The following is a 257676-nucleotide window of genomic DNA, read 5'->3' as shown; positions in this document are numbered from 1 at the left end:
ATGTCTCTCTTGTCATATCATTGAGTATGGAAATTTAAAAATACACATGAAAGTAGATTGAATAGTAAGATGAACTCTCACGTGCTCATCACCTACCCGCAACGATTATCGATATTTTTGCAAACATTTTTAGAGGGATTATAAATTAACCCAGACTAATTTTTAGATGCTAATTTGGAAATATCTATTCAGAAATGGATCCAGCAATTCCATTGCTAGGCATTAATCCTATACTCAAGGATACTCAGTGTAACTGTATAGAATTGCAGAAAACTAGAAAATGTTCCCCAATAGGGGAGTGAAAAATTATGGCGCATTCATATAATATGTGAACTGCTACATAATTCACATATTCATATAATAAGTTATGAAAATTTTTGGTAGATCTATGTGCTGATATGGGAAGGTGTCCAAGTTATTGTATACAATGAAAAAAATCAAGTGCAGAACAATACGTATAGTAAGATTCTATTTGTTTTTGGCAAAGGGATGGTCATGCTTTTATGTTCATGGAAGATTTCTGGAAGGACATGTAAGAAACTGTTAATGAAGGTTATGTCTGGGAAGGAGAATAAGGAGTGATGATGGGAGGGTGAGGAATTACTATACACTTTCTCTTCTTCCTTACAGTTTGGCTGTCTTACCATTAGCATTATTATTTTTATAGAACCTTATTAAAATATATGATGCTGGCTATTGGTTTAATATTTACTAAGAGGTCTTTTTAAAAATTTAGTTGTTGTAATCAGGAGTAGGTGTTAGGTTTTTATCATCTATTGAGATAACAAAGTTTTTTCTTATATGGCCTAAATGTATGATTTGTTATTTAAATTATTTTCCCATTATTAAAATATCTTAGCATTTCTAGGATAAAAGCTACTTGATCATGTTAAAAATTACATATTTCATTGAATGTAATTTGCTGATAGTTCTGGAGGGAATTCTGGCATTTGATTTCTTATGTGACTTCATATTTTTTGGCTATTCTTTTTGTACCACAGTTGATAGGTTTTATAATAATTATATTTGCTTCATAAAATGGATTAAATTTTAATATATTTATGCATGCAGAAAGGGAATTACATGTCCTTCAAAATTTCCAAGAATTTGCTTATAAAATCTCTAGGGTGAGCCTTTTTTGACTTCTTCTCTAGTTTTGATCTGCTTAGTTTTTCTAACTTCTTCTTGATTAAATTTGGGTGATTTATGTTTTTCCCGGAAAAAACATATATTGGCATATAGCTAACTATACATAGTATTCTCATATAATCCCCTCAGACTTCTCCATATCTGTTGTCTCCTTTCTCCTTTATAATTTTATTTATATTTTCTTTTTTTAATTAAATAGATTTGCCAGATATTTCTCTACTTTCTTATTTTTTTCCAAAGAATTACTTTTGGAATTGATCAATAATTGTGTTTTTTGTTTTCTCATTCATTAATTTCTGCTTCAATCTTTTCTTTAATTCTCCTTTTCTAAGAGTTTAATTTTTTAAAAAGTATAACTCCATTCACTTAGTATTTTTTCGTGTTCAGTTTTCTCCTGCTAAACAATGTTCCTCAGCTTGGTCTGGTTTCAAATGACTGCAGAGTTATTCCTAAAAATTAAATCCACTCTCAAAAGAGAAAGATTTGCTATCACTGATGATGTTATTTAAAAGATGACTCAGTCTCTTTCAGAACTCTAAAGAATTCTAAAAATGTTTGAGTAACGACAACTGCAGCAAAGCTTATGACCTATTCTGAAAAGGCCAAGACCTATTTGTATATATAAAACCTAGAACGTTATCTGCCCTCATATATTTGGAAAGAATCAAGTGCTAGAATTTAAAGAAAAGCTCTCACATTTGCTTAATGGGATGTCCTCTGATACCGCATGTCTATAACCTAAGATATTTAAAAATTTTTTTTTCTTTCTGTGAAAATTTATTTAAATACATTATGTGTACAGCCTGGCTTTGTGTTTGTCTGTGATTGAAATTAACCCCAGATAAAACACTTTTCAAATGTAAAGATTAAAAATTGTTCACATGATAGGATGACAAAGTTTTCTCTGCAAAAATCAATTCATTATGATGATGTAGATAAGGCAGAACATGTTTTTAAAAATAACTTTTAAATGCTCTGGTACACCATATTATAAGCAATAAAAATGTCTCTAGTAAAAAAAAGTGTATTGTGCCAATAGAAAGGTAGATTTGCAGGTGTGACCTCTGCCAGCACATGTAGCAGATCATCATCAGAGCCACATGTTTGTAGATTATGTAACAGTGTTTAAGTGGCCAGGAAAGGGAGGATTTTGTGGTCAAGAAAGTGGAAATGTCCTATTTAGCATATGACCCTGGCCAGTCTCATCTCAAATTACTGTTGATCAAGTTACAGATGGTTGGCAAGCCAAGTGGGAGGGAAGAAAAAGGTCTGACAACCCTGCAATAAACAGGAGGCCACAAAGCCAGTGGCTGTTATCATTAAAAATACAAACTTACTCGTCTTCAATATTTAAAGTAATGCAAAGAAAAATTGTTTTGCAAAGCATTCAGGAACAGAAGATGTTCCTGTAAGTGGCTTTAACATATCCTTCCCTAATAAGATTTTAGCAAAGATAGAACATGGCTTTATGAACGAACCAAAAAACATAACCAGAGCCCCTGACAAAATGACAGCTTTATGATCATGATTGAAAAGGATTTTCTTGGGTTTGCACTCACATGCATCTCAAGTTTTTTAAGCTTCCAAATGTTCCAAACATACAAGTGCCTGTGCTCTAGGAACTTACTCTTGAGAGGAAACACCACTAGGAACTTATAAATGAAAAAACAAATTTTTTCATCTCTACTAACTCACACAGAGGTATGTGTATGTAAATGTATGTACTTAGTATTGGTTTCAGCTGGTTGCTTTTTCAAGTAGCAGTTCAGGGCTAATAGGACAGTACGCCAGAGCCAAAAAGAATCTTAATTTTGTTTGCTATTGTGGCTGTGAAATTTTCAGTAAAGCACAGAGTGAAAGACCAAAGGCTGCTAAAGGATTACCTAGAAAGCAGAGCCTGAGGCCAAGTTTAAGCGCTAAGATTTTATTAGGAAGTGCAATTCCAGGGCAGCAAGGGTGAGGGGAAAGGCAAAGGAAAGCAAATGGAAAGCGGTGCTTCACGAGAGAAGTACAGCTGATTGCTCAGTCCCCAGGGACACCTTCCCGACAAGCCATGCACAACCATCACGCCTTGGGACCAGCTGCCTATGGAGAAAAGGGGAGAGGAGTTTATATGTTTTCTACTTCTTGCTCTCTGCCCTCTTAGGTTGTCCTCTGTGGTGTAAGTTTGCCTCGTGGGGCTCCAATGCCCCACTCTTCTGGGCGTGTCTTCTGACCCTCCCAGCAATTGCCAAGGAGACAAGAACAAGCTGAACCTCAGGGTTTTTCACCTGAGTCTGGGACTGGTGGGAGGAGCCAGTGCCTCCGACCGACCGACCGTCAGAATCGGACTGCGGGGGAGACGGTGCTGAAGCCTGACCCTCACCCACAGGGAGGCTGTTCTGAGAGGAAACCACAGCAGTGGAGGCCAGGCCTCCGCACCGAGCTAGAGGTTAAGATGGGGGGGAGGTGGGACTGAGCAAAGCGGCGAGGCGCACAAGCTGGGTCTGGTACCGTGCCTCCTTCGAGGGCCAGAGCTGGTCCTGTGCTGATGTTCACTCACTCCTAGGGGAGGAGGAGCCACTCAGTTCAGCGATTGCACGCGTTCAGCTCTCAGATTTTGTAAATGTAATTATTTTCCACCAAACGGTCCCATGTTCCTCGACTACCCTTACCCACTACTTTAACTCTCCCCCCGCCAAAGATCGTTTGAGGTGTAACTTGAGTGTAATAAAATCCACCCATGTGAAGGTGCAAAGCGTTGAATTTTGCACACGTCCTCAACATCCACTCCCATCAAGGCGTGGAATTGCGCCATCACGCCCACAGTTCCCTCCTGCTCCTCTGCCTCCCATCCTCTCGCCTCTTTCATCTCCACAGTTTTGCTTCTTCTACAATTTCAGATAAACGCAGTCGGACACGCTAAGGTCTTCCGCGTTTACCTCTCCTCCCGCCCCCAGCATAATGTTTTTTTTAGATCCATCCGCGTTGCCGTATGTATTAATACTGGGTTCCTTTTCACTGCTCGCTCTGTTGGAGAACTTCACTGGGTGTGCTGGGCGCCGGGCATTTTACCTGCATTCGCTCACTGGGAGCCCTCACAACCAACCACCCTACTTGCCAGCACAGGGACACGAGGCTGGCGGCGCCCGGCGGGGGAGCTTGGGAGGGGGCTCCGGGCCGACCCCGGCCAGTCAGGCTGCCACGCTCGCCGCGGTCCGGGGCCCGACTCGCGGCACCTGCTGTCCGGCTGGAGAGGGGGACAGCGGGCCCGGCCGTGTACAGCCGCGGGCCAGACAAACCCCCACTTCCGGGACGGAGGCCCTGCCAGGGCGCCCGTAAGGCCGGAGAGGCCGTACCCCTCCAGCCGCCGGCCTCCAGGGCCGCCTGCTCTCGAGGGACGGCCCGGGGGTTCCGGCCACCAGCACAGGCTGGGCCGCGGGCGGTCAACGCGCACGAGCGCGAGGATTCCGCGTTTCCGCGGACGCGTCACGGCGGCCGGTCGTCTCACCGCGCGCCGTTTCCCTCCGCGCGGACGGCACTACTTCCCGCCGGGCAGGAGGAGTAGTGTCGTGATCGAGGGGAGCGCGGGCTCGGCCGGTACCCGCCACGGCCCGAGAGAAGCCGCCCCGTCCCTGCTGCTGCAAAGCAACGAGCGGGAAGAATGGTCCCGAGTCGTTTTCTCCTTCTCCGCGCCCTCCTCGCTACGACAGCCCGCGGAGACCGGGTTTGAAGGACAGGGTGGAAACAAAGATGCCGGTCCTCTGCCCTTTGGCAAGGCGCGGCCTGGCCGCCGCTGTTGTCTGGCTGCCTGACGGAGAGCAGCGGCTCTCTTTTTCTTCTGCCGAACGTGGTGCCCCTTCGGCGGCAGCGGAGGGACTGACGAGGAGGCTTTGTCTGCGGGAAAAGAGCTGTGGCGAAGCGGCGCCCCCTTAATGGCCGCCGGGCCGCTCTCCGCGGGCTCTGCTGGCGATGTTTTCCGTGTCAGTTAAACCCGGGAAAGTCTGCTTTTTCCTTCTTGACATTTTCATTCTGATTAGAGTCTTGGAGTTTGAGGACTGCCCTCCGCCTAAACTGACTCCATCTCCTTTAGCGATTCTGAAACCTGATGAGACCTTCTCTGTGGACTCTTAGCGCACATCTTTTCTTTTGCTCCCTCAGAAAGAATTGAATTGGGAAACCGTGGAGGTGGGCGAGGCTCACCCGGGCTTACAGTCCTGAGATGTGTTTGCTGAGTCCACCCTGGTGCCTCAGACGCAGGCCTCAGGAGACGACTGTGCGGGTTAAAGTTATCTGGGGATCCCGTTAGTCTGTATTTTTTTAATGAAAATCCAGGGAAACTGCCTGACCAGAGAAGGTGGAGGCAGCTGAGCCTCAGAAAGGGGCTTCCAGTCCGCTGCGAAGGCGTCTATTGTTTGGTTACGCGACAGCCCTCAGTGACGGAAGAGAGGGCAGGAGGGTATTTTTTGAGAGCACCGAAGTCCAGCTTGGGCTCGCAGCTTGTGACTGCTGATCTCCCCTTTTGTTTCCCTTCGTAGCCTTTCTTGCCACCTGCTAGACGTTGCATATTTTACATACTTATTGTTTGGCTTCTCTCCGCCACTTGATCTAAACCTGGGAGAGCCCGGAGGTGTTTTGTTCACTGGGGTTCCCTGGAGCCTAGCACAGTGCCTGGCAAAGTACTGGCGGGGCGGGGGGGGGGGACTTCGTAAATAGTTACTGACACAGTGAATGAAAAACACACATGGCACATTATTTAAAGGCATCGTGAGAGAAGCACGAAAACGAAAGCCACGTGACACAAGAAAAATTGATCTCTTCAGACCTGCTCTTTTCGTGTCGGAGCAATCATTGGTGAGGAATAGCCAAGAGATAGCGATACCCCACTATTACGTTTTCCAAAGGAGAATAATGAAAGAAGTGAGCTTTTATGTCTAGGGTGCTTTCCACTTCATTCTAGAGATTAATTCTCTGAGGTGAGCCCAACAAAAATCTATGAGGAAAATGGAAGTCCTTTTTTTCTTTTTTACTAGTCGTAGGTGACCCTCGGACACATGCTCAACCCCATCTGGGAGTTTAGGTGGCCTGTCATGAGCAAGACATGGGGCTTTGGGACATTCAGAACACAAGACGGACATCAGTGAGCCCCACGTAACTATTTTTCTGTGCTGGACCCACAATGTCATGTCTAGTACATGAAGACACACTTGGGGAGTGTGTTTCACATGAAAATTAGCTGGCTAAGTCCTTCTGCTCTCTGAGCACTCTTTCATCCCCACAGGATGCTGATGCATAAATGATGGATTAGTTTTGAAGGAAGTGAAAATGGGGTGTTTTGAAAGTGAAGAGGATCAGAACAGCCAGCTGCTCTAAGGAATTACCCCTGTCTCAACCTCCGTTTCTTTGGAACTTTTGGTTGGGAAGGAGCCACACCTTGGCCAGGAAAGTTTATAATATATGTCAAAGTATACCTGACAGATTGGAAAGTCCTTCACACAAAAAAATAAGTTTAAGATCTCATATATTAATGCCTCAACCAGCCAGTAATCATATCATTCTGGTATGCAAAACTGGAGGTATCCTGTAAGATCATTCATTCATTCAACAAGTATACTATATTATTATGTGTCATGCCTTGTTCTAGATGCTGCAGATATAGCAGTGGAAAAAAAAAAAAAGACAAGAATCCCTTTCCTGTTTTATATTGTTCTACTCCCAGACCCCTTCCATCTTTTCACTACATCTTTTTTCTTTACTTGTTTTCACCTTTCATTTGCCATCTACTTTACCACTTTTTTCAAAACATTTCTATTTTCTGCTCCTCACTTCATCCAAAATACGAACATATCAAATAAAAATACATGATGAAATACATTTTAAAAATCAAGTCTTTTTAAAAACCTAACTTTTTACCGAAAAGAATTCATTTCTAAAATTTTCCTTTTATGGCTCTAATTTTTAAAAGTTTAAAAATGATTTTCCTGGTTTCCTTCAGTTGGCTATTGTATAAGTGAAGATAATTACTATTCAGTCAGCTTTCACCCTTCCATGAGAATGTTTCCTTCACCCAGCCTTTGCCTGACCATACTAATCTTACAATAAATCATACAATAAAACATTATGTGGAGAATAGCAATATTAAACTTAAAAATAGAGGTGTTTCTTTTCCAGATTTTTTTAAAAGGAGTAAACTGAATGTTGGCTTAGAGATTCGGAATATAAACGTGCAACAAGTTTCTAGTGCACAACACAGTACCAGAAGGAATTTTCTTAGTTGTACTAACTCTACTCTTTTTCAGCCGTTTTCTCTAAATTTTCTCCCTTTGATTCAATCCAAAATGCTCACTGACCCAAACGTTTCCTGAAGACCGTGGCTTAACTGCAATACTTCCCTTTCCCCGTTTCACATTTAAATCTGTTAACGTTTCAAACTTGCTTAACCATTCTTTTGAACAATCCCTATATTCCTGCTCATTCCCTTCAGCCTGAACTGAGGAAGCAGACCTCTCTGTCCTCCCTCACCTCCCCCAATCCCTACTGCTAACCCCCAACTGCTCAAGCCTGGGGGTTAGAGCTGGATTACCCAACACGCTAGTGATTCTCAATCCTGGTTGGCATATTAGAATCAGACTTTAAAAAAGTACTGACTTCTTGGGCCTACCCCTGACCAATGAGATTAGAATCTGTGGAGTTAGAGTCCCAGCATTGGTATTTTTATAAAGCTCTCAAGGAGATTCTAATGAAAGCTAGTTTGAGAAACAGCGCAGTGGGCAGCTCAAGCATCTGTCCAAGGCAGCCACTCTCAAACTTCAGTGCTTCAGAACACCTGAAAGGGCTTGTTAAAACGCAGATTGCGAGGTCCTGCACCCTGAGTTTCTGATTCAGTAAATTAGGGGCAGAGAATTAGCATTTCTAACAAGTTCCCCGGTGATGCCGCTCTACTGCTGGTTCAGGGATTACACTTTCAGAACCACTGTCCTAGGACACCGAGGAAGACAGGGGCACCATGAAAAAATAAGGAGAAAAAAACCCAGATGGATTGTATCTGATAGTTCAAACGAAGCTTCTAAGTAACTATCATGGTGCAAATCAGAAACTTTCTGAGTTTCTTTACCTTTATTTTATGGCTAGTATGATTTTTGATTTAGAGTTGTACTTGGGGAGATAGGACTCCCATAATTCTTTCTTTGCTAGAAGTGACTTCTAAAAGTGTTAAGTCCTACGGTTAAGTACCCCACAAGCCAATGCATCTCTTCATGTAAACCGCAGCTTTCACCCTTCCATGAGAAAGTTTCCTTCACCAGGTTTTCTCTTACCATAATGAGTCATAGCCCACCATAAAGCATTTACGGAGAGTAGCAAAGTAAAACGCACGCACACACCCCCCTCACTTTTCCCAACAAAAAGCTATAAAGCTGAAATAGTATTTATCTTGTCTTCCAGGTGATAGTATCTTGCATGTTCAACCCTGTGACACAGAACTTGACCCATGGAGGGCATGCAAATGTCATTGCAAGAGGACCTGTCAGAGTTATGGAAATGAAAGGTACTTTTACCTTTGAATAACTCTTCCATCTGTTTTTGCACTTTATCTTCTGTCTACCAGCACATGAGATATTTCTACTTTATATGGAGAATATCAGGTGCAGGAAGCTTTTAAACTTGCCCAGAACCATACAGCTCATTTGGTCTGAAGTGAGAGCTCTTTGCTCCCAAACTCTGCATTCTTTTCTCTAGAATATGCTGTAATTCAAATGCCAGAACACTGGATCTGAAGGAAAGAGGGAAAGAATCTGAGATTTTTTTTTATTACGTAGAAGTGTAATCTAAGAAAAACACCCTACATTTTTCAAGTCCATGTAAGTAACAGGGTTAATATGTAGTTAGAAAGAATTTAGATGCAATTTATGATACCTTAGGGAAGAACAATCTGAAACGGGAGTAAGATGATAATGTGGATGAACCTTGAGGGCAATATGTTAAGTGAAATGAGTTAGAAAGAGAAAGACAAATACTATATGATTTCACTTATATGTGGAATCTTTAAAAAGCAAAGAAACAAACAAAAACCAACCTCATGGAGACAGAGAACAAATTGGTTGCCATTGGTGGAGGATGGGGGAGTGTGAGAAATGGGTTAAGGAGATCAAAAGGTATAAACTTCCAGTTATAAAGTAATTGTCAGGGGTTGTAATGTACAGCATGGTGACCATAGTTAATTGTACTGTATTACATACTTAACGGTTGCTAAATAGTAAATCTTTAAAGTTTTCATCAAAAGAAAAGAATTCTATACTGTGTGGTAACGGATGTTAACTAGATTTATTGTGGTGATCATTTCGCAATATATACAAATATGGAATTATTATATTGTACATCTGAAACTAATATAATGTTGTTTGCCAAATATGCCTCAATTAGGAAGAGAGAAGGAAAGAAAGAAAAAAGAAAGAAAGAAAGGGGGGAGGGATGGAGGAAGGAAGGAAGAAAGGGGAGTAAGAGAAGTAGAAAAGATTTAAGGTAAAACACTGGTATGGTTAGCTAATAGTCCTAGAGCCTGAAAGAGGGGCTTACCTGGTGGCGCAGTGGTTGAGAGTCCGCCTGCCAATGCAGGGGACACGGGTTTGTGCTTCGGTCCGGGAAGATCCCACATGCCGCGGGGCGGCTGGGCCCGTGAGCCATGGGAGCTGAGCCTGCGTGTCCGGAGCCTGTGCTCCGCAACGGGAGAGGCCACAACAGTGAGAGGCCCGCCTACTGCAAAAAAAAAAAAAAACAGGGCAGAAGACTCATTTTTTCAGTTAACTACTGTTGTGTTACAAGCCGCCTCCAAATTTAGTGACTTAAACAAAGACCGTTTTACTTGCTCATGATTCTTTGGGTTAGGAATTCAGGCAGGGCTCAGTGAGGATGGCTCTTCTCTGTTCCATTTCCTCTTGACTGGGGTACCTCAGCTGGAGGATCCAGGGTGACCTCATCCACTTGTCTGGGCCTTGGTGCTGATACCTGGGTGGGGCACCTTGGTTCTCTTCCACATGCTTCCTCTCTTTCTCTCTTTCTCTCTCCCTGCCATGTGGTCACACATCATTCAGTAGTCTAGCCCAAGCATTTTTACATGGTGGATGTCTTCCAAGGAGTGAAAGGGATTACACAGCATCAATTTCACTGTGTTCTGTTGGTCAAAGCAAGTCCAAGGGCCAGCATAGAGTCAAAAGATTGGGATTCCGCTCTTGATGGGAGAATGATACAGGCACATTGCAAAGGGAATGTGGTTCTGCTGATTGAAAGAAGCCAGACACAAAAGAGTACATTATGTGTGATTCTATTTATGTGAGTTTCTGGAAAAGGTAAACTGATCTAGAGGAAAAGGAAGTAAATCACTGGTTGCCTGTGGCTGAAGGGCGGTGACAGCAAAAAAGCATGAGGGAACTTTTGGGGATGATAGAAATGTTCTGTACCTTGATTGTGGTGGTGTATACGCAGGGAACATTTGTCAAAATGTGTGCATTTTATTACAACTATTTGGTAAAGTATAGCAAAAAAGTCGGAGGTAGGAGGGGCTGTGGGACCATCTTCAGAAATAATCTGCTGTATATAAAAGCTGAGATCTGAAAGAACCTTTGAAGATCATCTGATCCAGTGTCTTCACTTTACAGATAAGGAAAATGAGGCCTAGAAAGAGGAACTTACCAAAGGATACTCTATTAGTGACAACATCAGGATTGCAACCCGGTCTTCTGACCACAGTCTTCCTCTAATCAAATTGGGGAAAAGGATTCCCCAGGCCTGTGTCCCACTGAGGCTCACTTAGACGTAAGCATGTCTGAAAGTGAAGCCTGGACTGTTAGAGCTGTCAATATCCCTTTGTACTCCAGAAGTCTCCAGTGCTCAGATTTCTGCACTCTGTTCCTAGTTCTGAGAGACTATGGACAAGTTCCTGTAAGTCAGCGCCTGTAATAAATATGAATGGAGCAATATTTATATATAGACGCGAACACTGTGTGGAAGAAATAAGAGAAGAGCAGCTTTGCCACAGCTAGCTTTGTCTACTGCGCTGCCTCTGGGTTTTCTGCAAGGGTGCTGCCTGGGAAAGGGCAAGGAGGTCTGTGGAGCTAGAGAAACATTATTATTCACTTAGGTCTTACTAAAGTAATAAACCCACCTTTTAGGCTCGTAAGGTAAGAATTATTGCTAGCTTTCATAAAGTGCTCCACAGAGTAAGATAAGGTTGAAATAATAAAAAATAGTACTGCCGCTCATAGTAATATGCAAATGTTAGAACATATTTAGGGAATGTGAAAAAATGAATACAATTCATGCTCTACCTTTACTATACTGTCTTTACTTGGAAAAAATTATATCAAACCTTGTCCAAAGTGTCTCAGACATTTATCAGATGTATCCAACTCCTTTGGATGCCAAAGAGCCTTTTAAAAATTATCTGTGAGAGATGGCAGAATGCTGTGGCCTGAAATGATTTGTGGCTGGTACAGAAGAGAGTAATACCCCGCTGATCTTGAGCAATTACCCAGAGAACTACGGACTTGAACTGTGGAGGGACTCTGAACTTTTTGCTAACACGAAGTCACTTTTGAAATTAGTTACCATAACACTAAAAATGAATGATTCAGCAAGGGAAGTTTTTTTCAAGAGAACATCACTCTGATAGATTTCTGAAGTTTGGAGTTTTCTTCATTTTACTTCTAGGTTGTTGTCATTTCCCCATTTTTCTGTTACCTGTATCTTAAAAATTATTATATAGTAAGCATCTTATTAAGTGAAGGGACACTAATTTGCATCTTGAACTTGTGGTTTCTGTCTCAAAGCTGCTGTTTGAGTGGAGCCTGTTCTTTCACAAACTTGAAGGGCAGTTGCAGAATAACTCCACTGGCCTAACACTAATGCCAGGTGGAAAGTGATGCATTTATGGAAATAATTCAAGCCAAAGAAATCTACTCTTGTTTGGATTACTCCAGCTGGGCAGTACTTTGCTCCTGAATGGATTCCCCTTGGGTTAAGTTGGGTTAAAGAGGGCAAAACAATATGGGATATAAGGGAATCAGCCCAGGGCTCTCTTAGAGTTTAACCTCAGCAATCCTATAAAACTTAGCTTGGTCTAGGCCAGGCATTCTCAAGTAAAGACCTTTTTAAAAGTTACACTTTCACTCCATGGTTGCCATGTTTTGAAATATCTGGATTACCCAAAACGTAGTAACCCTTGTAGCTTTTACTGAGGTCCATGCACATTTTGGTAAGGTTTTTTTGATAGCACTGGGAATCATGCACAGATCACCAGTACTATCGTAAGAGCTCAGGAACCCAGCATGATAGGAAACTCACGAGGGAGATCAACCAAGACTGCTAGGTCTTCTACATCCCTGCCAACCTAGCTCCCACTTCCCACCATCACCACTGTTCCTCTGGAACCCATGGTGGTTTTAATCACCTCCTATTCACGCCATTGGTGAGGGAGGTGTTCGCACCCTAAAGTTATGGAGACGGCCAGACACACAGCCCCTGACACTGGACAGAAGAGATTGACAGTAGTTTTTTGGTCACCTACACTCACAGCTGGGAGGAGGAGGACACTGCACACAGGGCCACGTGCAGGTTGCACTTGAGGATGGAATGAACAACCATGACTTGTGTGGGTAGGGCAGACTTCTTTGTAGCGTCAAGAGGGTGAAGTGCCCCCTGATTCCTGTGGGAGGATGTGAGTGGCTTATTTGAATTCTGAGGGCTGGCAGGGAACTGAAACCCACCACTCAGGGATTAGCACCTGGTCCATTTAATAAGGAGGGTTGTTTGGCTGGGGGACCTTATCCTCTGTAGCAGAGTGGGGAGGGGAACTTGTGGTTAGGCCATTTGATGTCTCCCATTTTTCCCCAGATGTCAAGACATACGTAATATTGGGCCTTAATTTTAGGCCTTATGCCACAATAGCCAAGTCAGGACATTATATCTAGACCACCATGTACAATGTCCTCTTGTAACTGGGAGGGAAAATAAAGGTGGAGTGAGGCAAAGGGTGCAAGCCAAATCTTTCTAGTTAATACTTCCAGTTAGTCACCTAGCAAATGCTCACTGAATATCTTCACGTGCCAGCACTAGACCAGGCCTTGAGACTTACAGGTGAATGGAGCCCAGTCCTATTTTGAAAAAGTCAAATGGAGGAGAAACGGAGGACATGAGCAGATGGTCATACTGAGAGACAGATGCAGGAGCCAAGATTTGTGCCTGTGCTATGAGAGCACAGTGATGGGGGCAGGTCATCCAGGGACGAGGGCCCGTGACCCCTGAGCTGGCCTTGAAGGATGAGTAGGGGTTTGCCAGTCAGAGAAGGGAGAGATGGGGGCATCACATCAGAAGGACCAGCATGACCAAAGGTGGAAATGATCACGACATGATAAAAATAAGTGACAGATAGTCCCGCAAGCAGGGGGAGGGGTGGGTGTTGTTAGCCTAGTGATTGGGGCAGGATTGACACAGCCTCAGAGAGGCTGCCTGGGATAGGCAGGAACATTGTACTGCGAGGGCCGCCCTGGAAGCTTCTGCTTCTGTCACCCTTCTTCCCCACATTTCCCTCCAGTCCTCTGTCTCCTGCAGGCATCTTGTCATATTGCAGAATCAGATTCTGCCCTTATCTTACTGGGGGCGGGGGTGATGGGAGCAAGATGAGAGGCGAAGAGAGGAGTGTGCTAAGGGGACCAGAATAAACTTCACGCTCCTGACCATCTCGCCAAAGGCTGCCTCTGAATACATGTGCAACGTATTGTGCCAAAGGTCCCAGGCACAGGCCAGGCTAGCTGGGCACTGCCCGAGCTCTGTCACGAGCGCTCAGGTCACCCGACCTCTCTCTCCTGCTGCTGCTCTTGGCATCTTCTCCACGCTCTGCTTCTGCTCTCCTTGGCCGTGACAGTCAACTCTGTAAAAGCCACAGACTCCTCTAGAGACTGAGAAGGCGGGAACCAAGCAGCTAATTTTCCCGGAGCAGAAATAAGGTAGAGGGAATTAAAGGTATTTTTATCCAGTTCAGGAACTCTGCCATCAGCGGTCCTACTTTAGACAGATAGATGTTCAAGCTGTATTTATTTTCTTATACAATGTTCTGCTTTCACATGTGCTGATATCTTGGATTAGAAATTGCCTTCCCTTCATCTCTCCCTAGATTCTCATCTGGAAAACTACTCTTCTTTCAAAACCTAGTTCAAAAGTCACCTCCTTAAGAAGCCTCCCTCTGGCAAGCTAGTTTCTTCCTTCTGGCACTCCCTTAGCAGCTATTTTACACTTTTTTAAAAACACTGAACACATTGATTATAATTCTGTTTGCATGCATTTTCTTCACCATAACAGAAATGTACATAGTAGGTATTCGGTAAAACTTAAATGAATAAAAAGCCAAAGAAAACATTGAAATAAAAATCATACATATGGATCAAGCTTCCAACTACCAATTTATAGAAAGTAGAGTACAGAAAAAGATGTTTTTCTTTTCCTGCCACCCCAGGATATAATCAGCAAAATCCTGAGAGAAGAACCCCTTTAGGACAAACACCCCAGTTTCCTGGAAAATAAATTACAAAGGGGAAAAGAGAGTGGGAGGAGGACCAATAATTTAAAAGAGACTTAGGAGACCCATCAAACAACTGCAAAACATGGACTTTACTCACATCTTGATTTTTAAAAAATATTAGATTATGACACGTATGAGACCTTGGAAATTTGAACGCGGGACATTTGATGACTTTAAGGACTGATTGTTAATTGTTTCAGATGTGATAATGGTGATATGTTTACTTTGAAAAGAAAGTAGTCATTATATTTTAGAGATAAGTTCTGAAATGTTTATGAGTGAAATTATATGTCTGGAATTTGCTTCAAAATAATATGGGAGGGAAGAAGTGGATGAGAGTGTGAATGGGGCAAGTTTGGCCATGGGGTTGATGGTTGTTGAGGCTGAGCGATGGGGTGGACACAGAAAGAATCACCCTATACATATTTTTATGTATGCCTGAAATTGTTATTGCATTATTTAAAAACCATAAAAAGTCTTTAAAATTCTTGAATGTTTTGCATTTATACTTTGCTCTACAGTAACTATTTGCTGTACACTTTGCTGTACAGTAACTATTTTAAATAACAAAATTGAAATGATTACTCCTCACCTCAGTGTGAAAAAAAATTTGTTTAAGGGATGCGTATCTGTGGTTTTATTGTGTATTTGTGCTAGAATATTTTCCAAAGGCACATCTTTATTTTAAAAAAATAAGTAAAGCCAGTTAGAAAGTAGAGGGCTTATATTGAGAACTTCACTTTCTTTCTTCTTTTTTTACAAATTTATTTTATTCAAGTATAGTTGATTTACAATGTTGTATTAATTTCTGCTGTATAGCAAAGTGATTCAGTTACACATATATATTCATTCTTATTCATATTCTTTTCCATTATGGTTTATCACAAGATATTGAATATAGTTCCCTGTGTTATACAGTAGGACCTTGTTGTTTATCCATTCTATATAAAATAGTTTGCATCTACTCATCCCAAACTCCCAATCCATCCCTCCCCTACTCCCCCTCCTGCTTGGCAACCAAATCTGTTCTCTATGTCTCTGAGTCTGTTTCTGTTTTGTAGATAAGTTCATTTGTGTCATATTTTAGATTCCACATATAAGTGATATCGTATAGTATTTGTCTTTCTCTTTCTGACTTACTTCACTTAGATAATCTCTAGGTCCATCCATGTTGCTGCAAATGGCATTATTTCCTTCTTTTTTATGGCTGAGTAGTATTCCATTGTCTATATGTATCACTTCTTCTTTATCTATTCATCTGTCGATGGACATTTAGTTGTTTCCTCGTCTTGGTTATTGTGAATAGTGCTGCTCTGAACGTAGGGGTGCATGTGTCTTTTTGAATTATGGTTTTCTCTGGATATATGCCCAGGAGTGGGATTGCTGGATCATATGGCAACTCTATTTTTAGTTTTTTGAGGAACGTTCATACTGTTTTCCATAGTGGCTGTACCAATTTACGTTCCCAACAATGTAGGAGGGTTCCCTTTAGAAATTCACTTTCTTAGCCAATTTTTGGGAGCACATCTGTTTTTCAACATATATAGTTGAATCAACTACTAAACTATATTAATATTTATTGCCAGTTGCAGACAGTTCTCAGGTGCAAAGCAAATTTCGAAAAATAGTTTCTAAGCACAATCTCCAACAACTTTAGCAATAAGTAGATTTTAAAGTTTGTTCACTTCCATAAAGTCCAAAGTTCTATAAGTTAAACAGTGGGTTTCCAAGGGTGCTTATCGGTGTGAATAAACAAGGTGTGGTGATACTCAGACAGGCAGTTTTTGAAAAAAAAAAACAAAGAAGAAAACCTTCATTGAGTCAGTTTGCACAATATTGGTTACTTAGAACATTTTATTATCTGTATCTTCAACATAATATTGCCTTCAATTTTTTTGAGAAATATCTTCTGAAACTTAAATATTATAAATAAAAAGTTGGATTTTTTTTTTGGTCAGATTTGCCTAAGTAATCTGCGGATGAGGGGTCATTTTCCTACTCCTTCTGCAACTCTCACCCTGTGAATTACGGACACTCAGTTGGTCCTTGGAACCAATGGTCACCATTAAGTGTGTGTTTAGTTAACATAGCACTGTTATTTGTAAAGGTTTAGTTTTTAAGTTAATTAAAAACATTCCTCAGTTTTTAATGTATCTTGAGATTTTTTTAAGGTGTGTGTGAGTATTGCTGTATGACCAGGAAGTTTATTGAATGTCTACTGTGCCCCCTAATATGCTCAGTTGCTTTGAAAAGTCACAACTCATTCATTTAAACCTCCCCATATGCCTCAGGAAGAGTTTTATTATTTCCACTTTGCAAATGGGAAAAGTAAGACTTAGAGAGGCTAAGAGACTTGTCTAAGGTCACAGCTTGTAAGCAGTGCAGGGCGTCAAGTGTTGGCTACCCTGGTTTATACTTTTCTGCCCTGTGCCCTGTTTAATTGTCTTCTCCTCAAGGTTGTGAGCCCCTTGAGAGCAGTCTTTCATTAGTCTAAACATGGAAGTGGATGTTTAATAAATATTTGTTAGATAATCTCAGCAAGTCATCCAAGTGTCAACACCATACAGCTGTAACCTCCTTAGGCTAGGAGCTGGGGTTCTTAGCCCATATGTTCCAAGCTGGCCTTTGGGACTGTGTATGATTATACAATAACCACCTAAGAAAAATGTTTGAGAATATACCTGGAAGCTTAAACCTACATAAAGAAAAAGTGTGAAAAGGAATGATTCCAAAGAATAGGGTCCAGGTTGAAAAACATTGAGGTTTAAATTTGGAAAATGACAAATCGACCAGAAAGGTTCATACAGTTTGGTCTTCACTCTATAGTTTTACTTCGGAACAAGTAGAGAAATTAACAACCTACGGAAGAAAATTCCTAGAACACTGGGATCAAGTCAATACACCTGATGGTTCTGGAAGATAGGATTTTCAGAGGTAAAAATACAATAGATCACTCCCTGAACTCCCTTCCTCAGCCCGTGGGTGTCTACCTGACTTCCCTTGGCCAAGAAGGAATATTTCCCTAATGTGGCCTTATCTGTGGTATCAGTGCGGCCTCATCAGAGATGAGGCCCTTAACTCAAACTGCCGTATGCTCTGACGAATGTGATGGTTAATTTTGTGTGTCAACTTCATTGGCCATGGGTTGCCCAGATACTTGGTTCAACATTATTCTGGGTGTGTCTGTGAGGGTGTTTCTAGATGGGATTCGCATTTGAATTGGTACACCGAGTAAAGCAGATGGCCTTCCAGTATGAGTGAGCCTCATCCTCCATTGAAGGCCTGAATAGAACACAAAGGCAGAGGGTGTAGAGAGAACTTTCTCTCTTTCTGTCTGTCTTTGAGTTGGAACATTGGTCTTCTGTCTTTGGACTTGGACACAGAGTAGAATTATACCATGGGCTCTCCTGAGTATCCAGCTTGCAGACTGCATACCTTGGGACTTTTTAGCCTCCATAATTGCGTGAGCCAGTTTGTTATAATAAATCTCTGTCTCTGTCTCTTTTTCTCTCTCTGTCTCACTCTGTATATATCACATTGGTTCTGTTTATCCTGGAAAACCCAGGACCAATACAACAGGTGAGATGTTAAATAATAGCTAATAATACTACCTACCATTTATTGCATGCCAGTATCTACCAGTGGCAGTACTAAACATTTTACACAAGTTATCTCATGTAATCTTTAAAGAACCAAATGAAGAAACTAAGGTTCAGGGAGTTGTGACTTTTCAGCTAGAAGTTTCAAAACTGCATCTGTCGAACTCTAGAGCCCAGGCCTTTTCTTGCAGTTGTGATGCTGGGTGAGGATGGCCAGCAGTGCCATGAAAGAGGATTTGTGTTTAACGAGCTCTTGTGGCAAAAGTTTGTAAGCATTCAAAGTTACTGAGGAGCTGTGCCCTAGAAAGATGTAGAGAAAACCGTGAAGGTGACAGGCCTAGGAACGAAGGCCTGGTGCAAGGCCCCCAAGGAGCTCTTGAGCAGCAACTCAGTATTTAACATTCAGAATACAAAGCCAAAAAGTAAACTAACTTTAAGGTGGAGTCTGCATTTTCAAAGAAAGGAGGCTCACTTTCAAGAAAGGGGCAAACTGAGTAGATGAAGCTATTGGAAAATTTGCCCTGCTGTTTCTAGCACCTAGACTTCCTGCCTCAGTTCCTCCCTGTGCTGTGATAGCTCAGCACAGCTAGCAGAGCCGCTCTTCCAAAGAATCGAGGTTATTGTAGGCTCTTTGAGGGCAGGTCCTGGGGTCTTGATGAGACTCCGATCTGGGAGATTCTAAGCAAATATTTGCCGACTGTTCCAGGGATCAGAGCATGCTGAGTGAGAACTAGGGCCACCTTCATTACCCTCTTTTTCCCATTGCCATGGAATGTGTGGGACAAGGGCTGCTGTCCTGCTGTGCCAGTTCCTTTCTCGCTCCTGCTGCAGATGGACTGACTTGGCCTGGTGTGAGGACACGCTTAGCTTTCCCCAGCATCGTAATTCATAAGGTCCTTTAATTTTTTTCTTTTCTTAAAACGTCCAATGGGAGAATGGCTAAGATGAAAAGGGTATATAACAGCAAGGGTGTGTGAGGACGTAGAGCAACTGGAATGATCATATACTCTGCTGGTGGAAGTATAAACTACTGCAGCCACTTTGGAAAACTGAGAGTACCTAGTAAAGCTAAACACACACATGCCCTCTACCCTAAGGCCCAGCAATTCCACTCCTAGGTGTATAGACCAACGGAAGGATCTATACTAGGATCCTCACAGCAGCGCGTATTAGCCTCAAACTAGAAACAAAGTGCCCATCTACAGTAGAACAGATAAGTAAATTGTGGCATTTTTATGCAAGGGAATACTACACGGCAATGACAGGAAGACACCACAGCTACGTGCAACTGTGTGTGTGAATCTCACATGTTGGACAAAGGAAGCCGGATGCAAGAGAATCCATACTCTGTGATTCCATTTCTATAACAGTAAGATGTTTACATTAAAATATGAAAACATTTCGTAAAGATAAACCAGCCTGTGGCCTTACGACTGCGGGTCATAGTTACGTGGTGTGTGTGGGGAGGTCCTGGGCGCGGCGGGGCTCTCGGGTGCTGTGAATGCTGCTTGATAAAGTCGCTTGTTGCATGGCTTTATACACTGTGAAAATTCGTCAAGCTGTGCACTTACGATTGGCCCACTTTTCTCTATGTGTGTTATAGGTCAATGCAATTTACCAAAAAAAAAAAAATGTGCCGTGAATTATTTGAAACTTCTCTACTAAACAAAGTCTTTTAAATTGTGGGTTAACCCTGACATTGTTTCTTCACATGAAGTGAACTCAATTGACATTGTTTCTTCACAAGAAGTGAACTCAATTCTGAACTCTTTTATCATTTATAATATACAAATATGACGCTTTGTGTCACTAGCAATGATTAGTCTCAAAAATGTTCTGTAAAATAGTCGTTTTCTATTTAGAAAGAAGCCCATTTGCCAACACATACGTAGGAATCATTTAATGAGAAGCATATGAGTTTCATCTAGTCTGAAACTGCTTTTACATCTTCTGTTTCCATAGAACAAAACTGATTGCCACTTTTTTAAAACATAAATTTATTTTATTTATTTTTGGCTGCATTGTGTCTTCGTTGCCGCGTGCGAGTTTTTCTCTAGTTGCAGCGAGCGGGGGGCTGCTCTTCACTGCGGTGCATCGGCCTCTCATTGCGGTGGCTTCTCTTGTTGTGGAGCAGGGGCTCTAGGTGCGCAGGCTTCAGTAGTTGTGGCGCACGGGCTTAGCTGCTCTGTGGCATTTGGGATCTTCTCGGACCAGGGCTGGAACCCTGGACACAATGCAGGCTGTGTGTCCCCTGCATTGGCAGGCGGATTCTTAACCACCGCACCACCAGGGAAGCCCCTGATTGCCAGTTTTTTAAGGAACAGTAAGTAGGTCAATTTCTGAAGGCCAGTAGCTGATAATTTCTAACCCATTAGTTTGCTAATAAAATCAGACACAGGAAATCCAAAAATTCTTGGCATCGGAGTGAACTTACAGTATAAAACTTCTTAAAACCCCCAGTACACAGATATCAGAAGTGTTCCCTGACACTGTGAGTCTAGGGAAGCAAATACACATTTCAATATTCATCCTGATGTAAGGTGCCTCACAGGGGCTCAAAGGGAGCTGTGACTACATGTAATATAGATTCTGTCATGCTTTAAATTCAGACTCTGACAATATACTGTTGCATGGTTAAAATCAATATGGTAAGTGTTAAGTGAAAAATGGCCAAATGGCATTTAAAATTAAAAAAACAGAGATAGCACTCAAATCCAACCCATTAAAATGTTCTTCCTTTCCTGCAAGTTGAACGGTGAATCTGTTTTCAGAAGCTGATTTATTTCTTCCCAGGCCTTGTACTTACGTCCCTCTCCTTGGATATTTTGTTGAGTAGAGAAGTCACCTTAAAACTCAAAGTCCCAGGCCAACTTTTCAAAAGGGGTCTCTTTTAAAGCCCAGTGTTTCCAGAAGCACCCTCAGCATGTTCCTTCTATCGTAACAGTAGTAGTAGTGGTAGTGGTAGTAATGACAGCAGCAACAATAACAGCTAACGTTTATATAATAATTTCTGTGTACTGGGAACTTGTTTTAGTCAGTTAGGGCTGCTGCAACAGAATACCATAGAGTGGGTGGTTTAAACAACAAGGATTTATTTCTCACAGTTCTGGAGCCTGGGAAGTCCAATATCAAGGTCTAGTGAGATGCCACTGCCTGGTGTGCAGACAGCTGACTTCTCCTTGTATCCTCATGCGTCAGGGAGCAGAGAGAGAGAAAGCAAACTCTCTTGTGTCTCTTCTTATATGGGCACTAATTCCATTCATGAGGGCTCTACCCTCAAAACCTAATCATCTCCCAAAGGCCCCCTTGTAATACCATCACACTGGAGGTTAGGACCTCAACATATGGCTTTTGGGGGGCTACAAACATTTAGTCCATAACAGAACTGTTGTAGGTATTTTCTATATATTAAACCATTTAATCTTGCCAACAACACAGTAAGGCAACTATTAAACCATCATCCTCATTGTTCCATTTTGTAGGGGAGAAAACTGAGGCACAGAAAGAGGAGGGGACTTGTCCAAGACTGTGTAGCTAGTAGGGGAAGGAGTCAGGATTCTGGCTCTGGATGGTGATTCTCAACGTTGATTGCACGATGGATTCACCTGGAGACCTTTTAAAACTCTGATGCCTGGGTCTCGGCTGCAGTGTCCCCACCCCATGCCCCGCCCCAATTCCAGATCCTAATTTAATTTTTCAGGGATTTAAAAAATATTCCTTGGGCAGTTCTAGTGAGTGGCCAGGGTTGGGCCTCTGGTCTGGGGCCCGGCATCTTAGCATCCTCCCATGAGTCATGAGAAACTCTTGAGGAGACACTGTACCTTGGTTCCTGTGATTTTCCCCTTTGGGCACAAATTGGTTAAAAGTCAATGGAAGGACAAATCTTGTGAATGAGATAATGACAACCCATGGGCATCAGCCAGCCAAAAGGTTTTAGGCAAGTGCCTCAGGACTTAGTTTTTTCATCTGCAAAGCAAAGGGTTTGACTTGAATAATTTCCTGCTTCCTTCCAGTCCTATGAGTCTATGAATGAAATCAATATATTAAACCCTTGATTATCCATGAGGGGATGATCCACAGAAAGTGTTTAATCTGAGGACTAGCTTCCTTCAGTCAACCTTCTTATCAACTGGTGTACGCCCAGGAATGCATATCAATTTGATTTTTGGCCTAAGCGGAACATAATGAGGAAGGAAAGAATCATGTGTGTTTGCGTGTGTGTACATGTGAAAACCATGCAAAAGATAAATTAAATGATTTGGAGGGATTATCTGCTGCTTTGGATTATCCACATCATTGCCCCCTCCAAGAGCGTTGATAATTGAAAGTTGCCTGTAGACTGATTGCTGACAGCTGAAGGATCCATGTTGCCAAGGAAGCTATGGCTGTAAGCCAAATAGCAACCTGATTAATTATCCTTTTATTTGTGCTGTCCCAGTGCTCCATCCTCTTCCCTCACCAGAGTGGTGTCCAGTTTCAGGAGCTTGGAAGAGAATAGCAAGCCCCCCCACAAATGAACAGCCCCTCTTTCCTGAGGCAGAAAGTACCATAGAGAGGTTTCTCATCCCTCCTCAGGTCTTTTGCTCACTGCCCCACTTGCTGACTCTACCTAAGATAATAATTAAATCAAGGACCAATAATTAAATCATTGGTCCAGTCACACTGGCTTTCCACATGGAGGATTTCAGCAAAATGCTCTCTGTTTTTCAATATGATGCATATGGAGGTTGCCCCAAATAGTACAACAGAGGCTCCAAGATAAGAACAAGCTGCCATGGCTAAGAGACTAAACCTTGTCCCCAGTAGCTCTGTGCTGACTGGACTTAAGTAATTATCCTCAGGGTTTTAGCTTGGAGTGACGCACAGAATTCTGACTGCCTTTTCTAAAACCAGTTTTAAACTGCTGGCTTTCACAAGGGTATTAAATAGGCATTGAACTTACGACTGCAGGGGAGAGCATTGGTGGCAGGAGGGTATGGTCTCTGGTCTACACCACCTGCGGGAAGAGCCCGGCAACAGAGACGATCCCATGTGTGTTTCTCCACAGCCTGGGCTAATATCAGGGCTGAGGGGTACTTCTTACCACGGCAATTTGTGGATTCCAAAGGCTTTCCCTGCCCATGACTCAGTCAGTGCCCTCAGCACAGAGTCCTCCAGTCCCTGAAAAGCCACTTTCTGATTTGTACTGGGTGTGCCCACCAGGGGCCAGCTCTATACTGGTCTGCTAGGGCTTTCCCTCCAGGGCTGGCCTCTGAGATGTGTCAGCTTAACTCTGGGAAACAAGACCCAGGAAGAGGGTGGTTCTACCCAGCACCAGAGCCTTTCCTGGCCGACAGCTTTCCTTGTGATGAAGTCAGGTAGACCTCAATGGTGGTGATTATTTCACTGAGGACCAGTCTGATTTTGCATAGATTTTAAACAAATCTTTTAAGAGTAGGGTCCTATCCTGGGGGCAGCTGGAGAGGGACAGACTTCCTCTTAGAATGTGAGCTTTGAAGTGCACTCTGCCGGCTCTCTTGCTCTGGGCTTTTCAGGAACACAGTTGTACATTGATTTGGGAGTTTCTCCTAATGGGCTGGAAAACACAGCTTTCCTGTGGGGGGTGGCTCAGTGAAGCAGCTATTTTAAAAACCAGTGGAGGCCCACACAGAGACCCCCTCTAGTGAGGTCGTTCCAGACACTTCCTGAGGTCAATAAAAAGAAGCTGAGCCTGTGTTTCTTTTAGCGGAATAGACAAGTTCTCAGATACTTGGACACTGATTCAGGCACAGATTTGTGCTTAAACCACATGAACAGATTACTCTGGTATCTGAGCCATATAGATAAGTTGATTTCACTATCTATACTTGTCTGTATATGTAACTTATTAGCTTGTCTTAATGCCTTTCTTCCAAAGAGCAATTTATTTAGCCTTTAGAAAACACATTGATTTTTAAGTAATAATATCGTTTTATAAAATAACTTTAGCTTAGTCTAAAATTGTTTTGCTTCTCTGCACATTCCATAGATTTACTGGGGTAAACTGATCTTCTCTTTATCTGTTCACTAAATTACTTTATGACTTTACCTATTGCCCTAAGAATATTTGTTGATAAATATGGAGACCGTTTACATTTTCCTAGTCATCAAAGGAATGTAAACTAAAAGTCAAAGATAATGATTTTCCCCCATCAAAGAGTCATCATAGCAAAGAAACTAATACTGCCACTTATTGCTGGTGTGACATCTATATCCCAACACAGAATTACTTTTAAACAGGAGGGAAAGTTTTATGTACAAGTTACTCAGCACTACTCTACTTTATAATAATAAAAAAAAAAGTTGAAAACAATCTAAATATCTGATTAAAGGGGACTCATGGAATGACTGGCCATATTGCAATGAAAAATGGCTCTAATGAAGAATAGTGGAAATGTTTATGATATACAGCTAAATGAAAAAGCAGGCTATAACACAAAGTGTAGACAGCGGCAACTATGTTAAAAAAAAAAAAAAAACTATGTATAAAATGTGTTTCTCTTTCACCTCCTTCCTTCACTGGCTGCTCAGGGCCTTCAGAAAAAGCCCTGAAATTTGCGGCAATTTTCAGCTGGGCCCAGCCTCACCTCTACTCCCACACTGCTCTGCTTCCTTCAGCCCAGCCTGCTCTCCAGTGCATCCTGCCTCCAGGCCTTTGCATGTGCTGTTGTTCTCTTGCCCAGAAAGTGCTTCTCTCTTCCCCATCTCAGTGCATTCCCCAGTCCTCCTTGACAAGTGTTTTCTGTGCTATACGTTGATTTTTTTAAGGTCTTGCCTTCTGCTCTAATTTCTCCTGTGCTTTCATTTTCTGCATATTTATCCAGGTACTTAAGAAGAGGAAAGCTTCTAGGAGGCATGTGATTTTTGTATCATATTTACTAAACATACCCTGAAGCACGTTTCATGAGCAAACCTAAGAGTTACAGATGCCCAGATCTCTCTCTCTCTCTCTCTTTTTTTTTTTTATTGGAGTATAGTTGATTTACAATGTTGTGTTAGTTTCAGGTATACAGCAAAGTGATTCAGTTATACATATACATATATCCATTCTTTTTCAGATTCTTTCCCATATAGGTTATTACAGATTAGTGAGTGGAGTTCCCTGTGCTATACAGTAGGTCCTTTTTGGTTATCTACTTTGTATATAGTAGTGGGTGTATGTTGATCCCAAACTCCTAATTTATCCCTCTCCCCCACCTTTCCCCTTTGGTAACCGTAAGTTTGTTTTCCATGTCTGTGAGTCTGTTTCTGTTTTGTAAATAAGTTCATTTGTATCATTTTTTGGATCCCACATATAAGTGATATCATATGATATTTGTCTTTCTGTCTGACTTTCTTCACTTAGTATGATAATCTCTAGGTCCATCCATGTTGCTGCAAATGGCATTATTTCATTCTTTTTATGGCTGAGTAGTATTCCATTGTAGATACGTACCACATCTTCTTTATCCATTCATCTGTCGATGGACGTTTAGGTTATTTCCATGTCTTGGCTATTGTGAATAGTGCTGCTGTGAACATAGGGAGGCACATATCTTTTTGAATTATGGTTTTCTCCAGATATATTCCCAGGAGTGGGATTGCAGGATCATATGGTAGCTCTGTTTTCAGATACCCAGATCTGTTGCTGCAGGTCCCAGGGGAACTTGCAATCAGTGCTCGGTGATCCAGCCAAAAGTGGAATAAAGTTGTGTCTGAAAAGTCTTAACTCATGTTGCATGACAAACTCATATTTGCGACTTAGATGCGCTGGTAGTAGCAGAAACAGCGATCATGTGAGGAAAGGGACTTGGAAGCCATGCAGCCCCTGATGAGCGTGCACTTGGGACATTGCCCCGGTCTCCCAAGCTCTGCCCTGGGCCTGGTGCTCAGTGTTTATCCCCACCGGGACCCTGGCTCATATTGAACAGACAAGTCCAAGGTTGGTGGGAAGGAACGTATAGCAAGTATCTATCCGTCACTCAAGATAACACGTAATAAAAATCAAATGCTATATAAATCTTTCATGATTAGACACATACAGGTCAGGAGCCAGGGCAGGATGCATAATGGCAACTACAGAACATCCCTCAATATTCTTTCTGATGATACAAAATCAGTTCACATCAAATACACTTAAAATAACCAATTCACCCAATATTATTTGATATGGCTAACAAGAGCTGAAACTGAATCTTAATGTGGTTCATGAGTATATTCAGCAGTTTCCTAAAACCGTTTGTATAATCACAGTGCTTTATTGTTGAAATTACCAGGTTTTGTGATACAAGTATATCAGATTCATAATTAAAATGCTGTTGTCTATTAATGCCGCCACAGCATTTCCCCAAGCAGACACTTAAAAAAAAATCCTACACACTTTCAAAGATGAATGAACTCCTCTTCTAGGAGAGATCCCTCCCTACATATGCTTTATTTATTAATATGACCAATCTAGAGAAGAATAAAGTATTAAGAGAATGAGCACTAATGAGGCCTAGAGCACAAAATTAAAAATAGCCATCACTTTGCCTAAACTGTGAAATAGTCCCTCCAGACTTCCCACCTCCTCCGTGGTTTGACCGTGGTATTGATTCTAAGGCTCATCCAACAATGTGGTCCGAGTCATCATAGAAAAAATATAAAGCTATAATGAAAGTTTTTTTTACAGAAGGTTCCAGTATGGTCAGACTAGCTTATCTTATGCCCTACTCCGTGGTTTAGGGGTGGATGGGGAGTCTGGTCCCCACCTGCTCCCCACAGGGCTCTGGGACCGGAGAGGATTTCCACACGTTTGCCATAACTGGCCAAGCACAGAGGAGGCAGCTGGCAAGCAAGAGTGCGGCAGGAGTGGACCTGGGTTTAGAGGGCAGTGGAAAAGCGCTGGGGAATACTCTGCCCTCCACTGACTAGGCGGCCAGAAATCTAAAAAGGACTTTGGGGTATACTGCTCTTGGAAAGCAACAGTGCATTTTCCCCAGGAAGCTAAGCGTTGGTGCCTAGGGGCTCCCAGCCTAAAAAAAAAAACAACAGATTTTTGGGTTTCCGGCAAACCAGGCATCGCCCTTAAAGGCTCATCATATTCTCACATCCTTGTATAACCTGTTTTGCCCCCTCTGGTTTAATTTTCGTGAAAATCTGTAAAATGAAATTGACTAGAGCAGAGGCATCCAGGCTTTTACCACCAAGTACTCTTTTTAGTATCCTCAATCACAGAAAAAAAGAAGTAATCATTAATCGGTTTTCCACCTTTTAGGTTCAGAGCACCTGATCAGCAGGCAGAACAAATATTATCCCAAATCACTGATGTTGTTCTAGCCAAACGCCATGGCTCATGGCATTTTAATCAGACACGGGGTTCTTACAGCAGGTCCATGTTGAAGGCTGTTGGACTTTGGGAGATATTTTTAAAAGTCTGAGGACTCCTTTCAGTGTCATGAAGACTCTCAACAAGCTGGGGCCTGGTGTGTTGGAGAGGAGAAAACCTGGGATGCAGAGAGCCCGGAGCAGGCCGATGCAGATGCTGCTGGGGCTGAGGACTTTACACGCTTCCGGTGGCCTCGGTGGAGCTGGAAGGCGGAAGTTCACACAGTGCAGAGCAGGTCTGTTTCCAGGGTCAGGGGGAGCTCTCCAAGAGCAAGCGAGGTGCTCCAGGGACACAAAGGTTAAAAAGCAACAACACAGATAGATATTTTGAAAGCTTTCCGAAAAGCTTAAAAAAGAAGGAGGAGGAGAAGAAGGAGGAGATGGAGAAGAAGAAGAAGGAAAGAAAGAAAGAAAGACCCCAAGGAGAGACTATATAATCAAGTGTACCCTTCAGAACACAGGTGACAGACATGGTTTAAATTTCCCATTCCCACTGGGGAAATCAGCGTTGTTGAGCAGCTGCCATGTGCCAGGCACTGTGCTGGGTGCTTTATGGGGCTGGGTTTTTCCAATAGCATAGTGGGGGTCACACACACCATTCTCTAGCCTGTGCCCCTGGACTCACGGCTGAATGCCCGCAGGAAGGGCACTGTCACCTGAACAACCACCACGGCAGCATCAGCTACAGCAACATGGACGGAAACAGGTAATGTTACTGAGAGCTTGACCAAGATCAGGTACAGGATTAGCTTTCTACATGGATCAATTAGTTCAGCCCTGAGGACATCCCGATTACAGAGGCACTACTATGATAATCCCCAATTTACAGCTGGAAAAACCGAGACTCAGTGACTTCACAAAGAGACCACAAAGAGAGAGAGAGGTCTATCTGGGACCCAAATCCCAAGTCTGTCTGGCTTCAGAGCCCTTGCTTATAATAATTAGAGTGGATGATAAGAGGGATAAAAATGAAGAGCTGCTTCACTAAAGTTTCCACAGAACCCAGAGAGCAAAAAAAAAAACAGTGTCAGCGGCCATGGAGGTGGAGGCACACTTAAAACAGAGCCTCAGGGAGCCACGTGTGGACTGAGCTGGCCCTGCAGCTCCCAGCATCCACCATGCCCAGCCATGCATGACAGCCTGCTGTGAGGGCAGAAGAGAAGGAAAATTGTACGACTGACGCGGGAACCAAGAGAGAGAACTTCCACTTTCCCCAGCCATCCCTCCCCCATCCCCAAGTCCTGGAAGTGTTTGGGAGGATTCTGGGGGTCTGAGGGGAGGGCTGGGGGCCCTGCTGAGTGAGTGATACTGTGTTTTGAAACATAGGAGATTTCGACTGTTGACTGGACACTGTTTTTACTCCCGAACTGGTGGGCCTGGGAAGTCAGTCCTGCATTTACAGAGAGTGAATAGTTTGTTTGGCTGGTGGGTCTTGTATCTTTTTCACATCTACATAGGTATTTTCTGTGTTGGAGCTCAAGCTTCTTTCATGCAAAGACTACCCCTTCTTTGTACAGGATTTTGCAAAGTGTTGCATGAATTTCAACGTTTTGTCTGTTTTCTATCGTGATGGCAAATATGACTGAGAAAGGAATCTTCTTCACAAAGCTTGTTAGTTCCAGATGACCCTCTCCTTAACAAATCCTTGGTATATTTTTCCTAGAAATGAGGGAGGTGTTCCACTGCTATTTTTAAATAATTGGGTTGAGTATGTTCGCAGTGTGTTAGTTCTTTTGTCTAATATGGACACATCTTAGATTTAGTGGGCTTGAGCCCCATCTAGACCATTATTTGCCATTTGACTGCCTGGCCATCAAGCAGATTGCTTTATGATCTGATTGGATTGTTATAGACTTAACCCAAGTAGCAAGAGGAGACCGAAAGATGACGGCTCTCAACAGGCTCTCGTGTCACTGCTCTAGGACTTACAGTGGATCCCTATTGCCCTTTGGATCCACCGGAGACTTTGGTCCTCACTCTCCCTCACGCAGGCTCCCCTGCCGTGTGTACTACATTTCATGCCTCAGCCCCTCTCTGCTCTGGGGCCTCTGCCCCATGGGGAGCTCTCAGGGGAATGTGTCTCCCTTCTCACAGCCAGCAAGCTGCGGTAACTAAATGAAGACATGCTCAATCAATTTGTAATTAACATACCATTCAAAGGCCTGACAAGCATCACACATTCTGAAAACCAAAGACGGGATTGGGAAGGACTGTTTTCAAGAGTGAAAAGAAAAAAAAAAAGGCTTTAAATAAGGACTGTTTACATTTGTCAGCATTTCTACCTGAAATAATAATTTTTAAAAAACGGAGAACAGAAGCAGCCTCTTGGAAAAACAGCCTGTTCAAAACCACAGAGCTATATTAAAATACACACCAGCACAGACGTTCTATCGCTTTAAAAATGTTTTGAATGCCTGATGCCAAGCAGGATGCTGGGGGTTTCTTGCAGCCAGCACCAAGTGTTGAGGAAACATCAAAAAACAAAAACCAAAAAACAAACCCTCCATGTTGACTCAGCCAAAATAAACATTTCATTACTCCCATAATAAAGATGACTTCTCGATTGAGTAGATGAAATTCCAGTTAGCTGGCTTTCCAGGTTGTCTGTGTAGGCAGTTTTTAGAGACACAGCATAATAACATGCATGATAAAGTATTGAATTTGATTGGCTAGAGGGAGATTGAAGGAGAAAGACAGCACTGTGAGTGAGTGTGATAGGCCCGAGCAGGGAATTTGATGGATGCTTTAATCCATCCAGGACTAGTGTGCCCTGTACTGGGTGCTTTACTAACAGTGCCCAGAAACTTAAAAATAAACGAATTGTTGAAAATGTGAGGAGACTCTTTCCAAGGAACATGCTAAAAATCTCAGGGTGGTTTTTGGAATTTTTAAGAAAGAAGGAGAGAGAGAGAGAGAGGAGGAAGGCAGGAAGGCAGGAAGGCAGGAAGGAAGGAAGGGAGGGAGGGAGGGAGGGAGGAAGGAAATAGGGAAGGAGAGAGGAAGAAAAAGGGGAAAAAACAATGATTTAAGTGGCTTTGTAATTCCCCCCCATTCTCATGAGTAGCAATCACCCATACATTCTTCAGGGCTTTCCCTCATATTTTATCTTGTTTCATTCCCATCACAACCTTGAGGGAACCATTTTTTTAGCAGGGAAATGAGCACACAGAGGTTATATGACTTGCCCACGTTGATGCAGCCAACAGATTGAGGAGTGGGAACCACGATCAATCTCTCCAACAAGCAAAGCCAAGAGGGCCCATTCTGTATTGTAGAATGAACCCTCCTGCCCCTTGCCTGGTGTCCCTCTGTCCTTGTGTTGCTGTTCAGGTCATATATGGAATGAGTTAGAGAAAGTCTTCTGAGGGCAGGGCCATGCACTTAATGATGACCATAGATCCTGACCACATGATGGTTTCCTTGTGATTCTACAAGTGCCTAGTGTGCCTCTATGGAAACAGAATCCCTTGTGCAGGAAGTTGGGCTTGGGCTTGGATTCTTATTGACCCAGTTGCACATGTTGGGAAAGGGCATAAAAGGAAAGGAACTGATGTTCACTGATGGTCTCTTTTCCTATGGAGAACTCATTGCTTTCAACCAGTGGCCCTCACCTGAACTACTCCACATGAAGTCCAGTTGACAGAGTGAGAATTCAGGTGGTTTCTTCCAAGAGTCTGCACCAGAGGCTCCTCAATCCCCTAATTTTCTGGGCTCAAAACTCTGTTGGCCTCTATACCCCTCAATCCCTTATGGCAGGTGGGGGATGGAGACTCTTAGAGGATATGGGGTTGGCTAGGAGGGGTCTTTGGAATGGGTTTCTCTCTCCAATTCTCAGATCATCCCCTGGAGAAAACCTGCTGCCATTTTGACTCTGCAATCATTGAATGTGGTGAAAAGTTGCCATAGCAACATGATTTCTGCATCAGGTTGACATAAATTCATGCTTGCCTGGTGTGAAAAGAAAAATTGAGCATTCAATCTCCACCAGAGTACTTATACATAGGAGCAGATAGAAGCTACAAATCCTGACTTTATTATTATTATTTTTAAAAAATTTAGTATGGGTTTGAACATATGCAAAAGTAGAGGCAAATCTAACAAAGCTTCACGTGTCTATTGCCATCTTTAATAACCATCAACATATGGCCAATCTTGTTTCATTTCTACCCTCCCTCCTTCTCCAGACCTCACCCACTGCCTTATTGTTAAACAAATCCCTACAAATCCCAAATCATGTCATTTCATTCACTAATACCTCTATATGAATCTCTAAAATGTAAGGACCCTTTTTTTTTGGCCACACCATGTGACATGTGGGATCTTAGTTCCCCAACCAGGGTCAAACCCGTGCCCCCTGCAGTGGAAGTGCGGATTCTTAACCATTTGCCCGCCAGGGAAGTCCAGGACCCTCTTTTTAACAAATGATTCTCACAAGAGTAATAAGTAAAAGATAAAAATAAAGGAAGATTTCAGAACACAAATTCTGCCTTTCTCCCAAACTAAATTATTTAAACTGCATCTATTCCCTTTTATTAATATCTCTACTTCAGACACTATTTATTTTTTGGCTTAAAGTATAATAGCACTTTGTAGCAGGCAGCGTTCCAAGTACTTTACAAGAATGACCTCATTTAATCCTACCCTGTGAGGTAGATAATATTATCCCATTTTGCAGATGAGGAAAATGAGGCACAGAGAAGGCTTAGTAACTTGGCCAATATCAAACACTCAGAATAAGTAAATGACCAAATACATTGTTTTTGGTTCCTCATCCAGGCTAATCTTACCGTTGAAAAGCCTGCATGTTTAGCTTACAGTTTGCAGCTTGTCCAGTGCCTGCTTTCCTGTGCTTTGCACTTCCGTACCTACTCTTAAGACTTGACATTGAAACCTTACCGAGCATTGGGATTGACATATACACACTACTATATATAATATAGATAAGTAATAAGGACCTACTGTACAGCATAGGGAACTCAATACTCAGTAATGGCCTGTATGGGAAAAGAACCTAAAAAAGAATGGATATATGTATATGTATAACTGCTTCACTTTGCTGTACACCTGAAACTAACACAACATTGTAAATCAACCCTACTCCAATAAAAATTAAAAAAAAAAAACTTACTGAGCAGAAACAGATCACTGATGACCACCTATCTTTATGCCCACAACGTATATTTTCAACTGTGACATATCTTCTATTAAATCCTGAGCAATATCCTTCAGTGGAAACTTTTGGAAGGTTTTATCCCTGAGAAGCAGAGCAGTGAGGCAGCCACCATGCTGGGTGATGTCACTCAATCACTTATTGGCTGTCCTCCGGAGGGTGAGTTGCTGAACTCAGCTCCTGGCACGTACCCTTGCCCCGTCAAAACCTTCCCACCTTGTATTGCAGCCATCTTCTTGCTACTAGTCTGTTTTCTCAGAGGCTTCTTGAGGGCAGGAGCCAATCTGCCATAAGTTGGTTTGGCTGTTTGTTCTTTTCTGTGTCTGAGCATCGAAGCTGGCACATAGTTAAGTACTCAATAAATGAGTTTTTCTGGACATTATGATTCTCTGAGTTCTTTTAATTTTTCTTTCAAGTCAAGCAAATAGTGATGTATCTGGCGGTGACTGAAATTCAAAATAGATAAAAGCAGCCACATAATTCAGAGAAAATACAGATTTTTAAACTGAGGAGAAAGATGTTCCTGTCTGATTTTCCACTATGTCTGCCAACATTGATGTTATTCTATATACAATTTTCCAGTGCCTTTGTAGACGTAGTCTTTGGAGTTTATCTTGGGAAAAAAAATAGCAGTATATTATCTGAAGTTTAACATTTAATATTTTAAGATTTAAGATTCTTAAGTTGAATTGCCACTACTAATAGTTATTTTAGGTTTCTAAGAGAAAGGCAAATATATAGAACAAGAACCGAAAAGGTACAATTAAAGTCAATATTAATAGAATGTACAGGCCTTTCCAAGTTATCCCCAAATACTTGCTTCACACTTAATAATACAGTAAAAAGATCATGCAAATTTTCCGAGACTGTTCTGGTTTCAAATATTTGCCCTATTGCTCTCATGTGTATTTACCAGATCAGATACCAGGCTTTGGTTTGGAAAACACAATTACCGTACACAATGGACTAATAACAATATTAAAGTTGTGCATTGACTCAGCACTCCCCCTTCTTACACAAGCTTGTGCTTCTTTCTGTATTTTATTCCAGGTGACAGCAAGTATTGAAAATATGTCATGTGATATTGCTGGGATTATACTGAACATGGTTGTTTTTTAAAGGTAGCTGTGTAGCTTATATACTTCAAGCTGTTTCCTGAGAAATAGAAATAATCCTAGGCAAGCACTTAGGTGAAAACTCAGAAGTCTGGTAATTTGCTCTGCACTTTTTGCTTAATATAAAACCAGAAAGCAATTGAACATTTAACATATATGTCACCCATCACCTAGTTTCTGCATTTTTGTCAAGAAAGATTCTATAAATGGTATTCTTCCTAACTTTTTAAAATTTATTTTATTGAAGTATAGTTGATTTACAGTGTGTTAATTTCTGCTCTGCAGCAAAGTGATTCAATTGTACATATACATATTCTTTTCCATTATGGTTTATCACAGCATATTGAATATAGTTCCCTGTGCTATACAGTAGGACCTTGTTGTTTATCCATTATATATATAATAGTTTCCATCTACTAATCCCATACTCCCAGTCTGTCCCTCCCTCACCCCCCCCTTGGTAACCACAAGTCTGTTCTTTGTCTGTTTTTGTTTCACAGATAAGTTCATTTGTATCATAGTTTAGATTCCACATATAAGTGATACCATATGGTATTTGTCTTTCTCTTTCTGACTTACTTCACTTAGTGTGATAATCTCTAGGTCCATCCATGTTGCTGCAAATGGCATTATTTCATTCTTTTTTATGGCTGAGTAGTATTCCATTGTATATATGTACCACATCTTCTTTATCCATTCGTCTGTCGATGGACATTTAGGTCGTTTCCATGTCTTGGCTATTGTGAATAGTGCTGCTGTGAACATAGGGGTGCACGTATCTTTTCAAATTATAGTTTTCTCCAGATATATGCCTAGGAGTGGGATTGCAGAATCATATGGCAACTCTAGTTTTAGTTTTTTGAGGAACCTTCATAATGTTTTCCATGGTGGCTGCACCAGTTTACATTCTCACCAACAGTGTAGGAGGGTCCTCTTTTCTCCACACCCTCTCCAGCATTTGTTATTTGTGGACTTTTTAATGATGGCCATCCTGACCAGTGTGGGGTGGTACCTCATTGTAGTTTTGATCTGCATATAAATGGTATTCTTGCTACTGGGAGGTGTGTGTGTGCGTGTGTGTGTGTAGCTCATTATTAAGGGATCTGAAATTCCAGCTCAGCTAACTGACTTCTTTGCCATCATTGAGAAATTGCTTAATTTGATGTGGCTTTTGCTTTAATCTGTCAAAGATGGAATAATATATGAGTCTTCATATATTATCATGCTTAGGAAATGCAGACGTGTCTAGGCAGTGATTCAGTGTTCAACAAATATTTATTTGTTAAATATTTACTCTTCTGCCTCAAAAATAATCATAGATGTTATTCCAGGTTCTGGGACCCTTTACTTCCTAACCCCACACCCCTTGATTCTGAACTCTGGGGTTCTGTTTTAACTCAAGGACAATAACCAGGCAACTAAAAATATGTATACTGAGCGCACAAGAAAAGTCGGGAACTGCAGAAGCCATAGTGACAGTCTCGTGTGTGAGAAGAAGGGGAAGCTTGTCTGCTGCCTCTCACAGGCCCTGCAGGATGCGTTGCTGTCAAAGAGCTTGAGAACAAAATGCTTGAGCTTGAGAACACTCCTCCTGGACCCTGCCCCCCAGGGTGCTCTCCTGAGCCTGGCCCACACTGGAAAGGCTCTGGCTTCCTTTGCAGAGTAGTGGTCCTCCTGCAAGGCACAGCCTCTCACTGGCCTTGTCCCCAGATGTCTTTGCTCCTAGGCGTGAGCAGGCAGGGACTTGGGCCATACGTCATTGTTGCCAAATGCCAACTTTAACAAAACTGTTAATTGTGCTTTCTTTCGAAGCGGAGTTTTAGTGTATCAGTGTCAGAGTTCAGAGAAGCAGCGTTTATACTTGTGTTTAACCAAAGCTCACGATGCTGCGCCAATCACTGACACAAGCGCTGGCCTCGCTTCCCAGTCCGCAGAGTTCACCCTTCAGGCCTTTTTCAGAAACACTGGGAGAGCAGATGGAAAAGTCAACCAAACTGAAAGTCAGAAAGCATGGCCTTCATCTGGGAGGAAAAAAGCCTTTTGTTGCTGCTGCCATGACAGCTCAGGAGAAGCATGGGGTAAGGTCTCAATTTTACCTAAGAAATGACACCTAAAACTTTATATTTGTTTTTGTTATTGTAAAACTATAGCCTCTGAAATCGGTAAGGCCATTCCTTCTAGTATCACTTATTCTAAATGCAGGCATAGGGACTTCCCTGGTGGTGCAGTGGTTAAGAATCCACCTGCCAACGCAGGGGACACGGGTTTGGTCCCTGGTCCAGGATGATCCCACATGCCACGGAGCAACTGAGCCCGTGCGCCACAACTACTGAGCCTGAGCTCTAGAGCCCACCAGCCACAATTACTGAAGCCCGCGTGCCTAGAGCCTGTGCTCTGCAACAAGAGAAGCCACCGCAATGAGAAGCCAGCGCACCACAACGAAGAGTAGCCCCCGCTCGATGCAACTAGAGAAAGCCCGCGTGCAGCGACGAAGACCCAATGCAGCCAAAATTAAACAAATGTATTAAAATAACTAAATGCAGAAATAATTCTATGGACAATAAATAGCAATTCCTGGGATGGCTTGTTGGAAGAAACCAGACTTTGAGAAGTAAATAACCCAAGAGGTACCAACTTACTCTAAATAAAACATGACCCCAAGATAGTTAAGTGGGTCATCCGTAATAGTTAAATTTATTGAGATGTACTATGCTGCAGGTACTGCGCTAAGGCTATGACATGGATTACCTAGTTAAATCTTCATAATAAGTAGGAAAAGTACTAGTGTGGTATCCACTTTTTAGAGGAGGAAACTGAGGCTTGGAGGTGTAACCTTGCCCAAGGGCATACAGCTAGCAAGTAGTAAAGCCTGCCAGGATTCAGATTCCCCCCTCACTCTGTTGCCCAAGCTCTCACCTGCCGTGTCAGACCATCTCTCTCTAGGCTATGGGTTTCTCTCTCCATCAACACCCACCCCAGTCAGGCCATCTGAGTCAGTAAGAGTGATTTCTTTGTTCACAGGTATTAAACTTCATACTTTGGCTCTTCGTGTGCCCAGAAGAATAAGCAAAGAAATTGGCAGGAGTGAAATGTATTTACTATAATCCATTTTCACAATTCTTAAAACTCCTTGAGAAATTTTATAATAGTTAAACATCTTAAGCTAAATGAGGTAACTAATTCTGCACATACTTTATTTAAGGATTGGAATCCGTGTTCAGTTTAGTTATAAAATGACGTTCCACAGAGTGAATGCTATTTTCCCACCGTTAAAAGTCTATTTTTCACAGGAAATTTTCCTGACCTAAAAGGGTTAAGATTATAGGAATGATCATATAGGACACCCTAGAAAACCTAGAAATCACGCCTTCATCATGCTTCCAAGTTGGGTATCACCCAAGTATCCATCTGTAGACTGGACATCTCCAAGTTCATGTCCCCTAGACACCTCAAACTCTTGTATCTGAGATCAGACAAGACATCTTCCTCTGCAAACCTGCTCTTACTCCAGGGTTCCCCCTCGGTCCGTGGCTCTACCATCCATCCAGTCCCCCAAACGGAAACCTGGGGGCTTTCTTCCCCCTCATCTCTCCCTTACTCCCCACATCCAATTGCTGGCCAGGCTTTGTCTCTTCTTCCTCTGGAGCCTCCCTTCTCTCCGTCCTTCTCAGCTCAGCTCTCCTTATTACTCACCTGGATCAATGCCACATTTTTCCTCAATACCCACATTAGGCATCTTCTCTGGGAGGTTTTTCTTGCCTCCCTGCACCCCTCAGTCTGGGCTCCGGTAAGTTCGCTCTGCCTCTTGTGCCCTCCTCTATCAGCACTCATCCTGTCCCCTAATTGCATGTTTACTTTTGTATCTTGCCCCAGTGCACTGTAAGCTTCTCGAGGGTGGGGACTGTGTCTTATTTGCGAATAGCCAGCTCTGAACAGAGCCTGACGCTTGGTCATTACTCATTAAAGTCTGTTGAGTAAGTGGAGGAGACTTTCAAGTGGTCCTGTCTTCAGCGTTCCTGGGGGAATCTTGTCAGGATCAGTGTGTGATCACACAGCTTATCCACTTGGGGCTTGGGGTAGGCTCGCCAGGAGTTACATTTCCTTTTCGTTTATATCTCTTTTGTGATAATAAAGAACACAGCAAAATCAACGGCATTTAGGACAATGTTATGAATATTATAGGCCAGAAAAAAGAGCTTGTTAAAGAACAATGGACAGGTCAAACAGGCTCAAACCTAGGGATTCGGTTTTTAGTCTTCATGAAGTAACACATCTGATCTCTACATTACTGAAAACCAGCATATAATACACTACCTGTACCTGGCTACAGCAGCTATTCAAAAATTAATGACAATAAAAACAATAATAATAATATTTATCACTTACTAAATGTTTTCTATGTGCTTCCTATTCTGAGTGTTATGTGCATATGTCATTTAATCCTCACAACAATTTTATAAAGCTGGTATTAATATCCCCATTTTATAGTTGAGGACACAGAGTTAAGTGACATGCTTAAGGTCACCTGCAAGTCAGTGGTGGCACCAGATATGGACCCATCTGTCTAATTTCAGAGGCCACTTTTGTTAGTCACTGCTGCCTGACCCAGTGCACACAGGACTCTGTGGTTCTACTCAGCCAAACTCTCAGCCATGAGTGACAGCTGCTGAAATACAATTTGTAAGCATGTAGAAAAACACAGACTGTTTCTGACATCCTTTCTGATAGTCACAGCTTACCCAAATTCAGGCAAATAATCAAATATCACACATGCTAACTTGTTCAACATTATGTCTTTTCTTAGCTGTAAGTAAAGGTAGACTTCAGTAAAAAGGCATTACTCCTCAAAAAAATTCATTCTCTTCCTGCACAGAATTATCTTTCTGGGAGATATTTGTTCATATTACTTGGTTTGGGTAGGAACTGAGATTTATTTTTTTTAGAATGGGTGGAAAATATATTTGTGCTAATTACACAGATCTTTGAATCCTCTTTGGTCATGGTAAAAGAATGAAAATCGTCTGCTTGCTGCTACCCACACCTTTTGAACAGTCTTCTACCCTAGTTGGCTTGGTTTTTACTTGTGGACTGGGAAAGATAACATGGGCCAGAATTGTGTTGGCACAAAATGGCCTGACTCTAAAAGCTATAATGACGAACAATTTCTTCTGAAAGGCAGCTCCTGGAATTACCGACAGAAGCATCCTCTGACATGACCAGCTTCAACTAAATGTGGTCAGGGCTCCAACCCCACTGGGCTTCTTAAAAATAGTCATGCATGAATAGTGAATAGCAAAGAGGAGAAACACAGCCATAAATTTTACATTTTCTCTCTGATGTCCATTCCTCTGTATTACCAGCCATAAAAATATGACCCATTGAGGCTGCTAGCATGAAATACCACAGAAATGAGAGGAAATTAGATTCTATTACAGGCATACCTCAGAGATATTGCAGGTTCAGTCCCGGACCACTGTAATAAAGCAAATAACGCAATCAAGCGAATCACTCAAATTTTTGTTTTCCCAGTGCATATAAAAGTTATGTTTACACTACACTGTAGTCTATTAAGTGTGCAATAGCATGTCTAAAAAAAATGTACACACCTTAGTTAAAAAGTATTTTATTGCTAAAAAATGCTAACCATCATCTGAGCCTTCAGCAAGTAGTAGTAGTAACATCAAAGATCACTGATCACATATCACCATAACAAATATAATAATGAAAAAGCTTGAAATATTGTGAGAATTGCCAACATATGACACAGAGACATGAAGTGAGCAAATGCTTTTGGAAAAGTGGCACAGATAGACTCGTTTGATGCGGGGTTGCCACAAACCGTCGATTTGTAAAAAAAAATGCAGTGGTGTCTGTGGAGTACGGTAAAGCAAGGCGCAAGTACAAGGCGCACGAAAACGAGGTATGCTTGTAACAGTGCTTCACGCACCTGTTAACTCGCCTGTTACATGTTCTGGGTTATAGGGTCCATGCTCACAAGGGTATAAGACCTTTATTTCCTTTACCAGTTCTAAGTTTGTTAACATCACTTAAAATATATACATTTGGGGGTTATACCATGTGCCAAATTCTCAAGGACTTAAATGTGAAACACCTTTTTTTTTTTTTTTTTAACAATTAGGAGAATCAGTGAGCTATGATAAAATGGCTTAAATGTACTTAAAAACAATTCCCCGAAGAGCTGTGCATGAATGAGTGCATTAATTATCACTTCAATATTAAGAACTTAAAAATGAAGAATCTGTTTTTTAAAATTGCTAAGCCACCACAGTAAGTGTCCTCAGATTGACTCATTCCCCCCCACCCCCGTTTATCTAGTTTCTTAAGGAGCATGCTAGACCACTCTCCACAGAGGAGAAAATGTTCTAGAATAAAGAACAATGGGTAGCTTAAATTAAGATTATTGAACTAACTGATCAACAGGTCATTAAGATAACAACAGGTAAATAACTTTAATATCCTTTGGAACTGAAAATTTTTAAATATTAAGTTGGAATTGAAAGATTTGGGGAAGTATTTAGTAAATTGTGTATATATGTGGGAGAAACTATACAAATACAAAGATGATATTTGTGTGACATTTCAAATGTAAGATTAGATGTTTTCTATGCAAAAGTGGATTATAGTAGGTATATGCAATTGTCAAAACTCATAAAACTATAACTTGGGGTCTCTGCATTTCACTGTATGTAAATTACAGTATACCACAATTTAAACAGATCCTCAAACTCTCAACGTCATCAAAGACGAGGAAAGTCTGAGAACCTGTCACTGCCTAAGGAGATATGAGGGTGATATCCTGGATGGGATCTAAGAACAGAAAAAGGAAAATTTAAAAATGAATGAAATCCAAATGAAGTATGTAGTTTAGTTAATAATAATGTATTAGTATTTGTTCATTAGTTGTGACAAATGTACCTCACTAATGCAAGGTGTTAACAATAGGGGAAACTGGGGCTGGGTATAGGAAAACTGTCCCACTTTTCTACGAGCCTAAAACTATTCTAAAAAATTTAAGCTTATTTTAAAATATAGGAAAAAAGCAGGATGAGAGGGAGTGGGGAATGGAAAATATATATGGCAGTCACCCAAGACCCTACTGGAAGGTCAAGAAACTGAAAATGAAAACGTCTGCATTATCTATGTCAAGCAGTAAGTGTAAATTAACCATAAAAAGCAAGTGTTTTTATTTACTGGACATTAGCATCGAATAGATGCCCTCCTATCAGATTTACTTTCCCATGATAAAACTGAAGATTATCATCATTACCATTATTTTTTTTTAACTGGACTAACACGTTAAAAAAGGTTGTACACATACAAATGGCAACGGACTGGATAAACAGTATAGCTTCTATTTTCGATGTAGCAGATTCGTCATTGTAAATTATCTAGTGCCACCGTTCCGTCCTGTTTTAACTCCACCACCCAAGACTTCCACACATTCTTTATGTAGGTAAAGAGAAAAATTCATTTCGTGCCTGCCAAAACGTTTTCTTCTCAGGTGTGAGTGTGTATATATAGAGAGATTGTGTGTAAAGAAAACTTGTTTACGAGCCATCCGTGTCTCTGATAAATATGCCTTTATGCTATAACCCATTATCATTATAATAAAATCCTGTTCATCACCCTTTTAATACGCTGTGAGTCTTCCTCATTTTGGGGGGTCGATGCTAACCAGCCCTCGAAGCCAATCGGACGGGCCGAACACAACTGTGAAGCAATGTCTGGTGTCGCCACATCTGGGCCTGGGTGCCGGAGGCGAGGACTGCTTTGGTACCCGTAGGGTGTAGCAGGTACCCTCCTTTGTGGCGCGCAGCTCCATCGGGAGCACCCCTTGCGACGCAAGATTCCTTTTTTCAGTTAACAGTTCTGGTGCAGAGGCTGGTGGAGAGGCCCAGAGCCGACGGAGACGGAGACGAAGATGAGCAAGAGGCCGCCCGCCGCGGCGGCCCAAGAGAAGAGCTCCTTACGCAGCGCAGCCGCCCGCAGCCCGGACTGGCGGGCTGTTGCGAGCCCCTGCGTTGCCATGGGAACCGCGGCGGCTCCCCTGCGGAACCAGACGTTTATTACCTGAGAATCCGCGCGCGGACGCCGCCCCCACCCCCCGGGCCCGGGGGACTCGCATCTTCCCCGCCCGCGTCAGCCTAGCGGGGAAAGCTGAAAGCGGACGCGGCGCGAAGGACGCGTTGCAAACGCTTCGTAAGCGTTGCTTGGTGGCCTGGCCGGACGCCCCGGGTGGAGGCCCATGCGAGATCGGCCCGCGCAGCCCCTCCTTCCCAGCCATTCCGGCGCGTCCCCCAGGCCCGGGGCGCGACGCGGGGCTCACCGAGCCCCCCTCGCTCCGCCGACGCCCTGAGACCCCGCCCGGGGGAGGAACCGCAGCGCGGCGCCCCACAGATGGAGACAGAGGCCCGACGTGGGCGTTTTAGCAGAACCGTGCCAAAGCCAGGCCGCGTTTACTCCTCCTGGCCCTCGCCCCACAAGGCTCTCCAAGGGGAGGGAGGGAGCTTAAAAGACATTTACTCCCGAGTCCTAGCCTACTTATTGGAACACTTCCCTAACACCCCGGCTGTCCCGGGAGCTAGAAACAGAAGGCAATGTTTGGGTAATTAATAGTGACAACAACGGGGCTCCGGAAACGCTCGCTGCCCGGCGGGAGGCCCTGCGAAGTGCTGGGCCCGGCAGGCTTCGGGACGCACGGACAGCGGTTCCCGCGGGGCGCGTCCACACCCAGGCCCGACTTCCACCGTTCATATAATTAGGAGAACCGCAGAAGGCGCACGGTCTCCATTTTACCCACCACACTTTTTCCTCCCAGGTCACTGGGGAAGCCCCTGGCTCCGGAGACATCCGGGCTCCGCGCCTGGGCCTGAAAAACCCGCCTCCAGGGAGCGAAGGTCTTGTCGCTCCAGGCTATAAATATTAATAAGCAGAGAGGCCCGGTCATAATTATCTCCCATTAATTGCAACTCAACCAAAAATCCAGCCTCCTGCCACTCAGGGCCCACTAAGTCGGGGTTGCTGGGTTTTGGTGTCAGGCGACTTCCTCGGCGCAAAGTCGTTCTTTGTATCCTCCGCCCAACATGGAAACCGTACGCTGCGCTTGTCGGCGTGTTAAAATCACCCTCGGAGGGATTCGAGCCGACGGCCCTTCGCTAGCCTGCATCCCCTCCCGCCTCGTGCGCACTATTTGTCTCCCTGCCACCAGGGGACCTGGCCTCTATCCCCACCCCCGACCTTACGCTACTGAAGCAATAGTGTGAGGGATTTGACGAACGGGTGGGGCCGCTTCGGATCTGACCCGAAGGCACCTGTGGCGGCCCCGGCCCCGGGCGAGGCCTGCGGGCCGCGGAAGGGCTCGGCCCCGCTGCGCGTAAGAGAGCAGTCCTAGTGATTCGGTCGCTCCTCACGGCAGTCCCGGCCACACTGTGCCCCGAGCGTCGGAGTCCTTCCGCTCTGCGAGCCCCCTTCTTCCCCGAGGGCTCCTCCCTGTACCCCTAAGGAGCCGCGTGCGGTGGCGAAGGGGCGTCGGGCTGCTAGGGGCTGCTGCCCCGTGGCTCAACGCGCGCTCCCCGGGCTTGGAGGTTGGGGTGAGTACATGGGCTGCTGCCGTTCACCGCGCATACCCTCATCGCGCCGCCGAAGCTGAGAACTGGGGTTTCGGCGCGACGCCGGGGATGCCCAGCCCCGCGCTGGCTGCGCCCATTGCCCAGGCCTCCCGGCGGCGGGCTCGCAGATGGCCGGGCGCTGGGAGTAGCCAGGAAAGGCCCGGAGTGAGGGCTTCCGTCGCTTCCCGGCCCGCGGGCCCACATTCCGGCCCGTGCCTCCGCTCGGTGTCCTGGGGGCTCGCGGAGCCGAAAGGAGGCCCTTCCTCGCTCCCCAGGCGCAGGAACCAGCAGCGGGAGGAGGCTCTGCGGTACCTAAGCGTCCGCGGCGCGGGAGCAGCGTAGCTGCGCTTCTCCTGGGAAAGCGGTGGAGGCCGGGCGCCCTGTCGGGAGGACGCACCACCCATCGGTGCCTCGGGGAGGCCCAGCCATCTGCGCGTGGATGTAGTCAGTCAGAGGCCCAGCCATCTGCGCGTGGATGTAGTCAGTCAGATTTCTAAGGCACCATGGTAGGCCAAGAGGAGCTGCCGCATTATTTCTCGTCCACTCATTTCCACTTTTTCGAGGAGTTGTGTGCCAACAAAGAGCTGCCCATGACAGAGAGGTACTGTCCACTTCCCAGCGAGTATTATGAACATTTAAAAGTATTAATGGTCATTTACTCGATTCATTCCCATTTAAACTGCATCAAGAGGAAAGTTCAAAATGTAAAATAAGGATTTAGGTAAAGCAACTACAGCAGTTAAATTAGTACCCATTTTATTTTAGCAATAATTAAAAATGCAGACCCATCAGGGAGGCCCCATTAAAAGACGCTCACTACCTGTATGTGCTATTCAGCCGGAAGTGTCGATCAGGGTGACCTGTGGTGGTCACTGAGTTTCATGAATGTTAGCTGTCCACTACAAGGACAGAAAGAAATCCACCTCAGAGGTCAGATGCTTGGACTCTAACTATTTGAACTGTAGGCAGTTTCTCCAAGTCACGCCAGAGGCAAGATCAGCTTTTTAGCTGATCAAATCAGTTTCCTGTAACAGCAACGTAGGCGCCAGGGTCTGGCAGGAGGTAGTTAACTGAGGCTCAGAGTTGGGGAGGATCCCATTTTGGTGGTCAGGGCAGGGGGTCAGTGCTACCACCATTAACACTGTGGTTTTGCATCTTCCCCTCTCTGCTTCCTCCATCCAGCACCCAGGTCACCTGTGTGGGAAAGTAAGCCTGGGAAGAGGTGATGATGAGGGCACCGAGCTGCCAGACAAATGGAGGGGGCAGCAGTGGGCATCTGGACAGGCATGGGTTTTATTATTATTCCTGCCCCCAGCAGGTGTTGAGTAAATGTAAAAGACACAGAGCTCTGTGAACACGACGACGTGGGGTTGGCCTTCTCTAAAGAGAAATTTTGCTTGAGTTGCCTGGTTCAGAATCAGGCCTAGAGGCTGCGCAGAGTTAACATGCATTCTGTCTTGAACTTTTCTTTCTGCTGTGGTGGGAGGTGGGCAGCTGCAAGGGCCACCTGTCCCTAGAGCACAGGAAGCCATCTGGAACTCTGCTAGTGGGAGTATTTCTCCAATTGTCTTGGAAACTCATCTCCACCAAGAAGGGTTTCACAAGGCTGAACAATGGGCATTTTGACATTGTTGTTTGCTAGTGGCAGTTTTGGAATCTCTGTTTCTTTCTTTTAAATAAATTTATTTATTTTGGGCTGCGTTGGATCTTTGTTGCTGCGTGCGGGCTTTCTCTAGTTGCGGCGAGCGGGGGCTGCTCTTCATTGTGTGCGCGGGCTTCTCACTGCGGTGGCTTCTCTTGTTGCGGAGCACGGGCTCTAGGCATGCAGGCTCAGTAGTTGTGGGTCACGGGCTTAGTTGCTCCGCGGCATGTGGGATCTTCCCGGACCAGGGCTCGAACCCGTGTCCCCTGCATTGGCAGGTGGATTCTTAACCAGTGCGCCACCAGGGGAGCCCCTGGAATCTCTCCTTCTCTCTCTGTTTCTCTCATGGCTATGCCCCTACACTCACAAATCTGCCCCTTTTTGTATTTTGTGGTAACTCTGTAGCTTGCTAAAGATCAAAGTCATGTACCAACTTGTCTATCTGAAACCCTACACACAACTCTTAAGTCCTCTCTGGCAGTAAAAGTCTGGAAGCTGTTTTTGAATTCTGCTGGCTCAGCCTCACCCTGTTCCTCCCAGGATGATGCAACACTAGAATAGGGCTCAGAAAGCTGCTGGTCTGTCACCAGCCAGCTGAGTCTGGCTTCGAGGTGCCAGACTGGACCAAACAAGAACTCTGTTGAGTGATCTTCCCTCAACCCTGGAGCTGTGACAGGAATCACAATATAATACTTTCCATCTTTGTAGGGCTTTAGAGCCAACAGCATTCTTGCTAGTTGCTTACAACTCCTTATTATCTCCATTCACGGATGGAGAAACTGAAGCCCAGAGAGGTTAAGTGCTTAGGCCAAGGCCACATGGAGAGAATAGGGATCTTGTGAGTCTGACCTTGGGCTCTTGCTACCACACCTGTCACTTTAAAATCAGCAGTAGACACTGTGAACTCTAATCAGTATTTCACCCTGGAATTCAAATTGCATCTCCGCTTTGCTTGGCAAACACATCTCTTAGTGGCAGAGGGACTAGTGGGTGCCTAACAAGAACCAGGGTGCATGCAGTGCAGCCAACAGGGCCAAAGACAAGTGGGAGCCAGGCCTTTCCACAGTACGTGGCCTTCCAGCTGGAGGATGTTCCCTGAGTAAGAGGAAGTCCCTTTTCATAAAGACAGCGGCAGGACAGGGGATTTCCCCCTGGTGGTGATGGGTGCCCCTGTTTCTCCTCTTGCCCCACCTCCACCCTTGCCTGACTCAGTGGACACTGGCCCGGGCAGCTGGCCTTGATTATCAGTGCAGGTCATGGACTGGGACTTTTTTTTCTCCTCAGAAGCTACAGTGTGTGACGTTTATTAGCACCAGACATTCAACAACCTCAGAACAGTAATGCGTCCTGAGTTTTATATAGCATAGACACTGGGACACACCCGCCACTCCCGGTCCAGAATAACCAATCTAACCTACACCTCTCACCTGGCTAGGTCTTGAGGAAATGAGACTGGGGTCTACAAGAAGTGAATGTAGTCTTTCTCTTTTTTGCTTGGATTTCATATTTGCTACTTAGAGTACCTCATGTTCTCAGCCCAGTGGCATGAAAAATGTTGAAATGAGGTAGGAAGGTGTATTGTTAGAAAGAAAATGGCATTTTTTGATGGATAGGGCTGGGGTTAGTGAGCATTTGAAGATTTGTGTGAACTACTTATAAATGTATGAAAATTACAGCTCAGCTGCTGTTCACCAAAGCAGTGAGTCTAATTACCTGGCAACTGTGCTAAGCACTTGACATGTACTGACTCATTTCACCTTCACGACCACGCTACAGGGTAGTGACTATGGCTGTACCCACTTTACAGGGGAGAAAACTGAGCCACAGAGCCATTCTGTAACAGTGCTGGTAAATAGCAGAGTCAGGATCTGACTAAATTTGGTTCACCTGTGAATTAATGCAAGCCATCAATCAAACAGGTTTAGCTGGTTTATCCAAAGCTGTGGTCACTAATGCCAAGTGGCTTCATTTGGAAAGTTAATTCTTCACTCTCTTAGCAAGAACACATTTCAAGTTTTCTTTCTCCTCCTTCCTCCCTGCCCCTTCCCCTTCCCCCCTGGAGCTGAGATTCCTGTGGTTGAGCCTGGAAGAAGGTGGCAAGTTGTTAAAATGTGATGATTTGTTGCCATTCATTCCTCTTCTAACCTCTGCCCCAAATGGCTCTGAATGCAGCTGGGCTTAAGTGTTCAAAGAAAATACATGTTACGAGCCATTCAACATCCACTGTGCCTTAGGTCAGTGGTAACAGTGTCTTTTACACAATTGCATGTATCAATATTTTGTCTACAAAGCATATTCTACCCCGCCTCTCACTTTAGATGTTTCCTCTTGGCGCTTGGGGCCTTATCTCAAAGTATGGAATGGAAGGCTGGCTCCCTGAAAGATCCCAGGCTAGGCCAGCCTGCCCCAGATAGAACCCAGTGACTCACTGTGCCCTCGGAAGGAGAAAAATGTAAACGTGCTGGCCTCATAATCAAAAGGAGGCAGTTTTACCCAGACACTTTCTTCCAGGGCTTTCCCTTCTTTACAACTTGTACTATCTGTTCACATTTCAACACGTTTTCCCTAAATTGTTCTTATCCTCTTCCTGCAAATCAGAGTTTGGAAACCCTACTATCCATGGTGCAGAGATGCTTTTCTGCCTCTTCATCTGTCCTAACAATCCGTTTTGCTCTTGGGTGACATTCAGCCAAGAGACTGAATCCAGGATGTCAGAGTCATTTCTCCAGAAAGGGATGTGGGTTTGTAAAAATTTCAGATGGCTTTCTTCTCTTTCCCTCTTTTTTCCCGTCTTTGGCAAGACAGAAAGTGGGATGGTCCACATGCAGGTTTCTTCCTATGAGTAAAAGAATCAAGTTAGTTAGGTTTCCATGTGCCTACGCGCTTTGCTGCTGTGTCTGCTCTATTAGGACTACTTTTAGCTTTCTGACCTCCACCTGCCTTTTTTGCAGCGCTGGGACGAGGGTGAGGTGAGTGAGGTATGTGCCTTGGGCACAGAATTTCAGGAGGTGCCAAAAAACTCAGTGATCAAGATGCATATTTCAATGCAATATTAAAATCAACATCAGCACAAAAAATACAAGATGAACAAACAATAAAAATTTTCAATAAAAACGGTATGACTGACATTTCCTTTTGCCTCAAGCTTCAGTCCATCTTGTCACTGCACTGCTTTCTTATTTATCTTTCTCTTAAATCAGAGGAAATGAGAGAGGCAGCAGGGATAAAGCTAACTGAAATTGATGTAATAAACCAGAGAAACGAGATGTGGACAAAATGAAACCAAAAGTAAAATAATGCGTTGAAAACAAGAAAAAGAAAGAGAATGAGAGGGAATGCCTAGATTAATATACACACAGCTTTTTATCGATGCCAATTAAAGATTTTCAGAGAGAACTGTTTGACTCTCAAGCTATCACCTTGTTTCAGTGATTATTAAAAACCTTGCTGTAGTTCAAAACGTTTTAGACACGTGTGTATTTTCCCTAGTCCTAGAGACATATTTTTTTAGTAATAATACTCTGTGTTTTTAGAGTGCTTCTTTATTTTTCAGAGCACGTTTTTGCATATTATTTCATTTATTCTTCTCACATCGAAAGAGTTAGATAGAGCATGTTATCCTTTCTCAGAAAAAATGAGTAGGTGGGATTGGGGAAGAAAAGGAAAAGTTGTATTCTCAGTACCAGGCATTGAGCTACATGCTTTATGTATGTTTTCTTATTTATTTCCCATTTAATCCTGAGGTATGGATATGATGAGCTCCTTTTTACAGATCAAGAGGCTGAGATCCAGGGGGGTTGGTTAATTGACTAGTAATATTCTCAGAATATTTATTTGCTAAAAAGCGTATGGTATCATATTCTCGTGCTTTTGGTTGTTAGTAAAACTTTTAAAAGGCTAATTACACCAAGAAGGTACTGTCTAATAGCTCCAAATAATGTATAGCTCCAAAAGCTTTGTTATGCCTCTATATTTAGTGAGAGTAACTCTTAAGATTTTCTCTTTGCTTCTTCTGAATAGTCTGTATGTATCTATGCCAGAATGAGTCAACCTCTAAAGTGCCAGTTTGATAGAAATACAGAGACTCTCTTAAAGTGGAAATATTTTGAACTAAGTAGATGTAAATGATTGGTTAGGAAAGTGATTTAGTCTTTTCTCTTCTCCACAAAGTACATTTGGTTGATTTAATATGCTAAGTATATGCTAAAGTATGGAATCATTCTTGTGTGCCCTGATCTTGGTACACAGTTTATTTTATAAATAGAAGTGTGATAACATTAAAATCATGTTTAATAACCACAATCCCCCAACCCTTATACAACTGTTTTATTTCTGAACACTGCATTCACATGAAGAATTTCAATGAGAGTAAGCATATTATTTTAGAGTTTATTTAATATATTATTGTATAAATACCTCATGATGTCTATAGACTTCATACGAAGAAAATATACACTTTAAAGTATATATGATCTCACTTTAGGCTTACAGAAGCCCCAGAATACAGGTGTTACTCATCTTATTCCACAGACTTGGCATCTGAGGCGTTGAGTGTTGGCGGCAGACACAGTAAGGGCCTGAGCTAGGATTCAGTCGGCTCAGGGCACCCTCCCCGACAGGTGCTCAGTCACTCTGTGACAGTTGACGCGGCCACACCTCTACCTTTAGTATTTTATTGATCAGTTTCAAGGGAAGAAAAATGGACATCTTTATGGCTCTTTGTAGGCCCAGTCATATCGCTCTCTGAAGGCGTTGCAAGAGTATATAATCCTTCTAGCAAAGAAGAAGGGGAACCAGCCTCAACTTAACCTTGATAACCTTGGATGTTGTTACTTTAAAAAGATGCTCCCCAGGCAGGTGTAAAAATCACATTGTGGGGTTGTTTTAACGTGTATTTCTTTGATTACAAATGAGGACAGGTGTGTATATATATATATATATATATATATATATTTTACTCTAGTTTACATATTTTTTTGAATTTTATTTATTTTTTTAGACAGCAGGTTCTTATTAGTCATCAATTTTATACACATCAGTGTATACATGTCAATCCCAATCACCCAGTTCATCACACCACCATCCCCACTACCCTGTGTCTTTCCCCCCTTGGTGTCCATACATTTGTTCTCTACATCTATGTCTCAACTTCTGCCCTGCAAACCGGTTCATCTGTACCATATTTCTAGGTTCCACATACATGCGTTAATATACGATATTTGTTTTTCTCTTTCTGGCTTACTTCAGTCTGTATGACAGTCTCTAGATCCATCCACATCTCAACAAATGACTCAATTTCGTTCCTTTTTGTGGCTGAGTAATAGTCCATTGTATATATGTACCACTTCTTCTTTATCCATTTGTCTGTCAATGGGCACTTAGGTTGCTTCCATGACCTGCCTATTGTAAATAGTGCTGCAATGAACATTGGGGTACATGTGTCTTTTTTTTTTTTTTTTGCAGTACGCGGGCCTCTCACTGTTGTGGCCTCTCCTGTTGTGGAGCACAGGCTCCGGAAGCGCAGGCTCAGCGGCCATGGCTCACAGGCGCAGCCACTCCGCGACATGTGGAATCTTCCCACACCGGGGCACGAACCCATGTCCCCTGCATCGGTAGGTGGACTCTCAACCACTGCGCCACCAGGGAAGCCCACGTGTCTTTTTGAATTATGGTTTTCTCTGGGTATATGCTCAGTAGTGGGATTGCTGGATCATATGGTAATTCTATTTTTAGTTTTTTAAGGAACCTCCATACTGTTCTCCATAGTGGCTGTATCAATTTACATTCCCACCAGTTCTGCAAGAGGGTTCCCTTTTCTCCACACCCTCTCCAGCATTTGTTTTTTGTAGATTTTCTGATGATGCCCATTCTAACTGGTGTGAGGTGATACCTCATTGTAGTTTTGATTTGCATTTCTCTAATAATTAGTGATGTTGAGCAGCTTTTCATGTGCTTCTTGGCCATATGTATGTCTTCTTTGGAGAAATGTGTATTTAGGTCTTCTGCCCATTTTTGGATTGGGTTGTTTGTTTCTTTAATATTGAGCTGCACGAGCTGTTTATATATTTTGGAGATTAATCCTTTGTCCATTGATTCGTTTGCAAATATTTTCTCCCATTCTGAGGGTTGTCTTTTCGTCTTGTTTATGGTTCCCTTTGCTGTGCAAAAGCTTTTCATTAGGTCCCATTTGTTTATTTTTGTTTTTATTTCCATGACTCTAGGAGGTGGATCAAAAAAGATCTTGCTGTGATTTATGTCAAAGAGTGTTCTTCCTATGTTTTCCTCTAAGAGTTTTATAGTGTCCAGTGTTACATGTAGGTCTTGAATCCATTTTGACTTTATTTTTGTGTATGGTGTTAGGGAGTGTTCTAATTTCATTCTTTTACATGTAGCTGTCCAGTTTTCCCAGCACCACTTATTGAAGAGACTGTCTTTTCGCCAGTGTTTATCCTTGCCTCCTTTGTCATAGATTAATTGACCATAGGTGCGTGGATTTATCTCTGGGCTTTCTATCTTGTTCCATTGATCTGTGTTTCTGATTTTGTGCCAGTACCATATTGTCCTGATTACTGTAGCTTTGTAGTATAGTCTGAAGTCAGGGAGTCTGATTCCTCCAGCTCCATTTTTTTCCCTCAAGACTACTTTGGCTATTCGGGGTCTTTTGTGTTTCCATACAAATTTTAAGATTTTTGTTCTAGTTCTGTAATAATTGCCATTGGTAATTTGATAGGGATTGCATTTAATCTGTAGATTGCTTTGGGTAGTATAGTCATTTTCACAATATTGATTCTTCCAATCCAAGAACATGGTATATCTCTCCATCTGTTGGTATCATCTTTGACTTCTTTCATCAGTGTCTTATAGTTTCCTGCATACAGGTCTTTTGTCTCCCTAGGTAGGTTTATTCCTAGGTATTTTATTCTTTTTGTTGCAGTGGTAAATGGGAGTGTTTTCTTAATTTCTCTTTCAGATTTTTCATCATTAGTGTATAGGAATGCAAGAGATTTCTGTGTATTAATTTTGCATCCTGCAACTTCACCAAATTCATTGATTAGCTCTAGTAGTTTTCTGGTGGCACTTTTAGGATTCTCTATGTATAGTATCATGTCATCTGCAAACAGTGACAGTTTTACTTCTTCTTTTCCAATTTGTATTCCTTTTATTTCTTTTTCTTCTGTGATTGCATGGCTGGGACTTCCAAAACTATGTTGAATAATAGTGGTGAGAGTGGACATCCTTGTCTCATTCCTGATCTTAGAGGAAATGCTTTCAGTTTTTCACCATTGAGAATGATGTTTGCTGTGGGTTTGTCATATATGGCCTTTATTATGTTGAGGTAGGTTCCCTCTATGCCCACTTTCTGGAGAGAGTTTTTATCATAAATGGGTGTTGAATTTTGTCAAAAGCTTTTTCTGCATCTATTGAGATGATCATATGGTTTTTCTCCTTCAATTTGTCAATATGGTGTATCACATTGATTGATTTACGTATATTGAAGAATGCTTGCATCCCTGGGATGAATCCTCCTTGATCATGGTGTATGATCCTTTTAATGTGTTGTTGGATTCTGTTTGCTAGTATTTTGTTGAGGACTTTTGCATCTATATTCATCAGTGATATTGGTCTGTAATTTTCTTTTTTTTGTAGTATCTTTGTCTGGTTTTGGTATCAGGGTGATGGTGGCCTCATAGAATGAGTTTGGGAGTGTTCCTTCCCCTGCAATTTTTTGGAGGAGTTTGAGAAGGATGGGTGTTAGTTCTTCCTAAATGTTTGATAGAATTCACCTGTGAAGCCATCTGGTCCTGGACTTTTGTTTGTTGGGAGATTTTTAATCACAGTTTCAATTTCATTACTTGTGATTGGTCTGTTCATATTTTCTATTTCTTCCTTGTTCAGTCTTGGAAGGTTATACCTTTCTAAGAGGACAAGTATATTTTTGAAACATTTGCTAATTTGTTTTTCCTCTTATATGTAAATTGTGGTTAGTATACTTTGCCCATTTATTTACTGGGGTCAATTTTTCTAATGAATTTGAATGATCTTTTATATTTTATACAGAATGATCCTCATCTTTCAGAGCTGATTGAAACATTATCCCAGCCTGTGATTGACTTTGTGATATTTTTGTCGCTACATTTAAAAAGGATAGCTCCCTGATTTAAATGATCCATTTTGCAGCACTGCCAGATGACTCAGTGGTGATTTTATTACACAGCATTATTTATCAAAACTAACTGAAGTTGATCATTTGAAGTTAATTAGGGGTGAACTTCCTCAACTCTAACAGGTCAAGCTCAAGCTTGGGTGGAATACGGAACATATTTCTGCCATTTTTTGTCCCTGAAACCAGAGGCCCTTACATACAACCATGTAACAAGTAAGTATATATAGCCTCTGTGTTTTCCTTTAAAAATAATAACTTACATTTATTTTAACAGAAACCTGCATAGCCATCTCTGATTTTTATGCTTTTAGCTGTAAAAACATTTTAAAGCAAAGAACAGAAACGATATTTCATTCAGGTCAACATGAGTGGCCTGAAACCGTAGATCGCGTTAACTCAGATTTAGTCTTCACCTCCCTCTCCCTGTACTTTCCCAAAATGGAAAAGAAAAATTTTCTGTAATCTTACCAGGTAGTCAGACAGCCTCTGGGGACTACACATGATTGTTCTCCCCTAATTATAAAGGCTTTCTGAGGTGGAAATACCATGTATATCAGAGTTATTTTTCCTAATTTAATATAATCTCTGCCTACATACCTTAAATATGTGCGTTTTAGCAAGCAACCTTTTCCCCCTGCCCCGCCCTCCCCACATTGAATCTTTTAAGACTCATTCACCGAGGTTTTTAATTTTTGTTTTCTTTTTCTTTTTTTTTTTTTTACAGATCTGCTCATGGGTAGTTACCAGGGCCCAGGAGCACACCCATGGGGTGAAGAGAAATGGCCTGACCAGAAGGTGTTACTCTCCCCAGCCAAGTTCCCCCTCCCTCCACATCTCCACCACACACAAACCCCCTGTTTTGTGAAGGTTCACCCCTGGATTATTCTCAGTTCTCCACTAGCAGCTGGGCTGTAGCCGTAACTGCACCAGGGATGAATCACAATCCCTGTCTTTTTCCTTTTTAAGGTAGGAGAATCTGTGTCTGTGGCCATCTTGAAAGTTTTTTTTTATTTGTTTGTTTTTTCTGCAAATATGCAGGGAACAAATCTAAGCATAAAAAAGAAATCAGGGAAATAAAACATTTCTGGAGCAGCACCTGTGCTTGGTGAGGTTTCAGGCAGTCGTTGGCCTCTGTTAGCGTTTGCCCAGCCACTCTTCCTTTCCAGAAAGGTGGCTGGAAGCAGGGGCCTCTTATTTCTCTTGGAGACCATCAGCTTTTACCAAAGCTCTGTCCCCAGCAGTGGGTTATGTACTCTTAGAACATCTGAAGGGCTTGCTGAGGCAAAGTTAAAGAAATACAAGTTAGTTGGTACAGGTTATATTTTACTTCCAACGGATGCTACAAAATTGTTCAAAGCACAGTAGCTTCAGAAAACAGGATATCCTTGAACCATGAAGTTAATTTGACCCATGTGGCGTCCAGAATACCAAGGAATGGTACTGAGGCAGGTTTACTGCCAATGTTCATTTCCCAACTTCTCCCGCTGCCGCCCCGTATTCCGATATGCTGCACTCTGTAATCTATTTATCCTTTGGCCTTCCTTTTGCAATTTTGATATCTTAACAGATACTTTTCTTCCTGAAATGTGTCAGTGAGCTGACTGTATACCTGGGGCTCGAAATGTCTCTTTAAAATTTGCAACGTTCGCCTATCAAAGCAGCTTACAAAGCCCTTCTTTGAGAAATAGGAGTCAGAAACTATGTCCTCTGCTGGGTGGTGCATCTTCCTTTTAAAGAAAGCCAATTTATTTTAAACCAATGCATTGTTTATATTTTTAAAAACTCACCTGATCTTCTTACATGAAGGGAGGGGGAGCCATTTATTGTAAAGACCCAGAAAAACGCTATGGGAGGAAAAAGGCGTTTAACTCTTGATTCTTCAGGTTTGAATTTGGCAGCCAAATACTTGTCATATCAAAATAGTTGCTACGTTCTCTTGACTGCATTGCAGCTTCTCATACTCATGGGAGACCTCGTGAGCGGTGCTTGGCAATTTGGGTAGAAGACCAGAACTATTGACTCACCTTCTCTGAGGTCAAGTAGGTAAGAGCATTTTCTGTCACAGGTGTTCTTCAAAACAATTAAGATCAAGGGTCACTGGAATATAAAATGAATGCCACATTGATTTGTTAGAAGCCTTTAAATGGAATGGAGGAAGGGCCTTTGTTTCATGAGTTCAGTCGTTCATTCAGTAAACATTTAGTACATGCCTGTCGCGTGCCTGCACTGAAAGGAACATCTTTCTGACACTCCACTCTTGCACCAGAGGAATCAAGCCACTGTGGCTGCCATTTCCTGAGCTCACGCCAAGGACTCCCCACATACAATTGTATTGAATATTCTGCACAAGCTGTCCAGGTGGGGGCCATGACCCTCATTTTACACACCAGGGGGCTGAGTCTCACACAGCTTACCTCTCTCAAGCTGGTAACAGTGGAGCTGGGTTTGGCCCTACTTGGCCTAACTCCGAGTTTGAGCCTGGAATCACTTTAGGTCCCTGACAAGTTCTCCTTCAAAAGAATACTGAGAATGGAATAAAGATAAGATGGTTGAAACTGAGGAAATCAAGGAAAGTGTAAACTAAAGTCACTTGATGGCCTTTCCTGTCTGTTTGGTTATGGCTGTGGATTTATTTTTAGGTCATGTTATTTCACCCTGTTGCCTGTTTATTTACTAAGTCATCACTCCTTAATTTAAAATTGTAGTAAATGTATTGTCCTAGGTCTCCGGTCATTAGTCGCCACTGGTCTCTAACACCTTGCAGCTTCTCAGGGCTTAGGGAAACCTGACCCACCTCCTCCAGGGAGCCCTCCTGGATCACTCAGCCTTTTACCACATGCTCCTCCTGAACTATTTTCCCCTTCACGACCAGGGTGGGCCCTCTCTCCTCTACTGATTTTGTATTCTCTCTGATGCCTTGTGCATGGTATGTTCCTAATAAATATTTGCTAATATTTGCCATAGGAACACCACTTAACTGCTTTTGAGCAATCACAGAGGTGAAAAGGGCTGAATAGATTCATGGTGTGTCAAGTTCTCTGAGAATAGTAAGGCCTTGGCAGGAGGAAAGGCTCTACCGAAAATCACCATCAGTTTGTTGATCCCCCAAAGGGACTGGCCTGGTAGAAATGAAGTCTATGGTTCATAAAGACCAGATAAATGTTTTATATGGAAAATAAATTAGCAAATTCACTGTCAAATTCCAACTGGCCAGGAAGAACTGAAAGTCACAGTTTAACTTCCTTAAAAATCCTGTCACCAGCAGCCCGATGACAGAACCTGTCAGAAAAGCCACGTGTCGCTTTGGAAACAGATTGCTGTCTGATACACAGCCTTCTTTCCTGGGCCCATCCCTGAAGACTGGAAGAAGAGTGAAATCTCGCAAAACCATTTGTCATTTGACTGTACAAAAGTTTCCCTTTAATTTTGAGGGTATTTTGAAGCTAGGTAGATTTCCATCTATGAAGAGGAGTGTCTGTCATGGGAGTCTTTTATAGGAAGTAAAATATATTTGAAAATTAACTCCGATTACATCATTTCATGTAATTTGGGGTTTTGCTCATGGCAGACATGGTATGAGTCAGACAGTGCAGACAGAGCTCATTTCTTTGTCATAAAGACTTCCCAAATCTGGCCCTAACTGCTAAGCGTATCACTATTTAATCAACATAATGGGGAAGTAAGAATTGCCGCACTAAAAATATGTCAAAATATTCCAAGAGGCTGATAGAGCGGTGATGAGAGAAAGAAAACAGTATGCTGGTAGAATGAAATGCTGGGTGGAATAAATGAAACTTGCTCACAACTCATCTGTTCAACGACAGGCATTTATTGGGCACCTCCTGTTTGCCAGTTGCTATGGTAGGTGCAAAGAAGCAATATGAAGTTGATCGACTGATGGATTTTTGGTGATGTTTTCTTTCTTTTCTTCTTTCTTGGCTGCGTTGGGTCTTTGTTGCTTCTCGCGGGCTTTCTCTAGTTGCGGCGAGTGGGGGCTACTCCTCGTTGAGGTGTGCAGGCTTCTCATTGGGGTGGCTTCTCGTTGCGGAGCACGGGCTCTAGGCGTGTGGACTTCAGTAGTTGTGGCGCATGGTCTCAGTAGTTGTGGCGCATTGTCTCAGTAGTTGTGGTGCATGGGCTTAGTTGCTCCTAGGCATGTGGGATCTTCCCGGACCAGGGATCGAACCCGTGTCTCCTGCATTGGCAGGAGGATTCTTAACCCCTGCGCCATCAGGGAAGTCCGCAATATGAAGTTGATGTAGCTGCTGTTCCCAAGAAGATGGTGGTCAGCAGAGCACTCCCTGCGTCGTGAAAAGCTCTTTGATGGATGTAAGTGCCCCACGGTCCTTTAAGTGTTCCCTAAATTCACTTCTGGAATATCAACTTCCTTGAGTCCCTCATTCATGATATCTCACACTGAAAAATCACATGCAAATAGAATATTGATCCTTTTAGTGCCGAAGAAACGGCACCTGGTGTCTCTGAGCAGCCCTATCTACTAAACAGAGCCCTACATTTTGGGTTTTTTGCTCAAACGAAACATCAGCTTACTGGGGCTCATGGGTGAAACTCAAGGGGGACAAATGTCCAACTTAAAAATAAAACCTTACTAATACAAAAGAAAGCAGGGCATGATAAAAAGAATATAGGTATTAGAGGCCGACAGATCTAGGCGCAAATCCTTGGCTCAGCTGCGTGACAGGGTGGATTTCTCAGCCAGGCACATAGTAATTCGTAGCTAATGCTATTGATGATTGTATTATCAGTAATGAAAGCACTTAATTTATAGGAGCAACTGCCCCCAGAAGGAAGAGACTCAAACTGCTCTGATGGTACGTCTGGGGGCTCACAGGGAAGCAGCAGCACTGTGAGTGATTTGGAAGAAAGGATTTATTACAGAGATTAGACAATGGCAGGCTGCTGCTGCCCGAGCCTGCAGTGACCCCCAAGTCCATGAGGTGGGCAGGGCTGGTAGTTGGGAAGAAAATCTGGAGGCAGATGGGGGAGAGTGAGGACTGACTGGAACCCACAGGGTTCTGGAATCTGCATTATCTCTCACTGATGGAAACCTTGAGTCCCAGGAGGCCTGCAGAGGAGCTGGTACTGCGTGCACACCTGCCCAGGCCCCAGAGGAGTGAGGCAGGAGCTGGCGGCCAGGGTTGGTCCACCCTGACTGGCCAGACAAGCCAGCACGTCACAGGCAGGCACTGCAGGGCCTCCGCTGTCCTACCCTGACCTTCAGAGCGTCCCGGCCGCCACTTCGCTTCTGCCTTCCAAGTCCAGTGCAAATTTATCCTGGCCGAAATCTCCTTGCTGGGAAGAGGGTTCGGGGGACAGTTTCAGCTTAACTCAGTTGACACAAAACCAACCTCCCCAGGTGGGAAACGTGCATTGCCCTGCGGCTGCAGGACAGGCTTCTCCACCTTCCTCTGGTTTCCTGTCCATCCTCACTCTACCCCCACCCCACCCTGACCCTTCACACTTTCACAGGTCTCTGTGGAGGACTCACTTTGTTCCAGGGACTACATTAGATTCAAGGGATAAGATTGTGAGAAAACAGCTGTGGTGCCTACCCTCGTGACTTACCGTTGAAGGGTGAGAGACATTAATTGTATAACCACACACCTAAATGTAAACTTTCAACTATGGTTAATGCCAAGGAAGAGAGGGTACATGGTCTCTTGAAAAGGCACAAAAGGAGGATTTCCCCTAACCTAACAAAAACACCTGAAAACTCAGTGATTAAAGTATCACTTCTCTAAAACCTCCAGATTTATCTAGAAGCCCTGATAATGCTGTTGATTCTCATCGACTCCTAAGGCCAGTCTCAGACCACCACCATCACTGATACACAGCCATCATAGTGGACCAGAGTAAGGGACGCTGAAGATTATACCAAGATCTGGAGAGGTTTCTCGAGGTTGTGTTATTTGGCAAGCTAACTTTTTAGGGAATTCCAGTTCATGTACCTACAGAAAGCTGAGTCACCGAGAAGGGGACTGGAATGTAGCACCCCCCCCCCCCATGCTGCTTACCCAAGGTGCCAGTACCACATCCCATTGACTAAATCATTTTGCAATGGTAAGACCTGGTACAACTCAGATTACTGTACAAAAGTGGCACCTCAGTTGCTAAATGGACAATTTAAATATGCTCCAATTTTTTGCAAATGATAAACTACTTTTTCCAAGGTAGCATCCAAGTACTGACATAATGCATGTCAGCAACTTGTTTTTCTTGTTCTCTAACTGCAGCACCAGGCATAGTCCCTGCCTCATGGTAGGTGCTCAGTATGTGTCCTGGTAAGCTCGGGCTGCTATAACAAAATACCATATTCTGGGTGGCTTATAAACAACAGAAATTTTTTTCTCACCGTTCTGGGGGCTGGCAAGTCCAAGATCAAGGTGTTGGCAGATTCAGTGTCTGTTGAGAGTCCACTTACAGGTTCTCACCGTAACCTAATATGGAGGAAAGGGTGAGGGATCTCTCTGGGTGGTCTCTTCTATAAGGGCACTAATCCCATTCATGAGGGCTCCATCCTCATGACCTAATCATCTCCCAAAGGCCCCACCTCCAAATACCATCACACTGGGGATTAGGTTTCAACATATGATTGGTTGGATGTCAGGGTCTGCCTGGCATGTCAGGTTGCTAAACTGCAGCAAGTGTTTCACCTTCTTCCAAAAATAGGAAGAGTATAAAAGTTTTCCTGCTTGAGTCAGGACTTGCCCAAATCAAGATCTTTCTGTGTCTGGGATCTACCTTTGCCCTGATTACTAATTTGTCTTTGACCTTCAGCTCTGTAGTGACCTTTGGGTTCTCTAGACCTGGGTGGGGAGAGTTGTCCAGTGTTGACTCACCCCTTAATCACCACCTCTGATTCTTGTAAGCCCCCCAGCCTAGCTTGTCCCTTTGGTTTGCCCTGCACTCAGTTTGCAGAGATTCAGCTTTCTGTTTCTTGATTTTTGTTTTATCTCTGATTTTACTCCTGCTGCCCATTCCCCATTGACTACAGTTGTGAAACTTCCAGCATATGAGGACGAGTGTACTAGCTGAGGGCCAGCAGGCTGAAACACCACGTGTGGGTTGCCCGATGTCCACAAGGTAGCCACCAGCATGGTAGGTGCTGCCGAATGGTGCTATCACAGACGTCCCAGGAGTGATTTTCCAGAGCTACACTAGGTGCAGAGTGAAGAGGCTAGTCCTGGTTCTTAAAGTTCTTTTGAAATTTGATGCTAATTTTGGTAATTTTTTTTTATTTATTTTTGCTGTGTTGGGTCTTCGTTTCTGTGCGAGGGCTTTCTCTAGTTGTGGCAAGTGGGGGCCACTCTTCATCACGGTGCGCGGGCCTCTCTTGTTATGGAGCACAGGCTCCAGACACGCAGGCTCAGTAGTTGTGGCTCATGGGCCTAGTTGCTCTGCAGCATGTGGGATCCTCCCAGACCAGGGCTCGAACCCGTGTCCCCTGCATTAGCAGGCAGATTCTTAACCACTGCGCCACCAGGGAAGCCCGGTAATATTTTTGCTTTAAAAAGAGAGAGAACTTTTCTGATTATAAAAGTAAAACATGCTCAGTATAGATAACTTGGAAAACATAAAATGTTATAAAGACGTCACATCATTCTTGACTTACTATCCGGAGATAATCACTGTTAACACTCAGACTTGTTTAGATGCCACAAGGTAGGAGTCTTGCCTTTTGGTGTACATGTCATATAAGCCACGGGGACCACTTCCTTCCTAATCAAGGGCACTGCCCCTCTTGTCTCCTGCATACAGCCCCAGAGCTGGGCATTACAGTCCCTGCTGCTGTCAGAGCATCTTCCTAGAGCATGAAACTCATCTTGTCACTCCCCTGCTTCGGTCTTCTGGTTCTTGAGAGGCGGACTTGGGCAAAGTTCTGCTCAGCAGCTCACAGATGCCTCGGTAGAAACTGGGTGAGGGCCCAGTTTCTACCCAGGGGCTGGGGCAGGGGTCTTTCCCAATGACAGAACAAATGGTACCCTCTGCATCATTGCATTGTTAATCTGTCCTCACAGGACACAGGCTTCTTCTCCCAACCTGCCATATTCTCAGGGAATAACCACCTTCACATCTCACACTAGGAAATCCCCACCCGAAAGTCCCACGTGTGGAAGATTCTGTGATGACCCCTCCCACCCCTTAAGGCAATGTGGGCTTTATGGCTTGTTCACACAGCTGAAAACAGCGCGCAGCTGGTGAGAGTCGGGGAAGCAGAGCTGTCGGCCCGAGCAGCATCTTCTCTTGTTTTGATGGTCATCACCATTGTCTTTTGTTTATAAACTATTAGAGCAAATATAAAACACTAAATTCAAATCAACTAGAGAAGACTCCTAGTCCAGGCAGGGATTCAGAGTCCCCACACAGAACCCTGTGTCTGGAGGGGCCTCATCTGCTCCTTGTGATGGGGACTCATCCGCCTCCTGGTGAGGCTCCCAATGAGGCAGCACAGCCTCAGACCCAGACCTGGGTTTCCTGGCAAGTCTGTCCTCTCTCTCAAGGTCACTAGCTCAGCTTCTTTCTCCCTCCTCTGGCCTCACTCAGAATGGAAAGGCGCTGGCCAACCTCCTTCCTCCTTGAAGGTGGTTATGGAGTTCTTTTGCACTTTCCGTCTGTAGCCTGTAGCCCTTCGTCACTTACCAGGCATCTGAGGTTCCACGTCAGCACGAAAACTCATTACCTGCGCACCTGGTTCCGCTGGCTCAGCTCCTTCGTGGAAGCAGGTGGCGTCTCCATGATGAATACATTAAAAAGGAAAAAGAAAGAAAGAAAACATTCCTGGTTTGTTGTTAGACCGGCTTCTTATTAAAGACCCAGTCCTCGTTCAAGGTTAAGTAAATCCTTAAACCACGTGAAGGAACTTCCTAGGCAGAAAATAACCTTTCTTGTCAGACTGTCAGAGGCAGAGATTGAAAAAGTGTAAGTTGCAGGATAAATTAATTAGGCAGCTAAGGGAGATATAAATATTGCTTAGATATGTAGATGCAGAGGCGTTTCTTCTTCCTGGGTGGCAGAAGTCTCGGATGGTGAAGGTAGGGGTGCAAAGAGCTGCATCGGTGAGACCTGTGCTTCCACCCGTCCCTCCCCCTAGGGCAGCCCTGGCCCGCAGCTGAGCTGCTCCGGGGAGGGGATGTGCATGGAATAGTGACCACTAGTAACTCAGGAAGAAACCATCAGCAATTAGTGGCATGGGAGTGCTCGTGACAACACGAGGGCCTGGCAGAGATGTCTGAGGGGAGGGGTTTAGGGTGAAGAAAGAGCATTTCCAAATGTCTCCAAATTAAAACATTAATTTCAATGCCTTTTGATTAATTGCTACTACGTCCCTTGGGTCAGAAAGAGGATAGACTCAGGGTGAAAGGAGGAGAGAGGAGTGAGAAGTGAGGAGAGAGGGTAAAAGGACTCAGACATTTACAAAGTAAATGAAAAATTGCCGGGTGAAATTAGACCAGGCCTGCAAGGTCTTGGACTGCTGGGAAACACCAGTTCGTACCAGGTTGTTTAGGTTGTTAAACCAACTGTCACTGGACAGGAAAGAAAGAGCTGGTTCAATTTTGGCAGCTTGATAGACTTTTTTTAAAACCTCTTTTGCGAGGTTACTTTAACATAAATCTTGAGCAGGCAGAACATGTAAAACACCACTCAGGCCATTACAGTTATGTTAAGGTTTTATTTTCTCCCGCCAACAGGATCTCTCTCTCTCTGCTGATATTATTATGTGTCTACCAAAACAATATAAAAATCATTCATGGAGAAAAGTTTCCAGTGCCAGCAGCCAATCCAGTCCTTTCCCAAATCTGAAGTTTAGCACTGGCCTGGAGACTGGTAGGAAATAGATGTTAGGAAAGATGCTGGGTGAGGGAAGCTTGGAGGGAAGATGAATACGTTCAGTGTCCAGTGGTCCCAGCCTCAGGGGAAGGGTGCAGGCCCTTCAATTCATCACAGCTAAAGCTGGAAAGAGACAGAAGTTCGCGGTGTTTCTCTTCTCATCTGTCAGGAGTTGTTTTCTGTCAACAAGGAGAAGCTGCTTAAAAAACCCAACCCAGGCCAACCCTGCCGTTTGCAATAATCAACACGAACATTTGCACTTTCCCCATACATTTCCGCCTACACCGGTCATCCTGTTTCTCTCCCCCCTTTTAAAATCAGGATGTATAGAGAGGGTCATAGGGAAAAAATGATGGTCTATAGTAAGTAATAGCTTTGATGAAACACACATACACACAGACGTTTCCCGTGGCATTTAGAGTAACAGAAACTTGCCTTGAGCTGGCAGTCATATTTTTGTACTGTGGCATGGGCCGTATACTCAGGACCATCGAGACAGATAAGAATTCTGAAGTCCCCGGTGATTACACTGCGAGAGGAAGCCTTTGTTTAGCTCGTGGCAATGTTCACAGGACAATGGACTGCCAGTGATATATGCAAATGTGGCCTTTTCCCATTACTGAAAGTGACCTTTATGATTAGATTGGAATAGCAACATCAATTCCTGGGTTAATATGACTTATTGGCCTAAGGGGAGGGAGTGTGTTCTCCTAGTAAGATTTAAAAGTTCAGAATCAGACCCATCCAATTCTAGCCTTCACCGTGGCCCCAGGATTCTTGCGTGGCTGGAGACATCCTGAACATTCCGTGCTGTGTTTGTTCTTCGGAAATCAGGGGAAACCACCTTTCCCAGGAGTGTTAGGAGCTTTTAATAAGAGCTTCACATAAAAGTCAGAAGAGATGGCTTAAATACTATCATGACATATCGGATCCCCCTACAGGACCCTTTTCAGATTACTTCTAAGCCCCCGTGCCATTAGCTGATTCAGGCCAGATTTAGAGACATGCATGTCAATAAAAATGATTATGAAATAGAGTTAAGAGTTATTGATCATTGTTAAAACAGTCCCGTTGTTTTGTGTTTTGTGGCAAAACACAAAAAATGCAAGAAGGTGATTTTCCTGGAGGGGCAGTAAGGCCTCACCGAGCACCCCTCGCCCTCCAGCCATCTCCAAACCGACTTTCCTCTCACTTCAGGGGCAATGGATTTAGCTGTAACGTTATCGCTCTTTCCACATTCATCATGGTTATTTATTTGCCCTGTGATGACATTTTACGTTTTTGAAATGCTTTAAAATAATTTGACCAGTTTCTCCAAGTCAACATGTATTAAGAATCAGGGGGAGACAGACTGACTTAAAGACACAGAGCAGAAACAGCGTGTGCTGACAGAATGCCTGCAGTCACTGGCAAAGCTAGCGGAGATGAATGTGGATGCATTTTTTACTGATTTCAAAAAAAAAAATTAAAAGTAGTGTTATCATGTAAGGAAGACAGCATCAGCTGCTGTTAGAAAGAGGAGATTCCTGACACAAAGTTAAAAAGTAAAGACAAGGTTTGCAACTGTGTGAACATTTATACAGGTTACACTTACTGTTTGCAAATAAAGAGCCATGTTAAAGCTCTACTAAAGTGTATCCATCGAAAGAAGTTGCCCTCACCTTGTTAAAATATTGTTCTGTGTGAAAGAGACATCTGGCTGGGTTTCCCATCCATAGGGCTAAAACGGTTAAGTATTTAATTGCTTAGAAAGTAATCCTATTATTTCAGATTTCGTGCATAATGAATTCTTTTTTTCCTAATTTGAAGACTTATGAAGGGAAATTGAGATTCTCTGGTAAATTTATTTTTGAAAAGGCACTTGACAGATGTTGTAACATCTAAGCAGCCTCGGTCTCAGGAAGAGGCTCTTAGCCGCAGATTGACGATCGGGTACCAGAGGGTGAATGTGTGAGACGCACATGACAGTCAAATCAGGTGATGTCTGCCTTTGGATCTGAGCGTGAAATCACCGTAAAAACAAGAATTTTGAGAAGCAGGGCATAAATGAATACTTTGTTTCATCAAAACGTCTAATGTTTCTCAGAGGAAGGTGTGCATTTGAGGAAATGTCTCAGTCCCGAGCATTTAACAATCAACTTGTACACCTATGAGAAGTCTGGGGGAAACAGAGCATGCCTTTCTTTCACAATTTCTGTCACAAGTGACTGGACCAGCAGGTGATTAGAAACAGAGGAGGGGAGAAAAGGACAGATGGGTGAGCGAAGGTGTTGGGTAGAGAGGGGAATTGCAGGCGCCACAGAGCTCCCGTGACGTAACGCAGGTGTCAGTAGGGATTTGTTGTTTGCATGGCTGGGGTGGATGGAGTGAAAGCTTTTGTGATCCCAGAGAAGGTCAATCAGTGCTTTTCCTGTAGACCCCCGACCCCACCACCTTGGATCACTGAGAAATGGGGAGTTCTGATTCAGTTGATTAATATGCCCTAAGTGAACCACGTAATTTCAAAGAAGTGTTCAAAGGCCCTAATAACTTTCACACCACACAGACCCACCCAGCCATGATTGATGCGGCTCTTTGGTGAGTCATAAAGCCTTTCAGGATAGTGCAGTGCCCAGGCATCATTTATCATTGCGCAGCTCGGGAAAGGCATCTGCCAACTCTTGTTTTCAGATAACTTTGATTCTTGAAAAATAGGAATTTATTTTACTTACATTTTTATTCTGCTTTTAGATAATGAAACATGCTATTATCCAATCTGTGCTTAAAGTTTTGACAGGAGAATTTTGTGGGAGGGGGCCACCACAGCATTGACCTTTGTTGATGGGTTTGACCTTTGCTAAGTGGGATTCTGTTCAGTGGGCTGCTGGCAGCTCTGAGAACGGGATCCCCCCTGGAAGCGAGAATTGGCTGATTTAAGCCACAAGCAAAAAACTGAGGATTTGGGGATTTATGTCATTGAGTTTCTCTTTGTGACCTTGCCTAGACTTACAATTTAATGAGACTGACATCTTTTTTTTTCTTATACTTTTTAAACCTTTTCATTGCTCTTCAAAAACATTTTAGGAAGTTTTCATTATTTAGCTTTTAAATTTAGTAAAACATCTAAGGCTCACTTAGTCACAACATCCAAGAAGCTGAGATTTATTCTCGCTCACCAGACTCGTGCCTCTGACTTCTCAAGATGAGAACACACCCATTAACATGCTTTCCCTGAACACCTACTACAATGAAGCTTATTTTTTTTCTGAGTTGCATCCTAGATCCTCTAAAGAATACTCTGACAGAGGGGCTGCACACACTTTACCTCTAGGGGAAGATCAGGCTGGAAGTCATTAGCCGGAGAGGAAGGTTTCAGGAGGATGGTGAGCGAGGAGCTGGGTGATGATGAGGCAAGTGGAGGTGAAGAAACGTATGTCTAAGATGTTATTACGACGCCTTCAGATACAGTGCTCGGCCCAGCAGAAAACCCATCAGAGTCAACGTGTACACCAGGTCCTGCAAAGCTGTTTTTCTGTCGCTGGAGGTGAGAGTCTGTCACATCATCTGCCTGGGAGAAAATTCTCATCGGAAGGCTGGTGTGTGGGGTGAAGAGTCAGCCTCCTTCCTCGCCTGTGTTTTCCCTTCCTTCCCCCGCAGAGCCCAGGCTCCTGAGGCAGGTCCCCAGTTCTGTGCAGTTATATCCGTCTCGTTGCTGTGTTGCTTGCTTTCTTTTTTTGTTTTGTTTTAAGCCTCATGCCGTGCAGCTTGCAGGATCTTAGTTCCCTGACCGGGGATCAAACCTGTGCCCCCTGCATTGGGAGCTCGAAGTTTTAATCACTGGACCACCGGGGAAGTCCCAGTGTTGCTTCCTGTAACTGCCTGAAAAGACATCACTTCGTCTAGGGCACAACCTGATCCTGTTTGGTGACCCATTTGTTCCCGCTACCTTGACACCTACCTTGTCGTACCTACACATCAAATCATAACCCCCAAACGTCATCCTTGCTCTGACATATTAGACGTGGCTGACCTTGCTCTGGGACATCATAAGAATACCTAAGAAAGGAAGTTTGAAAGGAAGAATGAACAGAGGGAAGGACCATTTTCTGATCATTTGATTCATAAATAGAAAGGAATGGAAACTGTGGATGAGGACTGAACGCTGACATCTCTTACAACCATCCGGCATCTGCTGTATGGTACTCACCTGTCTTGTTAGACGACCATATGGAAAGGGATTGGATTATTCCTTATAATTAATAAATTAGCAACATCTGATGCATACCCGGAGTCCTGAGCAATGTGGGACACACACACCTACTATGTGCTAGGTCCTAAAACCAGTGCATAACAGAGGTTATCTCCTCTCATCACCAAGCAACCATGTGAGCTATAGATCGTCCACTTTCTATAAACGTGAAAACGGAAGCTCAGAAGCCTGCCTGGGGCCACGCAGCAGAGCCGAGATTCAACCTCGGATCTGAGTGATTTTAAAGTCTGTGTTCTTACCATGGGATACGGAAGAAGAACCTTAAGCTTTCCACTCAGAAATTCGGGGTGTGCAAAGGAGACAAAAGATCTACCCGCAGGCAGCGAGCAGAGAACAGGGGCCCAGACCCTTAGCATAATGGTGCCCAGGGCACGGTCCCACCTCCTCAGGAGCCCTAGTCCTCCAGTGCTGGCAGGACATTGCCGTTATCTTTTTTTTTTTTTTTTTTAACATCTTTATTGGGGTATAATTGCTTTACAATGGTGTGTTAGTTTCTGATTTATAACAAAGTGAATCAGCTATACATATACATGTGCTCCCATGTGTCTTCCCTCTTGCGTCTCCCTCCCTCCCACTCTCCCCCTCCCACCCCTCCAGGCTGTCCCAAAGCCCCCTGTGCCTTGCGGCTGCTTCCCCCTAGCTATCTACCTTACTACGTTTGTTAGTGTGTATATGTCCATGACTCTCTCTCGCCCTGTCAAAACTCACCCTTCCCCCTCCCCATATCCTCAAGTCCGTTCTCCAGTAGGTCTGTGCCTCTATTCCTGTCTTATCCCTAGGTTCTTGGAATTTAAGGGGAAAAAATGTCATGAAGAGCCGTTATCTTTTATGCTGGGCTGCAAGCTCCTTGATTTTAGTTCGTTTACTTTAACATCATCAGTGGCTCACACGAAGCTCAGCACACAGCAGGAGGTCCATACAGTGTACTAGGTGGGAGATTGTGATGTCAATTCTGTGCTGTCAGATCCTAGAGGCCTTTTCCGTTCGTCCAGAGATCTTGATTCGTGGCAGCGCTTTCTCAGGCTCTTTCCGGGTTTTATAAGCGTCTGGGACCCAGTCCGCGCGTGCAGCACCGTCCCTCCCTTTGCTGACTGTTAAGGCTGCTCCCTGCACAAGTATCAGGGCTTGCTGTTGACATCTGATTCACATGTTTCAATTGTTTTTGCCTCTGCGAGAATTCTGGCTGGGGAATAACAAATACGTGAGAATAAGTGAGGAAATAAAAAGGAGAAAGAAGGCGGGGGAGAGCATCACGTCCTATTTTTCACAAGAAAAGTTATAAATGCTGAATTGACATTCACTCCAAGAATAATGAGGTGAATCTATATGCAGCTGGTACCATCCCTGTGACACGTGTGATTTAATTCAGCCACGAGAAGGCCCCGCCAGTCAGCACCTAGGTGTGACCAGACTTATGAAATCTGCTTGGGGGTGTGGAGAATGTGGAAGTGAGAATTTAACTCAAGGTGAACTCACAGCTTTCTCTGTAAACACAAGGGCTTTAAAAGCTGCCATGCATCACCCTCTCTGCTTAACGTGCAAGCAGATATATCTAGGCTCGCAGCCACCAGGAGAAAGGAGAACTAGCCGTGTGCTGGTCCCACTGTGTATTGCGAGGGCCCTTTGAAGCACAGACACCTGACCACGTCCCCCATCCAGAGGAAGCTCCAAGAAATCAAACCTTAAACTGGTCTGAGAATAAGTTGTTGGTGACTAAGTTTGATGATACCGTATCGTACATTCGAAAGCTGCTAAGAGAGCAGATCTTAAAAGTTCTCACCACAAGAAAAAAAGAATTTGTAACTATGTAAGCCGATGGATGTTAACTAGATCTGTTGTAGTGATCATTTCACAGTGTACACAAATATCAAATAATTATGTTGTACACCTGAAACTAATATGTTAGGTGTCAACTATACTTTAATAAATTATTCTTTTGAAGGAATAAGACAATAATAAATAACAGAAAACCCCCCAAAAACCCAGGCAGGGGCAATATGATCTAAGGTATGGCAGGCCATGTGAGGAGGGGATCTTATTCTAAGTACAATGAGAGCCACTGAAAGATTTTATTTATGTGAGCGATAGGCTTTGATTTACCTTTCAGGAAGAAGAGAATATACCTTTTAGCAAAAGGGTGCTCGGTGAGGGATGATGGCAGCCTGGACCAGAATGGTAGCCGTGGAAACAGAGAAGTTGATGGAACGAGATACTGTGAAAGAAAAGCCAACAGGATCTGCTAATTGATGGTATGGGGTAATGAGGGAAAGGAATGAGTAATGGAAGTTCCCAGGTTTGTGGCTTGAGCAACTGAGTGAAGCCTGGCGTTTTAAACAGGGTGGGTGGATTTGGAGGAAGTGGGTGAGTCTGAGGGACATTCAGGAGGGAGAACGTGGAGGATGTGATATTACTGGATGTCAGAGGGGTGATGGAATTGAGGTTGGGGAGGAATGACTCCTAAGATATTGGCTTATATGCCTAAACAGATGGGGGTAAGATAGGAAACACCGGAGGAAGCCTGGGTTTGCAGAAGATAATAGCATGACTTTAGTTTGGTGTTTGCAGGGTCTGTAAATTAAGGGCCTTTGAAACATTCAGATGAAGAGGATGAGTAGGCAATTAGCTAAAGTTTTGGATCTCAAAGGAGACGTCTGGGCAGGAGATATGTATGTGGGAGTTAATGATGTACAGTTGGTAACTGGAGTCGTGAAAGTAGTTGAGATTGACTAGAACTGGTTTTATACAGTGAGCAGAGGACCCAGGTCCCAACCCCAGGGAACACGATGTAAAGTGTAAAGCTCAGAACTTTCAGGTTTGGAGGACAATGGTGGCTGCCCAATTCTGAATCTTCCCACTGCCCCTCCCCAAATACCTATAAATCCAATAAGGAGAGCAAATAAAACCACACATGACCCACCTCTTCAGCAGTAAGAGGAGACAGAGAATACCATGACGCTCAAATGACCTGTAGGTAGAAAACTAACCAAATTCCAACAGCTCCTGTCCTCACCGCATCCACTCACCACTGCAAACCTATGGGTGAGGACAGCAGGGGAAAGGAAGCTTAAGAGACTCAAGAAAAAGGAGCAGAGGGGTACAGAAGACAGAAGAGTTACTCCCAGAAAGAAACAGTCCAAATAGAAAATACAGGATGCAAGTCAGGACTTGGTAATTCATAGCACTGGCTACAGGGAAGCAGCTGGCAAGCGTGTAGGAAAGGAAGTGGCCTCTTGGAGAAGTTGCCAAGTCTCCTCCTCTCTTCTAGGGGAGACTCAGCTCTACAGGGAAAGAAGGTACCTATTGGAGATGTGGCAGTGAGGGAAGGAAACGAGGAGAAAATTACAGATCCTGCAGAAACAAAAAGCATGCCAATGCCTCCTCCCACCCTACTGAGGAAATGTGAGCAAAGAGGAGAGACCAGACCACATCCATACAAAACTATTGTAAAATTAGAAAGCACAGTATTCCGACAGTGAAAATTCTCTCCAGAAAAACAGCTGTGAAGCTGAAGAAAACGATAATGTGATACTTCAAACTGGATTAAATATGTTCGAACAGCATTTGGAGATTTGATGAAACATCGTGAACCAGAAATACAAAAATGAAGAACAAAAATGAGAAGAAAAAGATAAGATATGAAACAGGGGAATACTGAACTCAGGAAAACAATAGGAAAATACAAAATCTTCTCAGAAACGAAGGTTCAATTACAAGGTATCCAAAGGAGAATAGGTTCTAATGAAATTTTAATAAAGGATATTGAAGAAAAACATAGGGAAAAAAATCAAGAGACAAAAAACTAGGTAAATTAAGATGTGAAATGGATCATAGAAAAAGTGGTTGAAATGGAGGGCGAAGTAGGTCCAATATTGTTATAAGTGGAGACCCTGCAGAAGATCAAAGCAATGGAACCAAACTAATGTTTAAAATTATAATCCAAGAAAACTTCCTGGAAACGAACAAACCAACCCTGAACCTATCTATTAAAAGGACCTACCGGCATCCATGTTCATAGCAGCATTATTCACAATAGCCAAACGGTGGAAGCAACCCAAGTCTGTCAGTAGATGAACGGATAAATAAAATGTGGTGTATACATGCTGTGGAATACTGTACTTAAAAGGGAAGGAAATTCTGACATAGGCTACAACATGGCTGAACTTGAGGACGTTATGCTAAGTGAGAGAGGCCAGTCACAGAAAGACAAATACTTTATGGTTCCACTAATATGAAGAATCCAGAGGAGTCAAGTTCATAGAAACAGAAAGTGAAACGGTGGTTGCCAGGGGGAGCGGTGGGATATGAGAGCTGTTGCTTCATAGGTATAGAGTTTCAGTTTTGTGAGATGAAAAGAGTTCTGAAGATAGTTTGTACAACAGTGTGAATGTACCTAACGGTGCTGGACTCTACACTTAAAAAATGATTAAAATGGAAAATTTTATGTTATGTGTATTTTACCACATTAAAAAAAGCTGGGGGGGGGGCAACTGGGCACACTCAAAATGAACCTGAGACGATCAACTTTGAGATATCCTGGGGTATTTGTTATCTATTTTGGTATAACAAATTACCTCCAAATTTAGCAGCTTAAAATAGCAAACAACTATTACCTCACAGATTCCATGAGTCAGGAATCTACCCGCAGCTTAGCTGGGTGCCTCTGCCTAAAGGTCTCTCATGAAGCTGCAACTAAGTTGTCAGCACTGAGTCTCACGTGAGGCTCAGTGGGATGAGACTCACCTAATAAGAGATGATCGGGGAAACTTGGCTAAAAGGACGGATGGTGAGCCTGTCCCATATTGAATTGCAGATCCATGGCTAAAATAAAGGTGAGATTATGGGTATAATAATAACATAGAAACACGTATGTTCTGAGAAAGTAGAAAGAATGCAGCTCAAAATGGGAAGAGAAGGGGGGGAGAGAGGAAAGTAGAGAAAGCTTGTATGTTGCTGTACACATAATGGGAGTCAAAGGATGCCTATTAAAGGATAGTGAGAGTGCGCATATGCGGGTACAGACGCAACGTCACGCCAGGTCAAGGGTCAGCCTAGCAAGATGGCGGCGGCGGGAACCCGGCGTCTGCTGGCCCGGGTCTCTGTGGCGGCTCTGAGCCTGCCCCAGGGCACCCGGTGTTTGGGGGTCATGCACACTCGCCAGGATTGTGACGTTAAAGACTATAGGAAAATTCGAACTGTGGTCATCAGAAAGAGGTGGGTGAAAACGTTGCCATTGATTTGATAGCAGAGCCAATCTGAGTGAAGTTGAGAGTGATAGTGTGTGACGGTGGTGGGGGGCTCTTGGTCACATGAAAGTGTGTGTAAACTTGAACAAAGCAACAAAAACTGGGACGTACAGTTACTGTGGGTTACAGTTCAGACGATATCACCGACAGTGAATAGCGCACGCTGGGTCTTTGAATCCTTTGGACGTATATCAAACACTACTCCCTGCTAATATAGAATATACCTTCCTTTTAAGTACATATGAACAGTCTTGAAAAATTATCATATATTAGGGCAGAAGGAAATCATTGACAGGCCTTCATTAAAGTCAGATGTTACTAACAGTTTCTGAACACAATGTAAGAAAGCTAGAAATTAAAAATGAAACTAAAAACAATAAAAAGGCACTTACACCTGGAAACTAAAAAAAAATTTCTATTCGACAACTCTTGGGTTAAAAGGGAATTAGAAACAAAAATTACAGAATTTCTGAAAAGTTATGATAATGAAAAGTCTACAAAGCAAGAGCATATTACTTCTATTATAAGAAGCAATGTTCAGAAAAAAATTCATAGCCCTAAACACGTATATCAAGTACAAATTTTAAATGAAAATAAATGAATTAGATTCCCAGTTCAAAAATCTAGGAAAAAAAGGAACTATAAAATGAACTAAAAGAAAGCAGAAAAAGATAATAAAGATAAATGCAGAGATTACTGAGGGTGAAAACAAAAATAGTAGATCAAATCCATTAATCAGAATTCTGGTCCTTTGGGAAGAAAGTACAAAATGGACCACTAGCTAATTTAATCAAGAAGGAGATGTGATGACAGAAGCAGAGTCAGAGAGAGAGGTGGGGAGAGAGTGGGAGGGAAAGAGAGAGAGATTGAAATGAAGATGCTACACTACTGGCTTTGAAGATGAAAGAAGGGGCCACAAGCCCACAATGCAGGCAGCCTCTAGATGCTGGAAAAGGCAGGGAATACATTCTTCTAGAAGCCATGCAGCCCTTCTCTGGAATTCCTGAGTCCTATGGTAACCTATGCGTAACCATTTGAGAACCTGCCAGGCTGTTTTCCAAAGTGGCCGCACCATTTCACATTCCACCAGCAGTGTTTGAGTGTCCCAGTTCCTCCACATCTTCACCAATGCTTGCCGTTGTCTGTCTTTTAAATTTTATCCATCCTAGTGGGAGTGAAGTGATCTGTGGCTTTGATTTGCATTTCCCTAATAACTAATGATGTTGAGCATCTTTCAAAGTGCTTATTGACCATTTGTGTATCTCCTTTGGAGAAACGTCTATTCAAATTCTTCCCTCGTTTAAAAATGTGCTTCTCTTATTGTTGAGTCGTAAGAGTTCTTGATGAATTCTAGATACAAGTCTTGTTCCTTTGTTTTGAACATCTTTGCCTGATTTTCATTTTCCTTGACTTTCTGTGTTGGTATCTGTGCATTGGACAAAACAGGTGCATCTTCCAGTCTTCATGGACTGGTCTCGTACAGGAGAAAACCCCCATCAATCAGCCCAGTTAGAGATTCCGGGGGTCTTTGTCAAGTCTTCCCTCCTCAGGGAGAAGCAGACAGCTATTGTTTTTGTCAGCTATTCTGTGCTGTGAGGGGGCTGGGGGGAGCTCTGGCGTCTCAGTCCAAACTGTTGTCTCTGTTCTCTTCCAGGCAGCTAGACTGTGCACGCCTGTTAGAGATTCAAGACTGGAAAGACCAATGCTAGTGCTTTGGACAGTCCTGGAGAAGTTTGGGTGGTAGCCGTACAGATCAGCTCTTCCCCTCCCTAGAGGGTGCCGACAGCTGGGGTTTCTCATCCACTCACTGTCTGCTAGGCAGGGGGAAGGTCTGTGGCATCTGCCAGCCCAAGCCCCTCTAAGGAGGGCCCTTGGAGGAGCTGAGGGGGTGCTGGATGTGTAAAGCAATCCCTTCTTTCCGCTGGGTTAAGCAGAGAGCGAGGGGGTCTCTTCCTGACGGTAGGGTGCTGTGCCAGGTACAGGGACAACAGCAAAAGGGAAACCTGAATCTTCTGCTGACTTCAGTGGGTCTAGTTTTGTGTTCTCCCAGGCGCAGGAGCCTTTCACTTGCTTTCTGGATTTCTCAAAAAGAGACTTTGTGAATTGCCGCTGAGTTGGTGTGTTAGTAGGGGAAGGAGGGTCTAGGGCCTCCTACGCCACCATCTTGCTGACTTCACTCTCATTTCAGCTCAAAGGACCTCGTTTAGTATTTACATGAGGTGAGGTAAAACACAGAGAGCTCACTGTTCTTTCCAAGATTCACTTGTTTTCTTGAGTAAAGTCTCTTTTGGCTCATGTCCAGAGTTCTGGGAAAGTTGAGTATGACAGTGTCTGCTAGTTCTGATTGCTTTCATGGAGGAGTGGATTTTTCAGAGGTTTTCATCCCATCATTCCAGAAGTGCCTCTTCCCCTTGTTTTTGAAAAAGCTCTGGAAGATCTGTATGTCAGGGTTCCATCAGAAAAACCCATCTAGTAGGAGTTATATATTAAGACATTTATTGCAAGGCATTGGTTTATGCGACTGTGGGGACTGTTTACGTAGGTCCAAAATCCATAGAGCAGACTCCCAGGAAGGGTGGGCTGGAACTCTTACGCATGAGCTGGAGCTCCTGTCCACAGGTAGAATTTCTTCTTCTGGGAAACTTAAGTTCTGCCCTTGAGGCCTTTCAGCTTAATTGACTCAGGCCCACCCAGGTTGTCTCTAATAATCTCCTGTAGTTAAAGTATACGGATGATAGACTTCCATCCTATCTACAAAATACCTTCACAGCGACACCTGGATTCGTGTTTGATTCTTTTCATCTGCTCTCTAGGGAAGCCATGGGGGTAAGTCTCAGAAGGCACCAGGTTTAAAGAGCTGTAAACAAGGCAAGCCAGCTATGACTGCCCAAATCAGATGAAGTACAATACAAAGGTGTAGGAAGCAGTTTGACTCCACATGCACTAAATGGAAGGAAATTGGATAGGACATCTAATAGTTTGGGAAACATGAAAGCAGAGGTGATGGGATGTAGTGCCAAGAACACTGGACACAGTGCAGAGAACGCCAAGACCCCCTGGCTCTGTGACTCACCACCTCAGAGCTAACCAACCTGTCTGAGCCTCAGTGTTCTCCATGGTGAAAGGAGAATAGTAATAAAAATCGAACCATGGGTATGAGGTTTAAATGAGAGAAAGTGAAGGAAAGTGCTTTATAAACTGTAAAGCATAATGTAAACACCTGAGGTAATATAAAGACTGCAAAATTAAGTTTTATCACATTGATGAGGTAAACCCCATTTTACATAACATAATTTAGAATAGCCAAGAAGACTGGAAGAAGCCAAGAACATCTATACATCAATGGCATATGTATCCTCCACCCACATGGGAACAGTGGATGTGAGCCCAGTCAGCAAATCCCAGATGCCCCTGAGTCTGGTCTCTAGAGCTGTGCTCAGTACACACAATTCATTTGTGTATTTTTAGCATTTTTGCTGCTTCTTATTTTTGATCAGAAGAGGCGATGCTCAGTTTATGGCATTTTGTTTAATTAAAAACTAAGTAAGCCCACGTAGGAAAATATTAAAGGAAAAAATGAACGACTTCACAGTTAAACGCTCAGTGTTTGATTCTGGGGCCCTTGTGTTTGACAACGTGAGGACATTCTGCTTTCATGCCCAGCAGTGCGTCTGCATTCACTGCAGTAGCATGTTTTATTCACTCTGATTATTCATTTATCTTTAGAGACTTACAAAGACCTGCTAATTTTTAGGAAATCAACTCCACAGTCTGGTGAAAAAAAAAAAAGAGGGCAGATGGGAGAAGGATGATTTCAATTCTCAGAATTTAAATGGAAAACTCCCTTATTTTGCCTGGTCAAACCCTGGTTTGGGGATATATAAGTACAACCAAAGCCAGAAGAAGGTCCTTTCTGGAATTTTGGGGAAACTATCTGAGGTCATTTAAGGCACTGACCGCCCCCCCCCCCACGACCACCAAGAAGCTTAAGAGGAAAAAATACTAGGTAAACACAGTGCAACCAAATTCTTATATTTTAGTACTATGAGGTTTGGTAAAATGAAGTAAAAATAGCAATAGCATGTATTAGTTGCCAGAGACCTTAACTAATAGTACCTGAGGCCAAAAAAATTTTTAAAGTGTGTATGAAGATATTAAAGTTGTTTCTTAAGAAAATGTCACATATGTTGAAGAACTTAGGTCTCCTTTTTTACAGGACTTTAACCAACTGACCGAATGACTTGAAGTTATGACCCTTTTATAAATGGGTGTCTCAGACAGTCAGCTCCACTGGTAACTGTGATGTTAATTTAAATAACCACAGCAATTTACTAAAACACAAACTCAAAGGACAGTATAACTTCAGTAAAAACCAAGGGCAATCATGAAATCGCAACAACTTTAGTAAAAGAATGAAAGAAATCTCAGTGTCTCCAGATGGGAGGTGAAAGATCTATGTGGATAATTGTAGCTGAAGTCCGTGGTTTTGTAGAAACTACACTGTGATACTAAAATGAGGCTCTCTTTCAGGGGTCAGCGAACTTTCTCTGAAAAGGGCTACATAGTAAAATGTTTTAGGCTTCGTGGGCCATCAGTCTTAGGCACAACTCTACAAACTGCCACTATGGTTTGAAAGCAGCCATAGAAAATATGTGAATGCATGGGCATGGCTGTGTTTCAGTAAAACTTTATTTACAAAAATCATGTGGTGGCCTGGATTTGGCCTTCAGGTTGTGGTTGGCTGACCCCTGCTCTAATCAATAAGAAACTACTTTGTTCATATATTACAAGTACAGAAAAAGGGGGAGGGGGAGTGGTAGGAAGGAGGGGGAGGGAAGCATATTACAACAAATATTTAAAATTAGTGATCAGTTCATTGGGAGGGAAAACACAAGAGAGTGTTTTCCAGACCAGGTCATGCATCAGAAGCACCTGGGAAACATTTATAGATTTTCAAGGTCCACCTCCAGAGACTGCCATTCGGTAGGTCTAGGGATATTTTTATATTCCCCAGTGAGACCCTTTGATTTAAAAAGTCAAGTGACAGTAATAAAATGCTGTTGGACTAGGAGAAAATGATAGGAAAATGGAATGATATAGATTGACTCTCATGAAATGAAATGTGTGGACCATTTGCTATAAAATTCCAGAGGGTGCATGCCAGGCAGGACTCTCCGGAGGCAGCTGAAGGGACAGGTGAAAGAAGAGCTTTGACAGAGGAGGGGTGGCCGTGAGCTCTGGAGCCCCAGGGGGTACCGGGTCCGTTGCTCACACATTCAACTTTCAATCCCGAGTTGCCGCAGAGCCCAGTCCCAGCCCTGGCTTTGCCGTCAACTCTCATGTGACCTCGGACAAGTCCCTTAGCTTCTCTGGGCCAAGGTTTCCTCATCTGGGACCCCTCTCCCAGCAGCACGTGTAGGATTCCATAAAACACAGACATATCACGGTGGATTCGGAGAAATCCTAACCTTTGTCCTTCTCTTACGAAGTTAAACTAAACAAGTATTTAAGAGTGAGAAAGTTATAGACTACGGCATGTTAATGGCCCTTTGGCAGGATTTTCACAGAATCACAAAAACAGGACTAAACTTCTGAAGGACATTTGGTTTAGATGACGGGGTTTCCGTTTATGAAGGACGTTCAATAATCACTCGGGAACTTGTCGATTCTACTTTTCCAGACACTTCGCCGGTCTTCTGGGCCACTTTACGGTGCGCCGACGGTTGCAGAGCCAGGCCAGTCGCGTGGGAAGAGGGGCTGCAGCAGGGCCGGGACCGAGCAGGCGAGTCAGGTAGCTCCCATGCACGGGAATCCAAACGGCGGGCAGGTTTCTGCCCTTCAGAGGTAACTTTCATTTTTAACAAAGCAGTCACGTGACTGGAGCCGAGTAAAGTGCTGTTTAAGATAGGGAGAGAGGAAGAGATGGGGTGTGATTTTAAGAGCTGGAAGAAGGCTGTACACGTGCAGGACACACACTATGACCACTGTTTTTGTGTTAATTACAGAATTCCTGGAGAGGCCGTGTGCAGTGGTGCTGGGGCCTCCAGAGTCCATGGATGCTAAGAACTCCAGGGCTTAAACCTCTCGGCCTTGCCTTCTTTCCACTCCCCCACTTCATTTTACACATTTATATATTATATGCATTACCACTTCATTATTATTATATACAGTTCCTAATCTCTTGTAGTTAACCCTTAACCAGTGTTTCCATAAGTGCTCGCATGAAGGATTAATGCTTTAGACCAACGCTGGTCGTTCTATGAATTAGCAATAACCAATTTTCTGGGACTAATGTGAATTCAACCCACGAAATTAAACAACCAAAATGAAAACGAATGTCTCTGTTCCACAAAGAAAATGGAATTGAAGCTCCCTGCTGACCACAGTCAGCTCTGCTGTAGTGTAACGTATGTTCCTAAAAATCCCTGCTCTGTGCACAATTGCACAGTAAAAACCACAGAGCTCATGGGAATGATGGGATCGGGGCACAACACCCGAAAGTGTCATTAGTGATACACTGAAAAAAAGGAGCCTATTAATACAAACAGTAGCACAATTTTAAACATACTAAATGGTCAGGAAATATATAAATACCACAATAAATGTGGCACATTATCTTGAAAAAGACCTGGAGGATGCCTGTGGTCGTGGGTAGTGGGCGTCAGAAGGGCTGCAGCTCTTGGGTTGTTGGAAGTGAGGCAGGGAGAGTGATGTGAGGTCAGAGGCACAGTCACAGCTCCAGGTCCTGGCCACTGTGCCCCCCAGCGTGTGGAGCTGAGGTAGATGTTTGAGGGTGTGTCTGGCATGTTCCTACTGGCACAGTTCAGCTGGGTGCCATCTTCCGTGTTCATCTAATGTTCTGTGAGGACCAACATGCATGCAGCAAATGTGAAAGGTGCGTGACGCTCAAATGATTCCCTCGCATCTCAATGGCATTACAACAGTTACACATTTTCAAAACAAGTGCTACAGCTGAACTGTGTTTGCTCACCTGGCACCAGTGACAATGGAACGCTCTAAAAAGCCTTCTAGCCACCAATGGTGTCCCAGTAAAGTTCCAAAAAAACGCTGACACACAGAACTATGGTTGGTAAATTTAAAAAATAAGACTGTGTAACTTTAAAGGGTATTCAGTGAAGAGATTTCTTTTCTCTGTCCGTCTTTCAGTAAGTTGATTTTGTCATGGAAGTCTCTATCATTTATACTAATAAAATAGTTCACAGGTTGAAGGCAAAGCTCTAGTTCGTGAAAAGACTCAATTTTACTTTTACTTCTTCAGGGATCAGCTAAAGACACTCTTAGTACCGAGTATTTAAACTTTGTTTGCAATAGAGAGACACACAATTGAGAGAGAGGCACAAAGGCTCCACCTTGTGAGTCATCAAAGTGCTTTATTTTGTAAAGCCTGGCTCATGACTGGAGTGTACTGTTAGCACTAGGAGATACAAGGCAAACTTCCTCACTCTGTCCGAAGAGTTGATCAACAGAACGGATGACAGAGACTGTTACAGACAAAAATAAAGCATTTGGTAAACTTCTAGAAGCATACACGGATTGGCCACAAAGGAAACGGTTACTCAAATAATGTATGGGTACCTTCTCTTTACTTCAGGGTCTCGCTTTTGTGATCCTGGATCAAAGAAACTACAGCATAACTTCAGAGCACTGAAAGGGACTCAACGCCAGAATGAATGGTGGGGGGAAAATACTAAATCACCATCTCAATTAATTTAAACACATAAAATACAGATTTGTACAACAAGGTCACAGTGCTGTTGACATCGTCTGTTGAGGGTAACAAATCTCTGTGAAGTCAGTTGCTGCTGGCTTCCCAGGATTCCGGCTGCTGTCACCTGGTGTTTTCTGAAGTAAACCCACATACGTTGGGCACAGTTGCAGACTTGATAAGCCCTGAAGGAAAGTCACTGGCAGAGGCAGTATGGTGCGGGGTATTTGTTGAGCTGTAAGTAATTACTAGGGGGTGGGTTTTTTTTTTTTTTCTTTTCTGAACCTGCCTACAAAAATCATCTCACGTTTTAAACAAAGAATTTCAAAGGCACAGCTTTAGCACAGTGTATAAGTTGATAACCTATTCTAAGCAAGTCTAATATTTTAGCTTGACACCTTTCAGAAAATGCCAGGAAGTTGGTAAATACATGATCGATGTTGGAAATTTATAACTTGATTAGACACAGTCAGCACAGTTTAGGGCAATGAACTTGCGTAACCAGATCTGGGTTAAACATTTTCTTAAAAAAAAAAAAAAACATTAGGTTGATAAATGTGCATCGGAGGAAAACAACCCTTTTCCTTTTCCTGTAAAAGACCGCCTACCATTAAAATGTGACTGCAGGATACGCTTCAAAATATGACAGACATTTCACCTACACTGTAAAATGACTTTACATGTAAACTTCAAAAATCACATGCTGTACATTAAATTTTTAGATTCAAAAATATCCCTGTTTTCCTAATAATGTAAACAGTAATATTGAGGGTTTCAGTTAAAGGCAAATTCATAACAAAATACCACTGTTTAACTGGAAAATTGAGAGTTCTAAATGCTTTGCTCACCTTCCCACCATGGGAGATGTAGATGCCATTGCCCAAAACTGCACTTTTCAGGTAAGCTTTATTTTTATTTTGTAGCATTAATTACTATATTGCAACGTAAGAGTGTGTCAGTGAAGAAGCTCCAGGCAAGAAAAGAGAAGTAAGCAGTGTTCCTGGGCGTATTTACTGAGGTGAAAATGTACAGAGAGAGACACTAGGGGCATCAGCTTCCTGCTGGAGGAGGGACATTTGTCCCCAGACACCGTGAGTCCCGACACCTGAACCAGGATGCGCGGGAGATGCCAGCCTCCTCCGTCCAGCGCCCGGGGTGCAACTATTAAGGAGTGTCAGCGTGCGTGGTAGAAGTGTAACATCTGCAGTACGTTTTTTTCCTTTTAATCACCATCATTATTATTATCATCATCATCATTAGCTACATTATTATTACGATTACCGTCTCACATCTTTCAACTCCAAAAGATAAACTGATCCACAGTTTACCGTGTGGTGCCAACCTGGTTGGTCTGACATGCATTGCCTTCTCCCCTCCCCCCTGCATGTGCTCACTCACTCATTCATTCATTCATTCATCCACAGCTGGAATCAGAGGGTTACTACTCGAAACACACTCTGACCGAAGTCGGTTTCCACCAACCAATCCATCAATTTTTAAGATGCTCACGTGTGCGTGCGCACGCACGCCCCCCGCCCCCCCCACATACACACCCAAGTCAGAAATAGCTAGAGTGATGCTGGGAAATATCAGGTAGCTGTTAAAGCAAGTAGTCCCCAAATCAGTCATCTTGGCCTGAAGATGTAAACGAGGAGGTGTGCTTCACTGAGTTTGGTTTTCATTTTTCCTGTGCCGAAGCCACCTCTGTCCTTCCCACGCTCACGTCCGTCTTCGGCCATGCAGGACGTTACGTCAAGATGTGGCCAATAAAGTCCAAAAAGCGCTTGGAATACTGTTCTGGGTTCACGGTGGAGATCTCCGCACCAGCCTGGGCAGCGTGAGAGGAGAGGAACAGTGACAGAATTACTATCAGTAGCTGCAGGAGCTTCCACTGCAGCCGAATATGAAGCCAGTCATTTTCAAACCTGTGCAGCCTCTACTCGTAACTCAGAATAGCTTGGATATTGGTCTGAATAGCCAAGGCTCTTAGGAATCTGTGTGTGAAAACGAGGCAGAGTCGTAGGACCAAAAGATGCCACTGTCACACACACTGTGACTGCTGCCACTAAAAAAAAAAAAAATCCAACCAACCACGTTTGAGATGCTCCCGTCAAATGTGGAATCTGCGTGGCCTACATCAGAGGCCACGGGGAGGATGCTTCTGTTTCTCAAGAGAGCAGATGGGGGATTCCTTGAGAATGACACAAGCAGCAACGTTTGGCCAAAGGGAAACTCCAATGGCAAGGACACAAGGACCATGTTCATTTTTCAGGACCGAGGTAAGCGGCTGGGTGCTCAGAAATGAGGGGCGACACCCACAACAGCAGGGGCGGTGTCAGCTGCCGGGGCTCTTTCCTGGCCCTGTAAGCAGGTGAGACACAGCGCTGTGACTGCGTCTCCCCCGGAGGGGCACGGGCACAGGGGTGCCATCGTCCCCGTTCACAGAGACCTGCTTGGAGCTGGGAAGCCAGCCCCTCGCAGAGGCTCAGTGGGGGGTTTCCTATGACAAGGGCACAGTAGGGCCAGCAGACCCCCCCCCCCACCCCCGCACAGTTACCAGCCGGCCTCCTGAGCTGCAAAGGCAGGACCAGAGTTTTACTAAGTCACCAGAGGCTGTTTTTACACAGCAGCTCACAGGAGATCCTGTAATTTCCCTGCCTGGCCTGGGCCCCTGGGATCTCCACGGAGGAGCCCCAGTTTTGAAGGCAGAGAATGGTTACCAGCAGCAGCTCGACACAAACTGCACCCAACTTTAGGCCGTATGCCGTATCGTGGAGCTGAGCTGGTGACTTACAGGGGAGATGCAAATGGAGCCATGTTTGCTATGGCACGTTTCCAGTTTCATGTGGTCTAGAATATCACAGCTGGTTTGAGGAGGGGTGGGAACAAACACGGAGCACCCCCCAGTGTTCAGTCTGTTTGCCACACTGTTCGCCACAAAAATGTCATCAATAAGGCATTAGGACCCCTTCATCAGCTGGTGGAACTGAAGCGCCAAAGCGCTTCCTCCAGGTCACACACTGGAAAGGTGAAACAGGATTCCGGCCCAGCTCTGTCCTTGCAATACACCCAGCTGGTTCAACCAGGGATGAGCATCAGAATTACTGGAGCCTCTTAGAGGCCCCTCCCCCAGCCTCCTGGGCTGGACTCAGAATCAGGGAAAGGGGGGGTGCATCTGTCAGGCATACAGTTTGCAAATGGTGCTCAGAAGGCCGCGGTGCCAACCCCCGTGTGAGAACTGCTGTGTACCCTTCTCTCTGACCGATAGAGGATTCTTAACGCGTTCGGTGGGCTGGGTAGGTCGTGGTCCGTGCACTGCACACAGCGGGCACACCAGAAATAGTTGACGGTGTGACTGAAATATTTCTGTGGCAAGTGGGGTATGGTGTTAGGCTGGTTCCGTTGCTGACACGACAGCCTGTTTGACTTTAAAATAGAGAAAAAGAGCCTTTAGTGGAGGTTGACGTTCTGCTGGGTTTTGGTCGGCTCCACACTGTGGGGAAGCATCTCTCCTGCCAGTGTGAACGAGCCAGGGCACAAGTTCATCCCTGTGGGATGGGGTCTGTGGCCTTTTTGGCGCGCCTGAAAGCCAAAATGGATCCCTGCGATGCAAGCACAGTGGAGACTCACGACTTGTGAAGTCCAGCCGGCCAGGCGGGCCTCACTGGGAGATCGGGGGGCGGGGCTGGGTCCTGAGGAGCAGTCCTCCCTCTACCACTGCCTAGGACGCGATCCTGGCTGGCAAGTAAGCTCTTGCCCTCAGTTTCTTCACCTGTAAGCAGGAGTGCACTGGTTTTCCCTCACAGGCTCGTCCCGGGGACTCAACAAGTTACCATAGGCCGGGACAGTGAGAATTCTGAGCGAGGACAGCAAAGGTGAGGGGTTCGTATTACTCAGCTTTGATCCTGCACTCAACAAATTGCTGTAGTAGAAAAAATTACAACTGCTGTGTGGAAAGGAATGTAATATTGTGTATCCTGGAAGCATCTGAAGCAGAGAATAGCACTTCAGTTCTGAACATTTCATATTAAAACACTTAGTTGTCATCATTCAGCCCTTTTGTCTTTTGAAACATTTTTCGAACAAAAAAGAATTTGTATAATATTCTCACGATGCATGTGTCTGTTAATAACCCCGGTGGGTAAAAGAAGAGCCGCGCCGGGTTTAAGTGACTTGGGAGCGGCGGTCCGAGCGCGTGCTGGCTCTGACTCTGCATCAGAGCGTGACCCCTGCAGGGAACCAGAGCCAATGAAGGCCTGTGGGCAGCTCAGCGGAAAGGAGCAGACGTGAGCTGGTCCCTGCACGACAGGAAGCAGGGAGCAGAGAGGAAAACCAAACGGAGATACTTACGCCGTGTTTAACAGTTTTTGCAGCGTGGGCAGCTTTCTTTTTTGCATCATAATGAGTCAGAATGTCAATAATGGCCATAAAGTACACCTCTTTCCTAGGCGAATCTGTAAAGGGATGAGAGCGATGATTGTGGGACAGGTGATGACAGCACCTGGAAGAGTGCGAGCTGCTGACGGAGGAAGAGGTGAGGGATTCAGTGGGACGGGGGTCGAAGGGGTCTGAAAACACAGGCAATAGAGGCTTTTCAAAAGTCTTGCATATCCCTATGAAACAGCTTAACTTTCTGTCCCCAATTCTCTCTCAATTTGAAAAGTAAAAAAGAGAATATAACCTCAGGATATTACCAGTAGAGGTGCAAGGGTGAGACTGTTTTTGTTAATCTTCATTTTCTTTAGTGATTGTGTATTGCTTTGGTATAAAGAAAAATGCTATTTAAAAAATACTCTAAAACAAGTAGAAGTAATTATGCTCCCTAATACTTTCTACCATTACATACTGTTCCTAATGAGCTGTTCACTAATTCTCATTGGATCTAGTATCAGAACTGGATAAAGGCATATATCACCTACAGTACCCGTCTTCTACATATTTCCACAAATGTGATGCTGTTGCAATTATGAATAATATGAAAAAGTACATTTGACTATATCTGATTTTCTGTGTTGAAGAAACAATTTTGCTGAGCAAAATAAAAAACATAACAGGCTTCCCTGGTGGCGCAGTGGTTGAGAGTCCGCCTGCCGATGCAGGGGACACGGGTTCGTGTCCCGGTCTGGAAAGATCCCACATGCCGCAGAGCGACTGCGCCCATGGGCCATGGCCACTGGGCCTGCGCGTCCGGAGCCTGTGCTCTGCAACGGGGGAGGCCACAACAGTGAGAGGCCCGCGTACCGCAATAAATAAATAAATAAATAAATAAACAACTCAAACTCACCTGGCTGCTATGCCATGAGACATTTTTTTTTTTTGAGACATTTTTTTAAACAATGATGGACCACAATTTTTATTACTCAAAAAATCAGAGGCCTGCTTTTATCTCTAAATTCTTTTTTCCATGTATAAGTAGCTAAGGTAGCATGTAATATTCCTACAAATATCTAACCACCCAGATTTTAAGGATTAAGATGGATCTCGGGCTTCCCTGGTGGCGCAGTGGTTGAGAGTCTGCCTGCCGATGCAGGGGACACAGGTTCGTGCCCCGGTCCGGGAAGATCCCATATGCTGCAGAGCGGCTGGGCCCGTGAGCCATGGCCGCTGAGCCTGTGCGTCCGGAGCCTGTGCTCCGCAGCGGGAGAGGCCACGACAGTGAGAGGCCCGCGTACCGCAAAAAAAAAAAAAAAAAAAGATGGATCTCACTTTAGAGAAGAGGGCCACAGACACCTTAATGGGGGAAAGAGCAGAGGATAGACACAGCAGCAAACTGGAGATTCTCATCCCACACCCTGGGCCAGCTTCAGCACTCCTGAGAAGGAAAGGGCTGGTAGCAATGAGATGCCTGCCCTACACGATGTCCACAGCGGGTTTGGAGTGGACCACGTATGTACCTAGCTCAGGATAGACTTGTGACACTTGAGATCCACATAAAAGAGAGAGAGCTAAGAAAAAGAATATTTTAAACCATTCCTTATATATGGTATGGACATTTACACAAGCATGTGCATATGTGTGTTGTGTATGTACAACACACACTTGTGTGATTTCTCTGTTCCCTCAACATCACACAATTCAAGGACCTCATCACATTACAGTTCAAAACCAGAGGTTACAGTTACCTTTAACATACTTTGTCCCGAAATCAATTGATCGGGACTCTTGAGAAGGAGTCTTACGGGGCAGCATGCGGCTTTTTGTTTTTTTTGCGGTACTCGGGCCTCTCACTGTCGTGGCCTCTCCCGCTGCGGAGCACAGGCTCCAGACGCGCAGGCTCAGCGGCCATGGCTCACGGGCCCAGCCGCTCCGCGGCACGTGGGATCTTCCCGGACCGGGGCACGAACCCGCGTCCCCTGCATCGGCAGGCGGACTCTCAACCACTGCGCCACCAGGGAAGCCCCAGGGCAGCATGCTTTTAACCGGGGTGATGATTACCAGTAGATAATGCAAAAAGAAAAATCCAACCAATGGTAAAAAGAGTTGATAGTAACTCAACTTACTTTCATGGCATTTAATTCCATAAACATCAATGTTTGGATCAAACTCGCCAGGAGCCAAGGGCGGTGAGCTGTTGAGCGTATTTCCAGGACTGTCGGGAGGGGTTCCAATAGGGTGGGTGCCGTCGCTCTCCCCCTCCTCCTCTCCGTCGTTCTCTTCACACTCCACTTCTTCCTGTTCGGCTCTCTCCACATCGTGGATTCCCACCAGGAGGCTGTAGTCCATGAGCTTCAGCTGGGCAAGAAACTGGAAGGTGGGAAGAGACATGGTCAGTTATGCCTTAAACAGCAACCCCAGAGTTAAAGACAGCAAGCTCACAAAAGGGCGGCAGAGGCGCGAAGAAGATTTCCGCAGGAGCAGCCAGGAGCCTCTTCAATGGTGCTGTCACGGTCCCTGGAAGTTCCTCCAGCCACAGCTGTAGCCTCACACTTCAGGCTGGCTCAGAGCTAGGATTATCTCCCTGAGATGCAAAGCTGGATGCTGAGAGGAATGCATTTATCACATGGAGGTTGTACTACACCGAAGAGCAGAGAGCGTGACTGGCAAGGAGACGCAGGGAAGAAAACGTTTCTCCGAACAATTAAGACTGGCTAATGGGGAAACCAGGGACCTCCCACGTAGCTTCCAGGGGAGCCCCTGAACGGCTTGTGAAAAGCACTTTGAAACGCAGCACACTCTGGGGAGGAGAGTATTATGCCATCCATCACAAATAAGCACAAGCGTCAGTGTCCCAGTCAGCCAGAAATGCCTGTCCTTCAGGCCTGCTGGGGGGCTTCCTTCTGACGGAAGCGGGAGCCGGAGACGCTCCTCCATCACCCCCTCCCGTGCCTAGCACAGTGCCTGCCCCGACCGACCCCCTTTATCTTGGGGCTCTCTCTGGCCCGTTCCTCTCGCCTCCACTGCGTACCCTGGATGCCCTCCAGAGGTCTGGGCACAGCTGGAGAAGCTGGATTGCCGGGTGGCAACATCTCCCACCCACATGTGTGTAGTGGGTGCAGCGTGGGTGGGGCTTGGTCGGGCCAGGTCCTGCTCCGCTTGCAGGGTGACAAGGCAAAAGCCCCCTTGCCCCATCCCTGCTTCTCCCTCTGGGCCCTTGGAAGGTCCCTGGGAAGTGGCAAAGGTTGCATGCTGCCCGAACTTCCCCTTCTGGTCCTTTGGCAAGGGAAGAATTTGATCTGGTCACGCCCCTGCCTAAGACCTTTCAGTAGAGTATCGTTTCTCACAGGGTGGAAACTAACACTGTCCTCGGGACCTGGGTAGTTTGGCCTCATTGCCTCTCGGGCCATCTTGAACCCTGTGCTGGCCTCTGGCCCCCTCACTGCGCCCCTTCACCTCCCACTTGACCTTCAGGTCTCAACTGCAGGGCACTTGCTCCCGGAAGCCTGTCCCGATCCCTGCCGGGCATGTGTGCACCGCACCCTTTCCCCGAAGGACACCTGGCTTGGCTGCACGCTCATTGGATGACTTGAGTAACTTCTGTCTCTTCCCCAAACAGCGCAGCCCCGCGAGGACCAGGGCTCTGGCCGATTTTGCCCTTGAAACTGCCATTATTAGTCAAATCCATCTCACCTGCCTTCACTAATCAAGGTCTTTTAAGACTTGCATGTCCTCCAAGGGGCACGTAGCCTAAACAATGATATCTGCCCGGCTGCTTTCTAGAAACTTGGAGTCAGCTGTGTCTAGTTTGAGCTGAGTTGGTTGAGACTGGATAGGACCACTGACCCTCCAGCTGGGCATGCGTGAGGGTCTTTTCACACGTGCAGAGGATGGAAAGCTCCACCCTTGGATCGTGCAGAGGCCAGTAGCCTAGTTAAACCCGTGCAGAAAGCTGACTCCCCTACCTTTTCCCAGTCGCCTTTCCTCACGCTCCCCGGGCCTCAGACAGCACTGCTGCTGCTTGTCCCGTAAACACCTCGAGCCCCTTGCCTTGGGGAGGCGAATCTGAGATTTGCTCTTCCCGCTTGGCTGCCTTGTGAACAAACCCCCTCTGCTGCAAACTTCAGCGTCTCTGCGTTCGGCTTGCACGTCGGGCACAAACGAGCCTGGTTCGGTGACACCCTCGCTGCACTCCTGACTCCCAGGTAAGTGATATAGCTACTTGGTATTTATTGAACAAGAGAACAGGATGCCTGCTGCTTCTTCCCCAGTCCTCCTTACCTCTCCCTAATTTCCCCTGACCCTTTCCTCTAAGAAAAATAACCACCCAAACCAAATAAAAACGAAGAACAAAGCAACAACAAAAAGACCTTCCTTTGAGACTGCAAGAGGCAGCACCTACTGGAAGCAAAACGAGACCATTTACGATATATCTTTTTTTTTTTTTTTCTGTGGTACGCGGGCCTCTCCCTGCCGTGGCCTCTCCCGTTGCGGAGCACAGGCTCCGGACGCGCAGGCTCAGTGGCCATGGCCCACGGGCCCAGCCGCTCAGCGGCACGTGGGATACCCCCAGACCGGGGCATGAACCCGCGTCTCCTGCATCGGCAGGTGGACTCTCAACCACTGCGCCACCAGGGAAGCCCCATTTACGATATATCTTTGCTCTGCAGAGCAGACTCTCTCTTTAACACGTAGGTTTGTTTGACCTTCAGATGGTTGACCGTACAAATACACTATCAGGTGTGCTTTATGTATGAGAGTACAAAAGGGACTGCCTGTAATTAACCTGCCAAAGGTCAGGCAGGGAAGGGGTGATGACCAGGGCTGAACTGCCACATGAAGTAGGATGGGTCTCCAGGCACTTGTGCTGCTCTCACAACGTCAGCCAGGCCCAGAGCTCCTTTCCTGGGTCTCTGATCTGTGGTCAGACCACTGCTTAGGCTCCTCTCCCAGTAAGGAAACATTTGTATTCAATAAATAAAAGTGAAGTTAGCTCCCAGCATCACCCACTAAACTATCAGTGAAATGAAAAATGCATCTCTTGACAAGAAGTTGTTCTGACATACCCAAGATCAAGGAAACCAGTTGCAGCCCCAAATGGGGATTATATAAGAAATGGGGATTATATAAATCTTCAAATCTGTGCGGCTGAGAGAGAAATGGAAAAGACCAAGGACAGCACAGTGGTTAAGAGTGTAGCTTTTGCTGATAAAGGTGACCCATTAAAGTATCAGATAATCTTAAATAAAATTTAAAAAAAAGTTTTGGAGTCAGGTGGGCAATTAAATTTTGTTACTAGCTCTGTGCCTTGATGATAAATTCACCTCTCTGAGCCTCAGTTATTCTAACTATGAAATGGGACAACACTACTAAACTCACAGTGGTGTACGGAAAGGATTAGAGAGAATGTAGTGGAGGCCATGAAAAGTGCCTTGCGTGTAACAGTGGGCACGGTTTTATCATTGTCCGTGTGGTTACTGTGGTAAAAACCTTTTTTTCATCAAGTAGGTAACTTAAACATGGGGACAGGCTCGAGTGAGGGGGGCCAAGAGGGGAGATGTGCTAAAGAGCCCATTGACTCCTCAGCTCTTATTGTCATAAAACGCCGTTTAAAATCTCTTCTAAAGTAGAGGGAAACACAAGGCAGCAGCAGACCTGAGATTCTTGCTAGAGAAAGTCCCTGCTGGGCATCACAAAACTACTGTGGGCTGAAGATGACAGACCCCAAAGAGAAGAGGGGTTCAGGGCTCCCTGGAGGGTCTACCTCCAGCTAACATTAGGAACTTAATACACATTTGCTATTTTCTGTCATCCCTTTAAGCTTCTAACTCAAATTAGTGATTTCTAAATACATAAGATTTCAAAGCATGAAGATTTTAAAATCTTTATAATCTCTAGGTCCCATGCTTTCCTATTTAATAATTATCCACCAGACCTTGATCAGCCTCTTTCTCCCTCAGAATATCCCACCTAATCTGCTTCCTTCATAATTAATTCCTCATTATACCAAATCTGAGCTAGTACCTTCCTCAAGGTTTTTATGAGCCCTGTCACACACAAACCCTTCTAGAAAACTGTGGCTAAAAAGCAGTTAATAAACTCTCCTTCTGTGTGCTGTCTTTGGAGAAATGTCTGTTTAGGTGGTCTTCCCATTTTTTGATTGGGTTGTTTGTTTTTTTGTTGATGAGTTGTATGAGCCGTTTGTATACTTTGGAAATTAAGCCCTTGTCAGTTGCTTCGTTTGCAAATATTTTCTCCCATAGGTTATCTTCATTTTGTTTGTGGGTTTCCTTTGCTGTGTAAAAGCTTGTAAGTTTGATTAGGTCCCATTTGTTTATTTTTGTTTTTATTTCTATTGGCTTGGGAGACTGACCTAAGAAAACATTGGTACGATTTATGTCAGAGAATGTTTTGCCTGTGATCTTGTCTAGGAGTTTTATGGTGTCATATCTTTTAAGTCTTTAAGCCATTTTGAGTTTATTTTTGTGTATGGTGTGAGGGTGTGTTTTAACTTCATTGATTTACATGGGGCTGTGCAACGTTCCCAGCACCACTTGCTGAAGAGACTGTCTTTTTCCCATTTTATATTCTTGCCTCCTATGTTGAAGATTAATTGATTGTAGGTGTGTGTTTTCTTTCCTGGGCTCTCTATTCTGTTCCATTAATGTCTGTTTTTGTGCCAGTACCACACTTTTGATTACTGTAGCTTTGTAGTATTATCTGAAGTCTGGGAGGGTTATGCCTCCTGCTTTGTTCTTTTTTCTCAAGATTGCTTTGGCAATTCTGGGTCTTTTATGGTTCGATATAAATTTTAGGATTCTTTGTTCTAGTTCTGTGGGAACTGTCATGGGTAATTTGATAGGGATCACATGAAAAGATGCTCAACATCTCTAATTATTAGAGAAATACAAATCAAAACTACAATGAGGTATCACCTCACACCAGTCAGAATGGCCATCATTCACAAGTCTACAAATAGCAAATGCTGGAGAGGGTGTGGGGAAAAGGGAACCCTCCTACACTGTTGGGGGGAATGTAAATTGGTGCAGCCACTATGGAGAACAGTATGGAGGTTCCTCAAAAAACTAAAAGTAGAGTTGCCATATGATCCAGCAGTCCTACTCCTAGGCATATACCCAGATAAAACTATAATTCAAAAAGATACATGCACCCCCTGTGTTCACAGCACTATTTACAATAGCCAAGACATGGAAACAACCTAAATGTCCATCAACAGATGAACGCATAAAGGTATGGTATATATTTATATACAGTGGAATACTACTCAGCCATCAAAAAGAATTAAATAATGCCATTTGTAGCAACATGGATGGACCTAGAGATTATCACACTAAGTGAAGTCAGAAAAAGACAAATACTGTAAGATATCACTTACATGTGGAATCTAAAATACGATACAAATCAATAGATCTACAAAACAAAAACAGACTCACAGATACAGACAATAGATTTGTGGTTGCCAAGAGGGGTGGTGGGGGAGGGAAGGAGTGGGAGTTTGGGATGAGCAGAGGCAGACTATTATATATAGAGTGGATAAACAACAAGGTCCTACTGTACAGCACAGAGAACTACTGATATATTCAGTATTCTGTGATAAACCATAATGGAAAAGAACATGAAAAAGAATATGTATAACTGAGTCACTTTGCTGTACAGAAATTCACAAACAACACTGTAAATCAACTATACTTCAATAAAATTAAAACAAAACTTCTTTACAACAGCTTTGAATTTACTTTTTACTAAGTTTATTAACACGCGTGTTCTGCTGAATCACCACCTCCCGACACATCTGTGATGCGGGATTAGAACTCCAGCCATCCCGATTTAGGTTATATTTAATCGCTTGTTGAAAGCCGTGATAATCCTCTCTTGGAGTACTTTATCTGAAAACGGTCTCAGCTGTTCTGTCACAAACATCTTTAACCTGCAAGTTATATCAGCAGTTTAGGAGTTGTGGCTGCCAGTGGCCTCAAATCCCAGTCTGAATTTAGTAGCTGTGTGTCTTCGAGCAAATTACATAGTGTCTCTGGGCTCAGTTTTCTCATCCATAAATTGGGATAACAGCACTCAGCCTCAAGGAGTTAGAAGAATGAAGGGAGAGAATGACTAGACAGGAAGGACTTACGCTCTACATGCTCTGTCAGTGTTGGCCGCCAACCATCCTGCTACCCGCAATGCCCCCTCCCCTCCCCACCGCCGACCCAAGACGTGAGGGATGAGATGGCCTATGATGGGGCGGATGCCACAGGACACAAAGCACAGTTTTGCATTGTGTGAAATTTGGATCCCAGTGTGAGCCGACGAGAGAGAAGCGTGGGCCCCGGTCAGAGCGGACAAGAAGCGGGTCAGAGGGCAAAAGTGACTTCTCACTCTCTGTAGAGTGCTTTCTTCTGGAGAAAAGGGTCCACATATACTCATGTGTAAAGCTATCAGAACTAAAGTACTTTGAGCGGCAAATGAATAGAACAGAATTTCAAACGCAGAAAAAAGCCCCTAGGTTCTAATTTTCCTACAAAAATAGTTACTGAGCTGTAGTAAACTCATCTTTTACTTAAAGCATTGAGTCAGCCCCCAGCCCCCAAATCCTGTACTTAAACAGGCCGGCCAGCTAAATTAGAAAGCATGGACCTGATGGAAAAATGAAACGAGATTACATTCTAGTCTCACTATCAAGATCAGATGTCAAGCTACTTCACCATAATTACCTGCTTAAAAATTTAATAATGCTTCTGCATGAATTTCAAAACTAGACACTTACGGACCATTGAGAATTTATTAAAATGAAAGAACGCCTCATGCCCTGCCTCCAGTTCAACAAAACAGCTAAGTGCGAGAGCCATGGATGGGGTTAAAATTATCCAAATCCTCTAATCAAGACACTGTTAGAGACAATGAAAGGGCGAAGAGAACCCTTGTGTAATTCAACTGTAAATTTGAACGGCTTCAGTTGCATTATTTGTGGGGTCTAAATATAGTAATATACAGCCCACAGAAAAGATGAAAACCATCTTTCTAGCAGATCAGATAACCCTAAGGCCTATTTACCATAATTGCTAAAACAATATGATTCTTGGGATCAAAGACTTGCAGAATAATGAATAGAATTCTCCAAGAGCATGGCTCCCTGCGTCACTGGGGTCAGATCAACTTGACCCCAAAGTAAAAGGGAAATACTTAGCTAATATGCATTTTAATAAAAACCACTGACAACTGAGGAAAAATAAATGCTTAATAATGAGAAACCGGAGAAAAACTTTTTAAAAAAAGACACTTGTATCCTTCATAAATAACCAATATCTAGGTTCTAATCAAAGCATATACATGATGTAGGTTAAAGTGCAAAAAAATTTCTTAAAATAATTTATAACCTAAAAAGAATCATGAACGAATTTGGTCAGTCTGCATGTCTTGCAATGAAAGATGTTAGAAGATTAAAAAGAAAATTATGATACTGCTTCTACCCTCATGGGGGATATAATCTAATCCATGACATTTGTTCTTCGGCCCAAGTCATTTTGTTTGGGTTCTTTTTTTTTTTGGCCATGTGGCTGGTCTTGCCGGGGGGTGGCGTCTTATTTCCCTGACCAGGGATGGAACCTGGGCCCCGGCAGTGAAAGAACTGAGTCCTAACCACTGGACCGCCAGGGAACTCCCAAGTCATTTTGTTTTTAATGACACAGGAAAATCTTTCCACAAAGCCTCTCTGAGGAGCAGATCTGTACTGGTATGTGGAGAACTGTACTTCAAAGTTAAAAAAAAACAAAACAAAAACTGCACACACATGAACAAAAGTAACAGCTAAGAGGGCTTCCCTGATGGCGCAGTGGTTGGGAGTCCACCTGCCGATACAGGGGACACGAGTACGTGCCCCTGTCTGGGAAGATCCCACATGCCGCGGAGCGGCTGGGCCCGTGAGCCATGGCCGCTGAGCCTGAGCGTCCGGAGCCTGTGCTCCGCAACGGGAGAGGCCACAGCAGTGAGAGTCCCGCGTACCGCAAAAAAAAAAAAGTAACAGCTAAGAAAAACATAGCTTAGTAACTGTTTAAATTAGAACTCTCCTTGCACTGTTTTGTAACCAAACAAACTTCAAGAAAAGAACGTTTTTCCTTAATTTATTTCTAGAAGAATTATATATAAGGAAGTTTGGTGGGAAAACTGCAATGCCATTACAATAAATGGAAGATAGGGAAAGGTGTATTTTTAATTCGTATAACAGCATTTACAAAGAGAGCTCCATTACAGACTCAAAGCCCATTTTCACATAGTATTTTATTTCTCACAACATCCCCCATGACCCTGGTGTCCTAAACTGCCTTTCCCATGCTGTGGCAAGGCTGTCTTGATGGGCCCAACGTCACTAACTCCACAGAGGCTGGCGCAAATATGAAGCATTGAGTAACTGAGGCTGGGTTTTGCAACACCAAGATGTGGTTCAGATGGAGAAAACCCCGAATTCAGGTAGTTACTATCCACTTGCCGACACGCTGTGCTCTTTGACAGAATGCCCTCAGTCCCCTCGGCCCCAGCCCTGGCTGCCATGGGCAGTCAGTCTACCCCCCTACCCAACAGAGAAGACGGGTACCGGAGGGAGGGGAGACCAGAAGACGCCGCATGCTTTCTTTTGCTTGTCCTCTAAAGGGGGGAGCTGCTGAATTGGCACAGTTCTCTTTTAAACCGGATCACATTTGAGATACACCTGTTTATATCTGCTTTGGATGATGTACAGCATATGTTTTTGCCTCGGTTGCCGATTTAAATAGACGGTTTTAAGAGCTCCTGAAAACCCAGTACTGCTGGCATTCATACAACGGGCCGTCCCTTCTACTGCGTTTCTTTTTCTTACCTCAACATCCTTCTTCAGTTTTTCCAGGAATACCTTTTTGTTATTGTCATCAATATAAATCTTTTGACCCTCGTTAATGAAATCATTATCCTTTAAAGTTGGCAGTTCTTTGGCCTAAAAAAAAAAAAAGAAGAAGAATAAGAAAGAAACTTGACTAAAATCTAAAAGACATGTATGCTCTCCAATCCTGGAGGTTAAGTTTCCACTCTTGGAAGCTGAATCTGCCCTGTTCACCGCAGAGGTCTTACCCAAGGCAACGACATGTGAGGTGGCTTGAGTGCCGCAAGGGGGCACCAGTGAGCTATGACCACTGGAAGCATTTCCACTAGGAATGGAGGGTCAGGTGTACTCCATATTATGAGGCTTTTGTAACAGATTTCATGGTTTTCATATGAACGAACCTGACTGCTTTCTTAGATTCACTTTCTTAAAGAAGGTTGACAAGAAGTCTCCTAGGTATAGAATTCATACCCTTGGAATTCTTTGTCAGGAACCCTCAATTTTCTTACTGGTATAACCCAACTCCACCCGTCCCTGACAACACACACACTTTTGGGATAGCCTTTGCTGGATTCATGTTACAAATAACATGTTATCTTGCTCAGAAAAGCACCATCCATAATCCTATCTAATTTCTGAGTCAGGAAGAATATGCAGCCAGAGGTTAGCTAGCTATCTGCCCTTCTAAGCCTTCCTGCACACCGCTCCAAGAAGGAAATTCTGTTTTCATCTGGGCAATATCGAAGGAAAATGTCTTCTAGAGTAAAGCATATTAAGATGAGTTCTACCCTTTAAAAGTAAACGAGGGTAGTGAGCTGGCAACTAAACTATGCTTAGGCTGGGCAACAGAAAGTAATGCGTGATTATCAAAATATGGGTCACAAGCAAAGAAAACAAACCAAAACACTAGCTTGTACTGCAGCATATAAGGTAATAGAGGCATATAGCTTTAAAACAGTGTGGATCATTCAACTTCGTGCAACCTGAATTCTGGGAGCGTTCAAAACCCCTCCCCACACCTTTGGGCTGACCTTATAAGAAATAACCACTCCTGCTTATTTCTTCCAGTTGAAAGGAATCCAACATAATACATTGCCTTTCTTAGTATACTAATGAATGCCTCCTTTCCATAGTGTGAACTAAATGGGGGAGGGGAAAAAAAAGGAAAGAACGTACTGTCCTTCCTGGTCTCCACACTACCTCTCCCTCATTCAGATTGATTAAAAGCTCACTGGGTACATCTGTCTACTGAACCACCATCCAAATCCCTAAACTGCTCACTTTTTCCTTTCTTTCTGTAAGGTACACACACATGTATGTAGACTACTCACATCTATCCGTACACACACACACACACATGCATGTATATTATGCAATTCTAAATTAGCTTTGCTACTCATTTTAACTTTGAGAAAATGTACAGTTTTGTGAGTCTCGAATTCGATATAACTATCGCCAAAATAATTATCCTTACAAAGCAGGTATAGCAAAGCTCAGAAATCCAAAGATTCCATTCAATAAGCGGTTACTGAATGTCACGTATAGGAATATAAAAATGAATAGGTCAACATTTCTATTCTAAAGGAGTTTGTAATCTTGTATGAGACGCACCAAAGCAAGTAGGTAAGAAAACAAGGCAGCATGAGTTTGTAAGGCCGATAGATAAAGAATACGGTTCTTAGGGAGAGAGGGTCTACTTTCAAATATTTTATGCCGAGTCAGAGTCTGGGGAAATGAGATGCAGTGCCATTCTACACAAACACTAGGGAGGGGCCCGGTAGACTAACTCTGTAAGTTCATCATTAATCATTTAAAAATGTAAAATGTGAAAGAAAATGCTGAATGCGAAGATGGCATGTTAATGTTTGAGTCAAGCACGCAGACCTGAAGTTCTTTTCCTAGAACTGAAACATAGTTTCACAGTGAATGCAATGCAAGGATCTGAAGTTTAACAAAGTCAGAGGCCAGCGGAGAAGCTTTGTCAAAGGTACAAAACTGGGGTGCTTTAGAAAGCGCTGAAGCCAGATTTATGCACAAACACAGGAGATGGAGAGGGTCATGGTTCTCCAGGCAGACAGCTCGGGCATTTGTCTGTTTAGGGGACGGTGGTGTGTGGTTGGGGGCATTGAGGATTAAGAGCTGCCTGAACTCTGCAACTTTTTTATATGTGCAAGCAGAGCAGGGGAGAGGGATTTTTGTGCATGGGTGCGTGTGTGCGAGAAACCTGAAGGCAGGGATGACAGGCTACAGACAGCGGTAAGCGACCCGTGTTGGTGATACCAGTCTCATTAATGCAGATGAATGCCATTTCAGGGTCACCCCAGCAGCATTACCTCATGTGACAGGGAGAGTATAATCCTACCTCGTAACACTCTGGACACCCTGTACTTTATTACTAGGCTTACTTGTGAATTTCGCAGGCACTAGGGATGAATTTAGATTGGATCAAATTCAAAAAAGGGCAACCAGATTGGTTAAAAGACTTAAGGGCGTATTAAAAGGCTCAAGAGGTGCAGGCCGGTCCTTAGGGCAGCTGCCAGAAGAACCCAGCACTGGTCCAGCAATGCCCACCCTCCGGTGTCAGCAGGATGGCAGAGGCTTTAGGAGCACAGGGTTTTGGAGACGTGAATCCTGAGATTCCCACCCTCCATCCACCCCTTACTTGCCAGGGGCCAGTTTCTGGACCCTCTCCAGGCCGTTTGCGTATGTGTAGAAGGGGGAGACCCTGCTAAGCCCTTGACGTGCCTCCATGTATTTAAGTGCATTATCTTGTTTACTCTTCGAAACAACCTTAACTCTTACTATCCACACTTTACCAACAGGGAAACTGGGTTAAGTGAGATAACACCGCTAAGGTCTCACAGCCTGGTAAGTGGAGCTGGTAAGCCGGTTCCTGCGCTGAGATGCGGACCCGGGCTGCCTGACTCTTAGTACAACTCGACCTTTAGCTGAATGACTGAGGATTCGACCCAAACCCCTGTGACATTTAAATAGTGAGGCGAGTGGCACTTAGTGTCGTCACTGCCGTGAGCATTCAGTAATGCTGCACAGAAGACGTTTAAAAGCAGAGATGAACTTTTTCTACTAAAAACTGAATGACGAGGATGAAGTCACCTGACAGTAACGCACCCTCAAGAAAACCTTGTTGCCTGGCTTCTTAAAAATGTCAATATATCCCTCTGATAATGAGCAGCATTTATACTAAAGACACACTTTTTTTTTTTTGAGGGCAACCGTTTTGCTATGAATTAATGAACATCATAAACTCTCGGTGTGACACTGCCCACAAAGGTGATGTCTGCAGAGCAGCACAGAAATAATCGTGGGCAGCAACCGGTCCCACCCTTTGCTCTGTGACACTGAATTACTTGCACTTAGCGGGGAGTTTTGAAAGCCTCAAAGTCACTGGGTCTGGTTCCTTTAATGGGCATCTTTCATACCCTTTCTAGCTCAATGCAGATACCAGTCAGAGGGCAGAGGAAAACACCAGGGCTGAAGACATCAGCTCAGAAGCACTTCTGAACTGTGGACTCGGACGCTGGCCTCCAGCCAGCGGTCAGCCACCTTTCTGAAGTGGTCGTAGGTTGAGTCTTCACTTATTAGCTCTGAATTAAGTTTTCCTGGCCAGTTTCATGGAGACTGGGAGCCTCCAAATGTGATGGGGAATTGCAGTACCTCACGTGGGACTTACTGGGAGGCAGCACCAAGGAGGCTGAGGCATGGGATGGGCCTGCTCTTCCTGCACGGCCCTCCCCAGTCTGTCCAGCCTGGCCAGGGGAGTGAGGCTGTGTACAACCAAACCCAGGACCAAGGCCAGCACAGCCCAAGTCTAAGGCTAGTTCCCTTTTGCAGGAAGTGACTGTACTAGGGTGGGTCGGACTCAAAATGGCATTCATCTCTACTAATGTGATGTGTCAATGTACAAACACAGCTAAAGGCATAAGCAGATCGATGTCAGTCCCCCTGCAACCAAGCTATCCTTATTTTGTTGTGTGGATAAAATTGGCAGAGTGAATATCCCCGGCACTTTCATGCTGGGTGATGCCAGATCCCACGTAGATTCAGTATGGCCCAGATTTCTACTTGGGACACTGAAGCATGAGCTTCTGAGCACAGACTGGACCCAGGCCGCCAGGGTTGTATCTCAGCTGCTCCAGTTATTAGCTGTGTGACTTAGAGTAAGTTACTTAACCTCTCTGTGACTTGGCTTCCTCATCTTTAAATGGGGGTTAGCAAACCACACTGTTGTGAGGATTATACCCATTCATACACCTAAAAAGCTTAGGGCCCTGCTTGCCATGTGGAGAGTTATATAAAACTATTCTTGTTATTTGCTGGTCATATTCTCAAGTATGGCATGTGTATCTAGAGAAAAGTTCATCACTGATAAATTCAGAGCAAGATTTTTTTTAAAGTTGCATATTTTTAAAGCATACTTAACACTTTTATAATAGTTGGGGTGTTTAGACCCAGCTGCTCAATCTGTCCAAACCTCAGTTTCCTCATCTATATAGTGGAATATTAATAACACCTATCCAATGGGGTTAGCGTGTGGATGACATGACACGAAACACACGGTGCTTGGCAATGAGAACTCACTAGATATTAGTCTGCGTCTTAGTTACACATGAGCTTTGACCATGACCAATACTGTTACATAGTGTTTCGAACTACTAAAGAATACAGACTTGCCCATTATCTTCTAGCCTTCCTGATTTTCTAAAAGAAGTAGGCTCTTTAAATTTGGGATATCAGTAACCTAAGCCATGTTTAAGATTGCCTGTTTTCAGGTTTTATTAGGCACAAACCTCACGTGACTTTTCTACATCCGGCCTTTAAGTTCTGAAGATACTTTCCTTATTGCACACACACCTAGCACACACAAGTGCAAGGTTATTTCACTTCACTGTATCAGACAAGGTGCATTAGAGGCTACGTTGGCATAAGCCCCTACCTTGCCTGCTGTCCAAACCTTGACTGTGAATTCTCTTGGTCAGAAAGACCTCTCGTCACCGCAAAAGCTCTCCCTAGCCAGAAAACCTCCCTGAAACCCAAGTGAGAATAAAATGTTGCTTTATAATAATTGGGTAAGTTAAATTTTTAGAGTAATAAAGTATATTTTATTCCTATGGAATAAAATACTTCGATATCTATGGCCAAAGAGAGAAATTTGCTGACTTTTGTTTTACCTTAATTTTTCATGTGTTTAGTTTTTCTCAGCAAGTAGGTGATAAGAGTAATTTAGTGAATGTGATTTTGCTGACCTAAAGCAAAAATTCACTAGTTGGAATCCCAGTAGCCAAAAAACACCCCCAAAACTAGAAAGTAACAAGCTCCTTGGGAACACTTCACTTGCTATGAGCTGTAAAAAGAAAATTGTTTCATTATAAACATTCCCTCCCCTGCTTTTTGTAACTACACTATTGGGTGAAAAGTCTTTTGTTTCTTGGGGTTTTTTTTGGCTGCGCTGTGTGGCTTGTGGGATCTTAGTTCCTTGACCAGGAATCGAACCTGGGCCCATGCAGTGAAAGCGCTGAGTCCTAACCACTGGACCCCCAGGGAATTTCCAGTTTTTAGTTTCTTTTAAGGCACAGTATTATATAGGCTGTCGCTTGGCAAGTCCATATTCAATAGTAAGAAACACACTATTAACAGTGTCAGTCATGGTCAAAGATGCTTTATGTGCAACTAAAACACAAGTGGACGTGAGAGTTGAGGTATACACACAACTGCATCAGGGCTTGAAGATAACCAATGTGTGGATAGTATTCTAAATGTATAAATGCTTCTGAATATAAGGATTCCCTAGGGTTCAATAAAAGATATAAATGATCTCTAAGGAGAGATTTGGCTAGGGGTTTGAGATTAAAAAAGGAAAAATGGGGCTTCCCTGGTGGCGCAGTGGTTGAGAGTCCGCCTGCCGATGCAGGGGACACGGGTTCGTGCCCCGGTCCGGGAAGATCCCACATGCCGCGGAGCGGCTGGGCCCGTGAGCCATGGCCGCTGAGCCTGCGCGTCCGGAGCCTGTGCTCCGCAACGGGAGAGGCCACAACAGCTAGAGGCCCACATACCACAAAAAAAAAAAAAGGAAAAATGTTCAGAACGAAGAGCTACAAAGTCCAGAGCTTTCGTTTTTAGAACTGTGCCTCTGTGGCCAGCTCGGCAAAGACCCAGGCGTAAAGGCAGTGGCCAGAGAGAAAATTAGATTCCGGGAGGGCAAAGGAAGCACGGGGCTCTGCTTCCTCCCGTTAGAACGGCAGACAGGAGGTTTTTTAAAAAGACAAGACATTAGAACTTCCCTTCTAATATAAAAATATTTAGCACTTTTTATAAACTTTAAAATTACTAAATTTTGCACATTCTCTGAAAATAAAAGATAATGCTTATCAAAAGGATTTAAATCTTCTGTTTCAAAAAGAAGTTAACCTGTTTGTAATATCTAATTATTTCATTGGGTTCTGTGACCTGGTGCGCGATTGCTGTCATTTGCATGGAGTTTAGTAATACTGAATGTGTTAAGAGTTAGTAAAGCCAGAAATTACATGGAAATCTTAATTAGATCTTTAATGTCACTAAAATGTCTTTTGGATGACTCAAAATTTTTTAAATCAAATATTTAAAATCTACATTTACAGCCAAAAACTTTAAATACAGAATTCAAACTACAATGTACTGGATTTAACATCATTATACAATTAACTTTTACAAAGAGTCTATTAAATTGCCACTAACAGGAAAAAGAAAAAAATACATGTACTTAAAATGCACAGAGCCAAAATTTACATAATACAGTCACGTTTAAGCATGGAAACCTTAACAGAAAGATGGAATGTACTTCTGTCACACTCGAGTGTTTAATGCAAACAGGATTCTGGCCCCAGAAGGTTTCAATGCAAAGGATAATGCATAGCATAGCACTCCGTGATTAAAGGACTTGTATTTCAGAAAGAAATGAATTTTTCCTCAATGTGCTCATTTGACAACCTGTTTTTAAAAAGTCTAATTGTAACCTTCGACATCTAAGATTGCTGCCTGGTGTCCCTTTGATGGGCCATATTATGACACTCAGAGCTGAATGCACAACATAAAAAACACGTACTAACTATTGTCTCAAGTTAGGGACTGCTTATTATGTTCCTGATTTACTTGTTAGTCCAAGCTCACCTAAATAAAAATAAACTTGCAAAGAAAGTATAAGCCCCTTTTCATCAGGCTTGCCAAAGTAACTTCATAAAAATCAGAGTCTGGAACTGCTGAACAATCATCGACAGGAAGACACTGGAACTCACCAAAAAAGACACCCCACATCCAAAGACAACGGGGAAGCCACAAGGAGACTGTAGGAGGGGCGCAATCACAATAAAATCAAATCCCGTAACTGCTGGGTGGGTGACTCACAAACTGGAGAACACTTATACCACAGAAGTCCACCCACTGGAGTGAAGGTTCTGAGCCCCACGTCAGGCTTCCCAACCCGGGGGTCCGGCAACGGGAGGAGGAATTCCTAGAGAATCAGACTTTGAAGGCTAGTGGGATTTGATTGCAGGACTTCAAAAGGACTGGGGGAAACAGAGACTCCACTCTTGGAGGGCACACACAAAGTAGGGTGCGCATCAGGACCCAGGGGGAAGGAGCAGTGACCCCAAAAGAGGCCAAACCAGACCTACCTGCTACTGTTGGAGGGTCTCCTGCAGAGGTGGGGGGTGGCTGTGGCACGTCATGGGGACAAGGACACCGGCAGTAGAAGTTCTGGGAAGTACTCCTTGGTGTGAGCCTTCCCAGAGACCACCATTAGCCCCACCAAAGAGCCGGGCAGGCTCCAGTGCTGGGTGGCCTCAGGCCAAACAACCAACAGGGAGGGAACCCAGCCCCACCCATCAGCAGACAAGCGGATTAAAGTTTTACTGAGCTCTGCCCACCAGAGCAACATCCAGCTGTACCCACCACCAATCCCTCCCAACAGGAAGCTTGCACAAGCCTCTTAGACAGCCTCATCCACCAGAGGGCAGACAGCAGAAGCAAGAAGAACTACAGTTTTGCAGGCTGTGGAAGGAAAACCACATTCACAGAAAGGTAAGACAAACGAAAAGGCAGAAGACTTTGTACCAAATGAAGGAACAAGATAAAACCCCAGAAAAACAACTAAATTAAGTGGAGATAGGCAACCTTCCAGAAAAAGAATTCAGAATGACAGTGAAGATGATCCAGGACCTCGGAAAAAGAATGGAGGCAAAGATTGAGGAGATGCAAGAAATGTTTAACAAAGACCTAGAAGAATTAAAGAACAAACACCTAGAAGAATTAAAGAACAAACAGAGACAAACAATACAATAACTGAAATGAAAAATACACTAGAAGGAATCAATAGCAGAATAACTGAGGCAGAGGAACGGATAAGTGACCTGGAAGAGAGAGGGTGGAATTCATTACTGCGAACAGAATAAAAAAAAAAGAATGAAAAGAAATGAAGACAGCCTAAGAGACCTCTGGGACAACATTACATGCACAAACATTCAAATTATAGGGGTCCCAGAAGGAGAAGAGCAAGAGAAAGGACCCAAGAAAATATCTGAAGAGATTATAGTCGAAAACTTCCCTAACATGGGAAAGGAAATAGCCACCCAAGTCCAGGAAGCAGAGGGAGTCCCAGGCAGGATAAACCCAGGAGAAACACACCAAGACACATAGTAATGAAACTGACAAAAACTAAAGACAAAGAAAATTATTGAAAGCAGCAAGGGAAAAATGACAAATAACATACAAGGGAACTCCCATCAGGTTAACAGCTGATTTCTAGCAGACACTCTACAGGCCAGAAGGGAGTGGCATGATACGTTTAAAGTGATGAATGGGAAGAAACTACAACCAAGATTACTCTACCTGGCAAGGATCTCATTCAGATTCGATGGAGAAATCAAAAGCTGTACAGACAAGCAAACGCTAAGAGAATTCAGCACCACCAAACCAGCTCTACAAGAAATGCTAAAGGAACTTCTCTAAGTGGGAAACACAAGAGAAGAAAAGGACCTACAAAAACAAACCCAAAACCATTAAGAAAAGGGCATAGGAACATACATATCAATAATTACCTTAAACGTGAATGGATTAAATGCTCCAACCAAAAGACACAGGCTTGCTGAATGGATACAAAAACAAGACCCATATATATGCTGTCCACAAGAGACCCACTTAAGACCTAGGGACACATACAGACTGAAAGTGAGGGGAGGGAAAAAGATATTCCATGCAAATGGAAATCAGAAGAAAGCTGGAGTAGCAATACTCATATCAGATAAAATAGACTTACAAGATGTTACAAGAGACAAGGAAGGACACTACATAATGATCAAGGGATCAATCTGAGAGAAGACATAACAATTATACATGCACCCAACATAGGAGCACCTCAATATATACGGCAACTGCTAACAGCTATAAAAGAGGAAATCGACAGTAACACAATAATAGTGAGGGACTTTAACACCTCACTTACACCAATGGACAGATCATCCAGACAGAAAATTAATAAGGAAACACAAGCTTTAAATGACACAACAGACCAGATAGATTTGATATTTATAGGGCATTCTATCCAAAAACAGCAGATTACACTTTCTTCTCAAGTGCACATGGAACATTCTCCAGGATTGATTGCATCTTGGGTCACAAATCAAGCCTTGGTAAACTTAAGAAAATTGAAATCATATCAAGCATCTTTTCTGACCACAACTCTATGAGATTAGAAATCAATTACAGGGGAAAAAAAATGTAAAAAATACAAACACATGGAGGCTAAACAATACATTACTAAATAACCAAGAGATCACTGAAGAAATCAAAGAGGAAACAGAAAAATACCTAGAGACAAATGACAATGAAAACATGACAATCCAAAACCTATGGGTGCAGTAAAAGCAGTTCTAAGAGGGAAGTTTATAGCAATAGAAGCCTACCTCAAGAAACAAGAAAAATCTCAAATAAACAATCTAACCATAACCCTAAAGGAACTGAGAAAGATGAACAAACAAAACCCAAAGTTAGTAGAAGGAAAGAAATCATCAAGGTCAGACCAGAAACAAATGAAATAGCAACAAAGAAAACGACAGCAAAGATCAATAAAACTAAAAGCTGTTTCTTTGAGAAGATAAACAAAATTGATAAACCTTTAGCCAGACTCATCAAGAAAAAGAGGGAGAGGACTCAGATTAGTAGTGAAAAAGGAGAAGTTACAACGGACACCACAGAAATACAAAGCATCCTAAGAGACTACTACAAGCAGCTCTATGCCAATAAAATGGACAACCTGGAAGAAATGGACAAATTCTTAGAAAAGTATAAACTTCCGAGACTGAACCAGGAAAAAATAGAAAATATGAACAGACCAATCACAAGTAATGAAATTGAAACTGTGATTAAAAATCTCCCAACAAACAGAAGTCCAGGACCAGATGGCTTCACAGGTGGATTCTATCAAACATTTAGGAAGAGCTAACACCCATCCTTCTCAAACTCCTCCAAAAAATTGCAGGGGAAAGAACACTCCCAAACTCATTCTACGAGGCCACTATCACCCTGATACCAGACAAAGATACTACAAAAAAAAGAAAATTACAGACCAATATCACTGATGAATATAGATGCAAAAATCCTCAACAAAATACTAGCAAACAGAATCCAACAACACATTAAAAGGATCATACACCATGATCAAGGAGGATTTATCCCAGGGATGCAAGCATTCTTCAATATACGTAAATCAATCAATGTGATACACCATATTGACAAATTGAAGAATAAAAACCACATGATCATCTCAATAGATGCAGAAAAAGCTTTTGACAAAATTCAACACCCATTTATGATAAAAACTCTCCAGAAAGTGGGCATAGAGGGAACCTACCTCAACATAATAAAGGCCATATATGACAAACCCACAGCAAACATCATTCTCAATGGTAAAAAACTGAAAGCATTTCCTCTAAGATCAGGAACAAGACAAGGATGTCCACTCTCACCACTATTATTCAACATAGTTTTGGAAGTCCTAGCCATGCAATCACAGAAGAAAAAGAAATAAAAGGAATACAAATTGGAAAAGAAGAAGTAAAACTGTCACTGTTTGCAGATGACATGATACTATACATAGAGAATCCTAAAAGTGCCACCAGAAAACTACTAGAGCTAATCAATGAATTTGGTGAGGTTGCAGGATGCAAAATTAATACACAGAAACCTCTTGCATTCCTATACACTAATGATGAAAAATCTGAAAGAGAAATTAAGAAAACACTCCCATTTACCATTGCAACAAAAAGAATAAAATACCTAGGAATAAACCTACCTAGGGAGACAAAAGACCTGTATGCAGAAAACTATAAGATACTGATGAAAGAAATCAAAGATGATACCAACAGATGGAGAGATATACCATGTTCTTGGATTGGATTAATCAGTATTATGAAAATGACTATATTACCCAAAGCAATCTACAGATTAAATGCAATCCCTGTCAAATTACCAGTGGCATTTTTTACGGAACTGGAAAAAAAAATCTTAAAATTTGTATGGAGACACAAAAGACCCCGAATAGCCAAAGCAGTTTTGAGGGAAAAAAATGGAGCTGGAGGAATCCGATTCCCTGACTTCAGACTATAGTATAAAGCTACAGTAATCAAGACAATATGGTACTGGCACATAAACAGAAACAGAGATCAATGGAACAGAATAGAACGCCCAGAGATAAACCCATGCACCTATGGTCAACTAATCTATGACAAAGGAGGCAAGGATATACACTGGAGAAAAGACAGTCTCTTCAATGAATGGTGCTGGGAAAACTGGACAGCTACATGCAAAAGAATGAAATTAGGACACTCCCTAACACCATACACAAAAATAAAGTCAAAATGGATTCGAGACCTAAATGTAAGACCAGATACTATAAAACTCTTAGAGGAAAACATAGGAACACTCTTTGACATAAATCACAGCAAGATCTTTTTTGATCAACCTCCTAGAGTAATGGAAATAAAAACAAAAATAAACAAATAGGACCTAATGAAACTTAAAGGTTTTGCATAGCAAAGGAAACTACAAACAAGACAAAAAGACAACCCTCAGAATGGGAGAAAATATTTGCAGATGAATCAACGGACAAAGGATTAATCTCCAGAATATATAAACAGCTCATGCAGCTCAATATTAAAGAAACAAACAACCCAATCAAAAAATGGGCAGAAGACCTAAATAGACATTTCTCCAAAGAAGACACACAGACGGCCAAGAGGTACATGAAAAGCTGCTCAATATCACTAATTAATAGAGAAATGCAAATCAAAACTACAATGAGGTATCACCTCGCACCAGTTAGAATGGGCATCATCAGAAAATCTACAAACAACAAATGCTGGAGAGGGTGTGGAGAAAAGGGAACCCTCTTGCACTGTTGGTGGGAATGTAAATTGATACAGCTACTATGGAGAACAGTATTGAGGTTTCTTAAAAAACTAAAAACAGAATTACCATATGACCCAGAAATCCCACTATCGAGCATATACCCAGAGAAAACTATAATTCAAAAAGACACATGCACCCCAATGTTCATTGCAGCACTATTTACAACAGGTAGGTCATGGAAGCAACCTAAATGCCCTTTGACAGACGAGTGGATAAATAAGATGTGGTACATATATACAATGGAATATTACCCAGTCAAAAAGGAATGAAATTGGGTCATTTGTAGAGACGTGGGTGGATCTAGAGACTGTCAATACAGAGTGAAGGAAGTGGGAAAGAGAAAAACAGATATCGTATATTAACACATATATGTGGAACCTAGAAAAATGGTACAAATGAACCGGTTTGCAGGGCAGAATCAGAGATACAGATGTAGAGAACAAATGTATGGACAACAAGGGGGGAAAGCGGCAGGTGGGTGGGGTGGTGGTGTGATGAATTGGGAGATTGGGATTGACATGTATACACTAATATGTATAAAATGGATAACTAATAAGAACCTGCTGTATAAAAAAATAAAATTCAAAAAAAAATCAGAATCTCTGGGGCTGAAGATATACTCCAGAAATATTTCTGCAAGCAGGAGACTTTTTAGGTAATCCTTACATTGGAGTTAGGTTAAAGATAATTTGCTTGAATCACATATGTGGTATCAATTTTGGGGTAATGAGATGTTAAAGATTTTATAATAAAATTAGTTCTGCTTCTCAAAATATCCAAGCCACAAATTTGTTACATGAAAAGGCAAATTAGTGAATATGGGTAAAGTTCAGACAGAAGTGGCAAAGATGGCAGGTGTTTTCTCACAAAAGGTACATATAACCTTTAACAACGTAAGCAGAGTGTCTACACAAGTTCACGGCTTGGGAAGTGATCCAACGTGTCTTAATAACTAGTTATTTCCACAATGAGAATGTACACATTTGTGACCAGCATCTGGATACGAAAGTCTCATAATTTTTATTCTGAATCTCTTTGTGTAAATGTAGAAAGAGAATATACCTCAACATACTTGTAGAAACAGTGCTGCAACTAAGAAGCACAAAACCGGATGAGCCCTATCATAATTCTACAATTTAGAACTGTTATGCCTGGTGGAACCCAGCTGTTGGTTATTTATTTTCCCTAAAAGCTGATATTTAGGAAGTGAAACTTACTCCTTTTCTAATACTGTCAGACTTTTCAGAATGACCCTTTAACTCTAAGTGACATGGTGACAGTTTGGTTTTCCTCCATGAGCTGTGATGTGACAGTTAAACCATGTGCAAGCCCTACAAAATAGATTTGTTTCCATCTGATTGGAAGATTCTGTTGCACGGATGTTGATGGTGATAATCTAAGAAATGTCAAAATCTGAAAACGCAAGAAGCTTGCTAAATCGTATGGTGTCTGGTTTAATACTAATCTAGCGAACATCGTAAGTTGATTGTTTTATTATACATCTGCAGCAGGCTGGCTTAAACTCAAGCCACATACTATATTTTGGAAGTTGTGTCTCCGCCCCAACTCTTTTTGAAACCAACTGCGTAAGTTGTCAGCTTAAAAAAAAAATTCCCACATCTAACACTGCTTCTGTGTGACTGGGATAATCTGAGTTCAGTTCATTCCAGTGAAACTGAGTTTATACACTGCCATAAACCAGTCTGGCCTGAGGACTAATGCTGTCATCTGGGAGATGCTCACAGGAGTTACTTCATGTTATCTTTCTTCTTCACATGCCACTCTTACCAAAGTCCAAAGGACTCACTTTAAAACTCCGCTTCCCAGAATAACCCCCACGGTTTACATTATAGGGTTCTTTAGGCTTTGCTCAGACATCTGCAAACTTATGTAAGAGTTCAGACCATTTTTTCCATTAGTAATAGCAATCACCTTAACCCATGCCTCGAGCAGACAGGATTTAAGTGATTGTCAAGTCTGCTGAAGTGCACCTCTGTGGGAGGGAAAGCCTCATTTGAAAAAAGGGATTCTTGCAAACACTAAAGCATGAGGACCAATGAAATCCTTTAATAAATGAAGACTAAGTCAGATGATTTATCCCCAAACCCCAAACTTCCATTAGTGCCAGAGCAGGGGCTGGGACTCAGATTTGCTAGGGCTCTGCTTGGTGCCTTTCCCCTCCAGACCCCCTTTTATAAAACATCTCCGGGCCAGGAGGCAGATGGCCCTGCTTCTGCCCGGATGGCGTATTTCCCCCTGCACTCTGGGCGCCAGGATAGCTGTGTCTAACACTGGCTGGCAGAGGGAAATGATTCACAGAAGAAATGAAATCAATCTTTCTTCATTCACAGAAGAAATGAATTTCACAGAAGGTTAAAGCATTAGCGGAGTTGAGGGCCTAAAAACCTTGACAATCTCCCATTAACTGATCATCCACTGACAACGGAAAAGGAAGCGCTTTTTAACTGATAGCAAAGGAAGGTTCCCAGAAGGACACACTGCTGTTTTGTACCTTATGCTCCAAGCTTACCATCTTTTGTTACCTTGCCTTTAACTCATCCTAAAGAACCAGATGGAGGTGGTAATTAATTATAATTCATTACAATTTAAAGATCACAAAAGAAATGCTGAAAACTGGTTTAGGAAAGCATTGTTTTTTGTTTTGTTTTTTTTTTGATGTGAGGGTATTAATGATTAATTTTCCTGAACCTTCAGTCAGTAGTAGGTAAAATGTCAGAGATGGTGACAGTCAGTTAATTGCCAGGGCAATTCACAATTCCGAAGACTCGACCAAGCAGCTTTTTGTAGCCCATTATCAAAGTGTCAACAGTGATCATTGCCAATATAGTTACACAAATGCCAACTGCAGGGCAGCAGTTTTCTTTCAAACGGGTTTCAGGGAGAAGGTCAGATGTTAAAAGGAATCTTCTTATTGTGACCCAATGACTCCATTATACAGGCTTTACTTTACTTAATAAAACCAGACATGAGTTTTGAGAAGAACTGCATAGAACGATGAACAAAATGCATATCTGTGTAAATCCCCAGGACTCGCTCTCTCTCCCTCTCAAGAACATGGACTCTTTAAAGAGTCAGGTCAATCCCCCAGAAATCAAGTGAGTCCAGTTATGTTTTCTTTTACTTGCCTGGATTCCCTGCTGGGTAGCTTGCTTGCTGGCAGCATGCTAAGACTGTCATTTGTAAAAAGCGGTCCGCTCAGCTATAATTACTAATTTGATGTCACACTGGAATTGCAGTGCAGCTGTGAAAAGATGGACCACCAGGGAGATTCGCATTTCTGTCTCATTTAGAGGGGGCGATACTGCTGGAGCCATGAATGGAAGATGCCCTTCCATTAATAAAGGAAAGAATTAAAGAATAAAACAAGTCATAGCAGCTGTCAGAATCTGACAACGGTTTAAAAAAAAAAAAGTGCCGTTCTGCTCTTTTTACAAAAAAAATTCAAGACATCTGTACACGCATGTTCTGATACTTGTTGCCATGAAAGTGATTCCATTATTGTTGGAATATAACTTCCTTATTTCCTTCAGTTCCATCTTCATTATTATGCTAATACAAATCACACTAATTACGTGTCAAGCTCAAATCGTAGGGAGGGGACCTTTCTGCACCTATATCACGAAATATCTGAAATGACAGTTTTAAAACTTACCATCAACAAGCGAAAAGTATGTGAAATTAAAACAGCTACAATGATGCAAATGAAAGAAAAACTAAGAATTCAGATTACTAATTAAGCCACATCAATGGAGGCTCTCTGTGAAAACTGTTCTTTGCAATTTCGTAGAAAATGATTATACAATGATTGCAATGAAAATATTCTTGCAGACCATTTCGTTTCATTTATAAAAGGCTAAAATGTAGAAAATATTTTCAGCCTTCTCCAATTATTTTAACTAGAGATAACAATGACTGCTTTGATAATTTATGGTTTTATTCGTGAAGACAAAGAACAGCATGCTTTCTGGAAGAGTCAAAAATATTAACTGATCATGGAAAGAAAACCTGAAAATTGACAGAAAAAGGAAAGCAAAGAAAATTTTTTGAACTTAAAAACCCAAGGGTTTTAAGAGTTCAGCTCCATTAATACATTTCATTTACTGTTATGTGTTACAGTTTAGTAAATGTTACCTTGGTTGTCGCCAGATTATAAACAAACTGCCATATCAGAGAGACATCATGTCCTATTGTCAAGGCAGGCACAGTCTCCAGAAATTACCAGTTTTAATTACTTTCACATCCCATGTCTTCAAGCTACTTCCTCTTGCCTGTGCCCAGTGAGCGCCAGTAAGCTAAAAGGGCAGGTGGATGATGCCTTGGAGCTGCTCCTCCTGGAAGAAGAGCTATCAGGAACCCCAAGCCCAGAAAGAAGTAGAAAACATTGAATTCTTCCTAGGGGCTACTGCGTAGACAATCCTTATGTTTACATAGTGTAAGACACAGTGACACAGACTGTACTTACAGAAATACCTGCACTTCTTAAATGGAGGAAATATGAATTGGTTATTTTTGCCAACATGGTATGAGGCCAAACGATTTATTTCATTACTTTTTTTTTTTTTTTACTTTTAAATCAAGACTCAACGAACTGCCTTAGTACCATATTGTTTTGGAGTTACACGTTTTTGTCAATGAAACATTGTAGTGAAATGTTTCCTTGTTCATCTTCATGATTCATGGGGTAATATGAATTTTTGATAATAAATCCTCTTTTTTTAAAAAACAAAATAAGTCTCAAACATTTTAGAAGGTTAGAAATGTGCACTCTGGGCTGGAACCCCGGCTGTGTCATGTCAAAACTGTGGTGCAAGTTACAGCCTGTCTGTCAAGTAACTTCATTTACGCAAAGGAAGTAATAACAGCCTCCACCTTAAAGGTGGTGGTCAGGATGACATGAGCAAATTGGTGTAAAATTTACAACAGGCTGGGCATATAGTATACGTTCCGTTCAACAAACGTTGGTTACTATTACTTACCTTTTAAATCCTAGTACATTAACAATAAAAAAAATAACCCGCAGTTAAGGTAAGGTTTTGCCTCTGTCACCGACTGTGTGGCAACGTAAGCTTCTGGGTCTCAAATCGATCACGTGTGAGGTGGGGAAATGGGACTCTGACCTCTTAAGGTACCTCCTGTCTCTGACGTCTGTAAGTCCACCTCCAGGGGAGATGTTTTGAGGAACAATTTGTGCACATTCAATAGATGATAAAAGCATCCTAGCAGCATCCTCAGAAAAGTGGGTTTCTGTTAAACACATTCTGTACTTTCATGTCTTTTTCACAGAAACCTACACCAATGAAGGGCTAACCATTTTTGGTGAGGCGGGGGGTGGAACTGTGGTAAGTGCCCTGGGTTCCTGGCAAGTGTCTAGAGGCAGAGCTGCGGAGGGACAGACAGGTAACTGAATGTTCTGCTCTTGAGGATGAGCCGTCATAGCCACGTCAGATACTGTGGCTTTCCTTCCTATGTGTCCTTGTTTTAGGACTTCGGATTCTGCAGCAATCACCCCACTGGCTGTAACTGTCTTTCTTGGCATTGTTATTGTCATAGCAGACCAAGCCCCCGGGAATAGAAGCTGGAGAAATCAAAATGAACAGGAAAAAAAGGCCACTAGCAGTAGTCTCAAGAGACCTGGGAACAAAATAAAAACAGAGCAACCCCTGTGGAGTAGCGCACAGCATCAGGGCCACAGCTCTTACTCCGGGGCTGCCTTCTTTTGATGACGCTGAAGAAGCCTTCTTTCAATGCCAGTGTGTGGTTCTTTAAACAGCCCAGATATTTTCTCCTAGCAGAAAATCCCAATAATACTAAGCCTCTGAGTTTCTCATGGACTAAAACTCAAACACTGGCTTGAGTCTTTGGCACCTGGAAAAAATGTTTACATAGCAACATGTAAACAGAAGTTGACAATCTGTTGTTTCTGCTGCTTTTGGCCAAAGCCGGTGGCTTCACGGTGATTTACACAGAGGTTGGAAGTGTGAAAATGTAGTCACTGGTGCACAGTAAAAATATAAACTGTCAAAGGAGCCACCGTTTCCTTTTTCTCTGCCTCATTTTTTTTTTTTGCGGTACGCAGGTCTCTCACTGTTGTGGCCTCTCCCGTTGCGGAGCACAAGCTCCGGACGCACAGGCTCAGCGGCCATGGCTCACGGGACCAGCTGCTTCGCGGCATGTGGGATCCTCCCGGACTGGGGCACGAACCTGCGTCCCCTGCATCAGCAGGTGGACTCTCAACCACTGCGCCACCAGGGAAGTCCTGCCTCACTTCTTTTTTAAAAATTTTTATTCATTTAAAAAAATTGTATTGGAGTATGGCTGATTTACAATGTTGTGTTAGTTTCAAGTGTACGGCATAGCGACTCAGTTATACATATACATATATTCTTTTTCATATTCTTTTCCCATATAGGTTATTATAGAATATTGAGTTCCCTTTGCTCTACAGTAGGTCCTTGTTAGTTATCTATTTTACATATAGTAGTGTGTATGTATGCTAATCCCAAGCTCCTAATTTATCCCCCCACCCCTCACCTTTCCCCTTTGGTAACCATAAGTTTGTTTTCAAAATCTGTGAGTCTGTTTCTGTTTTGTAAATAAGTTTATTTATATCATTTAAAAGAAATTAGATTCCACATGAGTGATATCATATGATATTTGTTTTTCTCTTTCTGACTTACTTCACTTAGTATGATAACCTCTAGGTCTATCCATGTTGCTGCAAATGGCATTGTTTCATTATTTTTCATGGCTGAGTAATGTTTCATTGTATATATGTACCACATCTTCTTTATCCATTCATCTGTTGATGGACATTTAGGTTGCTTCCATGTCTTGGCTATTGTAACTAGTGCTACAGTGAAAATTGGGGTGCGTGTATCTTTTCAAATTATGGTTTTCTCTGAATATATGCCCAGGAGTGGGACTGCTGAATCATATGGTAGTTCTGTTTTTAGTTTTTAAAGGAACCTGCATACTGTTCTCCATAGTGGTTGTATCAATTTACATTCCCACCAACAGTGTAGGAGGGTTCCCTTTTCTCCACACCCTCTCCAGCATTTATTGTTTGTAGACTTTTTGATGATGGCTATTCTGACCAGTGTGAAGTGATACCTCATTGTAGTTTTGATTTGCATTTCTCTGATAATTAGTGATGTTGAGCATCTTTTCATGTGCTTTCTGCCCATCTGTATATCTTCATTGGAAAAATGTCTATTTAGATCTTCTGCCCATTTTCTTATTGGGTTGTTTGGTTTTTTTTGACATAATTCTGCATGAGCTGTTTGTATATTTTGGAGATTAATCCCTTGTCGGCTGCTTTGTTTGCAAATATTTTTTCCTATTCCGGGGGTTGTCTTTTTGTTTTGTTTATGGTTTCCTTTGCTGTGCAAAAGCTTTTAAGTTTAATTGGGTCCCATTTGTTTATTTTTGTTTTTATTTTCACTACTCTAGGAGGTAGGTCAAAAAAAGATACTGCTGCAATTTATGTCAGTGTTCTGCCTATGTTTTCCTCTAAGGGTTTTATAGTGTCCGGCCTTACATTTAGGTCTTTGATCCATTTTGAGTTTATTTTTGTGTATGGTGTTAGAGAATGTTCTAATTTCATTCTTTTCCATGTAGCTGTCCAGTTTTCCCAGCACCACTTATTCAAAAGACTGTCTTTTCTCCATTGTATATTCTTGCCTCCTTTGTCATTGATTACTTGTCCACAGGTGTGTGTGTTTATTTCTAGGCTCTCTATCCTGTTCCATTATCTACATTTCTGTGTTTGTGCCAGCACCGTAAGTGTTTTGATTACTGTAGCTTTGTAGTATAGTCTGAAGTCAAGGAACCCGATTCCTTCAGCTCCGTTCTTTCAAGATTGCTTTGGCTGTTTGGGGTCTTCTGTGTTTCCATAAAAACTAAAAAACATTTTTTGTCCCAATTCTGTGAAAAATGCCACTGGTAATTTGATAGGGGTTGCATTGGATCTGTCGATTGCCTTGGGTAGTATAGTCATTTTGACAATACTGATTCTTCCAATCCAAGAACATGGTATACCTTTCCATCTGTGTCATCTTTGGTTTCTCTCATCAGTGTCTTATACTTTTCAGAGCACAGGTCTTTTGCCTCCTTAGGTAGGTTTATTCCTAGGTATTTTATTCTTTTTGATGTGACAGTAAGTGGGATTGTTTCCTTAATTTCTCTTTCTGATATTTTGTTGTTAGTGTATAGGAATGCAAGAGATTTGTGTATTACTTTTGTATCCTGCAACTTTACCGAATTCATTGATTAGCTCTAGTAGTCTTCTGGCAGCATCTTTAGGATTTTCTATGTATAGTTTCATGTCATCTTCAAACAGTGACAGATTTACTTCTTCTTTTCCAGTTTGGATTCCTTTTCTTTTTCTTCTCTGATTGCTGTGGCCAGGACTTCCAAAACTATGTTGAATAATAGTGGTGAGAGTGGACATCCTTGTCTTGTTCCTGATCTTAGAGGGAATGCTTTCAGCTTTTCACCATTGAGAATGATGTTAGCTGTGGGTTTGTCATATATGGCCTTTATTATGCTGAGGTTAAGTTCCCTCTATGCCCACTTTCTGGAGAGTTTTTATTATAAACGGCTGTTGAATTTTGTCAGAAGCTTTTTCTGCATCTATTGAGATGATCATATGGTTTTTATTCTTCAGTTTGTTAATGTGGTATACCACACTGATTGATTTGTGGATACTGAAGAGTCCTTGTATCCCTAGGATAAATCCCACTTGATCATGATGTATGATCCTTTTAATGTATTGCTGGATTTGGTTTGCTAGTGTTTTGTTGAGTACTTTTGCATCTATGTTCATCAATGATATTGGCCTGTAATTTTCTTGTGGCATCTTTTTTCTGATTTTGGTATCAGGGTGATGGTGGTCCCATAGGATAAGCTGAGTGTTCCTTCCTCTGCAATTTTTTGCAAGAGTTTCAGAAGGGTAGGTGTTAACTCTTCTCTAAATGTTTGATAGAATTCACCTCTCAAGCCATCTGGCCCTGGACTTCTCTTTGTTGGAAGTCTTTAAATCACTGTTTCAATTTCAGTACTTGTGATTGGTCTGTTCATATTTTGCATTTCTTCTTCCTTCAGTCTTAGAGGTTGTACCTTTCCAAGAATTTGTCTGTTTCTTCTAGGTTGTTCTTTTTATTGGCATATAGTTGTTTGTAGTAATTTCTTATGATCCTTTGTATTTCTGTGGTGTCCCCTGTAACATTTTTTCATTTCTAATTTTATTGATTTGAGTCCTTTCCCTTTTCTTCTAAAGATTTATCAATTTTACCTTTTCAAGAACCAGCTTTTAGTTTCATCGATCTTTTCTATTGTTTTCTTGTTTCTTTCATTTATTTCTGCTCTCATCTTTATTTCTTTCCTTCTGCTAACTTTGGGTTTTGTTTGTTCTTCTTTCTCTAGTTGCTTTAGGTATAAGGTTAGGTTGTTCATTTGAGATTTTTCTTGTTTCCTGAGGTTAAGATTGTATTAGTATAAACTTCCCTCTTAGAACTGCTTTTGCTGCATCCCATAGGTTTTAGATTGTCGTGTTTTCGTTGTCATTTGTCTCTGGGTATTTTCTGATTTCCTCTTTGGTTTCTTCAGTGATCCATTGGTTGTTTAGTAACATATTGTTTAGCCTCCACGTGTCTGTATTTTTTACACTTATTTTCCTGTAACTGATTTCTAAGCTCATAGAGTTGTGGTTGAAAAAGATGCCTGATGAGATTTCAGTTTTCTTAAGTTTACCAAGGTTTGATTTGAGGCCCAAGATGTGACCTATCCTGGAGAATGTTCCATGTGCCCTTGAGAAGACAGTGTATTCTGCTCTTTTGGATGGAACGTTCTATAGATATCAGTTAAGTGCACCTGGTCTAATGTGTCATTTAAGGCCTGTGTTTCCTTATTGATTTTCTGTCTGGATGATCTGTCCATTGATGAGAGTGGGTGTCCCCCACTATTACTGTGTTACTGTTGATTTCTCCTTTTATGGCCGTTAGCATTTGCCTTTTATATTGAGGTGCTCCTATGTTGGGTGTGTATATATTTACAATTGTTAATATCTTCTTCGATTGATCCCTTGATCATTATGTAGAGTCCTTCTTTGTCTCTTATAACAGTCTTTAAAGTCTATTTTGTCTGATATGAGTATTGCTACTTCAGCTTTCTTTTGATTTCCATTTACATGAAATACCTTTTTCCATCCCCTCACTTTCAGTCTGTATGTGTCCCTAGATCTGAAGTGCATCTCTTGTAGACGACATATATATGTGTCTTGTTTTTGTATCTATTCAGCCAGTGTATGTCTTGGCTGGAGCATTTAATCCATTTATATTTAAGGTAATTATTGATATGTATGTTTTGTTTTGTTTTTTGCGGTACGTGGGCCTCTCACTGTTGTGGCCTCTCCTGTTGCGGAGCACAGGCTCCGGACGCGCAGGCTCAGCGGCCTTGGCTCACGGGCCTAACTGCTCCACGGCATGTGGGATCCTCCCGGACCGGGACACGAACCCGTGTCCCCTGCATCGGCAGGCAGACTCTCAACCACTGCGCCACCAGGGAAGCCCAGGTATGTATGTTCTTATTGCCATTTTGTTAATTGTTTTGCATTTGTTTTTGCAGGTCTTTTTTCTTCCCTTCCCCTTTTGTTCACTTCTCTTGTGACTTGATGACTATCTTTAGTGTTGTGTTTGGATTGTTTTTTCTTTTTTGTGTGTGTATCTACTATAGATTTTTGGTTTGTGGTTCCCGTGAGGTTTTGATATAGCAGTCAATATATATACAAGATTGTTTGAAGTTGCTGGTCTCTTAATTTCCAATGCATTTCCAATATCCTGCATTTGTACTCTCCTGTTCTCATGATTGCTAGTTTTGACAACATATTTGTGTGTGGATGATCCCCTACCTTTATTTCATGATTGCCTTTACCAGTGAGCTTTCCCATTCATAATTTTCTTGTTTCTAGTTGTGGCCTTTTATTTTCTGCCTAGAGAAGTTCCTTTAGGATTTGTTGTAGAGCTGGTTTGCTGGTGCTGAATCCTCTTGGCTTTTGCTTGTCTGTGAAGCTTTTGATTTCTCTGTCAAATGTGAACGAGAGCCTTGCTGGACACAGTATTCTTGGTTGTAGGTTTTTCCCTTTCATCACTTTAAACATATCATGCCACTCCCTTCTGGCCTGCAGAGTTTCTGCCGAAAAATCAGCTGATAACCTTATGGGAGTTCCCTTGTATGTTAACAACTGTTGCTTTTCCCTTGATACTTTTAATATTTTTTCTTTAATTTTTGGCAGTTTGATGAATATGTGTCTTGGTGTCTTCCTCCTTGGGTTTATCTTGTATGGGACTCTCCGTGCTTCCTGGACTTGAGTGAGTGTTCATGTTAGGCTCATCCTAGGTGACCTCGTTGACACTTCCCTGTCTTTGATCATCCTTCCTGGCGGGTTTCCCAAGCCCCCTTTTCCTGCTGAAGCCCTCTCGTGCCTACTGGACATCTCCGTTCTGAGGCTGTGCTGACAATTCTAACTACTCTGCCTGCTTCCTTTTTCCATGAGTGGAATCAGCACCTACCCCACTGTCCAAACCAGAAAGTTTGGAGTCACCCTCCCTCCACACACACTCCCTGGCACTGTTCACCTCCCATATTCAATCTCTGAGTTCTGTGGATTCTTCTTCCTAAATCTCTCTATCCTCTTCCACCACCCCAGGTCGGGCCACCATCTATTCTGGGTTATTTCCACAGCCACTCTAGACGGCCCTGCTTACCTGTGTGGCCTCATCCCAGCCTCCAGTGAAAGCACTGAGTGCTCCCTCTTTCTCTAGCCAACTGCTGCTCATCCTTCAGGTTTCCAATCACCTCTTCCAGGAAGACCACCAAGCCAGATTTAGGTGCCCTTGCTACGTGTTTCCTATCAAAGCACTCTTATCACATGATACTGCCCTTTCCTATTTAATGTCTGTATCGCTTTGCAGGCCATGTGTTTGTGGTTCATTATTTTAGCCCCTGAAGCTAGGACAGTAACCATAAAGACATTCACAAACTTCTGGATGAATAAGTAAAAGGAGATTTCCAAATCTATAAAATTCAAACCCAAACTGAGTGATATCATCCTAAATAACTTAATTTAGAAACAAAAACCTTGAGCCCAGCTTTCAAATGGTTTGGTCAAGAAAAGGCACCTCAACACCATGAGGAGTAAGCTGAGAGCACAGGGGCGCCTTTCGTGTAAGCAAACCCCCATTGTGGGCAGTTGAGGTTTGCACACGGAAAGCTGCCTCCCAAATTCTTAAACTGATTCCAGTTGAATCTGTTTATAATCCTGCATAGTCAACAAAATGTGGTTCAAGTATTACCTAATGTCCAGTGACTCAGAAGAAAGTAAAGAGTCTCCTCGTCCATCTCTAAGTCTTTACACACAAAAAATACTCTAATGAGATCTTAACATTTTATAGTTGGAAAGGAGTTTGAAGCTCATAAGCAATATTTTATTGGTGAATTTGAAGCTCAACACTGTCGTTTTACAGGTGAGAAAACTGGGACTCCAGGAGGCAGAGAAACTGACTCAAGGTCACACCTGCCCTGTTAGTCATAAAGTGGGGCTAGGTCTCGGGTGCTGGGCTGTACCTGCCAGTTTGGAGCATGCTGACAGCAGAGGCGGCTGTTTTCTCAAAATCACGTTGATAGGAAATGTTTCACACACACCTCAAACTAATAACTACTTCACTGTCCAACAGGGCAGCCAACCTGAGGGAGAGAACTGGAGGAGAACGTCCCTCGGGCCCATGAAGAGCTTCTCACTGTAGCAGAGGGGAAATGGCTAGAACCGCATGTCCGCGGGAGTGAGGTGAGAGAGAGGCCGGGCACTTACCTTTTCTTTGTCACTTGCTTCCCTAGCCACTGTAGAGCCCTGAAAGAGAAAGAGATAATGAAACCATGCACACGCGAGGTATCAGCTTCACGTGAAAAATGCAAGCACTCCAGGGCAGAGCACGGAAATAAATGAGCACCGACTTTGCTCCGGCCCCTCCCCGAGTGTGCTGCACCCTCTGTAGGGATTTCTGTCCACCTGTCTCCAACCCCTTCCCTGCCGTGTCACCTGTGCTGTCTTCTCCCTGGTTCCTGTCCTCCTGCTGGAAATCAGAAAACCCAACAATCACGTGAACAATGACTTACTAAACGTGGAGTCAAACATCAATCGTCAGAAGTGGTTGGTTTGAGGGTCTTCAAAGTGAAGTGGGCCGTCAGCTGGCCGCAGTGACCACTGGGGCATAGAGGCCTCTTTCCCACGCTGCGTCCTCTAGGTGGGGGCGTGCCCTGGCCCCCGAATGCCCGTCTCCCCTGGCTTAGGGTTACTGATGCATGTGCTTCCTCACTTACCATGACTAAGACCCAGTGGGTACTTCCCGGCCCCTTTCACTTTGGAGGTCCCTTCAAACACACGTCTCCTTGCACCGCTTCTGTGTCAGAACCTAGGCTGAGCACAGAGGTATAAAGTAGAAGAAAACACAGTTCTTGGTCGCAGCAATTTCTACTCTACTGCACTGGTTTTCCAAATGAAGCCCTCGGTTCTGTGTTGTCTGAAATGACAGAGTCCTCCTGATGCCGACAGGGGTGCTTTGGGGTAGAGTTCAAGAACAGAAACTGTCCTTTGTTTGTGGAAGATCTTAATGCAAAAGAAAGATTAGGAAATAAATGGCCAGTGAATTCCTAACTTTGTTAATACAACAACAGTGAGCATTTATCCTTTGTGCTCCGTGGTGACCATCGCAGTGTCTCACCCAGCAACGCCTAGTGTTTGCTGAGTGAACGGCTGGAGGAGGATCACGGCCCGACTGACTGCTCTCCCTCCCCTGCCAGCACTGGATGCCCAGACTATGACTAGGTCAGTGGAGCGATCCATTTACCTATGTTTTAAATAGATATTTATTGGCCTGGAATACTTGCATTAGCCAATCATTAAGAGAATGTGTATGTGACTTGGGAAAATTTAAAGTAGCTTCTAGGTTGGCCACTCTTAACATTTTTGCTCTATGACCATCTTGCCTTCAAGCAGCTCAGGCATTAGTCAGGATGTGTGTAATGTGTTCACAGATGGGGAGACTCCTTGTACTGGGGAAGGGGGCCAAGCTCAGGCCAGGGGCTCCCTGGGGCCACTTCTCCATCTGCCTCATGCTCAGCATTCCCAGGTCTGGTGGATCCGAAAGACCCTGCTGCCAACCCAGGGAAGATGCTCGAAGCTTCTGGGGGATGTGTCGGAGGAGCACAAAGCTGACCCAGCACGTGAAGATGAACCGTGTAAACTGGTCCTGAAGGAGAGCCCTCTCTGCCTGGCTGAGCCCAGCAGCCCGTCACCTGCACTGGTTTGTTTCTTCCTTTACAGATTCTTGAATTCGGGCCATAGTCTCTTCCTCTGTACACTGACTGCTATCAAAGAATGTTCCCAAATTTAAAGGGGGGGGGCCTAAATCCTCAAGTATTAAATACTTGTAATACCTGAGTCTCTGTATCTTTAACCAAGTTTTTTAGTCTCTGTGTGTGTTTTCCCCTCTAAGATATAATTTACTCTGCTCCTAATTCTCACTGAAGCTTCGTCTCTATGTAAAAATGCAGAGCATTGGCCTGGAAAAACTCATCCAAATTTAAATTCATTCAGAATTTAAAAATTAAAACAAAATTAGAAAAGTTAAGTCAGTCAAGGCTGAGAGTCTGAGCCATGAAATGATGCCAGATGCCCAGGTTCCCTCACAACGGCAAGTACTGGCAAGAAAAGTTTACTCTACAAGCTAAAAAGGGAGATGAAATCACGACATCCAAGGTTAAAACTATAACATCCAGTCTATAAGAACAATTTACATCAGGATATGCTTGAACAGGATATGCTCAAGCAGGATATGCTTAAGATAGAGGCGCTACCTTAAGCATTTCCGGGGGATAAAAACGTAAGTAGAACCAAAACAACTGCCTTTAAGGGACTTAGCAGTAGAGTGGAGGAGACAATGAAAATCCATCCACTCCTCCCCACACGCCGTGCCTTATACTGGACGTGACACATACATATCTCATTAATCCTCACAGCAGCGGAGGTAAGATCACCTCTGTCCTACAGATGAAGAAACTGTGGCTCCTAGAGCTTCAGCATCTTGCACACAGCTAACAAGTAGTAAAAAACCAGGACATGTGGCTTCAGAGGTCATCTGGCTCCTTACATGGGAGAGTCAGGCCAATGAAAAGACCTATAATACTCAGCAGAGTGAGCTAAGTAACACTGCCAAGGGCCTCACGAGAGAGATGGTTCCAAAGAGCCCTGTAGGCTGGGATTTCCACCTATAAAATAGCTACAACTTGGAGGCAGGACAGAGCAAAGCTGTATTTGGGAAGCTTATATTGTTCATCTGAACTCCAGAGGGTAGGAGATAAGCCTAGAACATTCCCCCTCCCTTAGACTAGCATTTCTCAAAGCACAGTTCAGCACCCAGGGGTCAGCAAAGGCAAAACTATCTTTACAATAACACTGAGACACTATTTGCCTATTTCACCACCTTGATATTTGCACAGATACTGCAAATACAATGGTGGGTAAAACTGCTGGCAGCTTAGCACAAACCCAGCAGTGGCACCAAATGGTATTCGTGGTTTGTCATAAAACATACGAATAGCCTCGAGGAAGCAGTTCACCTAACTCAGTCAATCCATCATTCCAAATGACCAAAGCATGACGTAGCCAGACCAACGCGTGCAAACAGACTGACGGATTTTAATAAGTTCACCGATGTGATTTCAGATTCCACACTGTGACTCAGCTTTGAGAAATTACCACTTGTCAGGTTAAGGTGTGATATCAAAGGAAAACATCCACAAATTTCTGAAAAAGTTATTAAAAACTCCTCCTCTCCTTTTCCAACTACATATTTGTGTAAGGTCTGATTTTCTTCATACACTTCAATCAAATAACTTGGCAACAAGTGGAGAGCCAAACCAGACAGGATGTTCTAACTGTCTCACAAAACCTGACATTAGAGAGATTTGCAGAGATATAAAAAACAATGCTACCTGTTCCACTAAACTTTTTGATTTGGAAGGTATTTTTCATAAAGATATGCTAACATGTAATGGTTTTACTATTTTAAATACTTTTTTTCAATGTCTCATTTCTAATATTGTAAGTATTAGTAGACATAACCTACATAAGCAGAAGCTTTCTGGGGTCCTCTTTTAAGGGTGTGAAGGAGTCTGAGATTAAAAAAAATATTCGAGATCCACTGATAAAGACCAAAGGTTGGAAAACTTTTTCTGAAAAGGGTCAGAGGGGTAGTGTTTCAGGCTTTGTGGTCCCAAACGGTCTCTATGGTAACTACTCAACTCGGCTGTTACAATGCAACCACATACGATACACGAACCACAGGCATTGTGGGAGTCCGATAAAACTATTTACAAAAATGGCCATGTTGGCTGTGCCACGGAGGCGGGTCACAGTCTGCCAGCTCCTGACCTGGACGTTGCCTATGTCGGTGATCCCAGAAGTCAGATCCCCTCACTCCACAATCAGAATTTCCAGTGGTCCACCTCTCACTTGGGGTCTCTGAAACAGCCTGTCTCCAGGCCTGCCCCTCAGCCTATCCCTCACCTCCTTCAGGTCTGCAGTGAAGCGAAACCCTATTCCAAACCGCATCCCTTTCCCATGCTTCCTGTCTTTACTTCTGTCCATGGCACTGATCACTTCCTAGTATACTCCATGATTTACTTACCCCTTTTACTTATTACCATCCGTCTTTACCCACCAGAATGTCAGCTCGTTGAGAGCAGGTTTGGTCTGTTTTGTTCATCAAGCTATTCCCAGCACCTAAAGCAGTGCCTGGCCCATAGCTGGTGTTCAATACATACTTGTTGAATAAAACAGACATGGTATCGCTCGTAGGTACAAGGGGTCCTCGCTTAACACAAAGGAGCGCTCCTGGCAGCTTTGTGCTCTGGGCGCCTCCTAAGTGCTCAGCATGGTCAACTACATACAACGTGGATGACCAAACTTAATGAATAAAAGTTAATAAAAAGCAGTCTTACCTTTAAGTCATATTTCCTATATACAGATAAACGGTGGCTGAACACATTTCTTGTAACAATCACATATATTTCAACTCCATCAACATTAAGCCGGTACATGCCCAGGAATTGGGGAAGAAGGGTGATCCCATGACATTCCACTATATACTGCATAGGAGAGAAAGAAAAAAGGGGGGGAAATGATCCAGTCAAAAGGTGTTCGTTCAGCTGTAAAATGTAACTCTTCTGCTCTGGTGTTTATACAAAGTGATAATGGTTTATTATCACAACTATTAATGTCCTGTTTACAGAAAATGACCATGTTTGTACTGCCTTCAGCAGTACAGGTCTGCGTCCATCATGCAGACACAGATAAAATTCAACTCTATCTCGAGAGATATTTTCTCCCTAACATTCCAAACTAATTTGTAAAGTCAAAACTTGGATGTAATGGCGTAGGGTGAGAGGACAAGTGATTGGTCCTTTCTGTAATTCCTTTAAAGTGAAATCACACTCTACCTGGGGCTGCCATCTTCCTCCCTAGAAGCCTTTATGATGATTTCATGAGGTTGAGGCAGCGTGACTTGGCCACTAAGATCAACTCCTTTAACAGTGTTGAAGTCGAGGTTAAAAAGGAAATTGTGGAGAAAGCTCAGTGTTAGAAGCTGGGAGAGTTGGGCTCCAGTCCTGGTTTTCCTGTTTCTTATTGAGACTCTAATGTTTAAATTGCCCACTGGTCTCCCAAGGCAAAAGGAATAAAAGCAAAAATAAACAAATGGGACCTAATCAAACACAAGCTTTTGCACAGCAAACGAAACCATAAACAAAATGAAAAGACAACCTACAGAATGGGAAAATGTATTTGCAAACAAAGCAACCGACAAGGGCTTAATTTCCAAAATATACAAACAACAACCCAATCGAAAATTGTTTTTTCGAAAAACACTTCTCCAAAGAAGAAATACAAATGGCCAACAGGCACACGAAAAGATGCTCAGCATCGCTGATTATTAGAGAAATGCAAATTAAAACTACAATGAGGTACCGCCTCACACCAGTCAGAATGGCCAGCATTCACAAGTCTACAAGTAACAAATGCTGGAGAGGGTGTGGAGAAAAGGGAACCCTCCTACACTGTTGGTGGGAATGTAAATTGGTGCAGCCACTATGGAAAATAGTATGGCGGTTCCTCAAAAAAACTAAAAACAGAGTTGCCATATGATCCAGCAATCCCACTCATGGGCATATACTGAGAAAAAATGATAATTTGAAAAGATACATGCACCCCTCTGTTCATAGCAGCACTAGTTACAATAGCCAAGACACGTAAACAAACTAAATGTCTATCCACAGAGGAATGGATAAAGAAGATGTGGTATATATATACAATGGAATATTACTCAGCCATCAAAAAGAATGAAGTAATGCCATTTGCAGCAACATGGATGGACCTAGAGATTATCATACTAAGCGAAGTAAACGAGAAAGACAAATGCCATATATCACTTATATATGGAATCTAAAATACAATACAGATCAACATAGCTATGAAACAAAAACAGACTCAACTATAGAGAACAGACTTGTGGTTGCCAAGGGGCTGGGAGGATAGGAATGGGAATTTGATTTTAGCAGAGGCAAACTATTATACATAGGATGGATAAACAACAGCATACTGTATAGCACAGGGAACTATATTCAATATTCTGTGACAAACATAGTGGAAAAGAATATATATATGTATAACTGGTCACTTTGCTGTACAGCAGAAATTAATACATTATAAATTAACTATACTTCAATAAAATAAAAAAAAATAATTTATGAAAAACTTTTTTTGGATACATTAAAATGAATACTTTGTATATTTACAAGTGACATTGAATAAAAAATTCATGTCAGTGAAGAAATAAACTGCCCACCAGAGCAGTGGTGTGAAAAAGGGCTTGCCCCCGCTCTACAGACAGATGGACACACTCTGGCCCCATGTTGGATTCATCAAATCCACTGAACAAGTCCCAGAACTGACACCATTTCCAAGGAGAGTTGCAAAAACACAACATGCGTTTATCAGTCTGGAATGACGATACTCTAAAAGGCCACAAGATGGAGACACTTCTCCTCAAAAGACCATCCTTACAAACTGGGTCCCACTGCACTTTCCAAAGGAAAGTTAGGTTTTCCTTTCTTTAAAATGAGGGGGAAAGAAGATTTCAAACAAGCTCTTTTATTCCCATGACGTGTGTGTGAACTCTCTAGGATAACTGAACAGCATGAGTAACATGATTCCAAAATTGTAAAAATTGTACCTGTTGTGCCTATTTACAGAGATGTGTCTGGAAGAATGGTCACTATGGTAATGGTGAAATTTAGGGTAACTGCTTTCTTCCTTTAAAAAAAAAAAAACTATTCTGCTCGAATTTTTCTGTGGTACAGTGGACATTTTATAAAAATAAGAAAGTAATCAGAATGCCCTTTCAAACTTTTTAGTGGTAAACACTGTAATAATCAACTCTGATAATATTAAACCATCTTAAGATGTTTTTTTTAAAAGCCTTTAGTTTTTATCATTAAAGAAAAGATGAACAGCATCAGTACAGGAGTCTGATTTTCGCCACCCAGAGTTTTGGAAGACTTTAAAGATGCTCCTGCCCTTAAAAAAAAAATCTTACTGACCATAATTGAGCTATATATTTTAGTTTGATGGATTTTTTTCTGAGTTTCACCCACAACCTGCTCTTAATGCAAAGTCTGATCAGAGGAACATTTTCTATTTCTTGCCTTTCAAAAAACAGTAAATTAACTTGATTTTCGCTAATACAAAATAGGTGGTAAAGAGCTCTTGGCTGAAATGAAGATTTCTCACATCTGATGTAAAGAAACAAAAAAGAGTGGTTTTCTGGTAGCTCTGAAGAGAGATGGTTGGATGGGCCTTTTAAACACATGGAGGCACACAGGTTTCAGTTTGGCTGTTCAAGTCCCCTGTCTTTGTGCCATTCTGCTCAGTTATTCTCATCATGGCCTATCTTTTAAAAGTCCTGCTGGTAGAAGATATCTCTTAGATCAAAATCTTGGTACAGTCACAGAGCACCCGGAACAGAGCAGATACTGACCACTATCCATACTGATGAATATGTTAAAGAAACATGACTACAGGAAATCACCGACAAGCTGTTTTTTTCCCCCAGGGGAAAACACACACACAGATTACATTCTACAACTCCTCTACCTTTAAGATTACGTAAGTTACTCCATGTTAAAAAAAACAGATCAAATTTGATCCACTTCATCCAGCAAGTTTCTATGTGCACTTGTTCTCAAAGGCAAGGCTCACCTATGAGGCTCTCTGATGAACACCTTGAAAAACAGAGTTAATAAACTTAAAAAACTCCTGAGTTTATAAATATGTACAAAACCACAACCACAGAAAGCCTCTCACGTTAGAGTTCAGTATTGACAAGCCGCAGTTGGTAACAAAGGTTTAGAAAGCATTTATGCGTCAAAACTTTGCAGAAGAGAAATGTCTCCCCGTGAATTGAATTTCTGGGTGGGCGCACCGGGAAGACGCTGCTTCACGTCAGTGGAGGAAGGTCTCACTGGGTCTGTGAGCACCTGGGCTGGGGCACCACTGCACACGGAGTCACTGCGTGTGGGAGTTGACACAAACAGGCCCAGATACGATTCCCCTCAGATTCTTCACCAGCTGACCCAGGAAATGCTGTGCACACACCCCCTACATCAGTGGGCACATCTATGAGGGTTCCCCCACCCCACAAACTACTGGACGTTATCCCACATCTAGGGAGACTGTAAACTCATGGCCACATCATGCTGCTCGAGCCTTCCTGATCCAGCTCCACATTCACTAGCTGTGTGACCTTGGGGAATTATTCAACCTCTCTGTGTCTCTGCATTTGGAGATGAGGCATAAGATTAGCAGTTAGAGCATAGGGGTTTTGTGAAGGGTGTGAAGATCAGGGAAACAGCACTGCAAGGATGGCGGTGATTCAAGTGGGAGCCGGATGAAACCAGGACCCTGGGGTGAGGGGTGGGAAAGGAAGTAGGGAAGGAAAGAGCGACGGAGGCAAGCTTGCACCTGATGTGCTCCTCAAATGCTCCCTGAGAAATGGATTCTGTTTAAATGCAGGATGGGAACTCCCAATTTCAGGGAATCTCCACAGAACAGACTTACCAAAAATGAATAATGTTGCATGTGTGTGTATTTATTTATAAAGTGAGGCTATATTTTTGTAAATGTAAAAGAAACACTAAAAAATTATATTTCTCACTCATATTGCTTTTAGGATCAGAACTCTAAGCACTTCCCCTTCAAAAGCTTAACCACTGACAAATTAACAAAACAACCTGTAAATAAATGCTTCAAAATTTATTTTAAAAGGGTGTGTTGGTAGCACTACAGTATCATGATCAGTTTTTTGGCACGAGCAACCTTTTTTTAATAGTTAAAAACAGCCTCAGCATCTATTAATTTCTTTTTAACACTGTTGATTTGATTGCAAGACAATCTAAGGATGAATCTTTGCTTCATCCTTTTTAAATGCTTAATTTCGAATTCTTGTAATTACAAGAATGGAGAAATAGCGACTTAATCCCGAGGGTCACTCTTTAAAAACGGTGTAGGGGAATTCCCTGGCGGTCCAGTGGTCGGGACTCGGTGCTCCCACTGCCAGGGCGCAGGTTCAATCCCTGGTCGGGGAACCAAGATCCCCCAAGCAGCTCAGTGTGGCCAAAAAATAAATAAATAAAATAAATGAAATAAAATAAATAAAATAAAAATAAGTGTAGGTATTTCTTTCACTTTCAACCACTGTTCTGATGTGGCTACAAGGCAATCCTGCCTAACAGGCGAAGGACATAACGCAGATGTTCCTTGTCTGCCATGTTAAAATCTCAATTTACAGACTCAACAGGTGCAGTGCCCTAGTGCCACCCAGTAGACTCTTTCCTAGAGGTCAGATGAGTCTGTGGACTTCTGCCCTGTGCCACTCTGAGGTCCCAAGGGAGATAAGAGGTCACAAGTGGACCAAACACTTGGCAAAGCTGGTCATCCACGTGTGGCTCAGGAATTAAGAGCACACATCTGCCAGAGGGATGACTGTTCTGAGGGCGCCAGCTGTGGACGCACAAGCCTGCAGAGCCTTCCTCTCAGTGGCTCCTTAGATCCGCTCCTTTCCCAGAGGCCTTCCCATCTGTGGCCCAAAGCTGGCCTGTTATTTCCACCCCTCCAGGCTCTCTAGGTCACCTTCTCTCACATCAAACAGGGAAAGTCTTGTCTGGCACATGAACTGGCAGCTTTCAGATGCTTGCGATTCAGTGATGACACTGAGCTTCCATCTGAATAAGGCATGGAACAGTTAGTCCCAAATTTTTAAAAAGTGACCTTGATGGTCATCAATTCTTACACTTACTATATGGAGCTAAAACCATCACAAGTATTCTTGGCATCAGCGTCCATATTCTCAGTGTTAAACTCACGGCATTACCTATATTTGCATTTTTAAAATATTGTTTTTTATTAAGTATTTTTCACTTTTGCATTTTCATAGCTGGATGCCTCGTGTCACCTTGCGTTGTCATTTATCCTGCGGTGGCTTCTGTTTTTTCCAAGAGTGCTTCTCAGACACTTGTATTTGCTGGCAATGTTCATCTGTAACCGATAACAGTTTTTACTTTCTTCTGTCGTCTTTTAAAAAAATATCTTCTTGTACGAAAACTCCATGGTGTCACCAGTAAAGGCAAATTTTATCTCTTCATTAGTCTCCCTTAGAGCTTTTTCCTATATAACAGCTTGTCAGAACTGTAATGTAATGACAAATGGACGTGGTGAAACAGGAATTTTAAAAACATAAAATGCAACAGCCACAAGATCTCGGTTTCCTTTGCTCTTGGGTGCTCAACAAGAATAACAAGTATTGTGAATCCCCGATTTGTTGCTTCTTCTCATGCAAAATGAAATGCCATTAAAAGATTCACAGCTGACTGAAGGTTTCAGCAGAGAGGATTCTAAGTGATGTACTGGAACGGATAAATATTTATATCTCCGCATGACAGTGTGAACCTGGGCTCCAGCTCTTGGAAATTGCTGTTATTATCATGTTTCACTCATTTTTTTTAGAGGCTTGAAGTGACAATTTAATATAGCATCAAATTAATACTTCAATGTAAAGTCTTGCTTCAGTTAATGTTTTTGAAAGGTTAAATTGTCTGTAATCCTTATTGTGCCTCTGCCTATGTTTACAGATTGCTCCAACAACATTCTTTCCATAACGGTAGGGCGGGGGGGGGGGGGGGGGGGGGAAGAAAGAAAAAGGGAAAGAAGGAAGGAGGGAAGGAGAGAAAAAGGAAAGAGGAAAAAAAGGAAGGAAGGAAGGAAGAAAGAAAAGACAAAGAAAAGAAAGAAGCCAGCCTGAAATTAAGGATTGGTTTGCTTTAAAAGGACCAAATAAATAAATAATCCAAACATTCCTTGAATATTTTGAATTATCCTTCAAAATTCCTTGAATTTTGGGATAATGGTCCATGTCAGTTAATATGATATCTTTTGGTTTCAAATAGTTTTAAGTCATAAAAGAATGTAAGGATGACTCCATTTAAGCTAATGTAAGTATAAAATTTTACTACTTTTCTTAAACTTAATAAAAAGCAGGCTTAAAAGGAATAAACATTCCTCTGCAGTATTTACAAACATTCTTAGTACTGAGATACTGCAGAATATACCTGAATGCAAACATTGGTGCCCCAACTCTGTTTGTTATGCTGTTCTAGAGACCCATACATAACATCATCATTAAAGATGAAATGACTTCGTAAAAAACACCTTATCAGGGACTTCCCTGGTGGTCCAGTGGTTAGGACTCTGAGCTTTCACTGCCAAGGGCCCAGATTCAACCCCCGGCTGGGGAACTAAGGTCCCACAAGCCGTGCAGTGTGGCCAAAAAAACTCACCTTACCATAAGTATAGATGGAGTTTACTCAATGGTTACAACTGAAATGCAGATGGACTGCCCCAAGCATCCCAGTGTTATGTGCTTTGGGAGGCCTGGCTGCCCAGCTCTGGAGTGCAGTCAGCAGCCTTTGGTTGGCAGCTCCTTCTGGGCCTGCCTTCCTGGCCCTTTGGACCAACATGGCAGCATCTGGGTGGAGGACCCCAAAGGGCCCCACCAGGTTGGCTGGCAGCCTGCCCCTCCCCCTCTGTCCAGTCTTCCTCCTTTCCTCCTCCCTCACTGGCTTCCATCCCTAATCAGTATCCTGACTCCACATGCTGTGGGCCTTCTGCTCGGGCCAGTCACTCCTGAGCAGCAGACACAAGAGGCAACAGATTCAGGACCTCCAGGAATGGCAGAGCTTAGGACTACCGGAAATAGAACTTGAAGAGTTATGCATAGAGCATTTGAAGAAATAAAAGGGTGCAAGTTCAGAAATGAGCATATATAATAAAAAACGATCAGGAGTGCACTGGTGGATTTTTTTAAATGGAACTTCTAGAAGGAAAAATATGATCTTTGAAAAAAAAAATCATTGGACGGGGAGGCAACAGATTAGAACAGCTGAATAGAGAATTAGGAGGGGGTGACACAGCTGAGAAATTTATCCCAAACGGAGCAGAGATGTTTGGAGACAGAAAACGGGAAAGGAAAGTGAAGTGCCGTGGAGGCTGGAATGAAAATGTCAAATCCGTAGATGCTGGGGAGAGGCGGGGAGACAGGCGATGTATGAAGAAAAAAGAACAACGGGAATTCCAGAAACTGGAGATAACGTGCTGCAGGAAACACGTGCTGCTGAGTGGGCTGCGCAGCTGGAAACCTGGGGAACTACGGCTGGGACGCTGGGAACAGACGGTGACGCCCCCACCTGCAAAGTGTCTGCAGAGTGGAACTGGAAGGGGTGCTCCCCAGGCCACAGGGACCCTGGAGGTGGCAGCGCCTTCAAGACTTTACTAAGAGAGAAGCAAGAGAAGTATGTGCAGCTTCTGAAGGCACAGAGGCTCTGCTGGGAGTTGCCTTGAATCTCATAGTTCCAGGTGCTCATAGGGCTTAACACTTTAATGTGCTTTTCACATTTCGACTGGCCTCTCCTCCAAAGAGAACAGAAAAGCCAAAGAGCAGACTCGGAACGTTTCTCCTGCTCTGGAAAGCTGGTCCTGTGCTGCCACTTACAGGGGCTTCGTCAGCATCACCCGGGAGCACGTGAAGAACACAGCATCTCGGGTCCACCCACGATCTACTGAGTTGGAATGTAAATTTTTTACAAGATGCGCGGGGGTTCCGTCTATAATCGGCAGTTTGGGAAGCGCTGAAGGAGTGTGTAACTTCTTCTCTTTGGGCACCACGCCCTCAATTTTTAAATTTTAATTTTTGGCTTTTAAGGGACCTATTTTCTCAGTTTCTCTCTGTTCGTGGCCAATGTGACTGTCCTTCATGGGAGGATAAAAAGATGTACTCCAAGGAGGTTCCAAAAAAGTCAAGCATTCACCCCCCAATCCTTTACTGAAACTTGAGGTACTAGCTAGCTTTTTCAACAAGGATTTCAGATTTTTAGGTGTAACTTCTAGATTTGGTTCAAGTTACTGTCTCCCAAATGACAAAGGATAAGAAAGGATTTTTAGGTTACTTTATCAATTTTGTCAACTCAGTCACTTTGAAATAAAAAACAAATAAATTTAAACACTACATTTCAAAAACATAAAAGATATTCCTAACACTATTTTCATAAGGCATTTCTTGATCATCTGCATTGGAACTTGTTCCCTCCGCTAAAATTTCTAAAGTTTTATTGACATTGACTCTTAATTAAAGCTGAAGCCACACAATACCAAAACTCCCAATGAATTCAGGTCAAAAAAGAAAAATCAGTCAGTTTAGAAGAAATAAGACATTCAAGAAGGTTCTTGACCATTTTTTCCTTTTTGAATGCTCTTCAGCATTGCTCAGCTAATCAGGTGATAATTGTCATTTATTTATTATATTTTTAAATTTTATTGGAGTATAGTTGCTTTACAATGTTGTGTTAGTTTCTGCTGTACAGCAAAGTGAATCAGCTATACATATACATATATCCCCTCTTCTTTGGATAATCGTAATTTGTAAGACCTGAGTTTGTCCTAACCTAACAGAAATTTGAAGAAAAGGATATTTACACCAAAGCACTAAGTTATTTTCCCAACCATAAAAGAAGAGAAAAAGGAAAAGAGGCATAAAAGTTTGCTCTGCTTAATATAAATTTTCCATTCGTCTGAAAGATGATGCTATGCTTTCTTAGCGAACAGTGGAAATTAGGGTAGGATTTGGGCAGCAAATAAGGACTTAGGCAAGATGCTGGAGCTTGGAAAGAATAAAATCTAACTCCTCATGGTTTGAATCTTCAGATTTTTCTGCATCTGTGCCACACTCTACCAGAAACCAGGCCCCCTAGTGGATTCAAAGAGCAAATGATTTCGACACTGGGACTACGGCAACTAAGTATGTGCAAGAAAGGTATTTCATGATCTTATTCGATCATTTACATAGCACTTATCATATACCAGGCACTATTCTGAGCAGTTATATAATAAATATCAATTCACCTGATTAGTACAACACTGGATGAAGGAGGTACTATTATACAAACTGTATAGACAGAGAAGCAGGTGCAGAGAGGATAGGAAACTTGGCCAAGGTCACACAGCAGGTCGGGAGCAAAGCAGCCGGCTGCAGAGTGTGTGCCCTGAAAACCACCTGTCACACAGCACTGCTGGTGAGGTTGGTTCATCAGAAAATTAACCCTAAGAGGAATTTATTTAAATATCTAGCAATGTTCTACTTCTCCAGAGGCTGGCCTCGGGGTAATTTTAACCTTCCAGAATACAGCTGCACCTCCGGATATATCTTACTAAAACAATAAAACAGTGAAAGAAAAGAAAAAAGAGACGTCAAGCGCCACAGAGTAACCAAAGCTGTCAGAAAGCCCATCCATTTATTCTGCAGGAGCCGCCCTCTCTGAGAGCCTGTCCATCTACTGATCTGGGATCTGAACACGCCTACTGACTTGTCCAGATGGGGTGGGGGTTTTCAGAAGCAAAGGCACATTCGAAGGTAAAAGCAACAAAAACCAAGAAGAAATAAATGAACTGACAGTCCCCACCGAAGCAGGAGACAGAAAAATTTTGACTAGACATAAATCCTAAAAGTAGTCTAGGCCACCTTACATCCTCTCTGGAATTAGGTCAAGAGCAAATACACGGCACAGGGAAAACAGTCAATAGTATTATAATAGCTTTGTGTGGTGCATAATCTATAAAAATATCGCAGCACTGTGCAGCACACCTGAAACCAGCACAATATGGTAAGTCAATTATACTTCAATAAGAGAAAGGGTAAATACACGCACAAACGAAGGAAAGGATGAATGAAATGCAGATGGGGAAACTGAGGTTCAGAGATCGCTTACGTAACCAGTTTGTGACAAACTATGACTTAGTTCTCCTGACCTTCAATGTAGTGTCCTTTAAATAAATCAAATTAACAATGGTGACTCTCAATCACTAAGACCCTTTACCTCTGTTTATTTAAAAATTGTTTTCTTCCAGTTTTATTGAATATGATTGACATACAGCACTGTACAGTTTAAGGTGTACCACATATGATTTGATTTCCCACATACGTCATGAGATGATGATCACAGTAAGTTTCGTGAACATCCAGCATCTCACAGAGACACAATAGCAAAGAAATAGGAAAAACATATTTTCCTTGTGACGAGAACTGTTAGGATTTCCTCTCTTAACAGCCTGCATATATAACACACAGCAGCGTTAATATTTATCATGTTGTACACTGCATTCCAAGTACTTATCTTATAACTAGAAGCTTTTACCTTTTGACTACCTTCATCCAATACCCCCACCTCTGGTAACCACAAATCTGATCCCTTTTTCTATGGCTTTGCTTGTTTTTCAAGAATAATTGACCTACAACACTCTGTTTTAAGGTTAACACTAAGACCCTTTATATTTAAAATACTTTTTATAAGAAGCAAAACACAGATGCTGAAGAAATGAGAAATGAGCTTTTTCTGGATAAAGAATATACCAAGAAAATAATCATTCTGTAGCAGTGAAATGAAGTATTTAGTACTGTGACAGCCCCTGGAGCATGTTAATAGACTTATTTTGCTCCCCAATGTATTTTATGTAATAATGATGATATGTCAAATCTGCATGTTTGTTACAGTAACTACCCCAGAGGAGACGTTTCAAACTGTAATTTCTGTATAGTCAAAAAATTCTGAACTCAAAGATGTCATCAAGTTGATATTTGAATTGCATGTCACACTGTATTAGAATAGTATCACAGTCACTTATCAGAATAATATGTTTTCATCAGTCACTGAAGTATCCCATTGCTTTAAGAGTTCTGAGACAATTTAAAGAAAGCAGAAAAAGAATGCATCAGCGCGACATTAAGTTCCAGAGAGAGGAGTGAATGGCTAAAGCTGCGTCCTAGAATTCCATTTATTCAGAAGCCAACGCCTGAGCGTTTTTACCCTCATAGGTACTAACCCAGTGCTTCAAAATTTCCTTCACAATCGGCAACAGCATAAGCGCTGTAGGACAGATTTCAAAAGGAACAGACGTTATAAAAGACTGATTAGATGTTTAATGGATTTAGAGGCTGACCAGTGTTTTTGAGAAAAACAAATGAGGGGCAGTCCCAAGTTTCCAGAAACAGAAGGTAGCTTCAAGATGTTCACAGACCTCACTGCAAGCAAAATGCAGTTGATCAAGCTCGGTGCTTTGTGCCCACCTAGAGGGGTGGGATAGGGAGGGTGGGAGACACAAGAGGGAGGAGATATGGGGATACATGTATATGTAGAGCTGATTCACTTTGTTACAGAGCAGAAAGTAACACACCGTTGTAGAGCAATTATACTCCAATAAAGATGTTAAAAAAATAAATAAAATTTTTAAAAAAATGCAGTTGTTCCTATCTGAGAAGAATAAGCAACGGCCAAGAAATAATTCCTGGGGCCTCCCTGGTGGCGCAGTGGTTAAGAATCCGCCTGCCAACTCCGGGGACACGGGTTCGAGCCCTGGGCCGGGAAGATCTCACATGTCAACGGAGCAACTAAGCCCGTGCACCACAACTACTGAGCCTGTGCTCTAGAGCCTGCGAGCCACAACTACTGAGCCCGCGTGCCACAACTACTGAAGCCCGCGTGCCTAGAGCCCGTGCTCCGCAACAAGAGGAGCCACCGCAATGAGAAGCCTGCGCACCGCAACGAAGAGTAGCCCCCGCTTGCCGCAACTAGAGAAAGCCTGCATGCAGTAACGAAGACCCAACACAGCCAAAAAATAAGTAAATAAATAAATAAATTTATTTTAAAAAAAAAAAAGAAATAATTCCTGATGTTACAGCAGAAAGCATGACAGTAAAGGAAGGAAGCTGACTTTTACAGGCACCTCAGAGCCTACAAATCCAACCAAGCAGTACCTTTGAAGGAGTCACTTTGAGAGGCTGGTACTTGATGTGATGGTTTAAACACTTGAGAAGCCTCTGGTTAACAGCAACAGCGTGTGTGTATGTTTGTGTGTGTGTGTGTTTCAGTGTGTGGTTTAAACACCAGTTCTCAAGGTGGCTGCTGCGATATTGCCATCAATGGTCATATTCATGCCGTAAGACTACACTTTCTCAAGGTGACACAGTTGTTACTGGCCACTGGTGTAGGACTTGATGACTGCTATGACCACCACCACGTGTGGAGAGCCTGGCGTGTGGCAGACACTGTGCTGACTACCTGCCCTACAATCGTCAGGGCTCCGGAGTCAGCTGATGTTTCCATCTCCACCATATAAATCAAGAAGCTGAGGCTTTAAAGTCTGGAAGTCACGTGGCTATTAGTAAGTGACAGGGCTGAGATCTGCACCCAGGACTGTCTGACGTGGGACTTCATGCTGTTACTACTTCACAATACGACCTCATACAGCTCTAGCTGGGGGCTGGGATCGTGTGCTCTACCAGGCCCTTGTGCTGGAACGTACTGAGGAAGGGAGTCGGGGAGGGGGGATTGGGGGGTGGGAAAGAAACAGAAAGAGATGGCTGTTCCCAAGGGTAGTTTCACTTTATGCCCAGGTGATGATGAGGGGATAATGATGTGAAAAGGAGGTGGTGAGTAGACAAACACTTTCTAAAATCAGAAACTTCTCTGGGCAGGAGATTGTGAGTGGTGGTGGTGGTGGGCCTTTCTGGGGCCAGGACAGGAAGAGACCAGTGCAAGCAGGAGAGGATCTGTAGGTATAAATGGATAAATACTCAGAGGTCAGCACCTCACTTCCAGCACGTGCAAAATCACTTCCGAAATGTTGCCAAACCTTAAGCAGAGTGATTTTAAAATCAGAGTGGTAATCATCACAGCTATTGTACAGAAGGGTATTTAGATTAAACGTGTTACGTCTATTAACTACCGATCTATTCATTCCTAAATGTTAACTGTCGGTAATCTGGCCACAGTAATTTTTAAAAACACAGCTAGAGGGAATTTTTCTGTCAAATGTGTTCTAGTCATGTCCTAACTATATATTTAAATCTTTGGCCTTGATGATAATTTGTCACAAATGTCAACCTTCTCAGAGTTTCACATAAAGATAAACATTACCTGGTGGTATTTCTTTAGGATGTTGTGCATTTCAGCCACATCTTCACTCGTGATGGTCTTGATGATGTACCTCTTGTCGTAGGACGTGTGGAACCGGGCTCCGCTGCGGGCTTGGGAGTCGTTGGGAAGGGGTGCACTCCTGGTCAGGGAATTCTTCCCGTGGGATGACAGGGGAGGAGGGAAGAGAACCGGTTAAAGACTAATTTCCAGGTCATTTATTGTCACCACAAGTTTTCAAAAACATCTGTGTTTGGAAGAAGTTGATAAGTAGGAGGACAACATTTTCTATTCATTGTACCTCAAATGGCAGAAATGAAAACAGCAATTCTAATGTCTAGAATTATAATCAAAGTTACTTTGTTCACCTTGTTCTTTTGAGCTGGACAAGAGCTGAGATTTCCCTCTCAATAAAATTAGGTTCCAGCCATGAAAGGACATCTTACTTTCCCTGAGTGTTTCCTTGTATGACAGGTATTCTGCCAAGCGTTATACACAGAGGACTTCTCCCAACTCTGATAACATTCCCATGAAATGGTTACTAGTGATATCACCGTTGTTGTACAGATGAGGAGATGGGGATCAGAGAGGTATAATCGTTTGGAGAAAGTCACACAGCTAGTAAGGGGAAGAGCCAGAATGCCATCTGCAGTGTGGCTGGCTCAGAACCCAAGTTCTCAAACTAGTCAACTACTCAAGTAGTAAACAACTTAATTACTAAACTCTGTGGCCCACGGCTGCCCTGGGAGGGCCTGGCCTGGGCAGGTGTGCTCTAACCCAGCTCCAGAAGTTTCTGACCTGGCCCATCCTCCACCCCACTTCAGCCATTTTTGAGGATGATTCATCTCCGGGAGAGGATGGGGCAGGGCTCTGAGTGGGCGCTCTTCTGCAATCACTTCACTCCAGGATCTAGCATTCCATTCCATACTCACTGTCACTCCCGCTGTCCCCCTGCTCTCACCTGTGACTCCCCTGTTTGAATCTGTTTTCCTAGAGCCTCCAGGAAGTCTGTCCCGCTTTCCCCCAACCATCTTACACCGGTCACCAGGCTAGTGGATCAGCAAACCCCCAGCATCTGAGGAAGCCTGGTCTTCGCCTCTGCTAACTGTGCGCTTGAGAACCGACCTCCATTCCCTGCCCAGCCCCACTGGACGGCGTATGAGGGATTCACAGGGAAAGACAGTCCCACTTCACCTTCCTTTCCCAAAGTGGGCATTTGAAAGCCCCAATGAACCGAAGTCTGTCTAGTTGGGGGACACAGATGTCTTTAGAGAGGCAGGTGGTATCACTGCATCATGACTGTCAGTGAGAGTTCCCCATCAGTCTAGAATGTTCAAGCCTCCTTAACCTTTCCTTCTTTTCCAGATGAAATCCACCAGGACTGAGCCGTATGAGGTCTTAATGGCACTGCAGTGGTGCAGCAACTTGTGGAGGGCCTCCCCGGGCTGAGGGAAGTGAGCGCATTCTCATCTCCAGGACCAGCCCTGGCACCTCGGCTGCTGTCTTTACATCCTGAGACAGCGGCACATCCTGATCTGAATGTGGCCGGGCACAACTGCCAAGTGCAGAGCCGCTCCTGCCAATTAACTGAATTTGCTTTCCTTAGCTCATTAGAAAACTTGAGAGAAGCGGGGGGGGGGGGGGGGGGGGGGGGGGGGGAATCAGTGTAACTCCCAATGATTTTAAAAAGTAGGAACTGGCCATGTTAAATGATGAAGACAGCTGGAACTCATCAGATAGGCTGCGAAGGAGGAAAAGGATTTTCAGGATGAAAATGGCTATAACAACAAGAGTCTGATTCTTATATTGATTTTTTTCCCTCAAACATAAAAATCCTCCTTTATACCACTTCCTACTAAGAACAAAAGGGAAGAAAATCAAAGTGAATGCCCTCTTTGGGGGTTTTAAACACTGGCCAAAAAAAGCAATCATTGCTCTTGGCTTAATGGTCTTTTTCCTCCCAAACATTAATTTGTAAAAGGTTATTCCAAATAAAACAAGAACACTAGGAATTGTAAGATTACAAATTACTTTCAGGGATAAAAATCAAAGCAGGAACAATCAACTTAATGAAAGACAGGCGGACCACGTTGTAAACTCTGTAAAACTGACAACACATGTAAAATAACTTTTGGGGGGGAGGGGGGAATAGTAAAGGATAAATATTTAGCAAAGAACAGAATTACAGCAGCATCAGTTTCATAGCCTGTTTTCTTAGGCGTACTGGATATGAAAACGTAACATTCTATTACGGACCAGTGGGAAAGAACAGAATTGAAAGCTGCAGAGTCAGTGATTCTCAAACTCTAATGAGCAACGGAGTCACCTGGGGATCACGTGACAATGCAGCGTCTGACCTGGCAGGTGTGGGATGGGGCGTCTGAAGCAGCAGAAGACGCCGATACAGCTGCAGCGGGTCTGCAGACCACACGTGAGAACCAAGAGTCTACTGAATCGTGGCTACGGGGGGATTTGTCTGGTGCAGAGTGTGGAGAGTCTTGTGTATTAAGTGTGTTATAACTACAAACGTACCTGCCTGAATGCCTGTCCCATTATAGTCTGTCCAACTCTGGTTTGATTAAAATGTGAAACTTTACAGTGAAGAATGATAGTTCATTGCATTCACTGTATTAATTCATTAATGAACTGTTTAATAATTCTACATTCAAAGCAACGTATGGATTTACAAACTAAAGGGTTAGAAAGGCAGAGTCAAAAATGTACAAACTCCTTAGCACAGATGCTATCTCCTCCCAAATTCTTTGCCTTTCCCTTCAGTTTCAGACATTGGTAATTATTTATTACAGATTTTGTATAAGGCCATAGGCCCTCCCATAATGGCCTGGCATATAAAACTTTACAAATTCTCATCTTGATTCTGCCTTAACTCAATTTTTCAATAATCACATAAGTAGTCCCAACCCACAATATCTACTTCCAATGTGTGGAAGAATTTTTTTAAGGCTCATTGTTTTCCAATAACCAGTGAAATTAGGAACAATCACACTGTGTCAAAATTCAGAATGTACCTTTTATAATCACTGTGAATATAAAAATATACGAATCAGATGTAATGAAAGCCTTAGACAAACACAATCAGAAGAGTGAATGCAACTTTACACAAAATGTGTGATCCTTGGGATGACTCTAAGGCCTGGAAAAATCCATACGCGTTTTATTTCCACAACATTCCTATGTGATAGAAAGAGCCAGGTGCATTTTTCCACTTGAAGATAATAAAACTGGGGTACAGTGGAACCAAGTGACATGCCTAAGGCTCCCGCCTAAAAGCTTCCTCTGAGGTAACAAAAAGGGGCAATTTACAAAGACAAGGCTAAACTTTTGCCATTAATTAATACCATAATCACTGACTTTTGTAACCTTTGACATGAGACAGAAGTGAGTGTGTGTTGGTAAGGGCAGTACCGAGTAAGGCAGGGTGCTGGTCTGGGACCTAGAACATTCTCTCCACTCACTGACCCTTGGATACGGCATTCAGCATCTTTGAGCCTCAGTTCCCGGGACTATAAAGTGACAGAGGATAAGCCCAGGGGAGGGGGCAGGCTGAACTAGGTCTCTCCCTCAGACCTCCTATGACTCTAAAAAATGTATTTCCTCGAAGATATGGCTCTAGGAAGCGCAGGACAGCACAGGCCTCAGAAGGTGATTTGATGTTTTCCAGCAGAAGTCCAGTCACAAGAGAGTCCAACCACCACCTGAGCAGGGGCACGATGATGGCTTAGGACATCTGGGCCAGGACTAAAGAGAGATGGCAATAGTTCCTAGAGCAGCATGGAGATAACACATCAGAGGTTCCAGATGTACTTGGACAATTTCAGCAAGAACGAGAGGACGAGCTAAGGGAAGGAGGTTGCGGACACACATGGAATGTAGTCAAAACAGTCTGCTATCTAGAAATTGAATATTGAAATTCCTCAGTGTCCCTTGTTGTGTCACAAAGGAAGAGTGAACCATAGCCTCATACAGGATGCCTGGGCAAGTCTGGGAGGCCAGGAGGAGAAAGGCCTGAGAGAAACAGAGCTGGGGAGTGACCTCCAGAAGCCCCAGAGGGTCCCCTTATGTGTAAATAAACGTCATAATCAAAGAGCATGACAGGTGGAGGCAACCCTGGAGATTATTCCAAACCACCCAATTTACAGATGAGAAAACAGAGGCCCAGAGGGCAGAAACCACTTGCTTTGAGACCTGAGTGGGACGGCATCCGTGGAAGGCCTTGCAGAGGCCTCCACCCCCTGACTGGTCTTCTGAAATATCCTAATAGACCTACCCTGGTCTAGAAGCCATCAGAAGAGCAAACATTCTAAGCCCACGATGTACACACTCTTCAGAGGGTTCTGAACATCAAAACTATCTCTTTGTGTTACATTTAGTTTTTTCGTACTCTTAGTTTATTCATGTTCTCTCAGGTTCATATTGTCATAAGCAGAGGTCTGATGACCTTTCAAGTTCCAAATAGCACTGATATTGAAGCTAGAAGACAGGATAACCATCACACATGGGTGCTCTACGTTAAGGCTGTGTGACTTTGGGCAAGTTATTTAAGCTCCTTGTGCCTCAGTTTCCGTACTAGTAGAAAGGTAATAATGATGAGAAGAATCATCATTAGAAGTTTGCCTGGGGGTTAAATTAGATAAGACAGAGTTTTGATAATAGTGCCTGGAACAGCAGCACTCCTTAATGGTAGCTGTTATTATAAATAGCAAATTTCAACCTGGAAGACATTTAGAGGTGCAGATCAACATTAGCAAACTACTCTCTAAGTTGGTGAGTCAAAAAGGAAGGTCTTACGGAATGGGTTCTTCCTGCTGGCTCCTTTTTTTGGCTGCACAGCGTGGCATGCGGGGTCTTAGTTCCCCAACAAGGGGACGAACCCGTGCCCCCTGCAGTGGAAGCGTGGAGCCTTAACCACTGGGCCGCCAGGGAAGTCCCTTCAGTTGGCTCTTCAGTCCACCCTGGCCAAGCCTCTGGTTCGTATGCAGTGAAAATCAAGACCCACATTCTCGCCACTCGCATACTCTCCCTTTCACGGCTTACTTTCCACAGCCCTCAATAAGAACCACTTGCAGTCTGAAAAAAGAATTTAAAACATTTTACACAAGGAAGTTTCGAGTCAAAAATTCCAGGCCCACTAGGTCTCCCTTCTATCCGTGGCCCCTGTTCAGCTCCCAGCATCCTCCCCAGCCAAAGGGCAGGAGGGATGGCAGAGAGTGGGCCAGTTCTTTAAAGGATGGAGAAAGCACGGGGGAGGTAGCCCGGAGAGCTGGGGCGACCCCTTCCCGAAGAGGGGAGGAAAGCAGGCTGGCTGAAGATGCCAACGGACTTGAAGGTACAGGGGAGGGAACGTCAGGGAGCCTGACGGCCAGGCCTCTAGTGACCTTGAGGTGGCAGCAAGGGCAAGGAGGGTGAGCCGCGGCGGGCTGTGGGAGGGCTTGAGGGGAGAAAAGGTTTGGAAAAGCAACCTTGGGATGCCGGTCTGGAAAGCCATTTGTGTAACGTACTGGGCTACCACAAAATCCACAATCCTGTTCAATGCAGAGCCTTAAAAGGCTTATTTAATTCAACACTGAAAATACAGACGTAATAGAAATCTGACATAGCGTCTGCCCACAACAGTCACTCCTTTACTACCTCTCTGTCCTTTTCAGGTTTTCGGGTCTCAGCATGTATGGCAAAAAGAGAAGCAGTGAGAAGTTGAGGGCAGTCAGACCCCCCCACTCCTTACTCTGTTATCTGGTTATCTGCAAGGAAAGACAGTCGGACTTAATGGTCTCTAGGTTTCCTTCTTGCTCTACTAATTAGGATTCACTAATGTGTTACTGCTTTCGGTTTGTGGAGACTTAGCAAATGATTTGCTTTTAGTTTGGGGGGAATCTAATGATAAATGTACACAAACCGCAACAAACTTGCTTTTATTCATTGGCTACGCTTTTCTTCTATACGTTTGATAGTTGTATATTATAAACTATGTAATTCCTTAAATTCACTTGTTCTAAGTGGAAATACTATTAACCTAAGCCCCTACATCAAGAAAAAGGCAGCCAAAAATCAATGGTGGAGGGGGAAAAAGTTCTCCTATTGAATATAAACTAATCTGAAACTCCAAACATTCTTCTTCCCTAATGGCTTTACTGAGCTATAATTCACACACCAGACAATTTACCTATTTAAAGCATACAAATCAATGGTTTTTAGTACGGTTACAAAATTAAACAACCATTACCACAATGGATTTTAGAACATTTTTCATCAACCTCAAAAAGAAACCCTATACCCATAAGCAGTCCCTCCCATTCTCCCTCCACCCCCCACCTAGGAAACCATTCATCCACTTTCTGTCCTAGAGATCTGCCTGTCTGGACATTTCCTACTGCACAATCATCCAGCACACAGGCGGCCGTGATTGGTCCAAACATTCTTCCCCCGAGTCCCCGGAGCACACGCGTCACCCTGAGGGGTCCAGCTGTAGACCCTGGGCCATGTCTGGGCGAGCGAGGCGACATCACGGGTGCTCCCTGTTCAGTCCAGTGAGGTGGACGCGTGACAGCCAGCCCACGCTGCTTCTGAGAATGCTGCCAGGCTTGCTGGGGGGCTGGGGATACCATAAACCGCTGGACAGAAATTTAAGTTCTAGGGCTTCCCTGGTGGCGCAGTGGTTGAGAGTCCGCCTGCCAATGCAGGGGACACGGGTTCGTGCCCCGGTCCGGGAGGATCCCACATGCCGCGGAGCGGCTGGTCCCGGGAGCCACAGCCGCTGAGCCTGCGCGTCCGGAGCCTGTGCTCCGCAACAGGAGAGGCCGCACCGGTGAGAGGCCCGCGTAGCGCAAAAAAAAAAAAATTAAAGTTCTAGGGCAAAGCTAGTAGATGCAGGGCACGTAAGAACAGGATGATTTAGTCCATTTTGCTGGACGATCTTGCCTCTGGATAAGTAAGCTCACTGTCCACTACTCCTGTTTTCCACAGCCAAGTACACCACAGATCTACAGAGCCAGGCTGGGACCTGGGACCCTCCGCTGCACTGCTTGCACCTGGACAAGCATCTCCTCCAGCAAGAGATACAAGGAAACTGTAAGGGACTAAAAACAACTGCATGCAGCCGGGGCAGATTGTGAACAAGATACAAAGAGACCAAAAACCCAACTGCCACTTCTGAGGTGTTGGGAGAAAAGCAGGGTCCTGCACACGATCCCTGCACCCAGCACCACCTGGGGGAGGGGCTGACCACCCTAAGCCCCCCTCCATCCCACCCCCACCCTCACCCCGTTTAAAGGACCAGCTTGCCCACTCAGTGAGCGAGCATGGACACCTGTTACGTGCTTTCGCTCCCTAGTGCTGCAGTACGAGTCCCAGTAAGGCCTTGCCTGAATTTCTCGTCTGGCCTCTTATCAATTTCTGTTGATTAAGGAGTCCAAGAACCCTGGTGGGTAGCATTACAACACCCCATCTCAAACCTCAAGAGCTGTGTTTGAATCTCTAGTGCCATGTCAGCCCTCAATGAGAAATAAAGGAAGATAATGAGAGATGAAACTCACTCTTGAATGGCCTTCCTACATTTATAATTGGAAATTTATTCTCCTTTCCCCAAAGAAAGGGATTAATGGTGCTCTCCTCCAAGCCTCTAAAAGTCTGCATTGAAGATGTTTATTTCCACAGTGGGAGGTCCAGGATTACTGGGGCCTCCAGGGGGGTGGAGGAAATGTCAATTTAATTAGCTCATCTTTGCCACCAATTTTTCTATACTTCTCATAAAAATGTCACGAACTATCAACATCAACCATTACGGTCCCCTATCCATTTTTTCAATACCCAAGCATTTTGAACATTTAATACCCTTGAACTACTCATATAGTCTTACAGACATTTGGGTTTTTTTTTTTTTTCCCATTTTGATATGAGTTTGTATTTCTGCTAAAAATAATGTATGAAAGTTTTTCCATTTAGTCAACAGGAAGGCCATGTACAATCAATTCTGCCATGCTCAAATGTGTAAAAGCCAGCACCTTACAAAGGAGAAACGGCAGTATCATGTACAGGAACCTGAGTGACAGTCAGTGACCTATTGGCCGTGACTTAATAACAGATTCAGAAATGTGACAGCTGGGAGGGTCTCAGAGAGCATGGAGTCCTTCTCCCTCATTTCACAGATGAGAAAACTGAGACCTACCAGGGCTAAGCGACCAGATTAAGTCACAGTATCCGTCACTGAAGATCCAAGACGCAAACCAGCTTCTCAACTCGCAGGAAAATGTTCTTTCTCCCAACTCGGGCTACCTGTTTCATGGACCTGACACCTGCCCTGCTGACAACTCAGGATTATGATTACACGCCTCAAATCACACGGCCCAGGAGCCGGGAGCCACAGCCTGGACGAGGCTGCTTTCTGGGTTTGCGTTTGACGCATCTGAGTGAGCAGATGGTCCTCTGACCTCATCAGGGAGGGAAAGACCAACGTGCTAACATCATCATCAAGGATTTATTAAAAGCCCACTGTGTTTAAAGCCCTGTGTTACGCTCTTGGGGAATTTCAAAGAAAGTCTGAGCTGTGATCCCAGGCGTGGAATGGCTTTCATTGCACAGGGGGGCAGAACACTGTGCGATTGAACACTTATTAATAATGAAACAACTTACCAGAAAAGAAGGAAACAGATATGAACAGTAACGACCAGCAGAGAAAGAAGAAAAGTTGCAGGAACGTCACTGAGCGCCGTGAGATCGCCTTTACAAAGATCAGGTTGGTACTTGACTCAGATTAAAATACCAGAGGCCTGTGTCCGAGGCTCCTGATAAGCAAACAGGCAGCATCTGCCCTAGACAGGAGCTCCCTGGCAGGGATGATTGTCAGCGCTCGGCTGAAAACGACGAGACTTAACCCAACGTGGGTTCAGGAACGGAAAACGCAGGCCAACAGCGAGGCTGAGCTGTCAGGTGGGGTCAGTTTGTGGTGGGGCAGTAATTGGTTCAACACTTGAGAAACAGCAGAAAAAGCACGTGAAAAAAATCTGAGGATGCTGATGGGCTGGGAGCGAGTTTTCCCAGAAGTCTGTCAGGAGAGATGTCCAATCTGAGGGGTGCCCTTTGGCTTCCAGCCCAGGTGCAGTTTCTGTCCGCTATTCATCGTGAGAATTTTATTTTTAAACTTGAAACAAGAACATCAAAAGTTTAAAACGTTAGCTTTTTTTTTTTTTTGCGGTACGCGGGCCTCTCACCGTTGTGGCCTCTCCCACTGCGGAGCACAGGCTCCGGACGCGCAGGCTCAGCGGCCATGGCTCATGGGCCCAGCCGCTCCGCGGCATGTGGGATCTTCCCGGACCGGGGCACGAACCCGCGTCCCCTGCATCGGCAGGCGGACTCTCAACCACTGCGCCACCGGGGAAGCCCTAAAACGTTAGCTTTTAAAATTAATTATTTTAAAATTAGAATCCTCTGTTACCAATACAAAGAAGAAAATGCATCAAATGTGAATAACAAGCGATTCTAATTCGGAAGGTGCGGCAGGGGAAAAGCAAACCTAGTATTATCCTCCACAGAGAACCAGAGGGCTCAGTTTCTATCATATGGTGTATTCAGCTTTAGCTGCATCATCGCCAGCCTGTATAACTTTTCGGTTTCTGGTGGGCAATCCTTCCTGCAGCTCAGAAACTTCAACCGAAGCCTCGTTGACTTCCCAGGCCTGTCATAAGAGGTTCTGATACTATGAGAGACTGGGAAGAGGGATGCAGGTTTTCTTGAAGAACATTAAAAATCAAGATGCCTGGGTTTCTGTACATCTCATTAGCATCTAATACAGAATCTGTCATGTAATAGTTAAAAAAAAAATTCCTTCATCCTTTCTTCTCTTCTGCGTTCCCTATAATGTCTATCAGAGAGCCTTACACACAGTAGATGCAAGTAAACACACACTGAGTTGATAATCGTGCATGAAATCATCCACCTATGGGGAGCGGAGCTTAAAGTGGCAGAGGAGATGGAAGAACAGAACTGTAGCAACCGTAACAGCGAGGCCTCTGGGGGAGCATTCAACTTGAAAGCCATCTTAAAAGAACGGTCATGGGGAGTCACATTGTCCCAACAATGATCAGAACACAGTTCACCTCTGTGCACATTACAAACCAATGAAGTGATTTTTAAGAAGCCCTAATAAGTTGGAGAAAATTTTGAATCTGAAAGCACTGAGCATACATGCATACACATACGCACACAGGTTTACATATGTATGTTCAGTGACACTGTTGTTAATAATGAGTACTCTAGAACTGTTGCTTGAATTTATCTTTAACAGCAAGAAAAAGAAGTTGTTTTTTTTTTTTTTTTTTTTTTTTTGTGGTACGCGGGCCTCTCACTGTTGTGGCCTCTCCCATTGAGGAGCACAGGCTCCGGACGTGCAGGCTCAGCGGCCATGGCTCACGGGCCCAGCAGCTCCGCGGCACGTGGGATCCTCCCGGACCGGGGCACGAACCCGTGCCCCCCGCATCGGCAGGCGGACTCTCAACCACTGCGCCACCAGGGAAGCCCAAGAAGTTGTTTTTAAAAGACATTTTCAAGAAATCAAAACCAGAGGAAAGATACAAGTGTTTATGGAGACAGCAGGGATGTTTCTCAGTTCCTTTCAAGAAGTTTAAGTTGGCTGACAGAGGTCAATTAAGTTGGCTAATTACTATGTTCTACTTTGATCAGATGGATCGATACTGACTTTTTTCAGGTGCAGCAAAACTGCATTCACACACGCAAGGCAGGTGGCAAACCTTTATCCATTTGATATAACATGAAGGTTTGAATACTAAATGAACCGCACGGTGGAACTCCTTTTCGCCACAGAGATTTAAAAGTCATTTGTCCAATAAGCAAGCGCTTCCGAAAATTAAACAGAGCAAGGCAAGGGGAACAGTGAGGGGCCTGGGCCCCTTGAGCCATCCAGTGCCTCCAAAGAGGATGAGACGCCGGGTCATTGATCCCACTTTTTAAATCAGATTGAGAAAGAGAGTTCAGTTTGGCACTAGGTGTCAACTGATACCTGTTACCTGTTCTGGCCACAGTGAATGAAGTGTCCGGGCAGTGGTGAGCCGAAGAGCCGAGACCACAGCCCCGCCGGCCCCCGCAAGCGCACTGCACTCCGCCTCCCTGGCTTGCGGCGCGCAGGCACCCAGACGCACCAAGCCAGGGCCACTGTTGGCACAACTTCCTCCGTTTTCCAAACCAAGTAGCCAACAAGGTGGGCTAAGCCCCATGTGTACGATCTTATCTTCCGTTTAAACTCAGGGGCCCTGCCCCAGCTGAAAAAAATTTTAAGAGGTACAAACATTGGGAAAGGAACTTAGAAATGGGGCCAGTACAATCGGCCCTCCGTATCCGCAGATTCTGCATCCGCAGATTCCGTATCCGCAGATTCCGCATCCGCAGATTCCGCATCCGCAGATTCCAACCGCAATTTGATCTGCAGTTGGGCAGTTGGTGGAATCTGTGGGTGCAGAGGGACTGTGTATGTCTGCTTTACTAAAGTTACTGTAAACACCCACTTTTTAATTTTTAAATAGAAATACAGTTGCCAAAGAGAAAGCAGCAATCTAAATGCCAAAAGCACCAGGCATGGCTGAGGGAAGGAGTGGTGTTCAAATGATTAATTACACTCACACCGGTTCTCCCTTGTACTGATCTCTTACGCTAAGAGCTTAACAGACTTGCCAATTAGTTCCATGTGAATCATCCTCCACTCGCCTAATTTGCCTTCAAACTTTGTATCAGCAATTTGTACTTACTTAAATATCAACTTACATGGTTTTGTTTTTAGGGGGAAAAAGAGAGGGAAACCCCGTTCCTGTCTTAGCATTTCAGCAACTAAGGATCTAATAGATCCATCTGGGATCTCATTTAACAGGGCTGGTTCTCAGAAGAAATATAAGGACTTCACTGTGGTAATGAATTGAGGAATTTAACAAGATCCTAAAGCACAGGCCCTGAAAGTCAGTTTCTGTGAAACGCCAGTATAGCTATTTTATTTTTAAAAATTAAAATAAAAAAAAAGGAGGGGCACAAAGGAAGACACACACTTGAATGTAGCAGCAGAGTCAGAGGAGATTTTCTTAGGATGTCAAAGTTATCAACTGTTCATTCTTTTCAAAGCACACTATTTTCACACGGCCTCTTGAAATGTAATAACAGTTCTTACATAATGTAGAATTATTCCTTTTTATTTTATACAAGGCTTTTTTACAATTCCAAAATTTATTCTTTAAAGGTGACTTGGCTTTTGCAGCAGTAAATTCAAGTCCAAGTGTGATCGAAGTTCTTTCTCTCTTACACATGAAGCCCACACCTGAACACTGGCTCCATCGCAGTTTTTAAAAGCAAACCGAGCGCTCACATCCTCCCCGCCCACTTCCCCTCAGCCCTCTCCGGGGCGCACCCGAGCCTCTGCTCAGAGCCTGGACCTCCGTGGAAACCTTGGCCAGGTCCACAGAGGAGGGAACGTCACCGGCAGCCTGGCCAGCGTTGCTTTTTCAAAACATGGCAGCTTCAAGGCTTCTCATGCCTGAGTGAGCCTGTGAGAGATTCTTGGAAACTTTCAACAATGGGGCAGGGCAGGGAGGCCCACAGATCTATAAGAAAGCATGCTAGCTAAGCTTGATTTGCCTTAGGGGCCTGTTCTTTAAGGGAAAGTACAGGGTGAGCTGTGCCAGTATTCACCTTGTAAGGTCACCCGGGGCAGCAACAGGACACGTAATGCAAGATAAAAGGATTTCTGGTTTGGGGCAAACGAGAGAAAGTGTTTACCACATTTAAAATAAGTCAGTACTCTTACAGTAAAATAAACGGCCTGCCATAAAAGACCAGAAAGCAGCCCTTGTATCTCCTGACTTAGATTTCTGCTCTTAAAAAAATCCTTGGCTTCTACGAATCTGGCCAGCTCCGTGAAAATCAGGTAACTGATGCCTGGTCCAGGGATCAGCAGATCTGACAGCGATTTTAAAAGTTGAAATTGAGAACTGGGCAAACATGGGGAGAAAAGCAACAGGGCACATCTTCACATGGTGGGTCCCAAGAGCGGGGGACGGTGCTGCACAGCAGTGTCCCTGGGACTGGCGGGCTCCTGGTGGTGACAGCGGTGCTGCAGTCACTAGACTGCTGGGCACTGCAGGGTTCTAAGGGGGTCTCTTGATAAAATACCGCGGGGAGGGCCAGGGTGGGGCAATTCGGCAAATCAGCAAGAACGAAAACAAATTTCTAAGATTCCTAAGTGGCCTCTGCAAATAAAGGAAATGTGAATTCAACACACATACACAACCCTAGGGGCTGCCAACCCGTTTGAGGGCAGAAAATCAAAAGGAGGCTCTGTAGGGCAGAATACTTTCATCTGTAAGTGAGAATATTATATAAAACTCACAGGCTTGCTCCCTTCACAAAGAATAATTTCTTCTGCGGACTACTGAAATCATATTGTATAGTGGTCCCTAACTGAAAGAACCCTTTATTTCAGAAAGAACACTGAAAAATTCTCATACAAAATGAAAATTACTCTTATCTAATTACTTGTCATGACAAAAATGTGAATCCCATTTTACAGCGCAAAAGGCATGATGAAACCCATGTGAAACGAATGTTACGAAAGCAACTCACCTGGAAATCCTGATCATCGATTCCAAACCTCTCCCGCAGGTTACGGAAAACCATCGGGCAGTATTCCTTAAACTTGAAGTGGCTCGGCATGTTTTCTCTGAAACAGGTTGTGGAATAAAGTTCAGACGTACAAACAGTGAACCAGACTTGAATCTGCCACCATCATGCTCTCTGGCAGCCAAAGAAGCACTTGGGGTTCCCGACCCACAGAAGGCACAGGTGGGTTTCAAGGGGCCAACCAGAACCCACAGTAGGATCCGGGGGACAGAAGGGACAGACACGCAGGGGAAACGGTGAAGGAAAAGCAAAGAGCTTGGCGAGGCCGGGAGGGGCAGCACAGAGAGCCACAAACAGGGCTCCCACACTGGTCCTGGGTTGCCTGCTGATGAAATCTTACAAAACAAGACTGCCTCTCCCTCCTAGATCGACCTGTTTTATCTTTTACATAAATACCACATTCTATATTCACATAGAAAAGATCCCCTCAAAAGGTCAACCTTTAAAGGGCATTATGGGAATAATTAACACATCAGCTTCACATTAGAACAATGGCCCCATTAAGGAATTTCACAATTGATCTTCACGTGGGAGGGATTTCTCTGGGGCTCATCCCACTCATTCAGAATTGCTTCCCCCTTTGTGTTCACACGCATACACACACACCCCGTGCCCCCACTGTGGTACTCCACACACTAAGTGATGGTAATTTGTATATGTGTCCATTTTCAACCACCCGCCTGACTGTGAACCCCCGAGGGCAGGACTGTTTCTTATACATCAGTGTATGTCTGGCTCTCAATGGACTGCCTGCCACAGAAGGTGGTCCATAACGATGTCTAAAATGACATTCAAAAGAGGAAGAAATAGTCTCAATGCCCAACATGGCATCCAATTATGTTTTATAAAAACGCACCTTCATTCTTTATTGTTTTAGGAAGTAGTCATTTCTGTTCATAAAGGAATCATCAGGAGAGTTTTGTGGAAGAGAGCTGAGGTCCACAGCTGCCCCCCCCCAAAAAAAAGAATCCAAGCAATGTACAGCTTCAAACATTTAAATAGTAATGAGAACATCACCTTTAACATATAAGATATTCATAGAGAACAATATGCCGTATGCAAAAAGACATTACCCAAGAGGGCCTGCTGTTGCGTTTCTGAAAATGACAGATGGTTATGTTTATCACAGGATAAACTTTATCAGCAAAACTTCACTCTCACCCATTGAAAAATAATGTGATTATAGAAATTCACAAAAATTCAAATTCGAATTCACACTCCTGGCAGCCATGTAAGTTGTACAAAAGGCTGTGCTTCTACTTACTTGTTAAAAAGGTGATTGTCCACCTTTATCTTTGAATAGGCCTTGAAGTCATCTGGCATCAACATAACAGGGATTTGAACATGGCTCAGTTCATTGATCTAGAAAAATATAAAATAAATGGCACAGGTTGTAAGTATCTAGGTGGGAAGTGCTTGACTTAAACATGTAATTTACCAAGAAAACCCCGTGGATGCTTGTACTTCCTGGCCCACATTCCTCCCTGTTCCTGCCCCGAATCGTCTCTTCTGATGCCTTCCCCACTCTTTTCATCAGCCGTCACCACTGCCCCCAAGCACACATCGGCTGCAACTCCCCGGCTCAGCCCTGTCTGCCGCTGGCCCCCCGGATGGCAGGGGCAAAGGAGGGGTTCTGGAGGGTGAACCCTCAGGGCCAGCTGTCCCTGCTTCTCCCCGTCCACCCTCCCACTGCCCCTCCAAGCCTTGACCCAGAGCTCCTTTGATCCCATGTCCAGGTCAATTTCCCTCTGTAAAGAAAATATTCTCTCAAACAAAAAATCCAAAAACACAAAAACAACAACAACAACAAAAAAACCCCCCAAAAAACCAAAAAAAATATTCTCTGAGAAAGAGGGCTTTTTAATTTCTGATATAAATATTTGTTGAATTAATAAGACTATTTCTTTACACTTTGGGGTACTAAAAAGGAACACGGCCATTCATGTGGTCTTTACCTTTCTTGTGGGAACTAATTTAAAAATAAGTATTGGGATAGGGCATGAATCTACCAGAAGAGGAACCTTCATGAAGGAAAGGAAGGAAGCATATGGCCCTGCAATTGGATGAGAGGGAGATGGGTTGGCCAGGGGTCAAGACAAAGACACATCTTTATGTGGTTACAGAGAACAAAAGGTTAAATCCATTTCGGTTTACATTCCAGTGAATGGCAGGGACAGGGACGGCTTTTGACACCTGACTTTGAAAAAGTTGAACCTTCTCTTGGTTAATTATTTTTGCATTTAGCTCCCAAGTGATAACTCCCTGGTTGCTAGTAATAAAAACCACTTTAAAGGTTTATACTTCCAGTAAATGTGAGATACTTGCAAGGGTTCTCAGTTACAAAAACAAACAAAATGAGTTTCTTGATGGAGCAGAGTTGTTAACCCACTGCTGGGTTCACAGAAAGCAGAAGGAAATTTTCAAGACCTTCCTTCCCCTAAAGTGAGTTTAATCATCCATAGGGCATGTGGTGACCATCAGGTAAGTGTGAAAGGAGGGGTTTCTCTGAAGATAGATGCCAATTTCACACTTTGGGTCAAAGCGTAACTGCGGAGCTCAACCCAAGACTTCAACATTAAACTAGGACCCCTGAAGGAAGTGAAAGTGGTCCCAAAACCCAGTGGAAGTAAATGTAAAGGGTGCCTGGAAGAAAACACCCTTAACACAGACCTCCAGGATTCCCACAGATTAAGTCCAGCCAAATATGAGTTCACAAAGACAACAAGAGTGAAGTCAACAGCAACAAAGACTGATGTTATTTTCAAGGCTTCAGCTGGTAGGACAATCAGATACAGAATAGAAAATAAAAACTGTGAATAAAACGTATGAAGATAGTAAGAGATGGACTAGCAAAAATGAGTAAACTATGAGACTTTCAAAATGACCAATCAGACTTGAAAAAGAATCAAATAAAAATTTTACAAAATGGAAACTATAACTGTTGACTTGAAAACAAAACAAAAAGCCTCTGACCTAGTATTTATGCAGCAGATTGGATAACTGGTATACCAGAGGGTAGATCTGAGAAAACTACCTAGAATACCACAGACAGAAAGAATGGAAACATAATATATGAGAGAATGGTTAAGATGGGGAGTGGAGTGGGTTTAAATGGAACCTTAGAGGAAGAGAGTAATACAGAATATGGGGAAGACATAATATTTGAAGATGTAATGGTTGAGAATTTTTCATGACTGTGAGAGTTATAAATCTGTAGATGCATAATACCTAATGTACACAGAAGAAATCCACACCTAGAGACACTGCAGCTAAACTAAAGGATACCAAGAACCAAGAGAAGAAAAGTGGTCAGAAAGAAAAGACAAAACACAACAAAGAAATGACTATCAGACTGACAGCTTACTTCCCAACAGTAAAACTGGAAGCCCACAGACAGCAGAATGATATCCTCAGAGTGGAAGATTACTGTCAACATAAAATTGTATACTGTGGTATAATAAGAAATATATTTTGATCATTGTCCGGGTTCCTGGCACAAATCTAAAACCCTTGCAACTTCCTAAGTGACAGGAGTATCTTTTGTCGTTCACCAGAAGCCCTTTCGGGGCATACCTGAATTCATGCTAATGAGGTGACTTAGGTTTAGACCCCTAGATGGCCTCAGGATGGGGCTGGTCACCAGAAAGACCAAGTGACTGGACGGTTGGAACTTTCAGCCCTACCCACTGACCTCAGGGAAGGGGAAGGGAGATGCTGGAGATGAAGTTCTATGTAAACTTTTGAACAATAAGAGTTGGAGAGCTTCTGGGTTGGTGAACACATCCATATGCCAGGAGGGTGGTGCACCCCAGTTCCATGGGGACAGAAGCTCCTGCACTCGGGACCTATGTAGCTCTGCATCGGTATCCTTTATAATATCTTTTATAATAAACTGGTAAACATATATAAATGTTTTTCAGAGTTCTGTGAGCCGCTTAGCAAAATAATGGAACTGGAGGAGGGGCTGTGGGAACCTCTGATTTACAGCCAGTTGCTCAGAAGCACACAGAACAACCTGGGCTTGTGAGTGGTAACTGAAGTCGGGGAAGGGGCAATCCTGTGGGACTGGGCTAATAACCTGTGGGGTCTGATTTGATCTCAAGGAAGACAGTGTCAGAACTGACTTACTGCTTCAGGATATTGGAAAAAAACACATGTGGGACAAACCCATTAAAACTATCTTTCAATATATTGGAAGATTGGGATTGACATATACACACTACTATATATAAAATAGATAACTAGGGGCTTCCCTGGTGGCGCAGTGGTTGAGAGTCCGCCTGCCGATGCAGGGGACACGGGTTCGTGCCCCAGTCTGGGAAGATCCCACATGCCGCGGAGTGGCTGGGCCCGTGAGCCATGGCCGCTGAGCCTGCGCGTCCGGAGCCTGTGCTCCGCAACGGGAGAGGCCACAACATTGAGAAGCCCGCATACCGCAAAAACAAACAAACAAACAAACAAAAATTAGATAACTAATAAGGACCTACTATATAGCACAGGGAACTCTACTCAGTACTCTGTAAGGGCCTATATGGGGAAAGAATCTTAAAAAGAGTAGATGTATGTATATGTATAACAGATTCACTTTGCTGTACACCTGAAACTAACATAACATTGTAAATCAACTATATTCCAATAAAAATTAAAAAAAAAAACTATGTTTCAAAAAAATGAGAGCAAAATAAAGGCTTTTAACTGAGAACTTATCTACAACACATCCCCCTAGAGGAACTTACAAGCTTTAGAAGCACGCTATTTAGACTCTATTAAAGATATACTTCAGAAAAAAGGTAAACATTGTGGGTGGAAGGTCTGAGATAACAAAAAGAATTAGTAAGTAAATAAACTGGTAAATATGAGGACAAATATAAGTAAACATCATCTATATAAAGTAATAATGCCCAATTTATGAGATTAAAAAGGACAGAAATACACACTGAATAGCAACAGGGTATAAATTGGAAAGTAGATGGCCACAGTTATAATGCTCATGGTATTGTTCAGGAGGAGAGGTAAGATATTAACTGCAGACTTTAAGTATTATGCTACAATTTCAAGGGCAAACATTAAAAGAATAAGAAACACAGTAGATAACTTCCAAACCAGTAGAAGGCGAAAAACAGAATAAGAAAACAAAACTCAATTAAAAAAAAAAGAAACGTGGGGCTTCCCTAGTGGCGCAGTGGTTAAGAATCCACCTGCCAGTGCAGGGGACACAGGTTCAAGCCCTGGTCCGGGAAGATCCCACATGCCGTGGAGCAACTCAGCCCGTTCACCACAATTACTGAGCTTGCACTCTAGAGCCCGCGAGCCACAACTACTGAGCCCATGTGCCACAACTACTAAAGCCTGCCCACCTAGAGCCCATGCTCCACAACAAGAGAAGTCGCTGCAGTGAGAGGCCCGCACACCGCAACACAGAGTAGCCCCTGCTAGCTGCAACTAGAGAAAGCCTGTGCACAGCCACGAAGACCCAACACAGCCAAAAATAAATAATAAATAAATTTTAAAAATAAAAAAAGAAATGCAAGCAAGAGAAAAAAAATTTGCACAACAAAAGTGGGACAAATAGAAAGTGATATAAATAAATCTGGATATATCCATAATCACAATAGGCATAAATAGGCTAGCAGTTAAACATAAAGACTGTCATAATGAATTCAAAACTATAAGGTATGTGCATGAGGCACACCTAAAACATAAGAACTCAAATACATCAAAAGCTAAGGGACAGAAAAAATATATTAAATAGTACTAAAAATTACTGAAAAGCTAGCCTACTTTTATTAGTATCAAATAAACTAATAACTTTAAGACAAAAGCATTACTAAGGATAAAGAAGGTCTGTGCACAATGATAAAAGGTTCAATTAGCCAGGAAGATAGGATTCATATTTTATAAGCACCTAATTAGCCTGAAAGTATAGAGCAAAAATTGTTAGGACCTCAGGGAAAACGGGCGATCCATCATTATAGAGGAACATTTGGATGTGCTTTTATTGACAGTTTAAACAGACACAAAATTAAGAAAGATACAGATTTTTAAACAACATATTGAAGTCAATATGTTGCATACCTATTATATTATGGCCAAGTATTCTTCCAGATGATTGGGATACACTGTGGAACAAAACAGATTAAGATGCCTGCCCTCTGGAGCTTCTGTTTTAGTGGGAAGAGCCAGAAGATAAAACAATAAACTTAGTAAATTACTGTGTTAGAAGTAAATTATCTACTATGTTAAAAGGCTATGGAAAAAGGAAAAAGAGCAGGACAAAAGAGCTAGGGAGCACCCAACAGGGCACAGGTGAGAGTCACTTAAGTATTTAAAATAGGGTGGATTCAAGTAGGCCAGAGTTTGGAGGAGATGAGATTTAACATTGCAGTGCAAAGGCCCTGGGGTAGGGACATGCCTGGTATGCTTGGGACAAGGAGACCAGTGTGGCCGGAGCAGATTATGTGAGGGCAGAAACAGTAAGAGCTGAGATCAGCGGTAAAGGCAATGGGTTCCTATAGGGCCTTCCAGGTCACTAGAAAGACTCCCTTTTACTCTGAGAGATAAGGGAGCTCTTGCAGCTTCTGGGTGATAAAGAGATGATATCAGTGAACTTAGGGGCTTAGAAAGATGACGGGGTGGTGGGCACAAGCATAGAAATAGGGAGACCAGTTACACGCAAGTGTAGTAATAGCCTGTTTGTTTTGTTTTTTGGGTTTCTTTTGGCCGCGCCTCGTGGCCTGTGGGATCTTAGTTCCCCGACCAGGGATTGAACCCACACCCCCTGCAGTGGAAGCACGGAGTCTTAACTGCTGGACCGCCGGGAAGTCCCGTGATACCGTTTTGACCAGGACGACAGCAGTGTAGTTAGAGACGGGGAGTCAGACTGTGGATATTTTCGGAAAGTAGAGACATGATTTCCTGGAGCTCTGAGCGGGGGTGTCAGAACGACAGAAGCTCAGGCCCACTCACAGGCTTTGGTCTGAACAATTAGAAGATGGAGCTGCCATCGACCGAGATGGGGGAGACTTCTCACCGTGTTTCTCTTCACGCTTTTTGATTTTTGAATCATGTTAAAGAATTGACTGGTCTAAAAATTTAATACTTCTTTAAAAACCCTATGACCAAAAAACATATATGCAGACTATCAGCTACAGTTATAAAATATATATTCATACAATATTTACTACTTATAATAATTAGTATAGAATTATATTATGTTGAGCACTGCACAGATTTTCAGATTGGATACCACCACCCTCATTTCTGGATCCATGTTGACTTTCGTGTGGTATTTGCTTTTTTTTCATATAACCGTTGAGATTCCAGCTTCCTAAAGATTATCACTGTGCTACAGGAAGTAGTACAAAGTTGAAATTGTGAACTCCCTCAAACCAGCAGTTTGCATGGTGTCTCACAGATGTAGAGAGCGCCCTGCTTCCCTTGAAATTTTAAAATCTCCCTCCGTACTCCTTGTGAATTTGCTGCAGTGCCCCAGGGCACTGTTTGGGGACCACAGCTGTACAGCAGCAGATGTTTAAAAGAGCAAATGACAAAATCTAATTATAGAATAAGATAATCAGAATAATCCCCTAAATGCATTGTACTGGATTATAACATATAACCACTTTATATTCACCTCAAACGACCTTCATTACAATCACCAGTTAATCCTCAGCCCGTATAAACTGATGATCTCTATAACCTTCCCAAGCAAATAGCTTTCTTGGGATAATGCTATATCAACTGCATTTGTGCAAAGCCAAATTACAATTCTGTTCCTATCAAATTATGGCAATAACTTAATCAGACATCACTTTTAGCCCATTCTATACTATATTGTTAAAATCTCCTCTGTGTTATAGCCCATAAAAATGTATGAAACTTCCACTAGACTGATTTAAAATCATATAATCTCTCCCATTCAGTTTACTCACGTATCTTATAATATTAACTAATTCTCAGAGTATATTTGTAAAAAATTAAAATCTATACCTCTTTATGCTAGCACTGGAATATCAAAGTTTGGGGAAAAAAAGAGAGAGAGAGAGAGAATAAGACCTGGAAACCAAGACTTGTGACAAGCACAGTTAGAATGAAGCTGGATGGCAATTAAATCCATTTCTCAATATCATATGGAACTAGAAGAGAATAAATAAAAACAAAGGAAATTTACAGGGTGACAAGGAAAAGTGAAGGAGCAGACAACTTCATGTTGCTTTCACCAAATTATACAGAAGAAAGTTGGAGAGAACACAATAAGTGATTCCTGTCACATCTCTGCTTCCAGTGATTTCTGAGAAAGCAAAACCCCACCTGGCAGCAGGAACATGGAAATCCATCCATTCCACTCTTGTGCTGCTGAGATCTGTGTAGGTAACAGTATCTTCCTTAGAAAGCCAGCAGGGAAAGAGGAACTTTGGAGATCCTGCTCTGAAAAATGTTTTGTTCTAAAAACATGAAAACCTTCCAGCCCAAACGGAATGTGTGATCTGTGAATTTCCCTCATCGATATGTGTTCCATACCCATCCTTGTTATGTGAGCATCCGCTCTGTTGGGCGCCGTGCAGAGACCAGCGTTCACCCAGTCCACAGTCCAGAGGGGCCCACATGTTGGTTGAAGAAGTTCACAAATGTAAAGTTCCAACAATGACAAGTGTCAGGAGGAAGGAGGTCATCGGGCTATGAGCAAGCGGGACGGAGGCGTGGCCCAGGGCGGGGATGGAGGTGAAGGAGGGGCCAGCCTGGAGCACGAGGGGGAGGGGACAGGGGTTCCAGGAAGCAGGGTCGCAGGTGCAAAGGCCCTGCGGTGGGGTTGTGTGTGGGGTACAGTTAACTGGAGACACGGCAGCTTAATGTGTTAGGAGTGCAGGAATCCAGGCGCACGAGACGGGATGGCGCTGAACCGCCTAAAAGGGCTGTAAGAGGCCACAGGAGCGCTCTGAGAGAGGACGGACGGGGCGGAGGGGAACGGAGAAGGTTCAGGCGATACAGCACGGGTCTAAACACGGGCTTGTGGGACAGGACAGCGTAGTGCATCTGTCGAGAGAGCGCACTTCAAGGGAAGAGTCCAGTTTTGAACTTGTGAAATTTGATGTGCTCTTGAGACACCTTATGTGTGTCAGGCAGGCAGGTGGATTTGTGGCTCTGACATTCCCAGGGGAGGCGAGGAGTGGGGTGGGAGGGAGGGAAACAGGCACGTTGTGTGTAAGACACAGGTTACCCACGGGGGCGGCGAAGGCGAACAGGAAGAACTGCCTTCGAGGGAGGGAGTGAAAGCAGGGTCAGCTCGTGGGCAGCAAGGAGCGAGCGAGTCGAGAACAGAAGGGGACGAGCAGTGGCGAATGCTTCTGAGAAGCGGAGCGGGACGGTGATTGTAACATGGCAGCTGGAAGCGTTTGGGGCCCTTGGGCTGGGGGCTCTGATGGAGGACAGCCAAGGAAACCAGGCTGGGGAACGCTGAGGAGAGAAGGGGGAGGTGGGAGAAGGCAGACCCGGATCTGGCTAGGTTTTCAGAAGTCTGGAAGGAGAGAGATGCAGAGGGGTGAGGGATGGAGGAAGGGGCTGAGTCTAAAGACGGGATATTCCTTCTTGGGGAGGTGTGGGCTCCGGACTCCCAGCCTGCCTGAAGGGAATATGGCTTTGGGGAGGCAGTCAGTCCCTCCATCAAGAAGAGGGAAAGGGGACAGGGGCTGTGCAGCGTGGCAAAACCTGCCCCAGGGGAGACGGGGTTCCCTCCACGGGCTCCTCTTTTCTCTGGGAAGGAGAGCCATGACGACCTGCTGAGGGTGAGAGGCAGGCCGAGCGGTGCGGGGGCTTAGAGAGAACACAGAGAAGCTGAAAAAGTGATTGCAGGATGTGGGAGAACAAGTCTGAAGAGAGAAATGTGGCTGGGCTTTGGGGCAGAGCTGGGAGTCCATTCGCGGTGATGGTTAGTGTACAGGGTATCAGACGAACCCGTGCAGTGGCATTCCCCAGAGCCGGGCCGCAGGAAGAAGCTGCTGATACAGGATGATTGGGCTTCTTCGGGTCTGAGGTTTTTGCTAGTTGGGTGTGCCAGAAAGATGACACAAAGTGTCACGGAGAGAGCAATGGAATTAATTCTAGGATAATCACTCAGAAATGGAAAGTCAGTACAGAACACTCATCCCTGACCACAAAGAGTTTCCCACTGTAGTTGATGGGGCAGCACATACACAGTGTGAAGGACAAAGCAGCAGAGAAGGAAAGCTGGAGTCCAGACAGTAAGTGTCCCAGGAACTCAGGGCGGGGACCTGTGACAGGTGTGCGGAAGGGCTTCTGGGAGGGAGTGAAGCCCGATGTGGCTCCTGCAGGATGGAGAGACGTGACTAGTGTTTCATTTAAATACATTTCGACACGTTCCATCTTCACAAACCAAGAGTTCCCCAGGAAGGAGGGAATTGGCCCTCGTTATTTGACAAGAAAAGAGAAGAGAAATCAAAGCCAATTATGATGAAATTAAAAGAGACCCTTAGCAGAGGAGAGATTTTCATGAGTTCCTGCCTAATCTTTTACAAGCACGCCAAGTTAATAGCTCTGTATCTTTCTGGTGTTTGCACTGTGTAATGCTTTTAATACCTGTTGATTCTGTTGTGCTTTTTTGTGTATTAAATATTTTTCATTTCGCCAAATAAATAAATAAAATAACGGAGACCCATAGCGATCCCCCAGTCTAACGCTAATGTCTCACTGTGTAGATTACAGCACCCCCTGGTACAGCCGTGCCTTTATAATCGAGGAGGAGCTTGCCACTGAGTTGTACTAGACAGCTACTGCATCAGCATTTCTTCCACAATGCCTTCACGTTTTCCTTTGGGTTTCTCTCCATGCGCCAGCCACCCCCCCCCATCCTCTCCCCACACCCCTTGGTCAGGTGAATAGCTAGATTTAATGATTCGCACACAAACACTTCACAAACCCCAGGCTCTACCACTTAAAAGGACCTCTTAAGTAGTGAACAATATTTTTCAATAGTGTATCCGTGCGCCCCCTTTTTTTTCTATAAGCACATTTTATTTTTTTATATATAGGGCTCACCAGTCATTCATAAGTTTTACCAAAATATTAACTACAGCGCTGCCTGATCCTTGAAAGGCCTGGACAATTCTCTCCTATAGCCTATTACTTTGACATCACACAAACTAAAATATATCCTTGTCTCTAATTCACTAATGACAATGAGCTGCCATCTTGAATAAGGCTGAGTTGATTTTATTTGTTAACTTCTATCTTCCACATAGGGCAATGGGCTGTGAACTTTCAGACTTTAGGACAAAATTCTTGGGTTTCAAAGTCTTCAGTCTGAGAAAATTTTAATTTATTAGTTTGGCATTCTACCTAGCTCAACCATTCTATTGCTATATGGCCTACCTCGAAACTGGTGGCACAACTAATAATGGTTTATTATCATTAGCTTACATCAGTTTTTTTATTTTTATTTTTTTTGCGGTACGCGGGCCTCTCACCGTTGCGGCCTCTCCCGTTGCGGAGCACAGGCCCTGGACGCGCAGGCTCAGCGGCCATGGCTTACGGGCCCAGCTGCTCCGCGGCATGTGGGATCTTCCCAGACCGGGGCACGAACCCATGTCCCCTGCATCGGCAGGTGGACTCTTAACCACTGCGCCACCAGGGAAGCCCTTTACATCAGTATTTTAACAAAGCATTTATACTTTTCTTCCTGTCTTTATAGATATTCTCTACATATAGGAAACACACACACATATATAGTTTCATTTATATATGCTACATAATATTCATGAAAGAAAAGAAAAAGATTTGTGTTAACCATTACTATTTCGAAGGAAAAAATAACACCCCACAGGAATAAGCATGCATCATGAAATCCAAATAGTTTTTAATTTATGGAGATAAAAGTGCTTTTGGAGTTTACTTATTAAACTTTTATTTGGTTAGTTAAATAATAAACTGGAAGCACTAGTTCTATTATGAAGGCAACATCTAAAGTTCCTTCAGGTTGCAAATATTTAATAAACTCTCACAACAAAGGTGAAATACCACTTTATACTTAATAGTTGTCAAACCACTTGGGCAAATAGTTTTTCATTTTCTATTTGTGTTGACAGTCACATTCAGAGTCCTATAAAGCTCATGATTGTATATTGTAGATACTCCCACACAGAGAAGCTGTAGGCTTCTCCCCGGTGCCCTGGGAAGGGCCTCTTGTTCCTGTTTATACCGTGTCAGTCCAACAGACTGATGTGGACCAGCCCAGACTTTCCGCTGAGCCACTGGGCATCGGAGTGGACAGTGCCGGAGCCCAACATAAGACATTAAATAAAGAAGCTTTGTTGTGAACGTCAACAGACACAAGGGCAAAGTGGAGGGTGGGAGGGTGAGGAAAAGGTTTAGTACAAAGTGCCCAAGTGTTCCTGATTGTATTACAATTCTGGAGTCGGGGGAGAGTGTGTAGGGGGGAAGATATTGTTGACATGGAGGATGGTAGAGGGAGGAGGGTGGGGGGAGCTGGTGAGGTCTAGGCTCTCCTTGGCCTTGACTCACATTAATACTTGGCATTAACCTTGCTGCTCATACCACGTGGACACCTGCCAAGCATCACATTCAACACTCTAGACACCGTATCTCATCTGATCTTTAACCAAATGGAGTAGGTGCTATTATTATTATCTCCATTTTCCAGATAAGAAAGTTGAGGCTTAGTAAGATTAGGTAAACTAGTCCAGCCTAAACCTTCCTCAGTCAGGCAACTCACATGAGTTACCTCAAATATGCAAGTCAGAGAGCACGGCTGGCTGACCCTAAGATCCTTTGGAGATCCTGACAGCCTCTGGAGCAAGAGTCACAGCAACGTCAGAAACCGTCCACCTGAAATTCAAGTCTTCATCATGTTAAAAACTTCTAAAGGAGTCCTTTCCTTTTTTTTCTTTAAGGAGTAATTAAACAGATGTTTAGAATAAATGATTGAATGCATGTTTAACTGAATATGTGCCATAACCTACAATGACATCAGCTGTGATTTTAATAAGTGCAATCTAAATTTGCAAAGACCTGTATCACTGAGAAGTTTTCATTTCTCTGACATCCCTTGTCATTTCAAAAAAAAGGGAAGATACTGTAAATTAACTATATTTCAATAAAAAACAAAAAATACACAAAAAGGAGAAAATAAATATCCCTCAAAGTTTCGTTAAATCCTAATGAATCATAAATAGTATCCTTAAAGGATACGAAATTGATTTCCAAAGCGATTATTCATTAAAGCAAATTGCTAAGTTTTCCCTTATGAAAAGTATGATTAACACATGGTACAGTAAAACTCATGTGACTTACTTTTCCTTTTATAATACTATATGACCCAACTCACAAAAGGTATCTTGATCGCTCTCTTCAGCAAAACATTCAAACTTCTATCCCACTCAAGTCTCCTACAATGCTGCAAAACAAGGCTTTTGTTTATTTGTTTTGTGTATTAAATCTGCTGATTGCAAGGGGTGTCATTCCTGCAGAGGTAACACTGAATTCACACTGGCAAGAAAACCGAGTTTGCGGTTAAGCTGCAAACCTGGGAATGATAAACAACTACTGGACAAGGAATAAATAAGTGAGACCCGGCTGGTAATGGTTCTGAAGTGAAGGCATACAGACGTGTCCTCACATAGCCATTTCACACTGAGACATATAAAAAATCAACTTCACTAATTTACATGATTTTTTTCAGTCAAAACCATGTTTATAAATCGTGAGGCATTATTAATGACACTTCATTAATTCAGATATATGCACCCTAGATACTATGTTCCCAGACGAATGCAGAATTGTATTGGTTTTCATTCAGCCAAGTTTACACGAAAAGGACTGAAAAAAAAAAAAAAACAGAAAAGGAAATCTCTCACATGTAGTAGACACTGAGATATTTAATCTGATTATAATAGACAATTCACTACAAGTTATGCCACATTCAGGTGAAACAGGAGGCATCCAGCACGTCAAGCCGCGGGGTATGGTGCTGGGTATGGAAGCTGGTACACGGGCACTGGTGGGGGGAGCACGTCCCAGATTGGAGCAAGTCGGACATGGCAAGAGTGGGAATTATCTTAAAAGGCCTATTTATTCCTCCTCAAAATCTCAAGACACAGATTGAACCAGGCTTATTTTATCTCCTAAACATTTCCTACCACTTAAATATGAATGCATATTTTAAAACACAACTTGACGATAATAATAATAAAGAGGGTAGACTGAACAATGAGAAAATGGAACAACATAACCACAAAGGATTCAAGATCAGTAAGGACCCACTGGGAAAAAGAACTATAATGTGTAACTTGACATGACTGTAATTTTGGATACTATTTTAACTTTAATTAATTTCTTAGGGAAATCAATAAATATGTCATACCAGATCCCCTAGACTTTACAAGTTTTGCAATTGCCTCTAGCTTCTACAAAAGAATCCTGACTTCACCATTTTAAAAAAAGGGATACAAATTCACCATTAATGTTAAAACAAAAAAATCTCTTTTCCCCCCTCCGTATTCCTTCATATCAGTGTCTGAAAATAGATACTTTCCACTTACTGGACTCATCCTAAAAAAAAACCCCACAAAATTCCTTTGTGACTCTACGGTTGATAAGCATAGAAGGATTCCTCCCACCCAATAATTTACTCTGAACGTTTCTGCCCCAGGGTTCATTGGCTTTAGGAAGTGAATGAGTCGAACACTAAAATTACTACTACCAAGAGATAATAGTTGAGGGTGTTCCAAGAGCGATTGGAACAAATCACAGCTGGATGGTCTAATGCTTTGGTCCCTGTTCCACAAACAGCAGGGGTCGTTTAAATGTGAATGGGAACTTTCCCTGGTTCTCCCCCAAAGGTGTACAAAATGACCTCCGGCGCATTTTTAAGAAAATAGTTTCCATAGCGTGACCTAGAAAAGGTCACCAAGATTGTGCAAGTCTCTCCACGCTCTTGTCCAGACCATCTGCCTCCCTGTTTCTGGAGAGGGTGGGGAGCGGTAGCTTGGGGAGCAGCCACGAAGCAGAGAGATGTAATAACATTAAGGATTGTAATAACAAACTTTAAGCAATTAGGTAGCCTGCCTGGTGTGTACAGAATTGTCCAAATTAGGTGCAATACCTATGACCACCCCTTCCAAATACCTTCTGAAGAAGACTTCTAAAAAATTCTTGAATTATATCTGTTTGTTTGTAAAATGGGGATACCGCCACCAATTTACATACTGAAGTTTCTATTTTATGATGGTGGTAGCAACCATAACAATCTCAGAACAAAGAATATCATAAAAGGACTTTTTCCTACTAATTTTCTTAACAAGTTTGTGGCAGTGGGAGAAGATCACCTAAAATTTTTAATCTTATTTTTACTTTTTGACACCTAATTTCTTATTCCATATTTTAAATTATATATATTAACTTGAACATCAGCTCTCATTTGGAAATAGTTTTATAATCTTGTAAAGAAGATAGGTTGAAATAATTAAGAATTTAAAAAACTGATGTCTCAATACGATTCTAGCATGAAGCCCACTCTTGGAAAGGTGTGGCTCTCATTACAGCTTAGACTGCAAATTGAACAGCAATTTGAAAGTTCTGAGGTTTCACAGGAGCAGACACGGCAAATTAGAGTCAATTACAGAGGCAGGAAAAAACAAGCAGTTGAAAATGTTTGTGAATTGTGTTTTTAATCTGTCCTGAGGCAAGAGGTCAATTTTCAACAACTGCTCCATCAACACCCATTTTCTAAGATTACCATATTTTAAAAGTTAATATCTTTCTGTGTGCAGATAAGACAAAAAGCAAAGACACACGTATATTTCAATTAAAGCCTTCTTTTGAAATGTGAGCTACCTTTAGATGTCTAGAAAATAAATGTTTTATTTTGACGAGCCAAATAAAAGTGTTCCCATAGCAAAGCTGGATAGAGATGTGAATCACAGTACAAAGGTCTGCCATTCCAGCATCTATAAACTCAAAAGCCCAAGTTAGTAGCCTTAAGGGGATTTTTGTGTTGAACAAGGATCATTAAATCAATCTTTTGATTAATGGCTACTTGACTAAAATTAAAACATCATCAGGAATACTTAAACTCTTGCTTAGAATCTTACTTTAATTTGTATCAGAGACGTACACTCTACCATAGACCATCTGTCAACGTGGTATCTTCAAGCTCGATCAGACACTTCTGATGGGTGTTTCTCACTGGTTGACCTGTGGCCAACTTCAACGAAAAGAATGAAGTCACGTTAAAATTTTACCTCCCAAAGACTCTGACATGAAATTATTGAAATAGACCAAAGATTTAGAGGCTATTACAGAGGTAATACAGGCTTTAAAAAAATTCAAGAAAAATTTGCTGATGAAAACAATGTGAATGTGGTCCATTCAAAAGGAACCCGGGCTTGGAGTCAGGAGACCTGTGACAGAGCCCTGGTCCTCCTACCACTTCATCACTGCCTACCCTTGGGCAAATTGTTCTCTTTTTTTTTTTTTTGCAGTACGCGGGCCTCTCACTGTTGTGGCCTCTCCCGTTGCGGAGCACGGGCTCTGGACGCGCAGGCTCAGCGGCCATGGCTCACGGGCCCAGCCGCTCCGCGGCATGTGGGATCTTCCCGGACCGGGGCACGAACCCATGTCCCCTGCATCGGCAGGTGGACTTTCAACCACTGCGCCACCAGGGAAGCCCCCAACTCTCTTGATCTCGCTTTATACTTTTAAAAAGTGAGTTGGAGAAGATAGAGATTGCAAATGATGTACTGTTTGGCCTAGACTGTGATTTAGAAAATGTCTGAATTAATCACCAATTTTTTTCAGACTGGAGAAAATTTACATACGGATTTAGATCTCTGGCTTCTTTGAAAAAAGGAAAGATCTGGCATCCTGCCCAGCATCACTCACCCGGCGCTGAGTAGTGGCAGGGATGCGCCCCTAGTAGGGCGCAGGACCCACCATTCCCTATAGTCTTCGGCCTAATGTCTTTGCTCATCCCAGGGTTTCAGCCACCCCTGGGCTCCAGTGCCTGGCATGCAGGAGACAGTCTCCCAAATGTAAATGAATCTGAAACAACTGTCCACAGAGATTCTCTTAATCCTAGAAGAAACAGAAGACCTCATGAAGTATGGCGTTAATAAGGATGGAGTAGGCAGGGACAAGGTAGAAAGATAAGCCACAGCTCCAGTATTATAATCAAGAACAGGCATGATCTTGGGCCTTCCTTGAAATCGACATGAAGACGTGGAAGGGATGCTAAACGGAGATATACGCCTGCAGCTGCCTGTGATTGTGTCTCCAGAGGAGCATCAAGGTGGACTCACAGGAAAGGTGGAATGAGAAAGACAAGAGCCACGTGGAGATGAGATGACCCGGTGTATCTGAGGACAGCCTACCCACGCAGTACCTCCCAGATACGCAAACCAACCAACCCTCTAAGCCAGAGGAAGTTAGGTTTCTGACACTTGCCATTGAAGACATCCAAATACAACACTCAAAACACTTAGTGAAGATAGAATGAATACAAACCTCTTTCATCTGGGGGAGATGAATGCTAGCAGCAAGGACACAACACTTCTGGAAACTGAGCCTGAAAGTTTCCAATGAACACATTTTACTTCTCATAGTCAGAGATCTAACATATGCCAAAATCACTGAATACTTCCTGATGGCTTTCTGGATATGCATCCTGCAATGAGGTCACCCTAAAAGGAGGGTCCCCCAAGTGAACTGTGAAAGAGAGGCTTCCATGAGGCACTGGAAGACCCGATGCTGGCAGCAATTCTGGCAGGGGGCCGTAAGTCCCACAGCCCTCCAGGAGTGGGGCCTGGCTGGCTACGGAGAACACAGGGTGGAGTCCGGTGTGGAAGACAGCTATCTCCCTGGTACACCCAGGGGACCACATCTGCTGAAAAATCAGTGAGAGATCACATGCATTTAGAAAACCTATCACTCACACACGATCAATAAAACCTACCAGATGATGGAGAAGGGGATGAACATGTATAGTTCAGCATTTCTTTTTTTTAAGAAAAGGATTTTTTCAGCAGTTGGGACCTATATTAAGATTCCAGAAGGGAAGCACTGAATTCCTGATTTGGTTAGGGCTGAACTTTTGTTTTCCTTTCCATCAGCAGAACAGAGGGGCGGCTTGTTTTATTGCACAAGAAAGAACAATATGAGGAAGGTTACCATTATGCAGTTTATATAGCTTTCCCGGATTCCCGTGTCAAATGATGAATTGACCATGCGTTTTTATCTCCTTCCCTTCCAGAAACCCTGCTAAAATGACAATAAAGGAAGCTTGCAATGGAAAAAACAACCCTAACAAAGAAAACTGTAACATGGACAACATAAGAGGAGAAATGTCAAAGAATCTTTCAAAGACAAAAAAATAAAGGGAGGATTGTTAACTGATAGAAGAGGAGAGAAAGATGCTACTTCAGTGCCCATGGCCACTTTGCTTCAGAGATGCAGAGGCCAGGCGCCCAGGGTTCAGGTAACAGAAAGTGCATTGCCCGTTGCCAACCACGGCTCCCTGCGGGAGACAGGGGATGGATTCTTTAGAGAACTGAACCCAGGAGGCTTCAGAGTTGGGAACACCAGGCCCAGAGCAGGGCTGGGCTGGGGCACAGGTGGAGTGGAAATCAACGCTGTCACCCCTGGGACCTCAGCCCTTGCTCTCTGCTCTGCTCCAGACACACCCAAATCCAGTGGCCACGCCTCCCAGAAGGAACAACCACTGAGAAAGGCTCTCCCACTCCCCACCCACCTTCATGTAAAAGCCCAGCAGGTCAGGCATTGCCACGTGCCCAGAGGGCGGGATCTGTTTTCCAACATCTCATTCTGAAATCTGAATGGAGAGCAATGAACCACCAGATATAGAAGGAAAGCTTCTAATATGGAAGAAAAGGACTGAAAGAAATCTACAATTTTTGGTGATTTGTAACATCACATAATATTAAATCACCAAATTCAGTACTTTACAAAGTACTCACAATAACTGAGGCAGGGAATTCCCTGGCAGTCCAGTGGTTAGACTCCATGCTGCCACTGCAGGGGGCACAGGTTCGATTCCTGGTCAGGGAACTAAGATTCCCACAAGCTGTGCAGTGCAGCCAAAACCCACCACACCGGCAAAAAAAACAAAAACAAACCAAAAAATCTGAGGCCTAGTAAGGTGAACACTATTCCTTTAACCAAAAGCTGTGTATTATTTTAGCCAAAAGGAGGGATGGAAGGAGAAATGAAAAGGAACAGGAAATATAGCATCATCTAGCATGGCAGAAAGTCAACAGGTGATATCTATAATTGACAAATTCATAAACAACAGTATAAGCGTATTACCTATACGCATAGGGGTAAATACCAGGGGAAATTATTATTATGAATATCTGTGTGTGCTAATATGGAAAGTTCTCTAAGAAACAGTATGAAGTGAAAAGAGAAAGATGCCTTTAATACACCCCCATTTCTGTTTTTGAGAAATGTTATACATTCATATATTTGTATATGAAACTTATAGGAAGTACCTAAAAGCTAGAGGAGCAGGTTTGGGGGTCTGGGGTGGAGGTGAAGTTCCTCACATGGTTCTTCTCATAATAATGATGGAGGGGAAAACCAAAGCGCTCGTGAAGTTTCTACCTCAGGGGCATATCATGTAACTCCAAGTCAATGGTTCCCCACAAGCGGTGCATGTTCCCCTGCAAGGAGATTGGAGCATTTCTATTTCTATTTCTATTTATCTTTTATCTAAGAAAATTAACCTTCGCGAAATTTATTTTACAGTTTGACATATGGCCTCTGCAATCCATATATCAAACTGTCACGTGCTGTATATTGTAGGGGAGATCACCTGAAGAAATAGTAGGAACCCACATCTTGGCAGTGGAAGGGTTGGCAGTGGGAAACACCCCAGCTTTGTCCATGCCTGGGGTGTTGCAATGGCTTGCATTGTACATGTGCCCACCTGGGTGGATTTACAGAACATACCATCTGGATTTAACTAAGCTAAATCAACCCTCGAAAAACAGACCTGTGCTTAAGAGGATACCCGAAAAGAAACCACCAAGTGAAACTAATACTAAAAACACAAGCACCAGTTAACAAGACTATGGCAGCGCTAACAGAGAGCTGAGCTTCTGCCACATTCTCTCCACTGACTATTTATGAGGTCAAAGAACTGATGATTTAATCAGATAGGACGAGAATAGTTCGAGAACAACTGAAATTATGGAGCAGATTGTTTAAAATGTGGACTCCCATACATTTTGGTTAACTGATATACGTACACTTCCCTAAGTCTTAGTACGTTGTACCTTGAGACATTAGCTGATGACAGATGGAGGACAGCTATCAAAATGGGCAAGTCGTTTAAAAACTAAGCACTCAACCAAAGACAAACAGCTGTAGTTTTTTCAATGATGTTTAACATCATGTAATACTAAACTACCAGGTTTAGCACTCCACAAAATGTTACGAATTTAACGATTAACATACCGAAGCTACTTTCTAGGTTCCTTTAACAGCCAAGGATTAAAAATCACATACCGCTCACTATTCCCACTTAAGGTAAAAATGGCCAAAAGTACATGAAAAACCAATATGGCACCAAATTCAAGTGAGTTCCTCTGTCGGCAAATACTACTGGCAGATACACAGAAAATACTGCTCAGTATTTTAAGACTTGAGGATGAGAAGAAATTATGTAGCCTGCGTGATTTCCTTTATAGCTGCATCAAAGTGAAGAGGATTCTAACATGTTTCTGCTTTTGGTATTTGCTAAATTATCCCATATATTCAAAGAACCACTGTGTGTGGTTGAGAGGGAAGCAGAGCCCGTGTACTTTAAAAAGTTGTGGAATTTAAGGCACGAGCCATGCACTTTTCCTTCGCAAAAACACAAGTGTTCCAAATTCGTGGACCTTCGCAGGGGTGGGAGGTGCCTGTCAGTAGCATGCTACTGAGAAGCAAAAAAAATAAACACGTGTTAAGCTTCCTTTCAAAGTAAAGACTCAACATGGGGTAAGAAAATAACTGCTTTTTAAGAGAAACCAAAGCTTTGAAAAGAGAAGATTCTAAGAAAACAGATGTTGGGAGATGTTTCCACTGTTTTGTGATCTTGTAGCCAAAAACAGTGTAACTGTGCCATCTGAAAACTCCTATATCAGCACACTCCAAAACTTGGAAGTAGAATATTCTAGCCTATTAGAAATCTTGCCAAAGAGTTTCAAAGCTTATTTGTTACTGGGTGCTGAGCCCATTTGTTAAAACTTTAAAAACAACAATACCTTCCAGTAAATTTTAAAGTTTTCAGGAGAATTAAAATTAAAATTTAACATCTGAAAGTCAACTAAAAGCTTTGTCAAGTCAACTGAAACTGGCAGGATGGGCCGAGACGAGGCATATGGTGATTTAGTGACAGTGGCTAGTGATACACCTCTTCTGTTTCCATTTATAAATCTTTGTGAGTATATTTTTCAGCCATTAAACAAAAGCCATTAAAACCAAGAAGCCGGGCGGGGGGGGGGGGGGGGGGCGGCGGGGCGGGGCGGGGGGAAGAAAAGACTGGGAGTTTGGGATTGACATGTACACACTGCTATATTTAAGACAGATAACCAGCAAGGACCTACTATAAAACAGAGGGAACTCTGCTCAGTATTCTGTAATAACCTAAATGGGAAAAGAATTTGAAAAAGAATAGGTACATGTATATGTATAACTGAGTCATTTTGCTGTACACCTGAAACTAACACAACACTGTTAATCAACTATACTCCAATAAAAACAAAATACATGGAAACTTAGAGGTAGCTTTAAAAAAAATCAATATTAAGACAAATTTTTCTTCAAATACACAAAGTATACTTCTCTCACTAAAAAATTAATCATTTTTAATGAGGGCAAAAGACTTTTTTATAGTGTTAAAATTATTTTAACATAGTTAATCTTACCATTTTTCACTTTTGGAGATGCTGTAACATGTACACAACATTAAGATTTGCATACGAACATTATGTATAAATAAGTATACATGTTAGCATGCTTAAATTTCATCCACATGATGTGTGATCAAAAATAGCTGGAGTAGGGCTTCCCTGGTGGCGCAGTGGTTGAGAGTCCGCCTGCCGATGCAGGGGACACGGGTTCATGCCCCGGTCCGGGAGGATCCCACGTGCCGCGGAGCGTCTGGGCCCGTGGGCCATGGCCGCTGAGCCTGCGCGTCCGGAGCCTGTGCTCCGCAACGGGAGAGGCCACAACTGTGAGAGGCCCCTGTACCGCAAAAAAAAAAAAAAAAAAAAAAGCCGGAGCACATCGTTCTACGGGGGATTTTTCAAAATGCACCTATCGTTACCCATCCACTAGCCCTGTGGTGGGGAACAGGAATTTGGCTGTGTGTTCTGCAGAATAAAAAGTCCCCAGGTATTTTTGACAGAATCCTCTCCCCACTCTTTTTCCCCCCGCACCCTCCCCCCAGGAAGCCAGCGGGCCCTCTGCTGCTCGGAGCATTTAGTGATCACGAGCGAGGAAGAAGCTTGATCCTGATACATTTGTGCTGGCCAGAGGCAGGCACATGGTTCAGCATTCGCTTGGCCATGGCAACAGCTCATTTTAAAAACTGTCCCCACCAAAACCTTCTTATATACCTGCTTTCCCCCTCGTAACAATGACGTAGGATTATTCTCACTGAGCAGATGAGAAATAAAGTAAAATAACTCAGCAGAGAGGGTAAACGGGCTCCCTCAGATCATGAGAAAAGGTAGAACTAGACGCCTCTCCGCTAAGCCCTATGCTCGTGCCAACCTCGCACACACGGTTCTGACACTGGACCCTACAGTCCCGAAGGGGGTGCCCCATGGAAAGAAATGGTATTGCAGCCACCCCTGTGGCCCCATATTTTACAAAGGAGCAGGGGTCCAGCTGAGCCCCTTCTGTGGGTCTGTGGGAGGATGCGTCCGGTTAGCACAGGTGGGAGGAGTTTGCACAAACTTTTGAAAGTTGGGAATATAAATGTATATCAAATGATTGCAAGGGATTAACCGCACTTTTGGTATCCAATCTTCTAATCACAATCTTCTAGGTTAATTTCTCCTCCCCCCTCCCCCATTTCTAAAATACATCTTGTTCAAAAACTTTAGAGTAACTTGCTTCTGAGCTTTTTTATCTGATGTGCTGAATTAATCATGTTTTCCTGGTGAGTTACATTCTTTAGCCTAAAAGACTATTTCAAGCATGTGTAAATGCATTTTCTAAAAAATGAAAGCCAATAGGCAACTCAAGTTTTGTCCAGAAAAGAAATAATTGTTTAGCAAACAACAGACCAAAGCTATTTTATTCAGAACAATAGGATACTGTTTCTAAGACATACCAAACTACATTTCTTACATAATTTTCTTTTGTCACTGAAAATGCTTCTGAAGTTTGAGGATAAGCTCAACTTATATTTCAGTTAAAATACCTACACTTCCATCACGTTGAACTACAGAAAATCACTTTTTTGTACAGATACAAATTTATTTTCCATTTGCTGTAAAGCACAGGGGTGTGGTTTAAAAAATAATCATTAGCTCGGCTAATTTCTTCTTCATGGCTGAAAATAGGATCTTTTTAACCCTTTACTTAGGTGCATATATACTCACAAATAAATGTCCTGAAGTGTTTTACAAATAATACAAGTAACAAGCACTTTTATTTAACCTGGTTTAAAAAAAAAAACTGTCACCATTTCATGATTCATTAATTTTCAAAAAGATGTCACACCAATGAATACAGATCTCCTATCCACAAATACTCCTAATTCACAAATTATCAAAAGAACAAAAAATGCTGTTTGTTTTCATTATTTTAGGAAAAAGAGTACTTGTCATCACATGAGTTTTGCATAAATTAAGCTCTCCTTTCCCCACCTCCTCCCACTACATTCTATGTACTCTATCAGCTATAAAAATAGGTAAGCAAAAATCCCCAAAGAATTAGATGACAGAGAATCTTAATTCCTAATTAGCTCAACCGACATTAATTTCTCATTCTCCACATGCTATGAACATGAATTAAGGACGCAACACACCAGATTTAATCCAGGCACTGCACATTTGATTTTTTTTGTCTTCTTTCTTTTTCTTGTTTGAATTTTATTTTATTTATTTTTATACAGCAGGTTCTTTTTTTTTTTTTTTTTGATAGATAAGAAGTGATTTATTAGAATAGGACGCTTGTGAGGCTTACAAGCAGGCAGGGAAGTGAGCATTGAGCTGCCCTGAGTACTTAGTGCATTACATTTTTATAATCAAAAGAAAAGAGGGGATACAGCAGGTTCTTATTAGTTATCTATTTTATGCATATTAGTGTATACATGTCAATCCCCATCTCCCAATTCATCCCACCACCACCAGCCACTTTCCCCCCTTGGTGTCCATACATTTGTTCTCTACATCTGTGTCTCTATTTTAAACCTGGAAACTTCTAAAAGTCTGGACAGGGAACTGTACTCTTAGCTGTTACAAAAGATCCAAATGTTTCTTTCCTCATTATATTTCTTTCTTTTTCTTTTTCAATTTGTCTGTGCTTGTGGGATCTTAGTTCCCTGACCAGGGATCAAACCTAGGCCCACAGCAGTGAAAGTACGGAGTCTTAACCACTGGAGAGCCAGGGAATTCCCCCTCATTATATTTCGATCATCTTTTTTCTCAATCATTTGAGGCTAATAGTGTTCATTAAGATAAGGAAAAGACTGCAGGAGGGCATTTAATCCACTCCCTGTGCCAGCATCGCAAATATATTCCCAGGAACAACACAGGACACAGGGCTGCCCTAAGTGGTCTCTCCAAGGTAAGGTATGAGGTTTAAGAGGCAGATCTTAAAATAGTGCATTAGTTTCTTTAATATTTTCTCAGGAACGTCTCCTTTACCTTAACTTCAGGAGTCAACTTTTGCATTCACGTATATTTTCCTCTTTGATCTTAAAGGCTAAAGGTTCAGTGTCTGAAGCATGCTTGCCTTTGGAAAACATGACTTAAAGAGCTAAACAAAGTTTATCAGTCACATCTCAGGTAGAAGGCATATTTACTAGAGAGGAACGTGACGTAACTCCAAATTCATGTGTTGTCAGCTCTGACTAAGTTCATTCCTGGTAATTTGGTTTTTTTCTATCGATACTTCTGAACCTACTTAAGGTAAAATCAAGGAAATGCTGTGTGAAGTTCCATGAGAATCACGAATATTTTTTAATTCTAGTAGAGAAAGACCAAAATTTTATTGTTTCATTGTTAATTATTAATTTTTCTCATGCTCTCTTTTTTCCCCCTTTTGTCACAGGTCAACATAGTATCTCAGGAGAGGCCAAAGGACTTGAATTTTTCTATGTCCCTCAGTAGCAGGAAAGGACACTTTTGGCCACAAGCAAGTCATTGTGGCCTGATGGAAACGTTCAGCGATGACACACAGGAACCACTTACACCTTTGAAAGTGAAGAATGAGAGTTTTAACCAATGCTCACTGGTACCAATTCAAGATAAAAACAAAAACAAAACTCAGACTCTCTGTGGTAGACCATGAACAGGAAGGCAGCCAAAAACTACTGTAGTGCTTTTTTCTGCTCATTGAGGATGTGAGCTCTAAGAAATATTTGAAATAAACCTGCATTTGTTAAACCAAAATCTAATATGTGAACAAAAAGGAAAGCCACTTAAAATCCTGCTACAATACATGACAAATTATGCTTTTCATCGCTGCCCTCTAACTATGATCAAGGCCTTTACTGTTGAATTTAAGAATCCCCGTGATATTCAGTGACAGCAATTATTCAAGGGCCCCAATGACCCCTTATCTAAGGACAAACTATGGAGACTATGCGACTATAGGCATTTGCTGTAACGGCAGAATAAAGCAAAATTTCTCATATTAAGAAAAGTTGGCTCATAGTCAGCTTTCTTACCCTAATAGATTATAAGCACGTTAAGGGTGGAAACTAGATTTTATTCATCTTTGTACATTCCTGCCCAGCCCAGGGACCAACTACAAGAAATAGTTGCTGAACAAATTTTAAGCTAAATCTATCACTTATAAACTTAAAAGGGACTCTACTATTTTATCTTGCAAAGACAAGTCCCGCTATTTGTATCAATCCCTCAGAAAACCAAAACCTGCAATGCCAATGACTAATTCCTATTTACCAAGGTATCAAAGTTTGGGCTGATAGAATGCAAGGTGACTTATGGAAAGATCATTTTACTGGCATAAAATCAAGTAAATTAAATATTCTCCAACCCTGTCTAATTCTACCAGCTGAGCAATTCTTGAGGAAGATAACGTTTGTTTTTGTACATCGGCATAGCATTTCAAATTTACAAAGGATGTTCATATCTCTTACTTAAATCATCGTTATACTACATGAACCTCTGACATCATCGAAAGGCCCAGAAATCACAGAAAAAACGGTACCCTAAGTCAGGGGTCCCCAACTCCCAGGTACTGGTCCACGGCCTGTGAGGAACCAGGCCACACAGCAGGAGGTGAGCGGCAGGCGGCGAGCGAAGCTTCACCTGTATTTACAGCCGCTCCCCATCGCTCGCATTACAGCCTGAGCTCCGCCTCCTGTCAGCATTATGGTGACTTGTATAATTATTTCATTATGTATTACAATGTAATAATAATAGAAATAAAGCACACAATAAATGTAATGTGCTTGAATCATCCCGAAACCATCCCCCCACCCCCACCGGTCTGTGGAAAAATCGTCTTCCACAAAACCGGTTCCTGGCGCAAAAAAGTTGGGGACCACTGCCCTAAGTACTTTGAAGTGTTGCTTTACACTAAGGAAACAGTAATTCCTCACATTAACAAAACAAAACAAAACACAAGTTCCTCTCCCACTCCCATATAATTTGTTGACAGCAAATCAAACAGAATAGAGCATTAATCAAACTTAGTTCAATAAAGCTTAAGAATGTATTGTTTTAATACACAAGCATCTTTAATCTCACCATCTCTAAATAAACACTATTGAAAGCCTGAAAAAGAAAAAAGAAAAAGAAACCAGCTATTATAAGCATGCTTTACTTAATACTTTACTTAACATCTGGTTAAATGTCATCTACTTGAGTTCTTTAAAAATGTGGATTCATCAAGAGCTCGAGAGACCCTGGATTACTCTAAGACAAGGACAGTAATATCCCAAATGACACAGTAACCTAGAGGGGGATGACTATTTTTATTTCAAGGAAAGCAAAATATCAACCGAGTTAACTATAAAAATGGCTGTCAGTTAAAAAAAAAAGTTCTATGTTATATTTCAAAAAGCAAGAGTGACTTTTAGATAATAAGTAAACAACACTGTAGATAAATTTAAAATACAAATAATAACATAGCCAAATGTAATATTTGAGGTGGTTTACCACTTTTACTGAGAAGATAGGCCTAACCTCACCAAGGCTTTAGAAAATGTCATTTTCCTAATTTGTTGATTTGTTAACCCAGTCTCACCATTTTCTCCTATCTTTTCTATTTTTTTAACACTCTAGAGGGATATATACTTCCTATGTAAAGTATTACTTCACAACAAAGATGACAGAGCCTGTAATTATTGATGGCAATAAATATGCTCAATTCTAAAGAGGGGGGAAAACCTTCCTTTCTAAAAGATTTCTTTCAAAACGGGATTAAGAAAAAAAAGATATGTTACCTTCGCTAAATGATGGAAAACAGAAAGAGGTATTAGGTATTGCTATAGTCTGAGTATTTGTGCTCCCTCAAAATTCATATGTTGAGATCTTAACCCCTAAATATGCTGGTAGTAGAGGTGAGGTCTTTGGGAGGTGCCTAAGTCATAGGGGTGAAGCCCTCAAGAGTGGGATTAGTGCCCTTATAAGAGACCCCATAGAGATGGCTACACCCTTCTGCTAAGCGAGGACACAGAGAAAAGATGCCAGCTATGAGCTAGGAAGAGGGCTCTCACCCAAACGTGACCATGCCTGTGCCTTGATCTTGGACTTCCAGGCTCCAGAACATGAGAAATAAATTTTTGCTGTTTATAAGCCATCCAGTCTGTGGCATTTTGATACAGAAGCCCAAATGGACTAGGACAGATGTTCTCCCCAAAAGTCTGACCTTTTAGTTGATTGGATCGTGTACATGATGGTCTGTACTTGACAAGCAGGTTCCTCCTGACTAACTGCTTGCCCACTAGGCTAGGTTTCCAACCAGAGGCCACAGCATGAATAGAGTACATAGGACAGACTGCCTTCTTGTTTGATAGGAAGCTGTTAATGATACAATACCATTTCCTCCACCCAACTGCCAATTTTAACAATGACTTATAGTACATCGATGATTGCAGTAACAGTTTCATTACACAGCTTATACTCTTTCCTCTAACCCTATGACATAGAACACTAAAACTGAGAGTCCTGACAGCATGTATTATATACTGTGATGTTACAAAGATTGTTTCAAATGTTCTACTTTGCAGCCATTCAGAATATGTTACACGTTTCTAATTAGATATTAAAATACAGAATTACTAAATGACTGTTAAACATCTAACTAGATACAGATGATCTTTATAACACATGGAATGGAGTTCTGCTTTACCTTGTAAATGTGAGTCCACCAAGTCGGCAGCTTCTAGAACTGCTGCATTTATTCACTTTACACCAGTGACCATGGTGTTCTGTTTTTAGACATTGGCAACTGTGTGATTATCAGCAAAATTTTAGAAAGAGCCAGAGAAGAGAGCAAATGACTCGAAACGACTAACAGAAAACTCATGTTCTACAAGTCTTACTTTCAGGAACCACAGCACCCACTAAAGCTCAGACACATGTGCAAATCTGAGGTCTGACTCATCACCTGCCAGTTACTGCGATGCACCTGAGTTCTGAGTCCTCTCAGCTCCCTGTCCTCCACCCCAATTAAGCCAAAGACTCAGGCCAAGTTTGACACATCAACTCTCTCACTGTTTTTACAAGAGCAAACACTAGTGAATGGAAAGAAGGTTGGCAGGAACTAAGATGCCAACTGCTCACAGGTCAGGAGCCAAGTCGTGTACGCTGCCCAGAAGATAAGACCATGGTACACTCCCCACAACAAACGATGTGCACTTGAACTTGGTGTTGATACTCCCTCTCCCAAATATAATTTTTTAAATAACCTTTTTGTAAATAACAGTAATAATAGATTGTAACCCAAAGAATAAGAATCTATGAGTTCATGCTAAGGTAACAAACAGAGGAGAAGAGGAAGTGATTCCTTACAATACAATTCCAACTAATAAATGTAGAAGGAATGACGGCAATTTAAAAAAAAATCACCAATTGGCAAATACTACAGTAATAACTGTTTCAGGCAAGAATCATCAATGGATGCTAAAATTAATGAGCAAAAGTATGGTGAGAAATGGGATAATTACATAGTCTCCAAATATCTCCTCACAAAATGCTTATTAAGAACAAAGGGAAAAATAATTAACTGTACAGTGGAGGAAGCTGATACCACTATTATCAAGAGATCAAAGTTAACATCACCAGTACTGAGATAAATCAACAACGCATGTCTTCTGATACGATGCACTGAGATGGACACAGTATCGATAACCTGGCATTCTGATGAAAAGCACATAATCTGAATCCAATCATTAGGAAGCAAACCCTAACTGAGAGCCATTCTATTAAAAGAAACTGGTTAGTGTTCTTCATCAAAAGCGTAAAGATCCAGAGAGACACAAAATGATGGAGAAACTGGTCCAGACGGAAGGAGGCTAAGGAGATAAGACAAGCAAATGCAACACGTGATCCTGGACCAGAAAGGAAACTAAAATGGGACAACTGGGGAAATGTAAATAAGATCTATTAATTTCATAATAACATCGTATCAGTGTTAATGTTCTGATTTCATTAATGTATTCTTGGCTACGTACGATGGTAACATCTGGATGAAGGGTATATGGGAATTCATTGTACAATTTTTTGCAATGTTTTTATGTCTGAAATTATTTTAAAATAAAAAGTTAAAAAAATTAAAATTGTGTTTTTAGTATAGAACATCCATCGTTTCTCTCCTCAATCATCTGCACCCTGTTCACTGAAGTTAACTTGGTCTTATGTCAATTTGCAGCTCTTATGCCACATATGCATTTTATATAGTGTTAACTGGAATATTTCTCTCATGCCCCATTGGGATAAGAGTACCATCTGTTCTATTCCATGAACAAGAAGCATGTCCCTCAGGGGTAAGACAGGTATCTACAGCCCGGTGTCCCTCAGGGGTAAGACAGGTATCTACAGCCCAGGCACCAGGCTCAGTGCCTGGCTCCATGCTGAATGCATGAATCAATGCATGGATCCTTAATGCTTATTTTTTAAAAAATTAAAATTATGGGAAAAAAGTCAAGGGGAATAGAAATGATATATTCTTGACTCTGTTCATTATCAAGTTTTATGAATAATTCCCAGTCAAGAGGGGGGGAAAAAAAAGCCTTACTTTTGGAAAGCAGTTGGGTTTTATTTTTATTTATTTATTTATTTTGGTTTTCTATCTATGCAGCACCTGTTCATCCTCAGCATTCATTATTTCTAAAAATTAACAACAACACATTCTCAAGGCTAACATTTATTTAGGGCTTACTATGTGTCAGGTATCTGCAAATTGCTTTATAGTCTTTCTTAGGTAATCATTTTGACAACCCTGTGAAATGAACAGGACTGTTAGGCTCTCCAGCCCTAAACAGATCGGAGGCTGAGAGCAGTTCAGTGACTGGATCAGGGTCACAGTGACCTCTACAGCCGTCAGAGCAACTCCAGAACCTGGGCTCTCAGCCATGGCACTCAACTGCCCCTTGTCTTATATACACATAAATAAATAAAGAGGACACAAATTTAAAAAAGAAACAAACAAACCAAAAAAACCGCCTGTTCAATTACTTAAAGTAACCAGAGGAAAACTGCTTAGGGGGCAGATGGCAACTAGTTAAAACAAACCAAAGGCTCTATGTAAAGTACACTTGTCCACTTTAAGTTTACACAGTTTTCTGCTCTTTTTAGGTTACCCAGTCACCCACAGTAGAAATTCCTCAGGAAAAAAAATCCCAGCTCTGCCCGGTCAGTTGGTAAAGAGAGGGAAAAAACAATGTTACCCTCATCACTCAGTGTAGGCTGCAGCTTCTGGGTGCTCCTCCCAGGAGGAGAGGGTGCAGGGAGAAAGGGGGGGGGCGGGGGAGAGGGACATGGGGCAAGAAGCCCAAGAGGGAAGGGGTGCCGTGGGGGCCCAGGGAAGGCCACCCCCAGATGCCTCAATGGCATAGTGACTATTTTGAATTAAAGGGACTTAAGAAACTGCCAACCCAAGAGGGACACTCTGACCCTCCTTTCTGTCTCCCTGAAAGCAAGACATAAATTCCCATGAAAGATGCCCTCCCTGCCTGTGGAGGTGGAAGGACACCCTTATCACCAAAGATAGGGAGTTGCGGCCAGAAGCCTATATAAACAAACCTGGTTACTTCTTTCACTGACGACCCCAAGCCCAAACTCTGTTCAAATTCTTCACTAATTGGGTACTCCAAACCTAAGTTTCTTTGTCCCATCAATTCCTTGCAAATTGATTTCTTTGTCTAAAACATGTGAAAGCTGCCTACTTTGGCCACTCTGTAGGTCTCGTTTCTGTGAGACCTCCCTGCGCATGAATTAAAATGTGTTTCTGTTTCTCTGGTGAATCCTTCTTGCGTGGATCTGATTCTTAGTCCAGCCCCGTGAACTCAGCAGGGGGGAGAGGGGGAGAGGGGGAGATTTCCCCCTCCCGGACGGCGCGGATTCCTTCGCAACTGGGCTGCCATTCTGTGATGCCACACCCAAAAGCTGTTCATAATTTTATTTATTTTGTGCTCTAAAAACACTTCATACAAGTGACAATCGAAGAGGTGAGACAACAAATACTAAGCATTTTAGGGTAGTTTTGTTTTCTCAAATTCTCGCCCCAGCCTGGGGACAACTGGCCATAGGAAGTGAAAGTTCTACACGTAGACAAAGATAGTGTATCTTTTCGAGGCATCTCAGACGCAGTGTTCGGAGCACAAGCCCATGTGCTTGGGGTTGCTGGGAGGACCCCACTGAGTCTACAACACTGCCTGGCACTTGGTCATCGAGCCTGGCTGTCATTGTCATCAATATCCCCGGGGTGCTGCTCCAGAGAAGACCCTCAGTAAATCTCTGATGACTTTCATTTAAAACAAATAGTGGTTACATCAAAATGTGATTATTTAGATAAATAATTACTCAGGATGCCATGTACAATATGATAAATATAATTAATGCTGCTGTGTGTTATATATGAAAGCTGTTAAGGGAGGAAATCCTAAGAGTTCTCATCACAAGGAAAAATATATTTTTTTCTATTTCTTTAATGTTGTGTCTCTATGGGATGATGGGTGTTCACTAAACTTACTGTGACAATCACTTCATGGCGTATGGAAGTCAAATCATTACAAGGTACACTTTGAACTTATACAGTGCTGTACATCAATCATATCTCAATAAAACTGGAGAAAGGAGAAATGCTTATTTGGCTTAGAGACCGGATGAGTCTGCAACTAAAGTGAGAAACTACAGCTGACAGTCCACAGAGCAGATGCACTGCAGCTGAGAGTCCAAGGCAACCCCGAGCGCCTGGAAAATTTCTGGCCACAAATTACAGTACGGACCAAAGAACTCAGTCCAAAGAGGATGGGGGAAGGAGGCTTGACCAAAACAGGACTGTGTTCCAGAAGTTACGTTGCCCGTTTCCTTCATGACCATTAGCAAACCTGAGACAACGGTACATCACACCTTTTGTTCTGAGAAACCGTGATGATGTCTTTCTCTGGTGTCTCCCCTTCCTTTCCTATAATATCTCTTGTTTACTGTGAACCTTCATTTCCTTAGTGGTTGCAGATCTGCGGAACATTTAGACACTTGCTGGCAATGCTGTTCACACAACTTTAGAACCCTGTATGCTCTTGTTGAGCTCTCTGCCGCAGTATCGTGCTCTGCATACATTACTGCTAACCTGTTTGGCGTTCACTCACTTTAATTATAATGAAACACCATCTTGAAAAAGTCTGAATCTAGAAAGCTAATTAAGAGGTGGTTATTCTACATTAGAAAAGGAGGTGGCTCTAAAGAAGAATTCACTGAAGTGTTCTTTTCCACGGCCCAGCCCTCTGTCTCTGTCTCTCAATTCAGCAGAGTACAAAGTTTTTAGGAAGCATAGATTTTTTAATCGATGGAGAAACCATTGAGGAAGGAGCACAACTGTTACATGAAGCAAAGATTATCTCTAGTTTCACCAAATACTTGTTGACCTGAACTAAGCTGAAGAATGTCTCCCTAACTGTCAAGGTTCATTGTTCTCTTCCAAAGGCAACCTCGTAAACTTGGTGCTGTGTTCCCCCCGCAAAAATACCAATTTGTGTAAAATCCAGACCTTCCATAGGAGACATTTACTGCTCTTTAAGTGAGGTTTTTAAAGATGTCATCTACGTATCCATATATTTTAGAGATCTATGTAGTGAGGGGAGACTAAGATGACGGGGTTCAAAACCAGGTGACAGAAACAGACATATGTAAGTTGAGTGAAAAGTACCAGCAGCTTTGTGGGGGGAGAAAGGGAAAAATAAGTGGAGCACAGGGGGTTTGAGGGGGCAGTGAAAATACTCTGGATAATACTATAATGCTGGATACATGTCATTGTACATTTGTCAAAGCCCATAAAATGTACAACACAGAGTGAACCCCAATGTAGACTATGGACTCGGGTTGGTAATGAGGTGTCAAGTGTTGGTTCATGGACTGGAATGGAGGTACTGCCTGGATGGGCAGGATGGTGATGGTAGTGGTGTGCCTGGGGGCGGGGGGAGGGAGAACTCTGGAACTTTTCCCTCAATTTTGTTCTGAATCTGAAATATCTCTAAAATATAAAGTCTATTAATTAAAAAAAAAAAGTGCTACCAGCATCAGGTAGGAAGAGACTGTTATCCACGGAGTTTGTCTGAGGAGAGGCTGAAGCTGGAGCTTGGAGGAGGGAAAGGACTTGGGTTTGGATAAGAAGAGAATGCGAAAAAAAAAAAAAAAAAGAAGAGAGTGCGGCACTAACTTGGAAAATGACGTGGAGTTTTGTTTTTGTTTTTGCGGTACACGGGCCTCTCACTGCTGCGGCCTCTCCCGTTGCAGAGCACGGGTTCCGGACGTGCAGGCTCACCGGCCATGGCTCACGGGCCCAGCCACTCCACGGCATGTGGGATCTTCCCGGACCGGGGCACGAACCCGTGTCCCCTGGATCGGCAGGCAGACTCTCAACCACTGCGCCACCAGGGAAGCCCAAGACGTGGAGTTTTTTTGTTTTGTTTTGTCTGTGTCACGCAGCAGGCGGGATCTTGGTTCCCCGATCAGGGATCTAGCCTGCGTCCCCCCCGCCGCCGGCAGTGGAAGCACAGAGTCTTAACCACTGGATGGCCAGGGACGTGGAGGACTTCAAGGGACCAACTGACAGGAGTCTGCGTGCCGGGTCCTGTTTCTGTTCCGTGGGCAGTGAGGAGGTACAGAAGGTCCTGAGCCAGAGGGTAACAGGACAAGGACCATCTAAGGATTTAGCTCCTTACTATGTGGGCTGGAATTTGGAGTAAGGATGAAGCCTGGAGGCCACAGTGAGGCCTGAGGCAATGAGCTGGGGCACAGGATGTGGCGGCAGGGACCCAGGAGGGGAGGGGGGAAGGGAGGGGCTAAGAACGCTTAAGAGGTTTTTGAGCCTTTGAGACTAGAACAGTGAAGCCATTACCGAAAATAGGAAATACAGAAAGAGAAGTAGATTTCGGGTGCATAGAAGATGTATTATTTTGGGTGTGCACAGATTATTCATGTGGAGAAGTCTAACACGCAGTTACAAATGTGGTTCTGAGGCCAAAAATATTTAGAAATAACCTGCAAAGAGATAGTAGTTAAAGCTTTCAGAAGAACCGCCGTTATAGAAATTGATAACACTGCAAAGGGACTCATTCAGAATGAAAGAAGAAAGTGGCCAGAATCTTCAGGAAGAGGACTCAGCAAAGGAGTCTGAAAAGGAGTACTTAGAGATGGAGGAACCAGAAAGCAGCAGGGAATGCTCCCTCCTGGCCACACTCGGGGATACAGACATCTAGCCCTACCATCACAAATCATTCATACGCCCCCTCCCCATTTCACTACAGGGCATAGATATTGTTAAGCAAAACCTACACTGTTACTTTCTGAAAGTTTACTATCTAGGACAAGGAATACAAATGTGTACTTCAAGTCTGAAGTACAGACTTCTAGACTATAAGTTCGGGGGATAAATATGCAGTAGACTGCACATCAGCGGTCCCCAGTGGATCCCTTCTCCCACGTTCACACCCTCAGGTAGCATCTGCCTCACTGACTCTGGTCTTGGCCTTGCACGAGGCTCGTTTTGGCCAGTGGGACATCAGCGGAGGAGACAAGACCGTAAGCACAAACCTGACAAGTGTCTGTGCCCTGGGCTTGTCCTTCTGGGCTGCCGCTGCTGTGACAGCTTCAGCTGACCGCTAGACACTTGAGAGGGGCCATCAGGGGCCAGCCAGCCAGCCTTGGTGGGTTCCCCGGGTAACGGCAGCCACGTGAGACCAGAAGCACGGCCCGGCAAAGGCTGGCCCAAACGGCAGGATCATTACCGGATAAAGAGCTGTTGTTTCTAAGCCACTGAGTTTTGGCGTGATTTATTGTACAGCAATAACTAACTGTTGCAGAACAATTTAAAGATGGGGGCAAAGCACCTGTATGTGGGGAGACAAGAAAGAGCAAATGTGGAAGAAGTCTGAGGTTCAGAATGAAAGGTTAACTCACTCTGTCTCCACAGAAGATTGAAAATGGCCCCATGATTTGAGACTGGGGTTCGTCCCTCTGGCACTGAACACCTTTACCAGACGGCTCTTTTTATTTTTTATTTATTTTCTGGCCGCGCCTCGTGGCTTGCAGGATAGGATCTTAGTTCCCTGACCAGTGATCGAACCCACGCCCCGCAGTGAAAGCACCAAGTCCTAACCACTGGACGGCCAGGGAATTCCCAGATGGCTCTTTTTAAACTGTTACATTCTCACCTGTTGTTTCCATCCATAATAATCTACAAATATGGATTTCAGAATTTAAGAACAGAAAGGTTCTAGAGATGACCAAAAGACAAGGAAATTAAAGCCAAAGAAGTGACTCATTTCTATAGCACCGCAAATTAATTACTTCTAGCGTCAAAACCAGAATCCAGAGCTGCTACCCCTCAGCCCGCTGTGCTCTGGGCTGTACAAACCTGCCCGGTCATAACCAGACTCTAGGCATAGTTTAGTGTGTAAGGACTCTATTCATAGACGCACTGTCCGCAAGACAGCCAGCCTTTTACATGCCCTAGTGCACACGGGGTGCACGGTCTTTTCCTCTTTGTCAAGTCAGGCTCAATGGTTGGATGGAATCATCCAGGTGGTGCTCAGCGAAGTAACACGCAGCAAGGCAAGGAGCATGAAGTGCACAGGCTAAAGGGTGGCAGTAACCACGGGGCCGAGACAAGCCCAGAACTCCGGCTGCCACCAGCACCAGAGCAACTGAAAACCATGCTGCTACAACAATTAGCCTTGATGCACACTGAGTCCCAGGATGTACCGTGCTTGTTTACTGAAAGGGTTTCACAATACACTTTGAAACAGGCATTTCTGACTCACAGGATTCACAGGATGATTTGAATGGATAATTTGAAAATAAGCACCACGGCAGTTCTGTGATGGCTCTACAAACCAACATTGTCTCTGGAAAATCTGCTCTTTGGTGACCCAGCGCTCTGCAACTTGGATGCCTTATTCTCTCCTCATCCCTCTTTCTGAACGGTACCCCGGATTCATTGTAAACCTACAGTGGAATTTGCACTAATGATCTCCATCGGGGCTCCAGGAGGGTTGCATTTTGGGTAATAACCTGCATTTTGAAGCAGGTTTCATCTTCCTGGTTGACTGTACTTGCTAAGAATAAGTTAATATAATTAAAGCAAAAAGGATTGGGACTTCCTTCGTGGCTCAGTGCCTGAGAATCCGCCTCCCGATGCAAGGGATACGGGTTCAAGCCCTGGTCCGGGAAGATCCCACATGCTGCGGAGCAACTAAGCCCGTGCACCACAATTACTGAGCCGGTGCTCTAGAGCCCGTGAGCCACAACTACTGAGCCCACGTGCTGCAACTTCTGAAGCCCGTGTGCCTAGAGCCCGTGCTCCGCAACGGGAGAAGCCACCGCAATGAGAAGCCTGCAAACCGCAACGAAGAGTAGCCCCTGCTCACTGCAACTAGAGAAAGCAACAACAAAGACCCAACACAGCCAAAAATCAATATATATATAAATAAAGAAATAAAGAAATAAATGAAATAAAAATAAAAAGCATTAGGTTTTGACTTTAGAAACACTATATGGGGGCTTCCCTGGTGGCGCAGTGGTTGAGAGTCTGCCTACCAATGCAGGGGACACGGGTTCGAGCCCTGGTCTGGGAAGAACCCACATGCCGTGGAGCAACTAGGCCCGTGAGCCACAACTACTGAGCCTGCGCGTCTGGAGCCTGTGCTTCGCAACAAGAGAGGCCGCGACAGTGAGAGGCCCGTGCACCGCGATGAAGAGCGGCCCCCGCTTGCCACAACTAAAGAAAGCCCTCGCACAGAAACGAAGACCCAACACAGCAAAAATAATAAATAAATAAATAATCCACCTTCCTGATGAGGTAGATTAAGCAATGTTTATAAAAACACTATATGATATAAAATGAGGTGTAGAGATATTAAAAGCACATCATATTAAACGAACTCCATTGTCTCTACCACACTGTCCCTTTTCTTTGAATAATCTCTTTATAGATCCCTGTTAAGTTTCTATATATGTGTGGCCATGTTCTTTGGTTGATTTGACCTAAACTTATAACCTGTCTCAGTAACTTCTCTCCTCCCCTCTCCACAGAATCAATTTTCCTGACTTCCTGCCTCCAATTATCCTTAAAGGATGTCTTGAAAGTATCCCATATTTAAGTGTGAAACCAAAAGGAAGGGCAGGAAGAGTCCACAACTCCTGTCCCTCCTTCCCTCTTCTTTTTTTCCTACTTTTTCTTGATCTCATCTAAACATTTTTCAAAATAAACATTTAAAATAGAAATTGTCTACTACCATTTCCCTAAATGAACAGGAATTTTTTTGAAGGGAAGGAAAAAGAGAAACACTTTTCTACTATTATTCTATGTTCAATCACAAGAAATTCTGACACACTTTTTTTGGTTTTTGTTTTAGAAGAATTCTGTGGGGCCTTGAAGTTCAAAGAAGGAGATGGTCTAAAAATTACAGTGTCTTGGAATATTTATTACAGTTTTTCTCTAAAATATTAGCAGTGGTATACCCAAGTAAAAATCTTTCTTGTAACTATCCACATTTTTTAATCTTCACTGATCTCTGGCATCTGTTTGAAAATAAATTTTTGTTAACAGCACCCTGAGGGTGTGCTGTGACTAACAGGGTAGTTAAGCTGGCAGGTATATTCTCAAGGCCAGAGCCAGATGAACTAGCCTGTACCTTCAACCAGAGGCAGCAAAATCAAATTAGTCTGATTAACAGACAGAGAAGACAAACTTACAGTTACCAAAGGGGAAAGGTGTGAGTGTGGAGGGGATAAACTGGGAGCATGGGATTAAAAGATACACATGACTATACATAAGATAGATAAACAACAGTGACCCACTAGATAGCACAAGGAACTATACTCAGTGTCTTGTAATAACCTATATATATATATCTATATATACATCTACATATAGATATAGATATCTGAATCACTTTGCTGTATACCAGAAACTAACACAACATTGTAAATCAACTATACTTTAATCAATCAATAGTCTGGTTATACTGATAGGAAAAACAATTACTCAAACATGTGATCAGAGTTGGCAGGGCAGTGGTGGGGGGGGATCCTCAGTAAAAAGACACCCATCAGGGCTTCCCTGGTGGCGCAGTGGTTGAGAGTCCGCCTGCCAATGCAGGGGACACGGGTTCGTGCCCCAGTCCGGGAAGATCCCACATGCTGCGGAGCGGCTGGGCCCGTGAGCCATGGCCGTTGAGCCTGCGCGTCTAGAGCCTGTGCTCCACAATGGGAGAGGCCACAACAGCGAGAGGCCCACGTACCGCAAAAAAAAAAAAAAAAAAAAAGGACACCCGTCAAAAGGAAGATATCAGAGAAAAAAAATAAAGTAAAAGGCAAATACAGATAATCCAATGAGACCAGGAAAAAATACCTGAAGCACATTTAGATCACTGTCAACTTTTACCATGAAAGTAAGCAAACCAAAAAGTGCTCACAGAAACCACAGCTCAGCTTGCCAAAAACGCCCTCCTGGGTGCCCCTATTTATACTTAAGAGAAATCAAAGGAGGTTTAAAAGAATTAACATTTTAATTAATTGAGAGACAAAATAAATGCATTTCTCTTACTTTCACCATTCAAGGGTCATGATCAAGAGCTTTTTAAAAAAAGTATGTATATCCTCAACTTTTATCAGGTCCAAATAGACTTGGAAATGAGTAAGGAAAAAAGTGGATAACACACCCAAGAATGCAAATCGGTAAAAACACAGAGCGTGTACCATCACAGGCGAATACCATATCTAAAATTTCTTTAAAATTAGAGCACAATTTTTCCAAGCCCAAAATGCCTCTAATTTTCCCAAGCCCAAAATGCCTCTAATTTTCCCAATCAAAACACTTATTTGCTATAGCTATAAGAAGAAGTACCAAAAAAAAAAAAAAAAAGAAGTACCTATAGCTTAAAACTGAGCATCTTTTTTAGTGATCTCTCACTTCAATACGCATAAAAGGACTTTTATGAACACCGACGAAACTAAAAACTTGTATTTAATTTATCGAAGCGGGAACAGTTAGTCGTGCGATGTCCTCATCCACACAAATCCACAATCTCTCCAAGCAGAACACACAGAACACAAGAAGGAAATTACTATGCTGAATTTCATCCAACTCACAGCTGTATTCCAATTTTCAAACTTAATTAAAACTGGCAGTTTTACTGAGAAGAATCAAATTTCAATCAAATGGGTATGTTGTCTTTTTTTTTTTAAGAAAAAGCAAAAGAAAAATCAAGATGTCCCAAGCAAAGGATTAACAGAGCTTTGATTAGAATTGAGAGCCACGAGTTAAACAGGTGTTTTGAATTACCACTTTTATTAAAACACAATCCTTTACATGAAGCCCACTGGATTTTTCATTAGTTCTAGAATACTGAAAGAAAATGTTTGTTTGGCTTAACATAATAGGGACTCATAAATCATGGAAGAATGATGACGGCATTACATCTGGGAAATTCACGTCTTCAATATCTCCCTTGGTAGCAGCACCAGGTATTTTAGAACCAAAAGAAACCTTGGCAACAATCAAGCGCTCTTTCTACAGACACAGGAGCATGCCAGTCCTGGGGCAGGGCGAAATGAGAAACGAGATTCATCCCGTAGATGTGTCAGCTTGTTGGCCAACACGTCTTTTTCATGGGAATAAAAAATTAGGGGAAAGCATTTAAGGAGCAGCAGAATAGGCTGGTAGGACGGCAGCTGTGGCAGGCAGACAGGCTGGACGAGACCCCCTGCCCCACAAAGGACCCCGGGAGTGGATTATGCCGATGCTGTGTGATAAGGCAGCACTCCCAGTGACCTGGGCACCGCCCTGGGGACTTGCCTGCCCTCTTCATGGAGTTCTGCTGAAAAAGACAATTATGGGCACATCCTAATATTCAGGCTTCTTGCTCGATCCAATTTATTTACCTTCTTCTCAGCCTGTGGGAAAATGGAATCTAGACTCCAGTGATTGACACTAAGTTGCTTAAACATGGCTCCGTTTTGTATTCCCTATTGCAAAGCAGAAGTAAACTGCAGCTTAGATAAAGGAGAAGCAGTTGTAGTTAGATGAAAGAGAACGACATTTAAGACTCTATATAAGCATGTAGCAAAGAGGTGGAGCCCAATGAGATCTAGGGGAAAATTATCAAACAAAAAGGCAATACACAGTTCCAAGAAGCAAGAGAAAGATTTGGGGGAAAAAAATACGTAATATGTTTCACATTCCATTTTGAAAAAAATATTGTAATGCCTCTACCACATCAAACCTTATCAAGTAGACAAGTGCAACGTATGCTTGTAGGGCAACAGCACTTTTAAAATTTATCATCAAATCTCATGGTAAATTTATGATATTCTACAACAAATGACGCTGCAGACAGAAAAACAGTTTTAGATTCAGAGGGTACCCAGTACCCTGCAGATCCCCTAATATAACTCCCTCATTTTATAAATGAAGAAACAGGCTCGAGGGCATTTTGAAAGGGTCCTGAGCTTACCAAGGCCACTGTGTCACGACAAACACAGTCTGTCTCAGAAAATGGATCCTCAGAGATCACATTAAGCTGTTGACACTGGCATAAAAAGTGAACTGTTATTGTCTTCAAGAGACCTCATGTTTACTCATCTAATACACACTCAGCCACCTCTTCTCAGCCACCTCTTTTGAATGCCCTGCTCACCACTCACATCCCTCCCCACACCCACCTGTTTAACACAGGACACAGGACTCTACTGACATATACTAGGACCCTATTCCCTGGTCGTCAGACTTCCCCACTCCCTGCCAAAGCTGCCCCGTTCAGGGCTGGCCCCAGCCCCACGCAGGTGCAACGAATCTTCTTCCCCAGGTTGGACAGGGGACCTTCACGCTGGCCTCTCCCTGCCGCTGAATGATGAGATACAAAGAATGGAGGCTGTCAGCATCCTCCACAATTTGGCCTGGAGGGGGCCGAAGCAGAAGATGAAACAGACAGGTCCTAGCAGTGTCGGTAGCCCTGGTCCCTGCCATGCTGCAGGCTTTGACCTCCAGAAAGCACCCTAGTATCCTAGAGACAAAGCCCTCTTTCTGCTCAGCTACAATCGGATATAGTATTTAATAACATAATTAACCCAGGTAAAACACTTTTCATTTCATGATCAACTCCCCTAGGAAACTGATAGCCCTGGTAGTGCACAGCAGATCAACAAACAGGACCACATCTGAAAGCTAACTTTCCACATGCACTATAAAGAAACAACTTCTGTTTTCTGCAGGCTGGCCCTCTGGTCATGAGGGACCCCACCTCTGGGGTCATGATGTGTCTCTCAATGAAGACAGGGCCTGTCCCCAAATGTAGCTGGAGAAAGGGCCAAGAGAAGAGAAGGGAAGGTTAAGATTTCCTTGGAGTTCCAACTCTATTCTTACTTTAAAAAATAATTTGATAAACAACAAGGTCCTACTGTGTACCACAGAGAACTATATTCAGTATCCTGTGACAAACCATAACGGAAAAGAACATGAAAAAGAACACATATATAAAACGGAGTCACTCTGCTGTACAGAAGAAACTAACACAACACTGTAAATCAACTACACTTCAATATAATTTTTTATTAAAAAATAATTCAAACCGTCTGATACTGCATTTTTATTCTTTCACCTCACACCAAGGAAGTTAACTGAGAGCTTGTATTTTGCTTGCATTTTGCTTCTAGGTGGGTTTAAGTACACACATTTTTCTTACTAACAGCCTTGGGCTCTGAGAGACAGGAAGCAGAGGAGTTTGGATGGCAGGAAGTCAAGACCACCCTTACTTCTGCTGGGAATAATTGTTGGGAATGCCATCTGTTTATCAGAGTAAAAGCTACAGTCTCTACACTGAGTTTCTAACTTACCAGGGACATGTTTTCCTCCCCTTTTGAACCCGAGCACGGGTGGGAGCCAGTGTGATCTCCCTGGAAGAATCTCCAGGAAGCTGCTCTCTTTATAACCCCTACCTGCAGAGTTAGGATGACCCCCAAGTGTTAGACGCACACATCAAAGAAAGACCAAGATCATTCTCAAGATAAACTGGCTGACATAGTCTTTTCTTTAATTACTGCCTTCTTTTCTGTAAGAAGACTGAGTCTTCTTACAGAAAAGAATCAGCAGGAAAAAAACAAACAGGATGAAAGTTGACTCATGTGTCAACTCGGCTGACCGCCATGGATGTTTTCTCTCCTTAAAATAAATAAACAATATTGTTTGCTTACACTACAAAGTTTTTTCTAAACAGGATGGATACCCACTATCTAAAAGAGGCTTTATGGCTGTCTGGCAAAGGCAGAATAAATACAGGGCTTTGGGACTTCCCCGGCGGTCCAGTGGTTAGGACTCCGAGCTTTCACTGCCGAGGGCACGGGCTCAATCCCTGGAACTAAGATTCTGCAAGCCTTGAGGCGTGGCAGAAAAAAAAATCCCACAAATAATACAAGGTTTCATAACTCCCATTGTCATTATTCTTCTCATTGTTTCCTGAGCTCCAAGAAGCCTATTAAGAGTGCGTATTTGTGCCTACATGCCTGTCATTCAGTAGCACCAGCAAGGAGGGAGGATCACATTCTAAGTCTTCCCAGATAATTCGGTGTCTAAATACTGTGTGTGTGTGTGTGTGTGTGTGGTGTGTGTGGTGTGTGCGTGGTGTGTGTGTGTGTGTGTGTGTGTGGTGTGTGGTGTGTGTGTGGTGTGTGCGTGGTGTGTGCGTGGTGTGTGCGTGTGGTGTGTGCGTGGTGTGTGTGTGTGGTGTGCGTGGTGTGTGTGTGTGGTGTGCGTGGTGTGTGTGTGGTGTGTGCGTGGTGTGTGGTGTGTGTGTGTGGTGTGTGTGTGGTGTGTGCGTGGTGTGTGGTGTGTGTGTGTGTGGTGTGTGTGTGGTGTGTGCGTGGTGTGTGCGTGGTGTGTGTGTGTGGTGTGTGTGGTGTGTGCGTGGTGTGTGTGTGTGTGTGTGTGGTGTGTTTTCCTGCTTTGTCATAAAGTAGATGTGCCATCATCTTGTGAAAGGGTTTGGGATGTAGGTAGAGGCAGGGACACAGACAAGAAAATGAAAGGAGCATCAGGAGGTTTTAGTTAGAGATAAACACACACTCGCACGATTCGATGGTTAAGGCATCCCCTCTCAAACCCCACCTGAGACCCACCACAACGTGAAAGACAATAACAGAAAAAAAATGACAAGTATTCAGTGTGCCTTCAACTTCAACTATGGAAAAAACGAAAAGTGACTGGTGCAATGGTTGACAGGGAATGCTTCTTCCCACAACCAGCTATCGCATCTGTGTTCCAAGTAACAAGGGAATCGTCCCTGAAAGGTCACAGAGGATGGGGCTGTGGAGACTTGCTGCGCATCGGGTCCATTGAGGAAGCTGGCAAATTAAGCCACAGTGACCCAATGAAAACATGCTACTGACAACAAGTATGTGCAAAGTGACCCTTTGGGATTTCATGCAATAAAATCTCCAGTGAGTAACAGAAGTCAGCCTTAGCCCTGGAAGCAGAGGGCTGAGAACCACAAAACAAATACAATGTGAGAAAAGAATTAAGAATTATGTTCCAAGAAAAGCATTTAGAAGATAAAAATAAAATATCAAGGAGAACATCTCAACCGTATCTTTTACTCCTGGGAAATCATTCTAAAAACCCTCCCAAATCCTTTCCTACATCTACCCATCCTTGAAGGCTGTTCAAATTTGATCTCTCTCCCCCTCAAAGCCATCCCGGGATGTTCCAGCCTGACTGATCTTGCCGGTCACTGAGCCTCTGCAGGATATTAACAGACCATTCAGTGTTTATACATATAGTTTTCTCTCTCTTTTTCTGCAAAGGTTGTATCTTAAAATAGACCGAGTAAAGTAAAAAGGAAAAAAGAATATTAAGCACCAAAAAATCAGTGATATTATGAATAGAAAATATTCGGACAACAAAAACAACTAGCACTCATTTAAATGAAGGGCAAAGCTAGATAATGCAGTCATTCTGTGAATCTTCTGTTCGCCAACATTAAATGGCCCTTAGGTTATTACCGTATCAAAGAAGAGGAAAAGTAATATCAAGGAATTTTCTTCCATGGAACAGCTTCTTTTCATTATTCCTCTTATTCAAATTTTTATGAATATCTTTGAAGATCTTTAACCACTTGTCCCAGACAATGAACTCTCTGCGTCTTAAGTATTTTTCCTCAGACTGAAAAACAATCATTAATTTGAGTTTGACTCATTTCGGTCATTTCATAAATCTCTCTGATTTTATGGGAGGGGATCCTGGAACACTTTTTTTTTTTTTTTTTAATGCAGTTTAACTCCAGGAAGAACAGAAAATTGATTAACCACAATCAAACATTACAAAAATTTCTTGCTCTTTGTGGTCTGAAACAGGCGTGTTTTTTCCACTTGCTTCAAGGCAACAAATATAATTAAATGTAACTATTTAAAACCTACTCCAAGCCTAACTAGCAAGAAGTGCCAGACCACAATGTCTATGAGAGATCAATTTGGCCAATAAAAGCTGGAGAAACACATTCCTGAAATAAGAAAGCAGAGAGATGTTTCTGATTATGAGAATGTAGCCCAAAGATATTTGCTTAGGGGCAATAAGCACACTCTTGACACCAATACCTTACCATCAAGAAGTAATCTCAAAATCTCATTTTTACAAGTCGGAAAGTGCTGATTTAAAAAAATCACTAACATAGGCACTGGGATATTTTCATTCATAGTGCTAATTGGGGTTTAGCTTATATGTCATTCAAGTTTTCAGAAAATTTCTCCAGAAATTCTTGCAAATGTGAGACTTAGCACGCATGCATTTGTTTAATGGATTCTCTAGAAGGCTTTGCCAAATTCTAAATGTTCCGTCATGCATTTATTCACCAGTTAGCAAGCAACTTATGAATAATTTAACATTTTCCAGTATTCCACTGACTATCAGATGAATCTATGATGTCTCGAAGTTTCTCTCTCCTTCGACTATAATTTTCCGATTCAAGGAAAGTTTCTTTGTTAGGTTCACATTTTGAAAATATTAACTTGGCTATCAAATAATTCATGTTCCACACATAAAGGGCAGAGTGATGGGAATCACTCTGGAATGTGAGAAAATATTCTGAGCCCCAATACATGCCAAATTGCCGTTTCTTTTCTACGCAAGTGCCACGTTGCGTCTGGTACCTTGTCTAGCCACGGGGCCCGTGGCTACACAACGGAACAGGGGATTAACTCGATAGGAGGAACAAAACATGACTCCTTGTGCAGTGTAGGAGGGAGGTCTGACCCTGGACCAAAATGCTTAAGTAGATTTTTTCTTCAGCAAACGACCACCAGCCACTTCTTTTCTGTGTTTCCCTTAAGGTCATTCACACCACCCTCCCCTCCCATCTGGCTACAGGAAACCAACAAGAGCAGCCCCAGTCTCTCTGTTAAGTTATCTGTACTTGTTCATCCCTTGGGGACTTCTCAGGTGACAGACAGCTGATCTGATGATCCATCCGAGGAATTTATTAGGGGGTGTCAATGTTCGGCTGTCAGGTCACTCTTTTTTTTAGCCTCAGTTTTCTCAACTGTAAAATGGAAACAGGCACCATGAGATATCAGGGCACACTGTAACAGTGCTCTATCGATGTGAGGCCATATTTGAGCAGAATTTTGTTAATAATCGGGATTTCTGGTCTCAAAAGTATAGTCTCACATTTAGGTATCACTCACGGTATGCCGCTGACAGTTAACATGATAGAAATAAATTCATTATTTTATTGTTTTTAATATTTCTTTATTATTATTGTTATTGGGCTGTGTCGAATCTCAGTTGCGGCACGCGGGATCTTTGTTGCAGCATGTGGGCTCTTCGTTGCAGCGCACGGGCTTCTCTCTAGTTGTGGCATGCGGGTTTTCTCTCTGAGGTTTGCGGCACGCGGGCTCTCTTGAGGCACGCAAGCTCAACAGTTGTGGCTCGCGGGCTTAGTTGCTCCGCAGCATGTGGGATCTTAGTTCCCTGACCAGAGATCAAGCCCACGTCCCAGGCATTGGAAGGCAGATTCTTTACCACTGGACCACCAGGGAAGTCCCAAATTCATTATTTTAAATGAACTTTTCTAGGCATGGTCTAGCTGCTAGCAGAACAGGACATACTGAATTCATCTCTCCAGTTTTTAGAAGTGGTCTATTCCAAAAAATAAAGATTCCCCACCAAACTTGATGAAGTGTTTCCTCTTTTTTGGAAATATACTGATTTTGCTTGAATTTTTTTTTTTTCCCATCTTTTACTGGCTGTCCCCACTCTGGCCCATTTCTACGTGTCAGGGTTGGCTGGGCTCAGGCCCTCTCGTGCTACATCCTCTCCCAAGGCTCCCTCTTCCGCTGCTGGGTGTGACAACTTCCGATTTATAACCCCAGCTCACACTTTCCTCTGATCCACTGGCTTTCCTGACAGCTCCATGGAGATGGGTCAAAAGCACTCACTACCCAGTTAATTATGCCAGAACCCAGGAAACTTTACTCTTTTTTTTTTTTTTTTTAAAGTCTACAGTGGGGCTGGGAATCTGTATTTTTTTTAATTAATTAATTAATTAATTTTTATTTTTGGCTGTGTTGGGTCTTCGTTTCTGTGCGAGGGCTTTCTCTAGTTGTGGCAAGCGACGGCCACTCTTCATCGCGGTGCGTGGGCCTCTCACTATCGCGGCCTCTCTTGTTGCAGAGCACAGGCTCCAGACGCGCAGGCTCAGTAGTTGTGGCTCATGGGCCTAGTTGCTCTGCGGCATGTGGGATCCTTCCAGACCAGGGCTCGAACCCGTGTCCCCTGCATTAGCAGGCAGATTCTCAACCACTGCGCCAGCAGGGAAGCCCCTTTATTATCTAGTTATATCAGCTGCAGTAGCTTCTGATTTCTGTAACTGAACTCTGACTCGGACAGTGCTTGACGTCGGTTGAGTGACCACTTGATATTCATGAACAAATTTATAAGCTACACTTTTTAACTATCCACTTTAGCGACTGTCTTATAGACTTATAGCTGAACTGTGATATTTTGTGGGGTGATTCCTTTGGCAAAGCAATGTCTTCAGAGTGATGTAACACTGTGGTTATCTTTCATTAAGAAATAATTAAAATCAGGAAGTTTAAATATCTGTGATAAAAAGTCATCAAGCCTATTATTTTATGGGTCGAAGGTGAACGATTGCTTTTAAGATAGTCAAATGTGTCTTAAAACTCAGAATCAAAAAAGTCTGTCACTTGGATAAAGAATATGTGGTACATATATACAACGGAATACTGTTCAGCCATAAGAAAAGAATGAAATAACGCCATTTGCAGCAACATGGATGGAGCTAGAGATTATCATACTAAGTGAAGTAAGTCAGAAAGACAAATATCATTTGGTATCACTTACATGTGGAATCTAAAATATGGCACAAATGAACCTATGAAACAGAAACAGACTCACAAACATAGAGAACAGACTTGCAGTTGCCAAGGGGGAGGGGGTGGGGGAGGGAAGGATTGGGAGTTTGGGGTTAGCAGATGCAAACTGGTATATATGGAATGGATAAACAACAAGGTCCTACAGTATAGCACAGGGAACTATACTCAGTGTCCTGTGATAAACCAGAAAAGGAAAAGAATATGAAAAAGAATGTATATGTGTAACTGAATCACTTTGCTGTACAGCAGAAATAAACACATTGTAAATCAACTACAATAAAAAAAAATTTTTTTTAAAGTCTATTACTGTGTGCTAAGTGCAGTCTTAGAACTCAGGTTATATTTATTATGTGTGACGCAGGGAAATGGAAAATTATAGCTGGTTTGATGAACAGAAAACAAATAATTCTCAATGGAAAATGCTGCTCCGTGCTCTACTTCAAAGCTGCTTTAAAATGTTTATAAGAAAGGCCACCCCTGGGGGTGTGAATCAAACTGGATGTAAGTGAAGTTCGGGGCCTCGCCAAAGACAACTCTGAGAAGGTCCCCTGAGACCCTGAGCCAGGCTGATGCAGAAAGCTGACTCTGAAACTTCTCAATACTTCTGTCTTCTCTGCACTGCCCAGTGTCGCTGGGGAGGTGAACGCCAGCATCAGCAGGCTACAGGTTCCACCCCGCAATCTTCATCTTTTCTTAGAGACTTCAGTCAGCAGAGACGCTGCGCACGCTGCCCTGAGACAGAGAGAAGAGGGGAAGGTGCTTCCTGCCCATCAGCAGCTTCTAACGGGGTGGTGAGAAAACGACTGGGGGTAAACTTGCACAGACACCTCTTCTGTCGGCTTAAAGAATCCTGCTGGGAGGCGGTGCTCTGAGATTCCCACCATAGCTCTGACAGATGTCAATCTGACACTCCCAAAGTTGGTGGAGACTTTGGTGAAGGTCTGCAATCTGAGTAACTGTAGGTCAGTATTATTAATGCCGAGACCAAACAGCTGTAGCCTCTGAAGTGACCGTACGTTTCGTAAAGTTGGATTTTTGGGCAAGTGCGTCGTGTCCTTGCTTGCCAAGGGGCATAGATTTTAATAACTCGGAATAAAGGAAATCTCCTGGCTAGGGGATCTGGAATGGTAAATGACTTTCTGCTGGGCAGAGATGCCCAAGGCCATTCCTATTTCCAATTTAATTTTGGAAAACAGATGTTTCAGGAAATTTTTCAGGAAAATTTAATCTCATAATTATTTCCAGAAATGCCATGAAAAGGTTCCTGAAGGATGAAAATGATTTTATTTCCCCAAGGTCGGCTGGTCAGTTACTCAGCACTTCTTGAACTTTCCCCTAGGAGAAACATCAACCGTTAAGGAAATGGAAAACACAGCTCTTGCTTTCCAAGAACTTACAGTGTAAGGAGGAGGGGAAAAAACGGAGAAACACAGATCCTTAGTGGACAAATGATTCCAATCACAAAGTATAAAAAATTACAAACTAGAGAATTCTATTAACAACTACATCTGTGAAAGGTGTTCTCAACACGGGCTAAGATTTCAGAATTTAAAAGGTGTTGGGAGGGATGGTGGTTAGCTAGACTGAAGAGAACTAATTTAGTTGTCTCTGAGAAGCAAGGCCTTCAAATGGTGGTAGCTTATAAAGAGATGCAAGGGCGGGGGGGTCACCATGTAATTCCCAGCAAAGGATCTGGTCCTTCTGCTGGTGAGACTAAAGCACTCCCTAAAGTGTGAATCAACGCAGTGCCATAGAAAGTAAACTGGTCGGGAGCCACAGGACCTGCTTATGTGATTCCAGGCGAGTGAAAACCCCTTAGCCCTCTCCTCACACTTTGAAATAGGGGTTAGAACATTGTCTGGCTATATCACAAGGTATCCAACGAGATGTGTGAGACTGTTTTGAAAACTAGGAAGGGTTATGCCTGTGACTCTTCAAGTTAAAGCCAAAGAGGAAGGCCCTGGCAAGAGCAGGTCTGGAGCTTCGCCGAGGAAAAGGCAGGGGAAAGAAATCAGGGGATGAAACAGTGCCTCTTGAGAGGGAGGAGATGGGGCGCATGCAGGATAAGTTGACGGAGGTCCTGGGGTACCACCAGGTGGAAGAATGATTGGACCCAACGCCAAGGAGGCAGAGCTCCCTAGATTTCCAGGGAAGGAGCAGTTCTTAAACCGATGGGACAGTCACTGTGGAAAGTTTCGCTAACACTGCACCTGTCTCTGCACACCTGGATGGCATCTTCCAGGCTGGAGCTCTTTGCAGCAGCGGAGGCCTGTCTGTGACCTCTGCCCTGACTTTCACAACTGCAGAGATCCCTGCTCTACCTCTGCAGAAGACTGACGCTCCATGTTTCAGACACCACCACCTCTTGATTTAGCTGGTTCACAGCTGTGTGGTCCATTTTATTTGTTTTGAAAATACAGGTGAGTCTCAAGAACAGGGGCAACCACATATCATTTTGATGGATTTCCTTCTAGCCTTTTTGGGTTCAAAATCGTTTGCAGATGGCTGAGCCCCTAACTGCAGCGGTTTACTGAAACCATCCTGCAGCCTACTTTTCTCCTTTAAAAAGTCTTCAAAATATTTTGGTGCACAGGTACTCAGTAACTATTTATTGAAAGGTAAACATGACTAAGTGGCTAGAAAATATTCTAACATGCATCTGAACCATAATTCATCATTTAAAAAAGAATACTGTTGACCCCCATATTTTGTCACACCCATGATTTGCTCAGGTGGAGGGTTTAGTTTCTCAGTTCCTTTATCAGGCTAACGGCTGGGTCTATTACGCAGTGTTGCTCGGTTCCACTGGAGACTCACAAAGCCTCGTCAGCATCTTGGGAGAGTCAAACCAAGAATTCTACCCATCTTTAAGGACCAAGTTCACGTGCGTCTGCTCTAAGAAGCTTTAATGCCCTCATCACTCCAGTTGAGAGCCCTACTCTCAACTCCTATAGCACATTTGATGAAATAATTATATAATTGCCCCCAACTGTTTAATGTCATGTTATTTTTTTTTCCTCTTGGATTAGTCCTGTCTCCCTGTGATGGACACCTGCTGTTCTTGCCACTCAGCATCTATTCAGCTCCTTCTGGTGACGGCATCCCGTGTCCTTACCTGGGGCAACCAGCCCCTCTCTGCTTTCCAGCCCAGCCCCAGAAGTGGAACATGTGAACACCATTAGGGATAGAGGACCCAGTCTGAACCAGTGACAGGCCCAAGACTTTTATTCAAACTTTTATTAGGGCAAGAGACACTTTCCTGCTGGACTCAATGATGAAAAATGTAGAGCTGGGGCAGTCCAAGCCATCTTGCCACCACAAGGGTGAAGATAAAGCAAACACCAAGCAAGTGGCGTTGAGATAAAAAGGAAGACGCAGGGAGTGGTGAACTCTGGGAGCCTCTAGGCTGAACGACACCTGGATTCTGTACATGTGGGACAGGAAGTGCCCTTCTTGATCAAGCCAGCTTGAGGTATTAAAACTGATCTTAGAGTCCTAAATTATTTGCCAATTGGATTTTAAATTCCCTGAGCCTAAGTAAGTGTCCTCTGGCTCCCAACAATATCGAGAACAGTGTTCGATGTTTAATGTAGACCTTGGGTCTAGGAATATGTTTTATTTTGTTTAGTTTCTGTCCTAGCACCTAATACTGCGAAGGACACACCGAACATGTTTGTTACTTTTCAGAACTCATGCTTCCAAATGGAATAAGACAGTCTCCTAAGTATCAATCCCATCACAGCCGGCTGGTGGAGACAGTGCTGTTGGTAATGCCATGCTTCTTGCCCTCTGCCTATCCCTCTGGGCGTCCAGGAAGAACAGGTGAGAATAACCCCAGATCACTTAGGGCGATGAGTGATTTTTTAGGAACAAAGCACCAGTCTTCTGTCAACACCTCCAAATTTCAAGGGACCAACATCTGCCTTTTCAAGGAACTTCTTAAATTTTATTTTTTACTTCTGTGCGGCTATAACAATTCCTCCAAGAGCAATTTCAGATTTCTCTCTTCACCTGAAGGATTCCAAAAGGGTGTCTTTAATCTCCACACTCCAAAGCAAAGAAAAAGACCCATGTCACTGAAAGAAAGATTATTTTTACAAAAACAAAACCAAAAAAGACTAAAAACTAGATTAGAGCCTATAGCATTAAACATTCTGTCCTTCTTCCTTTTTTTTTTTTATTGTGAAAGGAACACTTCACATGAGATCTACCCTCTTAAATTTTTAAGTGTACGATACAGTATTGTTAACTTACAGGCACAATGTTGTACAGCAGATGGCTAGAACTTAATCGTTATTTATTTAGCTAGTTAGTTTTGGCTGCATTGGGTCTTCGTTGCTGCGCACAGGCTTTCTCTAGTTGTGGCGAGCAGGGGCTACTCTTCGTTGCTGTGCAACGGGTTTCTCATTGCAGTGGCTTCTCTTGTTGCAGAGCATGGGCTCTAGGCACATGGGCTTCAATAGTTGTCGCTCGCGGGCTCAGTAGTTGTGGCTCACGGGTGCTAGAGAGCAGGCTCAGCAGTTGTGGTGCACGGGCTTAGTTGCTCCGCGGCATGTGGGATCTTCCCGGACCGGGGCACAAACCCGTGTCCCCTGCATCGGCAGGCGGACTCTCAACCACTGCGCCACCAGGGAAGCCCCTCTTTGTTCTTAATAGCAATGTGTTCTCAAAGAATATACCCACCAAGGAAGACAAGACTTGATGACAAGCTTGAATTTTGGAAATGTGTTCCCTACCACGTGTGACTCTTTGAAAGGCATATAGTATAGCTGGCCTGTCTACCTGCAAAGCTTAAAGTCCAGGCATGAGACAGGAGATAGTAGATGGGAATATTATTATTACTATGACTTTTTAAATGGCTACCATCATACTAAATTTCAGAACCAGTATCTTTTCTTTTTTTTTTTCTTTGATGGATATAAGCTGGCACTATTGTGAAATCATTTTCAACTGGACTTACAAATAGGACCAACCTAGTTTGGGGGTTACAAACCACACTGAGGTCACTGCTACAGAACTATGTGACACCAAATGTACGGACAGAAAAAGAAACGTGTAATTTTTTTCTAAGCAATCAGCGATGAGTAAAATGCAAAAATACTTGACTCAACCCAGAGGGAAACTGTTTTCGACAAACTTTTGTTGATCTTTTCAGAATTAGACTCTCAAGGCTTTGCTCTACGTTGAACATGTGGCAACAAAATGTCATGCCACAATGGAAATCATTTTACAAAAACATTGCCAATTAGAAAACGCAACAGTTATGAAAAATGACTCCAAGTGTTGAATGTGACATAAAGTACAATGAAAGAGATTTTTTTCATTGTTGGAACGAATTGCAACACTTTACAACGTAATACCATCTTTAACACTTGAAGTCCAGGCTCTGGTGGAGAAATCAGCCATGGTACGTTCATGTTTTGCACACATATAGGAATCTGAGAACTGTAAAAAAAATTTATGTTGAACTGATGATGCAAATACATTGAGAGGAAAAACAAGAAGGATAATCGGTTTAAACCACAAAAAGGTCGAAATACAGTGAGGCAGTGAAAATTACTCAAATTCAAGAATCGCAATTAGAAGAAATTCCATACCTATCTGTTAAAAAAAAAAAAAGAAAAACCTCAAAAAAAAAAATGAGAAGCTTCTTTCACTAGATTTTTACCAGATCTCTATCTCATCAGCCCACAGGGATTATATAGTTGCTATGTAGCGAAAGATCCCAAAGGAATGCAGATGAGATGTCCTTTTTAATTAACTCTAAGCTGCTATCCTAAACCCAGTAATATCCTAGGCATTTTACATATATTATTCCCTAATGTCTGCAGGACAATTCCATTAGATATGAATTTTTATCTCCACTTGAAAGAAGAGGAAACTCAGTTCAGAAAAGTTAAATAACTTACCCAAGATCACAAAGTCATATTTAATCCCACACAAAACCCACAGCTTTTCAGGTCCTTTTGATAAGGGCTCCAGAAGGCCCCAGAGCAGAACTCCAGGCTCCTGGAGGCTGCCTGGGGCAGCTCAGGGCTGTGGAATGTGCACCAACCAGAATCTCAGAGATCTGGAGCTGTCCCTGGCTCCCCTCGGACCAGACACAGCCCCAGTCCTTGGGCCTCAGCTCAGGAGGAGGTTGGACTGGGTGGGTCCTGGTTCCTTCTCGTTCTAAGAGTTGAGTTCAGTTGAGAAATCTAGCTTCAAGCAGGTGTCAACGACTTTCTTTTTCTTTTCTTAAGCATATATCACCTCATATACGCACAATACATGTCACTCTACACCTTTTAGCCACAAAATGACTCACCCTAAGGACAAACCGGACAGAGGTCATACAGGACAGATCTATTGGGAATCTATTGGGGATCTTTCTAGAGGCTGTTTTCAGGGTGACAGGGCTGTGGTAGGGTTGCTGATCTCATGCAGCTGAAACGTCCTGGCCTTAAGCAGCTTTCCCTCCCACATACCTCCCACCCACAGAAGAACTCAGTCTCTCCCAGCTGCAAACTGCAGACAGTGTACCCTTATCACACCCTGCGGCAAGCTTTGATGGTTGTTTCCATGCCTGTCTGCCCTGCAAGATGTGGGCTCCCTGACGGCACGAACACCATCTCACTTATCCCTACATCCTCGGCACCTCCTCCTTGCTACAATGCTGCGCACATAATCAGCGTTCAATAAACGTTCACCTGAAAACTGAATTTCCTTTCTTTCTTTTCTTTCCTTCCTTCCTCCCTCCCTCCCTCCCTTCCTGCCTTCTTTTTTTTAAAGGCAGGCAGGAAGGCAGATGAGAGAAAAGAACCTAGGTGATCTATATGCTCTATGACTCACAGATCCCATTCAACACACACCCGAGTACAGGCCTGTCTCATTTTGCTCCAAAGACCTATTCCTGAAAGACAAGGAGATTTATGCATGGAACTCATATTGCTAATAATTTCCAAGAATCTTAACCTTAATTTCAGATGGAGCATTTCCTTACATTTTTCTTTAATAATCTGTACATCCTCCATCTCCTGACGACAATAAATACTTCAATATACTTGACAGCCTCTATCACTCAAGAAAATTTGCAGCATTTTTTTTAAAGCAAAAAATGTGCCATGGAACCTGGACACGACCTCAGTTAATCTACACTGTTAAAGACTTGGGTGTTTTAACCGAGACCCTTTGTTTACACCCACAGTTGCAAAACCACAGCATGACAAAATCATTTGTTATCTGCAAGCGCCTAAAATGAATCAGATGGAGTTTTCCCAGGAAAGATGCATGCTTATCCTCCAAATCCATCTTGTTTTTAATACGGACTTGTGTATATGAGGGTATACTATCTGTATGAATGCTTCTAATACATGAGAACAAAGACGTGCAATGTCACTTGCTCTGAAGCGGGCCATGGAACCCCCATCATCAAGGACACCTTCCTCCCTCCAGACCCCGTCCCCAAGGTGGAACCAATCAATAAGCCTTCAGAGGAGGCCATTTTAATCCAAGTGTGAATCAGAAGGCAAGACGGAGCAGACTTTGAGAGCGATGTTTCCTAATAATGGAAGAGCAGGGCTGACAATATTAATGAGGAAACAGAAAAGCAGTGTGCCTGGACAGCAAAGGGATTCCTTGCCAGAAATGGAAAATCCCACCCACAGGGTGATGAGATCACCGCTGGAGAGAAGCTCAAGGCTCACAGTACACCCTCAGCCACTCAGCCCTTTCCCTCCCAGCTGCTCCTTTGCTGGTGTGCAAGCAGCCAGCCCATTGCCCTTCACATTCTGGAACACTTTTCTTTGCACCTCATTCTAATTGTCGAAATCAATGGTCTAAATCGAAAGGTTCTTTTAAGTTAAACCATAAACTCCTTGAGGGCAAGGAACTTGCTTTTTACTGATGTTCTTCCCCTTCCCCTGACACCTGGTATGGGCAGTAGGTACCAAACAAACGCTGTTTGAATGAATCAGTCAATAAATGAGTATATTCTTTTTGGTATTTCTGAGCAGGGCGTTACAGATACTTGATGCAGAATCTAGGGTTGAGGACCAGAGAGAAGAGGCTGAAGATGAGAGAACAAGTCACAGGAAGAAAAGCACAGATGAACACTGGGAAAAATGAGGAAAGGGGATGGGATGCGGAAAGAATCCTATGAAATTCAGTCAGAGGACAAAATGGAGCTCACAGTTTGTTAGAATAAAAATTCCTTAACCAGCAGAGACGACAGCATCTGACTCGGAACCATCTGACTCTGAAAAGCTGGGCACAAACCATGACGAGAGGAAAACCCAAGTAAGTAATCACCGATGACTCTGGAGGAAGCAGAAATGAAAAGCTATCTAGTCTCCACACCAAATCAGTATCAGGTCAACATCAGGTATCTAGTCAATACTGGATCTGCACCATTTCTTATCTACTTACATTCTCCACCTTCCTATTCCACCACATTTTCATTTTTATAGATAGACTGAAATCGTTTAATCTCATTTTTCTATCAGATTTCATTGTTCTATCAGTTCTATCTCCTCTCTTCCCACATTCCAAATCCTTTCCTTTTCCACTTTCCTAAATATAACTCAAAGATCCAAGAGGCTTTTGTGAGATCAGAAGCGTTCTCTCTGGTTTGGGTCCAACACTTCAGTGGGATTCTGCTGAATGCTGAAGAGGATTTCTGAAATGTGACACTGTGAGGTTTCTAAGAGGCAACCTCAACTTGATACCTGCGAGCATGCCAGCAGATGCAGTTGAAAACATTTTACACATAATTAAGGATTCTTGCCTTCAGTGTTCAGCTTTTGCCCTTTAATATGCAAGGCACATCATCGTTCATCTGGGGGGAAGATACACTCCTGAGCCAGATTAAAAGCTTATTTGACAAGATGTGAAGTCAAGCAACACATAAGGAACCTTTGGCCTGATCTGAGGACCGCCTGAATGGCTTAGAAACGAACAGCACCCCCGCCAGGAAACAAAGAAATTATACTAACAGTGTATCTGGACTCAGGGAGGTGGGGAAATGGCTAAAAGCCAATGGCAGGGACATCTAAACATGGTGATGCAGTTCTGACCATCTGACCATGCCTGGACACAGGGTGGAATGCACACATGAAGGAAGGTCTGGGACAAGCAGTGCAGCCCACATGCGGTTCTCCAACATCCAGAATATGTAGCCCAGGATGAGAAGAGAGGGGAGGCAGCTGGTAAACTCTAATATTCTGGGATCACCCTGGAATTAGGATGCATATTCTGCTAATCCTACCAACAGTCTGGTGACCACTGGCAGATTAACCATTCAAGCTTTGTGTCAGCGGTAAATTGAGAGGATCCTAGCGATTCTAACTGGATGTCAGTCCTTGGCTTTCCAGTTAACGCGCCATATGATCTCCAAAGACATATTTCTGGCTCTATTTCTTTTTCTGTAAAGAGGTCTGTTTGTTGTGACTGTAACACAATAGTAGGTGTTTAATATATATTTGCTAAATTAGTAAATAAAGGAATACTTAACTGAAATAACGTATGCAAAGAACTCGCACACAGTTGGGGCTTAACAAATGTTCACTGCTTTGACCCTCCTCTTCCCCTCTAACTTTGAACTTTGTGTGTATTTTCCATGTGGTTTTCCACTTGGCTTTTTCTTTTTTTGGCTTTTTTTCTTTTCATTTTATCAAATGAGAAAAGTCATTTTATTCTAACTATAAAAGTAATACATGTTCATTGTAGAAAGTGAAAATATTACACGCTACATTTATAAGTCGAGAAATGCACTTGTACGTAGGCACCACATTTCATTAAAAGTTTGAGGTTATCTCAGAATGCTTAAAAAAAATACAAAGAGAAGAAGATAAAAATCACTCACTCTATCATCCAGGGATATCACTGTGTTTCAACATATATTCCTCCGGACTTTTTTCCATGCAATACTCTATAAATATTTTTTTTTTACAAAAATGAAAATCATATTATATATATTATTTTGCAATTTTTTGTACTGATTTTCCATATAAATACAGTTACATCATGATTAGTATTAATAAGACTCAACTATGTATAGCCATACCATAATTTAACCATCCTTACTGTTGTGCATTTATAATTTTCATATTTGGCCCTTAGAGCTGTATAACAAAGATCACTGTACATACTTTTTTTGGAAGATGTTTCTAATTAGCTAAATCATGATAAGTTCCAAGGAGTGGAATTACTGGGTCAGAGATATGCATAATTTGAGGCACGAAAATATATATATATATAAAATTATACATGTATATATATAATTTTATATATATATACACACCAAACTCTTGCCCGGAAAGACCTTATTATATTCTTTTTTTTTTTTTTTTTTTTAAAGGGCTTCAAATGCTTGGCTTATTTATTTATTTACTTATTTTTGGCTGTGTTGGGTCTTCATTTCTGTGCGAGGGCTTTCTCTAGTTGTGGCAAGCGGGGGCCACTCTTCATCGCGGTGCGCGGGCCTCTCACTATCGTGGCCTCTCTTGTCGCGGAGCACAGGCTCCAGATGCGCAGGCTCAGTAGTTGTGGCTCATGGGCCTAGTTGCTCCGCGGCACGTGGCATCTTCCCAGACCAGGGCTCGAACCTGTGTCCCCTGCATTAGCAGGCAGATTCTCAACCACTGCACCACCAGGGAAGCCCGACCTTATTATATTCTTATCAGCAATGTATAACTGTTGTTTTAATTTACCTTGCTTACTACTATAATTGAACATTTTTGTATTTACTGGTTGTTTATATTTCTTTATCTCTGGATTTTTTTTGTTCATGTTTATCATGTTATTTTCTACTGAATTGTTTTTTCTTGATCACACACACAAAATAGTATGCTTTTATGGTTGCAAGTTTTCTCCATTGCTTTCTTTTGATTTTACTATAGTAAGCATTGATGATAAGACGTTTTCATTTTTATGTGGTTATATCTATGTTTTTCCCTTTATGTTTTCAGTCTGGTATCCATGTGTTTCTAAACAAAAATTCTACAATTTTGAAACTTACTTTTTAAGTTTTAATACTAATAAATGGTATTTATTACACAGATTTAACACGAAAGAAAATAGCTTTATGATGTATACAAATTACTATCCCAGAGCCAAAGATTATTTTCATTTTGTAAAGAAATGTATTTCTGCATAGGCAGCACATTTCATTAAAGGTTTGGGGTTTATATCATAATGACAGGAACACACAATTGAACATTAGACATCATTGTTTGCTTGTTCCCTGCTGTAAGAAGTTTTATTTTTGTTCACATTATATTGACATGGGGTTTTTGGGAAAAAAAATTCAAATAGAGAAAAATTAGGAAAAAACAGAAAAACATTACTATAATACTAATACCTAAGGTGACCACATTAATATTTTAAACATTTTTATATACATATCTTTATGCATATACTCAGTACATTCATATAGAGACACATATACATACATATACACACATAGATACTTCTACATAAACAACTGGCTCTATAGCTGTCTTATCACTTCACTTTTTCCCCCTAACCTTCCTGTCCCTCCCAAGATATGACAGTAAAAGCACTGCAGAGAGGAAAAAAAACACACACACATTAAAAAAAGAACGCAATGCAGAGAAACATTCTGTATTTTTAAAATACGGAATCTTATTACATACACTTCTCTGAAATTTTCTTTCCCTTAACTACATCATAGAGTTCACCTAACTGGTCTAACTCTTACCCAATTGGTCTAACTCACTTTTAATAGCTGCCCAATATCCCAGAGTATGAGTGTATTACAGGTTATTTGGCCATTCCACTCCTGAAGGTTATTCACTTTGTTTCCAATATTTTGACACTATATACAATGATGCCATAAATGTACTTGTATATATAAAACCTTCCTGCCCAGTTCTTTTATTTCTAGGGAAAGAATAACATGAGTGGGACTGTGGCTATGGTCTGTATATACTTTTAATGTTGATAGTTATCTCCAGATCATTTTCCAGAAAGACTATAAACATATAGCATTATCTTACAATGTTTGAGATAGGTTTCTAATAAACTTGACCATGTAGAGATTGACTTATCACTTATATCCTGAGGAAAAAATTAAATATCCACTGACCACATTTTAATTATTCTCCCCAAATTCTAATGATACGGTTTGTGCTACTTTTAATACTATCTTTGTTTGCCACTAACACTATTTTTTTAAACATCTTTAACACTCTAATTATTGACACTACTTAAGGAACACAGAAAATAAAATTTTCCACCATGAATTTCAAAATCAACATCTGAAAAATGTTGAGCGTTATGATGACTTTAAAATATATTGACAAACTTACTGATTATCAACCACAGTTTTTTATGCTAGCCATCTAAACTCCAGGGGGGGAAACACTGAGTATATACAAAAGTCACAAAGGAAACCAGGACCTTTCAAGTCCTCTCTCCCCAGTTTATCAAAGAACACCTTTTTATGCAGCAGGAAGGCCTTAATTTAGGAAGTCTGTTTTGAAATTTTATCAATCCAAAACGATATACTCAAATACTTAGGGAGAACCAAGGGGCAGCTCTAAAATTCTACGCAGAAGGCCACTCCAAACCCGAAAACATCTTGCAGCTGGCTTATCATCAGACGCTTTGCTTCAGTGGCCACAACCCCCAGCTGCAGGTCTGCTCAAGGACCTAAGCGCTCACTGCACTGTTTCCGGGCACACACTTTTCCACAGGCCCTGTCACACACGGAGTTGAAGCCCCATTTGAAACAGAGCTGCTCCAGCAGTCACTTGCATTTGATAAACGCTACCCCTTTGCTCCCCAAATACGCATTTTCCCATTACCTTTGCAAAGAGGTTTTAATAGTTCTATGCTGATGAGTGATATGCCAGTACAGCATCAGAATAACCAGCATTCGAATCTCTCCAGGAAAGTTCATCACTGGCTGATCCCATTCTATGGGCCATGTGTAAAAAGGGCAGGTGAATCCAATTCACTACTTACTTTAGGAAAACTTGCTTTTAAAAGAGGAAAAGACTTTGACAATATTAATAATTATACCAAATAAAATGAGAAGAAAAAAATACTCATGCTTCTAATACACAGACTGTAACTTTGTAAAATAAAAAAAAATAATAATGTGTGACCAGCACAAAAATTCATCAGATTCAGAATAGTATTTTCCACATCATGTAAAACACCTTATTTTACCAGGTACGAATGTGGGTACTAATGGTTTCATATGATGCTTAAAAGAACAAGGTCTCGATCAAGTAGCAAGGAAATTAAAATAACTATACAGTTCAATTACATTCCATTAAATAGTCTTAAATTAAATTTCCCATCTAGGAAAAAGAAAGTAACCAGCAAATTTTGATGTGTGTATTCAAATACAGCATACTACTCTTTTTTTTTTTTTTCAGCATACTACTCTTGAAATACTGCGTGATTATTTCATAGAATATCAAATCACAATTATGGTAGCAAATACCTTAAAATCTCATTATAAACTCCTTGGCTTTGAATGTGTTGGCTTTCATCCAAAAGTTTTAAGTGGGAAAGTCACATCTATGTGGTTTTTAATCATTCTTCAACAAACAAAGGGTCATTTATAAAACTAATGGTCATAAAAACAATTAACACCTAACAAAGGAATGAATTCTCATGTTACATGTTTCCCTGGACACACATTTTCACACCAAAACATTAATATGGGAAGGTTATAAGATTAAAACTCTCTTCTAAAGTGAATCCTTTACTTGTATTTCTTAATTAGAAAATACGTGTCTTTCAGACACTTTTCCCCACTTGTAGAAAGAACATTGGAAAAAAACTCTGAACACCAGTTTTTAAACCCCTCTGAAATATTTTAGAAGATAGGTCATGCTTTCATGATTGATATGACTCTTAGCCATGGAAAATCCTGAAGTTTTCAGTGGACTTACATAAGTAATATTTTTTAATTGTTCTTTTAAAATCTCTGCATTAAAATTTTCAAAATTCTCTAGAAGTTTCTCTGTAGGTGTTTTTCGTCAGCGAATTAAAAGACAATGGGTTGTCAATGAAAACTAAGGCCTTTCCTGGCTAATTACCAAAAAAAGCTTTCCTTCTGCTAGATGAACTAGATGCTTCTGGATCACGTTTCAACATGGTACAAAGTAAAAGCCCTTTGTTGGCTTACAAGTTAAGTAGCTCCCAATTCAAAATGCATTTTCCCTAAAATTTAATGTCATAAATAGAAGTTGGTTTTCCAAATGAGTCCACAAAATTCTATGACCCACATGTAAATGAATACTATTACATGGGTTTCAGTGCAGAAAATACCAGAAAATAATTTCCTTTGCAATATCCATTCTATCATCAACATTAGACATTAAACAAAAACCAAACACTAGTGGAAATTATATTAGAAATTTTTACTCATCTTGAAGCCTGGTGCTTGAAGCAAAACATAATTTGGGCTGTTTTTGTAAAACAAACAAATGAGACAATTTAATAGTAAAAATTTAATAGCGAACTTGGGATGTATCAAGTCTGGCTTCTGCTGTGTTTTTTTTTGAAAATTATAAGTATTTATGAATTTGTAATGCATATATATATTTAAAAGTAATACAGCAGAAATCAATACATTGTAAATAAACTATACTTCAATAAAATAAAAATTTTAAGAAGGTAATACAAAATTATGGTGGGTAATTTAGGGAGTTAAAAAAGTATAGAGAAAAAACCATTTGTAATTCTGAAGTCTGGCTTCTGTTAACTTCTGTTCTACATGTTTCATTTTTAGTGAAACCCTGGTTTCAATACCCATTCTTTTCTTGCTAGCTAATAATACACTACTATTATATAGAAAATTATCAGTTTAAATTCATTTAGGAAAAACATGCTTAACTGGAGAGAAAGACGATTTAAACATTTCTACGGAGCTTTCAAGAGCTCGGGAGACAGAGGACACTACTTAAGCCTCACTTTAGTTCAGAATGTATGGTTCTGAAATTCTCTAATAGGCGTCATAAGTGCTAACCATATGTTTTTCAACTATAATTAGGGGAGACTTTTTTGGTACACAAAGAGAAAGAGGAGAGGTTGAAGATCAAGAAAAGAGGGGAGGGAAGGTATGTTTATATAAATGATAAAAAAAAAAAAAGCCTCTCTGAAGTGGAAACTAAGTTATGAAAGAAGGAGAAAGGACAACCCTGGCCCATAATTCATCTCCACTGAGTTAGAAGAGCAAGGCTTGTGGTGGAACGAGGCAAAGCTCTGGCTGGAAAGGAGGTCACAGCTCAGAGAACAGCAACCATACCGATGGTTTTCAACTCACGAAGTTCCAGGCGTAGGTACCAGGGCAGTGCAGGACTGGAAGATTCGACACATTCACTTTTTAAATTTTTACCAAATAATCATTGCTAGCAAAAAACAGGACTGGTTTTCTGATTTATGATCTGCACATTTGTTTATTTGCAGAAGCGCAGTGTAAATGAATATGATCTGTTTGCTGACATACTGACCATGGTTACAGAAAGGGAGGTTGTGCTAGCTGAGGCTTCATCACAGTGTTGGAGGGGTCTCAGCATTTATCCAGGTATAAATGATTATGCAACATTACAATGACCTATACTGTCTCTTAGTGCTTCCATCAATTGCAGTCTTAACGGAGTAACCATAACAACACACATTCCGACAATTAAAAAGACTGCACACCCATTCTGCAAGTTCTACCTGATTAATTTCTCCCAGATGTAAACAGCTGTGCCCTTATTTCTATAAGTCCAGGGGTTCATTTATTCATCCTCTCATTCAACAACCGCTTATTGCATATGTATTGTGTTCCAGGATCTATTCCAGGGGCTAAGCAGTGCAATTAACAATGACTGTAATTTTTATATTTCTTGCTCATCCATATTTTCTGCTTTTACCATAAGATTATATTGCTTATATAACTTTCAAAGCTAAATCAGTAAGAACTCACTTTTATACTTCTCCATGGTACCTAAAAACAGTTTACTTCACACCACTGAAATCTTAAAAAAATACATTATAATATGACTACTTGACATATTATAATGAACTGGTATTTATCATTAATCATAAAAATGCTTGGTTATCTTTTTCCACTAAAAATTCTTGCCGGGGATAGTAATGTAATTCTAACCTTTAATTAAAAAAAAAAAAAAGGCAAGACAGTTGATTAATTTCACTTCTAATTTAAGTGTGACACTGGAAACTATGATTTGATTGCAAGTATGGTCATAGCTGCAATGAGCACAAAGGTCCTGAAATGAATGGACTCCAAGTGAGAGAGCAGGAAGGAAAACATCACACTGGCACCCTCACACTGGGCATCCAGTGACTAATGACTGTTATGTGAATGCCCTTCCCTTTACTGAATACTCACCAGGCACTGTGGTGAATACTGGTGCTTACAGTAATCTCTTAGTGAAGAGTTGGGGAAAACATTTTATATATACTTATGTGTGTATATATAATACATGTATATATATAATACACATATATATACACATGCATGTATATATAATCATATATATTTATAAATATACACACATATATATGAAATAAGAATATATTGGTCTAAAATATTATCAAAATAGCTAATTAAATACTATTTATTTAATGTCCTTAGTAATAAACAATTGTAGAAATATGAATAAAAATGCAAAGAACGAAGGGGGAAGAAAAACCTAGTGAACCTTAACTGCTGGTCTCTTCTGGACGGAGACAAAGCACTGATTAATTTTTAACAAGAGTTGATATTCATTGATTACGTACTATGGTCAGCCATTGTTCTCGGGTGTTGACCTAAACCATCTCATTTCATCCTCAGGACCATGTGACTAGGGCACGCAGCTGGAAGGGGGCAGCCTGAGTCCTGGCACTGCTGGAGATACAGCAATAAACAAGACTGCAAGGTCCCGCTGCGTGGAGCTTCCACGCTGTGTGAGTAATCATGGGCGTGATGTAAGCAATTACACACGGGGTGCCAGGGGGCAAAGGGGTGCAACCAGATCTAACAAGCCAGGGCAGGACTTCTTGAGGAAATGTCACTTGAGACTTGAAAAAAGGTTACTGAGAAAAGACACTTCTCACTCTTATTTGCCTTAATTTCCAGATTTAGTTAGAATCTACACATATATGCATACACACACACACACACACACACACACACACACACACACACACACGAATTAGCAGTCCAGGACTCTCCTCCAAGAATCTTCTTCTAGCTAAATGTAAAAGAAAAGCTGTTCTTTCATGGAGGATGCAGGCCCATTACCATTAAGAAACATAAAAAATGTTTGGACTAGCACCCACTGGGAAGAATAAATTATCAAAGTAACTAATAACGTGTTGATATGAAATAATTTCTTTCAGCGACCAAAGCTCCAACGTAGATCAAAATTATTACCAAAATATGCAGCTATGTCTTACATATATTCTAACAACAAAAACCATATAAGGTATATCTCAACCTAAAGCAAAGGTTCTCCCTCAAAAAGACTCCTTGTAATTCTAATTCTTTTAAGGATAAAGACCAATCAACAATATGCAGTTATTGTTAAAAAAGGAGCCTAGCCATCTAACACCCTTAATTCCATTACACCATGAATAACATATCAGCAGGGGCAGTGTCCTCAAACAGTGAATCTATTTACACCTTCACATTCTGCTTCCAGAGAATTTCAAAAATGGATAAAGAGATTCCTTGTCCACAGTGATTTAACCTTACAAACATGCTCACTTCAGTCTCTTTTTATGCATATTTCTCACTAGTGCAAATATCTGAAAATACAAAAGAATACCTGGGGATATGCATAGGGGCAAATCCAGCCAAATATGTGGGACAGCTACACGTATGGGGGATGGGAACTGGGGAAGGACTAGAGAAAACAGAAACAAGCATTTAGGTCCAGAAGAGATGGATGCAGGGATAAATTCCAGAAGAGATTAGGAAGGGGCAAAAAGAGACACATGGAGACCTACAGAACAAGACAGACACGGAGATAAAGACCAACAGATACAGACAGGGAAACGTAAGGAAGAGTCTGACATCTCAAACCTGAGTCATGCCAACCTTGATTCAGGATGTGCTTGTTCAAAACGATGCCAAATGCCAGACCGTAAATACCCAGCCCTCAATGTCCTACAAAGGTGGGCTGAGGGTTAATATGTTATCAACCAAGGAACAGCAAAGGGGATCAAGACATGACACCCCAAAATATGCCACGTTGACATAAGAATTATTTTAAGCTGAAAGGCATCTGAGTTCCTGAAATCCTGTAGCTTCTGTAGCTTCTGCTTAAAAGCAGAAGCTCTCAGAAGAACTCACCGTCATAGACCCCATCTCTGGCAGCAACTCTGATCTTCCCTTCTGAGAAAAAGAAGCCAGCACCACACCCAGACAGATCTTGTTGTCACAAACTCTTACATCTCCCATCTATTCTTCTAAGGGCCCGTTTCCAATGACTTCCAGTGACTTCCAAAAGGTCATTCGCTTTTCCAAAAGCACCTTCTGTCCCTCCCTTTTCCCTTCTAAACTAGGGGTATAGACCCCCAATTCTCAGCAGTCCTCTGAATTACTCATCACTGGGTACTCACAGGTGTGTGTACCATGCACATGTTAAAAAACTTGTATTTGTTTTTCTCTTGCTAATCTGTCTTTTGTCAGCCTAATTTACAGGGCCCCAGCCAATGAATCTATGATGAGCAAAGGGGAAAAAAAGACATTTTTCTTCTTCTATAGGAGCAATGTAAAATTTTTCAAGAAAATTAATGAGTTCTTTGGAAGTGTTCTAATATTAACTCAGCCTCTTTTCCAGGTGCAGAAACAGATCCAGGGATCTCACGTCCTGCCTCCTGGTCCAGGAGGTGGACCAATAACTCCTCTGAAAATACCCAGATACTATTTGGACCAATAACTCCTCTGACCACTAAGTCCTCTGAAAATACCCAGATGCTATTTGGCTTGCTGTGCGATTGCCTCTGGCCCAGATATCCTACAAATCGCCTGATCCCCCAGGGTGGCAACTTCCACTGAGTTCAGGTATCACCTCCTCCAGAAAGTCTTCCCCACTGTTCCCCACCAAGAATGGTTTGGGTTCCTTCCCTACATCACAAAATAGTCCATACACATTACCATCATGCTTATCATCACAACTAAACTGATTTTTTTAAGGGCAGGAACTGGGGTCTAGTCCTTTGTTTTCCAAGAAATTAATGCAGGAAAATGCAATCAATGTTTATGAATGAATGAATTTAAATGACCACAAAAGTCAAAGGCAGACCTAGAACTAGAACCAGGTATCCCCGCTCTGGTCTGGGGGTCTGGTTTCAAGTCGAGGACGTATTAAACTAAAAAGTAGCATGCAATACCAACAAAGAAATTGTGAAAGGTATACAAATCACTCTAACAGCACTCAAACATATACCAAACACAATCCCAAAACAACCATAACTGCCTTTTCTGGTCCTGTAGCATCTCACACCAGACCCTTAAGAAAAAAGGGGGAAAAAAATCCCACTATTCACCTACTTGTGGACTATTATGTAACAGGGAGATAGAAGACACTGTTCCCAACCCAACCAATAATAAACTAGACCCTTGCACAGAATGACTGACAGTCCTTTTAATTGTTATCCCAGGGAGAACAATAATAGATACTATTTTTATTCATACCAGTATTTAATCCTTTTTCCTCAGTAATATACTGGATGGCACTAATTTCTATGGGTTAATTATATATTCCCTCAAACAGAATAGGTTGTTCTTTAGCTTTGTTTTATTGAATTCACAGAGCCATCCCAGAGGATTACAGCCAAATGAAGTCATCTCACCAACGAAAGACCAACTTATTTTCTGCAGAAATGTGCTGTGCAAGCAAACCTTCTCTACTCCACCCTCTTGGTTCTTCTACACAGAACCTTTGCTTTGCTTCTGCTTCTTCCTCTTTCTAATGTGGTGTCATGTCTATTTCATGCATGCTGACAATGAAACATTTAACCACCGGGAAGCCGACTCTCACTTTCCCTAACATCTTAGCGTTAAAGCAACTGGAGATAGTACCTTGCTCATCGTGGGTACTTACAAAATGTTAACTAGCCTTGACATCTATATCGACACTTGTCTCCCTAGTAATCCCTTTCATCTCACTTCACTTTCTTTGGGTGAATCGTCCCTTCAAAAGCAGTTTCCATGCTTCTTAGACACCTCTACTGCTAAGAATCATGCTACAGCAAAGAGAGAGGCAGACAGACAGATAGACTGACAGACTTGGAAGCAAAGGAGGGGAAGCTAGCTGCTTTATACAAGTTACTTACATTTCTCTTGGACATTCTAGTTAGGGCACTCTGTTCATTTTTTAAAAAATTATGTGTGTAGATTGTTTCTGTAATCTGTGAGTTTCACATCAAGACAGTAAAGGAGATTACAATTATGTTTTGCAAAAAAGGAGGTGTGGGATCTACCTGGGTTGAATATTCCAACCATGGAGCACTCGCTCACCGGGTAGTCACCACAAATCACTGGCATGTCCGTGCTGGGCCCCCCACCCCACTCCTGCAAGTTACATTACTGTGGGAAGTCAGACTGAAACTTACCAAGCAAGTCAAACAGTTAAACAACCACCAGCTGTAAAGTTGTGGTTATAAAGGAAACAAACAAACAAGGGGTTTGCAGGGAAAAGGGGTGAGGGAAGGTTTGTTTAGATATGGGAGTCAGGGAAGGATTCCCTGAGGAGGGAGGGCAGAATGTCCAAACCGGCTGTGAAGTGGTACCTTACACTCCAGGCTCATCTAAATTCAGACCTGCCACAGTCCATGTGTTCAAGAGCCACAGCCCTAGTGGCTGCCATGCAGGATGACTGCACAGAACGATGAGACAGAATTGGCTCTAAGATGCTAAATGCTGAAGATGAGGAACAGGTTCATGGGGGTTCAGTACACTATTCTCTCTACTTTTTTTTTTTTTTTTGCGGTACGCGGGCCTCTCACCGTTGCAGCCTCTCCCGTTGCGTGGCACAGGCTCCGGACGCGCAGGCTCAGCGGCCATGGCTCACGGGCCCAGCTGCTCCGCAGCATGTGGGATCTTCCCGGACCGGGGCACGAACCCGTGTCCCCTGCATCGGCAGGCGGACTCTCAACCACTGCGCCACCAGGGAAGCCCTATTCTCTCTACTTTTGAAAAGTCTTAAAGTTTCCATTAACAGAAAGATTTTTTTTTAATGCCCTCAAAAGCACCTCTAGTTGTTAGTTTCCTATAAATGATTTACTTAGTTTAACTCATAACAGGCAACAAAAAGATTCTAAAACCATCAGAAAAAAATTTTTTAATGAAGCTAAACTATAACTCTCAGTCACTGAGGCATCAAAGTGGCCCTCTCCCCAGAGTCTAAATAACAGCAATGATACGAAGATTTATTAAAAGGAGGCTGAGTGTGTCCCATGGTAGAGTCAAATACGACAGGCCACTAAGGGCTCTTAAAAGAATCTAAAAATACTAAAACATACCCTGCCACTCTGGTACTTTTAAGTGAAAAGCTGACCAGTAATTATGTTAAAATAGATTTTACAGGGCCAGGACATCAGTTAAAACTCCTCTAGGTTTTTCACTCCTTTTAAACCAGTAGGAATAAATGGTACAAAAAATAATATTTGATTTTAATTGCTTGACTTTCATTTCTAAAATGTCTTTGTCATAAACGCCTGAAAAACAACAGGTACATCCTTCTTAGCCCTGCCAATCCCCCCTTCAACAATACGTAAGAAATTAAATATCAGTTACGGGACCTCAGCAAAGAACCAGCACGGGATCCGCTTTCCCAGAGCAATCCTATTAGTTTATACATCAACATACGCTGGGTATGTGTGTGTCCTTATGTGGACCACCAAAATAAATCCACATAGAAGATGGGGCACACTCAGATACCGTTCTTAGTGGCTATTTCCAAAACTTTCTGCATTTCTTTCACTCTGTTGGTCTGTGGGAAATAGTCTATTCTCCCACCACAGAATATTATGAAGCTATTTTTAAAAATGTGCTTCATATGTATTGTCCTGGATGGGGTCTGCATTTAATAACAAAAAACAAAAAACCCAACCCCTGTCAGTACTAGCTGTAGAGTTGAAAATAAATGAATCAAAGAACATATTTTAAAATTCTCTAAAACCTCTGTAACCTTGGCTTAGGCAATCATTTCTTAGATATGACACCAAAGGCAGAAGCAACAACAACAAAAAACAGATAAAATAGACTAACATCAAAATTGAAAACATTAATGCTGCAAACAATGCTATCAAGAAAGGGAAAGAGGGCTTCCCTGGTGGCGCAGTGGTTGAGAGTCCGCCTGCCGATGCAGGGGACACGGGTTCATGCCCCGTGGTTCGGGAAGATCCCACATGCCGTGGAGCGGCTGGGCCCGTGAGCCATGGCCGCTGAGCCTGCGCGTCCGGAGCCTGTGCTCCGCAAGGGAGAGGCCACAACAGTGAGAGGCCCACGTACCGCAAAAAAAAAAAAAAAAAAAAAAAGAAAGGGAAAGAAAACCCACAAAATGTGAGACAAGATTTGCAGAGTACATCTCTGATAAGGGACTTGTATCCAGAAAGAATTCTAACTCCGTAATAAAAAGACAACCTAGTTGAAAGATGGGCAAAATATGTGAATAGAGATTTCTCAAAAAAAAAAAAAGATATAAAAATGGCCAATAAGCATATCAAGACATGCTCAACATCATTAGCCATTAGGGGAGTGTGAATCAAAAACACACTGCACACCAACGAGGATGGCTATAATCAAAAAGACAGTACTAAGTGTTGGCAAGGATGCAGTGAAATTAGAAACCTCATACATTGGTAGTAAGAATGCAAAATGATACAATTGCCTTGGAAAACAGTTTGGTAATTCCTCAGAAAGTTAGACAGAGTTACCATCATGACCCAGCAATTTCACTCCTAGGTATATACCTGAGGAAAACAGAAACATATGTTCACACATAAACTTGTACGTGAGTGTTCAAGTGGTATTATTCATAATAGCCAAAAAGTGGAAACAACCCAAATATCCATCAACTGATGAATGGATAAATAAAATGGGATGTATCCATATAATGGTACATTATTTGACCAGAAGAAGGAATGAAGTACTGCTATATGCTACAACATAGATGAACTTTGAAAACATTATGCTAAGTGAAAGAAGCCAATCACAAAAGGCTATATGAAACTACAGACAAGAAGGAGATTCATGGTTGCCTACTGCTGGGGATGGGGGTTGGGAGGGTGATATGGTTTGGTTTCTTTCAGAGGGGATGAAATTAGATTGTGATGATGGTTGTAGAATCCTGTGAATATACTAAAAGACACTGAATTGTACATTTTAAATGGTACTTAAGTTGTACATTTGTATGGTAGGTGAATTACAGCTCAATAAAGCTGTTAAAAAAAAAAAGTTTGCTGTAAAAAAAATTCTCTAACTAGCAAACCTAGAAATAGAAGATGAAGACCTTGTAATAAATACCTTTGAATTATGCGAATTTTTTATAATCCACTTAAATAGGCTGCTGTGGTCATTAAAAACCATGTTTTTGAAGTACATTTAATGATGGTATAATAGTAAACAAATACAGCAGAGTACAAAACTACATATAATTATAATTTTATAAAGCAAGAATATATTTGTAAAAAAAAAAAGGGATTCTCTCTAGGATGGCAGAATGGTGAGTAATTTAAATACTGTGCTTTAGAATTTTCTATCCTTTTTCTAAATTTTATCCAACAAGCATACATTATTTTTACAATCATAAAAGCAGCTATTTAATTTTTCAGATGAACCACATGCACCAGGAACGCAAGCATGTGACTGTAGTTATTATTTAACTACAGATCCTTTATTAATATCGTATATTAGAGAATAGTTTTCCCTTTCATTTTTCATAGTAAAAAGTCACATATATCCCCCAACTTTTCCCATTGGCTAATTCTGCATAACAAAGCACTCCAAAGCATAGTGGCTTAAAACCACCACCATTTTGTGGGCTCACAATTCGAGAAGGGCTCCACTCCGCTCTCCAAGGTGACCCCACTCTGACTTCTGGGTCTTGGTGATGGCCGTCAGTTGGAGGGCCTTCCTTCTCCACATCCCTCCTTCACCATGTGAGAGTCCAGCTCAGGCCTCTTTTCCTGGAGGCTGGTGGTCAAGAGGGCGAAAGCGGGCTGCAGGAAGCCTGTACCTGCAGCCACCGAGCATCACAATCCCCGTGTTTCACTGGTCAGAGCAAGTCAGATGGACCAGATTCAGAGGGAAGAGCACAGACTCTGCCTGTCGAGGAGAGAAGCAGTACGTGACGCAAGAATGGGAGGGATTGTTGGGGAACCTGTCTGCAGGCAGTTTGGAGACACACCCAGAGAAACCCATTACCAGTAGAGTCAGCCCTAACACAACAGATAAACTCTGTATTCAGTGAAAGGCTGCTATCTGGCCCCTATTTTCTTTTCTTTTTTTTTTTTTTTTTTGCGGTATACGGGCCTCTGTTGTGGCCTCTCCCGTTGCAGAGCACAGGCTCCGGACGTGCAGGCTCAGTGGCCATAGCTCACGGGCCCAGCTGCTCCGCAGCATGTAGGATCCAGGGCACGAACCTGTGTCCCCTGCATTGGCAGGCGGACCCTCAACCACTGTGCCACCAGGGAAGCCCCTGGCCCCTATTTTCCACTGTTCTTGTAAGAGATGCACTCTACTGAAAAAATGCTGGCCCCTTCATTTGATAAACAACCACATTCCATTTGCTAAAACTTCACTCTTTTAAAAAAAAAAATCACAGAAAAAAAAAAGAGGGAAAACTCGATTTTAGTCATATTTGGCTATAGCAGAGAAGACAGTAAATATTCTAGGCTTTGTGGGCCATACAGTCTCTGTCTCAACTAGTTGACTCTGCTTGACTGTAACACAACAGCAGCTACAGGCAGGATACGAACGAAACAAGTGTAGCTGTGTTCCAATACAACTCATTTACGGACACTGGAATTTGAATGTCATATCATTTTCACCCGTCATGAAATATTCTTGTAATTTTTAAAAACCATTTTAAAACCATGCTTGGCTCAAGGGCCATACAGAGACAGGCAGGGGGCCAGATTTGGCCCACAGGCTATAGTTTGCCAACCCCTGTGCTATAGTTAATTCAAAAGACATATTAAAATGCCGAGAGAGGAAATACTCCACTGAGTACCTTATACACACACAGCCACGTGCATTTCGTGTGTAGAACCTTCAACCTGCAGCTACCAAATTTCTCACTGCGCTCAAACCGCTCTACCGAAGAGCCGTTTTACCTTCCGTTCAACTTTTCTCACTACTTCAATTCTTGGTTTCTTTTCTTTTGTTTTGCTACTGACAACAGTAAGGCCTGTGCTCTTCCTGTGTCAGCCTTCCAACCTCAAGTGAGCCCACTTTGCCTTTATTTACTAGAAAATGCCAGCAACCTAAAAATGACAAAACTACCCTATTCTGGTTATTTTATTCCTAGTGTAGTGTTTTATTCAAATGATTAAAAAAAATACTGATGATCACATTAACAGTATCCAGGAACATTAAAAAAAAAAAATGTGCAGGCAACTAGACACTTGTCAGTTTAGCTCAAAACATACGAAAGGAACAAACAACGCTCTTGGTGATGGTATGGTGGCAGGACCAAGCTGCCAGGTACAGAGGAAATGACAGCCTCTAAAATACTAAGAGTATCTGCTCTGACATTGAACCTGCCTCGTCTGTGAACTCCTCGCATCTGAATCTGGCTCTTAGTCTTTATTCAGTGAGGGACAACTCGAACCTGACGTCAGCTAAGGGGTCAACATACCACATTAACCCTTGTTTGGAACACTTGGCATTCTCACCAGGCATCTGAAGAGGCACAGATGGTCCGGTAATCTTTAAATATGCATGATCTGCCTCTGAAAATGCTGTCATCGCCCCTGCCCCAGGAAAGGAGCAGTGTTCCATCATCTCCCGTGTTACCTGCAGTCCTTTTTTCAAACAAGACTGATCTTTTGGATCCTTCAGCTTTTTTTTTTTTTTGCCTAGCAGAGGCCATCTCTGATACCAAGATTAAAAACAACTTATTTTACATGATAGTACAGTACAAACAAAAATGACGAGACTTTATATTGGATCAAGTCAGTAACCTTATCCTATTCAGTCCCCAGCCTTTCACCAAGGGAGCTAAGAGATGACAGGTTACTGTCTATGACCTTGACTCTCCAAAGTGATGCTAATACCACCACAGAGTCAAGGCTTTCCTTGAAGATCTTAATACTATTCACATTTTACATTTGTACTTCATTACCTAGAGTCTGCCATCACATTTTAAGTCACCAAAGAGACAGGCTCCACATGTGGGGCGTATTGATCCTGAGTTTTTCAAACACGGAGGTGGGACCACTGCCCGGGGCCTGAGTCAGAGCTGGGTTTGCTCCCGCACCCCCCTCCACTCCCCAACAGTGTCTGCTCAGCCAACTTGGCTCCCTGGGCTGTTTTCTCATCCGTCAAAGGTGAGTGATGACCCATGCCCTCTGACCTCTCAGGGCTGTGTAAAGGTCAAGCCAGTGACAAAGGTACAGCTGCTTTGTAAACGTTAAAACAAAAGCTATTTTCTTTTATTATAAACCTTCTTCCTCAAGCATCAACAACTAACTTTTGTTCAGGTCTGCAGGGGCTGGGAAAGAAGTCAGATGAGCCTATGTTTTTGTTCTGGTTTGTAATCAGTGTTTCATCTTTCCAGACTGAAGAGTCCTTTTTGATTTTAATTTCTTCTCCTGGTTTGGTAGGTCTTTTAGTTGCTCCTCTTAACTCTTTCCAGCGCTCTTGTAGCCCTTCTACCAAACAGCAACACACATACACACACACACACACACACACACACGGCGCGTACACAAGCATGCACACGATTCAAAGTGTAAGATCTTGAAATATTTATAACTGTCCTGGAACCGCCCAGCATTTCCTGGACGTCATCGGCTATAACAGGCAGCACATCAGCCAAATACCTGTTAGAAACAGTCTGAATGATCCTGAAATACAACTTTGGAGCCCGATAACTTGCTACATATAATGTAGGCTCTTTTTTTGTAGTGGTTCTAAATGCACTGCTTTACAGTTTTCTTTCTGTACACGATGTAGTAGGTTGGCTTGCCCACTCCTACAGCTTCAGAGCTGGGGGCAGATCACCTTCAGCCTTATCTTCCCCATTGGTTTGTTATTTTCCTATCTGAAAATGCTTAATATCAACACGTAAATTCAGTCAATCTCAAAGATATTACAGACTGGGTCTCCTTTTATTAAAAACCAGCATCAACGTCTGTGATATTAACAGTCAACACTAAGTATCCTTTGTCCTGTCCCTTGTTTCTTCTCTCACAGCCAGTCCCTCCACTTCGCCAGAGGAAGTTGCCAAAAAACTTTTAAGCCTCTCTCTCTGTGCCCCCCACCCAAACCCCAGCTTACAGCCAATGTGTTTACCATTATTCTTTGAACTGTACTTGTTTGTGTCATTATACCCTTTTGTGTACATGTTTATAATAATAATAATTATATATATATATACCTACCAGCTCTACTTATCCCCTTAAAGATATTTTCTACCTCAAAAGGAAACTATATTAGTGAAACATCATTTATGTCTATCAGAAAACTGGAAGCTCCCTCCCAATAGACACTATCAGCTCAAGCTCCCTGTTATCAAAGGGACTCCTGGTCTACAGGACACCAGAGTCACCTGGGGTACCACCCTTGGAAGCAGAGTCACCTGCTGAAAACTGTTACGATGTCTCTGGTGGATGACAGAGGGACTTGTAAAAATACCCTCAAGTTCTTTGAAAACTTCTGGGAAAGAGCCCAGTCTGTTACTGCTGTTTCCTAGCGTTTCGCTGCTCGGCCAAATCATTTCCAGTTGTGCTCTGGTGGGTCCTTAGAGCATTTCTTATGCCCCTCTTGCTCGCAGCTGTTTCTCTTTAGCCCAACATGTACAGCTGCTTGACTGCTCGCACTGTCGGCTGTTTCGGCCAGTGTCCAGCCTCGAAAAACAGCGGGTTGAGAAGGATTACTTTCATGCTCGTGCAACAGATGCGAAGGAAAAACATCCTCGTTACTGGTGACAATCTTGTCGTTTAATGTCAACGATGGCAGATAGGCAGGCCATGTCTACTTTTTTTCTGGAATTCTCAGGTTTACATTTTCAATAGGATTTTGATTCTTCAAATGGTTCTGCTTTCATTTGAGAGTGTTTAAAGATATGGAATGAAAATTATAACGTATAATGACATAGCGTAAGAGATTTTATGCCTATAATTTTTAAGAGGAGTTTAACAGAGTACCTGTGCTTATTCTTTAGTTGATTTTCTTTTATTTACCCAGTGATTTTTATATTTAGTATTGGGTCAAGTACTTACTGCTACGTAGGTACATAGGCAGAATGGGCTAGGACATAAGTCTCTACTTCTCTGAATCATAATGTCAACTGCAATACATTTCACAAGAAAAGTGAGTCATTAAAATAAAATTTTCCTTGTGAATTTTTGGTCATGATACAGAATCAAAGCCCCAGGGTCAAGAAAGTTAAAACTTGACCCTGTACAAACAACGATATATAAAATTAGATACATGTATATATTGTAGAGCACAGGGAGTAGAGCTAATATTTTATAATAACTTTAAATGGAGTATAATCTATAAAAATACTGAATCACTATGTTGTACACCTGAAACTAATGTAATATTGTAAATCAACTATACTTTAATAATAAAAAAAGAAAGTTAAAAGCTACCTAATCCCATCACCTACGTGGTGCTGGCACCCCTGGATAAGGACAGGCCTTGGGGGCAGCCGCTGTCAATTCCAATGCTGGAAACTGGGCACTGCTCAGTTAGCAACTGTGTTCTTGGTCATTTGACACCAGTAATAATTACAGTTTTGTAATAATTCACTTTTTACATAGGAATGTGAGTAGATCCAAGACCACTGTATCTCTTTGCCTCTTGCTTTGATATCCATTCCTGACCGAGGGGTTAGGGGTGGGCTTAAGGCTGGGGGTCAGGAAGGCCACCCAAACCCAATGTGCCCATGGGAGTTGCTCCGGGTGTGAATGTTTATGAGCCTTGTCTACCACTGTGGAAAAAACTGTGAAATGTGCTGACCCAGCAGTGTCAGAGAATTTCAGGAACAGGAAACTCATTATTCCCAGGCAGCTGACTTCATCCTTGGACAACCTGACCTCCTAGACAGTTGTTCTTATCTACCGAAGGAAATCTAATCTCCAATCAGCTCTGTGTATTACATCTTAATCAAACACCACAAAGGAATGGAGGGAGAGGACACGGAACCCCTGGGTTCCTTTCAGAGACTTGAAAAGTGATATTAATAGGTGTCAAAGACTATTTTCTTCCTGGCAGTGATTCTACATTAGAGAGACAATCAGTAATTGAAGCAAGCAAGCAAGCAAGCTCTTCTTCCTGTTTAATCTGCAGACAAGGGCCGGTGTGGTACCGAGCGGGTTAGCACCACTTCAATGTCTTAGCTTTGAAAACGAACACAGTGCGCATCTTATTAGAGGGGTGCAGAAGGGCCCACCAAAACGAAAACAACACGAAACATCTTCTGACTCCGCTAAGGAAGCAATATGAACAGAAAAATTTGAAAATGATCACGTAACACGCAAGAGTTAAAATATGGTGTCAATAGAAGACAGGATTCTGTACAGACCTAAAACAAAGGACTGCACCTAATAAACCTGTACACAGTCTCAGGTATCAAGCACAAGGTTAAAAACCACCTTATAGGATTTACTTTCATATTTCTTCAGTCGTAGTGCTGGCACATGATAGGAAAACTGCACGGTTTCTAAAAGCATGAAGTGTTTTACTCACAAAAGCCGAGGCACTCCTATTTCCGTTCAGTTCTTTACGTATGTGCATGCCTGGAACCCAGAGCCAAAAGATCTGGGCTTATGATAATTTATCCGCACATCTCCAAATAACCGATTACATCAAGACTTAGATTTGAGAAAGGAATCACGTCAGGATTCGTCTACATGTCTGTATACAACTTGAAAGACACCGACCTACCCCTTTCTCCTTTCTGGGCGAGGTTTTCCTTCTAGGTGAGTTCACAAAGCAGGGCTTGCGGGAACCCTTCACGGGGCTGCTGGGGCAGGGACCCCCTGAGCTTCAGGTCCTTCCTTCCTTCCACGCCCCCCCCACTCCCCACCCCCACCCTTTCTCCAGGCCGCTCCACCCAGAGCCCTTCTTCCCCTTTCACATACCTAGAAATGTTAACAAGCCGACTGGTCTGCGATGTCACTGATCCCTCAGATGAAACAGACACAGGTATTCCTCCGTGAATACCACGAAAGGAATATATGGCTTTGGTGTATCTACTTTGGGAAAGTGGAACCCGAGGAGAGCAACTAACGAAGCGTGACCACGGCAAACGGAGGGTGTTGGTACAACGCCCGGTAGGGTCTTCACTGACAGCTCAAGCTTTTCTTTGGCAAAAGCTTTCATGTCAAAAAAGGATGGATCACTCTAAGGACAGCCCTGAACAAGGCCCAAATTTGCTTACTACTCTTTTTGGACAATTGAGCCCTGAGGAGTGTGGGGAAAAAAAGAGTCTCGTAGTAACTGCTTATCCCTAGAAAATACTGTATTCTAATTATTTCTTTAAGTGTGTACAATAATATAAGAAGCAGTTAGTGCTAGGCACTGTCCTAGGAGCTTTACGTACATGAACACATTTAACTCTCAAAACCACCCTATTTTGGGGGCAGGGGAGAAGGACCCTATGAGCTAGGTGCTAGTACTATCCCCCGCCATTGTACAAATGAGGAAACTGAGGCACAGAGAGGTTAATCAACTTGCCCGAGATCACAAAGCTAACAAGTGATGGGGTCAGGATTGGAACCCAGTCAGTCTGGCTCCTAAATCTGAACTCTCGGGCACCGTGTGACTGTCTTTCCTAAGTCTCCAATACAGGATCAGGTCCCACTTAAATGATTAGGGTACCCCCTCCTTGGAAATCATTCAACTTCAAAGCTTTCCTGAGATTATTTACCATCGTAACGTGTAGTCCACGAACTAGAAGATTTTAAATAAGGCCAACCCTTTGTTTATTATGCAATGCTGCCTGGATTGTGAAATCAATATATATGCATTTCCTCCAAACGAGAAGAAAAATTAACAACGGGATTCGATGTAAAACACAAGAGCAGTGGGTATAAATTGGCTGTGGGGTGCTCAAGCAAACACTTCTACCACCCCTGCCCCTTGGTCAGCACTTGCTCCCGCTAAAGGATTGGAAGTGTCCTTAGTCTCCGAGCTCACGTCATCTTATGTGTCCCCACAGAACAAACTGGGAGAGGCAGAGGAGGTGATGGTACTCACACTTGACAAATAAGAAAACCGAAGAGTTCTGGGGAGGCCTGAAGAAGACTGGAGGCTCAGACGACGCTGATGTTTAGTATCTGTTGCCAAATGACAGCCGCCGTCCACACTGCCCACGACACTCTGTGTTCACTAGCAGCGTTCAGGATGGCGGCTGGGATTCAGCTGAACCCCGAGGTCTTTCCCTGGCAACCTGCCCTCAGCCCGACGACATCAGGCTTGTGCCCTCCTGAGTCCTCGTCATTTTCCCTCCTGCTCTGTCTCACAGGACCTTGGAGGTCAAAAACCGGGAGTGCTTTTCCAGATCCATCACTTTTTTCTTCACATCTGTATATGACGGAGCCCCAGGTTTCTTCTCATTCTCTCACACCTTCTCCGCCTTCTCGGGATGACTGACTTCTATCCCAGTAGATTTCTGTGTATATGCGTCGTCGCATGAGAAAGACGGGGCTGGGCTTTTATTTCCTCCAGAAGGACTTAGAGAACTTTTTGGTTACTGAGTTTTTAAAATTTTTTACTCCTTACTTTTCATCATCAAATATAAGTCCTTACACCGTCATTTGTACAAAATACAAGTTCTCTAACACTTAGAATTGTTCTTTATTTATGTGTGCCCCACCTGATGCCACAAAGGATGAGGTGGTTTATCCATGACTGTGACAGCTGGATGTCATTTCCCGCGTTTTCAGTTGTGAGCCCCTGATAGAAAGGAAACGCAGCTCTTGGCAAAGGCTGGACCCGCAGGGCTTTCGTAAGTGACTTTCAAGAACACACTTCAAAAGCAGCACACGGCTAACGTCTCAGAAATAAGCTTTTCTTCATCACATTTCTAATAATTACTGAAAACGAATTATTGGCATTGTCCATCTGGACCATGTATCAGAAAACTGTCAGTTTCTTAGACAACAGAAAATAGTCTAAAATCTACACCAGATCATTTGAGGAAGAGCGTAGGGTAGGATATGCTCCTAAATAAGCATATTACGGAAGCTGTATTTGGATTCTTCTCCTGTAAGGTAGGTACTTGCTATCTCTACCCTAAACGTTGTCTTCCCTGCTCTAGAGCTCAGGATTTGGGTGCTTCAGCTTAGTACTGCTACCGAATGCTTCTGAGAAAGATCCAGGTCCTGCCTGTGACCTTGCCTTAGACAGAGATGGCCCTTCATTATGACGGGTCCACAAGTCAGGTTCTCATCTTACATGGTCTTCACTACCTACCTACCAACATACCTACAGTATATGAAACTTCTCTCAGTCAGCGATGTAGAAAACATGTCCGTAGCCACTCAAGAATGACTTCATATTGTCACCAAGCCAGACTGGAAAAACTGATTCCTTAAAACAATCATTTATTCAAGCTTTATCTCTGTATAAAGCCAGACGAGGGGAAGGCCATACACTTGGCCTACATTACTAAGTCCCCGTGTCACATTCTGCCCTTGGCTTTCACTGAAGTCAGTAATAAATAGTTATGCATATCCAATAATTTTAATCCTCTTTTACTCAATCGGGGTCATTCATTTTGTCATTTAACTCCCTTCATAGCAAATTCCCCTCAGAACCAGGGAATGGAAATAAACTAGTAGTTGTCTTCCCATTAGACAAGAATAGTTATATAATAGGTTTCTCAGGGCTGCTATGAAATTCAAACCTAAGTCTCAAGTTCAAATGTCCTAATGTCCTTAACCAAGACTGCAAAAATTTATGGTAAATATATATGGCCCTCTCCTTCTTTCCAACTTGATATTTTCACGCCGCTTGCTTTCTGTTTTATTTTACCTACATTTTCATTGTTAAAAGCCTCAAAGGTTTTTGGAGAGCTGACACTTATAAGGATTTCATCTTCATCAAGAAAAAGAGTCAGAGTGATGATACACTGCATCTTGATTCACTTAGAAGGCTACTTCTCAGGAAAGAAGACTCAGTAATATCTAGGCGAAGCATATGTGTCTATGATAAAAGGAAGGAGAAAGAGAAAGATGAAGATGATTTCAAGGCCATATGCTTGGGAAGCAAAAGAACACAGCAGAGAGATGTGGGAAGGAAATTAGTCTTTAGGAAGCTAGTTATCAACAAATCTTCACTAGTCCACATCTGGGTAGCTGTTGGTCATCTACACACTCTCCAGAGAAGAATTTAACAAAAACTAGCCTGGTGCGAACTCGGGAAACGTCGGCTCTATCACTGAGTGTTGTCTCTTTATTTCTGTGTCTGCTTTCTCATCTGCAAAATGAAGCCATGAGGGAAAAAAAAAAGTCGCAAGTACTATCCGGTTCTAACATTTTATGATTTTTGAGATGCAATCTAAGAAATGGAAAGGATCTGATGAAAGAGATGTAAAGCTGGAGTCACTCCTTCATTTACATACTGTACTAGAAGAACCTCCTTAGGGGTGTGTATGGGGAGAGGAGTAAGCAAGACTATCAGTCTACTGGTGCAAGAAAAAATGACCAGAACATCCGTTCATAGTTCTTTTTACCTTAAAAGGAAAGAAATGCATCTTAGATCAACATCAGCACCCTCATATGGGTTCACTCATTAGATGGCCCTATGTCAAGCGTCTGGTTTATTTACGGTAGGAAGTCATCTTTGTGGTTTTATAAAAAAAAAAAAAAAAAAAAAAAAAAACGTTTAAGCAATGAGGTGAAGAGAGACCACAAAAATATTTTGTACTATACAGAGGTGATACAGTTACTTTATGGCAAAATACATAGAAGAATTTGTTCTAAATTTACTGACGTATTCTATGATCACAACTGGACTGGCAGCTTTTTTTTTTTTTTCAATGAGCTTACTTAATCCCTTCAAGGTAAAGATGAGGTTTTAACAAGTGCAAGAAAATAGCTGCCTTTTGGAAAGAAACACACTATGGAGAAAGCATTTTGAAAAGAGATGTGCTTTTGTATCTATAGAGAACTTAGAAATACTTTTCTAATCTATTTTAACATTTTCTTTTTTTTTTTTTTTTTTTTTTTTTTTTTTGCGGTACGTGGGCCTCTCACTGTTGTGGTCTCTCCCGTTGCGGAGCACAGGCTCCGGACGCGCAGGCTCAGCGGCCATGGCTCACGGGCCCAGCCGCTCCGCGGCATGTGGGATCTTCCGGGACCGGGGCATGAACCCGTGTCTCCTGCATCGGCAGGCAGACTCTCAACCACTGTGCCACCAGGGAAGCCCTATATTAACATTTTCAATAAATATAAAAAGGTTTTTTTATTTTGAACTCCCTCATCCTTATTAATATAAACTCTAATACCTTTTGTGAGAACATAATGAAAATAGAAATTTACCAGACAGATTTTAACCAAAACTGTTGCATAACTGGTAGATTGTTTAAAAATGAGAATTAATTTTAGTTAATAAATTTAGCCAATAATGCTCTTCGTCCATTTGGATCAATAAACCTTTGTGAGGTAACCTTTTTTTCAGCTATTCTAAGTTTTAAAACCAAATAGCAAAATAAACTGAATGTAGGACTAGACTTTCAAATTGCTTCCCCGCTAAGTGTTTACCAAGATTTTTAAAGACAATGGTATAAATTCATCCACAGTACCTTCATTAAGGTTAAAAAAAACACCCCACAACATATCAATGATAATTTTTAACAAGAGCAAGTTCTTAGCTTTAATATTTATTTTATCTTTAGCGCATCCCTTTAAAATTCCTGTAGATTATAAAACATAAAATAATGCAGTAGTACACACATGACACGTATAAATTAAAATGCAAAGGTTGAGAGCATGTGCTCAGATTTTTTTCCCTGATGTGATGCACAATAAAAACTTGGACACCTGGTAAATCTGTGGTAATCACACCAATTTATCTTTGTTTTTCCCAAGCTCGCAAAAAAGTAACAACCTTTAGAATCATTATTTTCTTAATCATCTCTCCCAATACAATAAATAATGCCTTAAGTCAAAGGATTTCCTGGGATGGCTCCCCAAAGAAAAAAATCCCTTGTACCAAGCAAGTATATCTATTTCACAAACAGAAATTTACAAGTTATTTCTGCCTCATCAAATTCAATATGTAAAAGATTTCCTTCCACCCATCACACCTTAGTACATGTTCTGTTTTTCTAACTGTAAAAGTACTGCAATGAGTAGTAGTGGGGAAAATAAATCAAACTATAAAAAGACAGAAGTAATCACACACAGAAAAAGATATAAGTAGAAAGTGAAAAATTATCTACACTCCCTTCCCTCCTCAGAAAAGCACGTAATATTTTTTAAATGCACTGGCTACTTTCTCACTCAATATTCAAAGTCACTTCTCCATAGTAGAACATTCACCTCCATAAACATGTTTAATAGTTTCAATGTATTTCAATATACAGATACATCTTATTTCACTTAGCCCAAATATCACACTAATGGACATTCATATTATTTCCAATTCATGTACTACTATGAAAGATGTGTTTTGGTTTTTGTTTTTTAACGAAACACAGGATAGAAGGTCTCTCCTCAGTTGGTGTATCCAATAGTTTTAGGTAAATATTTCTAGCTTATAACTCATTATTTAGCACTATTCTGCATATCATCAGAACAGTCTTTTCTTCTCATAAATACCAAGTTGAAATGAATTCTTAAATGGTCTTTTGTTTCCGATTTGCAGAAATGGGGATGAATTTGTTCTGAAATAGTATTTGGCCACTCTGGTTAAGTGGAAAACAATTCCTTTCAAAATGTTACTGTGCGCTGAAGCTTGTCCGAACTCTTGCAAAAATTTTTCACGTGAGGAAACAAGGTAATTTCTTTAAAACAAAAAGAATATGAAAGATTTATATTCATAATTCTAAAAGCTCTTATTTTGAAATTAATGAAAAATTGATATTGTTTATTTAACTGAAGTCACACTATGTTCTCATTCAACACACTTCCCAAAGCCTATTCAGAATGGTCTGTGACTCATAACACGTGAATAGAGATTTCTTTAATAAGATAGAATATTTTCTGCTTTTTGTATCAAGTATTTAATATTTTAAAATAATTACAGGATAGGAATATTTCTCTCTTGGGTAATCAATCACTCAAGTTAAATATATATTACCATCTTTTATAAAAGGCCCTTAATTTTCTAATTCAAGCTTAAAAAAAAATCAATTAAGGTTCAATTTTTAAACAAATGTATTCTCCAGGGGCTAATTTTAAAGCCTGCATCCATCTGAAATAGTAATTTAGGCCTCCCAAAAATTGGTAACTGTATCTACTACTGTCACAACAAAACACATTCACATAAAGTGGAAATAACAGCTAATCTGGACGGCTCTGGTTTATAAGAATTCCTTTCTTTATAAGAGTTCTACCTTTGTTCCTTCAACTTTCTTCAATGTTCTCAGTTCTTTTTCTTCAGCAAAAGAGAAATGTTACTTTTTATATTGTGTAAAAGAATTAAAATAGGTAATTTTATTATATTATGAAAATACACAGTATACTTATTCATTTCTGCCGAAAGGAAAAATTACCTTGCTTTCTCCTTTCTGTATACCAGTTATCTAAACAGTAAGGAGCCGGGCACTCACAGTTAAAATCGGCGAAAGCTTCAACCTCCCCTCCCCAGCCTTGCCAGGCTGCAGGATGGCTGTAAAGTCAGCGCAGGTGACTGACATGTTTACATCAGATAAGGCCGAGCAGAGCGGACAGCACACACAATCAACCTCCAAGCCAACAACAGGACTACACACGGGTGATAAAAAGCAAACACATACACTCTGATTGTGGACTCCGGGGGACGCCCATGACATCTTCTGAACAGATTCATCTGAATCATTCATAAGTCAAGTCTGATGTGAAGTAGCAAGACTAAATAACTAATGACAAATTCCTGACTAGGATACTTCTAGCTGGAGAATTTTGCCTGCCGATAAACGCCATCAGGTTCGGTGTACCATAAGTTACATAGGGTAGGACCAGTTAAAGTGAGTCAACCACAAACAGTGGATACCACACTGCTTCTGAGATCCAAGGACTCTGCCTGACAAATCACCAACTTCCAGTGACCCACACCACCGTCCCACTCTATCTCAGAGCAAAGAGGAAGGGAGGGAGGGAGGAAGGAAAGAAGGAAAGGAAAGGAAGAATGAAAGAGGAGGGAGGAAAGGAGGAAAGGAAAGGAAAGGAAGGAAGGAAGAGGAAGGAAGAGGGAAGGAGGAAGGAAGGAAGGAAGAGGAAGGAAGAGGGAAGAAGGAAGGAAGGGAGGGAGGGAGGGAGAGGGAAGGAAGGAAGGAAGGGAAGAAAAAGGAAGAAAGGAAGGAAGAAAGGGAAAGGAAAGGAAAGAAGGAAGGAAGGAAGGAAGAAAGGAAGTTAGAAAATTATCAAGCTTTATTTTCAGAGACACTGAGGATTCTAAAGCAGAAGGAAGAACAAAATTGTGAGAAGTGGGTCAGCTGAAAGCGGCTCTCCTTAGAGGGCAGACTCCTCTGTCCGCCAGCCTACCTGGCAGCCGGTCCTCCATCCCCCAGACTTGACGTCCCCATACTGCCCATGTGGGCACCCCTTTTATTATTTTGCCTAAAACGTCTCTAAACAGAGCTTGAAAAAGTTAGCATCCTCTTAAAAAATATATGTAAAGAAAATGCATCTTTTTATTCCAATCTTTCCTGTTCAACTTAGAAATACTCAATCAAGAGTAGGAGATATGGGCTTCCCTGGTGGTGCAGTGGTTGAGAGTCCGCCTGCCGATGTAGGGGACGCGGGTTCGTGCCCCGGTCCGGGAAGATCCCACATGCCGCAGAGCGGCTGGGCCCATGAGCCATGGCCGCTGAGCCTGTGCGTCCGGAGCCTGTGCTCCGCAACGGGAGAGGCCACAACAGTGAGAGGCCCGCGTACCACAAAAAAAAAAAAAAAAAAAAGGGTAGGAGATGTGGTAAAGGGCTCTCACCCACATTGCTGGGACTACAAACTGGTGCAGCCCCTCCGTGAAACAACCTGGCAGCGTGTACTGAGAGCCTTAACATATTCATACCCTCTGAACAAGTAACTCCCCCAAAGGGGAATCTGTTCTAAGGAAATCATCCAATATAAGAAAAAGTTTTATATAAAGAGATGTTGATGGCACCATTATTTATGGTAGCAAAGAACTGGAACCAACATATAGGCTATTAAAACTTCATTAGACTTTTAGGCAGTCATTAAAAATTGTCACTGTGAAGAATACTTAATGATATGAGGAAATATATAGACAGTATAATCTCAAAGAGATTTTTTTTAAAGATATTGGAAAGATACCCACCAAAACATTGACATTGATTGCTTCTGGATAAAATGATCACGGTAATTCTTCACTATATTTGTCAATATTTTTCAAGATTTTCCATATAGAAAATATACCCCCCCCACACACACACACGTCTCTCCTCTTAAATGCCACTGAAAACCATGAAAAGCTCTAGTTCACCTAAACAGACATAAGAAAAAAGAAGTTCCATATAACACAAAATAAAAATATTCACTGTGGCCTATTTACTGGACCAAATTTTCATTGACACGTTTTAAATCTGTGAATATCTGATGCTGAAACTGCAAAAGAAAAGTAAGTCAAAGGGACACACTAGCTTCTCCTAACCTATACTTTTCATTTAAAATGCCTCTTAAATGTGCTCCTGTCCTCCTACTTTGGCTCAATGTGCCAAAAAAAAGAAGTGTCTTCTGGGTTTATCACAGTTGTTTCTGAACAGTTCTTGCTATGCCAAAGCATTTGAACTTTTCGCCTGTGTGCAGGCAGAGCCTAGTTTATGAATGGGTTGTATTCCAAGTGTTCATTTGGAAGGTGGCTGTTGGTTTCAATGGGGAAACGTATTCCAATTCCTAATGGAGTAAAAGCCTGGGGTCTTGGTCCTCTGAGGGAGGGGTTAGTGGAAGAGAAAGTTTCTTCTCAGGCTTCTGGGCACAGAAGAAGCTGGAGCACAGTTTCAAAAAGGTAAAGCTGATTAGCAGCACAGTGAAACCGGTCATTTTGGAGCATGGAAACTTCAGGAGTCAGGGAAGACTTGTGAAAGATGCATGAACACCGCAGGCCTTGGGTGTGTGAAAGACGGAGAGGGCAACGTGGTCGGACTGGAGGAGGATGACTCAGGAAATTCAAGAGTAAAGAAATTAAGTTTCTGCTTATTTAGATGAGTGTCTTCAAATGTTTTAAGACTATGGATGACTCAGTCAGCAAGGCTTCCAGCACCATTCATACCTGGTTATCCCTGGAAACAAAACAATGACAGCTGGGCTTCCCTGGTGGCGCAGTGGTTAAGAATCTGCCTGCCAATGCAGGGGACACAGGTTCGAGCCCTGGTCCGGGAAGGTCCCACATGCTGCGGAGCAGCTAAGCCCGTGCGCCACAACTACTGAGCCGCGAGCCACAACTGAAGCCGGCGCACCTAGAGCCTCTGCAACAAGAGAAAGCCTGCTATGAGAAGTCCGTGCACCACAACGAAGAGTAGCCCCTGCTCAGCGCAACTAGAGAAAGCCTGCGTGCAGCGACAAAGACCAAACGCAGCCAAAAATAAAAATAAATTTATTTAAAAAAACAAAACAAACAAACAAAAACAATGACAGTGATTGTGTGTGTGTTTGTGTGTAGCGGGATTCCAACCTGGGTGTACGGGTATGCAAAATAAACTGTAAATACAAATGTTTCTATTTATAAGGCGATAGGTGTGTTCTTGAAAAACTTTAGGTTCTGCCTAACACTAAAATAGATTTTAGGGAGAACACTCAAAACCTGTGGAAGGCTTAAAAAGAAAAACTGTTGGGCTTCCCTGGTGGCGCAGTGGTTGAGAGTCTGCCTGCCGATGCAGGGGATACAGTTTGGTGCCCCGGTCCGGGAGGATCCCACATGCCACGAAGTGGCTGGGCCCGTGAGCCATGGCTGCTGAGCCTGCATGTCCGGAGCCTGTGCTCTGCAATGGGAGAGGCCACAACAGTGAGAGGCACGTGTAACGCAAAAAAAAAAAAAAAGAAAAAATGAAAAAAAAAATGTTAAAAATATACATGTCCGTCTACAAAACTGTTTAATTCCTAAGAAAAACAGAAGGAATTTTACCTTTAAAAATACAATTGTGAAGATCATTCAACACAAATAACATAAGGAACGATTGAGTTTATACAGACTAGAACCGAATGCACATAGACTGGACAGAACCATGAAATTAGTTCTTCCAAGACATTGGACCTGGCCACCTGAGTCAAGCAAAGAGCAAGGACAAGGGGGACAGGTGTCCCGCTGTCCTACCTGGTCTGCTCCTTTGGCCACATCGGGTATTTTTGCATCCAGCTGCTGTTATCTGGAGGCATTAAACAGTACTGTGCCCAAGGAAAACTGTGTAGGGACCAACTTCTGCCTCGTATGCCAGCACTCCCCATTGACCAAACTTGTGTAAACTAATTTGTGTAATGTAAACACGCACATAGCAAAAACGCCTGCATGATTACGCATTTTCTAAAGTAGACTCAAATCTGTAAAGGAAACCCCACTTTCTTTTCTTCTATCCAGCCTGACCACCGTGTGAAAGCTTCCTCCAGGATACCAACACTTAGGAATTCCAGATGAGAAATCTGGGAGGCATGACCTGAGAAAAGCAGGGCAGCTGCTAGCACACAGGGCACCTCTGTGCACATCAGAAGATGAACTTCCTCTGTGCAGGCAAATTACAAAAAGGGAGCTGTGGCCCTCTGCCGCGGGTGGTTGGCAGTACTGCCCCTTCCACCCAGGTGCCTCTGTGCAGGTTATGTGATAGAAGTGCCATCCAGGTCCCTCATTCTGGGGTCGGTTAATACAGAATACCTTCCTCAACATGCAGGTGGAAACAAAAACAGAGCATGTTTATTACAATTACAAATAGCACTAAGCTCTGAATGTTAGGGGGTCCAGCAACTTGCAGATAGGATTTGAATCCTAAATGACCAAGCCCAAAGGAATCAATGTAAAGAGAAGCAATTTAAATAGGAATACGTGGGACTTCCCTGGCTGCCCAGTAGTTAAGACTCCATGCTTCCACTGCAGGGGGCACGGGTTCTATCCCCAGTCAGGGAACCAAGATTCTGCATGCCAAGAGGCAGGCACCCCCCCCCAAAAAAAGGAATACATGCAAGAGAATGGAAAAAAACAAAACTGTAAAAATAGAAGATGGGAAGCATAATGGCACCTGAGGAAATGTTCAGCAGGTCCCTGAAAATGACACAGGCCCTTTATGCTTTTTTTCTTTCTTTTTAATAAATTTATTTATTTATTTTTGGCTGCATTGAGTCTTTGTTGCTGCACGCGGGCTTTCTCTAGTTGTAGCGAGCGGGGGCTACTCTCTGTTGCGGTGTGCAGGCTTCTCACTGCAGCGGCTTCTCTTGTTGCGGAGCACAGGCTCTAGGTGCGCGCGCTTCAGTAGCTGGGTCGCGCAGGCTCAGTAGTTGTGGCTCATGGGCTCAGTAGTTGTGGCTCGCGGGCTCTAGAGCACAGGCTCAGTAGTTGTGGCTCACGGGCTTAGTCGCTCTGCGGCATGTGGGATCTTCCCGGACCAGGGCTTGAACCCGTGTCCCCTGCACTGGCAGGCGGATTCTCAACCACTGTACCACCAGGGAAGCCTCCTTTATGCTTTTGTACATGCTACTTACTGTGCCTATGACCGTCTTCTCCAGCCTCTTTGAATGCCAACTCATTCATCAAGATACAACTCAAATAGCACTAACTCTCCCCGGGCAGTTAATGAAGCCTCTGTTGTCTGGAGATCTGTGCACACAACCTGGGGAGAGGGGTCCCTCGTCCAGAAGGATTCCAAGGCTTGAGAACTATCACTGTCCCTCCACCCAGGTGCCACCCAGCAGCCAAGCCTGCACGGCAGGAGACCCAATGGCCGCAGCTGTCTGATCTGATGGCCGCTCTCTTTTTTGTCTCTCCCCTTCTCTCCCTCTTACAAAATCTGAAATTAGGATGTAGGGTCACTAAATGCCATCTGAATGGACCTGGATCTGGGGGCAAATAAACATAGTTGCTGTGTGGGGTCTACTTGTACAAAGCAGCTGAGAAAAGGCAATATTATTAGAGAAAAGGTTCACGAAAAGTGATGCAAAGATTAGCGAGAAAGCGAGGAAGGAGGAGCTTTGGATCCTGGTCTCTGTTGGACTCTCAACGCCCATCTGTTCCAGGAGCTGCCCCATCACCCTTCCCTGTGTTTTCTTTTAGCTGATCTGACTGTCATTTACAACCAAATAAACCTTGAAGGCAGTTCTGTTAATTCACCAATTTAGCACCTTGTTTACATAATTACATGCCTATCTTCCCACTAGGACTAGGAACTCCTTACAAGCAAAAACTGTCTTTTTCATAATGCTTCCTCTAAGGCCTTAAAGAAAACACCTCAAAAAAAAAAAAAAACCACCCTAAACCAATTACAGATTATTGGTAGTAGAACTTTAGATATGAAAATGACACTTTTTACAAAATGAAGTATATCAAATGCTGGATTTACCTATAAATTGGAAGATTTGTGAAAACACCAAAATAGGAAATAACATCATTTCCACATATGAGTAACCTAAGTGCAGATAATAAGAACTCCTTTTGGCTAATAGCCCAAAAGATAACCGTTAATGTAATGGAGAGTATGAATGGAAGAAAACTATTTAGGTACCCAAACTAGAAAACCTGGGGTCGCCCTGAACTCCTTCCCATCCATTTCCCCCAGGTAGTTACCAAATCCAGCTCAGTCAACTTCCCAAACATCTCTGGGGACACCCTCTCTCTGCCACCACGGAACTGCCCTAGTTCAGACTCGGGTCGCCTCTTACCCAGAGGACAGCAATGGCTTTAGCAGAGTCTCCTCTGGTGGCACTGAGTCCCGTCACTGACCCATCCCTGGGGTGGCCACAGAAACACCCGAGCACCCCGGGGCTCTGACTTCTCCCTTGTTGCCTGTCACTCCCTCTGTTTAGAAACTTTGATGCTGATTTCCATTTCCGCTAATAGGGTGGAACTAGGTTATTCAGATCAACTCTGCCACTGAAAACAGCTAAACATCCTAAATAAAATAGTTTTTCAAACATCTCCTTAAAGGCGTCAAAGCACTGAAGAGGCAGGAGTTACCTTGCCACAATCTGAGTGAAAGCAGAGTGCGAGAGCCGTGAGCTCCCACGGAAGCCACTCACTCTGACGGCTTTGATGGTCCCGTGGGCTGAGAGGAACAGAAGTCGGATCCCCAAGGTGGGGATCTAATAGGAAACCCTTTCTCCATAAGGGTAGGATCCAAAAGGGTCACAGCCTCAGCGTAAAGGTGATCCCAAAATAAACCCATTCCACCCCCAGGGGACTGCAGCCCAAATGTATATCACCAGCAAGTCCAAAAACTCCCAAGCTGTGAGTTTAGTCTAAAATGGCCTTGGTCTGTAGTGCCCCTAGCCACCTGGCCACAGGAGACAATCCTCTCTGGAGGGACACACTTTCACTCCAAGACTTGAAAATCCTCCTCGAGTAATGGTTCAAGGCAAATGAGCAGCTCATGGCCAAAATTACAAAGCAAACATGGGAACAAGGCACCATGACTAAGAGAAACCGGCAGAAACGTAACATGGTAGAAAGATATCCCGGGAGACTCAAGGTACTAGTATCATCGCTATTCTCACAATGCTTGAAGAATCTTAAATTTAACTTACGGCACGTTTCTGAACGCTAGAACTTTGAGAGGCATACCTGAAGCTGTTAACAGGCCCCAACTATGTGGAATAAAGCAGAAATGACACTGCAGTGCACCCTTCTATAAAATAAGGCCTCGGATTGTTCAGAAATGCTTTCAATGCCTCCACACGACTGACTTGGTGAGGTTCTAGGAGAGAAGCTGTTGACTCTCCCTGAAACTTCTCTGCCATGTTCACGAGGCAAAGTTCTCGCAGGCGGCTGTGGCCATCGGCTCTTGGTTTGTCATCAGCTTGTGGTTACCCCACAGCTCTTATCACCAGCTTGCAGCGAGTCCTCCCCGACTCTCCCGGGCGTTGCTCAACCCACGCAGCAAACCGCTCTCGACACTCTGCTCAATCCTAGCAAAGACAGAGCTTACGTGCTGATGAAAACACAACGTGGAAGGGCTCACAGCACACCCGTGGAGCACTTCAGCGGCTCCACTCAGTCATTCAACAGTATTTATTGGGTGCCTACTACATGCAAGCACCGTTCCGGGTGTAGGGAGGTGGCAGCAAATACGACCTGGTCTCAGCTGCTGGTGAGCTGAAGTTAACAGGTCCACAGCCCAGCCGGGGGAGAGAAGTAATAAACATGTAAACACCTCCTTTTCCGACAGTGTCAAGTGTCACAGAGAGAATAAGAGCTGTGTGAGAGTGGAGGGGCTTCTTTAGATGTGGTCAGGGAGGCTCTCGGAGAGGGCAAGCCTTCAGCTGACAAAGTAAAATGACAAGGGGCCCGAGGGAAGAACATTCCAGACAAAGAGAAAAGTAAATGCAGAAGCTCTGTGGCTGCTCTGAACTTGGCTTGTGTAAGGAACAGAAGAAGACCAGCGTGGCTGGAAGGGAGAAGGCACAGGGCGTAGTCGAGGCCAGGCCAATAAGAAGTCTAAGCCACTGAAAAGAGCTCGGGCTTTTTTTTTTCCTCTTCAAGTTTGTATTTTTTGTTTATTTGGTTTAAAAAAAATTTTTTTTTTGACGTGGACCATTTTTAAAGTCTTTATTGAATTTGTTACAATATTGCTTCTGTTTTATGTTTTGGGTTTTTTGGCCACGAGGCATGCAGGATCTTAGTTCCCTGACCAGGGATCGAACCCTCACCTCCTGCACTGGAAGGTGAAGTCTTAACCACTGGACCACCAGGGAAGTCCCTCAAGTTTGTTTTTATTTTTTTACATTTTTTTTTTTTTTTTTACAATGTTTGTAAGTTTCAGGTGTACAGCAAAGTGATTCAGTTATACGTATATAGGGAGGCCTCTGGAAGGTTTTCTCTGAAGAAGTGACAGGACATCATTTACGTTTCAGAAAGATCACTGCCACCGCTGTTGAGAACTGGGACTGAGACAGGGTAAAGGGACCACCGAGGGACCTGAGGGCCCCTGCCATGTTCTAGAGGAAGAGAATTCATGTGGAAGGAGAGAAGTATGCAGAGTCAGAACTCAGAAATGCGGGTAAGGAGGGTTCTTGAGTTTGGGGCTTGAGCACCTGGGTAGATGGTGGTCCATTGACTGAGATGAGGGAGAAATTAGTTCAGGGCATGACGGGAGGTGGGGCAGCGCAGGGAGAGGGAACCAGGAGTCCTGGTGGGGACACATCTGAGGTGCCCATTAGGTAGTCAAGTGAAATATCAAATAAGAAATTGAAATATGGAGCCCGGCAGGGAGGTCAGAAGGGAAGATGTCCATTTCTTAACTATGAGCGTGAAAAGCCACGGGACTAAACAAATAAGGTCATGCAGATGAAATACACTCTGTATTTCCAGAAGAAGACCCTGGACAGAGTCCTGGGGCGCTCTAACATTTAGAGTCTGAAAGAAGGATGAAGAGTTCGATAAGGCACCTAAGGAGTGATGGAAAACAAGAATAAAACCAAGAAGGTGGCCTCTGGATCTGAAAACACGAAGGTGAGGCTGACAGGGGCAGCTTCCCGGGAGCGGTGAGGGTGGAAATGGCAGGTGGGACGCAGGGGGGCGGGACAGCCACTACAGACCACAGGACACAGCGGCTTCAGGCGAGGGTTTTCAACTTCTGCTCTAACAAGGAGCAGAGAAGCAGAGTGGACACTAACGTGAGAGATGGGACACCAAAGGAGGGTTTCTGCTGTCAGGGCTGTTTATTTTGTTTCCGAGATGGGAGGTCCCAGAGCGGGGAACGCCGTCCAATACCAAGTGAGGCAACAATGGAAAGAAAAAGTCTTTTTCTCCAATTCGGTGGCCACCACCCACAGGTGGCTATCAAGCACTTTAGGGAAATCTGAATCTTAAGATTTAATTTTAATTAAATGAGATTTAAATAGCCATCTGCGACTAGCAGCCAGCAAACTAGACAGTACAGTGCTCCAGCACATCTGCAGGCTGATGGATTCGGTGTCCAAAAGCTGGTGGATTGGGTAGCAGGGAGAGTGGAAGGCGATACCTTCTACTTGTTCAACGCCTTCTAAAGCCTTAAAGGTAATCAGCTAGGGGGTGGGGGAGACAGAGGGACAAAACACCAGAGGGAAGTTTAAGGAGAGTGGAAAAGTAAGAAATAGATTCAAAGAGCAGAGAACACGCTGAGAGAGAATAGTACAGTTCCAGGGTTGAGTACCACTTGCTTTTTATGGTAAATTTTAAAGTGGCCCTTGTCAGAACTGTTAAGTTTTTCTCTGGCAAACAAAGCCTCCTCGGCCTTTGAAAATCTGCCCTCAAACTACCTTTTCAACCATCTCCTAGCACTCCCCCTCATTTACCTCTGCGGTTTTCGATCTTCTTGGTGGCAGAACCTTTTTTCCCTTGTACCTGTACAGTATGTATTCCTTGCCCGCAATTTAAAAAAAAAAAAAAAAAAAGTTGACAACGATGAAAACAAAATCAAGCTGCACTGGATGAGGCTGAGGTGAGGGATAAATTCCCCCACCAACCCAGCCCCCTCCCCCCAGCCTCAGAGGCACCTCCAGGGAACCCCAGGGTTTGAAACCAAAGATTTACCCCAGACAGTGCTTCTCAAACTGGAAGGTGCTTACAAATCACCTGTCTTATTAAAATGCACATTCTGCCCCAGAAGGTCTGCAGAGAGGCCCACAGTTCTGCCTTTCCAGCAGGCTCCTGGGTGATGGCTGTTGCCATGCGTCTGTGGATTACACCTGGAGTGAGCGGCGAGGCCCGAGGCCACGGCCACAGCAGAGCCCTCAGCATCATTCACTCGGCCGGCTTACTTTTGCCAGTATTTCCCCTTGGCCACACACACCCTTCCTTGCCTTCTCCAGCTGGGAGATTCTATTCCGACTTCAAGGGCCTCTCAGTGTCAGATCCTCTTGAACCTTCCCCAAGAGTCCTGGGCAGAAGTAATCATGACCCAGTCGCCCCCACCTCCAAACCCCCCGCACTTTCCCCCTTTCTCACTCTGCTCCAGCCACACAGGCTTCCTTGCAGTTTTCTAATCATGCCAAGTCAGCACCAGCCTCGGGGCCTTTGCATGAGCTATTCCTTCTGCCTAAAATGCCCTTCCCCCAGATATCCTCATGCCCAACCCCTTCATCTTCATCTCTTTACTCAAATGTCTTCTTCATAAGGTTTATACTCCGACCACCCTATATAACACCCTCCACCCCAGCATTCCTGATACTATAGTCGTTTATACACATGTTTATGCATATGTCTGTTTCCCCTGCAGTTATGAGCAATTTGAAGGTACGGTCCACAATATATTCATTTTGCATCCCAAGCGTCCTGCACAGTGCCCTTACATTAAAAAAAAAAAAAGGTGGGCTTCCCTGGTGGTGCAGTGGTTGCGAGTCCGCCTGCCAATGCAGGGGACATGGGTTCGTGCCGCGGTCCAGGAAGATCCCACATGCCGCGGAGCAGCTGGGCCCGTGAGCCATGGCCGCTGAGCCTGCGCGTCCGGAGCCTGTGCTCCGCAATGGGAGAGGCCACAACAGTGAGAGGCCCGTGTACCGCAAAAAAAAAAAAAAAAAAAAAAAGGTGAAATATCAGATTAATAGCTGACACAACCTGTAACTAATGAATCTGAATTACATTTTTGACTCCTTGAACTGACTGATCAAGGCGTTAAAGATACAAAAAAGAACATTATAACAAAGCAGAAAAAGACATCAAAGCAAGGGCACAAAGATGACTCTAAAATGATTAACTTATAACTCAAAGATGCACAAGGATGTCGAGTGCAATGGTGATGTTCTGTCTGTGAACCAGGATAAGAGAACAATTGATTTAACATGCGCTCTAGTAATTTTCCATGTTTTGCCATTTAAAATACTTTTAAAATGATAAAATGAAAGCTAACATTTATTAAGAACTTGCCATGTGCCAGCAACTCTTTATACATCTTACAAGTACCAACGTATTTAAGCCACATAACAAACCTCCATAATAAGCACTATTAATATCTCCTTTCATAAAAGAATTGTGACTAAGGTCACACAGCCAACCAGACAGTGTGGCTTCAGAGCCTGAACTCCTAACCACTGCGGACCGGTGAAAAACTATGCTTACTTTGAATGTCAAGGTTTATCTTTAGGTAGGTTACTGTTTTAAAACTCCCTACAAGACTTTTCGTAAAGAAGTTTTATATATGCCCTCTTCCTACGTGCTTTGAATATAAGCAATGCTCTTCTTTCTGTAAAGGAAAAACTGTTTTCTCTTTTTCTCCATGCTAATAGCTAATACTTTGTCAAAGCCTTTAAGACTAAGGAAGGAAAGAAAAGATCTCCAAGAAATGAATAACTCCCGGGCCTGTCCCAGGTAGCACAGTTCCACGGTTAAGGGTACGGGATTGAATCCCACCACCTACTAGCACTGTGATCTCGGCAGGTAATTAATTCAACCTCTGCCTGTTCCTACTATTCTTCCGAGCTGCTGGGCTTCCCACCCCACACCATCCCCAACTTATTCTTGCGACGGTTCTTAACTGGGTTCCATGAACCCTCAAGTGGTCCGTGGATAGAATTCAGGGGATCTGTGAACTGGGTAGGATGTATCCTATGTGTTTTCATTAATTTGTTCAAAAGCATTGTTCTAAGAAGGGATCCACAGCCTTCACCGGACTCCCGTGGGGTCCCTGGCACAAAAAGCGGAAATGTGGTTAAAAGTATATACCGAGAAATAAGCTAGGAGGTATTTTTAACTGTTCAAGAAAGGAAATAAACCTGGTTTGGTTGGTAGAGGTGAGAATGTTAAGATATGGAGTCAAGGGAAATACCTAGGTATTCCTAAATAAAACGGCATCTTTTACCTCCCTTCTAACCTTCTAGAAGAAGCTGCCCCACTTCTACTCATTGGCTCCATAAATCTTTAAGCTCTCACACCTGCACACACACATCCGAATCAACCACTGTCTCAAAAGTATATCCATGAACACTGTGGTCTCCGGCACATCTAATTCCGCTAACCTTCCGGCTGACTCTTCTCTTGTCTCACATTTCTTCCTTCTCCATCCCTCCCTCAAAGCCAAGCGTCCCAGGTGTTCCTATTTCTCCCTCAGAGATTGAATTTACCCCCATGGCTTCAACCACCAATCCTGCATGGATAACTATCAATTCTCCATCCCAGCCCTAACCTTCTCCTGAGCTCCAATGCTACCTTCCAACACCCCGCAGGTGGGCACAGTCATTAGACTGTCCACCACCATCACCTGCAACTCAACACGTCTCAAATCAAAAATCTGTGTATCCTTTCTCAACACACAATTCCTTCTCTTAACTTTTCAAGCTCAATCACATGGTCACCATTCTTCCAAGGATTCATCACATGCTGTCAGAGGACAAATCCTGAACATGTTTCCTTATTTTTAACGATATTCCTTCTACTGTATGGCTACTCAAAGTACAGGCTGTGGACCAGCGGCGTCTCATCACCGAAGAGTGTGACAAAAGCAGAATCTCAGGACTCGCCCCAGACCTGCTGAGTCAGAATCTGCATTTTTAAAATGTCCCCAGGGGGCTTCCCTGGTGGCGCAGTGGTTGGGAATCCGCCTGCCAATGCAGGGGACACGGGTTCGAGCCCTGGTCCGGGAAGATCCCACATGCCGCAGAGAAACTAAGCCCGTGCGCCACAACTACTGGAGCCCGCGTGCCACAACTGCTGAGGCCCGCATGCCTAGAGCCTGTGCTCCGCAACAAGAGAGGCCACCGCAGTAAGAGGCCCGCGCACTGCAATGAAGAGTGGCCCCCGCTCACCACGGCTACAGAAAGCCCACGCACAGCAACGAAGACCCAACGCAGCCAAAAATAAATAAATAAATAAATTTTAAAATGTCCCCAGGTGATTCAAACACACATTAAATTTTAAGAAACACCTGTCTAGCGCTTATTAATATGCTACCAGCCTAACAGCATCTGAATTTGTTCATTTTTAGGTATCAAGCACTGAATCCTTATTATGTGCCAATTACAGTGCTGGGCTTTAAATACATTATCTTACCCTCAAAATAATACTGTGAGGCCATCATCATCATCTCCATTTGTAAGAATGAGTAAATCGAGGCTCGAGAGAATAAATCACCTATCTGCTCAAACAGCCCATCAAGATAGAGGCAGGATTTGAACCTAAACTGTCTGAACACAAACCATTTGGCCAAATTGCACCAATTCCCTTAAATTCCAAAATTTGTATCTCCAAGGGTATGTTGGCAGATTTAATTACTCTGGGTGACTGCATTTTCTAATCAACATAAGGTAGATTTTGTTTGTTTATTTACAATTCTTGCTGAAAATCTTTCTAAAGACATAGCAGACAGCAGACAATCCTAACATAGAAAGAGAAATCATGGTCTTGCCAAGGGCGTCATTCTGAATGTTCAAGTTCATTCTAAGGTAGTCAATAAATGGACAACAAAATGTATTCCGTTCTCAGGATGTAATCCCAAGTTTTAGGGGGTATGAAAATATTTCCCTAATAATAAACTTTGTGTGTGTGTTGTGTGCTTGGCATTCTTCTTTTCTCTAAAGTAAAGGGAAGAAAGAAAAATTGTGTGAGACTAGCTCTTGAATGAATGGTTATTTGGGTTCCATTCACTGGGTTCATCTAATGTCTAGCTCATTACTGTTCTCATTTAATTGCTTCATTACGTTCCATTCAGACACTATTTCATAGTTATTTCACTTTTAAACCCTAGTTTCCTTCTTTTACCTTTTTCAGTGCCCAAATATAAACCCATGAACCTAAAGGACATCACTATTTCTTCAATATTATTTCAATTCCAGGACCTTGTTGAGAATATAACAAAGGCTACGATGCTCAGCTCAGAAAACCACGTTATCTGCCAAAACACATAAAACATGGCGCATGGGCACCAAGACAATCTCAGACGAGTACTAGGTAAGTACTAGCTCTAACACTAGGATGGATACCTGCCTGATGTCACCTGTCCCTTCTCTGGGAACTGTTCTTCCCCAACTCCAATGGGCAAGAGCTGCCACCTTTTCTCAACGGCTTGGTCTAGGGAAATGCCACAACTGATGGAAGCCATACCAGTCAGAATCCTTCCATGGGACTTTTATAACTGAATCGGAGACAGAAAGACCCTTTTGCGGGGTGGAAATTACAAAATGTGAAATTCAGGAAGCATTAGTTCCCTGCCCTGTGGAGGAAACCGGACAGCAATGAGCAAGAATACAGCCAAACGGACCCAACAACACCCAAGCACCTGGTTCCGATTATTGCCAAAGCCCAGCCCCAGCCCTGCTCTCCGGGTCTGCTTACCAATTTGTCCTTCCACTGTGACCTCCAAAACCCTCCTAATATTTACAGATTTTGCCTCTGCTCATCCACATTTCCACAGCTTGCAACCAAAAAAACGAACACTGATGTCGGTTACTTCGAAACACTACGTTTGTTTTACACAAGTTTTATGCCCTTTAAATTTTTTCTATGCAAAGGTCTTCCTTTAGATATTGAAATAGGCTTTTAAATACTCATTTCTAAAAGGCCCTCATTTCACTCCGCATAAAAATCTTTTAGAATATCTATTTAAAACAAGGCTTGGGCTTCCCTGGTGGCGCAGTGGTTGAGAGTCCGCCTGCCAATGCAGGGGACATGGGTTCGTACCCCGGTCCGGGAGGATCCCACATGCCGCGGAGCGGCTGGGCCCTTGAGCCATGGCCGCTGAGCCTGTGCTCCGCAGCGGGAGAGGCCACAGCAGTGAGAGGCCCACGTACCGCAAAAAAAAAAAAAACAAAAAAAAACAAAAAAAAAACAAGGCTTGACTCCTAACATTCTACATGCATGCTCCACACACTATTAAAATATAATTGTAAGAAGCTAACTCCCTGATCGTTTTTAGTTTAATTCCAAATGTAACAAGACAAAACTGCCTCAAGTCATCTTTTCCTTTATGTATTCAATTATATTCTCCGCTTAAAATACTTAAAATAAAAATTGGCAGTGATCCATTCATTGATGGGTAGTCTAAGTCCGAAAGCAGTAACATATCGAATTAACCACACAAAGTCAAGCTTATTCTTGTCATTGAGAATTACCACCACAATGGACTTGAAATTTTCCACCTTAACTGCAAGTTTCTATATTTCAATCAAATAGACTTGGACTTAATAGACTGCAACGCAGTCCGACTACGATCAATCCCACAAACTCTTAGTTCACACATCTCTTGCAATCACCACAGATTTCCTTGCCCCAACCATGGCCTTGAAAATTCCTTGAGTGTGGCTGCATTTGCAAGGTTATAATAGCGATGCAACTTTTGTTATATACTATTATTCTCCCTAGTCTGGGGCTCCTAATTTAATGGTAGGAACCTACTCGACTGTAAAAGGAGTCGAATCTTGAAGTTAGAAAAAAAGTTGGAAATCATCCATTCCAATCACCTTAACTCACAGATACAAATATCGATACAAAAATAGTTAATAGGCCCAAGGTCAACAGCATTAGAGAAAGAATTAGAACATGGATCCAATGAGCATTTTACTATGGTGTGTAGATGACTCCCAATCTTGTAAAATGCTTAAAGGATCCTCCATGTAGTAGATGACTACGGTTCCCCTTTAGTGCTCCAAATATATGGTTATTTCTAAATGTCCTTAAGACAAATGCACATGAATTTTAAAAGCAAGAAATTGCTATGTTCATGACATCTTTTCCCATTAATCCCGATCACATTAGAAATGTAGGGAAGGACTGATTTGAATGATCTCTTCCTGCTCTACTAGGCTTTCTCAAATGTCTCCATTCATACACAATACAACGGACAAATTTATTCTCATATTATACTGTAGACTTTGGTGCATACAAGGTCATATGAAAACATTTATCTAAGACTTTGTTACCTAAAATGAAATCAACCAGAAACACATGGCATCTGAGTGTAGATCTCATCTTTATATACCCGTCCTTTCTTTAAAAAAAAAGAAAGAAAGAAAGAAAATAAACATTTTTAAAAAGAAGCCTGTGAAACAGACCTTTCTTATGTCAACTCGAGCCCTAAAAATAAAAATATTTGGACAAAAATGTGAGGGGCATTTTTAGCAATCTTTTGCACAGAGGCTAGCACAATGTGCCTGATGTATATTTGTTGAATGAATAACATGGTTATATTGCATACTATGGAAACTTGACTTCTCTGGATGACTACACTTAGACTTGCTAACTTCTCTCGAGAGCAAAAGAAAATGCACTATCTACAAATCACATTATTTTAATAAGCTTTAAGTAGTTTCAAAATATTTCCAATTAGCAAGAAACTCTAAAACAAATGTAGCAATTCAAAAGCATAAAGTAGCAACAGAAGTGGGTACAGTAAAACACCACACAATTACAAGGTTTTCTAAAGTAAACTGGAGTTGGGACTAATTCCCAGACAGCACACCCTTTCGGTGGCATTATTATCATCACTACTTTACTAGATTAAACGCTCAGACACAAACACTCTCCTGACCAAAACACCAGAACTTCAAAGGAGATAAAAGCACCCATACATACAGAACTAACAACATTACTTTTTTTTAAAAAGCAACTAACAGCAACATAATAAAAAAACTTAAATTTAGAACGTAACTCTAAACTGTACACTTATTACACAGGAAAAATAACACTTTATTTACTTTAATAAAACGTAGGGGGGTTTTGATGCAGTCGTATCCGCTGTTGCAAAAGCTTGCATTCCTAATTGCTCAAGAAGTTATCAGGAAGTTAAAATGAACTCCAGGCGATCAGGCATTAGGCCGATAGGAATAATCAAGTCTCAACCTTCTTAAAAACAGTCGCTGCTTGCAAGCACAATCGATCAATCCTGATACAGTTTCACCTTTTCCCCAGCTCAGCCTGGGAAAGAAAAATACAAATACGATGCTTTTGAGCCATTTCAACCAACTTCACTACACCGAGAATGTCCTTTCGAAATCCAACATGGTTTTCTGTCATTTCTATTATGCTGAAAAGGGCCCACAGACATCCATCGAAATCAAAAGTACGGAAGGCAAGCGTACACTTCTCCTCAGAAGCTAACCGACTGCAGTGGGTAAGGTCATGGGCAAAATTCACAGGCTCATTTAAACTTTCATGGCTCAGCCAACAGCTCCTATCAGATTTCCTGATCCCAAGAAGATTAAAACTGCAAGAGTTTCTCGCTGGAAGATCATCAGGAAACTATTTCGGACCCTCAGACTGCAGTCCGCATAGCCCGCAGCGGCGCATCTCCAGGACCTCGGGCTAGCGGGTTACGCTAACCTTTCCAAGCCGTCTCCTCCAACCTCTGAAACAAACCCCCCCAAACGGGTGCAGTCAACTCAAGACAGCCGTCCACCGCGCCCACCGAGACCCCCTCCCGCTGTCATCCCCAGGCCGCCCTTCCGCAGTCGGCGACTTCGGCCTGGCTCCCCAAGGTGGGGGAGGAGGTCTGGGGAACAAGACTCCCCGCCAGGCAGCTCTTCAGCGGGCACAGCGGCAGGGCGATGCGGGAGAGGAGCAGAGGAAGATGCTAAACACCAGAGCCATATTTACATTGGCTTTATCTTTGCCAAAAAGATTCCTGGCGTCCAAGAATATCGCCTTTAAAGGGAAAAAAGGACCTAAGCACTAAGCCGCTGCCCAAAGCTCCGCGATCTCCAGTATTCTCACCCCTGTGCCTGGTGCGGGGAGGCTTCATAGGCTCCCAGCCTCGGGCAGGTACACCTGCCGGACGGCGGAGGACCCGGCCTCCCCCGCCGCCCCCGCAGAGGAAGCAAGCGCCGGGACTCTCGCCCCACCAGCCCCCGCCGGGGTGACAGCCCAGGAGGAGTCGTGGCCCGCACAAACTTCCCAGTTCCCGGGCTGCAGAGGACAGATCGGCCAGCAAGCGGACGCATGGACCGGGGGCGACACTGGTACCCGCCCCAGGGCTCCACTGCAAATGGGACCCCCTCGTCCTGCATCCGGCCCTAGGTCCCTAGGGGGTCCAAGTGGCGCCTGGGCGGCCCCGAGGGGCGGGCGCGCGGCGCGGGGCTGGGGGCACCGAGGCGCCGCGGCGAACGGGCAGCCCCGGAGGGCAAACAGCCGTAGGGCCCGGGCCCCGCTCGGGCTCCCCGCCCCTCAGCAGCTGCAGGGGGCGGAGGGGGAGGAGGAGGCGGCGGACGAGGACGACGACGAGGAGGACGACAAGGAGGACGAGGACGAGGAAAGGGACCGCGCGCCGCAGCCCGAGCCCTTACCGAGTGGTTTACCCCCCACATCAGGACGCTGAGCAGCGGATCGCTGGCCCGAAAGAGCTTCACTTTCTGCGCTACGAAATGCTTCTTCTTGGTCTTGGTCTTGCTCGCCAGGACGGAGGACCCCAGGTTGCCGGGGGTCGCCATGGCCGCCGCCTCTGTCCCCTCCACCGCCGCGCTCCCGAGGCCGGGGACCCGCCCTCTCTACACGCCGGCCCGGGGAGGCAGCTGCATCCCCCCCGGCGGCGGCCCCGGCGCGCCGTGCCCCGCTCCGGCCGCCGGCACGCTCGTCCCGCTCCGCCCGCGGTGCCCGCTCTGCCCGGCTGCCGAGGGAGGCTGCGCTCAGCTCGCGCTCCGGCCCGCTTCCCGCGCCCGCCGCGGCTCCGAGCTCAGCCCGCGGCTGGACCGGGCGCGCCGCGAGCGGCTTCCGCGTTGGGCGCCGGCGTCATGACGCAGGGGGCGGGCGGGCAGCAGCTGCGGCGCCGCCGGGCGGGGCGCGGAGCGCGAGGCGAGGCCGCGGGACCGTTAAGCTGCGCCCTCTCGCTCCGGCTCCGCGGCGGCCTGGCCGCCCCCGGGTCGCAGGCGAGCTCGGGGCGGCAGCTCCCCGCCGGCCGAGGAGGCCGCGGGGTGGGCGTGCGGCGCGGGGAGGGTGAGGACTCCCGCAAGGTATCCCTTCTGCAGCTCAGGAGAAAAGAGGGAAGGATGGGGAGAGTACGGAGATCGGAGGAGAGGAGCCCCCAGAGACGGTGGCCAGGCGAAGGAAGGAGGCTCGGGGCATCGCCGCTTACCAGTGCCAAGAATCAGGAGAGCTAGTGAGACGTGAAACGCTGCGTGGAGACCAGGGCTTCCCTAGCACCGAGGGAAAGGACCTGGGCACATGGTTGGCCGCCTCCCAAAGTAACCCTGCAATGAACTTATTAATCCTTTTGTGCCTTTAACCACCGGGCCTTTTGGACCCTGAACGTGGGCCTTCCCACATGCATGCAGAAGGGAGACTCCCACCTAAGCCGCTAGGCTGTCATTCCCACCACCACTAACGCCCTCCCTAGATGGGACCCTGATTCCTCATCTAGAGCCCTTGGTTTGGCCAGGAGAATCATGCCCCAAATTGCACCTC

General features: G+C 43.0%; 1 protein-coding gene across 2 annotated transcripts; it reads right to left on the bottom strand.

Annotated features, from left to right (window-relative positions):
• Window positions 1–80092: 80092 nt before the first annotated feature.
• PIP4K2A (phosphatidylinositol-5-phosphate 4-kinase type 2 alpha) lies at window positions 80093–256757 on the bottom strand. Of its 2 annotated transcripts, none has more exons than XM_032623881.1 (10): window positions 256563–256757; window positions 153797–153894; window positions 152476–152572; window positions 138850–139002; window positions 125221–125367; window positions 121031–121069; window positions 95689–95802; window positions 86948–87191; window positions 84798–84901; window positions 80093–82275 (listed from the first exon to the last, which is right to left on the bottom strand). In XM_032623881.1, exons 1-10 carry the CDS (start codon window positions 256704–256706, stop codon window positions 82195–82197), a joined length of 1221 nt encoding a protein of 406 aa, XP_032479772.1. In that variant the 5' UTR covers window positions 256707–256757; the 3' UTR covers window positions 80093–82194. The 2 variants fall into 2 exon arrangements, with proteins under 2 accessions (XP_032479772.1, XP_032479773.1); XM_032623882.1 differs by lacking the exon at window positions 256563–256757 and adding an exon at window positions 224891–225326.
• Window positions 256758–257676: the final 919 nt, after the last annotated feature.

This window comes from Phocoena sinus, chromosome 2 (assembly GCF_008692025.1).
Source record: "Phocoena sinus isolate mPhoSin1 chromosome 2, mPhoSin1.pri, whole genome shotgun sequence".
In the NCBI taxonomy this organism is placed as follows: domain Eukaryota; kingdom Metazoa; phylum Chordata; class Mammalia; order Artiodactyla; family Phocoenidae; genus Phocoena; species Phocoena sinus.
Note: the sequence above shows the minus strand (reverse complement) of the source record. Positions and strands in the feature narration are given on the sequence as shown.

Coding starts and splice junctions, on each gene's coding strand:
- PIP4K2A (XM_032623881.1), bottom strand. CDS start 256,706: ATGGCGACCCCCGGCAACCTGGGGTCCTCCGTCCTGGCGAGCAAGACC. Junction 121,070..125,220: donor ATAGGAAATATGACTTAAAG/GTAAGACTGCTT, acceptor TTTCTCTTTCAG/GGCTCTACAGTGGCTAGGGA. Junction 87,192..95,688: donor AACTGAAGAAGGATGTTGAG/GTAAGAAAAAGA, acceptor CCCACCTTCCAG/TTTCTTGCCCAGCTGAAGCT.